Below are 279870 nucleotides of genomic sequence, written 5' to 3' on the forward strand. Positions count from 1 at the left end.
GAAATCGGCGGCAGAAGACTCCTGTCTTCATTAAGGTAGCGCACAGCGCCGCAGCTGTGCGCCATTGCTCCCACAGCACACCACACACTCCGGTCACTGTAGGGTGCAGGGCGCTGGGGGGGGCGCCCTGGGCAGCAATAAAAATACCTTTGGCATAAAAATACACATAATACAGTCTGTGACTGTATATCTGTAAAACCCCCGCCATTTTTAGTCAGAAACAGGACAGAAGCCCGCCGCTGAGGGGGCGGGGCCTTCTTCCTCAGCACACCAGCGCCATTTTCTCTTCACAGCTCCGCTGGAAGGAAGCTCCCCAGGCTCTCCCCTGCAGTATCCTGGTACACAAAGGGTGAAAAGTGAGGGGGGGGGGCACATAAATTTAGGCGCAAAAATTGTATATACAGCAGCTACTGGGTAAACACGGAGTTGTAGTGTAATCCCTGGGTTATATAGCGCTGGGGTGTGTGCTGGCATACTCTCTCTCTCTGTCTCTCCAAAGGGCCTTGTGGGGGAACTGTCTTCAAATAGAGCATCCCATGTGTGTGTGGTGTGTCGGTACGCGTGTGTCGACATGTCTGAGGTAAAAGGCTCCTCTAAGGAGGTGATAGAGCGGATATGTGTGTGAGAGGGTGTCTCCGTCGACAACGCCGACACCTGTTTGGATATGTGTAAGTGCTAAGGTGAATTTATTGCACAAATGGTTAGGGAACAGACAGGAAATCTACCCATGTCTGTCCCTATGTCACAGAGACCTTCAGAGTCTCACAATGCTCACTATCCAAAATAACAAACACTGGTATCGACACGGAGTTTAACTCCACTGTCGACTACGATAATGCAAAGTTACAGCCAAGATGGCTAGAAGGTATTCAATATATGATATTGAAAAAATAGATGATTTGCATATCACTGATGACTCATCTGTCCCTGACACGAGAGTACACATGTTTAAGGGGAAGAATGCTGAGGTAAATTTCCCTCCTCTCATGAGGAAAAAGAGCGGGAATCTCCAGACAAGAGACGGCAGCTTCCCACAAGAGAATTCTCAGGCTGTATCCTTTCCCCACTAGGGCCAGGATGTGTTGAGAATCTTCCCCTAGGGTGTCCTGTTTGCACAGACGGTAGCACTTGCTATTCTCAGGGATCCTGCAGATAGCGTGCACATTCTAGTATACTACCCAGACCGGCGATTGTGTCGGCATGGGTTTATAGCGCTGTGGCAGCGTGGACAGGTACCTTATCAGCAGAGATTGAGACCCTAGTAAATATATTAAAGATGCTGTCTTAAGTGATAGATATATAGTTATAAAGCATGCCCAAAGAGACATGAGTATACTGGGTCCTAGAGTCAAAGCTATGTCGATCTCTGCTTGACGTGTCCTGTAGAATATGCATTGGACAGATGATGCCGACTTAAGAGGCATATGGAAGGCTGAGGATTGTGTGGAGAAGGGTTCTCGGGCCTGGTCTCCACAGCTATAGCTGGTAATTCTGCTAGTTTGCCTTATATTCCTGCACAGCCTAGGAAAGCACGACATTATTAAATGCAGCCTTTCGAATAAAGAAACAAAGTCTGAGGTGCGTCCTTTCTTGTCAGAGCCGGGATCAACCCAGCTAGTTCCCAGGAACAGAAGTCCTCCCGCGGCCCCTACAAAAATCCACCTATGCCGCTGGGGCTCCACAGGCGGAGCTAGGCCTGGTGGGGACACGCCTTCGTAAGTTCAGCCACAAGTGGGTTCACTCCCTGTTAGGTCCCTGGGCAATAGATATTGTGTGTCAGGGATACAAGCTGGACTGTGAGAAGATGCCCCCTCACCGACGGCCCTGCGGGCTTCCCGCCAAGAGGGGGAGCTAGTGTTAACTGCAATTCACAAATTGTATCTTTAACAGGTGGTGGTCAAGGGTCCCCTCCTTCAACAAGAGGGTGTTATTATTCGACCATGTTGTAATCCCGAAACCATACTGTTCGGTCAGACCCATATTGAATTAAAAATCCCTGAACATATACCTGAGAAGGTTCAAGTTCAAGATGGAATCGCTATGAGCGGTCAGGGCAAGCCTAAAAAGAGGGAGACTTTATCATGAATCAGGTCATAAGGGATGCATACCTTCATGTCCCCATTTATCCACCTACTTAGGCGTACCTCAGAATTGCGGTACGGGATTGTCATAACCAAGGTAATGGCGGATATGATTGTGCTCCTGCGGAAGCAAGGTGTCACTATTATCACGTACTTGGACGATCTCCTCATACAAGCAAGATCAAGAGAGCAGTTGCTGAACAGCATATCACTTTCTCTGGAAGTGTAACGGCAACACGGCTGGATTCTATATATTCCAAAGTTGCAGTTGGTTCCTACAGCTCATCTGCCTCTCCTAGGCACGATCCTAGACACAGACCAGAAAAGGGTTTATCTCCCGATAGAGAGAGCTCAGGAGCTCATGACACTGGTCAGGAATCTATTAAAACCAAAACAGGTGTCAGTGCATCACTGCACTCGAGTCCTGGGAAGGATGGTGGCATCATACGAGGCCATCCCCTTAGGCAGGTTCCATGCGAGGACCTTCCAATGGGACTTACTCGACAAGTGGTCCGGATAACCTCTTCAGATGCATCGGTTAATCACCCTATCCCCCAGGGCCAGGGTGTCTCTCCTGTGGTGGCTGCAGAGTGCTCACCTTCTCGAGGGCCGCAGATTCGGCATTCAGGACTGGATCCTGGTGACCACGGATGCAAGCCTCCGAGGGTGGGGGGCAGTTACACAGGGAAGAAATTTCCAAGGTCTGTGGTCAAGTCAACTGACTTGCCTTCACATCAATATCTTGGAACTAAGGGCCATATACAACGCCCTAAGTCAAGCGGAGATCCTGCTTCGCGACCAACCGGTTCTGATCCAGTCAGACCGCAGGGGTTCGTGTAAACCGCCAAGGCGGCACAAAGAGCAGGGTGGCGAGGGTAGAAGCCACCAGAATTCTTCGCTGGGCGGAGAATCAAGTAAGCGCACTGTCAGCAGTGTTCATTCCGGGAGTGGACAACTGGGAAGCAGACTTCCTCAGCAGGCACGACCTCCACCCGGGAAAGTGGGGACTTCATCAGGAAGTCTTCACGCAGTTTGCAAATTGATGGGAACTGCCTCAGGTGGACTAGATGGCGTCCCACCTCAATAAAAAGCTAAAAAAGGTTTTAAGCCGGGTCAAGGGACCCTCAGGTGATAGCTGTGGTCGCACTAGTAACACCGTGGGTGTTCCAGTCGGTCTATGTATTCCCTCCTCTTCCTCTCATACCCAAGGGCTGAGAATTGTAATAAAAGGAGGAGTGAGAACAATATTCTTTGCTCCAAATGGGCCAAGAAGGACTCGGTACCCGGAGCTGCAAGAAATGCTCTGAGGACTCAGGGCTTCTGCCTCTCAGACAGGACATGTTGCAACAGGGGCCCTGTCTGTTCCAAGACTTACCGCGGCTGCATTTGACGGCATGGCGGTTGAACGCTGGATCATAGCGGAAAAGGGCATTCCGGATGCAGTTATTCCTACGCTGATAAAGGCTAGGAAAGACGTGACAGCAAGACTTTTTCACTGTATATAGCGAAAATAGGTTGCTTGGTGTGAGGCCGGGAAGGCCCTACAGAGGAATTCCAGCGGGGTCGATTCCTGCACTTCCTACAGTCAGGAGTGACTATGGGCCTAAAATTAGGATCCATAAAGGTCAAGATTTCGGCCCTATCCATTTTCTCTCAAAAAGAACTGGCTTCACTGCCTGAAGTTCAGACGTTGTTCCGGGGGTGCTGCATATTCAGCCTCCTTTTGTGCCACCGGTGGCACCTTGGGATCTTAACGTTGTGTTGGATTTCCTGAAATCCCACTGGTTTGAGCCACTTAAGACCGTGGAGCTAAAATATCTCACGTGGAAAGTGGTCATGCTATTGGCCTTAGCTTCGGCTAGGCGTGTGTCAGAATTGACGGTTTTGTCCTGTAAAAGCCCTTATCTGATCTTCCATATGGACAGGGCAGAATTGAGGACTCGTCCCCAATTTCTCCCTAGGGTGGTATCATCATTTCATTTGAACCAGCCTATTGTGGTGCCTGCGGCTACTAGGGACTTGGAGGATTCCAAGTTGCTGGACGTAGTCCGGGCTTTGAAAATTTATGTTTCCAGAACGGTGTTTATTCTGTATGCAGCCAACAAGGTTGGCGCTCCTGCTTCGAAGCAGACTATTGCTCGCTGGATCTATAGCACGATTCAGCGGGTTCACTCTGCGGCTGGATTGCCGCATCCAAAATCGGTGAAAGCCCATTCTACAAGGAAGGTGGGCTCTTCTTGGGCGGCTGCCCGAGGGGTCTCGGCTTTACAGCTTTGCCGAGCTGCTACTTGGTCGGGGTCAAACAAGTTTGCTAAGTTCTACAAGTTTGATACCCTGGCTGAGGAGGACCTTGAGTTTGCTCATGCAGTGCTGCAGAGTCATCTGCACTCTGCCGCCCGTTTGGGAGCTTTGGTATAATCCCCATGGTCCTTACGGTGTTCCCAGCATCCACTAGGACGTCGGAGAAAATAAGAATTTACTCACCGGTAATTCTATTTCTCGTAGTCCGTAGTGGATGCTGGGCGCCCGTCCCAAGTGCGGACTCTCTGCAATACATGTATATAGTTATTGCTTAACTAAAGGGTTATTGTTATGAGCCATCCGTTAAATGAGGCTCAGTTGTTGTTCATACTGTTAACTGGGTATGGTTATCACAAGTTGTACAGTGTGATTGGTGTGGCTGGTATGAGTCTTACCCTGGATTCCAAATCCTTTCCTAGTTGTGTCAGCTCTTCCGGGCACAGTTTCCCTAACCGAGGTCGGGAGGAGCCAGTGCACACCAGATAGTACCTAATCTTTCTTTTAGAGTGCCCAGTCTCCTGCGGAGCCCGTCTATTCCCCATGGTCCTTACGGAGTTCCCAGCATCCACTACGGACTACGAGAAATAGAATTACCGGTGAGTAAATTCTTATTTTCTCTATCGTCCTAGTGGATGCTGGGGTTCCTGAAAGGACCATGGGGGGATAGCGGCTCCGCAGGAGACAGGGCACAAAAGTAAAGCTTTCCGATCAGGTGGTGTGCACTGGCTCCTCCCCCTATGACCCTCCTCCAAGCCAGTTAGATTTTTGTGCCCGGCCGAGAAGGGTGCAATCTAGGTGGCTCTCCTAAAGAGCTGCTTAGAAAAGTTTAGCTTAGGTTTTTTATTTTACAGTGAGTCCTGCTGGCAACAGGATCACTGCAACGAGGGACTTAGGGGAGAAGAAGTGAACTCACCTGCGTGCAGGATGGATTGGCTTCTTGGCTACTGGACATCAGCTCCAGAGGGACGATCACAGGTACAGCCTGGATGGTCACCGGAGCCTTGCCGCCGGCCCCCTTGCAGATGCTGAAGTAAGAAGAGGTCCAGAATCGGCGGCAGAAGACTCCTCAGTCTTCTAAAGGTAGCGCACAGCACTGCAGCTGTGCGCCATTTTCCTCTCAGCACACTTCACACGGCAGTCACTGAGGGTGCAGGGCGCTGGGAGGGGGGCGCCCTGGGAGGCAAATGAATACCTATTTTGGCTAAAAATACCTCACATATAGCCTCCGGAGGCTATATGGAGATATTTAACCCCTGCCAGAATCCGTTAAGAGCGGGAGACGAGGCCGCCGAAAAAGGGGCGGGGCCTATCTCCTCAGCACACAGCGCCATTTTCCCTCACAGAAAGGCTGGAGGGAAGGCTCCCAGGCTCTCCCCTGCACTGCACTACAGAAACAGGGTTAAAACAGAGAGGGGGGGCACTAAATTGGCATTAGAAATATATAAAAAAGATGCTATAAGGGAAAACACTTATATAAGGTTGTCCCTATATAATTATAGCGTTTTTGGTGTGTGCTGGCAAACTCTCCCTCTGTCTCTCCAAAGGGCTAGTGGGTCCTGTCCTCTATCAGAGCATTCCCTGTGTGTGTGCTGTGTGTCGGTACGTGTGTGTCGACATGTAGGAGGACGATGTTGGTGAGGAGGCGGAGCAATTGCCTGTAATGGTGATGTCACTCTCTAGGGAGTCGACACCGGAATGGATGGCTTATTTAGGAAATTACGTGATAATGTCAACACGCTGCAAGGTCGGTTGACGACATGAGACGGCCGACAAACAATTAGTACCGGTCCAGACGTCTCAAAAACACCGTCAGGGGTTTTAAAACGCCCGTTTACTTTAGTCGGTCGACACAGACACAGACAGGGACACTGAATCCAGTGTCGACGGTGAATAAACAAACGTATTCCTTATTAGGGCCACACGTTAAAGGCAATGAAGGAGGTGTTACATATTTCTGATACTACAAGTACCACAAAAGAGGGTATTATGTGGGATGTGAAAAAACTACCTTAGTTTTTCCTGAATCAGATAAATTAAATAAAGTGTGTGATGATGCGTGGGTTCCCCCCGATAGAAAATTATGGGCGGTATACCCTTTCCCGCCAGAAGTTAGGGCGCGTTGGGAAACACCCCTTAAGGTGGATAAGGCGCTCACACGCTTATCAAAACAAGTGGCGGTACCGTCTATAGATAGGGCCGTCCTCAAGGACCAGCTGACAGGAGGCTGGAAAATATCATAAAAAGTATATACACACATACTGGTGTTATACTGCGACCAGCGATCGCCTCAGCCTGGATGTGCAGAGCTGGGGTGGCTTGGTCGGATTCCCTGACTAAAAATATTGATACCCTTGACAGGGACAGTATTTTATTGACTATAGAGCATTTAAAGGATGCATTTCTATATATGCGAGATGCACAGAGGGATATTTGCACTCTGGCATCATGAGTAAATGCGATGTCCATAACTGCCAGAAGATGTTATGGACACGACAGTGGTCAGGTGATGCAGATTCCAAACGGCACAAAGGTGTATTGCCGTATAAAGGAAGAGGAGTTATTTGGGGTCGGTCCATCGGACCTGGTGGCCACGGCAACTGCTGGAAAATCCACCGTTTTTTACCCTAAGTCACATCTCTGCAGAAAAAGACACCGTCTTTTCAGCCTCAGTCCTCTCGTCCCTATAAGATCATATCTGCCCAGGGATAGAGGAAAGGGAAGAAGACTGCAGCAGGCAGCCCATTCCCAGGAACAGAAGCGTTCCACCGCTTCTGACAAGTTCTCAGCATGGCGCTGAGACCGTACAGGACCCCTGGATCCTACAAGTAGTATCCCAGGGGTACAGATTGGAATGTCGAGACGTTTCCCCTTCGCAGGCTCCTGAAGTCTGCTTTACCAAGGTCTCCCTCCGACAAGGAGGCAGTATGGGAAAAAATTCACAAGCTGTATTCCCAGCAGGTGATAATTAAATTACCCCTCCTACTACAAGAAAAGGGGTATTATTCCACACTATATTGTGGTACTGAAGCCAGAAGGCTAGGTGAGACTTATTCTAAAAATTTTTTTTTGAACACTTACAAAGGTTCAAATCAAGATGGAGTCACTCAGAGCAGTGATAACGAACCAGGAAGAAGGGGACTATATAGTGTCCCGGGACATCAGGGATGCTTACCTCTATGTCCCAAATTTGCCCTTCTCACTAAGGGTACCTCAGGTTCGTGGTGCAGAACTGTCACTATCAGTTTCAGACGCTGCCGTTTGGATTGTCCACGGCACCCCGGGTCTTTACCAAGGTAATGGCCGAAATGATGATTCTTCTTCGAAGAAAAGGCGTCTTAATTATCCCTTACTTGGACGATCTCCTGATAAGGGCATAGTCCAGGGAACAGTTGGAGGTCGGAGTAGCACTATCTCGGATACTGCTACAACAGCACGGGTGGATTCTAAATATTCCAAAATCGCAGCTGATCCCGACGACACGTCTGCTGTGCCTAGGGATGATTCTGGACACAGTCCAGAAAAAGGTGTTTCTCCCGGAAGAGAAAGCCAGGGAGTTATCCGAGCTAGTCAGGAACCTCCTAAAAACAGTGCATCATTGCACAAGGGTCCTGGTAAAAATGGTGGCTTCCTACGAAGCAATTCCATTCGGCAGATTTCACGCAAGAACTTTTCAGTGGGATCTGCTGGACAAATGGTCCGGATCGCATCTTCAGATGCATCAGCGGATAACCCTATATCCAAGGACAAGGGTGTCTCTCCTGTGGTGGTTATAGAGTGCTCATCTTCTAGAGGGCCGCAGATTCGGCATTCAGGATTGGATGCTGGTGACCACGGAGCCCAGCCCGAGAGGCTGGGGAGCAGTCACACAAGGAAAAAATTTCCAGGGAGTGTGATCAAGTCTGGAGACTTTTCTCCACATAAATATACTGGAGCTAAGGGTAAATTTATAATGCTCTAAGCTTAGCAAGACCTCTGCTTCAAGGTCAGCCGGTATTGATCCAGTGGAAAAACATCACGGCAGTCGCCCACGTAAACAGACAGGGCGACACAAGAAGCAGGAGGGCAATGGCAAAAACTGCAAGGACTTTTCGCTGGGCGGAAAATCATGTGATAGCACTGTCAGCAGTGTTTCATCCCGGGAATGGAAACTGGGAAGCAGACTTCCTCAGCAGGCACGACCTCCACCCGGGAGAGTGGAAACTTCATCGGGAAGTTTTTTCCACATGATTGTAAACCGTTGGGAAATACCAAAGGTCGACATGATGGCGTCCCGTCTGAACAAAAAACGGGACAGGTATTGCGCCAGGTCAAGAGACCCTCAGGCAATAGCTGTGGACGTTCTGGTAACACCGTGGGTGTACCAGTCGGTGTATGTGTTCCCTCCTCTGCTTCTCATACCTAAGGTGCTGAGAATTATAAGACGTAGAGGAGTAAGAACTATACTCATGGCTCCGGATTGGCCAAGAAGGACTTGGTACCCGGAACTTCAAGAGATGCTTACAGAGGTCTTATGGCCTCTGCCGCTAAGAAGGGACTTGCTTCAGCAAGTACCATGTCTTTTCCAAGACTTACCGCAGCTGCGTTTGTCGGCATGGCGGTGGAAAGCCGGATCCTAAGGGAAAAAGGCATTCCGGAAGAGGTCATTCCTACCCTGGTCAAAGCCAGAAAGGAGGTGACCGCACAACATTATCACCACATGTGGCGAAAATATGTTGCGTGGTGTGAGGCCAGGAAGGCCCCACAAAGAAATTTCAACTCGGTCGTTTCCTGCATTTCCTGCAAACAGGAGTGTCTATGGGCCTCAAATTGGGGTCCATTAAGGTTCAAATTTCGGCCCTGTCGATTTTCTTCCAGAAAGAATTGGCTTCAGTTCCTGAAGTCCAGAAGTTTGTCAAGGGAGTATTGCATATACAACCCCCTTTCTTTATCATCCACTAGGGGTCACTGGAGTACTCTTGGGATATGGACGGGCGTAGCCGATCAAAGGCACTGAATATTCAAATTTAGGACTCTCCCCCCCCTCCATATCCCCAAGTACCTCATTTGCCAGTGTTTTTTCGGTGCTCACAGCATGATCATCGGCTTGTGGCAATGGCCACTTTTCAGAAGATTTTTATTTTTTATTTTTATTTTTTAATTTTTACACTTCCCGTCCCAGTTTCTGAAAAACTTGGGTCCGGGATGGTGCCGCTGCAAGGCAGCGTATGGCGTGTCGGTCCTCACAAAGAGCACCCTCACAGCCACAGGCGCTATAAGCAAGCGCATGGCGTGTCGGTCCTCACAACGAGCACCCTCACAGCCACAGGCAGCCACTGTCTCCTGCAAGCTGAACGGACCTTACAGAAAGAAGATCCGTTACAGCCAGGATGAGACAAAGAGCTGGAAGAAAGAGCTTACAGCAGACACGAGGAGAGAAGCTGGAGGCTGAAACGTAGCTTACACAGAGAAGCTCGTCACAGCCAGGAAAGCAAGGTATGTGTGTCAGGGCGGTCAGCTCACGCTGCCGCCCTGCTGTGTGTGTTATACTGTACAGGCGCTGACGGGTCCCGCTGAAGTAGAGGAGCACTTCTTATATATGAAGTTCCACCTGATAGTTGGGGAGAATGAGAGAGTTCTCCTCACATTATACGCGCTGAGCGGCCAAACGTCACTCAGACGCCGGCCGCTCTCACTGCGCTAATGGCCCGGCACCGCTAATCACGCTGAGACCTAAAGCAGAGCGGCCGCACGTCACTCAGACGCCGGCCGCTCTCACTGCACTAATGGCCCGGCACCGCTGATCGCCGCCGAGACTCTCCGTGCGCTGGCCTAAAGCACAGCGGCCGCACGTCACTCAGACGCCGGCCGCTCTCACTGCTCTAACGACACGCACTGTGTGCTCAACTAAGAGAGCGGCCGCTCGGCACTCAGACGCCGGCCGCTCTCACTGATCTGATGGCCCGGCACCGCTACACGCCGCCGAGACTCCCCTGTACTAAACAGTGGCCGCACGTCATTAAAGGACGCCGGCCACTCTTCCACAGAGACACCGCAGACACAGGGAGACTGTGTACTGCTGTAGGAAGCAGCTTCCGGACGGCTCCCCGGCGCGGAATTCAGGCTCTCCCTGCACCCGATCCCTGTACGCTGCAGGTAACATGGGGATGCAGGGGGGAGGGGGAGGGGGAATAATACCTATAGCAGCAGCAAAGACAAGCTGTGTACGGGGTATTATATGTTTCTGCAGGTTTATATATATAATATATAATGAAACTTTGGCTGGCAGAACGGTCTATGATATCAGTATAAACTGTGATTATATGTGTAAACACTTGGTATATATATATATATAATATATATATGAGGCTTTGGCTGGCAATAGGTTACCAGTGGATAACCTATTGCAAGTTTAACCGTGTTTTCTGTTATTTTTGAGTGTTCATATTAATTGACTAATTGCATATATTTTACTGTATCCAACACCAGGGTTATCACTGTATAAAAGGCTATTAAGCATAGTAACTGTATAATAGGCTATTAAGCCTATATTACAACTGCAGCAGGTAACCTGTACTGTGATTGTCTGGGAAAGCATGGCATGACGGCCATTTTAATCATTGCTGGTTTTCCAGTTATAATTCCATAACACCGGCCATACACCTCTACTCCACAAGGAGGCGCAGGGGTGTTAGTGGGAAGTTGTAGTGCAGGATAATTCTAGAACATTCCTGCCCTACATCTTTAAGCCACCAGAAGGCGCAGGGGTGTTAGTAGGAATTTGGTTCGGGTTTCATGCCCATGTGAACTGCTTTTCACATAAAGAACACTTTAGTTTCCTAATAAATATGCTGTTCAGCAATAACATATATCTATAGATATATATGCCATATAATAACTTTATTAAGTCGTGCAAGTGTCTGTCTGTTGCCTATTATGATGTCTGTCGACATAGCAAATAAGGCTCTAGTGCAGACTAAAAATGTTAACATTGGCAATTCAAATTAAAACAGCGGTAATCGGAGTCTCAGAATAACTCCGCCAGCGCTAACAAAAGACAAGCTTTCCAAAGTGACAATTTTCCTTTGGGTACCAGAGTGTTTCTTTCACTGGTCTTATAATTTAATGCACGATTCTATGTCAAATCTCACACCGATAACTACAAGTGAGAAGGGTACATTAGTCCAGCACTCAGATAGTGCGGGGTTTTGGACAACCATACATAATCGTGTCCAAAAGGACGCGATCCGGCATTGGTAAATGCGTTTCTGTCAAACATTATAAAAACCCCAGATACATTTGGGTCACTAGATCTATGTATGAAACCATACCGATCACGGTTAAAAGAAGCTGCAGAGTATATCTGTAAAGCTTCTGCTAACGCCGGTTATTTTCATTGTCGCTAGTTAAGCGCGACGAGGCCAGAGCTTGTTTGCTCCTAAATTTGATATACTTGTAACGCCATTTTATCCCTTTAGGATATTCTGCCATTAGCGCATACGCATACAGTATACTTGTAACGGCGTTTTATTCCTTTATAAGAAATGTAACGACAGGACGTTACAGTCTGCAAGCCAGTGGTTTGATGACCGCCTTTACAATTGTGGAAGTGCGTCTTTTCATGTTACAGTTGCGAGGTTTCATGACTTCAACTCATATATGTCGCAGCTAGTTACAGCTTACAGTACAAAACTGCTTCTGTCGAACGGTTTGGCAGGTTGTCATTTAGTCGTTGCTGGTTTATAAACCAGGCAATAGTACGCTAACAGAGTCAAAGTTACTTATTCCCTTCTGTTTGAGCAAAATCAAACAGCTCCGTGGAATATCAATCAGCAAGTCATTTACTACAGTTAGAAAATGGTTTTTTCTGCGGTTAGTTTTTGCTTATTGGAGCCACACAATTGTATAATTGCATTGATTTTCACAATGCGTATTTACCCAGTCAGGTTTATTCATATCAGGTTCTAGCGTTTGCAAATCGCCACAACCATTAACCAGTTCATTTCTTCCGTTGCTTATCGCTTCCGGTATTTACCAAAGTGATGTTGAAATGATAGCTAATCTCACATAAGAACTATGTATCAACAAAGTTCCTCTATCTTGTGCTACTAAGGTATACTGCGGTAGCATATTAAGTTGCGGTAGCATATTAAGTTCGAAAACAATCACATCTAAGTCGGTCTAAACGATGTCAATTCCTAGGTAAGATTATAAATACGGTAAATCAAAGACTTTTACCTACTACACCAGCAAGAACAAAGGTACACGCACATTAGCGGTACATTGCTGTATTCACTTATTAAGAATAAAGATGTGTTTTCAATCGCGTTTCTCACAGAGGGACAAGGGTGCGTATACTCTGGACGACAGTCACAGAGAGTCAGGATTTGTAGTTAAAATCAACGCAAAGGTTCTAAAACACGACAGATTCCTGTCGATAAAGGTACTAGAACTCTGTGCATTTTACAATGCAATAGATAAATGTCCTAAAACTCTGTGCATTTTACAATACATTAAATGATTCGCTTTCAGTCTGACCAGGGATAGAATCTGGTTTCTCTTCAGAACGAATAAATCTTTCGCTTTTTACTAAAGATTTCTGTGGAGAGAAACAACCGTGAGTTTCATGTAATTTTGTTTTTCAGCCCTGGCTCACGCTGCCTTTAAGCAGTCAAACAAAGCAACGGCAGTTGCATACTCAACAACAGTGAGAACCAAGAAGCCGCATGACTAGGCGGCAGGTAACTCAAATCTTTAATGGCTCAGAACGCCATTATGTGAAAATGTCAAGAAACACGATCTCACCCGTCAGGGTTTGGATCTTGGAAACTGGACATTAAATCCAGAGGTGTTTCATAGGTGAGTCCACACAAGGGGGTTACCCTCAAGTATACATGATGGCATCTCGCCACAATGATGAAAGCTCAGTATGTGTACATCACATTCATGGGGTCATTCAGCATCGTGTATCTAGCTCCACCATTTTCTGCTTCTCTCTTCGTTGCCAAAACGGATCAGAAGACAGTTCGTCACAGTCATACTGGTGGTATCTCATGGGTTTCAGAGAAGTTTGCTTCTCGAATTGTCAAGGAATACTTGCACACGATCTGGCCCCGCTCATAATACGTCCAACCTGTTACATCAGGAAACGTTTCTTTTACCCATAGTTACCTATGTACCTATTATCTATGTACCGCAGCTGCGGTTGACAGGGTGAGGGTTCAGACCGCCCTCTTAAAAAAATAGAGCGTTACAGTATCGGTTATACCAACCATGTTACGAAATAGTAAGCCGCTTAAGGCAGCTCATTATTAAGAAATTTCGTGTGCTTACATAGGTTGTAACTCTCGGAAGTTTCCAACATCATACTTCAAGTACCCGTATTCTGTTAAACGGAATGGGATGGAAAACTGCGGTCATCTGCACTAAGAGTGCAGGTATCTGTGTGGTAAACTTATTTTCAAAGCGTTTGCCTCTATTTACGTCTGTGAACATCTTTCTACAAGGTGTCACCAAAGTTCAGACTCTATTTATCCCACCTACAGCGCCAGGCGATTTGAGGTTGGGTTCAGATTTCTTACAGTTTTCATATTGTGGAACCTTTTTTTAACAAAAGGGAATTAAATTTTCATATTTTGGAACCCTTTTTAAAAAAATGGGGATTAAGTTTCTCACTTTGGAAAACATTTTTCTTCTAGCCTTGCCTACGGCAAGGGTGCTTCGGCAAGGGGTTTGTTTTCATATTTGGGTGCCTTGTATTCCAAGCCACCGTATTTGAGTTTCTCATGACAAATCAGATCTTCGGACGAAATCCGCTTTCGTATTCATCACATCAATATACCAATAGTGGTTACTGTGTGGACAGCACATTCTAAAATTCTGAATGTGGTACACGCGTTACGCGTTTATATATGTACCGAACGTCTACAGTACGTGATATGAATACGTTGTTGTTATATATGATACTGCAAACTGGTGTTAGCCAGTTTCTCAGCAGACATTATCCAGTTGGATAATAATGACTACAAGTCAGGTTTACTTTAAGGCTAAGTTACAATCGCCTACGTCAGTAATAGTTCATTCCACAGGTTCTGTGGGAATGTCGGACCCAGCGGGTCGTGGAGCGTCTACGACGCGGCTACATAGCCTTCAGTGCACCACGTTGGTGCACGTTTACACGTTATGAATGGTGGCGCCATCAGCATTTAGCTTTGGCTGCCTACTGTTACAAGTATCAAACAGCTCTCCCGCCCACGAGGGAAGCTTTGGTACGTCCCAAGAGTACTCCAGTGACCCCTAGTGGATGATAAAGAAAATAGGATTTTGGTACTTACCAGGTAAATCCTTTTCTTTGAATCCATAGGGGGCACTGGACGCCCACCCAGAGCAGTTTTACCTGGGTTGTTTAAGCTCAAGGGAGCTTAGTGAACAAATTTTACTTGGGTGGTATTAAGCTCAAAGGAGCTTATGGTAACACATTTTCACCGATTGGATCAAATTATAAAGTTCTATCGGTTAAGGTGTCAACTGTTTAGTTGACAATAAGGTTACGGATCAACTTTGTGGTTGTCCGTTATGTTATAGGGATTCTCCATTGTCAACCTCTCTATATCCTGTTCGCTCAGTAAAAAACACTGGCAAAGTACACTGAGGTACTTGGGGATATGGAGGGGGGGGAGAGTCCTAAATTTGAATATTCAGTGCCTTTGATCGGCTACGCCCGTCCATATCCCAAGAGTACTCCAGTGCCCCCTATGGATTCAAAGAAAAGGATTTACCTGGTAAGTACCAAAATCCTATTTTTGTGCCTCCAGTGGCACTGTGGGATCTCAACGTAGTTCTGGGATTCCTCAAATCACATTGGTTTAAAACCAGTCAAATCTGTGGATTTGAAGCATCTCACATGAAAAGTGACCATGCTCTTGGCCCTGGCCTGGACCAGGCGAGTGTCAAATTGGTGGTTTTTTCTCAAAAAAGCCCATATCTGTTTGTCCATTCGGACAGGGCAGAGCTGCGGACTCGTCCCCAGTTCTCTCCCTAAGGTGGTGTCAGTGTTTCACCTGAACCAGCTTATTGTGGTGCCTTGCACCTACTAGGGACTTGGAGGACTCCAAGTTGCTAGATGTTGTCAGGGCCCTGAAAATATGTTCCAGGACGGCTGGAGTCAGGAAAACTGACTTGCTGTTATCCTGTATGCACCCAACAAACTGGGTGCTCTTGCTTCTAAGCAGACTATTGCTAGTTGGATGTGTAATACAATTCAGCTTGCACATTCTGTGGCAGGCCTGCCACAGCCAAAATATGTAAATGCCCATTCCACAAGGAAGGTGGGCTCATCTTGGGCGGCTGCCCGAGGGGTCTCGGCTTTACAACTTTGCCGAGCAGCTACTTGGTCAGGGGCAAACACGTTTGCTAAATTCTACAAATTTGATACCCTGGCTAAGGAGGACCTGGAGTTCTCTCATTCGGTGCTGCAGAGTCATCCGCACTCTCCCGCCCGTTTGGGAGCTTTGGTATAATCCCCATGGTCCTTTCAGGAACCCCAGCATCCACTAGGACGATAGAGAAAATAAGAATTTACTTACCGATAATTCTATTTCTCGGAGTCCGTAGTGGATGCTGGGCGCCCATCCCAAGTGCGGATTATCTGCAATACTTGTACATAGTTACAAAAATCGGGTTATTATTGTTGTGAGCCATCTTTTCAGAGGCTCCGCTGTTATCATACTGTTAACTGGGTTTAGATCACAAGTTGTACGGTGTGATTGGTGTGGCTGGTATGAGTCTTACCCGGGATTCAAAATTCCTCCCTTATTGTGTACGCTCGTCCGGGCACAGTACCTAACTGGCTTGGAGGAGGGTCATAGGGGGAGGAGCCAGTGCACACCACCTGATCGGAAAGCTTTACTTTTGTGCCCTGTCTCCTGCGGAGCCGCTATCCCCCCATGGTCCTTTCAGGAACCCCAGCATCCACTACGGACTCCGAGAAATAGAATTATCGGTAAGTAAATTCTTATTTTTTACAATCCTGCACGATGTTTTACACATTTAGATATAGCATAATTTATTATATCTGCTGCAGGGCCCTTCAGTTTAGATGGGAGTGTGCAATGAAAATGTTATGGAATTGCACTGTTATCTCTCACATATTTAGTATTGGAACTATTTCCCTTTTGCATAGAAAACTTTTGTTTCTGACCTATAAACTACTGGTGCTTTATCTTTCTTTTACTTTATTTTCCCAGCTTGCATGCGGAGTGCAATGGAACTGCATATGACAAGGAGTCCATGGCGATTATCAAGCTCAACAACACGACTGTGCTTTATTTAAAGGAAGTTACAAAATTTCTTTCACTTGTCTGTATTCTTAGGGAAGAAAGCTTTGAACGAAAAGGTAAGCGCACAGTATCAGTTGGTAGAAAGCTCATGTATGACTGTCACCTCTGATACGCATGTCTCATGCTCTCTCCTAAACAAATGTCCATGTAGGGAAAGGAGGTGTTTTAGGTTAAGTGATTCCGTCAATAGAACAAGAAATACTCAGAGAAGCTGAGAAGCTACCATTAACAGTATTGATATAATTTATTGTTAAAAGATGTTTTATATATAACTGTCACAATTCAGTGAATAAACCAATTATCCTGGAATATTATTCATGTAATATACACCAAAACTTTAGTAATTAAAAATGGTAACATTTGTAAGATACATTGTAAAAACTCCCTTAAAAGAACGTAACCACTTGTATTTCTGATAAACACTGCAGCATTTATATTTCACTAATACTTATTGAATTAAGCTCCATGCATGGGCTGATTGGATCACATGAATTCATTAGGTGTTGCTTAGGAAGTCCATCCACAGTGAAGTGATATATATTTTTAACTATCCACCATAAAATAATCAACTTGAATATTCACAGTCTCATCCAATTGAAGAGAGGCTTTATCTGGGCAGCTTAAATAAACATGTTTCCATGTGTATGCAGTGACTTTTAAGCTGGAACCGCTATTTGTACAGTCTCGTGTAGAAAAGCTTACCCAGGTCTTACAATAGTGGAGAGATTTCCCGTGGTCACCTTCCTGATAGTGGGCGCCGGCTGCCCACACCGCTAAGCAGCGGCACAGAAGAGGCTGTCAGTGACACTGGATGGATGCTGCACTTCACAGAGCCATGTCAGAGCGCGGCTGGTCGGGGCCAAAAGCCGTTCGCTCGTGCTTCCGTAGCAGGAGCCGTTAAGTACACTGCTGGTGTGTTGGATGTTGAATAATGACCAGGATACCGGACAGAACGTCGGGCGGGATGCTTGACACGTTTCTCAGCCTCGAGAGCAGGGGCTGTTTCATCAGACTTCGTATCCACAGCAACAGCTGGGAAGAAAATGTTTTACCTCGGGTTTCCTCACAGCCTAAGAAAGCACCGTATTTTCAGGTACAGTCCTTTCGGCTTCAGAAAAGCAAGCGGGTCAAAGGTGCTTCCTTTCTGCACAGAGACAAGGGAAGAAGGAAAAAGCTGCACCAGACAGCCAGTTCCCAGGATCAAAAATCTTCCCCCGCTTCCTCTGAGTCCACCGCATGACGCTGGGGCTCCACAGGTGGAGACAGGTGCGGTGGGGGCGCGTCTCGGGAACTTCAGGGACCAGTGGGCTTGCCCACATGTGGATCCCTAGGTTCTGCAAGTAGTATCACAGGGATACAGGCTGGAGTTCGAGGCGACTCCCCCTCGCCGTTACCTCACATCAGCCTTGCCTGCTGCCCTCGGAGAAAGGTAGTACTGGCGGCAATTCACAAGCTGTACTTCCAGCAGGTGAAATCAAGGTACCCCTCCTTCAACAAGGCCGGGGTTACTATTCCAAAATGTTGTGGTACCGAAACCAGACGGTTCGGTGAGACCCATTCTAAAATTGAAATCCTTGAACACTTATATACGAAGGTTCAAGTTCAAAATGGAATCGCTCAGGGCGATTATTGCAAGCCTGGAGAATTTCAGGGTATCACTGTACATCAAGGATGTTTACCTGCATGTCCCTATTTACCCTCTTCACCAGGAGTACCTCAAAATTGTGGTACAGGATTGTCATTACCAATTCCAGACGTTGCCGTTGGTCTGTCCCCGGCATCGAGGGTATTTACCAAGGTAATGGCCGAAGTACTTATCCCGTACTTGGACGATCTCCTTATAAAGGCGAGGTCCAGGGAGCAGTTGTTCGTCGGAGTAGCACTATCTCGGGAAGTGCTACAACAGCACGGCTGGATTCTGAATATTCCAAAGTCGCAGCTGGTTCCTACGACGCGTCTACTGTTCCTGGGTATGGTTCTGGACACAGAACAGGATAAAAAGGGTTTCTCCCGGAGAAGTCCAAGGAGTTGGCGTCTCTAGACAGAGACCTCCTAATACAAATACAGGTGTCGGTGCATCAATGCATGCGAGCCCTGGGAAGGATGGTAGCTTCTTACGAAGAAATTCCATTCGCCAGGTCCCATGCAAGGATCTTCCAGTGGGATCTGTTGGACAAGTGGTCCGGGTCGCATCTTCAGATGCATTGGCGGATAACCCTGTCTCCAAGGGCCAGGGTGTCGCTGTGGTGGTGGCTGCAGAGTGCTCATCTTCTAGGGGGCCGCAGATTCGGCATACAGGACTGGGTCCTGGTGACCACGGATGCCAGCCTTCGAGGCTGGGGGGCAGTCACACAGGGAAGAAACTTCCAAGGCCTATGGAAAAGTCAGGAGACTTCCCTACACATAAATGTTCTGGAACTAAGGGCCATTTACAATGCCCTAAGTCAGGCTAGACCCCTGCTTCAACACCGGCCGGTGCTGATCCAGTCAGACAACATCACGGCGGTCGCTCATGTAAACCGACAGGGCGGCACAAGAAGCAGGATGGCGATGGCAGAAGCCACAAGGATTCTCCGATGGGCGGAAAATCATGTGTTAGCACGGTCAGCAGTGTTCATTCCCGGAGTGGACAACTGAGAAGCAGACTTTCTCAGCAGACACGACCTCCACCCGGGAGAGTGGGGACTTCATCCAGAAGTCTTCCAAATGATTGTACACCGTTGGGAAAGGCCACAGGTGGACATGATGGCGTCCCGCCTCAACAAAAAGCTATAAAGATATTGCGCCAGGTCAAGGGACCCTCAGGCGATAGCTGTGGACGCTCTGGTAACACCGTGAGTGTACCAGTCGGTGTATGTGTTCCCTTCTCTGCCTCTCTTACCCAGGGTAATGAGAATAATAAGAAGGAGAGGAGTAAGAACTATACTCATTGTTCCGGATTGGCCAAGAAGAGCTTGGTACCCAGAACTCCAAGAGATGATCTCAGAGGACCCATGGCCTCTGCCGTTCAGACAGGACCTGCTGCAGCAGGGGGCCTGTCTGTTCCAAGACGTACCGCGGCTACGTTTGACGGCATGGCGGTTGAACGCCGGATCCTGAAGGAAAAGGGCATTCCGGAGGAAGTTATCCCTACGCTAATTAAAGCTAGGAAAGAAGTGAACGCAAACCATTATCACCGCATATGGCGGAAATATGTTGCGTGCTGTGAGGCCAGGAAGGCCCCAAAGGAGGAATTTCAGCTAGGTCGATTTCTGCACTTCCTACAGTCAGAGGTGACTATGGGCCTAAAATTGGGTTCCATTAAGGTCCAGATTTCGGCTCTATCGATTTTCTTCCAAAATAGAACTGGCTTCACTGCCTGAAGTTCGGACTTGTGTTAAGGGAGTGCTGCATAGTCAGCCCCCGTTTGTGCCTCCAGTGGCACCGTGGGATCTCAACGTGGTGTTGGATTTCCTGAAGTCGCATTGGGATGAGCCACTTAAATCCGTGGAGCTACAATACCTCACGTGGAAAGTGGTCATGCTGTGGGCCTTGGCGTCGGCCAGGCGTGTATCAGAATTGGCGGCTTTGTCATGCAAAAGCCCTTATCTGTATTTTATATGGATAAGGCGGAATTGAGGACTCGTTCCCAATTCCTTCCTAAGGTGGTATCAGTTTTTCGTGTGAACCAACCTATTGTGGTGCCTGCGGCTACTTAGGACTTGGAGGATTCCAAGTTACTGGACGTAGTCGGGGCCCTGAAAAGTATATGTTTCCAGGACGGCTGGAGTCCGAAAGACTGACTCGCTATTTATCCTGTATGCGCCCAACAAGTTGGGTGCACCTGCTTCAAAGCAGACTATTGCTCGCTGGATCTGTAGTACGATTCAGCTTGCACATTCTGCGGCTGGACTGCCGCATCCTAAATCAGTAAAAGCCCATTCCACGAGGAAGGTGGGCTCTTCTTGGGCGGCTGCCCGAGGGGTCTCGGCTCTACAACTTTGCCGAGCAGCTACTTGGTCGGGGTCAAACACGTTTGCTAAATTCTACAAGTTTGATACCCTGGCTGAGGAGGACCTAGAGTTTGCCCATTCGGTGCTGCAGAGTCATCCGCACTCTCCCGCCCGTTTGGGAGCTTTGGTATAATCCCCATGGTCCTTACGGAGTCCCAGCATCCACTTAGGACGTTAGAGAAAATAAGAATTTACTCACCGGTAATTCTATTTCTCGTAGTCCGTAGTGGATGCTGGGCGCCCATCCCAAGTGCGGATTGTCTGCAATACTTGTATATAGTTATTGCCTAACTAAAGGGTTATTGTTGAGCCATCTGTTGAGAGGCTCAGTTGTTGTCATACTGTTAACTGGGTATTGTATCACGAGTTATACGGTGTGATTGGTGTGGCTGGTATGAGTCTTACCCGGGATTCAAAATCCTTCCTTATTGTGTCAGCTCTTCCGGGCACAGTATCCTAACTGAGGTCTGGAGGAGGGTCATAGTGGGAGGAGCCAGTGCACACCAGTAGTCTAAAGTTTTCTTTTAGTTGTGCTCAGTCTCCTGCGGAGCCGCTATTCCCCATGGTCCTTACGGAGTCCCAGCATCCACTACGGACTACGAGAAATAGAATTACCGGTGAGTAAATTCTTATTTTCTCTAACGTCCTAAGTGGATGCTGGGGACTCCGTCAGGACCATGGGGTTTAGCGGCTCCGCAGGAGACAGGGCACAATAATAAAAGCTTTAGGATCAGGTGGTGTGCACTGGCTCCTCCCCCTATGACCCTCCTCCAAGCCTCAGTTAGATCTTTGTGCCCGGCCGAGAAGGGTGCAATCTAGGTGGCTCTCCTGAGCTGCTTAGAATAAAAGTTTAAGTTAGGTTTTTTTGTTTTCAGTGAGTCCTGCTGGCAACAGGCTCACTGCTACGAGGGACTTAGGGGAGAGAAGTAAACTCACCTGCGTGCAGGATGGATTTGCTTCTTAGGCTACTGGACACCATTAGCTCCAGAGGGAGTCGGAACACAGGTCTCACCCTGGGGTTCGTCCCGGAGCCGTGCCGCCGACCCCCCTTGCAGATGCCGAAGTTGAAGAGGTCCAGAGGTCCAGAAACAGGCGGCAGAAGACTTTCAGTCTTCATAAGGTAGCGCACAGCACTGCAGCTGTGCGCCATTGTTGTCAGCACACTTCATACCAGCGGTCACTGAGGGTGCAGGGCGCTGGGGGGGGGGCGCCCTGGGCAGCAATGTATTATACCTTTTTTATGGCTAAAATACATCACATATAGCCCTTGAGGCTATATGGATGTATTTAACCCCTGCCAGATCTCACAAACTCCGGGAGAAGAGCCCGCCGTTTTAGGGGGCGGGGCCTATTCTCCTCAGCACACAGCGCCATTTTCCTGCTCAGCTCTGCTGTGAGGAAGGCTCCCAGGCTCTCCCCTGCACTGCACTACAGAAACAGGGTTAAAACAGAGAGGGGGGGCACTTATTTGGCGATATGATTACATATGTGAAAATGCTATAAGGGAAAACACTTGTATAAGGGGTTGTCCCTGTATAATTATAGCGTTTTTGGTGTGTGCTGGCAAACTCTCCCTCTGTCTCCCCAAAGAGCTAGTGGGGTCCTGTCCTCTATCAGAGCATTCCTTGTGTGTGTGCTGTGTGTCTGTACGCGTGTGTCGACATGTAGGAGGACGATGTTGGTGAGGAGGCGGAGCAAATTGCCTGTATTGGTGATGTCACTCTCTAGGGAGTCGACACCGGAATGGATGGCTTATGTAGGAATTACGTGATAATGTCAACACGATGCAAGGTCGGTTGACGACATGAGACGGCCGGCAAACAAATTAGTACCTGTCCAGGCGTCTCAGACACAGTCAGGGGCTTGTAAAAACGCCCATTTACCTCAGTTGGTCGACACAGACACGGACACTGACTTCAGTGTCGACGGTGAAGAAACAAACGTATTTTCCTTTAGGGCCACACGTTACATGTTAAGGGCAATGAAGGAGGTGTTACATATTTCTGATACTACAAGTACCACAAATAAGGGTATTATGTAGGGTGGGAATAATCTACTTGTAGTTTTGCCTGAATCAGATAAATTAAAGTGTGTGATGATACGTGGGTTTCCTCCGATAGAAAATTATTGGAGGTATACCTTTTCCCGCCAGAAGTGAGGGCGAGTTGGGAAACACACCTTAGGGTGGATAAGGCGCTCACACGCTTATAAAAACAAGTGGCGTACCGTCTCCAGATACGGCCGCCCTCAAAGAGCCAGCTGATAGGAAGCTGAAAAATATCCTAAAAAGTATATACACACATACTGGTGTTATACTACGACCAGCAATCGCCTCAGCCTGGATGTGCAGCGCTGGGGGGGCTTGGTCGGATTTCCTGACTGAAAATATTGATACCCTTGACAGGAACAATATTTTATTGACTATAGAGCATTTTAAGGATGCATTTCTATATATGCGAGATGCGCAGAGGGATATTTGCATTCTGGCATCAAGAGTAGATGTGATGTCCATATCTGCCAGACGATGTTTATAGACACGACAGTGGTCAGGTGATGCAGATTCCAGACGGCACATGGAAGTATTGCCGTATAAAGGGGCGGTCCATCGGACCTGGTGGCCATGGCAACAGCTGGAAAATCCTCTTTTGTTACCCCAAGTCACATCTCAGCAGAAAAGGACAGTCTTTTCAGTCTCAGTCCTTTCGTACCCATAAAGGCAGGCGGGCAAAAGGCCAGTCATATCTGCCCAGGGTTAGAGGAAAGGGAAGAAGACTGCAGCAGGCAGCCCATTCCCAGGAACAGAAGTCCTCCACAGCTTCTGCCAAGTCCGCAGCATGACGCTGGGGCCATACAAGCGGACTCAGGTGCGGTGGGGGGTCATCTCAAGAGTTTCAGCACGCAGTGGGCTCACTCGCAAGTGGACTCCTGGATCCTACACGTAGTATCCCAGGTGTACATTGGAAATTCGAGACGTCTTCCCCTCACAAGTTCCTGAAGTCTGCTTTACCAACGTCTCCCTCCGACAGGGAGGCAGTATTGGAAAAAAATTCACAGGCTGTATTCCCAGCAGGTGATAATCAAAGTACCCCTCCTACAACAAGGGAAGGGGTATTATTCCACACTATATTGTGGTACTGAAGCCAAACGGCTCGGTGAGATCTAAAAGATTTGAACAATTACATACAAGGGTTCAAATCAAGATGGAGTCACTCATAGCAGTGATAGCGAACCAGGACGATATGGTGTCACTGGATATCAGGGACGCTTACCTACATGTCCAAATTTTGCCCTTCTCACCAAGGGTATTTCAGGTTCGTGGTACAGAACTGTCACTATCAGTTCAGACGCTGCCGTTTGGATTGTCCACGGCACCCCGGGTCTTTACCATGGTAATGGCCGAAATGATGATTCTTCCTAAAAGAAATATGGACGCTTTCCTGATAAGGGCAAGGTCCAGAGAACAGTTGGCGGTCGGAGTAGCACTATCTCAAGTAGTTCTACGACAGCACGAGTGGATTCTGAATATTCCAAAATCGCAGCTTTTTCCGACGACACGTCTAATGTTCCTAGGAATGATTCTGGACACAGTCCAGAAAAGGATGTTTTCTCCCGGAGAAGAAGACCAGGGAGTTATCCGAGCTAGTCAGGAACCTCCTAAAACCAGGAAAAGTATCAGTGCATCATTGCACAAGGGTCCTGTGAAAAATGGTGGTTTCTTACAAAGCGATCCCACTCGGTAGATTTCACGCAAGAACCTTTCAGTGGAATCTGCTGGGAAAATGGTCCGGATCGCATCTTCAGATGCATCAGCGGACAACCCTGTCTCCAAGGACAAGGGTGTTTTCTTCTGCGGTGGCTGCAGAGTGCTCATCTATGAAAGGGCCGCAGATTCGACATTCAGGACTGGGTCCTGGTGACCACGGATGCCAGCCTGAGTGGCTGGGGAGCAGTCACACAAGGAAAAAATTTCCAGTGAGTGTGATCAAGTCTGGAGACTTCTCTCCACATAAATATACTGGAGCTAAGGGCAATTTACAAGGCTCTAAGCTTAGCAAGACCTCTGCTTCAAGGTCAGCCGGTATTGATCCAGTGGGACAACATCACGGCAGTCGCCCACGTAAACAGACAGGGCGGCACATGAAGCAGGAGGGAAATGGCAGAAACTGCAAGGATTCTTCGCTGGGCGAAAAATCATGTGATAACACTCTCAGCAGTGTTAATTCCGGGAGTGGAAAACTGGGAAGCAAACTTCCTCAGCAGGCATAACCTCCACCCGGGAGAGTGGGGACTTCAGCGGGAAGTCTTCCACATGATTGTAAACCGTTGGGAAAAACCAAAGGTGGACATGATGGCGTCCCGCCTGAACAAAAAACTAGACAAATATTGCGCCAGGTCAAGGGACCCTCAGGCAATAGCGGTGGACGCTCTGGTAACACTGTGGGTGTACCAGTCAGGGTATGTGTTCCCTCCTATGCATCTCATACCAAAAGTACTGAGAATCATAAGAAGCAGATGAGTAAGAACGATACTCGTGGTTCCGGATGGGTCAAGAAGGACTTGGTACCCGGAATTTCAAGAGATGCTCACGGAAGAACCGTGGCCTCTACCTTTAAGAAAGGACCTGCTCCAGCAGGGGCCTTGTCTGTTCCAAGACTTACCGCGGCTGCGTTTGACGGCATGGCAGTTGAACGCCGGATCCTGAAAGGGCATTCCAGATGAAGTCATCCCTACCCTGGTCGAAGCCAGGAAGGATGTAACCGCAAAACATTTTCACCGCATTTGGCGAAAATATGTTGCGTGGTGTGAGGCCAAGAAGGTCCCTACAGAGGAATTCCAACTGGGTCGTTTCCTACATTTCCTGAAAACAGGACTGTCTATGGGCCTAAAATTAGGGTCCATTAAGGTTCAAATTTCGACCCTGTCAAATTTCTTCCAGAAAGAACTGGCTTCAGTGCCTGAAGTTCAGACGTTTGTAAAAAGGGTACTGCATATACAGCCTCCTTTTGTGCCCCCAGTGGCACCTTGGGATCTCAATGTTGTTTTGAGTTTCCTAAAGTCACATTGGTTTGATCCACTCACCACTGTGAAATTAAAATATTTCACATGGAAGGTGAAGATTCTATTAGCCCTGGCTTCAGCCAGGCGTGTGTCAGAATGGGCGGCTTTATCATATAAAAGCCCTTACTTAATTTTTCATTCTGACAGGGCAGAATTGAGGACTCGTCCTCAATTTCTCCTTAAGGTGTTTTCTGTTTTTCACATGAACCAACCTATTGTGGTACCTGCGGCTACTAGGGACTTGGAGGACTCCAAGTTACTTGACGTTGTCAGGGCCCTGAAAATATATGTTTCCAGGACGACTGGAGTCAGAAAATCTGACTCGCTGTTTAGCCTGTATGCACCCAACAAGATGGGTGTTCCTGCTTCTAAGCAGACGATTGCTCGCTGGATTTGTAGTACAATTCAGTTTGCACATTCTGTGGCAGGCTTGCCACAGCCAAAATCAGTAAAAGCCCATTCCACAAGGAAGTGGGCTCATCTTGGGCGGCTGCCCGAGGGGTCTCGGCTTTACAACTTTGCCGAGCTGCTACTTGGTCAGGGGCACACCCTGACTGAGGAGGACCTGGAGTTCTCTCATTCAGTGCTGCAGAGTCATCCGCACTCTCCCGCCCGTTTGGGAGCTTTGGTATAATCCCCATGGTCCTGACGGAGTCCCCAGCATCCACTTAGGACGTTAGAGAAAATAAGAATTTACTTACCGATAATTCTATTTCTCGTAGTCCGTAGTGGATGCTGGGCGCCCATCCCAAGTGCGGATTGTCTGCAATACTTGTACATAGTTATTGTTACAAAAATCGGGTTATTCTTGTTGTGAGCCATCTTTTCAGAGGCTCCTTCGTTGTTATCATACTGTTAACTGGGTTCAGATCACAGGTTGTACGGTGTGATTGGTGTGGCTGGTATGAGTCTTACCCGGGATTCAATATCCTTCCTTATTATGCACGCTCGTCCGGGCACAGTATCCTAACTGAGGCTTGGAGGAGGGTCATAGGGGGAGGAGCCAGTGCACACCACCTGATCCTAAAGCTTTTATTATTGTGCCCTGTCTCCTGCGAAGCCGCTAAACCCCATGGTCCTGACGGAGTCCCCAGCATCCACTACGGACTACGAGAAATAGAATTATCGGTAAGTAAATTCTTATTTTAAGCTGCCCAGATAAAGCCTCTCTTCAATTGGATGAAACTGAATATTCAAGTTGATTATTTTATGGTGGATAGTTAAAAATATATATCACTTCACTGTGGATGGACTTCCTAAGCAACACCTAATGAATTCATGTGATCCAATCAGCCCATGCATGGAGCTTAATTCAATAAGTATTAGTGAAATATAAATGCTGCAGTGTTTATCAGAAATACAAGTGGTTACGTTCTTTTAAGGGAGTTTTTACAATGTATCTTACAAATGTTACCATTTTTAATTACTAAAGTTTTGGTGTATATTACATGAATAATATTCCAGGATAATTGGTTTATTCACTGAATTGTGACAGTTATATATAAAACATCTTTTAACAATAAATTATATCAATACTGTTTAATGGTAGCGCTTCTCTGAGTATTTCTTGTTCTGTGAATTTTTGGGTTGAGGATCAGCACCTCGACCTTTGGAAGCTGCTGCCAGAGAACAGTAATAGCATTCTAGGTGTCTTGTAGCCATTTCATCAAGCGCCCTCCCACCCCCCCTTGATTCCATCAATAGACCTGTGTGAGGTGTTGTGTTTTTGTTTTGTTTCTCTATCGTCCTAGTGGATGCTGGGGTTCCTGAAAGGACCATGGGGAATAGCGGCTCCGCAGGAGACAGGGCACAAAAAGTAAAGCTTTACGATCAGGTGGTGTGTACTGGCTCCTCCCCCTATGACCCTCCTCCAAGCCTCAGTTAGATTTTTGTGCCCGGCCGAGAAGGGTGCAATCTAGGTGGCTCTCCTAAAGAGCTGCTTAGAAAAGTTTAGCTTAGGTTTTTTATTTTACAGTGAGTCCTGCTGGCAACAGGATCACTGCAACGAGGGACTTAGGGGAGAAGAAGTGAACTCACCTGCGTGCAGGATGGATTGGCTTCTTGGCTACTGGACATTAGCTCCAGAGGGACGATCACAGGTACAGCCTGGATGGTCACCGGAGCCTCGCCGCCGGCCCCCTTGCAGATGCTGAAACGAGAAGAGGTCCAGAATCGGCGGCAGAAGACTCCTCAGTCTTCTTAAGGTAGCGCACAGCACTGCAGCTGTGCGCCATTTTCCTCTCAGCACACTTCACACGGCAGTCACTGAGGGTGCAGGGCGCTGGGAGGGGGGCGCCCTGGGAGGCAAATGAAAACCTTTTTTGGCTAAAAATACCTCACATATAGCCTCCGGGGGCTATATGGAGATATTTAACCCCTGCCAGAATCCACTAAAGAGCGGGAGACGAGCCCGCCGAAAAAGGGGCGGGGCCTATCTCCTCGGCACACAGCGCCATTTTCCTCACACAGCTCCGCTGGTCAGGAAGGCTCCCAGGCTCTCCCCTGCACTGCACTACAGAAACAGGGTAAAACAAGAGAGGGGGGGCAAAATTGTGGCAAAACTATATTATTAAAGCAGCTATACAGGGAGCACTTATTATAAGGCTATCCCTGTCATATATAGCGCTTTTGGTGTGTGCTGGCAAACTCTCCCTCTGTCTCCCCAAAGGGCTAGTGCGGTCCTGTCTTCGTTAAGAGCATTCCCTGTGTGTCTGCTGTGTGTCGGTACGTGTGTGTCGACATGTATGAGGACGATATTGGTGTGGAGGCGGAGCAATTGCCAAATATGGGGATGTCACCTCCTAGGGGGTCGACACCAGAATGGATGCCTTTATTTATGGAATTACGGGATAGTGTCAACACGCTAAAGCAGTCGTTTGACGACATGAGACGGCCGGACAATCAATTAGTGCCTGTCCAGGCGCCTCAAACACCGTCAGGGGCTGTAAAACGCCCTTTGCCTCAGTCGGTCGACACAGACCCAGACACAGGCACTGATTCCAGTGGCGACGGTGACGAATCAACCGTATTTTCTAGTAGGGCCACACGTTATATGATTTTGGCAATGAAGGAGGCGTTACATATTGCTGATACTACAGGTACCACAAAACAGGGTATCATGTGGGGTGTGAAAAAACTACCTATAGTTTTTCCTGAATCAGATGAATTAAATGAGGTGTGTGATGAAGCGTGGGTTGCCCCCGATAAAAAAATGCTAATTTCAAAGAAGTTATTGGCTTTATACCCTTTCCCGCCAGAGGTTAGGGCGCGCTGGGAAACACCTCCTAGGGTGGACAAGGCGCTCACACGCTTATCAAAACAAGTGGCGTTACCCTCTCCTGAGACGGCCGCACTTAAAGATCCAGCAGATAGGAGGATGGAAAATATCCAAAAAAGTATATACACACATACAGGTGTTATACTACGACCAGCTATAGCGACAGCCTGGATGTGCAGTGCTGGGGTAGCTTGGTCAGAGTCCCTGATTGAAAATATTGATACCTTGGATAGGGACAATGTTTTACTGTCTTTAGAGCAAATAAAGGATGCATTTCTTTATATGCGTGATGCACAGAGGGATATCTGCACACTGGCATCACGGGTAAGTGCTATGTCCATTTCGGCCAGAAGAAGTTTATGGACGCGACAGTGGTCAGGCGATGCGGACTCAAAACGGCATATGGAAGTTTTGCCGTATAAAGGGGAGGAGTTATTTGGTGTCGGTCTATCGGATTTGGTGGCCACGGCTACAGCCGGGAAATCCACCTTTTTACCTCAAGTCACTCCCCAACAGAAAAAGACACCGACTTTTCAACCGCAGCCCTTTCGTTCCTTTAAAAACAAGAGAGCAAAGGGATATTCATATCTGCCACGAGGCAGAGGAAGGGGGAAGAGACAGCAACAGGCAGCTCCTTCCCAGGAACAGAAGCCCTCCCCCGCTTCTACAAAAGCCTCAGCATGACGCTGGGGCTTCTCAAGCGGACTCGGGGGCGGTGGGGGGTCGTCTCAAGAATTTCAGCGCGCAGTGGGCTCACTCGCAGGTAGATCCCTGGATCCTGCAGATAATATCTCAGGGGTACAGGTTGGAACTAGAGACGGATCCACCTCGCCGTTTCCTGAAGTCTGCTTTACCAACGTCCCCCTCCGACAGGGTGACGGTCTTGGAAGCCATTCACAAGCTGTACTCTCAGCAGGTGATAGTCAAGGTACCCCTTTTACAACAAGGAAAGGGGTATTATTCCACTCTATTTGTGGTACCGAAGCCGGATGGCTCGGTAAGACCTATTCTAAATCTGAAATCCTTGAACCTGTACATAAAGAAGTTCAAGTTCAAGATGGAGTCACTCAGAGCAGTGATAGCGAACCTGGAAGAAGGGGACTTTATGGTATCCTTGGACATCAAGGATGCGTATCTCCACGTTCCAATTTACCCCTCACACCAGGGGTACCTCAGGTTCGTCGTACAGAACTGTCACTATCAGTTTCAGACGCTGCCGTTCGGATTGTCCACGGCACCTCGGGTCTTTACCAAGGTAATGGCCGAGATGATGATTCTTCTTCGAAGAAAAGGCGTATTAATTATCCCATACTTGGACGATCTCCTAATAAGGGCAAGGTCCAGAGAACAGCTAGAGATGGGATTAGCACTGTCTCAAGAAGTGCTAAAACAGCACGGGTGGATTCTGAATATTCCAAAATCCCAGTTAATTCCGACAACACGTCTGCTGTTCCTAGGGATGATTCTGGACACGGTTCAGAAAAAGGTTTTTCTCCCGGAGGAAAAAGCCAAGGAGTTATCCGAGCTTGTCAGGAACCTCCTAAAACCAGGAAAGGTGTCTGTACATCAATGCACAAGAGTCCTGGGAAAAATGGTGGCTTCTTACGAAGCAATTCCATTCGGCAGATTCCACGCAAGAATTTTCCAGAGGGATCTGTTGGACAAATGGTCAGGGTCGCATCTTCAGATGCACCAGCGGATAACCCTGTCTCCAAGGACAAGGGTATCTCTTCTGTGGTGGTTGCAGAGTGCTCATCTATTGGAGGGCCGCAGATTCGGCATACAGGATTGGATCCTGGTGACCACGGACGCCAGCCTGAGAGGCTGGGGAGCAGTCACACAAGGAAGAAACTTCCAGGGCGTGTGGTCGAGCCTGGAAACGTCTCTTCACATAAACATTCTGGAACTAAGAGCAATCTACAATGCTCTAAGCCAGGCAGAACCTCTGCTTCAAGGAAGACCGGTGTTGATCCAGTCGGACAACATCACGGCAGTCGCCCATGTGAACAGACAGGGCGGCACAAGAAGCAGGAGTGCAATGGCAGAAGCTGCAAGGATTCTTCGCTGGGCAGAGAATCATGTGATAGCACTGTCAGCAGTGTTCATCCCGGGAGTGGACAACTGGGAAGCAGACTTCCTCAGCAGACACGACCTTCACCCGGGAGAGTGGGGACTTCATCCAGAAGTTTTCCACATGCTGGTAACCCGTTGGGAAAGACCAATGGTGGACATGATGGCGTCTCGCCTCAACAAAAAACTGGACAGGTATTGCGCCAGGTCAAGAGATCCGCAGGCAATAGCTGTGGACGCGCTGGTAACGCCTTGGGTGTACCAGTCGGTGTATGTGTTTCCTCCTCTGCCTCTCATACCAAAAGTATTGAGAATTATACGGCAAAGAGGCGTAAGAACGATACTAGTGGTTCCGGATTGGCCAAGAAGGACTTGGTACCCGGAACTTCAAGAGATGATCACGGAAGATCCGTGGCCTCTACCTCTGAGAAGGGACTTGCTTCAGCAGGGTCCCTGTCTGTTTCAAGACTTACCGCGGCTGCGTTTGACGGCATGGCGGTTGAACGCCGGATCCTAAAGGAAAAAGGCATGCCGGAAGAAGTCATTCCTACTTTGATTAAAGCAAGGAAGGAAGTAACCGCGCAACATTATCACCGCATTTGGCGAAAATATGTTGCGTGGTGCGAGGATCGGAGTGCTCCGACGGAGGAATTTCAACTGGGTCGATTCCTACATTTCCTGCAATCAGGATTGTCTATGGGTCTCAAATTGGGATCTATTAAGGTTCAAATTTCGGCCCTGTCGATTTTCTTCCAAAAAGAATTGGCTTCAGTTCCTGAAGTCCAGACTTTTGTTAAGGGAGTGCTGCATATACAGCCCCCTGTGGTGCCTCCAGTGGCACCGTGGGATCTCAATGTTGTTTTGGACTTTCTCAAATCTCATTGGTTTGAACCACTAAAAACTGTGGATTTGAAATATCTCACATGGAAAGTGACCATGCTACTAGCCCTGGCTTCGGCCAGGAGAGTGTCAGAACTGGCAGCTTTATCTTACAAAAGCCCATATCTGATTTTCCATTCGGACAGGGCAGAACTGCGGACTCGTCCGCATTTTCTCCCTAAGGTGGTGTCAGCATTTCATCTGAACCAACCTATTGTAGTGCCTGCGGCTACAAGCGACTTGGAGGACTCCAAGTTGTTGGACGTTGTCAGAGCTTTAAAAATATACATTTCAAGGACAGCTGGAGTCAGGAAATCTGACTCGCTGTTTATACTATATGCTCCCAACAAGTTGGGCGCTCCTGCGTCTAAGCAGACTATTGCTCGCTGGATTTGTAGTACGATTCAGCTTGCACATTCTGTGGCAGGCCTGCCACAGCCAAAATCGGTAAAAGCCCACTCCACAAGGAAGGTGGGTTCTTCTTGGGCGGCTGCCCGAGGGGTCTCGGCATTACAACTCTGCCGAGCGGCTACGTGGTCGGGGGAGAACACGTTTGTAAAATTCTACAAATTTGATACCCTGGCTAAGGAGGACCTGGAGTTCTCTCATTCGGTGCTGCAGAGTCATCCGCACTCTCCCGCCCGTTTGGGAGCTTTGGTATAATCCCCATGGTCCTTTCAGGAACCCCAGCATCCACTAGGACGATAGAGAAAATAAGAATTTACTTACCGATAATTCTATTTCTCGGAGTCCGTAGTGGATGCTGGGCGCCCATCCCAAGTGCGGATTATCTGCATTACTTGTACATAGTTACAAAAATCGGGTTATTATTGTTGTGAGCCATCTTTTCAGAGGCTCCGCTGTTATCATACTGTTAACTGGGTTTAGATCACAGGTTGTACGGTGTGATTGGTGTGGCTGGTATGAGTCTTACCCGGGATTCATAAATCCTTCCTTATTGTGTACGCTCGTCCGGGCACAGTACCTAACTGAGGCTTGGAGGAGGGTCATAGGGGGAGGAGCCAGTACACACCACCTGATCGTAAAGCTTTACTTTTTGTGCCCTGTCTCCTGCGGAGCCGCTATTCCCCATGGTCCTTTCAGGAACCCCAGCATCCACTACGGACTACGAGAAATAGAATTATCGGTAAGTAAATTCTTATTTTTTTAGTCTTTTATGTGACAATTAGTGTTCATTACGGAATTGTTTTAGGGTAGGGTGCTGATCACCAAAGAGTGCAGTTTTTAATTTTGAAGGTAAAAGTTTACCTGTTCATGCCCGAAAAGGGACATGGTCTTGTGGCACTCCCCATTTCTCTAACGTCCTAAGTGGATGCTGGGACTCCGTAAGGACCATGGGGAATAGCGGCTCCGCAGGAGACTGGGCACAAAAGTAAAAGCTTGAACTAGCTGGTGTGCACTGGCTCCTCCCCCTATGACCCTCCTCCAAGCCTCAGTTAGATTTTTGTGCCCGAACGAGAAGGGTGCATGCTAGGTGGCTCTCCTGAGCTGCTTAGAGTAAAAGTTTATTTTAGGTTTTTTATTTTCAGTGAGTCCTGCTGGCAACAGGCTCACTGCATCGTGGGACTAAGGGGAGAAGAAACGAACTCACCTGCGTGCAGAGTGGATTGGGTTTCTTAGGCTACTGGACATTAGCTCCAGAGGGACGATCACAGGTTCAGCCTGGATGGGTCCCGGAGCCGCGCCGCCGGCCCCCTTACAGAGCCAGAAGAACGAAGAGGTCCGGTGAAATCGGCGGCAGAAGACGTTCCTGTCTTCAACTAAGGTAGCGCACAGCACTGCAGCTGTGCGCCATTGCTCTCAGCACACTTCACACTCCGGTCACTGAGGGTGCAGGGCGCTGGGGGGGAGCGCCCTGAGACGCAATAAAAACAGAAATACCTTAGGATGGCAAAAGAAATACATCACATATAGCTCCTGGGCTATATGGATGTATTTAACCCCTGCCAGTTTTCCAGAAAAAAGCGGGAGATAAGGCCGTCGTGAAGGGGCGGAGCCTATCTCCTCAGCACACAAGCGCCATTTTCCCTCACAGTTCCGCTGGAAGGACGGCTCCCTGACTCTCCCCTGCAGTCCCTACAGAATCAGGGTAAAAACGAGAGAGGGGGGGCACTATTGGCAGCTAAATTATAAACAGCAGCTATAAAAGGGAGTAACACTTATATAAGGTTATCCCTATTGATATATATATAGCGCTCTGGTGTGTGCTGGCAAACTCTCCCTCTGTCTCTAGCCAAAGGGCTAGTGGGGTCCTGTCCTCTATCAGAGCATTCCCTGTGTGTGTGCTGGGTGTCGGTACGATTGTGTCGACATGTATGAGGAGGAAAATGATGTGGAAGCAGAGCAATTGCCTGTATTAGTGATGTCACCCCCTAGGGAGTCGACACCTGACTGGATGGTTGTATTTAAAGAACTACGTGACAATATCAGCACTTTACAAAAAACTGTTGACGACATGAGACAGCCGACAAATCAATTAGTGCCTGTCCAGGCGTCTCAGACACCGTCAGGGGCGATAAAACGCCCGTTACCTCAGTGGGTCGACACAGACCCAGACACGGATACTGAGTCCAGTGTCGACGGTGAGGAGACAAACGTAATGTCCAGTAGGGCCACACGTTACATGATCACGGCAATGAAGGAGGCATTGAACATTTCTGACACTACAAGTACCACAAAGAAGGGTATTATGTGGGGAGTGAAAAAACTACCAGTAGCTTTTCCTGAGTCAGATGAATTAAATGAGGTGTGTGATAAAGCGTGGGTTTCCCCCGATAAAAAAGTGCTAATTTCTAATAAATTATTGGCACTATACCCTTTCCCGCCAGAGGTTAGGGCGCGTTGGGAAACACCCCCTAGAGTAGATAAAGCGCTCACACGTTTATCTAAACAAGTAGCGTTACCGTCCCCTGATACGGCCGCCCTCAAAGAACCAGCGGATAGAAGGCTGGAAAATATCCTGAAGGGTATATACACACATACTGGTGTTATACTGCGACCAGCAATCGCATCAGCCTGGATGTGCAGTGCTGGAGTTGCGTGGTCGGATTCCCTGACTGAAAATATTGATACCCTGGATAAGGACAGTATATTACTAACTATAGAGCATTTGAAGGATGCATTACTATATATGCGTGATGCACAGAGGGATATTTGCACCCTGGCATCAAGAGTGAGTGCTATGTCCATTTCTGCCAGAAGAGCGTTATGGACGCGACAGTGGTCAGGGGATGCGGATTCCAAACGACATATGGAAGTATTGCCGTTTAAAGGGGAGGAGTTATTTGGGGCCGGTCTATCGGACCTGGTGGCCACGGCAACGGCCGGAAAGTCCACCTTTTTACCCCAGGTCACCTCTTAGCAGAAAAAGACACCGTCTTTTCAAACTCAGTCCTTTCGTCCCCATAAGTACAGGCGGGCAAAAGGCCACTCATTTCTGCTCCGGGGCAGAGGAAGAGGAAAAAGACTGCACCAGGCAGCCTCTTCACAGGAGCAGAAGCCCTCCTCTGCTTCTGCCAAGTCTTCAGCATGACGCTGGGGCTTTACAAGCGGACTCGGACACGGTGGGGGCCCGTCTCAAAAATTTCAACGCGCAGTGGGCTCACTCGCAAGTGGACCCCTGGATTCTGCAGGTAGTATCACAGGGGTACAAACTGGAATTCGAGACGTCTCCCCCTCGCCGGTTCCTGAAGTCTGCTCTTCCAAAGTCTCCCTCCGACAGGGAGGCAGTTTTGGAAGCCATTCACAAGCTGTATTCCCAGCAGGTGATAATCAAGGTACCTCTCCTACAACAGGGAAAGGGGTATTATTCCACGCTGTTTGTGGTACCGAAGCCGGACGGCTCGGTGAGACCAATTTTAAATCTAAAATCCTTGAACACTTACATAAAGAGGTTCAAATTCAAGATGGAGTCACTCAGAGCAGTGATAGCAAACCTGGAAGAAGGGGACTATATGGTGTCTCTGGACATCATCAAAGATGCTGATCTCCACGTCCCAATCTACCCTTCTCACCAAGGGTACCTCAGGTTTGTAGTACAAAACTGTCATTATCAGTTTCAGACGCTGCCGTTTGGATTGTCCACGGCACCTCGGGTCTTTACCAAGGTAATGGCCGAAATGATGATTCTTCTTCGAAGAAAAGGCGTTTTAATTATCCCTTACTTGGACGATCTCCTGATAAGGGCAAGGTCCAGGGAACAGTTAGAAGTCGGAGTAGCACTATCTCAGTTAGTGTTACGTCGGCACGGGTGGATTCTAAATATTCCAAAATCGCAGCTGATTCCAACGACACGTCTCCTGTTCCTAGGAATGATTCTGGACACAGTCCAGAAAAAGGTGTTTCTCCCAGAGGAGAAGGCCAGGGAGTTATCCGAGCTAGTCAGGAATCTCCTAAAACCAGGCCAGGTGTCAGTGCATCAGTGCACGAGGGTCCTGGGAAAAATGGTGGCTTCTTACGAAGCGATTCCATTCGGAAGATTCCATGCAAGAACTTTTCAGTGGGATCTTCTGGACAAATGGTCCGGATCGCATCTTCAGATGCATCAACGGATAACCCTGTCGCCAAGGACAAGGGTGTCTCTTCTGTGGTGGCTGCAGAGTGCTCATCTACTAGAGGGCCGCAGATTCGGCATTCAGGATTGGATCCTGGTGACCACAGATGCCAGCCTGAGAGGCTGGGGAGCAGTCACACAGGGACAAAATTTCCAGGGCTTGTGGTCAAGCATGGAAACATCTCTTCATATAAACATTCTGGAACTAAGGGCCATTTACAATGCCCTAACTCAAGCAAAACCCCTGCTTCAGGGTCAGGCGGTATTGATCCAATCGGACAACATCACGTCAGTCGCCCACGTAAACAGACAGGGCGGCACGAGAAGCAGGAGGGTGATGGCAGAAGCTGCAAGGATTCTTCGCTGGGCGGAGAATCATGTGATAGCACTGTCAGCAGTGTTCATTCCGGGAGTGGACAACTGGGAAGCGGACTTCCTCAGCAGACACGACCTTCACCAGGGGGAGTGGGGACTTCATCCAGAAGTCTTCCAAGAGATGGTAAACCGTTGGGAAAAACCAAAGGTGGACATGATGGCGTCCCGTCTCAACAAAAAACTAGACAGATATTGCGCCAGGTCAAGGGACCCTCAGGCAATAGCGGTGGACGCTCTGGTAACACCATGGGTGTACCAGTCAGTGTATGTGTTCCCTCCTCTGCCTCTCATACCAAAAGTACTGAGAATCATAAAAAGGAGAGGAGTAAGAACTATACTCGTGGTTCCGGATTGGCCAAGAAGGACTTGGTACCCGGAACTTCAAGAGATGCTCACGGAGGACCCGTGGCCTCTACCTCTAAGAAAGGACCTGCTCCAGCAGGGACCTTGTCTGTTCCAAGACTTACCGCGGCTGCGTTTGACGGCATGGCGGTTGAACGCCGGATCCTGAAGGAAAAAGGCATTCCAGAAGAAGTCATCCCTACCCTGATAAAGGCCAGGAAGGATGTAACCGCGAAACATTATCACCGCATTTGGCGAAAATATGTTGCGTGGTGTGAGGCCAAAGAGGCCCCTACAGAGGAATTTCAACTGGGTCGCTTCCTACATTTCCTGCAAACAGGACTGTCTATGGGCCTAAAATTAGGGTCCATTAAGGTTCAAATTTCGGCCCTGTCGATTTTCTTCCAAAAAGAACTGGCTTCAGTGCCTGAAGTCCAGACGTTTGTCAAAGGGGTACTGCATATACAGCCTCCTTTTGTGCCCCCGGTGGCACCTTGGGATCTCAATGTGGTTTTGGGGTTCCTAAAATCACATTGGTTTGAACCACTCACCACTGTGGAATTAAAATATCTCACATGGAAGGTGGTAATGCTGTTAGCCCTGGCTTCAGCCAGGCGTGTCTCAGAATTGGCGGCTTTATCTTATAAAAGCCCTTACCTGATTTTTCACACGGATAGGGCAGAATTGAGGACTCGTCCTCAATTTCTCCCAAAGGTGGTTTCAGCGTTTCACGTGAACCAGCCTATTGTGGTGCCTGCGGCTACTAGGGACTTGGAGGACTCCAAGTTACTGGACGTAGTCAGGGCCCTGAAAATATATATTTCCAGGACGGCTGGAGTCAGGAAATCTGACTCGCTGTTTATCCTGTATGCACCCAACAAGCTGGGTGCTCCTGCTTCTAAGCAGACGATTGCTCGTTGGATTTGTAGTACAATTCAGCTTGCACATTCTGTGGCAGGCCTGCCACAGCCAAAATCTGTAAAAGCCCATTCCACAAGGAAGGTGGGCTCATCTTGGGCGGCTGCCCGAGGGGTCTCGGCTTTACAACTTTGCCGAGCAGCTACTTGGTCAGGGGCAAACACGTTTGCTAAATTCTACAAATTTGATACCCTGGCTGAGGAGGACCTGGAGTTCTCTCATTCGGTGCTGCAGAGTCATCCGCACTCTCCCGCCCGTTTGGGAGCTTTGGTATAATCCCCATGGTCCTTACGGAGTCCCAGCATCCACTTAGGACGTTAGAGAAAATAAGAATTTACTTACCGATAATTCTATTTCTCATAGTCCGTAGTGGATGCTGGGCGCCCATCCCAAGTGCGGATTGTCTGCAATACTTGTATATAGTTATTGTTACAAAATCGGGTTATTATTGTTGTGAGCCATCTTTTTCAGAGGCTCCTTCGTTTATCATACTGTTAACTGGGTTCAGATCACAGGTTGTACGGTGTGATTGGTGTGGCTGGTATGAGTCTTACCCGGGATTCAATATCCTTCCTCATTATGTACGCTCGTCCGGGCACAGTGTCCTAACTGAGGCTTGGAGGAGGGTCATAGGGGGAGGAGCCAGTGCACACCAGCTAGTTCAAGCTTTTACTTTTGTGCCCAGTCTCCTGCGGAGCCGCTATTCCCCATGGTCCTTACGGAGTCCCAGCATCCACTACGGACTATGAGAAATAGAATTATCGGTAAGTAAATTCTTATTTTCCATTACTTTGGGGGTGTTCTCAGCATTTGGCCACCCCAAATGCCCCATAAAATCCCCTCAGACCACCCCATATGCCACCTTCAAAGAGTTAGATATATGCAGAAATGTGATTGGAGACAGTCTGTCCCCAGGAAGATGAGCTGGCTGAACTGCTATGTTAATGATGGTGCTTCACTGTCCCCTCCTATCTGGAGACAGACTGGGGGCCATCTCCCCATCTGTCCACTGTGGCTGTCCAGAGCTCCACCTCTCGGCCACTTCTGGTTCATGGTATTAATGGTATTTCCCGAGTCATGCTATCTGGAGACAGACTGAGGCAAAGCCAGCCCTACTGTGTGACTCCAGATACTTATGTATCCAGTTGAGGGCAGACTTCGATGGCAGGGGGAATATGCTTGGTGCAGCTACCGGCGAGGGACCAAGTGCACCGCGAGGAGGGGCACATCCAAAATGGCAGAGTGCATTTTGACAGTTGATTATCGGGCAGGGTGTGGTGCACCACACCACTGAAACAGCCTAGCGGGAACGCTAACGATTGAGTAATCATAATTTCTCTGACGTCCTAGTGGATGCTGGGAACTCCGTAAGGACCATGGGGAATAGCGGCTCCGCAGGAGACTGGGCACAACTAAAGAAAGCTTTAGGTCACCTGGTGTGCACTGGCTCCTCCCACTATGACCCTCCTCCAAGCCTCAGTTTGATTTTGTGCCCGACCGAGGTTGGATGCACACTAGGGGCTCTCCTGAGCCCTTAGAAAGAAAGTATAGATTTAGGTTTTTTATTTTCAGTGAGACCTGCTGGCAACAGGCTCACTGCAGCGAGGGACTAAGGGGAGAAGAAGCAAACTCGCCTGCTTGCAGCCGGATTGGGCTTCTTAGGCTACTGGACACCATTAGCTCCAGAGGGATCGACCGCAGGCCCAGTCCTTGGTGTTCGGTCCCGGAGCAGCGCCGCCGTCCCCCTTACAGAGCCAGAAGCAAGAAGAGGTCCGGAAAATCGGCGGCAGAAGACATCAGTCTTCACCAAGGTAGCGCACAGCACTGCAGCTGTGCGCCATTGCTCCTCATATACACCTCACACTCCGGTCACTGAGGGTGCAGGGCGCTGGGGGGGGGGCGCCCTGAGCAGCAATATTAACACCTTGGCTGGCAAAAATACCACAATATATAGCCCCAGAGGCTATATATGTGGTAAATACCCCTGCCAGAATCCAGAAAAAAGCGGGAGAAAAGTCTGCGGAAAAAGGGGCGGAGCTATCTCCCTCAGACACACTGGCGCCATTTTCTCTTCACAGTGCAGCTGGAAGAAAGCTCCCCAGGCTCTCCCCTGTAGTTTTCAGGCTCAAAGGGTTAAAAAGAGAGGGGGGCACTAAATTTAGGCGCAATATTATATATACATGCAGCTATTGGGGAAATTTCACTCAGTTATAGTGTTAATCCCCACATTATATAGCGCTCTGGTGTGTGCTGGCATACTCTCTCTCTGTCTCCCCAAAGGGCTTTGTGGGGTCCTGTCCTCAGTCAGAGCATTCCCTGTGTGTGTGCGGTGTCGGTACAGCTGTGTCGACATGTTTAATGAGGAGGCTTATATGGTGACGGAGCAGATGCCGATAAATGTGATGTCGCCCCCTGTGGGGCCGACACCAGAGTGGATGGTTAGGTGAAAGGTATTAACAGACAGTGTCAACTCCTTACATAAAAGGGTGGACGACGTAACAGCTGTGGGACAGCCGGCTTCTCAGTCCGCGCCTGCCCAGGCGTCTCAAAGGCCATCAGGGGCTCAAAAAACGCCCGCTCACTCAGATGGCAGACACAGATGTCGACACGGAGTCTGACTCCAGTGTCGACAAGGTTGAGACATATACACAATCCACTAGGAACATCCGTGACTTAATCCCGGCAATAAAAAATGTGTTACACATTTCTGACATTAACCCAAGTACCACTAAAAAAGGGTTTTATGTTTGGGGAGAAAAAGCAGGCAGTGTTTTGTTCCCCCATCAGATGAATGAATGAAGTGTGTGAAAAGCGTGGGTTCCCCCCGATAAGAAACTGGTAATTTCTAAAAAGTTACTGATGGCGTACCCTTACCCGCCAGAGGATAAGTTACGCTGGGAGATATCCCCTAGGGTGGATAAGGCGCTCACACGGTTGTCAAAAAAGGTGGCACTGCCGTTTTAGGAACGGCCACTTTGAAGGTACCTGTTGATAGCAGGAGGCTATCCTGAAGTCTGTATTTACACACTCAGGTACTAGACTGAGACCTGCAGATCGTGCTGCTGCAGCGTGGTCGGTGACCCTGTCACACATGAGAACATATTAAAGACGTCGTCTTATATATGAGGGATGCACAGAGGGATATTTTGCCGGCTGGCATCCAAAATGAATGTAATGACCATTCTGTCAGGAGGGTATTAGAGACCTGTCACTGGACAGGTGATGCTGACTTTAAAAGGCGCATAGAGACTCTGCCTTATAAGGGTGAGGAATTATTTGGGGATGGTCTCTGGGACCTCGTATCCATTACCTCAGGTTTCCTCACAGACTAAGAAAGCACTGTATTATCAGGTACAGTCCTTTCGGTTTCAGAAAAGCAAGCGGGTCAAAGGCGCTTCCTTTCTGTACAGAGACATGGGGAGAGGGAAAAAGCTGCACCAGTCAGCCTGTTCCCAGAATCAAAATTCTTCTCTCGCTTCCTCTGAGTCCACAGCATGACGCGGGGGCTCCACAGGTGTAGCCAGGTACGGTGGGGGGCCGTCTCAAAAATTTCAGCGATCAGTGGGCTCGCTCACAGGTGGATCCCTGTTTCATTCAAGTAGTATTTCAGGGGTACAAGCTGGAATTCGAGATGTCTCCCCCCGCCGTTTCCTCAAATATGCCTTGCCGACAACTCCCTCAGGCAGGGAGGCTGCGCTAGAGGCAATTAATAAGCTGTATTCCCAGCAGGTAATACTCAAGGTGCCCCTACTTCAACAAGGACGGGGTTACTATTCCACACGGTTTGGGGTACCGAAACCGCATGGTTCGGTGTGACCCTTTTTATATTTAAAATCCTTGAACACATACATAAAAAAATTCAAGTTCAAGATGGAATCGCTCAGGGCGGTTATTGCAAGCCTGGACGAGGGGGATTACATGGTATCCTGGGACATCAAGGATGCTTACCTGCATGTCCCCATTTACCATCCTCGCCAGGAGTACCTCAGATTTGTGGTACAGGATTACCATTACCAAGTCCAGACACTGCCGTTTGGACTGTACATTGCACCGAGGGTGTTTACCAAGGTAATGGCCAAAATGATGATACTCCTTCGAAAAAAGGGAGTTTTAATTATCCCGTACTTGGACAATATCCTTATAAGGGCAAGGTCCAAGGAGCAGTTGCTAGTCGGGGTAGCACTATTTTGGAAAGTGCTACAACAGCACGGTTGGATTCTAAACAGTCCAAAGTCACAGCTGGTTCCTACAACACGTCTACTGTTCCTGGGGATGGTTCTGGACACAGAACAGAAATAAGTGTTTCTCCCGGAGGAGAAAGCCAAGGAACTGTCATCTCTAGTCAGAGACCTCCTGAAGCAAAAACAGGTATCGGTGCATCATTGCACGCGAGTCCTGGGAAAAAATGGTAGCTTCCTACGAAGCAATCCCATTCGGCAGGTTCCATGCAAGAGGGCCGCAGGTTCGGCATACAGGACTAGGTCCTAGTGACCATGGATGCCAGCCTTTGAGGCTGGGGGGCAGTCACACAGGGAAAAAACTTCCAGGGACTTTGGTCAAGTCAAGTGACTTCCCTACACATAAATATTCTGGAACTGAGGGCCATTTACAATGCCCTGAGTCAGGCAAGGCCTCTGCTTCAAAACCAGCTGGTACTGATCCAATCAGACAACATCACGGCAGTCGCCCATGTAAACCAACGGGGCGGCACAAGAAGCAGGATGGCGATGGCAGAAGCCACAAGGATTCTCCGATGGGCGGAAAATCATGTGTTAACACTGTCAGCAGTGTTCATTCCCGGAGTGGACGACTGGAAAGCAGATCTTCTCAGCGGACACGACCTCCACCCGGGAGAGTGGGGATTTCATCCAGAAGTCTTCCAAAGGATTGTACACCATTGGGAAAGGCCACAGGTGGACATGATGGCGTCCCGCCTCAACAAAAAGCTATAAAAGATATTGCGCCAGGTCAAAGGACCCTCAGGCGATAGCTGTGGACGCTCTGGTAACACCGTGGGTGTACCAGTCGGTTTATGTGTTCCTCCCTCTGCCTCTCATACAAAAGGTACTGAGAATAATAGGAAGGCGAGGAGTAAGAACGATACTCGTGGTTCCGGATTGGCCAAGAAGAGCTTGGTACCCAGAACTTCAAGAAATTATATCAGAGGACCCATGGCCTCTGCCGCTCAGACAGGACCTGCGGCAGCAGGGGCCCTGTCTGTTCCAAGACTTACCGCGGCTACGTTTTGACGGCATGGCGGTTGAACGCCGGATCCTAAAGGAAAAGAGCATTCCGGAGGAAGGCATTCCTACGCTGATTCAAGCCAGGAAAGATGTAACTGCAAAACATTATCACCGCATATGGCGAAAATATGTTGCTTGGTGTGAGGCCAAAAAGGCCCCAACAGAGGAATTTCAACTAGGTCGATTTCTGCATTTCCTACAAGCAGGAGTGTCTATGGGCCTAAAATTAGGCTCCATTAAGGTACAGATCTCGGCTCTGTCGATTTTCTTCCAAAGAGAACTAGCTTCAGTACCTGAAGTTCAGACATTGTAAAAGGAGTGCTGCATATTCAGCCCCCGGTTGTGCCTCCAGTGGCACCTTGGGTTCTCATCGTGGTGTTGAGTTTCTTAAAATCACATTGGTGTGAGCCACTAAAAACCGTGGATCTAAAATATCTCACGCGGAAAGTGGTCATGTTATTGGCCTTGGCTTCGGCCATATTGGCGGCTTTGTCATATAAAAGTCCTTATCTGATTTTCCATATGGATAGGGCAGAATTGAGGACTCGTCCCCAGTTTCTCCCTAAGGTGATATCAGCTTTTCACTTGAACCAACTATTGTAGTGCCTGCGGCTACTAGGGACTTGGAGGATTCCAAGTTACTGGACGTAGTCAGGCCCTTGAAAAATTATGTTTCCAGGACGGCTAGAGTCGGGAGAACTGACTCGCTGTTTATCCTGTATGCACCCAGCAAACTGGGTGCTCCTGCTTCTAAGCAGACTATTGCTCGCTGGATTTGTAGCACAATTCAGCTGGCGCATTCTGCGGCTGGACTACCGCAGCTAAAATCTGTAAAAGCCCATTCCACAAGGAAGGTGGGCTCATCTTGGGCAGCTGCCCGAGGGGTCTCGGCTTTCCAACTTTGCCGAGCTGCAACTTGGTCAGGGGCAAACACGTTTGCTAAATTCTACAAAATTGATACCCTGGCTGAGGAGGACCTGGAGTTCTCTCATTCGGTGCTGCAGAGTCATCCGCACTCTCCCGCCCGTTTGGGAGCTTTGGTATAATCCCCATGGTCCTTACGGAGTTCCCAGCATCCACTAGGACGTCAGAGAAAATAAGATTTTACTCACCGGTAAATCTATTTCTCGTAGTCCGTAGTGGATGCTGGGCGCCCATCCCAAGTGCGGATTGTCTGCAATACTTGTATATAGTTATTGCCTAACTAAAGGGTTATTGTTGAGCCATCTGTTGAGAGGCTCAGTTGTGTTCATACTGTTAACTGGGTATAGTATCACGAGTTATACGGTGTGATTGGTGTGGCTGGTATGAGTCTTACCCGGGATTCAAAATCCTTCCTTATTATGTCAGCTCGTCCGGGCACAGTGTCCTAACTGAGGCTTGGAGGAGGGTCATAGTGGGAGGAGCCAGTGCACACCAGGTGACCTAAAGCTTTCTTTAGTTGTGCCCAGTCTCCTGCGGAGCCGCTATTCCCCATGGTCCTTACGGAGTTCCCAGCATCCGCTACGGACTACGAGAAATAGATTTACCGGTGAGTAAAATCTTATTTTAGGGATTAAGTAGAAAAATGGACTCATAAAAATTAGATTTAATGTAATATGGCAGTTGTAATTTGCCTGCAAGGTATAACTGTTCATTTTTGTTTTTTCCTCAGGATTAATAGACTACAATTTTCATTGCTTTCGAAAAGCCATCCATGAGGTGTTTGAGGTGGGGGCTGCCACCCACAGGACCTTCAGCCATCAAAGCAACAGTCCAAATCTAAATGCAGTGACTCAAAATGGCACACCTGCAAATGCAGTCTAGACTAAATCCTTGCGGACTTTCTTCACCCAGTAGCCCAAGGACAGTGCCCGCCACATGGACTGTGGCAAGGCCGGTGCAAGAAATGCAGGGTACCACAGATGGAGCAAACCTTGTGGATTTCCATGATCTACTGTGCAAAAACCCTTCAGTGCGTGTTCATAGTCACATGCTTGCATTCCTGCAATGGTTCACTAGTTTTGCATTTGAAAATAATCCATTTAGTTTGGAATTTTATTTCTCTGGTAAATCTTCAAAGCATTGAAAAGTCATACCTTTTTATCTTAAATTGCTGACCACCTGGCAAATATTTGGCCATTAAAATGTTCTATATTAACCTTAGGAAACGCAAAACACACACCCACATGGGGTTCTTCAGCCTGCAGATTGCAACCTCATTAAAATATGTAAACATTCCAGAAGAAAGTGCTTGCCTTTTCTGTCTGAGAAATGAACTGGCATTTATCAAGTGATTTCTTCCTATTTTTAAACTGGACTTTTGAAGAACTGCAGGTAAATGAATGAGGTGCGGCTTTCCGCTCCTCAGAGCATTGAGCATAAATAGCTGAGAGCGTCATTGGGTAGTTCTTCACTGTATTGCTCTTGGTCAAGCGTGCACACACATTAACATTTATCTCTGTCAAGTTGCTTAATTCCAAATGCCTTTTTGGGCCGGTGCCTATATATTGAGAGAGGTGTTATATATTTTTTGTTTTTTTTGTTTTGTTAATTTGGTTTAAATTTTTGTTGTGAAATAAACTGCATAGTAAGCAAAAGGTGCCATATTGGTGTTGCGAAGAATCTTAATGTTTTACAGTTTAGTGAAGATCTCGTTTTGCTGTTCACGGCATGAAAACTTGGCACAATGTTTGTGAAATATGCTGCAAAAAGACATGAGCGCTGCTAATCGACTGCACTGATTTATGAATTATATGATGACGTTTTCATAACAAAATTTTGATTCACCAATATGGCAAAAAATGGTTACTGGTCTGGATTACTCTGCACCTTTTCTTTTACGTTTAGTGGCATAAAGGATCGCTTTTAGTTTTTAAGTGTCTCACAAATTATTTTTGGCAAATTGGACTTTTGATGCTTATTAGTGCTTACTATTTAACCACACTGTGGTCCTCCTGGCTGTTTCCTGGATAACACACACACAGTAACACTACTGTTCCTAATCTCATGTTTGGTTGAATCACTTTTACATATTTTTATCTATTTATGGTAGGGCACTTTTTGCAGTTTAGAATTCCCAGACTAGTCTTCTGTTCTGTTTAATCCACTGGTGTATTTTAGTATGGTGATTTTTCCATAATTTTGCACCTTTTGATGTACCAAAGGCCCTTTCTTGCTGGATCACTATGTAACAAAGTGCCACTGTAACTTCTTTGTGTATGAACCTCTTTTATTCTGTGTGGTTGACTAGAGTGTATTTTGCAAATGAACAGTGATTTCTTGACTCTTCATGCTGACCAGGGCAAAAGCCAACAAGATGTGGGTGGGAAAAACTTTTATATTTATATTTCCTTTCTCTGAATTATGTATAGCAAAGGTTATCAATAAAGATATTTACTCATGACAGAGTGCTATTTCCAAGAAGCATGTAGCTTTTGCATTTTTATTGGCACACTTCCAGCTGCAGTAGGCAATAACATTTGTGCCCTTTGGAGAAGTTGTGTTCAAGCTGCCTTGTTTTCCTACCTACAGTATGTGTTCTTGACTCCCTCTGGTGGTAACAGACTCATTTAAAGTAGAGATGTGCGCTGATCCTTCCCCCATCCTCCCCATGGTTTGGTTTTGGATCTGTAGACCTTGCGTGCTTTGGTGCTAATTTGTCACAACTACCCACACATGTTTTGGTTTTGGATCTGTGTTTTTTTTTTTTTTTTAAATGCTAAAAACTGCTAAAATCATAATTTGGGCCTGTTATTGTTCTTACAGTATTATCAAACTCAATAAGTCATTTCCAGTACATTTTCATCACCTCACAGCACAGCTATTGTTTTCACCAACATTGGCCAAAGGCTGCAGCAAGCTGGCTGGTTACTAAGTGTCAGAGCAGTGAAACAAACACACGCCAGTTTATAGCACATCTGTGAAACATTGCCAAACAGCAGTGGCAGAAGACAAAAGTGGTGCAAGATGAAATTGTCCTTGGGCCCTCCCACTCTTATGTTGGCTATTTTATAGGACATGCACAGTTTAACAAACCAAGCACTTCAGCAAATGGGACCACCACTTTTGTGGCTGAAGTGCTTGGTTTGTTTGGGTCCCCACAAAACAACCTACTAATGGGCTTAACGCAGCTAACGGTGTTGTTTTGTTAATGATCTCATCTCTACGGTGGGAAGCTATTATCATGATCATCCTCACTCTCATCAGTGTGACCATAATCATACAATAATAACTCCTCCCTGCTGCTGTTCACCATTACAGTAGACTCTGTACTTGGACGTAATAAGATGGTATTGAGAGTAAAGTTTAAATTTTTGTAGATGACACTAAACTTTGTAAGATAATTAGATCAGATCAGGATGTTGACCCTCTCCAAAGAGACTTAACTAAACTGGGGGTTTGGACAGAAAAGTGGAGTATGAGGTTTAATATAGAAAAATGTAAAGTTATGCATTTTGGGATCAAAAACAAACAGGCAATCTATACGTTGAATGGGGTTATTCTTGGATAATCCGTAATGGAGAAGGATTTGGGGGTGATCATTGACAGTAGATTTAGCTGTAGTTTGCAATGCCTAGATGCTGCAGTTAAGGCCAATAGGGTATTAGCATGCATAATACATGAAATAGAGACTAGGGATGGAAGTGTAAACCTGCCACTGTATAAATCATTGGTATTGTCCCATCTAGAATACTGTGTACAGTTCTGGGCTCCTCACTATAAAAAAGATATATAGTAGAACTAGAAAAGGTTCAGAGAAGAGCTACACAATTGATTAAAGGCTTAGAGTAATTGGATTATGAGGAAAGGCTATTTAGTATTTAGGTTGGATATGTTTACACTAGAAAAAAGTTGTGTGATGTATTTGAAGATAGTAATCATGTCCTCTCAAGGAACAATATTAGGAATTTTTAGGCTGCTTATTTATCGAGAGATCCGTACATAGGACACGCGGTCACCATTTAAGGTTAGAGGAGAGGAAGTTTAACACCAACCCGTAGGAAGGGTTTCTTCACAGTTCTGGCAGTAAGACTATGGAATTCACTGCCAGAGAAAGTTGTAATGTCTGACTCAATTGAGGTGTTTAAGAAAGGATTAGACATTTTTTTAGCTGACAATAACTTCCAAGGATATAATCTGTTAAAAAAAAAAGATGTAATACAGTATATAGCTCTATAGGTTGAACTTGATGGACAATTGTCTTTTTTTCAACCTCAAAAACTATGTAACTATGTAACTGGCGGGTAAGATCTTCCTCATGGAATTTGTAGTTCATTTGTATGAACGTCCTCTTTTTCACATTTTAAGTAAGTAGCCTCCTACGCCAATCGCTCACAAGGTTTCCCTACTGTGCTGAAAACGCTTTGAGTACATACTGGATGGTGGGCAGCTTAAGTAAAGCATAGCAAGCTTGTACAATGTGCTCCAAGTAGCCTTTTTTTTTCCTCCCAGTAGTCAAAGGAACTGTCGGACATGCTTGTTTGTACACTGTCATTAAAATAATCCTCCACCATTCTTTGAAAGGTAACCGTATCATATTGAGTCACAGTAGAGGTGTCACTGCGGCTCACAGCGCTTATAATATCAACACCGTGACACGGCACCCACTGAGCATTGCTGTAACACAGTGAAACTGCCTGGCACTGAACATACAAGTTTTACAAAAATATATATTTTTAGTTTCTGCTGTGGGGTACACTGGGCTCCACAAGGGTTAACATCGGGGTGTAGAGTAGGATCTTGATCCGAGGCACCAACAGGCTCAAAGCTTTGACTGTTCCCAAGATGCACAGCGCCGCCTTCTCTATAACCCCGCCTCCGTGCACAGGAGCTCAGTTTGTGAGTTGGTGCCATGCAATAAGCAGGCAATCAACATGGGGGCTGCCATTGCAGCCCATATTATAGCTTAATCAGAAGAAAAGAAGAACTTGTGAAGGCTTCAAGGGCTGCAGCTTTTATGCATGTCACATAAGACATCCTTTGCTGCAGCTCCATCACTACCCCAGCGGCGCTGTATACTCCCGCGCCCTGGTTGCCGGGTAACTACAGCGGAGGCTCCAGTGTCCTTCTGTTAGTCACACACACTGGCCGCTGCCCTCCAGGGTCGTGTGGCCGCAGGTACAAGGGGAGGTAAGGGGTCTCTTTGGCCCGCTGTTAACTGCGATCCGGCGCAGCCTCTCCGCTAGTCACCGGGACACGGCACAGGTGGTGGTTTTTCTCTCATAAAAACCCTGTTTTAATCAAAGTCTACAGCGCCCGGTGGGGAAGCCAGCAGGGGGATAAGGCCTTACCTGTAGCCCCTCCCCCAGCCCCAGGGCACCATTTCAGTGACTGTTCCCGCCCTGGAGCTGCATATCTCTCCCTCGCTCCCTGTCAGCCGCCATCACACGGAGCTGCGCTGTTCCTAGGACTGCTGGGGCAAATCCTACTCTGTAAAGCCGCCTGCTCACCAGCGCTGTGCATTTTACAGGACACTTAAGTATTCTACCTGTCAAGGGACAGTGTTAGTTAAGAGAGTGCATACATTCAGGGTTGTGTGGTACAAACACCCTGTGATATACATCCAGTATATACTGTGTTTTGTTATATCTACTGTGTACTTATATAGCTATACTGAGTATTACTTTGTATTGCTAGTCCAGTGCAGTTTTATGGTGTATGATTTCTGCATGGTATGCTTGTGACTATATATGTGTGTGTGCATGTAGCTGCTGCCATATCTGGTATTTCACTCAGTGTGCTACTCCTATATTCTGTAACCTGAGAAGCTAAGTGTGTCAGGTTTTCTATAATATAGGTATTTCACAAGATATACTTGCTGTGTATTTTTCTCTGTGATTTATAGTCATCATATATCTCTTGGATTCCCAGTTTGTGCTGACAGGAAGGTCACACTACACTGGGAGTTCTTGCTAGGTATTTTGCTGCTAAGAATTGTACCAGGTTGCCTGATATTGTGCTTCTTCTTATGTCAGCTACACGGGACAACGGAGCTGGGGCTTCTTCCACATTGCGTGGGGGTAATGCTGCAGACATTTTGGAGGAAAATTTGGCAGCAGAGAGTTCAGGTTCAGGGGGTTCCTTACCCCCAAGTGGGTCTGTAGCACCGGGGGCAACAAATGACCCAACTTGGGCTACCTTCTCCACGCTGTTAAACACGCTTGTAACTAAATTGGCGCCCCCTGTGGGTCCACCTGTGCCAATGCAGCAGTTTATGGTCTCTGCAGTAAATCCGCCATGGGCAGATCATATCTCCACTCAATTACAGCAATTGAACCGGTCACTGACTAAATCTAAATCTCACTCTCGCCCACCTAAGATTAAGATGTCTTCTAAATGGGCCATTACCTCCTCACAATCCACTGCTATCCCGGACACATCCCCTGAGGAAGATGGCGCATATACCGACCCCACAGACACTGATGCTTCTGATGGGGAAGGGAAGTTCATGGTGGATGTTCCTGATTTGATTGAGGCTATCAGGCTCATTCTTCAGGTCTCTGATGAATCTGTCTCTAAAAATCCAGGCAGATTTACACGTAAGATGGTGGTTAAACAAGTTTTACCACATTCTCAACACCTAGCTGACACACGTCAGGAATACTGGGAAAATCCGGGAACGAAATTCACACCGCATAAGAGACTGTTGGCTCGTTATCCCCTCTCTGCAGAGCTATGCAAAAATTGGAAAACTCCTCCGCATGTAGATTCTCATGTGGCACGCATGGTAGTTTCCTCTGCTCTCCCAGTAACTACTGTCACCTCTCTGAAGGAACCGACGTATAGACGTGTGGAGGGTTGTTTGAAAGCGATTTACACCCTAACGGGGACTGTGCATAGGCCAACCATTGCAGCAATATGGGCTGCTGAAGCTGTTGAGGCGTGGGCTCAGCAGCTTGAGGCGGAGCTGCCTTCCAACGCATCTGAGCATGCTCGACAATGTCTCTCATATATTACCACGACTTCTCTGTACCTTAAGGAGGCGGCCTCCGATGCCGGGGTGCTGGCGGCCAAGGCTGCTACTACGTCCGTCTTGGCCAGACATATCCTTTGGTTGAGATACTGGTCAGTGGATATGAATTTCAAGAAAACCCTGGAGGTACTTCCTTTCAAGGAAGACAGTCTCTTTGGAAAAGACCTCAATAAGATTGTGGCTGATCTGGCTACTGCTAAAACAGCCTGCCTACCTAGTACGGCTCCTTCCGCACAGAAGGCTAAAAGTACTTTCCCTCAGCCCTTTTGTCCTCCAGGTAAAGCAAAAGGTCATGTGTACCCAAAGCAAACTCATGCTTCCAGACCAAAATGAGCCTGGGCTGCCAGTCAGCCTGCTTCCAAAACTGACAAGCCTGCCGCATGACGGTGCGGGCCTCCCTCTGGGGGGATACCAGGGTGGGGGGGCGGCTTCTAGGTTTTGCCCAGGAATGGTTGAAGACGCCTGGGTAAGGGAAGTCGTCATTCGAGGTTACTCCATACCGTTCAAGAATCATCCCCCTCATCGATTTTGCCTGACAGATGTTCCTCTGGACCCGGCAAAAGCAAACACTCTGCATTCGGTGGTACATTCCCTCCTGACCACAGGAGTAGTAGTACAGGTGCCTCTGGCTCAGAGAGGCAAGGGGTACTATTCACCGCTGTTTCTAGTCCCGAAACCGAACGGGTCCTCGCGGCCCATTCTCAATCTGAATTCCTTGATCAAGTATGTGCGGGTCTCCAAGTTTCGTATGGAAACTCTGCGCTCTATTCTTCTGGCCCCTGGGGACTAAATTGTCTCCCTGGACATACAGGATGCCTACCTACATATTGCAGTGTCTCATCAGCAGTACCTGAGGTTTTGAGGTGTGCAACCTTCATTACCAATTTTGGGCATTACCCTTTGGTTTGACAACGGCTCCCCGAGTTTTCACCAAAGTAATGGCGGTCGTGACGGCTACACTCTGCCGTCAAGGAGTCAGGATCCTACCGTACTTGGACGATTTGTTGATCCTGGCAAATTCCCCAGAACTTCTCCTGTGTCATCTAGATCTGACGGTCCTGTTCATGAAAGCCCACGGATGGCTAATCAACTGGAAGAAATCCTCCCTGAGTCCTACTCGGAGCATGTTACACCTGGGAACGTTATTGGACACTCACAACCAACGGTTGTTCTTGTCTCAGGAGAAAGTCCTGAAGCTTCAGGACAGGATTCGATGCTTCCTATCTCGTCCGCAAGTGTTGATACATTCAGCAATGCAAGTGCTAGGTCTCATGGTGTCGGCTTTCGACATGGTGGAGTGATCATCCTCACTCTCATCAGTGTGACCATAATCATACAATAATAACTCCTTCCTGCTGCTGTTCACCATTACAGTAGACTCTGTACTTGGACGTAATAAGATGGTATTGAGAGTAAAGTTTCAATTTTTGTAGATGACACTAAACTTTGTAAGATAATTAGATCAGATCAGGATGTTGACCCTCTCCAAAGAGACTTAACTAAACTGGGGGTTTGGACAGAAAAGTGGAGTATGAGGTTTAATATAGAAAAATGTAAAGTTATGCATTTTGGGATCAAAAACAAACAGGCAATCTATACGTTGAATGGGGTTATTCTTGGAAAATCCGTAATGGAGAAGGATTTGGGGGTGATCATTGACAGTAGATTTAGCAGTAGTTTGCAATGCCTAGATGCTGCAGTTAAGGCCAATAGGGTATTAGCATGCATAATACATGAAATAGAGACTAGGGATGGAAGTGTAAACCTGCCACTGTATAAATCATTGGTATTGTCCCATCTAGAATACTGTGTACAGTTCTGGGCTCCTCACTATAAAAAAGATATATAGTAGAACTAGAAAAGGTTCAGAGAAGAGCTACACAATTGATTAAAGGCTTAGAGTAATTGGATTATGAGGAAAGGCTATTTAGTATTTAGGTTGGATATGTTTACACTAGAAAAAAGTTGTGTGATGTATTTGAAGATAGTAATCATGTCCTCTCAAAGAACAATATTAGGAATTTTTAGGCTGCTTATTTATCGAGAGATCCGTACACAGGACACGCGGTCACCATTTAAGGTTAGAGGAGAGGAAGTTTAACACCAACCCGTAGGAAGGGTTTCTTCACAGTTCTGGCAGTAAGACTATGGAATTCACTGCCAGAGAAAGTTGTAATGTCTGACTCAATTGAGGTGTTTAAGAAAGGATTAGACATTTTTTTAGCTGACAATAACTTCCAAGGATATAATCTGTTAAAAAAAAAGATGTAATACAGTATATAGCTCTATAGGTTGAACTTGATGGACAATTGTCTTTTTTTCAACCTCAAAAACTATGTAACTATGTAACTGGCGGGTAAGATCTTCCTCATGGAATTTGTAGTTCATTTGTATGAACGTCCTCTTTTTCACATTTTAAGTAAGTAGCCTCCTACGCCAATCGCTCACAAGGTTTCCCTACTGTGCTGAAAACGCTTTGAGTACATACTGGATGGTGGGCAGCTTAAGTAAAGCATAGCAAGCTTGTACAATGTGCTCCAAGTAGCCTTTTTTTTCCTCCCAGTAGTCAAAGGAACTGTCGGACATGCTTGTTTGTACACTGTCATTAAAATAATCCTCCACCATTCTTTGAAAGGTAACCGTATCATATTGAGTCACAGTAGAGGTGTCACTGCGGCTCACAGCGCTTATAATATCAACACCGTGACACGGCACCCACTGAGCATTGCTGTAACACAGTGAAACTGCCTGGCACTGAACATACAAGTTTCACAAAAATATATATTTTTAGTTTCTGCTGTGGGGTACACTGGGCTCCACAAGGATTAACATCGGGGTGTAGAGTAGGATCTTGATCCGAGGCACCAACAGGCTCAAAGCTTTGACTGTTCCCAAGATGCACAGCGCCGCCTCCTCTATAACCCCGCCTCCGTGCACAGGAGCTCAGTTTGTGAGTTGGTGCCATGCAATAAGCAGGCAATCAACATGGGGGCTGCCATTGCAGCCCATATTATAGCTTAATCAGAAGAAAAGAAGAACTTGTGAAGGCTTCAAGGGCTGCAGCTTTTATGCATGTCACATAAGACATCCTTTGCTGCAGCTCCATTACTCCCCCAGCGGCGCTGTATACTCCCGCGCCCTGGTTGCCGGGTAACTACAGCGGAGGCTCCAGTGTCCTTCTGTTAGTCACACACACCGGCCGCTGCCCTCCAGGGTCGTGTGGCCGCAGGTACAAGGGGAGGTAAGGGGTCTCTTTGGCCTGCTGTTAACTGCGATCCGGCGCAGCCTCTCCGCTAGTCACCGGGACACGGCACAGGTGGTGGTTTTTCTCTCATAAAAACCCTGTTTTAATCAAAGTCTACAGCGCCCGGTGGGGAAGCCAGCAGGGGGATAAGGCCTTACCTGTAGCCCCTCCCCCAGCCCCAGGGCACCATTTCAGTGACTGTTCCCGCCCTGGAGCTGCATATCTCTCCCTCGCTCCCTGTCAGCCGCCATCACACGGAGCTGCGCTGTTCCTAGGACTGCTGGGGCAAATCCTACTCTGTAAAGCCGCCTGCTCACCAGCGCTGTGCATTTTACAGGACACTTAAGTATTCTACCTGTCAAGGGACAGTGTTAGTTAAGAGAGTGCATACATTCAGGGTTGTGTGGTACAAACACCCTGTGATATACATCCAGTATATACTGTGTTTTGTTATATCTACTGTGTACTTATATAGCTATACTGAGTATTACTTTGTATTGCTAGTCCAGTGCAGTTTTATGGTGTATGATTTCTGCATGGTATGCTTGTGACTATATATGTGTGTGTGCATGTAGCTGCTGCCATATCTGGTATTTCACTCGGTGTGCTACTCCTATATTCTGTAACCTGAGAAGCTAAGTGTGTCAGGTTTTCTATAATATAGGTATTTCACAAGATATACTTGCTGTGTATTTTTCTCTGTGATTTATAGTCATCATATATCTCTTGGATTCCCAGTTTGTGCTGACAGGAAGGTCACACTACACTGGGAGTTCTTGCTAGGTATTTTGCTGCTAAGAATTGTACCAGGTTGCCTGATATTGTGCTTCTTCTTATGTCAGCTACATGGGACAACGGAGCTGGGGCTTCTTCCACATTGCGTGGGGGTAATGCTGCAGACATTTTGGAGGAAAATTTGGCAGCAGAGAGTTCAGGTTCAGGGGGTTCCTTACCCCCAAGTGGGTCTGTAGCATCGGGGGCAACAAATGACCCAACTTGGGCTACCTTCTCCACGCTGTTAAACACGCTTGTAACTAAATTGGCGCCCCCTGTGGGTCCACCTGTGCCAATGCAGCAGTTTATGGTCTCTGCAGTAAATCCGCCATGGGCAGATCATATCTCCACTCAATTACAGCAATTGAACCGGTCACTGACTAAATCTAAATCTCACTCTCGCCCACCTAAGATTAAGATGTCTTCTAAATGGGCCATTACCTCCTCACAATCCACTGCTATCCCAGGCACATCCCCTGAGGAAGATGGCGCATATACCGACCCCACAGACACTGATGCTTCTGATGGGGAAGGGAAGTCCATGGTGGATGTTCCTGATTTGATTGAGGCTATCAGGCTCATTCTTCAGGTCTCTGATGAATCTGTCTCTAAAAATCCAGGCAGATTTACACGTAAGAAGGTGGTTAAACAAGTTTTACCTCATTCTCAACACCTAGCTGACACACGTCAGGAATACTGGGAAAATCCGGGAACGAAATTCACACCGCATAAGAGACTGTTGGCTCGTTATCCCCTCTCTGCAGAGCTATGCAAAAATTGGGAAACTCCTCCGCATGTAGATTCTCATGTGGCACGCATGGTAGTTTCCTCTGCTCTCCCAGTAACTACTGTCACCTCTCTGAAGGAACCGACGGATAGACGTGTGGAGGGTTGTTTGAAAGCGATTTACACCCTAACGGGGACTGTGCATAGGCCAACCATTGCAGCAATATGGGCTGCTGAAGCTGTTGAGGCGTGGGCTCAGCAGCTTGAGGCGGAGCTGCCTTCCAACGCATCTGAGCATGCTCGACAATGTCTCTCATATATTACCACGACTTCTCTGTACCTTAAGGAGGCGGCCTCCGATGCCGGGGTGCTGGCGGCCAAGGCTGCTACTACGTCCGTCTTGGCCAGACATATCCTTTGGTTGAGATACTGGTCAGTGGATATGAATTTCAAGAAAACCCTGGAGGTACTTCCTTTCAAGGAAGACAGTCTCTTTGGAAAAGACCTCAATAAGATTGTGGCTGATCTGGCTACTGCTAAAACAGCCTGCCTACCTAGTACGGCTCCTTCCGCACAGAAGGCTAAAAGTACTTTCCCTCAGCCCTTTTGTCCTCCAGGTAAAGCAAAAGGTCATGTGTACCCAAAGCAAACTCATGCTTCCAGACCAAAATGAGCCTGGGCTGCCAGTCAGCCTGCTTCCAAAACTGACAAGCCTGCCGCATGACGGGGCGGGCCTCCCTCTGGGGGGATACCAGGGTGGGGGGGCGACTTCTAGGTTTTGCCCAGGAATGGTTGAAGACGCCTGGGTAAGGGAAGTCGTCATTCGAGGTTACTCCATACCGTTCAAGAATCATCCCCCTCATCGATTTTGCCTGACAGATGTTCCTCTGGACCCGGCAAAAGCAAACACTCTGCATTCGGTGGTACATTCCCTCCTGACCACAGGAGTAGTAGTACAGGTGCCTCTGGCTCAGAGAGGCAAGGGGTACTATTCACCGCTGTTTCTAGTCCCGAAACCGAACGGGTCCTCACGGCCCATTCTCAATCTGAATTCCTTGATCAAGTATGTGCGGGTCTCCAAGTTTCGTATGGAAACTCTGCGCTCTATTGTTCTGGCCCCTGGGGACTAAATTGTCTCCCTGGACATACAGGATGCCTACCTACATATTGCAGTGTCTCATCAGCAGTACCTGAGGTTTTGAGGTGGGCAACCTTCATTACCAATTTTGGGCATTACCCTTTGGTTTGACAACGGCTCCCCGAGTTTTCACCAAAGTAATGGCGGTCGTGACGGCTACACTCTGCCGTCAAGGAGTCCGGATCCTACCGTACTTGGACGATTTGTTGATCCTGGCAAATTCCCCAGAACTTCTCCTGTGTCATCTAGATCTGACGGTCCTGTTCATGAAAGCCCACGTATGGCTAATCAACTGGAAGAAATCCTCCCTGAGTCCTACTCGGAGCATGTTACACCTGGGAACGTTATTGGACACTCACAATCCAACGGTTGTTCTTGTCTCAGGAGGAAGTCCTGAAGCTTCAGGACAGGATTCGATGCTTCCTATCTCGTCCGCAAGTGTTGATACATTCAGCAATGCAAGTGCTAGGTCTCATGGTGTCGGCTTTCGACATGGTGGAGTATGCTCAATTCCATTCTGGCCCTCTGCAGAAGTTAATTCTGACCAAGTGGGACGTCCTGCCTCACCGGATCAGATCTCCTTGTCTCCGGAGGTCCACCTGTCACTGAGCTGGTGGCTTCAGGACCAAAGATTGAGCAGGGGCCGTCCCTTCTGTATATCTAACTGGATCCTGCTGACGACGGATGCCAGTCTGAGAGGTTGAGGCGCGGTGTTGGAACAACACTCTCTTCAGGGTCGGTGGACCAAGGAGGAGTCTCTACTCCCGATAAACATTCTGGAATTGCGGGCAGTGTTTAATGCGTTGACAATGGCCCAGCATCTAATACAGAACAGACCTGTTCAAGTACAATCGGACAACGCCACCATGGTGGCGTACATAAATCATCAAGGCGGCACTCAAAGCCGGAAACTATCACGGATTCTTCAGTGGGCAGAATGCCATCTGCCGGCCATATCCGCAGTGTTTATTCCGGGGGTCCTAAACTGGGAAGCGGACTTTCTCAGTCGTCAGGACAAACACGCCAGAGATGTTTCAACTTCTCGTGGACAAGTGGGGCCTTCCAGATGTGGAACTGATGGCGTCTCGACACAATCACAAGGTTCCGGTCTTCGGAGCAAGGACAAAGAATCCTCAAGCAGCGTTCGTGGATGCTCTGTCAATCCCATGGAACGTTCAGCTGCCGTATGTGTTTACTCCAGTGTCACTCCTGCCCAGACTAATACGGAAGTTCAAGCAAGAAGGAGGAAACCTACTTCTGATGGCTCCAGCGTGGCCCAGACGGCACTGGTTCTCCGATCTAAAGGGCCTCTCACTAGATCGTCCCTTTCTACTTCCACAACGACCAGACCTCCTCATTCAGGGCCCTTGTGTTTAAAGGGATTTGGCCCGTCTGGCTTTGACGGCATGGCTCTTGAAGCTTTCGTCCTGAGGGCCAAGAGTTTTTCTGAGGCAGTCGTTCAAACTATGTTGAAGGCCCGTAAGCCGGCTTCTGCTCGGATTTACCATAGGGTCTGGAATGCTTACTTTACTTGGTGTGTGCCTCAGAATCATGACGTTTTCAAGTTTAGCACGGCCAAACTGTTGGCCTTCCTACAACAGGGCCTGGACTTAGGCCTTCGTCTGGCCTCCCTCAAGGTTCACATTTCTGCCTTGTTGGTTTGGTTTCAGAGAAAGATTGCTGCCCTACCTGATGTTGATACATTCACTCAGGGTGTGTTGCGGATACAGCCTCCTTATGTGCCACCTGTGGCCCCTTGGGATCTGTCGGTGGTTTTGGAGGCCTTGCAAGAGTCTCCGTTTGAACCTCTTGCCTCTGCTGACCTTAAGTGGCTTACCCTTAAGTGCTATTTTTGCTGGCTATTGCTTCAGTTAGAAGGGTCTCAGACTTGGGTGCCTTATCCTGTAAGTCTCCCCATTTGATTTTTCACCGTGACCGGGCGGTTCTTAGAACGCTGCCAGGTTATTTACCCAAGGTGGTGTCTTCCTTTCTCCTTAATCAGGAGATTGTGGTTCCAGCCTTTAATTCTCATGAATTGTCTTCCAAAGAGCGATCTTTGTATGTGGTATTTATGTGAAGAGAACCTCCTCCATTAGAAAATCTGATTCTCTTTTTGTACTGTTTGGTTTTCACAAATGTGGCTGGCCTGCTTCCAAGCAGACCCTAGCCATATGGATTAGAATGGTGATTGCACATGTTTATGTACAGACTGGTCGTCTGGCTCCTGCTACCATCAAAGCCCATTCTACTCGGTCGATTGGACCTTCTTGGGCGGCCCACCGTGGTGCGACCCTTGAACAATTGTGCAAGGTGGCTACGTGGACCTCGGGGAACGCGTTTATTTGTTTCTATGCCTTCGATACTTCTGCCTCCCAGGATGCTTCCTTTGGACGCTGATTTCTTGTGCCCGCTACAGTGCGTCCACTCCCATAAGGAACTGCTTTAGGACATCCCCGATGTTAATCCTTGTGGAGCCCAGTGTACCCCGCAGCAGAAAACGAGATTTATGTTAAGAACTTACCGTTGTTAAATCTCTTTCTGCGAGGTACACTGGGCTCCACAAGGCACCCACCCTGACGCACTTAGCTTCTTTGGGTTGGTGTGGAATTAGCCGCTGACGCCCTCTCTTGTGGTGAGTGTGTGGTGTAATTGGCTGCGAGCGATTGTCGTCTGTAGTACCTGCTACTGCATTGGGCTGGTTCACTAAACTGAGCTCCTGTGCACGGAGGCGGGGTTATAGAGGAGGCGGCGCTGTGCATCTTGGGAACAGTTAAAGCTTTGAGCCTGTTGGTGCCTAGGTTCAAGATCCTACTCTATACCCCGATGTTATTCCTTGCGGAGCCCAGTGTACCTTGCAGAAAGATTTAACAACGGTAATTCATACCATAAATCTCGTTGTTTTTTTTTTTTTTTTTTTAAACAAATTCACACTGTGACTCTAGCAGCGCTAACACGGTGGCACGGTTACAATAACTACTGTGTGTTATTTTAACACAGTGCTGTTACGTCGCCCTGAATGCACAACATTTTATTTTTATTTTGTACATTTTTTAAGCCATTTTTCTTCTTTTTTTTCTTTTCTTTTCTTTTTTTTATATATAAACACTGCAGCAAATCACTGTGCTTATATTATAGAAAACTTTTGCTGGCGCCAGTGTGCATGAATAAAGGGTTAATGCCACCTTTTTTTTTTTACTATTAGGAGCTTTGGGCTGCACTGTGGACAGTTAGAGCACCATTGTGCACCAGTTAAGGGTTAATGCTGCCCTGTATTAGTAGCTTTGGGCTGCACTGCTGGCAGCTACAGCATCGGTATGACTGAAAAAAAAAAAATGGCATAAAAAAAAAAAAATCTGCCTTTAGGAAGAGTTATGGGCTGTCTTCAGTGCACCAGTAAAGGTCCTAAAGGATAAAAATTGCTATAATGCCCTGCAGTCTAGTGGATATGCTCTCTGGCTAGAGTCCTGTGTGAAGTGGAACCCAAATCACTGGGAGGGGCTTCTACCGAATTAAAAATATGCAAGATCCAACAGCGGGAAGATTACTTTTTTTCCTCGTTTTGGAATTCCAGCAAGGTAGAAAAAGTCGAGCCGGTGCTCAGATGCCCCCGGAAACCGGTAGCTGAATTAAAGTATAAAGTTCAGCTTCGAGTGATCCTTTAAGGCAGGCATTTCCAGCCTCTGTCCTCAAGGCGCACTAACAGTACATGTTTTACTGATATCCAGGATTCAGCACAGATGATTGAATCAGTTTAACAGGTACTAATTAAGTCACCTGTGCTCAAGCATGGGTATTACTAAAACCTGGACTGTTAGTGTGGAATTACCAGCAAGGTTATCTCCCCTATACTACTTAGAGTATACAATAAAGACATAACTTTTACTTTAAAGTTCATTTATTCTTTTACAGTTTTCTCTTTTCCTCAGCAGGTTTTTTTTTTTCTTGTTTTTGTAAAGGCTCTATTTGGAGGAATAACGACCTATATAGAAAACAAGCATGTACGGATTTACTCTGACACAAAGATCACGTGCTTTTCATGATTTCTGCTGTGTTAAATACGCTGAGAGGCAATTGTAATATGACCATATGCGTGGAATTGGAAGAAAATGAATATAGGCAAGTGGCTAGCTGGAATAGAAAAGGTAGTGGGTTATGGCATGGCTGTTCAAACCAACAAATAAGAAAACAGTAAATTGGTGACGAGACAAAAAATAAGAGGTCCCAGGCTCCCAAACTTCAATGAGGAGTAATGTAGGCAGCTTGTCATTTATTCCAGCTGATATGCAAGTATTAATGACTGCCTGCATGGATAAGGGGACTTTGGCATGTGGTCACTGAGGCAACATGCTGAATTAGCTTGTTTTTATGCTTAGCAGCCAAAGGGAAGTTCAGTAGCTACAGGAGGAACTTGGAACGACCGCACTCGCCATAACAAACTCACCATAATAAACGTGTATGTGTGTGTGTGTGTGTATGTATGTATATATATATATATATATATATATATATATATATATATAATGTGTGTGTGTGTGTGTAAATAATCAGTCCACTGTATGCTGGCACTCAAGACAACGTTACCCACCTCCTCAGGTGCCCATCCAGTATCATAAACATCCACTCACAATAGAGAGAGCACACAGACGGTCAGCGGTGCAAAAATATAAATATATTAAAATTACATTAAACGTTTTTGGGTCCTGAACACCGTCCTCAGGCCAATACACTTCTACAGCATAGAACAGAGACACATAAATACCAACAGAAAGCTCCCCTTCCCACTCTGCGCCACGCTCAAGAGCCTCGTCCACCAGAAGACACACTAGCCACACTTCCAGGTGCACGGCTGCCATTACCATGAGTACCACTGTCTATGCGTTCCACCGGCTGGCTTCCTGCGTTCCACGTGTGCGGTAGGGGATCCCGGCATCAACGGGGTCAGCAGACTGCTATGAAAGTGGGAACAAGGGAAAATAAAGTACAGACTTTGTCCACAATACAGAACAGTCAATAACACAGCACAATACAATATATAACAAACTAAATTACATCAAAGCAGGAATAATCAAGAAAAACAGTAATAGAGGAGCAACACAATTAGATCAAGCTCTTCCAATTGATGTTATCATTAAGACCAGAAGTTTTAGTAGTACCCAGCCTAATGATCCATTGAGATTTTTTTAACAGTAGTTTTTTTGCACGGTCCCCTCTTCGTAGTGTCAGTCGAAAAATATTGCAGAACACACAGCACGTATAAACTGCACACACATGCCCACTGCGCGTGCACTTGTTCTGCAGTGCGTGCACATGTACGCACTTTGCGTATGGTCGGTCCTGCGCATCGGCGCGTGGTATGGGTATTTACGGCAGAGTTTGTGTATGCATGGAGGGCCATCAGAACACATTACATATTTAATCCAAATAGTGCACAATGTACACATAGTCTCCTTGCACCACATCAGAAAGTTAAATGGTTGCAGAACAAAGGGATTCACCTTTACAGAATAAGAGGGGACAGACTAAGGTTATAAGGTGATATTTGGTATCCAGCTGTAGGGTATTTTAAGGGTAACATTCCGGTGGTGGTCTGCGGAAGATCGTATGTTCCTGCGGATAGTTATGTGCAGAAGCAGAATATAGATATAAACTGTATTTACTGTATATTATGTATGCAGCGGGAATCCAGAGGAGACCACCCACAAAAGCAGTTGAGAAAGACATCGCCTACCTTTTCAAATCAACCTATGCCCTCTCCTGTACTGTAAAAGTGCATCCCTGTGTCCAATGGACAAAGGGATTACAGTATCCATTGTATTGCTTTTGGAAGACTTGTAAAAATAAAGCCTGCTGCAGGCCGGCCACACACAAGACTCACAACGTTATCTATTTGATTACGGAGGACTGGACCAGGAAGCGCACGCGAATATTCTCACGTATGTACATTGACTGTAGCCATTATTCTGTTATATATATATTGTTTGTATTGTAGTGTAGAATTTGTATTGTAAACCCCCTTTCAGAAATAATCCACTGTGGTGTCGGAACCCAGCGGTTAATCACAATTGGTGTCGTATGCTCATTGCCCTGCTAAGGTTTAAAGTGTATTATTATTATTGCATTGCATTGCTGTAGAAGGTTTTAAGTGTATCTCTGGGTGTGTACGCGCTGTGAGTAATTTGTACCGTCAGCGCGGCGTGTGTACGCAAAGTCCGTACACTACGGGACTCTGTACGCTAATAGCGTAAAAGGTGCGTAGAGTGTGAACTAAGCATAGCGGCCGCAGCGGCTAAAGGTTTAAAGTGTATTGACGGTGTGTTTAAGGTATAGCTTTTATTCCTGTAAAGATAATCGACATTATCAATTGGGGGCATCGTCCGATTTTCCACATTTTTTACTGCTTAACAGGTCACAAGCAGACATAATCTATCAGCATAAGGGTGTGCAGAAGGTATCCTATGTATCCTTTTCTTGGTCAGTGGATACACTGAAAACCCTACTTAATTGCTGATTAGATGGTGTCTGCTCTGTATGGTTTGTAGGGATGCTGGTAAGAACTCGTAAGGTAAGCAGGAAAAAAGCTATTTAAAATCTGTGAATTTATTTTTGGCGCCAAATGCGTACACAACAAAAGTGTACACCCATACTCTGTGCATACTCTCCCACATTGTTGCCATAACATTCAGATTACTAGATTCGTAATATAAACAAAGGAAGTAAGTGTAAAACACAAACGCAGTCTGGCCTAGTTATAAAGGTTTATACAGAAAAGAAACTGGCGTGTTAAGTGAGCAATTATAGTTAATATTGCTCACATTTATAGAAATTGTATGATTTGTGCTATTGCGGACGTACGGTTTTGTACACGTGTCTCGGACAAAGTACGGAACTGCACACGCGGCGTAAGCACGGTCGCGTGTTTACGCAAATTGCGTAAGAATACGGTCGCTAAGTACAAATTACACAATAGTTCGTTTAGTTTAAAGGTGAGACAGTAGCCACGCTACAATAACACAAGATTGCCCAGCTTCCAAAGTTTAGTATAAAACCCTTATTTACTGTATTACCTCTGGGAGTAAAGCTTTTTGTCTGAATGAATGATAATTTTCTGTACAGAAAATACAAAGTGTAATTGAGTGAGCGAACGCAGGAGCGATTGGTAATTTGAACCACGGAATTTGGAATCTCGGTGTGTGGTACATCAAGTGAGTGGAGACTTGGTGGCGTGAGGCGGCTGACTCACGTTAATATAAGGTTTAATAGGTAAGTCGCGAGGAGACTTACACAGGAGCGTGGTAGGGAATTGTGAAGTGTTGTGACCCATATAGTTTTTTTTTTTTATACGCTCCGGTTGAGGTTTCGCAGCCTGAAAATCGATTCCAGTGGTCGTACGGCAGATAAGTAACAACAAGTACCTATACGCTGTGCGATTGGACCGCGCGTTTGTGGGTGCGATATATAGCGCAACGTGATATCCTTTTTACGAGCTTTTGCGTAAAATCGCGGTATCAGCGCTGTATAGAACATACGCAAGCGTGATTTGTGTATAATAAAGTGCATAGGGAGTTTTCGCTGGTCTCTATCAGGAAAATCTCCAACGGCCGATACTTTACTGGAAAGGGTAAGTTATTCCTAAAAATTTACAGTAAATATAGGTCACATAGGGCCCTAAGTTGGGTACATTGCCTTCGCTATCGACAGTGTATGGTAGTACTGGCCAATGTGGGCGGTGAGCGGGTGAAGAGCGCTCGGAGAACTTTCACTGTTACCTTATATTGAGTATTTTGGAGTTTGTGGGAAAAGGCCCACAATTATGGGAGCCAGTTGCTCAAGTAAGGGACGTTTTGTAACCAAGGTTCAGGTTGTAGAGCCGCGGCCCATGGGGTCAGCGGAGTTTAAAGGAAAAAGTATGAAGACTTTTTGTCTGAATGGGAATGTGTGACTGACAAAGATAGGGAACCATTCCCTAAGGTGGGCAGCTTTGAACCAGAGGTACTGCAGAATGTAAGCAGTAAAATATGTCTTCAAAAATCCAGAAAACAAAGGATTCGACATAATGATTGTTTAAAATTATGGCAACAGGAGGGGGATATGGAAAGAGAACAAATTTGCAAAACAGGTTCAAAACCTAGCGAGAATGAGATCACAAACACACCAGTGTCGACACAGGTCAAAGGGGAAGAGATAGCTACAGTCAATGGTATATCCGTAAACGATAGCAGTATGCAAAAACAATGTATTAACCCTAATTTTTGCAAGATGTATCATGTTTTGAAGTCTTTTCCAGGTTATAGGTCACAGGATGATGAAGGATCCAGCCAAATTGCAGCTCTCCTCCAAGCAGTCACTTTGCAGGACAATCAGGTGGGGTCTGTCCAACCAGGTAGTGCAGTAACAATATTCCCCAATGAAAGAATTGGTGAGGTCACAGCTACCGGTAAGTGTGAAACAGCTCATTGCACAGAGACAACAACACCTCACAGTAAACAAATCAGGAACGGAATGGTAGAATTACACCCTGTCTTGGGAACAGTAACTCCCAATGGGGGAACCGATAGTCAGGGAGTAGTCCTCACCAGGAATAATGCAATGTATTGCCCGTGGCCCAGAGATGAGCTGCGATCAATCATTTCAGAATTCCCCGACCCTCGGAAGGATTTAGCTAGATGTCAGAAATTTATCAGAGATCTGGGTAATGCGTATGAACCGACAAACAAACACTGGCGGATACTTTTGAAAGCGTGCCTATCCCCTAATATTGACACCCAAAAATGTATCACTGATTGTAGATTAGAGTCGGATAGTCTTATGACTGACAAACACAATCAAGAGAACTTAGAGCAAAATAACAGGCAACTAGAGTTGTGTTTCCCCACAACTGTTAAGTGGAGAAGAATTTTCTCCATAAAGCAGAGGGAAAATGAAATGACATCTGAATTTCTCTATCGTCCTAGTGGATGCTGGGGTTCCTGAAAGGACCATGGGGAATAGCGGCTCCGCAGGAGACAGGGCACAAAAAGTAAAGCTTTACGATCAGGTGGTGTGTACTGGCTCCTCCCCCTATGACCCTCCTCCAAGCCTCAGTTAGATTTTTGTGCCCGGCCGAGAAGGGTGCAATCTAGGTGGCTCTCCTAAAGAGCTGCTTAGAAAAGTTTAGCTTAGGTTTTTTATTTTACAGTGAGTCCTGCTGGCAACAGGATCACTGCAACGAGGGACTTAGGGGAGAAGAAGTGAACTCACCTGCGTGCAGGATGGATTGGCTTCTTGGCTACTGGACATTAGCTCCAGAGGGACGATCACAGGTACAGCCTGGATGGTCACCGGAGCCTCGCCGCCGGCCCCCTTGCAGATGCTGAAACGAGAAGAGGTCCAGAATCGGCGGCAGAAGACTCCTCAGTCTTCTTAAGGTAGCGCACAGCACTGCAGCTGTGCGCCATTTTCCTCTCAGCACACTTCACACGGCAGTCACTGAGGGTGCAGGGCGCTGGGAGGGGGGCGCCCTGGGAGGCAAATGAAAACCTTTTTTGGCTAAAAATACCTCACATATAGCCTCCGGGGGCTATATGGAGATATTTAACCCCTGCCAGAATCCACTAAAGAGCGGGAGACGAGCCCGCCGAAAAAGGGGCGGGGCCTATCTCCTCAGCACACAGCGCCATTTTCCTCACACAGCTCCGCTGGTCAGGAAGGCTCCCAGGCTCTCCCCTGCACTGCACTACAGAAACAGGGTAAAACAAGAGAGGGGGGGCAAAATTGTGGCAAAACTATATTATTAAAGCAGCTATACAGGGAGCACTTATTATAAGGCTATCCCTGTCATATATAGCGCTTTTGGTGTGTGCTGGCAAACTCTCCCTCTGTCTCCCCAAAGGGCTAGTGGGGTCCTGTCTTCGTTAAGAGCATTCCCTGTGTGTCTGCTGTGTGTCGGTACGTGTGTGTCGACATGTATGAGGACGATATTGGTGTGGAGGCGGAGCAATTGCCAAATATGGGGATGTCACCTCCTAGGGGGTCGACACCAGAATGGATGCCTTTATTTATGGAATTACGGGATAGTGTCAACACGCTAAAGCAGTCGTTTGACGACATGAGACGGCCGGACAATCAATTAGTGCCTGTCCAGGCGCCTCAAACACCGTCAGGGGCTGTAAAACGCCCTTTGCCTCAGTCGGTCGACACAGACCCAGACACAGGCACTGATTCCAGTGGCGACGGTGACGAATCAACCGTATTTTCTAGTAGGGCCACACGTTATATGATTTTGGCAATGAAGGAGGCGTTACATATTGCTGATACTACAGGTACCACAAAACAGGGTATCATGTGGGGTGTGAAAAAACTACCTATAGTTTTTCCTGAATCAGATGAATTAAATGAGGTGTGTGATGAAGCGTGGGTTGCCCCCGATAAAAAAAATGCTAATTTCAAAGAAGTTATTGGCTTTATACCCTTTCCCGCCAGAGGTTAGGGCGCGCTGGGAAACACCTCCTAGGGTGGACAAGGCGCTCACACGCTTATCAAAACAAGTGGCGTTACCCTCTCCTGAGACGGCCGCACTTAAAGATCCAGCAGATAGGAGGATGGAAAATATCCAAAAAAGTATATACACACATACAGGTGTTATACTACGACCAGCTATAGCGACAGCCTGGATGTGCAGTGCTGGGGTAGCTTGGTCAGAGTCCCTGATTGAAAATATTGATACCCTGGATAGGGACAATGTTTTACTGTCTTTAGAGCAAATAAAGGATGCATTTCTTTATATGCGTGATGCACAGAGGGATATCTGCACACTGGCATCACGGGTAAGTGCTATGTCCATTTCGGCCAGAAGAAGTTTATGGACGCGACAGTGGTCAGGCGATGCGGACTCAAAACGGCATATGGAAGTTTTGCCGTATAAAGGGGAGGAGTTATTTGGTGTCGGTCTATCGGATTTGGTGGCCACGGCTACAGCCGGGAAATCCACCTTTTTACCTCAAGTCACTCCCCAACAGAAAAAGACACCGACTTTTCAACCGCAGCCCTTTCGTTCCTTTAAAAACAAGAGAGCAAAGGGATATTCATATCTGCCACGAGGCAGAGGAAGGGGGAAGAGACAGCAACAGGCAGCTCCTTCCCAGGAACAGAAGCCCTCCCCCGCTTCTACAAAAGCCTCAGCATGACGCTGGGGCTTCTCAAGCGGACTCGGGGGCGGTGGGGGGTCGTCTCAAGAATTTCAGCGCGCAGTGGGCTCACTCGCAGGTAGATCCCTGGATCCTGCAGATAATATCTCAGGGGTACAGGTTGGAACTAGAGACGGATCCACCTCGCCGTTTCCTGAAGTCTGCTTTACCAACGTCCCCCTCCGACAGGGTGACGGTCTTGGAAGCCATTCACAAGCTGTACTCTCAGCAGGTGATAGTCAAGGTACCCCTTTTACAACAAGGAAAGGGGTATTATTCCACTCTATTTGTGGTACCGAAGCCGGATGGCTCGGTAAGACCTATTCTAAATCTGAAATCCTTGAACCTGTACATAAAGAAGTTCAAGTTCAAGATGGAGTCACTCAGAGCAGTGATAGCGAACCTGGAAGAAGGGGACTTTATGGTATCCTTGGACATCAAGGATGCGTATCTCCACGTTCCAATTTACCCCTCACACCAGGGGTACCTCAGGTTCGTCGTACAGAACTGTCACTATCAGTTTCAGACGCTGCCGTTCGGATTGTCCACGGCACCTCGGGTCTTTACCAAGGTAATGGCCGAGATGATGATTCTTCTTCGAAGAAAAGGCGTATTAATTATCCCATACTTGGACGATCTCCTAATAAGGGCAAGGTCCAGAGAACAGCTAGAGATGGGATTAGCACTGTCTCAAGAAGTGCTAAAACAGCACGGGTGGATTCTGAATATTCCAAAATCCCAGTTAATTCCGACAACACGTCTGCTGTTCCTAGGGATGATTCTGGACACGGTTCAGAAAAAGGTTTTTCTCCCGGAGGAAAAAGCCAAGGAGTTATCCGAGCTTGTCAGGAACCTCCTAAAACCAGGAAAGGTGTCTGTACATCAATGCACAAGAGTCCTGGGAAAAATGGTGGCTTCTTACGAAGCAATTCCATTCGGCAGATTCCACGCAAGAATTTTCCAGAGGGATCTGTTGGACAAATGGTCAGGGTCGCATCTTCAGATGCACCAGCGGATAACCCTGTCTCCAAGGACAAGGGTATCTCTTCTGTGGTGGTTGCAGAGTGCTCATCTATTGGAGGGCCGCAGATTCGGCATACAGGATTGGATCCTGGTGACCACGGACGCCAGCCTGAGAGGCTGGGGAGCAGTCACACAAGGAAGAAACTTCCAGGGCGTGTGGTCGAGCCTGGAAACGTCTCTTCACATAAACATTCTGGAACTAAGAGCAATCTACAATGCTCTAAGCCAGGCAGAACCTCTGCTTCAAGGAAAACCGGTGTTGATCCAGTCGGACAACATCACGGCAGTCGCCCATGTGAACAGACAGGGCGGCACAAGAAGCAGGAGTGCAATGGCAGAAGCTGCAAGGATTCTTCGCTGGGCAGAGAATCATGTGATAGCACTGTCAGCAGTGTTCATCCCGGGAGTGGACAACTGGGAAGCAGACTTCCTCAGCAGACACGACCTTCACCCGGGAGAGTGGGGACTTCATCCAGAAGTTTTCCACATGCTGGTAACCCGTTGGGAAAGACCAATGGTGGACATGATGGCGTCTCGCCTCAACAAAAAACTGGACAGGTATTGCGCCAGGTCAAGAGATCCGCAGGCAATAGCTGTGGACGCGCTGGTAACGCCTTGGGTGTACCAGTCGGTGTATGTGTTTCCTCCTCTGCCTCTCATACCAAAAGTATTGAGAATTATACGGCAAAGAGGCGTAAGAACGATACTAGTGGTTCCGGATTGGCCAAGAAGGACTTGGTACCCGGAACTTCAAGAGATGATCACGGAAGATCCGTGGCCTCTACCTCTGAGAAGGGACTTGCTTCAGCAGGGTCCCTGTCTGTTTCAAGACTTACCGCGGCTGCGTTTGACGGCATGGCGGTTGAACGCCGGATCCTAAAGGAAAAAGGCATGCCGGAAGAAGTCATTCCTACTTTGATTAAAGCAAGGAAGTAACCGCGCAACATTATCACCGCATTTGGCGAAAATATGTTGCGTGGTGCGAGGATCGGAGTGCTCCGACGGAGGAATTTCAACTGGGTCGATTCCTACATTTCCTGCAATCAGGATTGTCTATGGGTCTCAAATTGGGATCGATTAAGGTTCAAATTTCGGCCCTGTCGATTTTCTTCCAAAAAGAATTGGCTTCAGTTCCTGAAGTCCAGACTTTTGTTAAGGGAGTGCTGCATATACAGCCCCCTGTGGTGCCTCCAGTGGCACCATGGGATCTCAATGTTGTTTTGGACTTTCTCAAATCTCATTGGTTTGAACCACTAAAAACTGTGGATTTGAAATATCTCACATGGAAAGTGACCATGCTACTAGCCCTGGCTTCGGCCAGGAGAGTGTCAGAACTGGCAGCTTTATCTTACAAAAGCCCATATCTGATTTTCCATTCGGACAGGGCAGAACTGCGGACTCGTCCGCATTTTCTCCCTAAGGTGGTGTCAGCATTTCATCTGAACCAACCTATTGTAGTGCCTGCGGCTACAAGCGACTTGGAGGACTCCAAGTTGTTGGACGTTGTCAGAGCTTTAAAAATATACATTTCAAGGACAGCTGGAGTCAGGAAATCTGACTCGCTGTTTATACTATATGCTCCCAACAAGTTGGGCGCTCCTGCGTCTAAGCAGACTATTGCTCGCTGGATTTGTAGTACGATTCAGCTTGCACATTCTGTGGCAGGCCTGCCACAGCCAAAATCGGTAAAAGCCCACTCCACAAGGAAGGTGGGTTCTTCTTGGGCGGCTGCCCGAGGGGTCTCGGCATTACAACTCTGCCGAGCGGCTACGTGGTCGGGGGAGAACACGTTTGTAAAATTCTACAAATTTGATACCCTGGCTAAGGAGGACCTGGAGTTCTCTCATTCGGTGCTGCAGAGTCATCCGCACTCTCCCGCCCGTTTGGGAGCTTTGGTATAATCCCCATGGTCCTTTCAGGAACCCCAGCATCCACTAGGACGATAGAGAAAATAAGAATTTACTTACCGATAATTCTATTTCTCGGAGTCCGTAGTGGATGCTGGGCGCCCATCCCAAGTGCGGATTATCTGCATTACTTGTACATAGTTACAAAAATCGGGTTATTATTGTTGTGAGCCATCTTTTCAGAGGCTCCGCTGTTATCATACTGTTAACTGGGTTTAGATCACAGGTTGTACGGTGTGATTGGTGTGGCTGGTATGAGTCTTACCCGGGATTCATAAATCCTTCCTTATTGTGTACGCTCGTCCGGGCACAGTACCTAATCTTTCGTTCGCAATTTTAAGAAGCTAAGATTCACTCCCAGTAGGCGGCGGCTTAGCGTGTGTAAAGCTGCTAAAAGCAGCTTGCGAGCGAACAACTCGGAATGAGGGCCATAGTCAATATAGACCCCTAGACAGAGAAAACAAGCCACGTTATTAAACACATAGACGGGATCAAGGGACATATAGTAAGGAATCACGATACAGTATAGAAAAACAGATTCGGTTAATGGGAAGAACAGAATAAATGCAACTTTACCCTTTTGACAGAACTTACTGGGGTTAGGAGGAGGCCTCTAAACTTCTGCTTCTCTCTCTAGCAGAAGTGACCTCTAAGTAACTTAACAGGAGTTTTATTAGAGATGGTAAACATATTGAGTGCTCCCACCCAGGAAGCATAAAATACGTTAGATACCCACGAAGACTAATGTTGCATTTCACTGTTTTAGATGCATGTCCATCACAGGTAGAGGAAATTATCTCAAAGATACCGGGTTCCCTATGAACTTAGAATGGACAAGACACTGGATTGAAGGCTGGGATAGTCTCAGTAGAGATATAACACACACAGAATTTTTTTTTAGGGTAACAGACCGATTAGGGAATCATTCCCCGTAGTGCCCAATTCAGATGTCAAACTTTGTAAAATCTTCTTTGCATCTACAAACTTATCTGTTACTAAACTCTGTGATTTGTCTTCAAAGTTTCCTCTTCATCTCTTAAGTTCACCGACAGGATTACAGTTCAAACGTCACATGCCTACTCGGTCTTTTCAGAGTTCTGCCCAAACCCAGTATATCTCACCAGCATAGGGACACCAGTATCAGTGTGCCTGGCCATGCACAAAGGGTGGAGAATGGGAATACTGGTGAAGGGAGACTGTGCATAGATACCAATATACATGATGGTGTGACAGCCTGATGGTGAACGCAAATCTGACAAATTTTCTTTTTATTATTTTCCCTCTCTTTTCACTTTCCACAGATGGTTCACTTCACACAACTGATAATACACAACAGTTAAACACATTGAAATGCAAGATTTATGTTCCCTACAGAAAGGTCGCTGACCCAGAGAGAACCCGTGACAAAGAGCAGAGTATAGAGAACATCGTATCACTGGAGTGTCTGTTCCGGGAAGGTTGAGAGGCAGTACTGTTGAGACGGCACCTGAGCGCGGAGAACAACAAGACCAGAGGCGGTTGTCGCACCAGTTTTTTTATTTTCTCCATTTCCCACTACCCTCCTTCTCTTCCTCTCTTTCTCCCCCCTTCTTGTTTCCCTTCTCTTCCCTTAATAAGATGGACTTACCCCAAGAGACTGCGTTCCGGGTTTTCCTGTTAATCCTGTTGTTGACCAGGACAGTCTGTTTCGGTGAGGGTCCCAGAGAGGTCGAGAAAGGATCTGGAATGGGTTCTGATGGCGGGGATGGATTTATAGAATCTCAAGAGCAACACATCACTCGAGCAAAGGCGAGTATGAGAAAGCGATCTGGTAGTCAGGGAACTCAGAGGCACTGTGAAGGATTATTGGCTGAGGAAAATAGCATTTGTAGGAATTGTGAGAACATAGTCGAGGATGCACCATCCAGAGATGTCAGTCCAGCCTTAATATCAACATGGACCGTCATCCATTGAGTGATTACCACTCACTAGTGGGTTAGGTCTTAAACCAGACAGAATGCTGGGTGTGCTCACAAGTACCTCAAGGTCAGAGCAAGTCAGGATTAGTACCGTACCCTTTAGCAATAGATGAGGTACTCGAATTACGGGGTGGCAGACCGGTGGACAAGAAATTCAATATTTCTAGGCCCCCTAGTTTGAAGCTCCACCAGTATCATGTAGATAGATCCTTATTATGTTTCAATATTTCCAATTACCGAAAACCGGGAAATTGGGAAGTGACGTGGAATAACCAGACAATGGCCTTTTCGCACAGAGCTGATAGGATACCCATAGACTCTGAACTTGTACGCCAAATAGCCAACAGTGGGAGGTATTTCCGGTATAGGTATACTCGAGGAAGCAAGACCATGTGGGTTGGAGAAGTATCACCAGGGTACTGTGCTCATATCATCCAGCCCGATACTTGTACTGAGCAGATGGGAGAACTAGGGATTGGGTTTTTCACTTGGAAAGTTTGTAATATGGTAATGTCATATTCTGTCCCCTATGTTCTCCCCGATGATGCCTATTTCATATGTGGGAGGAAGGCGTATAAGTGGCTTGCCCCGAACTCAGAGTGACTGTGTTATGTTAGAAGAGTGTTGCCAGAGGTCATGACCATAACCCATGATAAGATGAAAGATGTTCACCGCGGTGCTCAGGCTCCTTATACTCATACTCACTATGACCACATCGTCAAGAGACACCTCATAGAGAGGACAGAGCACGTAGCCTCTGATTTGATCCACGAATCCACCGGGATTCAATTCCTTCTCGCATTAGACATCACCCGTACTGCCAGAGGAATTATAAATTATAGGTATATCCATGCGCTAGCGAACTTGATAGATAATATCACTGAGATGTATGACAACACCTTCAGGTATACGGGAAGGGAGTTACAAGCTTACAAGACGGAACTGATCCAGCACAGGATGGTCCTTAAGTATATCACAGCCGTGACGGGTGGGCACTGTGTCACTTTGGCAACTCAGTATGGTGTGAAGTGCTGTACGTATATTACAAACAGCACTGATGACCCCACGGAGATCATCGATCAAAAGATGGACGATATCTTGCAGTTGAGGTGGGAGTTCCAGAGGAGACACAACCTTACCCTAACCGCTGTGGGTAATGAGCTGACCGGCTGGGTCTCATGGGTGAACCCACGAAATTGGTTCTCAGGATTAGGAGAGTGGGCTCAAAATGTTATTATGAGTGTAGGAAAGTTTCTCCTTTGTATCCTGGGAGTCGTCATAATTATTGGCTTGATATTTAGGTGTGTTCGAATTCTGACACGGCGCAAGCACGGCACAAATTTGCTCAGTTTAAGGAGCGAGGGCATTGTCATAGCAGCTGATTTAATTTATGACCCATCCATAGAGACAGTGTTATGATAAGGATTGCAAATGAATTCCATGGCCTGTTTCTTTCACCCGTTTTTCCTTTGTCTCCCCCTCTGCCCAGATACACCCATCCGGAAAAGACATCAGCCCTACCCAAGAATGTTTATGAAAATGTTATGTGAATGTATTTTAGATATGTGTCTTATCTTCATCTCTACAACCTTCAGTTAATGATACACATAGTCGACAGGTGATGTCCACATATACTAGCACTCACATATGTTCCCCCTCCATGTATCATCAACTAAATGTGCACTCCATTTGTTGGAACAAGAAGCTGAAAAGAGCTCGGTAGTGTTTGTCGGCCCACTTACAGACCCTTAATACGGGATAAGAAGGATTTAATGTATACTTCGCAATACCTCAAAGCTTATTTTGAACATATACGGCACGATGATACATGCCCCTCAGACATGGATTCATACATACATGCTTTTTACTATCCCACTAGGTCATACATTTCCCACCTACAACTCTCCTCCAACCATCCAATCGTCTGTAGATATTATATTGATATTTTTATGTTTAGTGATTAGATAGTGGCAGTTATTGGTGACTGCCAAAGGGTGAACTGTCAAAGTCGAAAAATATTGCAGAACACACAGCACGTATAAACTGCACACACATGCCTACTGCGCGTGCACTTGTTCTGCAGTGCGTGCACATGTACGCACTTTGCGTATGGTCGCTCCCGCGGTCCTACGCATCTGCGCGTGGTATGGGTATTTACGGCAAAGTTTGTGTACGCATGGAGGGCCATCAGAACACATTACATATTTAATCCAAATAGTGCACAATGTACACATAGTCTCCTTGCACCACATCAGAAAGTTATAGCTGTTTAAATGGTTGCAGAACAAAGGGATTCACCTTTACAGGATAAGAGGGGACAGACTACGGTTATAAGGTGATATTTGGTATCCAGCTGTAGGGTATTTTAAGGGTAACATTCCGGTGGTGGTCTGCGGAAGATCGCATGTTCCTGCGGATAGTTATGTGCAGAAGCAGAATATAGATATAAACTGTATTTACTGTATATTATGTATGCGGCGGGAATCCAGAGGAGACCACCCACAAGAGCAGTTGAGAAAGACCTTGCCTACCTTTTCAAATCAACCTATGACCTCTCCTGTACTGTAAAAGTGCATCCCTGTGTCCAATGGACAAAGGGATTACAGTATCCATTGTATTGCTTTTGGAAGACTTGTATAAATAAAGCCTGCTGCAGGCCGGCCACACACAAGACTCACAACGTTATCTATTTGAATACGGAGGACTGGACCAGGAAGCGCACGCGAATATTCTCACGTATGTACATTGACTGTAGCCATTATTCTGTTATTATATATTGTCTTGTATTGTATTGTATAATTTGTATTGTAAACCCCCTTTCAGAAATAATCCACTGTGGTGTCGTAACCCAGCGGTTAATCACAATTGGTGTCGTGTGCTCATTGCCCTGCTAAGGTTTAAAGTGTATTATTATTATTGCATTGCATTGCTGTAGAAGGTTTTAAGTGTATCTCTGGGTGTGTACGCGCTGTGAGTAATTTGTACCGTCAGCGCGGCGTGTGTACGCAAAGTCCGTACACTGTACGGGACTCTGTACGCTAATAGCGTAAAAGGTGCGTAGAGTGTGAACTAAGTATAGCGGCCGCAGCGGCTAAAGGTTTAAAGTGTATTGACGGTGTGTTTAAGGTATAGCTTTTATTCCTGTAAAGATAATCGACATTATCAGTAGGGATTCCAGCCATTGATCAATCATAAAGTATTTTAAGGCTTCTAAGGGATGTCCGTCCTCTTTAAAATGCCGTGATACCAGCTGGTCAATATCCTTACTCTTAAGTGTCATATTGATTCCAGACCTGTGGGCGTTCATTCTTTGAATTTACGGGTAGTCTGACCAATATAATATAGTCCACAGGGACATACAATGGCATATATAACATATGGGGTATTACACGTCAGAGTAAATCTGATGTCATATACTCCGGACCCAAAACTGACCACAAACAGCCAGTCAGGGTCTAAGGATCCAAGCCAGCATAAAATCCTCCAGCCAGTATAATCTGTACAGAGCGGGAAGACAGCGCCATTGAGCGGGCGGAGCTTCTCAGAGTGGAGCCAGCCGCGTTCAGCGCCATTTTCCATCCTGCAGCTCACTGCCGGTGGATGCCAGGTCCCTATTGCACGACTACAGCTATCTGTATGGTACCAGGGGGTTGTAGAAGGGGGGGGGGGGGGGGGACGGTGTTAAGACTGTGTAGCCTATTAAAGGACACAGTCAGCGCGGGTTTAGGGTCTCCCTTAACTCCAATAGCGCTGTGTGTGGGATGGCTCCAGTCTCTATGTCTCTCTGCCATTCTTGGGGGGAAACTCTGTCTGCCAGTACCCTGTGTGTTTGGTGTGTGTGACAACATGTCTAGGGACACTGTTTCATATGTTGCAGAGGATTTTTCTTACTGTTTTAGCACAGATCCCACTTAGCCAGAATGGTTGGTATCTCTGAGGGGGACTATTTCTCTGATTTCTGATAGGGTTGCTAGGACTGAGCATGCCACTCAGTTGTATGGTCTGATTCTGCCTCCTCAGGGTCCCCCGCGGTACATTCTCACAAACGTGCACTTGCAATTCTGCAGGATGACACGAACACCGACTCTGACACAGCAGACGGTGATGGGGATGTATCAAGGGGGTCAGCATCGCTTGCCAAGGGGGTGCAGTTGATGATTGAGCCTGTTAGAGATGTTTTACACATTTCGGACACAGCTCCGGAACAGGTGGAAGAGGCCTTCTTTACAGATAATAAGAAGCCCCCCCTCACCTTCCTGGCGTCCAAAGAATTAAAGGCTATCTTTGAAACGTTGAAGGACCCATCAGATCGCAAGGTGGATGCTACGCTAAAATCCGTTTACACGGCTTCTGGGGCTATATTGCGGCCTACTATAGCCTGTGCTTGGATTGCAAAAGCTATTGCCAGGTGGTCAATCACTCTGCAGGAGGAATCAACAACACTGGACAAAGGTGACGTTGATTTATGTTTACGTAATATTCAGGATTCCTGGTGGATTCCATGAAGGATCTGGGTTCCATGGCTGCTGGGATCTCCTCCATGTCCGTCTCGGCTCGCAGGGGTCTCTGGCTGCGCAACTGGTCTGCGGACGCGGAATCTAGGAAGAGTGTGGAGGGCCTACCGTATAAAGGGATTGCCATGGCTACCATGGGTAAGTCTCCTTTTCTCCCCTCAGCTGCACCGGCTACGAAGAAGCCTTTTACACCTGCCGCGTCACAGTCCTTTCGGCCTGCGAAGTCTAGAAAGAACAAGCCTTCGAATACCTTCTTCAGAGGTAGTCGTGCCAAGGGAAAGAAACCTGCTCCCGCAGGTTCCCAAACCCAGAAGGCCGCTTCTGATACCACCAAGTCCTCCGCATGACGGTGGACAGCAAGGCCTAGAGGAAGGTCAGGTGGGGGCGAGACTCCAACGGTTCAGCCACGTCCTGGTGTCATCTGGTCTGGATCCCTGGGTCCTGGATATTGTGTCCAGGGGGTACAGACTGGACTTTCAAGATCCCCCACCTCACCGTTTCTTCAAGTCAGGCTTGCCGGCGCTGCTGGCAGACAGGACAGTTCTTCTGGAAGCCATCAGGAAATTGGTGGTGTCGGAGGTAATTGTTCCGGTTCCACCTCAACAGTGGAACAAGGGTTATTATTCGAACCTTTTCGTGGTACTGAAACCGGATGGTTCGGTACGGCCTATTCTAAACTTAAAGTCTTTGAACCCTTATCTCCGGGAGTTCAAATTCAAGATGGAATCTCTGAGAGCTGTCATCTCGGGACTGACGGAGGGGGAGTTCCTGGTGTCGCTGGACATCAAGGATGCTTACCTCCACATTCCCATTTGGTCGCCGCATCAGGCATACCTCAGGTTTGCACTGGTGGACGATCACTATCAGTTCCAGGTGCTGCCGTTTGGCCTCTCCACAGCACCAAGGATCTTCACCAAGGTGATGGCGGAGATGATGGTTCTCCGCAAACAGGGGGTGAACATAATTCCATATCTGGATGATCTACTGATCAAGGCGTTGTCCAGGGAGAGGTTATTGCAATCCATCGCGCTCTCGACACAGCTGCTCAGGAAGCATGGTTGTATCCTGAACCTTCCAAAGTCTCATCTGCAGCCGACAAGGCGGCTGTCTTTCCTGGGAATGATCCTCGACACGGAGGGTTTTTCTCCCGGTGGAGAAGGCATTGGTGATTCAATCAATGGTTCGGGATGTCTTGAAGCCTACCCGGGTTTTGGTTCATCAATGCATCCGCCTTCTGGGGAAGATGGTTGCCGCCTACGAGGCTCTGCAATACGGCAGGTTTCATGATCGTCCTTTTCAGCTGGACCTATTGGACCAGTGTTCGGGCTCTCACCTACACATGCACAAGAGGATACGCCTGTCCCCGAAGGCCAGCATTTCACTCCTCTGGTGGCTACAACTTCCGCATCTTCTGGAAGGCCGAAGGTTCGGAATTCAGGACTGGATCCTTTTAACCACAGATGCAAGTCTAAGAGGTTGGGGAGCAGTCACTCTGGGGGAAACCTTTCAGGGAAGGTGGTCAAATCAAGAATCTCTTCTCCCAATAAACATCCTGGAGCTAAGGGCCGTGTACAACGCCCTTCTGCAAGCAGCACACCTTCTGCAGGATCGGGCTGTTCAGGTGCAGTCGGACAACGTGACCACGGTGGCCTACATAAACCGACAGGACGGAACGATGAGCAGGGCTGCTATGTCAGAGGTGTCAGAATTCTCCACTGGGCGGAAAGGCACGCGGTGGCGATGTCAGCAATCATCATTCCGGGAGTAGACAGCTGGGAAGCAGACTTCCTCAGCAGAGACTATCTCCATCCAGGGGAGTGGGGTCTCCATCCGGAGGTGTTCGAGGAGGTCACCGGTTGGTGGGGGGTTCCTCAAATAGACATGATGGCCTCCCGCCTCAACAAGAAGCTGGGGAGATACTGTTCCAGGTCGAGAGACCCTCAGGCAGTGGCGGTGGACGCACTGGTAACTCCGTGGGTGTTCAGGTCAGTGTATGTGTTCCTTCCACTTCCTCTGATTCCCAAGGTTCTTCAGCTTGTAAGAAGAACAAAGGTTCTGGCAATCCTCATTGTTCCGGACTGGCTAAGGAGGGCTTGGTACGCCGCGGATCTGCTGGAAGATCCACGGCCTTTACCTCTTCGGGAGGATCTACTACTGCAGGGGCCGTTCGCCTATCAAGACTTACCGCAGCTACGTTTGACGGCATGGCGGTTGAGCGCCAGATCTTAGCTCAGAACGGTAGTCCGAGTGAGGTCATTCCTACCCTGATACGGGCTAGGAAAGGGTAACGTCTAAGCATTACCATCGCATTTGGAAAAAATATGTTTCTTGGTGTGAGGCCAAGAAGTTTCCTGCGGTAGAGTTTCAACTTGGACGTTTTCTCCTTTTCCTGCAGGCAGGGGTGGATGTGGGCCTGAGATTGGGCTCCATCAAGGTCCAGATCTCTGCTTTGTCTATCTTCTTCCAAAAACAGTTGGCTGTCCCTCCTGAGGTTCAGACATTTTTGAAAGGGGTTCTGCACATCCAGCCTCCCTTTGTGGCGCCTACGGCACCTTGGGATCTTGATGTGGTGCTGCAGTTCCTGCAATCTGCTTAGTTTGAGCCTCTACAGGAGCCTGATCTCAAGATTTTCACGTGGAAGGCGGTCACCTTGTTGGCCTTGGCTTCTACACGACGCGTGTCGGAGTTGGGGGCTTTATCTTGTAAAAGCCCCTATCTGATCTTCCATGAAGACAGGGCGGAACTTAGGACTCATCCTAAGTTCCTGCCTAAGGTTATATTGGCTTTCCATATCAACCAACCTATTGTGGTGCCAGTGGCTACTGACTCCTCAATTACTTCAAAGGCCTTGGGTGTAGTCTTTGAAGGTCTACGTGAAGAGGACGGCTCGTCTTAGGAAAAGTGACTCTGTTTGTCCTCTATGATCCAAAGAAAATTGGATGTCCTGCTTCTAAGCAGTCGATTTCACGCTAGATCAGGTTCACTATCCAGCATGCTTATTCCACGGCAGGATTGCCGTGTCCGATATCCGTAAAGGCCCACTCTACTCGTAAGGTGGGCTCCTCCTGGGTGGCTGCCCGGGGTGTCTCAGCGGTACAACTCTGCCGAGCAGCTACTTGGTCTGGGTCGAACACGTTTGCCAAGTTTAATGAAGTTCGATACTTTCGCCTCTGATGACCTCAAGTTTGGTCAAGCATTGTTGCAGGAGCCTCCGCGCTCTCCCTCCTGTACTGGGAGCTTTGGTACATCCCCATGGTACTAATATGGACCCCAGCATCCTCTAGGATGTAAGAGAAAATAGGATTTTGGTTACCTACCGGTAAATCCTTTTCTCGTAGTCCGTAGAGGATGCTGGGCGCCCGCCCAGTGCTTCGTTTTCCTGCGTTGTTTTTATAGTTCAGTGCTACCTGGTTCCTAGGTAAGTTCTGCGTTATTTACTGTTTCAGCTGTTGCTGAGTTGTTCCGGCATGTTGGCCGGATTTGCATGTTGTGTGAGCTGGTATGAATCTCGCCACTATCTGTGTAATTCCTTCTCCCGCAGTATGTCGTCTCCTCGGGCACAGTTTCTAGACTGAGTCTGGTAGGAGGGGCATAGAGGGAAGAGCCAGTCCACACTATTAAACTCTTAAAGTGCCAGTGGCTCCTGGTGGATCTGTCTATACCCCATGGTACTAATATGGACCCCAGCATCCTTTACGGACTACAAGAAAAGGATTTACCGGTAGGTAACCAAAATCCTATTTTCTCTAACGTCCTAGAGGATGCTGGGGACTCCGTAAGGACCAAGGGGATAGACTGGCTCCGCAGGGGACATGGGCACTTTAAGAAAGACTTTAGTTCTGGGTGTGCACTGGCTCCTCCCTCTATGCCCCTCCTCCAGACCTCAGTTTGGTACTGTGCCCAGTGGAGACTGGGTGCTTTTCAGGAGCTCTCCTGAGCTTTCTGACAGAAAGTATTTTGTTAGGTTTTTTATTTTCAGGGAGCACTGCTGGCAACAGACTCCCTGCATCGAGGGACTGAGGGGAGAGAAGCAGCCCTACTCTCTGAGTTGCAAGGTCCTGCTTCTTAGGCTACTGGACACCATTAGCTCCAGAGGGATTGGTACGCAGGATCTCTCCCTCGCCGTCCGTCCCAGAGCCGCACCGCCGCCCCCCTCGCAGAGCCGGAAGATAGAAGCCGGGTGAGTATGAGAAGAAAAGAAGACTTCAGAGGCGGCAGAAGACTTCATGATCTTCACTGAGGTAACGCACAGCACTGCAGCTGTGCGCCATTGCTCCCATACACCTCACATACTCCGGTCACTGTAAGGGTGCAGGGTGCAGGGGGGGGGGGGGGGGCCTGGGAATCAATATAAACCTCGTTTTGGCAAAAATATAACATATATACAGCTGGGCACTGTATATATGTATGAGCCCCCGCCAATTTTACAGTTTAAGCGGGACAGAAGCCTGCCGTCGAGGGGCGGGGCTTCTCCCTCAGCACTCACCAGCGCCATTTTTTCTCCACAGCACCGCTGAGAGGAAGCTCCCCGGACTCTCCCCTGCTTATACCACGGTAGACAAGAGGGTTGAAAAGAGAGGGGGGGCACAATTCGGCGCAAATTACATACAGCAGCGCTACTGGGTAAACATTAAGTTACTGTGTTATTCCTGGGTTATATAGCGCTGGGGTGTGTGCTGGCATACTCTCTCTCTGTCTCTCCAAAGGGCCTTGTGGGGGAACTGTCTTCAGAAAGGGCATTCCCTGTGTGTGTGGTGTGTCGGTACGCATGTGTTGACATGTCTGAGGAAGAAGGCTATGTTAGAGAGGAGCGGGAGCAAATGAATGTGGTGTCTCCACGGACAGCGCCGACACCTGACTGGATGGATATGTGGAATGTTTTAAATGCTAGTGTAAACTCATTGCTCAAAAGATTAGACAAGGCTGAAGCTTGGGACAGTCAGGGTCTCAACCCATGCCTGATCCTATGTCGCAGGGACCGTCAGGGTCTCATAAGCGCCCACTGTCCCAGATTGTTGACACAGATACCGACACGGATTCTGACTCCAGTGTCGATTACGATGATGCAAAGTTACAGCCAAAATTGGCAAAATCCATTCGATATATGATTATGGCAATAAAAGATGTTTTGCACATCACAGAGTAACCCCCTGTCCCTGACAAGAGGGTACATATGTACAAGGGAAGAAGCCTGAGGTAACCTTTCCCCCCTCACACGAGCTGAACGAGTTATGTGAAAAAGCGTGGGAATCTCCAGATAAAAGACTGCAGATTTCCAAAAGGATTTTTATGGCGTATCCTTTCCCGTCAACGGATAGGTTACGATGGGAATCCTCCCCTAGGGTGGACAAAGCATTAACACGCTTATCCAAGAAGGTAGCCTCCCGTCCCAGGATACGGCTACCCTCAAAGATTCTGCTGACCGCAAACAGGAGATTACCCTGAAGTCCATTTATACACATTCAGGTACCTTACTCAGACCGGCAATTGCGTCGGCCTGGGTGTGTAGTGCTGTAGCGGCATGGACGGATACCTTATCTGAGGGGATGGATACCCTAGATAAGGATACTATTTTATTGACCCTGGGGCATATAAGAGATGCTGTCCTATATATGAGAGATGCTCAAAGAGACATTAGTCTACTGTGTTCTAGAAAAAACGCTATGTCGATTTCTGCCAGAAGAGTCCAATGGACAGGTGATGCCAACTCAAAGAGGCATATGGAGGTTTTACCTTACAGGGGTGAGGAATTGTTTGGGGAAGGTCTCTCGGACCTAGTCTCCACAGCTACAGCTGGAAAATCAAATTTTTTACCTTATGTTCCCTCACATCATAAGAAAGCTCCGCATTATCAAATGCAGTCCTTTCGGTCACAAAGAAACAAGAAAGTGCGAGTTGTGTCCTTTCTTGCCAGAGGTAGGGGCAGAGGAAAAAAGCTGCACAACACAGCTAGTTCCCAGTAACAGAAGTCCTCCCCGGCCTCTACAAAATCTACCGCATGACGCTGGGGCTCCACTGGCGGAGTCTGGCCCAGTGGGGGCACGTCTTCGGAGTTTCAGCCACATCTGGGTTCACTCCCAGGTGGATCCCTGGGCATTAGAAATTGTTTCTCAGGGTTACAAGCTGGAATTCGAAGAAGTGCCTCCTCGCCGATTTTTCAAATCGGCCCTACCAACTTCTCCCCAGGAAAGGGAGATAGTGTTATATGCAATACAAAAATTGTATCTTCAACAGGTGGTGGTCAAGGTTCCCCACCTCCAACAAGGAAAGGGATATTACTCGACCATGTTTGTAGTCCCGAAACCGGACGGTTCGGTCAGACCCATATTAAATTTGAAATCCCTGAACCTATACTTGAAAAGGTTCAAGTTCAAGATGGAATCGCTAAGAGCGGTCATCGCAAGCCTGGAAGGGGGGGATTTTATGGTGTCCCTGAACATAAAGAATGCATACCTTCATGTCCCCATTTATCCACTTCATCAGGCGTACCTCAGATTTGCGGTACAGGACTGTCATTACCAATTTCAGACGTTGCCGTTTGGTCTCACCACGGCCCCGAGAATTTTCACCAAGGTAATGGCGGAAATGATGGTGCTCCTGCGTAAGCAAGGTGTCACAATTATCCCGTACTTGGACGATCTCCTCATAAAAGTGAGATCAAGAGAGCAGTTGCTGAACAAATGATCACTTTCACTGAAAGTGTTACAGCAACACGGCTGGATTCTCAATATCCCGAAGTCGCAGTTGGTTCCTACGACTCGTCTGTCTTTCTTGGGCATGATTCTGGACACGGACCAGAAGAGGGTTTATCTCCCGATAGAAAAGGCCCAGGAACTCATGACTCTTGTCAGGAACCTATTGAAACCAAAACAGGTGTCAGGGCATCACTGCACTCGAGTCCTGGGAAAGATGGTGGCATCATACGAGGCCATTTCCTTCGGCAGGTTCCATGCGAGGACTTTCCAATGGGACCTACTGGACAAGTGGTCCGGGTCACATTTACAGATGCATCAGTTGATCACCCTGTCCCCCAGGGCCAGGGTATCACTCCTGTGGTGGCTGCAGAGTGCTCACCTTCTAGAGGGCCGCAGATTCGGCATTCAGGGCTGGATCCTGGTGACCACAGACGCAAGCCTCCGAGGTTGGGGAGCAGTCACACAGGGAAGAAATTTCCAAGGTCTTTGGTCAAGTCAAGAGACTTGTCTTCACATCAACATCCTGGAACTGAGGGCCATATACAACGCCCTACGTCAAGCGGAGACCTTACTTCATGACCTACCGGTTCTGATCCAGTCAGACAACGTCACCGCAGTAGCTCATGTAAACCGCCAAGGCGGCACAAGGAGCAGAGTGGCGATGGCAGAAGCCACCAGAATTCTTCTCTGGGCGGAGAATCACGTAAGCGCACTGTCAGCAGTGTTCATTCCGGGAGTGGACAACTGGGAAGCAGACTTCCTCAGCAGACACGACCTACATCCGGGAGAGTGGGGACTTCATCAGGAAGTCTTCGCACAGATTACAAGTCGGTGGGAACTGCCACAGATAGACATGATGGCGTCCCGCCTCAACAAAAAGCTACAGAGGTATTGCGCAAGGTCAAGAGACCCTCAGGCAGTAGCTGTAGACGCCCTATTGACACCGTGGGTGTTCCGGTCGGTCTATGTATTTCCTCCTCTTCCTCTCATACCCAAGGTGTTGAGGATAATAAGACAAAGAGGAGTGAGAACAATCCTCATTGTTCCAGATTGGCCACGGAGGACCTGGTATACGGATCTGCAGGAAATGCTCACAGAAGATCCGTGGCCTCTTCCTCTAAGACAGGACCTGTTGCAGCAGGGGCCCTGTCTGTTCCAAGACTTACCGCGGCTGCGTTTGACGGCATGGCGGTTGAACGCCGGATCCTAGCAGAGAAAGGCATTCCGGTTGAGGTCATCCCTACGCTGATAAAGGCTAGGAAGGATGTAACGTCAAAACATTATCACCGTATATGGCGAAAATATGTTTCTTGGTGTGAGGCCAGGAATGCTCCTACGGAAGATTTCCATCTGGGCCGTTTCCTTCACTTCCTACAAACTGGATTGAATTTGGGCCTAAAATTAGGCTCTATTAAGGTCCAGATTTCGGCTTATCCATTTTCTTTCAAAAAGAATTGGCTTCTCTTCCAGAAGTTCAGACTTTTGTAAAAGGAGTGCTGCATATTCAGCCTCCTTTTGTGCCGGTGGCACCTTGGGACCTTAATGTGGTGTTAAGTTTTCTAAAATCACACTGGTTTGAACCACTTAAAACGGTGGAGTTGAAATATCTCACGTGGAAGGTGGTCATGTTGTTAGCCTTGGCTTTGGCTAGGCGAGTTTCGGAATTGGTGGCTTTATCACATAAAAGCCCATATCTGGTTTTCCATATGGATAGAGCGGAGTTGTGGACCCGTCCTCAATTCCTACCTAAGGTGGTCTCATCCTTTCATATGAACCAACCTATTGTGGTGCCTGTGGCTACGCGTGACTTGGAGCATTCCGAGTTACTTGATGTGGTCAGGGCTTTGAAAATTTACGTAGCCAGGACGGCTAGAGTTAGGAAAACTGAAGCGCTGTTTGTCCTGTATGCAACCAACAAGATTGGTGCCCCTGCTTCAAAGCAGACTATTGCTCACTGGATTTGTAACACGATTCAGCAAGCACATTCTGGATTGCCATTACCGAAATCGGTCAAGGCCCATTCCACGAGGAAAGTGGGCTCTTCTTGGGCGGCTGCCCGAGGGGACTCGGCACTACAGCTGTGTCGAGCTGCTACTTGGTCGGGTTCAAACACCTATGCAAAATACTATAAGTTTGATACCCTGGCTGAGGAGGACCTCATGTTTGCTCAATCGGTGCTGCAGAGTCATCCGCACTCTCCCGCCCATTTGGGAGCTTTGGTATAATCCCCATGGTCCTTACGGAGTCCCCAGCATCCTCTAGGACGTTAGAGAAAAAAAGATTTTAAACCTACCGGTAAATATTTTTCTCGTAGTCCGTAGAGGATGCTGGGCGCCCGTCCCAAGTGCGGACTACTTCTGCAATACTTGTATATAGTTATTGCTTCAATAAGGGTTATGTTATAGTTGCATCGGTCCTGCACTGATGCTATGTTGTTTTTTCGTACCGTTAACTGGGTAGTTTATCACAAGTTATACGGTGTGATTGGTGTGGCTGGTATGAATTTTGCCCTGGATTAACAAAATCCTTTCCTCGTACTGTCCGTCTCCTCTGGGCACAGTTTCTCTAACTGAGGTCTGGAGGAGGGGCATAGACTGAGGAGTCAGTGCACACCCAGAACTAAAGTCTTTCTTAAAGTGCCTATGTCTCCTGCGGAGCCCGTCTATCCCCTTGGTCCTTACGGAGTCCCCAGCATCCTCTACGGACTACGAGAAAAAGATTTACCGGTAGGTTTAAAATCTTATTATTTCTGGTATGTAATAGCAGGATCATTTCTAAGCTTAATATAGATCTCCTGGTCCTCCAGTTGCTTAACAATTTCAGATCTATATTTATCAAGGTCTTGGATCACTATGGCCTCACCTTTATTGGCGGGCCTAATGACCACATTCGTATAAGATTCCAAGTCCTTCGAGGTCATATATTCAGCTTTAGAAAGATTGGGGCAAACCTGTTATGGGGTGACAATATATCTGCTGACCAAATCATTAACTAATCTATTAAAAGATTTCAGCAATGCGTTTGTAGAAATTGGGTCATAATTGAACCTAGAAGTGGATCTCAAAAAAGTGCTGAAAATATTGTCATCCTGTTGAGGATTAAAATGCTGAAAGTGTTCCTTCAGTCTCACCTGTCTGGAAAATTTATGTAGATTCAATTTCCAGTTCGTTGGTACAAAACTTAATCCCATGTTAAGAACACTAGATTCAATGGGAGTCAAACTTCTCTTGGACAGGTTGAAGATCAAGTCTTCTTTTTGTTACTGGTCAAGGTGACTTTTCTTGGCTCTCTTGTTCTGACTACCCCGGCGGGTGGGAGTAGCCCTTGGTTGTTTGACACCTCTTTGTCCCGCTGATCTAAAGGGATTGGAACCTGTCTGACCGAATCCTCTGTATCGAATACCCGGAAATTGCTGTCGCTACTAGGCTTATAATGATCATTTCCGCTCTTTTATGCCAGGGCCTACGTCTCCTATCTATCCACTTGAGGGAAATCACCCCCACACAGCCACTAGTATATCCGATTCTCCTCATAATCAGTATCCACTGTATATTTCTCTAACGTCCTAGTGGATGCTGGGGACTCCGTAAGGACCATGGGGAATAGACGGGCTCCGCAGGAGACAGGGCACTTTAAGAAAGAATTTGGATACTGGTGTGCTCTGGCTCCTCCCTCTATGTCCCTCCTCCAGACCTCAGTTTGAATCTGTGCCCGGATGAGCTGGGTGCTACTTGGTGAGCTCTCCTGAGCTTGCTAAAAAGAAAGTATTTTGTTAGGTTTTTTTATTTTCAGAGAGATCTGCTGGCAACAGACTCTCTGCTACGTGGGACTGAGGGGTGAGAAGCAGCCCTACTCACTGAAGATAGGTCCTGCTTCTTAGGCTACTGGACACCATTAGCTCCAGAGGGATCGTACACAGGATCGCACCCTTGGTCGTCCGATCCCGGAGCCGCGCCGCCGTCCCCCTCGCAGAGCCAGAAGACAGAAGCTGGTGTGAGAAGCAAGAAGACTTCGAAATCGGCGGCAGAAGACTCCAGTCTTCATATGAGGTAGCGCACAGCACTGCAGCTGTGCGCCATTGCTCCCACACTAAACCCACATACTCCGGTCACTGTAGGGTGCAGGGCGCAGGGGGGGGCGCCCTGGGCAGCAATTAGAGACCTCTTGGCAAAAGTGGGCATCTATACAGTTGGGCACTGTATATATGCATGGGCCCCCGCCATATTTTTACACAGAAACGCGGGACAGAAGCCCGCCGCTGAGGGGGCGGGGCTTCTTCCTCAGCACTCACCAGCACCATTTTCTCTCCACAGCTCCGCTGAGAGGAAGCTCCCCAGGCTCTCCCCTGCAGAATCACGGTAGAAGAGGGTAAAAAGAGAGGGGGGGGGGGCACATAAATTTGGTGCAAAAACAGTATTTACAGCAGCTACTGGGTTAACACTAAGTTACTGTGTGACTCCTGGGACATATAGCGCTGGGGTGTGTGCTGGCATACTCTCTCTCTGTCTCTCCAAAAGGCCTTGTGGGGGAACTGTCTTCAAATAGAGCATCCCCTGTGTCGGTACGCTTGTGTCGGCATGTTTGACGAGGAAGGCTATGTGGAAACAGAGCGGGAACAAATGAATGTGGGGTCGCCGCCGACGGCGCCGACACCCGATTGGATGGATATGTGGAAGGTTTTAAATGATAATGTTACTTCCTTGCATAAAAGGTTGGATAAAGCTGAAGCCTTGGGACAGCCGGGGTCTCAGTCCATGCCTGATCCTATGTCGCAGAGGCCGTCAGGGTCTCAGAAGCGCCCCCTATCCCAAATTGTTGACACAGATGTCGACACGGATTCTGACTCCAGTGTCGATGGCGATGATGCAAAGTTACAGCCTAAAATGGCTAAAGCCATCCGTTACATGATTATAGCAATGAAAGATGTGTTGCACATCACAGAGGAAACCCCAGTCCCTGACAAGGGGGTTTATATGTATGGGGAAAAAAGGCAAGAGGTGACCTTTCCCCCTTCACATGAGTTAAATGAGTTATGTGAAAAGGCTTGGGAATCTCCAGATAGAAAACTGCAGATTTCCAAACGGATGCTTATGGCGTATCCTTTCCCGACAACGGACAGGTTACGCTGGGAATCCTCCCCGAGGGTAGACAAAGCTTTAACACGCTTATCCAAGAGGGTAGCCCTACCGTCACAGGATACGGCCACCCTAAAAGATGCTGCGGATAGAAAGCAGGAGGGTATCCTGAAGTCCATTTATACACATTCAGGTACCTTACTAAGGCCGGCGATTGCGTCGGCCTGGATGTGTAGTGCTGTAGCAGCATGGACAGATACCTTATCTGAGGAACTTGATACCTTGGACAAGGATACTATAGTACTGACCCTGGGGCATATAAAAGACGCTGTCCTATATATGAGAGATGCTCAAAGAGACATTAGCCTACTGGGCTCTAGAATAAATGCAATGTCGATTTCTGCCAGAAGGTTCCTGTGGACTCGGCAATGGACAGGCGATGCCGACTCAAAAAGGCACATGGAGGTTTTACCTTACAAGGGTGAGGAATTGTTTGGGGACGGTCTTTCGGACCTGGTCTCCACAGCTACGGCTGGAAAGTCAAATTTTTTGCCATATGTTCCCTCACAACCTAAGAAAGCACCGTATTACCAAATGCAGTCCTTTCGATCACAAAAAGGCAAGAAAGTCCGAGGTGCGTCATTTCTTGCCAGAGGCAGGGGTAGAGGAAAGAAGCTGCACAATACAGCTAGTTCCCAGGAACAGAAGTCCTCCCCGGCTTCCACTAAATCCACCGCATGACGCTGGGGCTCCACAGGCGGAGCTAGGCCCGGTGGGGGCGCGTCTCCGAAATTTCAGCCACAAGTGGGTTCACTCCCAGGTGGATCCCTGGGCTATAGAGATTGTGTCTCAGGGATACAAGCTGGAATTCGAAGAGATGCCCCCTCACCGTTACCTCAAATCGGCCCTGCCAGCTTCCCCCTTAGAGAGGGAAATAGTGTTAGCTGCAATTCACAAATTGTATCTTCAGCAGGTGGTGGTAAAGGTTCCCCTCCTTCAACAGGGAAGGGGTTACTATTCGACCATGTTTGTGGTGCCGAAACCGGACGGTTCGGTCAGACCCATATTGAATTTAAAATCCCTGAACATATACCTGAAAAGGTTCAAGTTCAAGATGGAATCGCTCAGAGCGGTCATCGCAAGCCTGGAAGGGGGGGATTTTATGGTGTCTCTGGACATAAAGGATGCTTACCTTCATGTCCCCATTTATCCACCTCATCAGGCGTACCTCAGATTTGTGGTACAGTATTGTCATTACCAATTCCAGACGTTGCCGTTTGGTCTCTCCACGGCACCAAGAATATTTACCAAGATAATGGCGGAAATGATGGTGCTCCTGCGAAAGCAAAGGGTCACAATTATCCCATACTTGGACGATCTCCTCATAAAGGCGAGGTCCACAGAGCAGTTGCTGATCAGCATAGCACGCTCTCGGGAAGTGTTACAACAGCACGGCTGGATTCTAAATATTCCAAAGTCGCAGTTGATTCCTACGACTCGTCTGCCCTTCCTGGGCATGATTCTGGACACAGACCAGAAGAGGGTTTATCTCCCGATGGAGAAGGCTCAGGAGCTCATGACTCTGGTCAGAGACCTATTAAAACCAAAACAGGTGTCGGTGCATCACTGCATGCGAGTCCTGGGAAAGATGGTGGCGTCATACGAGGCCATTCCCTTCGGCAGGTTCCATGCGAGGACCTTTCAATGGGATCTGTTGGACAAGTGGTCCGGATCACATCTACAGATGCATCGGCTGATCACCCTATCCCCAGGGCCAAGGTGTCTCTCCTGTGGTGGCTGCAGAGTGCTCACCTTCTCGAGGGCCGCAGATTCGGCATTCAGGACTGGGTCCTGGTGACCACGGACGCAAGCCTCCGAGGGTGGGGAGCAGTCACACAGGGAAGAAATTTCCAAGGTCTGTGGTCAAGTCAGGAGACTTGTCTTCACATCAACATCCTGGAACTAAGGGCAATATACAACGCCCTACGTCAAGCGGAGACCCTGCTTCGCGACCGACCGGTGCTGATTCAGTCAGACAACATCACCGCAGTGGCTCATGTAAACCGCCAAGGCGGCACAAGGAGTAGGGTGGCGATGGCGGAAGCCACCAGAATTTTTCGCTGGGCGGAGAATCACATAAGTGCACTGTCAGCAGTGTTCATTCCGGGAGTGGACAACTGGGAAGCAGACTTCCTCAGCAGGCACGACCTCCACCCGGGAGAGTGGGGACTTCATCAAGAAGTCTTCACGCAGATTGCAAGTCGGTGGGAACTATTGTGGTGCCTGTGGCTACTCGTGACTTGGAGGATTCAGAGTTACTAGATGTGGTCAGGGCTTTGAAGGTTTATGTAGCCAGAACGGCTAGAGTCAGGAAAACTGAGTCACTGTTTATCCTGTATGCACCCAACAAGCTTGGTGCTCCTGCTTCAAAGCAAACTATTGCTCGCTGGATCTGTAACACGATTCAGCAGGCTCATTCTGCGGCGGGATTGCCGCTGCCAAAATCAGTAAAAGCCCATTCCACAAGGAAGGTGGGCTCTTCTTGGGCGGCTGCCCGAGGGGTCTCGGCATTACAGCTTTGCCGAGCAGCTACTTGGTTGGGTTCGAACACTTTTGCAAAGTTCTACAAGTTTGATACCCTGGCTGAGGAGGACCTTGTGTTTGCTCATTCGGTGCTGCAGAGTCATCCGCACTCTCCCGCCCATTTGGGAGCTTTGGTATAATCCCCATGGTCCTTACGAAGTCCCCAGCATCCACTAGGACGTTAGAGAAAATAAGATTTCACTTACCGGCAAAGCTATTTCTCGTAGTCCGTAGTGGATGCTGGGCGCCCGTCCCAAGTGCGGACTTTTTCTGCAATGCTTGTATATAGTTATTGCTTACATAAGGGTTATGTTATAGTTGCATCAGGGTTGATCTGATGCTCTATTGTTGTTCATACTGTTAACTGGGTAAGTTTATCTCAAGTTATACTGTGTGATTGGTGTGGCTGGTATGAGCCTTGCCCTTGATTCCAAAATCCTTTCCTTGTACTGTCAGCTCTTCCGGGCACAGTTTCTTTAACTGAGGTCTGGAGGAGGGACATAGAGGGAGGAGCCAGAGCACACCAGTATCCAAATTTTTTCTTAAAGTGCCCTGTCTCCTGCGGAGCCCGTCTATTCCCCATGGTCCTTACGGACTCCCCAGCATCCACTACGGACTACGAGAAATAGATTTACCGGTAAGTAAAATCTTATTTTTTTTATTCCTTTTAAACTTCAACATTTCCTTACGGTACTGGTCACACTGTGTCTCCACTTTTTCTAACCAGTCTTGACTGGAATCACCCTCCAGTTTTTTCTTGTTTTCTTTCTCATATTTATCAATCTTGTTTCGCGTCACCAATAATTCCCTGTTAGAGTCTTCCACAACCAGGATCATCAAATCGAAAGCACATTTGTTGAGAATGGCAACCCATTTTCTCACAAACTCAGGATTGTTCCTACCAATAGTCGGTACATTCCGTACTCTAAATCCACGAGGGATCTTGTGTTCTCTATAATAATTAGACAATGAAACACTATGCACTAAAAAGTAAAGGGGGGTACACACGGAGAGATCCGTGCTTAAAATCTAAGCAATCTTGCTAGATTGCTTAGATTTTAAGCACGGATCTGCCGTGTGTATGCCCTCCAGCGATAGCGATGCGCGGCCCCGCGCATCGCTATCGCCGGTGCTAGATTGAGCTGCATGCAGGCTCAATCTAGCGGATCGCTCACTTCACCATTGTGTGAAGTGAGCGGCACCCCGTCGGCTTTCCCCCTCGCTCAGCACATCGCGCTGTGCTGAGCGGGGTGAGAGATGTGTGCTGAGCGGTCTGTGTTAAGATCTCTTCCGTGAGTACCCCCCTTTAGTCTCCCGTTTTTACAATTTTACCAGGTGGAAATACACATCCTCTGCTCTCAGTATCGGATCAGGCAGGGTTAACAGCTCTTTAGATAAGATATTTTAAATTTCAGCTGTCGAATAACTAAAAGTCTCTCCTGGTGGAGTCACAAATGCCCCTTGAAATCCAGAGAACTCGTGAGCTTGGGATATGTTAGAAGTTGAATCCACCTTAGAGACTGATATGCAGCGAGTCAATTAATAGAGAGTAGTATCGGTGCAGTGGTTGCAGTCCAGGCAACGTAATGTAGCCTGGCTTAATAATCTAATGTGTGTGTGTGTGTGTGTGTATATATATATATATATATATATGTATGTATGTATATAAAGAGGTATTATATAATTCATGCTTAGAGTTATGAGAAAGACAATATGTGTAACAATAGAGGGGTGTAACCCTATAACCAGAAGTAATAGTTGAATATTCATGTTGTTGCAGCATATAAGGGGTTAAGAAGGGTGCTGTGTGCAGCAGGTGAAACAAGGGAGTGACAGTTGTCACCGCATGCCACTGGAGGAGAGTCTATAAAAAGTGCGCTCCACTGGCAGGGAGTGACAGTTGTTACCGGTTCCCTGGTCAGAGTGCAAACCTTGGTTTCCAAAGCCGCTGAGGTAGAGAGCTGGCAGAAAACCCTGCAGCGGTGACAGAGACTCGGGGACGTAGCTGGCATAAGACAGGAGCGGGAGAGATGGGGCGCAGCGGAGGAAAGTGACAGGTGCTGTAGCGCTGCATATAGACTTGCCCCTGCTCCCGGGTGTGAGGAGTGAGGTCCCTCTGGATCCATGATAGCAGCGGTTAGAGAGGCTTTGTGGAACTGTACTGATTCCTACGCAGCTGAGGCAGAGCTGTATGTGAGGTGTGTCGGGGGCAGAACCGGACTGCTCAGCCAGTAGGAGAGGAGCAGGAGAAGTCGGAGGAGTATCCTAAGGCTAGGAAGAATTCACAGGAGGTGTAAGTGAATTCATCTGACCCCACATCACACACCCGCAGTTGCTTGCTTACAGCTTATCAGTTGGGGTAGTATCCCGTGCTGTCTGCGCTGCTACAATCCCTAATACTCGCATACCCCACACCAGGTGTGTTATAATACTGCAGACTAAAGGGAGATACTTTATTCTAACCCTAAAACAGCAGCAGGGCGAGTGGGTGATTATTCAAGCAGGCTGCAACATTGTATACCGGCAGGGAAACGATGCTTATTCACTGCATGTAGTGTAACCCCTTTTCTCTTACGTCCTAGAGGATGCTGAGGACTCCAAAAAGACCATGGGGTATAGACAGGATCCGCAGGAGGCATGGGCACACTATAAGACTTTGAATGGGTGTGAACTGGCTCCTCCCTCTATGCCCCTCCTCCAGACCTCAGTTAGATTCTGTGCCCAGGAGTGATGGGACACACACTAGGGGAGCTCTCCTGAGTTTCTCTAAAAAGACTTTTGTTAGGTTTTTTATTTTCAGGGAGACCTGCTGGCTACAGGCTCCCTGCTTCGTGGGACTGAGGGGAGAGAAGTCAGACCTACTTCTTCTGAGTTAAGGGCTCTGCTTCTTAGGCTACTGGCAGGGACGTGCGGTGAGCTAAATGGCTCAGGAGCCATTGGCTAGCACCAGAGCCAGATTTACAAGAAATATATGAGCCAAAGGGTATATCTGGGCATTATACACAGGTGCAGCAGTATACCCACCGCACGTCACTGGCTACTGGACACCATTAGCTCCAGAGGGTTCGATCACTTGGTGCGCCTAGCTGCTTGTTCCCGGAGCCGCGCCGTCACCCCCCTCACAGAAGCCAGAAGAAAGAAGCCGGGTGAGTATAGAGAAGGCAGAAGACTTCAGTAACGGAGGTACAGCGCAGCGGTCGCGCTGCGCTCCATGCTCCCACACACACACCAACGGCACTCACAGGGTGCAGGGCGCTGGGGGGGCGCCCTGGGCAGCAGGTTACTGGAGTTTTTCACTGGCAAAAAAGCATATTATCGGTGCCTAGGCACTAAATATAAGACCCCCGCCAGTATAATAATTTGAATTTGAGCGGGACTACAACGCGCCGGGTGGGGGCGTGGCTTATCCGCACAGCTTACCAGCGCCATTTTTCTCTCTTCACAGAGCATGCAGAGACGCTGGCCCAGACCTCCACTCTCCTTTACAAGTACCGGGAGCAAAACTGGGGGGGGGGGGGGGGGGGGGGGGTGTGCACAGTCAATTGGTGCTATATATATGTATTTAATACAGCGCAGTGATCATATATTATTTTTTTAGTAGTATATGGGCGCTGGGGTGTGAGCTGGCATACTCCCTCTGTGTTCTCTCTAACAGGCTTCCCTGTGGGTCTGTCCCCTATTGCCAGTGTGAGTGTGTGTGTCGGTACAGTGTGTCGACATGTCTGAGGATGAGTGCTCCTCCCCGGAGGAAGTTGCTGGGGGCGCAGAGAAGGATTTGGGAGTGACTCTGTCGGCACCGCCGACTGCTGATTGGGTGAATATGTTGAGTACATTGAATGCAAATGTGGCGTTATTGTCTAAGAGGCTGGATAAATCTGATTCTCAGACACAAACGTGGAGAAAATCCATGGAGGACGCCTTGTCTCAGGTACAGGCCCCCTCAGGGTCACAGAAACGTTCATTTACCCAGATGGCAGATATGGATACCGACACGGACTCTGATTCCAGTGTCGACTTTAGTGAAGCCAGTTTACATCCAAAATTGGTAGAGAGTATTCAGTACATGATTGTGGCAATTAAAGATGTTTTACATATTTCTGAGGAACCTCCTGTTCCAGATACAAGGGTTTGTTTATTTAAAGGGAAAAAGCCTGAGGTGAAGTTTCCCCCGTCTCATGAACTGAACGCTCTTTGTGAAAAGGCTTGGGAGTCGCCTGACAAAAGGTGGCAGATTCCCAAGAGAATTTTTATGGCATATCCTTTCCCCTCTGATGACAGGGAAAAGTGTGAGTCATCTCCCAATGTGGACAAGGCTCTGTCCCGGCTGTCCAAGAAAGTGGCGCTTCCGTCTCCTGACACAGCTGCCCTCAAGGATCCTGCAGATCGTAAGCAGGAAACGACATTAAAGGCCATTTATGTCACTACGGGTGCACTCCTCAGATCTGCTGTGGCGTCGGCATGGGTGAGTAGTGCTATTGCTAAGTGGGCTGATAATTTGGCATCTGACATGGATACCCTGGATAGGGATAACATTCTTTTGACTCTCGGTTATATCAGGGACGCTGCAGCTTACCTAAAGGATGCGGCGAGGGATATTGGCCTCTTGGGATCAAGGGCCAATGCCATGGCGGTCTCGGCCAGGGGGGCGCTGTGGATTCATCAATGGAATGCTGATGCCGACTCCAAGAAAGCTATGGAAGCTCTCCCTTATAAAGGTAGTGTCTTGTTTGGTGACGGCCTCGCTGACCTGGTGTCTACCGCTACAGCGGGTAAGTTATCTTTTCTTCCTTATGTTCAAGCGCAACAGAAAAAGGCGCCCCATTATCAGATGCAGTCCTTTCGGCCTAATAAATACAAAAAAGGAAGGGGCTCGTCCTTCCTCGCTTCAAAAGGTAGAGGAAGGGGTAAAAGGTCGCCTGCTGTTTCTGACACCCAGGACCAAAAGTCCTCCCCCGCCTCTGCCAAGTCCACTGCATGACGCTGGGGCTCCCCTATGGGAGTCTGTGCCGGTGGGGGCCCGTCTCCGAATCTTCAGTCGGGTCTGGTTTCAATCGGGCCTAGATCCTTGGGTCTTAGACTTAGTGTCCCAAGGGTACAAACTGGAGTTTCAGGAGATGCCCCCCCACCGATTTTTCAAATCAGCCTTGCTAGTTTCTATCCCAGAAACGGAAGTAGTAAATGCTGCAATACAAAAGCTGTATCAACAGAGGGTCGTTGTCCCGGTTCCCCCGTCCCAGCGGGGAGAAGTGTTCTATTCGAGCCTCTTTGTCGTGCCAAAGCCGGACGGCTCGGTCAGACCGATCCTGAACCTAAAATCCCTCAATCTGTATTTAAAAACTTTCAAGTTCAAGATGGAATCTCTTCGAGCTGTGATTTCCAGTCTAAAAGGGGGGGATTTTATGGCGTCAGTCGACATAAAAGATGCTTACTTACACGTCCCGATATATCCTCCACATCAAGCTTTCCTGAGATTTGCGGTGCAGGATTCTCATTACCAATTTCAGACGTTGCCGTTTGGGCTTTCCACGGCTCCGAGGGTCTTCACCAAAGTCATGGCAGAAATGATGGTACTCCTACGCAAGCAGGGTGTCACAATTATCCCGTACTTGGACGATCTCCTGATAAAGGCGAGATCGAAGGAGCAGTTGCTAAGAATTGTAGAGCTCTGTCTGACGGTTCTGCAACATCATGGTTGGATTCTAAATTTGCCAAAGTCCCAATTGGTTCCGACAACACGGCTGCCTTTCTTGGGCATGATCCAGGACACGGAACTGCAAAGAGTGTTTCTTCCGGCGGAAAATGCTCTGGAAATCCAAGGCATGGTGAAAGAGATTCTGAAACCGGCAAGAGTGTCGATTTATCAATGCACTCGAATGCTAGGGAAGAGGGTGGCGGTGTACGAAGCCATTCCGTGTGGCAGGTTTCATGCCCGGGTGTTTCAGTGGGACCTGCTGGAAAAATGGTCCGGGTCTCACATACACATGCACCGGAAAATAAGTCTTCCAGGTCCAGAATTTCTCTCCTGTGGTGGCTGCAAAGTTCTCACCTTCTAGAGGGACGCAGGTTCGGGATCCAGGATTGGGTCCTGCTGACCACGGATGCAAGTCTCCGAGGCTGGGGAGCAGTCACACAAGGAAGAAGTTTCCAGGGAAAATGGTCAAGCCAGGAATCTTGTCTCCACATAAATGTTCTGGAGTTAAGAGCCATTTACAACAGCCTTCTGCAAGCGGAAAACCTTTGAGGTTTGCCTGTCCTGATTCAGTCGGACAACATAACAGCGGTGGCGTACGTAAACCGCCAGGGCGGAACAAAGAGCAGAGCGGCGATGGTGGAGGCCACAAGAGTTCTCTGCTGGGCGGAAAAGCATGTGAGCGCTCTGTCAGCAGTCTTCCTTCCGGGCGTGGACAACTGGGAAGCAGACTTCCTCAGCAGACACGATCTCCACCCAGGAGAGTGGGCTCTTCATCAAGAGGTATTTGCAGAAGTGACAAGGCGTTGGGGGATTCCTCAAATAGACATGATGGCGTCTCGCCTCAACAAGAAGCTTCTGAGGTATTGTTCCAGGTCAAGGGACCCCCAAGCCAGTGCAGTGGACGCCCTGGTAACTCCGTGGGTGTTTCAGTCGGTGTATGTGTTCCCTCCACTTCCTCTCATTCCAAAGGTGTTGAGAATCATAAGATGAATGAGGGTTCCGGCAGTGCTCGTCGTTCCAGATTGGCCACGGAGGGCCTGGTATCCGGAGCTTCAAGAATTGCTCATAGAAGATCCTTTGCCGCTTCCTCTCAGAGAGGACCTGTTACCAGGGCCGTCTTAACAGCAGTGTAGGCCCCTGGGCACAGCAATACACTAGGGCCCCTACCCATCCTCCAGCGGTAGGGGTGGGGAGTGCTATCAGCGGCAGCTTTGATGTCCCACGGGCAGTAGGGGGTGTTCTATCTTCCGCTCAGCATGTATGACCTGGAGCAGTAATTTCTGCTAATTACTCCGTTACTGTACAGATGGGGCTACACGGTAGAAAGGGACATTGGGCTGAATGAAGGGGCCCTGGTACATGACTTCCAGGGTGGTAGGGGGTGTTGAATACGTAGGGGAGGGGTGGATAGTGGAGTGGGCTTAAGATTTATAATTTTCCGGTGGGGGCAGATTACTTGACTGCAGATATCTCAAGTTCCTTAAAATATATTTCTTAGCTTTGAATGGGATACAAAAATAGAGAGTCCCACCTTCAGGAGGTAATGGGGACTTGGGGATCAGAGTTCAGGAGCCAGAGCAATCCACCAACGAAAATCTAAAACTGCATACCAGGCGTGTGGAGCTGGAGCAGAGACCAGGTGCTTGAAGGCTGATATCTCTGGTTCTGGGCATAGTAGAGACAAGCTGCCAGTGTCCACTGAAAAGGGGAGAGTCCCAGCTTTTGGATTATACCCTCAGAAAAACTCTAAATTAGACAAAACCCGAGAGATCTGTCTGGGAATAGCAATTAACAGGCTTGGATGGGACCACTGCTTTCAAGTCAGATATCTCTGGTTCCCCAGGGCCGATTTTCAAAAATCTGGTACCCCTGGAAAGAGGGGACCCTCAGCTATCAGCCTAGGGCCCTTTTACTCCTGGGGCCCTTGGGCAAGAGCCCACTGAGCCCATACGAAAAGACGGCCCTGCCTGTTACTGCAGGGGCCGTGCGTATTTCCAGACTTTCCGTGGCTGCGTTTGACGGCGTGAGGTTGAACGCCAAATCCTAGCTCGAAAGGGTATTCCCAGGGAAGTCATCCCCACTCTTCTTAAGGCTAGAAAGGAGGTCACGGCGAAGCATTATCACTGTATTTGGAGAAAATATGTGTCGTGGTGTGAAGCCAAGAAAGCTCCTATGGAGGAGTTTCAGCTGGGTCGTTTCCTCCATTTTTTGCAAGCAGGTGTGGATGCAGGCCTGAAATTGGGTTCCATCAAAGTGCAGATTTTGGCTTTATCTATTTTCTTTCAAAAAGAATTGGCCGCCCTTCCTGAAGTTCAGACTTTTGTGAAGGGAATGCTGCATATCCATCCTCCGTTTGTGCCACCCGTGGCACCGTGGGATCTTGACGTAGTGTTACAATTATTTATGTCTCACTGGTTTGAACCTTTGCGGAAGGTGGAGTTGAAATTTCTCACTTGGAAAGTGGTCATGCTTTTGGCCTTGGCGTCCGCTAGACGGGTGTCGGAATTGGCGGCTCTGTCTCATAAGAGCCCATATTTAATTTTCCATGTGGATAGAGCGGAATTGAGGACTCGTCAACAATTTCTGCCGAAGGTGGTTTCTTCGTTTCACATAAATCAACCTGTTGTGGTACCTGTGGCTACGGATGCCGTGGCGGTGCCAAAATTTCTCGATGTCGTAAGAGCTTTGAAAATTTATGTCGCCAGAACGGCTCGTGTTAGGAAAACAGAGGCTCTATTTGTCCTGTATGCTTCCAACAAGATTGGAAATCCTGCTTTCAAGCAGACTATTGCACGCTGGATTTGTAATACAATTCAGCATGCTCATTCTACGGCTGGATTGCCGTTGCCGAAGTCAGTAAAAGCCCATTCTACCAGGAAGGTGGGCTCATCTTGGGCGGCTGCCCGAGGGGTCTCGGAACTTCAACTTTGCCGAGCGGCTACGTGGTCGGGTTCAAACACTTTTGCTAAGTTCTACAAGTTTGATACCCTGTCTGATGAGGACCTCATGTTTGCTCAATCGGTGCTGCTGAGTCGTCCGCACTCTCCCGCCCGGTCTGGAGCTTTGGTATAGACCCCATGGTCCTTTTGGAGTCCCCAGCATCCTCTAGGACGTAAGAGAAAATAGGATTTTAATACCTACCGGTAAATCCTTTTCTCCTAGTCCGTAGAGGATGCTGGGCGCCGGTCCCAGTGCGGACTGTTACTTGCAGTTGTATTGTTAGTGGTTGTTTTCGGTTACACGAAGGTTGTGTATCGGTTATGTTCAGCTTGTTGCTGTTTTACGTTCATACTGTTCTCTGGTATTCCTGCTAATCCAGTTGTAAGGTGTGTTTGTGGTGTGAGCTGGTATGTGTCTCACCCTTAGTATAACAAAAATCCTTTTCCTCGAAATGTCCGTCTCCCTGGCCACAGTTCCTATAACTGAGGTCTGGAGGAGGGGCATAGAGGGAGGAGCCAGTTCACACCCATTCAAAGTCTTATAGTGTGCCCATGTCTCCTGCGGATCCCGTCTATACCCCATGGTCCTTTTGGAGTCCACAGCATCCTCTACGGACTAGGAGAAAAGGATTTACCGGTAGGTATTAAAATCCTATTATATGCTCTTGGTGTGCAACTGTTTCATGCCTTCATTTATTCTACCTGCCGTATATGTACTGAAGCTGTGAAAAGTAATATATTTATATATGTTCGTATGAAAGGACAAGACACAGCTCAGGAGTACAGAAAAGGGATTGTAGCGGACTAGGGTTAAGAGGCATTTATACTTACTGTACTAACTGTTGTCGTGAACTTTTATAAGTCCAAGAGGAGCAGTAGGAGCTGGAAGCTCTGGAGAGAGAGAATAAGTTCATTCAGCATGATTAAAGACACTGCATACACAGGAAGAGGCACCTGGGGGTGCAGATTGCATAAGCCTTATATTGATTTATAGCAAATGCTCAGCGTTGGTAGCCAGTTATACAGCGTTAACGTGACTAATAGAGTTATCTGACTGTCAGCCATTACTGGAGTTGCTGGATATCTACTGGTCTACTAAAGGAGTGTCTAGCGATCAGTTTAGAAGGAACTAAAAGCAATGCAGTATTGGATTCCCAACACAGATCCACAAAGGGAGTGTGAGAGATTTGCCTAAACCCCAGTTATTATAACAGGAAAGGTCTACAATACGTGACAAGATTACACAGAGAGGCAGACACTAATATACAATTCTAATAGGAATTCTCCTGAAAGGGGATATCACTACGTTTATCTAAGGTGGGTGGTCATTACATTGCATTACAGTTGACAGTAAATACCTGTGGACCCCAATAGTGCACTACAAAGGTAAAGAGTACCCAGGTCACTCTCATTTTCGAAACTGATGTGGTTACAGAGGTTTTTTTTGTATTGCATGCATCTTTATGTATAGGTATATTATCCAGAGGTTAGCGAGGGGATATATATATATATGTGATCTTTATATTGTACATTATAGTTATATGACCAGGGCCGGATCCAGGGGGGGAGGGGGGGGGGCGAACGCCCCCTCCTAACAGTCATAGCCACGCCCACTTACATGAGGTGGGGGCTGCTGCCAGGTGATGGTGTGTGGCTGCACTGACATCCCTCCCCATCCTCCTTGTCCCTGAGGCCCTAGCCCCATCTGCCATCATCACATGCCATCACCCTCACCTTGAGCAGTGTGCGCCGCCCATTGGTATGTTAGTAGTTACATGTGACTGGTTGTGTGTGCTACATAAGAAGCACATGTGCAGCCTGGCAATGCTTTATATGCTCTTTAGAGCATTAATGGACAGTTGGTATGGGAAGTGAGAGGAGTAATGAGTGTAGGGGAGGAGTCAGGAATAAATAAACCGCCCCCCCTAAAAGAAAAGTCTAGATCCGTCCATGTATATGACCTTGATACATTAAGGGTGGGATTCAATTATTTTCACCCCTTTACACACCCATTCTGTTTCTGCCATCAGGGATGTTGTATCATTATTTCAGTTCGCTACCCCTGGAGTAGCGAGGCACCCAACCCTTTACACAGCTAAACCTGATTACTATGGGCGCAATATGCGCGATAATGGAGATCGTTTTAGAAAGGAAATTGGGCGTGATATATCATTTGAATCTCACCCTAAATCTGTTATACTTACCATTCACTTGGATTGTCCGGAAATTAATCCAAGGAGTCTGAAAGAAGAACAGGTATATAAATCATAAGGGTAACACTGTACATCTTACACATTACAGGCTATACATCTTTATATGCAGTTTGCGAACCTTATTGGCTTTCCCAAGCAAGCCAAGAAGTAATATTCAGCTTGGGATGAGGCACGTTACCTATAACTGTAATTTCCCCATCACTAGGTATCTATCACAAAGAAAGGGGGTTACAGTAATATTAATAAAAAAAAGATGCCTTGCAATGGGTGCTAAGAATAGCACAAACATACCAGTCCACTGTATACCGGCACTCAAGACAACGTTATCCACCTGCTCAGGTGCCCATCCAGTATCATAAACATCCACTCCCAATAGAGATGGCACTCACAGACGATCAGCGGTGCAAAAATATAAATATATTGAAAGACCCTGTTGACGCCGGGATCCCCTGCCGCACATGTGGATCGCATGAAGCCAGCGGAACGCATAGACAGCGGTTCCCATGGTAACGCCAGTCATGCACCTGGAAGTGCGGCTAGTGTGTCTTACGGCGGACAGGGCTCCGGAGCGCGGCGGAGAGTGGGAAGGGGAGCTTTCTGTTGGTATTTATGTGGGTAAGTGTCTCTGTTCTGTGCTGTAGAAGTGTATTGTCCTGAGGACGGGGTTCAGGCCCCGAAAACGTTTGATGTAATTTCAACATATTTATAATTTTGCACTGCTGATCGTCCGAGTGCCATCTCTACTGGGAGTATATATATATATATATATATATATATATATATATGTATATATGTATATATGTGTAATGTAGGATTATTACTATGTTGTATATCCGATCTAAGGGCCTAATTCAGCATGGATTGCAAAAGCAAAAATTTCCTATAAGGGGCAAAACCATGGGAGTCACTCCGAGTTGATCGCTAGCTGCATTTGTTCTCAGCGCAGCGATCAGGCTAAAAAACTGCAATTCTGCGCATGCGGCGCAATGCGCGCACACATCATACGGGCACCACGAACGATGTAGTTTTGCACAGGGTCTAGCGAAGCATTTCAGTCGCACTGGTGGCCGCAGAGTGATTGACATGAAGTGGGCGTTTCTTGGTGTCAACTGACCATTTTCAGGGAGTGTTCGGAAAAACGCAGGCATGCCAGGAAAAACGCAGGCGTGGCTGGGCGAACGCTGGGCAGGTTTGTGACGTCAAAACAGGAACTGAACAGTCTGAAGTGATCGCAAGTGAGTAGGTTTAGAGCTACTCTGAAACTGCACAAAAAAACTTTGTAGCCGCTCTGCGATACATTCGTTCGCACTTCTGCTAAGCTAAAATACACTCCCAGTGGGCGGCGGCACATGGTTTGCACGGCTGCTAAAAACTGCTAGCGAGCGATCAACTCGGAATGACCACCCATGTGCACTGCAGGTGGGGCAAATGTAACGTGCTGTGAGAGTTAGATTTGGGTGGGTTATTTTGTTTCTGCGATGCCTTATTTTCACACTGCAATTTAGATTTCAGTTTAAACACACCCCACCCAAATCTAACTGCACGTTACATCTGCCCCACCTGCAGTGCACATGGCTTTGCCTATTTTTTGCCTATTAGAGAAAGGATTTGCTTTTGCGATCCATGCTGAATTAGGCCCTAAATTCCCTACCACAACACAATAAACTGTTCAAATGGTCTGTGTGTGTATGTGAGTGTCCACGGCTATTTACGGTGTAAGTAGTATTGAAGTGCCCATGTTGGTGGTCTCCTTGGTATGTTAGTATAACTCCCACATTTATTTATTGAGTATTTTTTTTATATTTGCATAAATTGAAAGAAAGACTTAATACTGAAAATGTATCCTCAATGTCCAAGAAGGATGGAAAAATAGGGCCATTTTTAAGATCATTGAGATGGACTGGGTATGAAATCTCGGCAGCTGTAATCAGTAGACAGACAGAGGAATCTTGACGGATTTCACTAAGTATTTTAACCCTATCCCTAACCCACCCCTCCCACAGCCTATGCCTAAATGAGTGAGCGAGAAATAATGGAGTGGCTAAGAGGAAGTAGGACAGGTAGACCAGGTTAACCACAGCTGCAAGACCGACCCCACCCAATAGACTCCTTAACAATTATTGGACAGATCCTAGCATGGCGAGGACAGTTCCAGAGCACTCACTTCACAAACAGAGTTGCCAGGTTATGTTTATAAATGTGGATACCCAAGCCACTGCCCTGTGTTGAGCACTAAAGATGCCAAAGACTGATCCTAGGTCATCTATTCTGGCAAATAAAGAACAAAACAGTGATGTACCGCTTTGAAAACACTGGGAGGGATCCAAGTTGGGAGGGTCTGGTGTATGGGTGTGGTATGGAAGGTAGATAGTAACTAGGTCAACAGGGTCTCTAGGTCGACATGGTCTAGGTCGACAGGTCAAAAGGTCGACATGAGTTTTTTATGGTTTTTTTGGTGTCGTTTTCTTAGTAGAGTGACCGGGAACCCCAATTAGTGCACCGTGTCCCCTCACATGGCTCGATTCGCTCGCCATGCTTCGGGCAGATTATCGTTCCAATCGTAGACCACGTGGATCGTTAAGTATGAAAAGGTTCAAAAAAAGAAAAAAATTGTGAAAAACTCATGTCAACCTTTTGACCTGACGACCCAGAACATGTCGACCTATAAACCCTGTCGATCTAGTTACTGTCGACCTAGAGACCGTATTCCCTGGTGTATATAAAGCAAATGTGGGAGGATGTTCATTTTCACTGCCGTAATCCGACTGAGCTGACTGATGTAGGGGGAATTCCATTTATGCAAAACATTTTAATTGAATAGAGAAGGAGAGGAAAACTGGCATGGAAGACTTAATGGGGGGGGGGGGGGGGTGTATAGAGATTCAAATTCACAAGTAATTGGGGGTTGTATATCCAGAATTACAGCTATAAGATTCAATCTGTTGAAGCGGAGGCAGGGGGAGACGGTTTGATCAGAAAGTGACAAAAGAACATCTCTGCATATAATGTTATCTTATGTCCAGCCCACTCGTCTTAATAACGGAGATGCCAGGGTGGGTTCAGATCTTGGCCAGCAGAGTTCTATGAGCAAAGTGAATATAGCGGTTGGGAGTGGTCATATTTGAGAGTTTAAAAGAGGACAAGGCACTCCATTGACTGACACAACTTGAAACCTGGGCGTCTAAATGGGGAATGAGGTTCAATATTGAAAAATGTTAAGTAATGCACTTTGGGATTAAAAACAAACTTGCATCTTACACACTTAATCGGGAAAATATAGGGGTAACAGTAGTGGAAAAAGATTTGGGGGTGCTCATAGATAATAAGCTTAAAAACAGTACACAATGTCAAACTGCAGAAAAGAAGTCAAGTAAAGTACTTGCGTTCATAAAACAGGGTATTGAGACAAGGGACGAGGACGTAATCCTGCCTCTGTATAAATCAGTGGTCTCCAACCTTAATTGGAGTGTGAGCTACTTTCGGAAAATAAAACCTCTGAAGGAGCTACCCCCTCCCCCCAATGCGCGTGTGTTCCTGTGAAAGTGGGTGTGGCCTCACAACTACAAGTAATGCCCCCCACGCCTAGTGCCAGATACACAGATAATGCCCCTCAGCAGTGCCAGATACACAAATAATGCCCCCCAGCAGTGCCAGATATACAAATAATGCCTCCCAGCGGTGCCAGATATACAAATAATGCCTCCCAGCAGTGTCGGATATACAAATGAAATAATGCCTCCCAGCAGTGCCAGATATACAAATAATGCCTCCCAGCAGTGCCAGATACACAAATAATGCCCCTCAGCAGTGCCAGATACAATGCCCCCACCAGTGCCCGATACAATTCCCCTGCAGTGCCATTTAAAATGCCCCCCCCCCCCCCACAGTGTCCGATACAGTGCCCCACACAGTACTAACTCTTGATGGCTTCTTCTACTGCCGCCGGTGCTGCTCCTCCTGTATGAGGGATGGAAGGGGAGGAGAGCGCAGCATGCGCCTCTCCTGTGAAGTCCGGAGAGCGGCTACGGTGAGGGTGACAGTCTCCGGCGACAGTGGGCATTTAAAATATGGTGCCGGTAAGTGAGCCAATCAAAACTCGTGGTCTGGCAGCCAATCAGGTGCCGCCACTGCCGGTCCATGAGCTCTGATTGGCTGACGGCTGGCACCATATTAAAAATGAAGGGAGGATGAGTGCCAGTGACTGCCAAAGCCCGTGCGCTCTGTGAGCTACCGAAAATACTACGGCGAGCTTACCGGTAGCTCGCAAGCTACAGGTTGGAGACCACTGGTATAAATCATTGGTACATCCGCACCTGGAATATTCTGTTCAATTTTAGAGACACTTGAGTATGAGGAAAGGCTTACTAGGTTAAATGTGTATTCCCTTGAAAAGAGGAGACTAAGAGGAGACATTATTAATATCTTCAAATATGTAAAGGGTCAATACAAAGAGTTAGCAGGGGATTTGTTTATTAATAGAATTCTGTATAGGACACGTGGGCACTCACTGAGGCTAGAAGAGAGAAAATTCCGTACAAAATGTAGGAAAGCATTCTTTACCGTAAGGGCAAAAAGGATTTGGAACTCCCTGCCGGAGAAGATAATAATGATGGACTCTTTAAATGCATTTAAAAACGGATTGGACAGTTTTCTAGCTTAAAAAAGTACCCAAGGCTATAGCATTTAATTTATTGACATTAAGTATATGGAAGTGATAAGAAATATAGTTGTCAATGGGTACGAAACCATTATTTCGGCTGGTGCATTATAATGTGCACTGCTTAATACAGAATATAGGTTGAACCTGATTGGCATTTTGCCTCTTTTCAACCTCATTAACTATGTTACAACTGCGAAAGAGTAATACTAGTCCATGGTCGCTGCAAGGAATTTCCCATTGAAACTCATTGATCAGTGTACCCTAATTATGAATGTCCAAGAGATATGATCAAAAGCCTTTTCAGCCTCTAGCACCATTATTAAGGAAGGGCATTTCCGTTGGTGAATAGAGTGCATCTGGTCAATGGTTTGTCTTATGCTATCTAAGGCCTAACAGTCAAGGATGAAAATGACCTGAACCTGATGGATCAGATGGGAAAGCCTACTGGTTAAAATTTTGCATAGATTATAAGATCCACATTTAAAATGGAGATCAGTCTATAAATACAACATAAAGTGGGATCTTTACCTGGTTTTGGATGACAATAATGTTGGCTAATTTTGTTGCCTGGTCAACGATTGCCCCATCCCAAATTTTGATGAAAAAAGTCTGGTTAGAACATCAGAGTATTTTGTTATAGTGGTTAACCCATCTGATATCAGAATGTAAGTACATCTAGGCACGTCTGAGAGAGTGGCCTAGGCTAAGATAAGGGTTTAGCTTATCTGCCGACACGCAAGGCAAGGCAAGGCAAGTGATCAGGTAAAATGTGAAAAGATTGGTGGTAGATCCTGAACTCTTCTGCAATTTGCAAGGAGTCAGTTGGCCAGTGCCACAGCATTTAAGTTCGCTAATCAAATTGAGAGCTTGTTTCTGTCTGCATTGAGGGCATGATTCAGATGTGGTTGGAGTAGCGGCGTATGCTGCAATGTACCGATGTTTGGTACTTTGCTCATGCGCTGGACCTGTACTGCACATGCGCAGTACAGGTCTGCGACGTTGCTTGCACTACGGCATCAGACTGTCAGTGATTGACAATTTGATGGAGAAACGGAGGCCGTGGCGTGTCTCTTCCGGTACAGGGGAGGGGCGAAGCCAGGATCTCAATCAGAGATTTCCTGGTCTCTAGGATGGACTTGTGTCACACAGCCAGCCGATGGTGACGGGGAAGATGGCGTCACTCCTCTTGTGCATTACCATATTAGAGCTACAGATGTATCCACATACACCTTTCCCCAATTCAGCTGTAAGGCCAAATTAGCCATGCAATTTAATCTGAGACTTAGCCATGCTTTGTCATTTTTCTCAAGTTATGCTACTTTATACAAATTCTTTTGCTGCAAAATATATTAAGAATCTATCCAATCCCTACTCGTGGTAGAAGTGACTTATCCATTCTAATCATTTTGTGCCAAATGGAGCATAAAGGGAAAGGTGTTTGAGGACACATCTGTAATGCTGTTGCTCCTGTGTAATCAGCAGCAATAGCTACGCCAACATCATCTGAATCAGCTTTATCTGATTTGTCATAAAATTGTGGCTGCAGCTTCTTCAGTGTATTAGTGGGTTGGGTACGGGATCCCGACAGTCAGGATGCCGACAGTCAGAATACTGACAGCAGCATTTCGACAGTCCGAATCCCAACACATTTTAGTAAGCCTGCTAACCCTTACCCTACCCTAACCCTCCCCCATCGCAACCTAACCCTACTCCTCATACTTACTTTTGTGATGCTGACTGTTGGAATTCTGAGCAGGGCCGATATTCTGGCACTGGTTTTCAGATCGCAGACACCTTGACTGTCGGGATGCCAACTACATCCCGAATTAGCAGCCTTTGCGAGAAAGTACAGTGAATCAGTCTGACCAATAAGGTCTTCTGAGGACATCAATTTGTGCTGCAGTATCAGAGATGCCAGTTTCTAATCAAGAGAAGGGATCTCCCAAGAGACGTTTATTTTTCAAAGTACAGGCCTTATTAAATTACCCCTGATTGTCGCCTTGTGAGCCTCCCAGATTAAGTACAGGGCTACTACCTCAGAGGTATTCAACTCAAAAAATTATTTAATAGCTTCCCTTATTGCCTGGTGAGGGAATTGGTACAATAAAACAGTGTCATTAAGATGCTAGCATATAGAATGGGGAGTGGGCATGTACAGGTTTATACAGCTGGTCATCCCAGTGGGACCAAACCATAAATATGGGTGCACACCAGCTGAAGAGACTGGATGCATTAGAGATTGTGATACAAAGATCATATTAATGCATGTATAAACATGGTGCGGTGCTGAGCATTGGGTATACTCTGGCCGTTGAGTGCTTGATTTGTTAATTCCCCTTTTACACTGCCGCAATGACCTGGGTTATTTCCAGGTCTTCCCAGATCACAGCTTGGTGTAAAAGGGTTCTTGAAAAATAACCCAGGTTAAGTGACCTGGGAATCTGACCCTGGTAGGGTTGGACCCAGGTAATGCTGCAGTGTTAACAGCTCGACCCAGGTTATCCAAGCCTGGTTATGCTTAAAAGCTGCTGATTGGCTGTGTATGCAGAGGTCCACCTCAAGTGACTGTCTGTGAATGACATGCAGGCAGGGCAGTCTTAACAGTAGTGTGGACCCCTGGGCACAGCAATGCACTGGGGCCCCCACCCATCCTCCAGCAAAAGGGGTGGGGGTGCTATCAGCGGCTGCTTTGATGTCCTGAGGCCGGTAGCGGGTGTTCTATCTTCCACTCAGCATGTAGGACCTGGAGCAGTAATTTCTGCTAATTACTCCTTTACTGCACAGATGGGGTGGGAGGGAGAACACTAAAATGTAGAAGGAGGCATTGGGATGAATGAAGGGGCCCCGGTACATGACTTCCAGGGTGGTAGGGGGTGTTTAATAAGTAGGGGGAGGAGTCGATAGTGGAGTGGGCTTAACATTCATAATTTTCTGGTGAGAGGGCAGCTTGCTTGACTGCAGATATCTCAAGTTCCTGGAAAAATATTTCTTAGCTTTGAATGGGATACAAAATTAGAGAGTCCCACCTTTCAGAAGGTACTGGTGACTTTAGGATCAGAGTTCAGGAGCTAGAGCAATCCACCAACGAATATATAAAACTGCATATTAGGTGTCAGGGCTGTGGTTTTTGTGAACCCTGTGTTAGTGAAGTCTGTGCAGGCGACTGGAGGACTATGTGATTATTAGGCTGGTCTGTAGGAATCAGTTAGAAGAAGGAGCAATCCCTGACCGGGGATCAAACCCGGGCCTCGGCAGAGGAAGCCGTATCCTGACCACTGGATCACCAGGGACTTGGTGTTGATAGCAGGATGATGAATGTATAGGTGAGATTGAAGTGGATATAGTGTCACAGGAGTAGGTGCTTATGTACTCAAGGTTACTGGCGAGATAGTATGCCGGACTGGTTACTGGTGAGACTGAGAACCGGGCTGGTTACCGGTGAGACTGGGATGCAACTGTAATCTGGGCTGATACCGGATATAACGGGAAACGCAACTGAAAGTAGAACGATGACTGTGCCTGTGACTTTAGGACGAGGCTGAAGAACACCGCGGCTGTGACTTTAAGATGAGACTATGGAATACTGCAACTGTGACTTTAAGATGAAACTGTAGAAATACTGGATATCAATGGTAACACAAATGTAATCCAAAACTGGGTAGCAAAGGAGCAGAGTTTTACAGGAACTGAAGTACAAGTGTTACCTTTAGGGAGCTCAGCTTCTAAGCTCACACAGAGCTGTGTGTGACACGAGGAACTGGCAGAGTTTCCAACTCAAGTCTCCTGACTTATACTTCCTGGTCCTTGGTGATCAGTGTCAGGTGATTCAGAGAGTCTCAGGCTGGCACAGGATTGGACAGCTCTGGGTCAGGTGAACAGTCACTGTCATGCGAGTACTCTAGACTAGACTGTGATGTGGAGTGAGGTCTAGCAGGCCGAAAGAACACTGAAACCTGAACTTCAGCAACTTCAGCAAACAAACAGAGGATGCTGGCTTTTAGGCCTAAACTTCAGATTGCTGAATTCAGATTCACACAGAAGATTAATCATCACAGGTGGAGCTCGTTAACTCTTACCTTCCAGGCAGAGAACTCAGGACTCAGGAAACTTATGGTATTGGCAAGCTGTTTATCCCAGTGAGCAAAAAGATGCAGGACCCAGGACAGAGATGGCAGAGGTAAGTCACCAAATATGAGAACTACAGTGAGGATCGTGACATTAGGCATGTGGAGCTGGAGCAGGGACCAGCTGCTTGAAGGCTGATATCTCTGGTTCTGGGCACAGTAGAGACAAGCAGCCAGTGTCCAACGAAAGTGGAGAGCCCCAGCTTTTTGAGTATACCCCCTTGAAAAACTCTAAGTCAGACAGAGCCCGAGAGAGCTGGCTGGGAAGAGCAATTAACACGCTTGGATGGGGACCACTGCTTTGAAGTCGGATATCTCCTGTTCCCTAGGGCCGATTTTCAAAAATCTGGTACCCCTGGAAAGAGTGGACCCTCAGCTATCAGCCTAGGGCCCCTTATACTCCTGGGGCCCTTGGGCAAGAGCCCATTGATCCCATACGAAAAGACAACCCTGCATGCAGGGCAGACCCAGGTTCAGTGTAAACGGGGCTGACCTGGCAATAACCTGGAACCAAGGTGCAGTGTAAACAGAGTCTGACCCAGGTTGGAACCGTGTCCTTAAACCTGGGTCAGACCTGGGTTTTTGGTGTAAAAGTGGTATTAGTGACAGGAAGTATCTTGAGATTTTCTAAAGTACATGAGATTCCCATTGGCGTTTCTACCATGGATGCAATATGTGTGGTGCACATGGGCCCCTGGGTCCAGGGGGGCCCACACAGCACATATTGCACCCATGCTGTGCTAATACCTTTCCGGAGTCCTGCGACCGGAAAGGTATTATCAGTCCAAAAATGGCCACCGCACATGCGCAGTAGTAAATTAGTCTCCAGACCATGGCCGGCGCCATGTTTCCAGAAATTTGCGCATGTGCAGTAGACTCCAGCACATTTTCATAGCCCATGGCGCCATTGAGAGGAGGGGGACCTCCTGGAGTCTGCCCACGGGCCCCCTCCTCTCTTAAAATGTCCCTAGAGATTCCCCTGGGGAATTTTGGAGGAGCATGTTTCAAAAGGGGAGTGGATTTGTCTAGGGAAGGTTACTAATTAAATGAAAATCACCACCAGTCCATTGGGCCAGTGCAACTGACCCAATATTAACAGGAAGCATCTGAGATAAAGTACTGGCCCTGATTAGGAGAATTAAGAAGGGAGGGTGATCATCTTAGAGCATAGAGTACCTATAACTAGCAAAAAACTCCCTCGGGATCAGCGTAAGAGGAGCTACAGTAGCTACAAAAGGGACATTATTATATATTAAGATAGTAACACAATATTTTTTATGCATGGAGTCGAGACACGTGAGGTTTGCATGAAAAGAAGACAGGCCCACATACGAAGCATTCTTTTTATTTCGTTTTGTGCTTTTTGTACATTTTGATTAAAGCTCTGACAGGCTAATAGAGTTGAGCTCTCTCAGCAGTAAAGCATATATACATAATATTTTTTTCCGTCACCCAAATACCTAGAGCACAGGTTCTCAAACTCGGTCCTCAGGACCCCACACAGTGCATGTTTTGCAGGTCTCCTCACAGAATCACAAGTGAAATAATTAGCTCCACCTGTGGATGTTTTAAAATGTGTCAGCGAGTGATTAGTACACCTGTGCACCTGCTGGGTGACCTGCAAAACATGCACTGTGTGGGGTCCTGAGGACCGAGTTTGAGAACCACTGACCTAGAGAACTTCTTGAGAGGGCCATCCATAATAGAACTATGGAAAGAAGTATAAATGAGGATGCAGAAAGATCTTGAAACAGTTTCCACTGGGACAAGAATCATCTTGATAGTGTATAATGGTCACATTGCCAAGGTCACTAGAACTTTGGGAAAAACATATTATTAGGGCTTATGTAACCATATACTTGCTGAAATACCTGATATTGCCATGTCGGAACATGGCCACAAGATGGCAGCACAATACTATGTAAAATGGTTGGTTGTCTTTCCTGTAGAGTAAGAATTATACACATCAAGAGATACTGTAAAACACAGATGTTCAAAAACAGAGAATGGGGATTATTCGGAGATGGAACTAGATTGCTGCATACACAGCAAGATCCGCATCCATATCCTCACATGCTGTGGGCCGCTCAACATGTGTAGCGCTGCCTCACGAGTCGCAGACGCATCAAATTAAGGTTGACCCCTGCCAGCTCAGGCGGTCCGCCACCATTTTTTTAATCGGAGCGGCTGCATGCGGGTCACACTCGCTGGTGATATCGACAGTAGGACATGTATGCGCGGCCGACGTGATGTAGCTGACAACGCGCGGAGCGTGCACCATGAGCGACATAGTGCATACACACTGGACGATATCATGAACAATGTGTCGGTATCGGCCACATCATCCACTCTATCTGTGTAGTGCCGTTGCCATGGCATTTCAACGCCGGCACTGGCACACAATATCGCACCCTACACGGGCTGAAAAAGGGGTGGAAAAGTGTGACCACTGCCGCGATGACTCGTACCCGCAAGATCATCGCAGCTCATTGGGTTGACCCCTTAGTGTGCTTGAGGACCGAGGTTGGGAATGCCTGCTTTAGTCCATCATACCCTTTTCACACTGCCAAAAATAACTTGGGTTATTGCACGTGTGAAAGGGGCCACGGAAAATAACCAGGGTCGTGCAATCCGCTATTTCAACCTGCGATTAAAGAAGGGTTTTACACGGGTATGACCTGGATTGAAGTGCAGTGTGAATGGGTTGCCTAGTGGTTACGACCTGCTACCCGTTCACTGTATAGGAGCAGGCGGCGCTTGGATATCATCTGATCTAAAATTGATTACAATCTATAGGGCCGATTCAATAAGCTGTAAAATAGGGCCTGATTCAGATTTAATGCTGCGTATGTTGCTGAGGAGTTTGTGATGGCTCCGGTGGCCATTTCTGTTCTTCTCTGGGCATCTGCTTCACTTGTAATGATTAGCAAGACCATATAGGCTGAAAAATTGCAGCTGTGTAGACATAGGTTCCACAACGTTTTTCTGCTGCAAACGAAGGGGATAATTCAGAGTTGATCGCAGCATCAAATTTGTTAGCAGTTGGGCAAAACCATGGCCCTCATTCCGAGCTGATCGCTCGCTGCCGATTTTCTCAGCGCAGCGATCAGGTGGAAAAAATGCGCTAAGTACTTTCACACAAAACTTTGTAGATTTACATAAGACCGAGCGACGCTTTTCAGTCGCTCGAGTGTTCGTTGTTTGATTGACAGGAAGTGGGTGTTTCTGGGCGGCAACTCAGCGTTTTCAGGGAGTGTGTAAAAAAACACAGGCGTGCCAGGTAAAAACGCAGGAGTGGCTGGAGAAACGGGGGAGTGGTTGGCCGAACGCAGGACGTGTTTATGACGTCAAACCAGGAACTAAACAGACTGCAGTCATTGCAAGCTAGGCGCTTGAGCCACTCTGAAACTGCATGAAATTTTTAAGTAGCAGAACTGCTAACCTTTCGGTCGCACTTCTGCTTAGCTAAGATACACTCCCAGAGGGCGGCGGCCTAGCATTTGCATTGTTGCTAAAAGCAGCTAGCGAGCGATCAACTTGGAATGAGGGCCCATGTGCACTGCAGGGGGGGCAGATATAACGTGCAGAGAGAGTTGGATTTGGATTGGTTATATTGTTTCTGTGCAGGGTAAATACTGGCTGCTTCATTTTTACTTTGCAATTTAGATTTCAGTTTGAACACACCCCACCCAAATCTAACTCTCTCTGCTCATGTTATATCTGCCCCCCCTGCAGTGCACATGGGGGGTAATTCAGACCTGATAGCTGGCTAACATTTTTTGGTGCGTCGCACGGGTACAAAGTGGATCGTTGCTGTGCGATGGGTTTTACGAAGAATCCATTCGCACAGCCGATCGCAAGTAGATTGACAGGAAGAAGGCGTTTGTGGGTGGCAATTGACCATTTTCAGGGAGTGGTTGGAAAAATGCAGGCGTGTCCAAGTATTTGCAGGGCGGGTGTCTGACGTCAATTCCGGGACCGGACAGTCTGAAGTGATTGCAGCGGCTGAGTAAGTTCTGGGCAACTCAGAAACTGCACAAAGATTTTTTGCACACGCTCGGCTGCACATGCGATCGCACACTTGCACAGCTAAAATACACTCCCCGGTGGGCGGCGACTATGGGGATCATTCCGAGTTGTTCGCTCGCTAGCAGATTTTAGCAGCATTGCACACGCTAGGCCGCTGCCCTCTGGGAGTGTATTTTATCTTAGCAGAATAGCGAATGAAAGATTAGCAGAATTGCGAATAGAAAATTCTTAGCAGTTTCTGAGTAGCTCCAGACCTACTCACAGATTGCGATCAGCTCAGGCCATTTCGTTCCTGGTTTGACGTCACAAACACGCCCTGAGTTCGGCCAGCCACTCCCCCGTTTCTCCAGACAATCCCGCATTTTTTCCTGGCACGCCTGCGTTTTTCCGCACACTCCCAGAAAATGGTCCGTTTCCGCCCAGAAACACCCACTTCCTGTCAATCACACTCCGATCACTTCAACGAAGAAAATTCTTCGTTCGGACGTGAGTAAATCTACTAAGTTTTGTGCTAAAATACTAACCGCATGTGCACTGCGTACCATGCACATGCGCATTTTTGCCTTAATCGCTCCGTTGCGAAAATCGGCAACGAGCTTATGTAATGTGTGGCTGCACACTACACGTCTATTGGCGGTTGTCCATCTTCGACTGTGCAAATGCCACTAGAAAGCCCTCCCCTGGTGTATATCCCTGCAACCAAATGTGCAAGACCTGAGACGCCTTATTGCAGGTACAGTTTTTCCTACCAGTATAGCCTCTTATGGGGTGGTCTTCACTTTGCCGGCGGTCGGGCTCCGGGCGACCAGCATACCGGTGCCGAAATCCCGACCGCCGGCATACCGACACTTCTTCTCCCTCTTGGGGTCCACGACCCCCCTGGAGGGAGAATAGATAGCGTGGCGCGTGTAGCACACCACCGTGTCCGCAAGGGGCTCATTTGCTCTCGCCCAGCTGTCGGTATTCCTGTGGTTGGGATTCCAGCGCCGGTATGCTGGTCGCCGGGAGCCCGACCGCCGGCATACCATACTACACCCCCTCTTATGTGAGCAGCTTATCAACTTAGTATGCAATCACTTTCACCAACACACCTGCGACACTGCCATAACACACCATCATCACCGTCAAGAAATGTTCATTACATTTCAACACATTTCTGATGCATCCCGGCTTTCGGGAAGTCGGCGGTCTGGTGCCAGAATCCCGTCACCACTCGGGAGACCGGTGCCTGAAGAACAACAGGCGACATCCCCAAGGTAAGTATCGGGGGAAACTTTTAGGGTTAGGGCCCGGAGGGGGGTTTGTGGGGGGAGGGAGTCGACACTAAAGGATGTTAGCCCTAGCAGACACCCCCGAGGGTCAAGGTGGGTGGGTAAAAATACTTACCCTCTCTAGCGTCTCGATCTTCAAGGTTTGGATGCCGGTGTCGGTCATGTGACCACCAGCACCCCAACAACCAGGATATCACACTGAATCCTTTCTGAAACCAAGCGTCTCTTGTGCACTTCAGTCGTAACTCAGACTCTGTGTGCACACTACTTGGATGAATACACAGTGTGTTATAGATGCATGGCATTTAACATCATGACGTTTCTCCCATAGTAGAGAGGAGCCGGCGGCCAGAGACGGAGGGCAGCGCAGCAGGAGTGGTAAGTATTGTATGTGTTTTTTTTTTTTAATGTGTGTGTGTGTGGTGTGCGGCGCTACTGGGGCAGTGGCACAGCTACAGGGGGCACAACTACTGGGGGCAGTGGCACAAATAATGGGGCAGTGGCACAGCTACAGGGGGCACAACTACTGGGGGCAGTGGCACAGCTACAGGGGGCACAAATAATGGGGGCACTGGCACAGCTACAGGGGGAACAACCAGTGGGGTCACAACTACAGGGGGCACAGCTACAAGGGGCACAGCTACGGGGGTCACAACTACTGGGGGCACTGGCACAGCTACGGGGGGCACTGGCACAGCTACAGGGGGCACAACTACTGGGGCACAGCTACAAAGGGCACAGATACAAGGGGCACAGCTAGGGGGCACAGCTACAGGGGGCACAACTACTATAGGCACAACTACTGGGGGCACAGCTACAGGGGGCAAATCAACTGGGGGCACAGCTACAAGGGGCACATCTACTGGGGGCAAATCTACTGGGTGAAAATCTACTGGGGACACAGCTACAGGGACACAGCTACTGGGCTCACAACTATTGGGGGCACTGCTACAGGGGGCACAGCTGCGGGGGCACAACTACTGGGGCAGATCTATTGGGGGTACAGCTACAGGGGGTCACAAGTACAAGGAAATAACTGTGGCCATGCCCCTTACCTATGAAGAAGCCACGCCCCTATTTTTGACTGCACCAACTCTGTTTTACCTGGGGGGGCGCCACAAGTCGCACCATGCAAACGTGTAGCAGGAAGTATGACAGTGCCAACAGATGCTGAAAGTGGGCATTTCAGTCCTTGCACATTCATACGTATGGATGTACACCAGGAGAGGACTTGGTAACAGCATCTACATAAAGTCGCAGGAGGGGGACCAGCAAAAGATGCAGACGCAGCCGTGACTACGTTCACATATGAATCTGGCTCAAAGCTCACAAATGAAGTGTATGAATATGGTATAGGAGGTTTGGTGTCCATGGGGGTCTATGTACTAAGCCTTGGAGAGTGATAAAGTGGAGAGAGATAAAGTACCAACCAACCATCTACTAACGATCAAACACAGCCTGTAACATGGCAATTAGGAGCTGTGTGCACTAGTGTATCTATAATGGGTGCAGTGTCTGCTGTGCACACGGGCCCCCCATGATCCAGACTGGCACACCCTGCACCCAGTTTTTCTTCACTGCTCATCCTACAGAGTCCTGCGTCGCAGCAGCAGCGCTGCAGAAATCACTGGGGAAATGGTGTGGTAGCCATTTTCCCGATGTTCTGTGCATGCGCAGTAGGAAAATCACTGGGAAAATGGGCGCTGCACTATTTTCCTGGAGACCTGTGTATGTGCACTAGACCCTGGGACAGCTCTAGGGTCCCCTAACAACCCTATTGCCTAGAATAAAGAGCGCAGATGCAGGGGCATATCTAGAGAGGAGGGGACCTGTGTGCAGTCTCCGGGTGTGCTCCCCCTCCTCTCTCGCCCCATAGCTGGCAGCGGTGCTCTGTCTGAGCGCTAGAGACTCTGGCGCAGTGCCAGAGTCTACAGCACATGTGCAAGTTTCTGAAAAAATGGTGCGGCGGCCATTTTTTTTGGAGACCTGCGCATGCGCTGTAGACTCTGGCACTGTAGAGTGCTGCGGCTGCCGGCTATGGGACTCGGGAGTAGAAGGGACCCACACCTGGACACCAGAAAGGTAAGTATATAGAAAAAATAGGTGCAGTGTGTGCGGTGTGGGCCCCCTCTGGACCCTGGGGCCCGTGTGCACCGCACACACTGCACCCATTATAGATACACCAGTGCGCAGATGGCTAGAGTGGAGGGGGCCCAGAAAGAAACTGCACATAGGCCTCCTCCTATCTGAAGATGTCACTGACTGATCTCTGTTCACTTTATCTCTCTCCAACGCTTAGTACATAGACTCCCAAATCACTTGCTTGAAGTGTTTTTAAGTAGCCAGCTTACATCAAACAAGTAGAAACATTTGTTAACATCGGAAATCTTAGGTGCTCCCAAACCAAAGTTTAGGACTAAACAAGGGAGGTGATTGAGACCTGATCCCTGCTGTGCATTTTCGCATGGCAGGCGATCAGCAATAGACTGCACATGCACCACAATGCGTACACGCATCGGCAAACAACAATGGGCATTGCCGAACAGCGATAGGCTGGTGCGAAAATCCTAATCACACAGCCATTCGCAAGGTGATTGACAGGAAGAGGCCGTTTGTGGGTGGTAACTGTTAGGGTCTCCTGCTCTGTGCTGCCACGTCGTCATGGCAACCGGGAGACAAGTGCTAGCGGAGTAACCTGAGCGTAGCTGATACTCCGGTTCGGGTCTTTTGCTGTGCAGTGGTTACAGGCTCTGTGCACGGCAGGGGATCCGGTGCTGGTTTTTGTGCTCACAGTCTGTGAGGTCTGAGTGGGGCGTGGACAGCACCTGCTATATAAACCCTCTTCTCAGGTTAGGCAGATGCTGCTGAATCTTTGTTGGTTAGTCAGTTCCTGAAAGCTAGCTAGTACTGTGTAAACTTTGTATTTGTTGTTGCTTACTGCAAATAGGCCTTGGGATTTGGTATTACACTCTGCCAATCCAGACCTAGCAGTAAGACTGGAGTCAGTCGTTTAACCTGCTGGGGTTCTTTTGCTACTCTGTGAACCTAGCAAGTTTGCGGCTGTATTCTCAGACTTGCCTGCCAAAATCCTTTCTCACTGTGCAAGGTGTTCAGGTGTCAGTTTAGTGGCAGTAAACTGAACCAGTGCACTGCAAGTGAGGACTAGGATTGTGGAGACTCTCCTTGTGTCTATTATTCCATCTCTGACCAAGGAGTTTACTGCCACACCCGTTGGTAACCCTTTAGGGTTTTGCTGTTGCCCTTCGCAACAGCATTTCGGGTTCTCTACGTATTAAATCACAACATCTCGCTTCTTTCCATCTGAGCATTCCTAATACTAGGGAGACACCCAGTTTCTTAGCCTTTGGGCTTCTCTGTGTACTTTGTGTTTATTTTGTTACCCTATCACCTTCTGTGTATGTAATGTCATATTCCCCAGTCTGTCTGTGAATTCATTTGTTTTGCATCCCTCTCCGTTCAGACACCAGTACATTCCTGCTGGCACTGGTGTGCATAGCATATTCAGCAGCCCAATACTCCTGTTGAAATTTTGTGGGAATATGGAGCATACCCCTCAAAATACTTTGCAACAGGTGGTCGATCAGGTGCAGGTCCTGACTCGACAATTTAATGATTTGTCCATTAAAATGCACACCTCGCAGGCCGCTGGCGGAACTCCCGCAGCAGCAGTACCTTCAGGGGTTAAGGAGCCGAAAGTAAATCTCCCGGATCGTTTTTCTGGAGATCGCTTGCAGTTCTTTTGTTTCAAGGAGAGCTGCAAGCTATATTTCCAACTTAGGCCTCAGTCTTCTGGGTCGGAGATTCAGCGGGTGGGCATAGTGATTTCTTTGCTACAAGGAGACCCACAGGTCTGGGCATATGGGTTGCAGCCTGACTGTCCGTCGCTTAAAAGTGTTGATGCTTTTTTTACGGCACTGGGCATGTTGTATGATGACCCTGACAAGACGGCCTCAGCCGAGGCTCAGATTTCGATTCTTAAGCAAGGGCGAAGGCCAGTTGAGGTTTATTGTACGGAGTTTCGGAGGTTGGCCCATGATACCCAGTGGAATGACCCAGCCCTGAGACACCAGTACCGAAGAGGTCTTTCTAACCAGTTAAAAGACCAACTGGTACAATATCCCTTGCCTGATAGCTTGGATCAGCTCATGCAGTTATCCATTCGGGTGGATAGACGGCTGAGAGAGCGCAGGCTTGAAAGGGAGACCGAGGTTTCCTTCTTTCCCAAGGGAACCTCAGACTCTGAGGAATTTTCCGAGGAGCCTATGCAGATTGGGGCTACCCGCCTCTCCTCGCGTGAGAAGACGCGGAGGAGACAGCAGGGGTTATGTTTGTACTGTGGGAATAAAGGTCATGTGGTAGTATCATGCCCAGAAAAGCCGGAAAACTTCAGGGCCTGAGGGTGATGGGAAATATCCTGTCAGGCCAGAAGTCAGAATTTCCCAAGAAGACTTTTATCATTCCGGTGACCTTGAAGATCCTCGGTCAAACTGTCAAGACTGAGGCCTTTGTGGACAGTGGGGCCGACAGGGTTTTTATGGACCGCCAATTCGCCCTGAAACACTTTGTTCCCTTAGTACCCTTGGCATCGGAAATTGAGATTTGTGGGTTAAACGGGGAACCATTATCCCAGGGTAAAATTACCTCTTGCACTAGCCAGATTTCTTTGTTTATTGGAGCCACACACTCTGAAAAATTGTCCTTTTATGTGACTGTCTGTACTTTTGCCCCATTGGTGTTGGGGTTACCCTGGTTAAGGGCCCACAATCCTCAATTTGACTGGGTCTCTGGGGAGATTCTTAGTTGGGGTACTGATTGTTTCAGGAGTTGCTTGAGCCTTCCAGTCAGGCTTTCGCAGCTAAGTTTGCCAGGATTGCCAGGATGTTATGCAGATTTTGCGGACGTGTTCTCCAAAAGAGTTGCAGAGGTACTACCTCCCCATCGCCCCTATGACTGTGCCATTAATTTGTTGCCGAATGCTAAGCTTCCCAAGAGCAGGTTGTACTCCCTGTCACGTCCTGAGACTCAGGCTATGGCAGAGTACATTCAGGAGAACTTGGCTAAGGGATTTATCAGACCTTCACAGTCTCCAGTTGGGTCGGGGTTCTTCTTCGTGGGTAAAAAGGACGGTTCATTGCGACCCTGCATCGACTTCAGGGAATTGAACCGTATCACGATTAAAAACTCATACCCACTGCCTCTCATTTCGGTCTTGTTTGACCAGCTTCGTACTGCCACCATTTTTTCTAAGATTGACCAACGCGGTGCGTACAATCTAATCCGAATAAGAGAGGGGGATGAATGGAAGACTGCCTTTAATACCCACTCAGGGCATTATGAATATTTGGTGATGCCTTTTGGGCTCTGTAATGCCCCGGCAGTCTTCCAGGACTTCATGAACGATGTGCTCAGGGAATATTTGGATAGATTCTTAGTTGTATACTTAGATGACATCCTAATCTTCTCCCATTCCCTGGAGGAACATCGGAAGCATGTACGCTTAGTCCTCCAGAAACTCAGAGACCACCGGCTTGGGGCGAAGCTGGAGAAGTGCGAATTTGAAGTTCAGCAAATCGCATTTCTAGGATATATTATCTCCCCAGAAGGTTTCCAAATGGAGGGTTCCAAGGTACAGGCAGTCCTGGATTGGGTGCAGCCCACTAGTTTGAAGGCGCTTCAGCGTTTTCTGGGCTTTGCGAATTTTTATAGACGATTTATCGCTGGATTTTCGTCTATACTGGCGCCCTTGGTGGCACTCACTAAGAAAGGGGCGGATGTTGCTCACTGGTCTTGTGAGGCCAAAACGGCTTTTGCCCGTCTCAAAAGGGCATTTGTCTCGGCCAAGGTGCTGCGACACCCAGATCCAGAGCGTCCTTTTGTGGTGGAGGTGGATGCCTCTGAGATGGGTATTGGGGCAGTGCTCTCTCAGATGGGGGTGTCTGATAATCGCCTTCATCCCTGTGCTTACTTTTCCCGTAAATTTTCGCCTGCCGAGATGAATTATGACGTGGGTAACCGGGAATTGTTGGCTATTAAGGATGCACTCGAGGAGTGGAGACACTGGCTTGAGGGGGCTAAGTTTGTGGTCTCAGTTCTCACCGACCATAAGAATTTGGCATATTTAGAGTCAGCGAAGCGCCTCAATGCCAGGCAGGCACGATGGGCTTTGTTTTTTGCTCGCTTTAATTTTTTGATAACATATCGCCCTGGGTCAAAAAACATCAAGGCTGATGCGCTCTCGCGGAGTTTTGCTCCAATCCAGGAGACCACCGAGGAGCCATTGCCCATTGTGTCCCCATCATGTATTAAAGTGGGCATTACCCAGGACCTCTTGTCATTAGTCCTTAGAGCACAGGAGCAGGCTCCTCCAGACCTTCCGGTAGGTCTTTTGTTTGTGCCTCCTAGATTAAGACAGCGAGTGTTCCTGGAATTCCATGCCAAGAAGTCGGCAGGTCACCCGGGTATTGCCAGAACTCGGGAGTTGCTATCTAGGGCGGTGTGGTGGCCCTCGGTGGCTAGGGATGTGGATCAGTGGGTTCGGGCATCTTACATCTGTGCCCGAAATAAGACTCCTAGAGGGGTTCCTGTTGGCCCATTACATCCACTCTCTATTCCATCTAAGCCATGGACCCACATTTCAATGGATTTTGTGGTGGACTTGCCCAAATCCTCGGGGATGACAGCCATCTGGGTTGTCGTTGACAGGTTTTCGAAGATGGCGCACTTCGTTCCATTGGTTGGGCTGCCATCGGCCAGACGCCTGTCTGAATTATTTATGCTGCATGTTGTGCGCCTCCACGGGTTGCCACTTGATGTGGTCTCTGACCGCGGATCCCAGTTTGTGGCCAAATTCTGGAGGGCATTTTGTTCCGATCTCCAGATTTCTGTCAGCTTGTCGTCAGGCTACCATCCGCAGTCTAATGGGCAGACTGAAAGGGTGAACCAGTCCTTGGAGCAGTTCCTCAGGTGTTATGTCTCCAAGTGTCAGACTGACTGGGTTGCTCATCTGTCCATGGCGGAGTTTGCCTATAACAACGCGGCTCACTCTGCTACAGGGATCTCTCCCTTCCTTTGTGTGTATGGGCATCATCCTAAGGCCAATTCTTTTGACCCCCTGGACTCCACGCCTGGTGGTTCCTCTGTGGTTTCGGTCCTTAGAGCTATTTGGAGGAAAGTGAAGAAAGCCCTTGTGTCTGTGTCATTAGTGACCAAAAGGGTTTTTGATAAGCGGAAAAGACCCTGCAGCTTCAAATTAGGAGACTTCGTCTGGTTGTCTACCAAGAATTTGAAGTTGAGACAGCCATCTCATAAGTTAGGCCCCCGGTTCATCGGTCCTTATAAGATTACTAGGGTTATCAATCCGGTGGCATTTCAGTTAGATCTACCCCGTTCTTTGGGTATCAATAAAACATTTCATTGTTCCCTTTTAAAACGGGCGATTAGTAATCCTTCTTCCAGTGGAAGACCTTCCCCTCTTCTGATACGTGGCCAGAGGGAGTTTGTTGTTGAAAGGATTCTTGACTCCAAGATGGTTCGGGGTCGGCTGTCATTTTTGGTGCACTGGAAGGGGTATGGCCCGGAGGAGCGGTCGTGGGTGCGCAGTTGTGATCTTCATGCCCCCAGACTGTTACGCTCTTTCTTCTCGCAGTTCCCCGATAAACCCGGTGGTAGGGGTTCTTTGACCACTCGTCAGAGGGGGGGTACTGTTAGGGTCTCCTGCCCTGTGCTGCCACGTCGTCATGGCAACCGGGAGACAAGTGCTAGCGGAGTAACCTGAGCGTAGCTGATACTCCGGTTCGGGTCTTTTGCTGTGCAGTGGTTACAGGCTCTGTGCACGGCAGGGGATCCGGTGCTGGTTTTTGTGCTCACAGTCTGTGAGGTCTGAGTGGGGCGTGGACAGCACCTGCTATATAAACCCTCTTCTCAGGTTAGGCAGATGCTGCTGAATCTTTGTTGGTTAGTCAGTTCCTGAAAGCTAGCTAGTACTGTGTAAACTTTGTATTTGTTGTTGCTTACTGCAAATAGGCCTTGGGATTTGGTATTACACTCTGCCAATCCAGACCTAGCAGTAAGACTGGAGTCAGTCGTTTAACCTGCTGGGGTTCTTTTGCTACTCTGTGAACCTAGCAAGTTTGCGGCTGTTATCTCAGACTTGCCTGCCAAAATCCTTTCTCACTGTGCAAGGTGTTCAGGTGTCAGTTTAGTGGCAGTAAACTGAACCAGTGCACTGCAAGTGAGGACTAGGATTGTGGAGACTCTCCTTGTGTCTATTATTCCATCTCTGACCAAGGAGTTTACTGCCACACCCGTTGGTAACCCTTTAGGGTTTTGCTGTTGCCCTTAGCAACAGCATTTCGGGTTCTCTACGTATTAAATCACAACATCTCGCTTCTTTCCATCTGAGCATTCCTAATACTAGGGAGACACCCAGTTTCTTAGCCTTTGGGCTTCTCTGTTCACTTTGTGTTTATTTTGTTACCCTATCACCTTCTGTGTATGTAATGTCATATTCCCCAGTCTGTCTGTGAATTCATTTGTTTTGCATCCCTCACCGTTCAGACACCAGTACATTCCTGCTGGCACTGGTGTGCATAACAGTAACTGACCATTTTCTGGGAGTGTCAGGGAAAATGCAGGCGTTCCCATACGTTTTCAGGGAGGGTATGTGACGTCAGCTCCGGACCCGATCAGCCTGTTCTCACTGCACTAGAGGAGTAAGTTGTGGGCTGCGCACAGGCTGCACACAGTGGGGAAATCATTCAGTGGTGAGTGAGGTGCGAACGGATTTGCAGCTGTCTGCTGACTGAGGTTTTTTTTGCAGCTCGGCGTACAGATGCAATCCGCACACTTGCACAGCAAATATACACTCCCCTTGGGCGGTGACTATCTGAACGCAGCACAACAAATTTAGCAGCCCAGCGATCATGTCTGAATCACCACCAATGTATTATGACAATGTTAAAAACATTGGCATTATCGATGTTATTTTTTAATGTCCCATACCTTTTCTCAGGTGTCTGTTCTGGGGGCAGCGCCAATAAGACACAGTTCTTTTTATCACATAATTTTGGCCCCGACCTCTCCACAAACACAGCTCTCCCTTGCAAATTCTGCATTTGCCCCTGGACACCTAATAACAGCCACCTATACTTTCCTTATGGCCACCAACAGCATCCCACACTTTCCTTATGGCCACTTGCTATCTTGTTTGACACGTTACATAGATTGCACACTGCAGAGCTATCGCATGTCTTTAATACAAAAGAATATATATTCCTTCCTTTTTAGCCCTACCAGTCGCTCTTCAGTTTTCACTTTGTACCTTGATTGCAAAAATTAAGAAAAATGACCTTTATTTTGTTTTTCTGCACTTTACACTCTTCCGAACCTTGCTCAAATGTCAAGTTCCGCAGATCACATAGTACCCAGAGCCAACCAGAGAACAATAACCTAAAAAAGTGCTTTTCTTTATATTTCAATTTCATCACTTCGCAGAAATTGAGATCAATAACCCTGCTGTTAAAAGCTTTGTTAAGAACTTAACTGTAAAATGAAATAATGCTCTTTCTTCTGGCTACAAACTACAGAGATGTTAATTCGTTGGATCTCATGTCAGTTAAGGGCAAATTAGCCTTCCAGCTTCCAGTCATGACTCATTATACCATTACACTACCATGCAATTTACATCCAATAAAAACTATGACAGCGTTTTTCTCCACTTCATTAAGCTACTAATTTCTTTCTTTTTTTTTCTTTAAGTATATTAATCTTTTTATAGCTCCTCACGGAGTGGCATATCTTCAGTCTATAACATTGATTGGGTCTTGGTGAAAAATAATTTTGGTGGCACTTCTTTTAATGTAAATAAAGTTCTTATAATTAAATTTTTCAGTTCAATGCTGACAGTATTGATTTACTCCATTGGCCCCCTTGACTGTGATAAAGAAGAACAGAAGAAAAACAGGACAATAGGAAATATACAGCCAGGGATTCTTCTTCTTGTGGTAAAACATCCAAAAACTCAAGTCCCTGTGGCTAATGCATGCCCTGGCCTATTGCGAAACATATATGCATTAGGACTCACAGGTCATAAACCCTGAAGTCGCACCTTCTGTACATCGGAAGAGCTGTCCCGGTGAGTAAATATTCACGCATACTGGTGTTAAAAATTGCAGACATACATGTAAAAAGGGGTGGGTGTATCACAATCATATTGCGATACAAGATTCATCTGCCCCTTATCACAGTTTTGATAATATATTTGTGTTAATTATTTATTTATTATTTATTATTTATTAGCAGTTTCTTATATAGCGCAGCATATTCCGTTGCGCTTTACAATTAGAACAATTATAGAACAAAACTGGGCAAAGACAGACACACAGAGGTAGGAAGGCCCTGCTCGCAAGCTTACAATCTATAGGGAAATAGGCATTGATACACAAGGATAGATGCTACCTGTCACATAATGGTTCCCCATGTTTGCTAGGTTCTTAATGGTTTGTATAGGATATGATCACCCAGCAATGTTGGAAGACAAAATGTGAGTTTATGTGGACTGTACAGAGGGGATGAAACTTGATAGGGAAGCTGTGAAGGTTATGTGTGTGGATCTGAAATTTGGTAGGCTTGCCTGAAGAGATGAGTTTTCAGAGAACGTTTAAAGGTTTGGAGACTAGAGGAGAGTCTTATTGTGCGTGGGAGTGCATTCCACAGAGTGGGTGAAGCCCGGGTAAAGTCCTGTAATTTTGAGTGGGAACAGGTAATACATGTGGATGAGAGACGCAGATCTTGTGCAGAGCGGAGAGGTCGGGTAGGGAGATATTTTGAGATGAGTGAAGAGATGTATGTTGGTGCAGTTTGGTTAATAGCCTTGTATGTAAGTAAAAGTATTTTATATTTGACACGGTAGAATACCGGTAACCAATGGAGGGACTGACAGAGCGGATCAGCAGACGAAGAACGTCTGGCGAGGAAGATTAGCCTCGCAGCTGCATTTAAAATGGATTGAAGTGGTGATAGCCTATGTTTGGGAAGACCAGTAAGGAGACTATTACAATAATCAATGCGGGAGATGATGAGTGCATGGATTAGAGTTTTTGCAGTGTCTTGTGTAAGATAAGGGCGTATTTTGGATATGTTTTTAAGGTGCATGTAACATGATTTAGAGACAGATTGAATGTGTGGAACAAAGGACAGTTCAGAGTCGAGGGTGACACCTAGGCAACGAGCTTGTGGGGTGGGGTGGATAGTTGCATTGTCAACAGTTATAGAGATATCAGGTTGGTAACTACTCTTTGCTGGTGGGAAAATAATTAATTCAGTTTTGGAAATGTTGAGTTTGAGATGGCGAGATGACATCCAAGATGAAATGGCAGACAGGCATCCAGTGACACGAGCCAATACTGGTGGTGACAAATCTGGGGAGGATAGGTAGATTTGAGTATCATCAGCATACAAATGATACTGAAATCCAAAGGAGCTGATTAGTTTACCAAGAGAGGAGGTATAGATTGAGAAAAGCAGAGGACCTAAGACTGAGCCTTGCGGTACTCCAACTGATAGAGGTAGAGAAGAGGAGGTAGAATCAGAGAAGTGAACACTGAAAGAGCGATTAGATAGGTAGGATGAGAACCAAGAAAGGGCTGTGTCCTGAAGACCTAGGGATTGTAGTGTTTGTATGAGAAGAGAGTGGTCAACAGTGTCAAAAGCAGCAGAGAGATCTAGAAGAATGAGTAGTGTGTAATGGCCTTTTGATCTAGCAGTGACCAGATCATTCACTACTTTGGTCAGTGCTGTCTCTGTGGAGTGTTGGGCACGAAAGCCTGATTGAAGTGGATCCAATAAGTTGTGCGAGTTAAGAAAGTGTGTGAGGCGAGTGTAGGCAAGCCTCTCAAGTAGTTTGGAGGGACTGGGTAGCTGAGAAATGGGACGGTAGTTAGAAAGTGTGTTTGGGTCAGAGTTGTGTTTTTTTAGAATGGGAGTAATGACTGCATGTTTAAACAGAGAGGGAAAGATGCCAGTAGAGAGAGAGAGATTACAGATTTTAGTTAAGGTTGGGATAAGCACAGGAGACAAAGTTTTACTGACCTGTGAGGGTATAGGATCAAGAGGAGAGGTAGTGGAGTAGGAGGATGAAAAGAGTGATGATACTTCATCTTCACTTGTGGGATCAAATGAAGAGAAAGTGCCAGAGGGTTCAGGTAGGGAATTGAGCAGGTCACTGGCTGAGTTAGAGCATACCATTTCATCTCGGATTTTATCAATCTTATCCTTGAAGTAGGAAGCAAGTTCTTCTGCACTGATAGTAGCTAGTGGGGGAGGTGAGGGAGGGTAAAGAAGTGATTTAAACGTATTAAAAAGTCGCTTGGGGTTGTTGGCATGATAAGAGATGAGAGATTGGAAATATGTTTGTTTGGCAGTGTCCAGGGCCTGACGATAGGAGTGGTAGGTAGTCTTATATGTGAGAAAGTCACTTGGATTCTGAGATTTCCGCCACTGACGTTCTACCTTACGTGACAGTTTTTGTAGGTGTCTTGTTGATTTAGAGTGCCATGGTTGGCATCTAAGCCTACGTGGAGTGTGATGGGTAGCTGGAGCCACTTCATCAAGGGCACTCTCTAGGGTCTGGTGCAGGTGTGATACAGCAGTGTCAGGTGTGGTGAATGTAGAGATTGGTGAGAGACGTTGTTGCAGGGAAGTGGAAAGTTGTTGAAAATGTATACTGTTAGTATTTCTGCGGGTTAGAGGAGGCTTGCTTGGTTTTAATGTCCTAGAATTTAAAGTAATAGAAGAGATTGTGAAGGTGATCAAGTTGTGGTCAGATAGAGGGAAAGGAGTGTTAGTGAATTCAGAAACTGAGCAGAGCCTGATGAACACAAGATCAAGGCAGTGGCCCTCCTGGTGAGTAGAGGAGTCGGACCATTGGGTGAGGCCAAGAGAGGAGGTTAGAGAGAGGAGTTTCGAGGCATGAACAGATTGTGGACTGTCAAGAGCTATATTGAAATCACCCATAATGATGGTGGAGATGTCAGAGGATAAGAAGTGTGGGAGCCAGGCAGAGAAATCTTCTAGAAATTGTTGTTTAGGTTGCCCAGGAGGGCGATAGATAGCTGCAACACGCAGAGAGAAGGGGGTGAAAATCCTGATAGAGTGAACTTCAAATGAGGTGAATGCGAGTGATGGAACCTGAGGTAAAACAGTGTATGTGAAAAACTGTGTCAGTAAGATTCCGACCCCACCACCTTTACTATTAGGCCTAGATGTGTGTGAGAAGTGGAAACCACCGTGTGACAGTGCTGCAGGGGAGGCTGTGTCAGATTGTGTGAGCCATGTTTCTGTTATAGCCAGCAGATTAAAGTTGTGAGATATGAAGAGGTCATGGATGGATGTTAATTTGTTACAAACAGAGCGTGCATTCAATAAGGCACATTTTAGTGACTTGGAGGGGGATGGGAGACACGTGATATTTATGAGGTTAGATGGATTTCTATGTTTTGAGACAGCAGAGTGTGAGGGGGAAAGGTGGTTGGGGCCTGGATTTGGTGATATGTCACCAGCTAATAAAAGCAGAAGAGTGAGATACATTTTGGTGGATGTTTGCGAGTGTTTGTACTGGTGGCCAGTTGCGGTTGTCAAAGTACTTGCAGAGAGGAAAGTATAAATCTCATGAGTATTTAGAAGAGGTGAGTGGAGAATAGAAGCTGTAATGTGTACAGAGGGGTGAGTTTCTGGGTGTGTGCAGAATGTGTTAAATTTGGTGAGAATTCCATGAATTGAAATTAGACACAGTAGTTTGATGAACATGCTGTGGTTGTTTGTATTTTATGGGTTAAGTGGAGTTAGAGTAAGTTGTTTTTGAAAATTACCTTTTCTTGAAGTTTTTCAACTGTTTTTTTAACTGTTCGGATAACACACTTATTAATTCCACACTTAATAAATTCCAGCAAGCTACCCCCAGCAAGCTGACCCCTTAACTGACTCTAAGGAAATACTGTCTCTAATTAGGAACAGGTCTACCTCTGAACATTTGGCCACCTGATTGAAATGCAAATTGATCATAGAACAAATTGCACAGGGAGGGTCAGCAGACTTAAACTACTCTAGCTATTCACAATAAATTCAAGCACATACATAGAAAATTACAAGAAACACATAACATACATTCAAATATAAGTTGTGGTTTGCACATAGCATGTGTGTCAGTCTGAGCCTGGTAGCAATGTAGCAATGAATTCACATACATTCAAATATAAGTTGTGGTTTGCACATAGCATGTGTGTCAGTCTGAGCCTGGTAGCAATGTAGCAATGAATTCACATACATTCAAATATAAGTTGTGGTTTGCACATAGCATGTGTGTCAGTCTGAGCCTGGTAGCAATGTAGCAATGAATTCACATACCTGAGAGATGAGAAGAAAAAAAGGTGATTAGTCCAGTCCCAAGAAGAAGCAAAAGTTAAGATTTGTTTTAAAGGATAATTATGCCCAAAAGTGAAAATTGTTGAAGGTTGAGTGTGCTACTATGCTGACTCCATATTTTCCAGGGAAACTTCATCTCCTGCAGTGGCATAACCCAAGCCAAAACATTCTCTGGTGCCCCCCCCCCACCCATAATTGCCACTAGAAAAGTGATGAATCTGACCGCACCACAAAAGGGTGTGTGGCCTTGCTGAAATGGGTGTGGCTTTGCTGAAAGGGGCATGGCATTGCAGGAAAAGACTACCTTATACCAATTTTGCAACCTGCACGCCCAGACGTTGGTCACCACAGGAAAAAAAATAATCCTGATTCATGACCCTTACATTATTTGTCATTTTACCTCCTTATAGAAATGCCCAGTATACATTATTCCACATACTGCAATGGCCCTTAGACATTATGCCCACACCATAATGCCCATTAAACAATATGTTACATACCATAATGCCGATGACACATTATGCCACACACCGTAATACCTATGACACATTATGCCATACATCACAATGCCCGTTATACATTATGCTACACTCTGCAATGACCCTGAGACATTATAGCACATACAATGCCTGTGAAACAGTACACCACACACCGTCATGCCTGTGACACATTATGACACTGCAATGGCCATTATACATTATGCCACACACTGCAATGCCCCTGAGACATTATACAACATACCACAATGCCCGTGATATAGTATACCACACACCGTAATGCCGGTGACACCAGTGGCGTAAGTTCGTCCTAGACGCCCGGAGGCAATATAAATACAGGTGCCCCCCTATATAGAGGCAAAAAAAAAAAATAAATAAATATATATATATATATATATATATATATATACCACACCAATATTGATCCTGCAGGCTATATATATATTTATATATATATCCTGCCATTCTTTGCAAGCATAATGGCGTATGCATGAAGAAATTTCCAAAGGACAGCTCTTGCGGTGAGAGCTATTCTTTGCCATGATACAGTAGAACTTCCCGGTGTATGATCCGGAGTCCTATCTGTGCATGCGTGGGCTGATGCGCCCCACTGGGGGGTGCTGGGAGGGGTCCAATGGGAAATGTGATAGAAGCCCATCTAAAGATGGTGTTGCCCACCGCATCCAAGCCCTGGGGTCTAGGCTTGGTGGATAAGTAGTAAGCCGCCAAACCTCTGAAAACTGCATTTTTGGAGGTTTGGCTGCATTTTTAACCTTGTGCTAATGATACATCCCAGCAGACCAGTGCCAGTTTAGGGTCCACATGGGCCTGGAGCTGAAAGTGAGTCTATTATGTGACCGATACTGCGGGAGGGGAGGCAATCATTTTGCTGGCTGTCGGGATTCCTAGCGGTCAGGATACCGACACCAGAATACCGTCTCACAGGTCTTATTCCCATTCGTGGGTGTCCACAACACCAATAGAGTGGGATGGGAACCACCGAGACCACTGCGTTGCGAGCGCAACAAGCAAGGGCCTTCATTGCGCACGCCCCCTGCCAGCATTCTGACGGACGGGATGCTGCTGTCAGGATGCTGACAGACGGCATCCCGTCTGTCGGTAAAACATATGTATTCCCTGCGGGAGGACAATTAATTATGGGAGGAAGATGGGGAGGGATGGTCGCGGGCGGGCAGAAGGACTTGGCAAATGGGGGGGGGGGGCAGATGGAGTAACAGAGGTCTGGAGGACGGGATGAGGCAGAATGGGGGTCATTGTATATATGACAAAAATGCAGATTCATTAAACGGGCATTGAAGCGTTGCACTACTTCAATTGGTGTCAGTGTGCAAATCATTGGAGTGCCGCACCACCTCTATTTTGCTAAACTACTTTGCTGTGAGGGCACCCAATGTATTAGTCTATTATGTGGCTGTGACAGACCCCCTACCTCTATCTATATATACAAACATACATACAGTATACTGGCAGTGCACTTATACAGGGAGAAAGGGAGCATAGATGGATACCTTGTGTAGTGAAAGAAGGCTCTTCTCTCCTCCCCAATTACCGGAGGCAGAGCGCAATTAGGAAGTGGAATCCAAGGCAAGCGTGGTACCAGCTCTTAAACACCGCCTCGCACGTGTGTCCATCCATCCCGTCCCCCCCTTCCCCACAGCAGCGGGGCAACGGTAGCAGCAGCTCCTCTCCTACCTCCCACAGCAGGCGCGCACCAGCGTACTCTCCTGGGGTTTGCGCTGTGGTGGCGGCTTACAGGAATGAGTCAGTTCAGTGACGTAACTAGAAATTTTTCTCCCCCAAGCCAAAAAATTCTTCGCCCCCCCCCCCTCCATAATTGGCAGTATAGGGTGTGTGGCTTCGTTGGGATGGGCGTGGCTTACCATAAAGGGGCGTGACATTGCAGGAAAAGACTGCGTTATACCCCAGTTTTCCAACCTGCACGCCCAGACGGGAAAGAAAAATAATCCTGATTCATGCCCCTAACATTATTTGTAATTTTTCCTCCTTATAGTAATGCCCAGTATACATTATGCCACATACTGCAGTGGCCCTTAGACATTATGCCACACACAATAATGCACATGACACAATATGCCCCTGACACATTATGCCACACACCGTAATGCCCCCGACACATTATGACAGGAATCGCAATGCCCGTTATACATTATGCTACACACTGCAATGCCCCTGATACATTATACCACACACCGTAATGCCTGTGACACATTATGACAGGAATCACAATGCCCGTTATACATTATGCTACACACTGCAATGCCCTTGATACATTATAGCACATACAATGTCTTTGACACAGTATAACGCACACCACAATGAGCCTGAGACATTATACCACATAGCACAATGCCCGCGATATAGTATACCATACACCGTAATGCCCGACACATTATGACACACACCGCAATGTCCATGATACATTATGCCACACACCGTAATGCCCATTATACATTAAGTTCTACAGTAAGGCTTCTAATTACTTTTAAATTACCTGCTCGTTGCCAGGGGTTTCATGCTCTTGGTTCCATGCACGGTGCCAGGGGTTTTCATGCTCAGGGTGTCATGCTCGTTGCCAGGGGTTTCATGCACTGGGTGTCATGTTCGTTGCCAGCGGTTTCATGCTCTTGGTTCCATGCACGGTGCCAGGGGTTTTCATGCTCAGGGTGTCATGCTCGTTGCCAGGGGTTTCATGCACTGGGTGTCATGCTCGTTGCCAGCAGTTCCATGCACGGTGCCAGGGGTTTTCATGCTCAGGGTGTCATGCTCGTTGCCAGGGGGTTCATGCACTGGGTGTCATGCTCGTTGCTAGGGGGTAGTGCTTGTTGCTAGGGCCGTGCTCCCAGTGCCACATATGCCCCCAGTGCCAGATATTCCCCCACAGTGTCAGGTATATGCCTCCAGTGCCAGGTACATGCCCCCAGTGCCAAATATAAACCCCCCCCAGTGCCACATATGCCCCCTCAGTGCCTGCTCCCCCCAGTGCCAAATATTCCACCACAGTGCCACATATGCCCCCTCAGTGCCTACTCCCCCACAGTGCCAGCTATATGCCCCCAGTGCCAGATATTCCTCCACAGTGCCAGGCATATGCCCCCAGTGCCAGATATTCCCCCACAGGGCCAGGTATATGCCCCCAGTGCCAGATATTCCCCCACAGGGCCAGGTGTATGCTCCCAGTGCCAGATATTCCCCCACAGGGCCAGGTATATGCCTCCAGTGCCAGATCTTCCCCCACAGTGCCAGGTATATGCCCCCAGTGCCAGATATTCCCCCACAGGGCCAGGTATATGCGCCCAGTGCCAGGTATATGCCTCCAGTGCCAGATATTCCCCCACAGGGCCAGGTATATGCCCCCAGTGCCAGATCTTCCCCCACAGTGCCAGGTATATGCCCCCAGTGCCAAATATACCCCCCTCCCCAGTGCCACATATGCCCCCCGCCCCAGGTCTTCCCCCCCAGTGCCAGGTATATGCCCCCCAGTGCCAGGTATATGCCCCCCAGTGCCAGGTCTTCCCCCACAGTGCCAGGTATATGCCCCCCAGTGCCAGGTATATGCCCCCCCAGTGCCAGGTATATGCCCCCCAGTGCCAGGTATATGCCCCACAGTGCCAGGTATATGCCCCCCAGTGCCAGGTCTTCCCCCCCAGTGCCAGGTATATGCCCCCCAGTGCCAGGTCTTCCCCCCCAGTGCCAGGTATATGCCCCCCAGTGCCAGGTATATGCCCCCCAGTGCCAGGTCTTCCCCCCCCAGTGCCAGGTCTTCCCCCCCCAGTGCCAGGTATATGCCCCCCAGTGCCAGGTATATGCCCCCCAGTGCCAGGTATATCCCCCCCAGTGCCAGGTATATGCCCCCAGTGCCTGCTCCCCCCCCTTGTGTTGGAGGGACACGGAGCGCATAAAGCGTCTCTCCTGTGTCCCTCCCTGGCTCTCTCCCCCGGCCGGTCTAATACAGGAAGTGCCGGTTCGTGAGCTCACGAACGGCACTTCCTGTATTAGACCGGCCGGGGGAGAGAGCCAGGGAGGGACACAGGAGAGACGCTCTATGCGCTCCGTGTCCCTCCAACACAGCAGGGAGGGAGACCGCAGATTGACATGCGGACGCTCGTCCGCATGTCAATCTGTGTAAAGTCAGTGGCGCCACTGCGAGGCGCCCTCTTCAGGTTAGGAGCCCGGCGGCAGCCGACTCCGCTGCCTCCCGGACTTCCGCCCCTGGGTGACACATTATGACACACACCGCAATGTCTGTGATACATTATGCCACACACTGTAATGCCCATTACACATTAAGCCCTACAGTAAGGCCTCTATTTACTTTTAAATTACCTGCTCGTTGCCAGGGGTTTCATGCTCTTGGTTCCATGCACTGTACCAGGGGTTTTCATGCTCAAGGTGTCATGGCCATCGCCAGGGGTTTCATGCGCTGCGTGTCATGCTTGTTGCCAGGGGTATCATGTGCTGGGTGTCAAGCTCATTGCCAGGGGGTAGTATTCGTTGGCAGGAGTTTCATGCACTGGGTGTCATGCTCGTTGCTAGGGGTAATGCTTTTTGCCAGGGATTTCATGAGCTGGGTGTCGTGTTTGTTACCAGGGGGTAATGCTTGTTGCTAGGGGTGTGCCCCCAGTTCCACATATGCCCTCAGTGTCAGCCCCCCACAGTGCCAGATAAAAATATGCCCCCATAGTGCCAGTGCCACATATGCCTCCAGTGCCACATATGCCCCCAGTGCCAGATATTCCACCACAGTGGCAGATAAAAATATGCCCCATAGTGCCACAAACACATAAGCCCCAATTGCCACATATGCCCCCCAGTGCCAGCTACACATATACCCCCCAGTGTCAGATACACATATGCCCCCAGTGCCACATATGCCCCCAACACCACATATGCCCCCCAGTGCCAGCTACACATATGCCCTCAGTGCCAAATATGCCCCCCCAGTGCCAGATACACATATGCCCCGAGTGCCGTATATGCCCCCCCCCCCAGTGCCAGCTACACACGCTCCCCCTGCTCACTGCTGCGCTGCTGTGTGTGAGTCATGGAAGGAGGGCACAGCGCACGCCTCTCCTGTGCCGTCCTGTGTCTCCGGCGGCGGCGTTGCTGTCAAATGAAGCGCCAGTTCGTGAGCCAATCAGAGCTTGCAGACTGGCAGCTGCGGCTCCTGATTGGCTGCTGGTCCATGAGCTCTGATTGGCTCTGCTAATAATGTGTTCAGGGCCGTCTTAACAGCAGTGTGGGCCCCTGGGCACGGCAATGCACTGGGGCCCCTACCCATCCTTTAGGGGGGGGGGTGCTATCAGCAGCAGCTTTGATGTCCCGCGGGAGGTAGGGGGTGTTCTATCTTCCACTCAGCAAGTAGGACCTGGAGCAGTAATTTCTGCTAATTACTCTTTTACTGCACAGATGGGGTGGGAGGGAGAACACTAAACTGTATAAGGGGGCATTGGGCTGAATGAAGGGGCCCCGGTACATGACTTCCAGGGTGGTATGGGGTGTTTAATATGTAAGGGAGGGGTGGATAGTGGAGTGGGCTTAATATTCATCATTTTCTGGTGAGAGGGCAGCTTGCTTGACTGCAGATATCTCAAGTTCCTGAAAAATGATTTCTTAGCTTTGAATGGGATAAAAAATTAGAGTGTCTCACCTTTCAGGAGGTACTGGGGACTTGGGGATCAGAGTTCAGGAGCCAGAGCAATCCACCAACGAATATATGAAACTGCATATTAGGTGTGTGAAGCTTGAGCAGGGACCAGCTGCTTGAAGGCTGATATCTCTGGTTCTGGGCATAGTAGAGACAAGCTGCCAGTGTCCACCGAAAAGTGAAGAGTCCCAGATTTTGAAATGTACCCTCAGAAAAACTCTATGTTATACAGAGCCTGAGATATCTGGCTAGGAAGAGCAATTAACAGGCTCGGATGGGGACCACTGCTTTGATGTCAGATATCTCTGATTCCCTATGGCCGATTTTCAAAAATCTGGTACCTCTGGAAAGAGGGGACCCTCATCTATCAGTCTAGGGCCCTTATACTTCTGGGGCCCTTGGGCAAGAGCCCATTGAGCCCATACGAAAAGACAGCCCTGAATGTGTTTACTACATTTCTGAGCTTAATAAAAAAAAGAATATAAAGCCCTTGAATATGCATTTTAACCAGTATCATTAAAGTTCACCTGTCATCTACATACATTGAAAACAACCATTTATGGTTGGCATCAATGTTCATAAGAAAGTCCCCTATTAATTTTCTAGAAACCAGTACCTTATGAATATTAGTAGGGAAGCGTTTCAGTGAGGTCACTGAATTCTTACTAACAGACTCTAATTTTGGGTAATAAACCTGATATTGAGTACTTAAAAGAGGTGTTGCCCGGCCAGGAAATGTTGTAAGTTAGGCAGCTTGGAGATGTGGCCTAATTTCTCCTGAATTTATATTTGGAAATGAAGGGAGGTGTTGTATTCTGTTCTTTAGTCTAGCATGCCATTTACACAGTATTAGTTTAGCCACACACAGAGGGCCAAATGTAATAGAGTGGGAGTTTCAGAAAGTGAGAGATTTGGTAAGGCTTTTCAGTTTTTTTTAAAGTGGCAATAATTTATACTGCAAAACCAGGTTGATCTTGCTGTGTAAATGATTGCCACTTTAAAAAAAACTGCAAAACCTTACCAAATCTCTCACTATTTGAAACTCTCACTTTATTACATTTGGCCCAGAGTGTGCTTGTGAAAGTACATCACAATGGGGCCTTTTCATTATACCACTACACATGCACAAATGCTACAGTAGTTCCTGCATGTTTTAAGTAAAAGGCCCATTTATTATTAAGGGCCCGATAGGGTCGCCTAATATTTAGCAAACTCGAAAAACTGAAAGTTTTCGGAGTTTGTTTGTGAGAATCAATGTAATCTTCAGATGGTACTGATTCCTGGTGCACCGCTTCTTTGTATGAGATGGAGGTTTGGTGTTGCGAAGAGGGATGTACCTCCACCTCCTTCGCAGTGAGTGACCAGTGGGCGTGTGCATGCATATCACTCAACTGCATTGAGAAGACTCGAAGCCGGTAAGTATCACATATACTACTGTTGCAGTGTTACTGATGGCAGGGACAGCTGCTTTTTGGTGCATCTGTCCATGCACTGGGGGAAGGCTCCCATTGGCTAGTTTTCACAAGAGTCTGGGGATGGGCTTTGAAGGAGAGTGGAGCTGAATGCAGCGTCCTGGGTTCAGCGATGGCTGTAAGACATGCAGCGCTGCCGGTCCCCAGGGGCCTGCAGTCAGCACACCCGCTCCCCCCTTCATGATGTGGTGTGAGCTGCAGCCCAAGTGCTGCAGCCGCCACTGGATTTAAGTATACACAGCCGCAATTTTCTTCCAGCTCCCAATGATGAATAGGCCCCAATATATTGTAACTTCTGTTACAGTAATAAAATGAAAAAACAAACTCTGCAGTACTGTACAAAATTGATAATATAATATGGTTAATTCAGGGGCTCCTCTCGAGCTGGCAATGCAATAGACTCTGAGCACTAGGGTCACTAGTGAACCCTAACACTGTGCCAGAGTCTAGTGCACATGCGCAGGTCTCCAAGGAAATGGTTTGGCTGCCATTTTCCCAGTGATTTTCCTAATGTGCATGTGCAAAACACAGGGAAAATATCTGCCTTGCCATTTACCCAGTGATTTGTACAGTGCTGCTGCCAGCGACATGGGACTCTGGAGGGGTAAGTATGGAAGAAATGAGTGCAGGGTGTGCAGTGTGGGCTCATGTACGCTGCACACCTTGCACCCATTATAGATAAACCACTGGGTTAATTAGAAATGATACAGTTGTCCAAAGTTGCAGTATCAGTGTAAGTGCGTTTGAGTCATTAAAATTTATTGAACACATTTACAAAGTTAGTGTTTTAAATGTCAGTAGTATATTATTTAAAAATATTGATCTGCTAAGTATTTAGTTTTTGCTTAGTAATAATTGAGTCCATAAACTAGAGTGTTATGCTAAATATATTATGAGTGCAATAAAAACCCCTTTATAATGATCTGAGCTCCATGTATCTCTTCTGTATGGGTCCACTCAGTGCTGCCTAATCTGATCCATCAGTATGCTGCTGACAGCGTAGTATGGTGGGTGAGTGTTTCATGCTGCCTGCCCCGGAGCAGGCAATCTAATCAGGTACCACATACACTACACACCCCGCATCTTAATTATTTTAATAGCCAAGAGGTGTTCAGTTCTGTGTTGACATTCCTCTATGCCAGCTGACACAGAGAACTGGTACTTCTATAAAGGTGACAATGGAAATCCCTTTGGAAGGTCCTATGAAAGGGTTGCACATTTGGGCAGCTATTGAAGAATTGGGTGCATAAAGGGGAGGATCCGGTCATGCGACCATTGCTCAGGATCCCGGCGGTCACCATGCCGACGCCGGGATCCCAATTACAATGCCGGCACACAGAATGCCAATCCACAGGCACTATTCTCACTCCTGGGTGTCCACTGAGCCCGCTACATTGTATTGTGTTAAATCTATCTAACCATGGGGGCTAATTCAGACCTAATCGCAACCGTGCAAAATTTTGCATGGCTACGACCAGTTACTTAGACATGCAGGGGGATCGCCCAGTACAGGGCTAGTCCGCCCCGCATGTCTGGCTCTTCCCCGCCACACAAGTACAAAAGCATTCCACAGTGTGCTGGCATGGAGCTACTCGTTGCTGTTCGGGTCGCAGCGGCTGCGTGTGACATCATGCAGCCACCATGACACGCCCCCCCGCATGGTCCGAGCACGCCTGCGTTGCCTGGACTGTGCCCCGAAAACGTCGGCCAAACGCCGCCGGCCTGCTCCCTACCGCCCAGTGACCACCTCTGGCTGTCAATCAGGCAGAGGTGATCACAGGGCTGAGATGGCCGTCGGCTGTCTGGCATGCGCTGGCGCACTGCGGTGCCGGCACATGCGCAGTTCAGACCCTTTCGCCTGCTGTGCGAAAACACACAGCAGCTATCAGGTATGAATTGATCTGTGATGTTATTATTTTGTGTGACTAAAGTGATTCCTATAATTATTTAGTGTTTGCTTTACTTTCTCTGTTGTTGCTTTAGGTGTTTCAGATACTGTAAGTACTTCAACTTGAGAGCATGTTTCCAGGAATTAACACTTTGATGGCACAAAAACTGCAATTGGAGGTATCTGAAACTGATAATTATATTTCTCTGACGGCCTAGTGGATGCTGGGGACTCCGTAAGGACCATGGGGAATAGACGGCTCCGCAGGAGACTGGGCACACTAAAAGAAAGATTTGGTACTACCTGGTGTGCACTGGCTCCTCCCTCTATGCCCCTCCTCCAGACCTCAGTTAGATTTCTGTGCCCGGCCGAGCTGGATGCACACTAGGGGCTCTCCTGAGCTCCTAGAAAGAAAGTATATATTAGGTTTTTTATTTTACAGTGAGACCTGCTGGCAACAGGCTCACTGCAACGAGGGACTAAGGGGAGAAGAAGCGAACCTACCTGCTTGCAGCTAGCTTGGGCTTCTTAGGCTACTGGACACCATTAGCTCCAGAGGGATCGACCGCAGGACCCGTCCTTGGTGTTCGTTCCCGGAGCCGCGCCGCCGTCCCCCTTACAGAGCCAGAAGCAAGAAGATGGTCCGGAAAATCGGCGGCAGAAGACATCAGTCTTCACCAAGGTAGCGCACAGCACTGCAGCTGTGCGCCATTGCTCCTCATACACACTTCACACTCCGGTCACTGAGGGTGCAGGGCGCTGGGGGGGGGGCGCCCTGAGCAGTTTTTGAAACTATTGTTTAAATGTTGAAGTATTGCTATGGCACAAGATACAATAGAAGTCAGACAATTTTTTTAAGCTGCTATCCTGGGTTTAAAAGGTAAAATAACTTTTACAGTATGTACTAAACTCTGCATTCTGGCCGGGTGATGTGTTTCTGGGGGACATAGGTTCAGTGCTGGTTGATTTCAGTCTGAAATAGAACTCTTTAAACATTGATTATTTGGTTTGCTGTAATTTATGGCGCAATAGTAGCACAATTTACCTTTCTACTTTTTAGTACGGTTGTCTTTATTTGCTTTTTTTCTTGATTGTGCTTTACCAGATGGATGCTTTCCCAAACAACAGAATCTACCACACAGCGGATAAAATGAAATAAAAATAAATCTATGCACATATTGTCATTTTTCTCTCTTGCGACTGTTTACTGCATCAGTGCCACGCTTATCAATATTCCAGGAAAAAACAAACATGTTTTTGCCCCCAGAGGATAAAGGGATTACCTGTACTAAAATAACCGTGTTTTTGAATACTTGCATTATGGAACAAGATACAGAAATTCTTTATTTCCGCTTGTGTCTTATGTGTTTCACTGCCTACTCACATCTTGTCTTTGCAGTAACGTCTCTGTTTCTGAGACATCAAAAACTACCTTTTTTTTGCACTTCCTGGGGGAATTTCAGCTTCCTCCTATTAAACATGAATAATAAAATCCAAAGCTTTCATCCTAATGGGGTTAGAAGGAGGCGTAGGCTTTTTATAGCTCTTCAGATGATCCAAAAGCAGATGAAAACGGCACAAAATTAGGAAAGAGGATGATTCAAACTGGAGCGCTTTAGAACAGTTGTGGAGCAAGTGAAAGATTCTGTCCTGCTGGTATTAGGATTAGATTAATTAAACGTGAAGACCCTTTCAGAATTCAAATGATGCAAAGGACTCTGTATATGAAATGCCCAGTTCATGATGTGACAGTGACATTTTAACTACAGACAATTGTGCTATTACTGTATATACAGAAATATAAACTCTATGGACTGTCTCCTTATGAAAGGTAAGTATCTCAGCAGTGAATATTTGGTGGTCAAAAGATCAGGAACCCCCCCCCCCCCCCCACCCTTCCTCCTAGGGCATAATAAGAGAGAGGCTCAAATTAATAGCAGTGGGGCTCAAATTAATATACTGCTCATGCACAAATCGACGGTGAATTGGCCACTGCGTCATTTATTCATGAGGTACTGCGGAGAGGTAGTAAAGAATGTGGGTGCTGGGTGTGCGGTGTGGGCCCCCCTGCACCCATTATAGAAACACCACTGCCCTGATATTAGTTGAAAGAGCAGAAATGTACCGTAACCAATCACAAGCTATCATATCCAATGTATAATGTCTGATTGTTTATTTAGGCTCACTGTGCTAATGTGCTATGTACACATGTGATTGAATAAGCCAAACTGCAGTCTACATTGTCGCCACACATCATTGATAAATCCCCTTCTAATATAAGTAATTGTTGTACAGTAGCTATTTGACTTGAAAATACATGTTTTAGCTACAGACACGTGCTGGCAAAAGCTGGTGTTATTTATATTGCTAATTGTGAAATGTAACAAGTGAGACTTGCAAATAATGAGCTGGATCCCAACTAGTGAGAATAAGGCAATTAGTAGATAGATTGCTTAGTCCAAAAAATATCCTCCAGCCTATTAGCTAAGCTAAAATTGTGCTGGCATATAATCAGACACTAGTACTCTACCACTCTCCGCATGGAGCCCACATACCTTCCAATACAAGGAGCATACTGTGACTTATATTCCTGAGAGACTCACTTAATATCACACAGTCTCTCTCGGTTCCCAACCACCCTCTCCTCAATCCACACCTACCCACTGCTGCTCAGTTCCTTTCCCATAAACACAATGCAGCTCAGACACACTCCCGCTGTGTCTTATCTCTTCTATCACACATGTGGAAGCTCCACTAAGCTTCCCTGCCTCATGAGAGGGAACTAAGGGCCTAAGGTCCATATTCATTAGTGGATGCATCTGAGATGCGTTCGCATTCTTACCCGGTCCGCGCAGGACCAGCACTGCACGTGCACGGGCTGGTGAGATGCAATCGCAACTCAGTTATGCGGATGCCTCTGCCTGCAGACGCGGTGTTACAGGGGTTTTGATGTGGCATTGAGCGGGCGTGGGGACAAAAAATGGGGGCGGGATCAGGGAAATGGCTGACCTGCGCCAGCTTTCGAAACCTGGATGCGGAGACAAGGAGACAGGGGGGCAGCCACAAATCAGTGATGCAATCGCAATTTGTATTAGCATGATGGGCGACCTTGCCCTGTGCTGGGCGGCACGCAGCATGCGATCCCAGCCAGTTGCAGTTTTACTAAAATAGCAAAACTGCAACTGAAGCTGAATGATGGTCTAAATCATGTTTGTCTGATGTTCACACAACAATTCGATTATCAGCAGACTGCATGTGCTGCAATCACGCTGTGCATATGCATAGGTGATACTGTGATCCCACTCGCAATGAGGATTTCATGGGAAAGTGACTTACAGGAAGTAACCATTTGGAGTTGTTAACAAGGAGTAGTTGCAAAAATGCAGTCATGTCATTGCTGTTTTTGGAACATGTTTCTGCCGTCAGCTGCTGCCTCGTGCGTGCAGAAACATGGCTCCTGCATCGCTATTGCTGTGTCCAGTCTGCGTTGTCATAGGTTAACCCTTAGACCCGATGTTCCTCATTATTGCGTATAGGCTGCGCATGTGTATGGTTTGCGATAGCTCTAGGAGGCCTCACTTTTCATTCCTGGGTGGCAGCTTCACTTGCTATTATCAGCAGTTGCAAAGCCGAGAAAATCGCACATTCTAAAGCATGTACATACAAATACAATTTAGGCCCTAAGTCCCCGCACTCCACATGGGTGTCTCAGACCTGATCGCTGCTGTGCGTTTTCGCACAGCGGGCGATCAGGTAGTCACTACGCATGCGTATGCACCGCAATGTGCATGCGCGTCGGACAACAACAAAGAGCATCGCCGGTCAGCGACGGGATGGTGCGAAAAATCCGATCGCACGCCCATTCGCAAGGTGATTGACAGGAGGATGCCATTTGTGGGTGTATCTGACCTTTTACTGGGAGTGTCCGGAAAAACGCAGGCGTGTCCAAGCGTTTTCAGGGAGTTTGTCTGACGCCTGCTCCAGCCCGGATCAGCCTGTTCTCATTGCACTGTAAGAGAAAGCCCTGGGCTGCGCAGAGACTACACAAAGTGGATTTTTGCAGCTCTGCGTACACAAGGAATCACACACTTACACGGCGAATATACACTCCCCCTGGAGGCGGCAACTGTCCAAACGCAGGACAGCAAAGTTAGCAGCCCAGCGATCAGGTCTGAATCACCCCCCACTGTTTTGTTAAATCATGTTGAGAAGTGACACAGGGCGGGATGTATTGAACAAGGTAATGCAGTCAAACCTTTGAAAGCTGCTGTTTACCACAAAATATATGTTTCCCCATATGTATTAAAGTGGCCCGTAGCAAATATTGGAGATATCCTGCTGCGGACCCATGGCACAGAAGTCCTCGTAGAATTATATGTTCTTATATGAACCTCACAGCATATTGCACATCACATGCATATTGAAAGGCACAATGATGGTAAGTCCTACAAATGTATACAATTTGTCAGTTTTAGGACTATAGAGTGTGCATCGCCTTTACATTTTCTCTTTGTGGAACTACAAGTCTCAGTATGATAGCACTTCATTATATTTGTAATTAGGGTGTGCAGTCCAGGGTCCCCCTCCCTCATATACTCCACTGTACATTGTGTGCATAGTACATTTGAAGGCCAAGGCCCTGAGTGTTTTTAACTAGTATTGCTCTCTAACATTCACAGACTGCACACTGAAAGGCACAATGATGGTACAGTAATTCCTACAAATTTATGCAATTTGTCAGTTTTCTGGATGAGTTTGGGGCGCTGGGTCCCCTGAATTTGTGTTTGCCAGGCTGCTTTGAGGTGGCACATTATAACACTTAATTTAACACTTGTAACATTTAAAATATATATATATTTTTATTACTAATAAAACACTAGTGTGCTGTCGCGGAGTGGTTGGCCTTCAATGGCTTGGTGGGGTCCCGCGCCCAAGACTTAAACTTAGTGTTAGGGACCCACAAGAGAGGAGGTCACCTGGATGATGGTTGGTGAGCAGGTAATTTTTGGCCAAAAAGTATACCAAGCACCTTGATTTTGCTCTATGTTACATTGCAGAGTTTATTTTAATTATTCTGATTAGCAGTGTCTGGTACTTTAGAGTGTGCATTGACATTACATTTTCTCTTTCTCTTTCTTTTGTATCAGCATGATAGTATCTCTCATTATATTTGTAATTAGAGTGTGCAGACCAATGTCCCCCTCTCCCTTGTGCCCATATGCATAAAACTCCAGAAAGCTAAAATTTCTGGCGCTTGTGTCCCCACATGGCTTGCACATGCGCTGGCCAATGGCTACCAAAGGGGGTGGTTATGGTTAAGCTGCGGGAGGGGTGGGTTAGGGTTCGCATTAGGGTTAGAATAATCACTGGGATACGTTGTCATTGAGACCATATAATCACTGGGATACGTTGGTATTGAGACCATCAGGATTCTGCTGTTGAGATTCTGACCTTCGGGATCCTGACCACTGGCATTTTGTACCCAACCCAAACCTTATATATGACATAGCCTCTAACCCTTTATGGCCAAAATATTTACCACAGCTGTTCAGAGCATACCATTCAAAAACATCAAATTGTGGCTTAATGTTTACTTTGTGTTGCACTTTTATGTGTGCCTACATGTCCGCATATTGTATTTCACTGTGGACTCTCATTTCAGGGTCTCTGTCACATCTCCAGAAAACCAACAGATGCCCAGTTTCATGGGTAAAGCTGAAAATTGCATGGTTCAAATAGTAAAACTGTCACATTCCAAGTCCAACTACTCATCTTCACTGTCACCCTCATCCTTAATTCATACATTTCTGTACTGTTCTAAAATACATTTTAGTGTAAACTCATTTATGGAATAAACTCTATGAGTGGGATGTATCAAGCCTAGACAACGTGGGGTAGTTGCTGAAAGCAACCAGTTTCTGTCATTTCAAATAGTGGGCGGGATGCATGATGCATTGCATTTTGTATGGGATCATCCTGCCACTTTAGTAACGCCGTATGCTTGTACACATGCGGCTATCATCGCATAGGGGTGGTCTTCAGTATGCCGGCTGTCGGGATCCCGGTGCACAGTATACCGGCGCCGGAATCCCGACAGCCGCCATACCGACACTTATTCTCCCTTGTGGGGGTCCACGACCCCCCTGGAGGGAGAATAAAATAGTGTGGCGCGCTTAGCGCACCACCGTGCCCGCAAGGGGCTCATTTGCGCTCGCCACACTGTCGGTATGCCGGCGGTCGAGCTCGCGGCGCCAGTATGCTGGTCGCCGGGAGCCCGACCGCCGGCATACCATACTACACCCATCGCATAGAACAGGTCTCCCGATAAGTGCTGTCCTTTGTGATTAGAGGACTTCCGGGATTACGAGCTGGGAGTTCTTCTTTGACATGGCTGCTATCTGAAGAGTTGTGGCTTCTTCTGAAGAAAGCAGGCAAGAGAAACGCCAGGACTAGACCACCACGAAGTAGGAAACAGACAAATGGTTTTATTTTCACCTGATAGTTGAATTGTGATAGGCAGGAACTTGGAGAATGAGGGCTGCTATGGCGACAGGAGGAACTCCTGTACTTGTATAGCTTGAAACACGTGCAGAATATGATGAGGACTATCCCTTTTTTCTAGAGATGTGTATCAGACTATTTTTGCTGGATTTGGATTTGGCTCTGATTCGTTGTCCAATCTTGCATATTTATTTGCCAAACCGCCATGACTGGTTTTGGATTTGGATTTGCATTTTATTTTTGAATTGCCCTTTTATGTTCCTAGAGTAGTATTAACCTCAATAACATTAATTTCCACTAATTTCCAGTCAATTTTGAACCACCTCACAACTCACAATATTATTTTCACCAATATTGGCCAAAGGCTGCAGCAACCAAGCAGCGGCACAAACACACAGCAGTTTAAAGCACATCGAAGAAACATTTCCACACAGCAGTGGTAGAAATGAAAAGTGGTGCATGACTGGTGGCAGCAGCTGCAGCGCTAGTATCTGGTTGCTCTTCTCTAAATTGATCGTTATCCATTTTTCAATTTGCAGATCACTGTGTGTAGTCACAGGGCTTATAGATGCACGTGAACAAAGGGACCTAGGGTAAAGCGCACCGAAAAGTACAAACAATATAACTTAGCTGCATATATATTTTTTTTAAATTTTCAGTTTTTGAACTTGCAGCTCGGTTGAAACTGCGTGTAGTCACTAGTGATGTGCACCGGACATTTTTCGGGTTTTGTGTTTTGGTTTTGGATTCGGTTCCGCGGCCGTGTTTTGGATTCGGAAGCGTTTTGGCAAAACCTCATCGAAATTTTTTTGTCGGATTCGGGTGTGTTTTGGATTCGGGTGTTTTTTTCAAAAAACCCTAAAAAAGAGCTTAAATCATAGAATTTGGGGGTCGTTTTGATCCCATAGTATTATTAACCTCAATTACCATAATTTCCACTCATTTCCAGTCTATTCTGAACACCTCACAATATTATTTTTAGTCCTACAATTTGCACCGAGGTGGCTGTTTGACTAAGCTAAGCGACACAAACACCTGGCCCATCTAGGAGTGGCACTGCAGTGTCAATCAAGACAGGATGGCACTTCCAAAAAATTGTCCCCAAACAGCACATGATGCAAAGAAAAAAAGAGGCGCACCAAGGTGGCTGTGTGACTAAGCTAAGCGACACAAGTGGCCGACACAAACACCTGGCCCATCTAGGAGTGGCACTGCAGTGTCAGGCAGGATGGCACTTCCAAAAAATTGTCCCCAAACAGCACATGATGCAAAGAAAAAAAGAGGCGCACCAAGGTGGCTGTTTGACTAAGCTAAGCGACACAAGTGGCCGACACAAACACCTGGCCCATCTAGGAGTGGCACTGCAGTGTCAGGCAGGATGGCACTTCCAAAAAATTGTCCCCAAACAGCACATGATGGAAAGAAAAAAGAGGCGCACCAAGGTGGCTGTGTGACTAAGCTAAGCGACACAAGTGGCCGACACAAACACCTGGCCCATCTAGGAGTGGCACTGCAGTGTCAATCAAGACAGGATGGCACTTCCAAAAAATTGTCCCCAAACAGCACATGATGCAAAGAAAAAAAGAGGCGCACCAAGGTGGCTGTGTGACTAAGCTAAGCGACACAAGTGGCCGACACAAACACCTGGCCCATCTAGGAGTGGCACTGCAGTGTCAATCAAGACAGGATGGCACTTCCAAAAAATTGTCCCCAAACAGCACATGATGCAAAGAAAAAAAGAGGCGCACCAAGGTGGCTGTTTGACTAAGCTAAGCGACACAAGTGGCCGACACAATCATTTCAGCGACAGGGTCTGCCACACGACTGTGACTGAAATGACTGGTTGGTTTGGGCCCCCACCAAAAAAGAAGCAATCAATCTCTCCTTGCACAAACTGGCTCTACAGAGGCAAGATGTCCACCTCATCATCATCCTCCGATTCCTCACCCCTTTTACTGTGTACATCCCCCTCCTCACAGATTATTAATTCGTCCCCACTGGAATCCACCATCTCAGGTCCCCGTGTACTTTCTGGAGGCAATTGCTGCTGGTGAATGTCTCCACGGAGGAATTGATTATAATTCATTTCGATGAACATCATCTTCTCCACATTTTCTGGAAGTAACCTCGTACGCCGATTGCTGACAAGGTGAGCGGCTGCACTAAACACTCTTTCGGAGTACACACTGGAGGGAGGGCAACTTAGGTAGAATAAAGCCAGTTTGTGCAAGGGCCTCCAAATTGCCTCTTTTTCCTGCCAGTATACGTACGGACTGTCTGATGTGCCTACTTGGATGCGGTCACTCATATAATCCTCCACCATTCTTTCCATGGTGAGAGAATCATATGAAGTGACAGTAGACGACATGTCAGTAATCGTTGGCAGGTCCTTCAGTCCGGACCAGGTGTCAGCACTCGCTCCAGACTGCCCTGCATCACCGCCAGCGGGTGGGCTCGGAATTCTTAGCCTTTTCCTCGCACCCCCAGTTGCGGGAGAATGTGAAGGAGGAGATGTTGACGGGTCACATTCCGCTTGACTTGACAATTTTCTCACCAGCAGGTCTTTGAACCTCTGCAGACTTGTGTCTGCCGGAAAGAGAGATACAACGTAGGTTTTAAATCTAGGATCGAGCACGGTGGCCAAAATGTAGTGCTCCGATTTCAACAGATTGACCACCCGTGAATCCTGGTTAAGCGAATTAAGGGCTCCATCCACAAGTCCCACATGCCTAGCGGAATCGCTCTGTTTTAGCTCCTCCTTCAATGTCTCCAGCTTCTTCTGCAAAAGCCTGATGAGGGGAATGACCTGACTCAGGCTGGCAGTGTCTGAACTGACTTCACGTGTGGCAAGTTCAAAGGGTTGCAGAACCTTGCACAACGTTGAAATCATTCTCCACTGCGCTTGAGTCAGGTGCATTCCCCCTCCTTTGCCTATATCGTGGGCAGATGTATAGGCTTGAATGGCCTTTTGCTGCTCCTCCATCCTCTGAAGCATATAGAGGGTTGAATTCCACCTCGTTACCACCTCTTGCTTCAGATGATGGCAGGGCAGGTTCAGGAATGTTTGGTGGTGCTCCAGTCTTCTGTACGCGGTGCCTGAATGCCGAAAGTGGCCCGCAATTCTTCGGGCCACCGACAGCATCTCTTGCACCAAATTCAATGTATGTGCAAAACATGGGACGTGCTGGAATTTGCCCAGATGTAATGCACGCACAATATTGCTGGCGTTGTCCGATGTCACAAATCCCCAGGAGAGTCCAATTGGGGTAAGCCATTCTGCGATGATCTTCCTCAGTTCCCGTAAGAGGTTGTCAGCTGTGTGCCTCTTATGGAAAGCGGTGATACAAAGCGTAGCCTGCCTAGGAACGACTTGGCGTTTGCGAGATGCTGCTACTGGTGCCGCCGCTGCTGTTCTTGCTGCGGGAGGCAATACATCTACCCAGTGGGCTGTCACAGTCATATAGTCCTGAGTCTGCCCTGCTCCACTTGTCCACATGTCCGTGGTTAAGTGGACATTGGGTACAACTGCATTTTTTAGGACACTGGTGAGTCTTTTTCTGAGGTCTGTGTACATTTCCGGTATCGCCTGCCTAGAGAAATGGAACCTAGATGGTATTTGGTACCGGAGACACAGTACCTCAATCAAGTCTATAGTTGCCTCTGAATTAACGATGGATACCGGAACCACGTTTCTCACCGCCCAGGCTGCCAAGGCCTGAGTTATCTGCTTTGCAGCAGGATGACTGCTGTGATATTTCATCTTCCTCGCAAAGGACTGTTGGACAGTCAATTGCTTACTGAAAGTAGTACAAGTGGTCTTCCAACTTCCCCTCTTGGATGACGATCGACTCCCAGCAGCAACAACAGCAGCGCCAGCAGCAGTAGGCGTTACACTCAAGGATGCATCGGAGGAATCCCAGGCAGGAGAGGACTCGTCAGACTTGACAGTGACATTGCCTGCAGGACTATTGGCTTTCCTGGGTAAGGAGGAAATTGACACTGAGGGAGTTGGTGGTGTGGTTTGCAGGAGCTTGGTTACAAGAGGAAGGGATTTAGTTGTCAGTGGACTGCTTCTGCTGTCACCCAAAGTTTTTGAACTTGTCACTGACTTATGATGAATGCGCTGCAGGTGACGTATAAGGGAGGATGTTCCGAGGTGGTTAACGTCCTTACCCCTACTGATTACAGCTTGACAAAGGCAACACACGGCTTGACACCTGTTGTCCGCATTTGTGTTGAAATAATTCCACACCGGAGAGCTGATTTTTTTTGTATTTTGACCAGGCATGTCAATGGCCATATTCCTCCCACGGACAACAGGTGTCTCCCCGGGTGCCTGACTTAAACAAACCACCTCACCATCAGAATCCTCCTTGTCAATTTCCTCCCCAGAACCAGCAACACCCATATCCTCATCCTGGTGTACTTCAACAGTGACATCTTCAATTTGACTATCAGGAACTGGACTGCGGGTGCTCCTTCCAGCACTTGCAGGGGGCGTGCAAATGGTGGAAGGCGCAAGCTCTTCCCGTCCAATGTTGGGAAGGTCAGGCATCGCAACCGACACAATTGGACTGTCCTTGGGGATTTGTGATTTAGAAGAACGCACAGTTCTTTGCTGTGCTTTTGCCAGCTTAAGTCTTTTCTTTTTTCTAGCGAGAAGATGAGTGCTTCCATCCTCATGTGAAGCTGTACCACTAGCCATGAACATAGGCCAGGGCCTCAGCCGTTCCTTGCCACTCCGTGTCGTAAATGGCATATTGGCAAGTTTACGCTTCTCCTCAGACGCTTTTAATTTTGATTTTTGGGTCATTTTACTGAACTTTTGTGTTTTGGATTTTACATGCTCTCTACTATGGCATTGGGCATCGGCCTTGGCAGACGACGTTGATGGCATTTTATCGTCTCGGCCATGACTAGTGGCAGCAGCTTCAGCACGAGGTGGAAGTGGATCTTGACCTTTCTCTATTTTAACCTCCACATTTTTGTTCTCCATTTTTTAATGTGTGGAATTATATGCCAGTATCAATAGCAATGGCATACTACTATATTTACTGCGCACAACTGAAATGCACCACAGGTATGGATGGATAGTATACTTGACGACACAGAGGTAGGTACAGCAGTGGCCTACCGTACTGCTATATATAGTATACTGGTGGTCACTGTGTCAGCAAACTGCAAAACTAAAATGCACCACAGGTATAGAATGTAGATGGATAGTATACTTAATGGATGACGACACAGAGGTAGGTACAGCAGTGGCCTACCGTACTGCTATATATAGTATACTGGTGGACACTGTGTCAGCAAACTGCAAAACTAAAATGCACCACAGGTATAAAATGTAGATGGATAGTATACTTAATGGATGACGACACAGAGGTAGGTACAGCAGTGGCCTACCGTACTGCTATATATAGTATACTGGTGGACACTGTCAGCAAAGTGCAAAACTAAAATGCACCACAGGTATAGAATGTAGATGGATAGTATACTTAATGGATGACGACACAGAGGTAGGTACAGCAGTGGCCTACCGTACTGCTATATATAGTATACTGGTGGTCACTGTGTCAGCACACTGCAAAACTAAAATGCACCACACGTATAGAATGTAGATGGTTAGTATACTTAATGAATGATGACACAGAGGTAGGTACAGCAGTGGCCTACCGTACTGCTATATATAGTATACTGGTGGACACTGTCAGCAAACTGCAAAACTAAAATGCACCACAGGTATAGAATGTAGATGGATAGCATACTTAATGGATGACGACACAGAGGTAGGTACAGCAGTGGCCTACCGTACTGCTATATATAGTATACTGGTGGACACTGTCAGCAAACTGCAAAACTAAAATGCACCACAGGTATAGAATGTAGATGGATAGTATACTTAATGGATGACGACACAGAGGTAGGTACAGCAGTGGCCTACCGTACTGCTATATATAGTATACTGGTGGACACTGTGTCAGCAAACTGCAAAACTAAAATGCACCACAGGTATGGAATGTAGATGGATAGTATACTTAATGGATGACGACACAGAGGTAGGTACAGCAGTGGCCTACCGTACTGCTATATATAGTATACTGGTGGACACTGTCAGCAAGCTGCAAAACTAAAATGCACCACAGGTATAGAATGTAGATGGATAGTATACTTAATGGATGACGACACAGAGGTAGGTACAGCAGTGGCCTACCGTACTGCTATATATAGTATACTGGTGGACACTGTGTCAGCAAACTGCAAAACTAAATTGCACCACAGGTATAGAATGTAGATGGATAGTATACTTAATGGATGATGACACAGAGGTAGGTACAGCAGTGGCCTACCGTACTGCTATATATAGTATACTGGTGGACACTGTCAGCAAACTGCAAAACTAAAATGCACCACAGGTATAGAATGTAGATGGATAGTATACTTAATGGATGACGACACAGAGGTAGGTACAGCAGTGGCCTACCGTACTGCTATATATAGTATACTGGTGGACACTGTCAGCAAACTGCAAAACTAAAATGCACCACAGGTATAGAATGTAGATGGATAGTATACTTAATGGATGACGACACAGAGGTAGGTACAGCAGTGGCCTACCGTACTGCTATATATAGTATACTGGTGGACACTGTCAGCAAACTGCAAAACTAAAATGCACCACAGGTATAGAATGTAGATGGATAGTATACTTAATGGATGACGACACAGAGGTAGGTACAGCAGTGGCCTACCGTACTGCTATATATAGTATACTGGTGGACACTGTGTCAGCAAACTGCAAAACTAAAATGCACCACAGGTATAGAATGTAGATGGATAGTATACTTAATGGATGACGACACAGAGGTAGGTACAGCAGTGGCCTACCGTACTGCTATATATAGTATACTGGTGGACACTGTCAGCAAACTGCAAAACTAAAATGCACCACAGGTATAGAATGTAGATGGATAGTATACTTAATGGATGACGACACAGAGGTAGGTACAGCAGTGGCCTACCGTACTGCTATATATAGTATACTGGTGGACACTGTCAGCAAACTGCAAAACTAAAATGCACCACAGGTATAGAATGTAGATGGATAGTATACTTAATGGATGATGACACAGAGGTAGGTACAGCAGTGGCCTACCGTACTGCTATATATAGTATACTGGTGGTCACTGTGTCAGCAAACTGCAAAACTAAAATGCACCACAGGTATAGAATGTAGATGGATAGTATACTTAATGGATGACGACACAGAGGTAGGTACAGCAGTGCACTCTGCACTGTACTCCCCCTATATAATATTAATTATACTGGTGGTCCCCAGTCCCCACAATAAAACAGCACACTGAGCACAGATATGGAGTGTTTTTCAGGCAGACAACGTATACTGGTGGTCACTGTCAGCAAAACTCTGCACTGTACTACTCCTATATAATATTAATTATACTGGTGGTCCCCAGTCCCCACAATAAAGCAGCACACTGAGCACAGATATGGAGTGTTTTTCTTCAGGCAGACAACGTATACTGGTGGTCACTGTCAGCAAAACTCTGCACTGTACTCCTGCTATAGCTGCTCCCCAGTCCCCACAATTAAGCAGTGTGAGCACAGATATATTATGCAGCACACTGAGCACAGATATGGTATGGAGAGTTTTTTTCAGGCAGAGAACGGATAAAAACTGGTGGTCACTTATCAGCAAAACTCTGCACTGTACTCCTCCTAACAGCTGCTCCCCAGTCCTCCCCACAATTAAGCAATAAACCAATCAACTTCTACAATAAACGGAGAGGACGCCAGCCATGTCCTCTCCCTATCATCTCCAATGCACGAGTGAAAATGGCGGCGACGCGCGGCTGCTTATATAGAATCCGAATCTCGCGAGAATCCGACAGCGGGATGATGACGTTCGGGCGCGCTCGGGTTAGCCGAGCAAGGCGGGAAGGTTCGAACCTGCCTCGGACCCGTGTAAAAAGGGTGAAGTTCGCGGGGGTTCGGTTTCCGAGAAACCGAACCCGCTCATCTCTAGTAGTCACAGGGCTTATATATGCACATGATCAAAGGGCACTAGGGTAAAGTGCACCAAACAGTACAATTCACAGCAGAGTACAGCGCAGCATGCAACAGTTTGCCCCTATACACATTGAATATACAAAGCACAGCCACTTGAGTTTGGAGTCTCTGGACACAGAGAGTACAGTGCAGCATACAGCAACGTGCAGTGTGCCCCAATACACATTGACTATACAGAGCACAGCGACTTGTGAGTCTGGAGTCTCTTGACAGCACAGCCAATACAGCAGAGTACAACAGCATGCAGCATGTCCAAATACACAGTTACTTTAGAGAGCACAGCCACTTGTGAGTCTGGAGTCTCTGGACACAGCACAGCGCAGAATTCAGCAGTGTTCCTGAAAGTGAAATGGCGCTGAATCCGGCCACTGCGCCTTATATAGGATCCAAAACCCACGAGAATCCGACGCCGGGAGGATAACATTTTGCCTCAAAGTGGAATCCAAGTGTGGCGAGGAGGACCCAAGTTGCTGCTCAGACTGGCTCTGACACCGGAAGTTTGGGTGTGTTCAGATTACAGGTAATCCGAACCGCTCATCTCTAGTTTTTTGGTTTTATTTCAAAACAGGGAATGTATGCCTGTGTTGCTAGAACTGATTAAAACTAATTTCTGCTGTTAAATTAAACTAATTATTACACAAAATAATGATGGCCAAAAAAGTATTTACAAAGATATAAAAAGTGTATAAAAGATTTAGGGGCTCATTTATCAGCAGGTACTAAAACTCGTGAATGATAAAACTCACTGTGTATGATAAGTGGCGCTCCAGCCAATTAGCTCCCAACTATCATTCTTCAAACATATGACAGGAGCTTTACACATGACAGTTAGGAGCTGATTGGCTGGATCGCCATTTATTATACGCAATTACTTTTATCAACCACACAACGAGTTTTATTACTCATTGATAAATGTGCCCCTTAATATCTTAGCAAGAGAACACAGTCATCTGTAGTCAAGTAAATTCAAATCTAAATACCCAGCTACTCTTTATATCCAAATAACTTTATCTAAGAGCTGAACAGGGAGTATACAAATTATTATTTTTGTTCATCTTTAAGCATTCATTTTCCCAGAATGCTTAATGATGGTCTCTGGGTGTATCCATGGAGTTCAGCCTCAAAGCATTCTGGGTCATGGACCATTCCTTGAAAAGAATTTAAGAAAGGAATGTCTTTGTCCTCCTTCTGTAATCGATTCGATGTGGCTTTTCAGATTAAACAAGGGCTGTTTAAGTTTAAGGCTATATAAGAGTCCTTAGTTTTTGTAATTGGTTTAGAAATTGTCAACTGATAGTTTTTTTTGTGGTTGGTCAGGACTGTCCAATAAGGAAACTTAGGGGAGTGATTATTTGTGAGGTACAGTGGGGATCGAAAGTTTGGGCACCCCAGGCAAAAATTAATTTTAATGTGCAAAAAGAAGCCAAGGAAAGATGGAAAAATCTCCAAAAGGCATCAAATTACAGATTAGACATTCTTATAACGTGTCAAAAAAAGTTTGATTTTATTTCCATCATTTACACTTTCAAAATAACAGAAAACAAAAAATGGCGTCTGCAAAAGTTTGGGCACCCTGCAGAGTTAATACCTTGTACTGCCCCCTTTGGCAAGTATCACAGCTTGTAAACGCTTTTTGTAGCCAGCCAAGAGTCTTTCAATTCTTGTTTGAGGTATCTTCGCCCATTCTTCCTTACAAAAGTCTTCCAGTTCTTTGAGATTCCTGGGCTGTCTGTGACGCACTGCTCTTTTAAGGTCTATCCATAGATTTTCAATTATGTTGAGGTCAGGAGATTGTGAAGGCCATGGCAAAACCTTCAGTTTTCGCCTCTTGATGTAATCCACCGTGGATTTTGAGGTGTGTTTAGGATCATTATCCATTTGTAGAAGCCAGCCTCTCTTTAACTTCAGCTTTTTCACAGATGGCATAAAGTTAGCGTCCAAAATTTGCTGGAATCTTATTGAATCCATATTTCCTTCTACTCGTGAAATGTTCCCTGTGCCACTGGCTGCAATACAACCCCAAAGCATGATTAATCCACCCCCATGCTTAACAGTTGGACAGAGGTTCTTTTCATTAAATTCTGTGCCCTTCCTTCTCCAAACGTACCTTTGCTCATTCCGGGCAAAAAGTTCTATTTTAACCTCATCGGTCCACAGAACTTTATTCCAAAATGCATCAGGCTTGTCTATATGTTCATTTGCAAACTTCAAACGCTGATTTTTGTGGTGAGGACGTAGAAGAGGTTTTCTTCTGATGACTCTTCCATGAAGACCATATTTGTACAAGTATCTCTTTGTAGTGGAATAGTGTACCACAACTCCAGTGTCTGCCAGATCTTCCTGGAGGGATCATGCAGTCAAACGTGGATTTTGACTTGCTTTTTTCACAATCCTGCGAGCTGTTCTGTGTGATATTTTTCTTGGTCTTCCAGATCTTGCTTTAACTTCCACTATTCCTGATGACTGCCATTTCTTAATTACATACCGAACAGAGGATATGGGCATCTGATAACACTTTGCTATCTTCTTATAGCCTTCTCCTGCTTTGTGAGCGTCAACTATTCTCAGTTTCAGTGTTCTACACTATGGAATTAAATTAATATCATTATGACAGATGTATTATTTAATTGTCTTTCTAGTGTTTATATGGGTTACGTCTATTCATTATTCAGTGGTGGGGATAGGGATATTATTGTCCCCGTGGGGCCTGTTTCTGGCCCTTTTATAAGAAAACCATTATTCTGATATTCGAGTGTTTATAAAGATCGGGTAGGTGGGTTTGGTCATCATTGTTTAGAGGTTTTGTAATATACATTCCAATATCCTTTTCTCCTTTGATATTGATATGGATCCATTTATGTATCTGTGGAACATTGATAATGTTTCGTTATGATGTTTATTCCATTCAATATGTTAAGATGCTTCTAGGGCTGTTACTGTCTCTTTAAAAGGTAATAAAGTGTTTTCTGTCTGGCCAAGATATGTCAGTATCATATTGCCATATTTTCCCCCCCTTTTTTCCCCCCTTCTTTCCCCTATTTTGGATTCATCCAACATATTGTTAGTCAATATGTACATATATTTTTTTATGAATGTCATGATGTATTTTCTTCATATCATAATATATTTTATTTTTATTTACTTCTTGATTTTAATTTTATGTGTATATTTTACTTTCATTTTTAAATATATTATATAAATACATGTTATATTTTATATGTAAGATTATATTGCTGTCTCCTCTATTAGATATCTATCTGCCTTTTTGTTTATAGTCATTTTTATTATTATATATATTTATGCTATAATGATGTAAGAATATATTAATTATTTTGTGCTAAATCGATTTAAAGGAAGTATGACTATGTTTTTAAATAAGACTTATTTGTATATTTTAGTATATGTGCCTTTAGATATTATACACACACACGTTCCTAGTATTGAGCCAAACAGGTGGATACTCAGGTGACTGCACTTATGATTTAATTAACTCCTGGTCCCTATAAGAATGGAGACTGGGTGATAACCGAATACTTTCTCCCTCTGAGGAAACGACCAGTGTACGTAGGTCGAGAAACGCGTCAGTGTTTATTCGGACTTGGGATCCCGGCACTCTCCATTTGTGCTTTGGATATTCATCACAATTTCTGCACCGCACCAGTGGATCCGCTTTCACCACAGCCACCTGCAGTGGTCCGCCTTGCTAAACGGGGACCGTGGCCGTCATCTATTCCACTCGGGAGTTTGCGGTACAGCCGTCTGGTGCATGGTGATTTTCAGTGCCGTGAAGCTGAACGCATCCGGATGCGGTAAGCGGCTATTTATTGAAAGATTCCATAAGTGTGCTTTAGGGAGAGCGGTAGACGGAGCCGCTGTAAAGCACACTGGAAGACGGATTTCTATATACAAAGCTGCTATCCTTTTGGAATATAAAGTGCTGGAACAAGCAGCACATCTGTTATCTGATAATCCAATATAAGTGATTTTCCGGATTAAATAACTTTTTAGAAGTGAATAATTTGCAAAAAAAGTTATTTAAACACAAATTGATGAACTCATTGCTCTAAATAGAAGGAGCGTTTGACTGTCTAATTTGGAATCCATTATTGCATTAAATGGACTGTAAGCTGGAGGATCCCATTTGTTCATAATTTTATGTTTTATCAATTACACATATATATATATAATATATTGTATTCCTTGTGCAGTTTTAATTAAATATTGCTAATTCAGTCTGCTTGCGCTCTCTACTTCCTTGTTTTTTTTGTTGTCTTTGTAGGTTTGCTAATACCTATACTTTTGAGAGCAGCAAGCAGCATATCAGCCTAGGCTCTTAGAGGCGCCTTTATTTTCTCTTTTGGAGTTTTCCTGTGGTATTAGCATAAGGCAGCCTCCATTAGCCGCAGCTGAATTTTTTAGTGTGTGTTTAAGTAGGCATTTGGTTTGATTATTGAGAAGTTGACATTTTTATTGATAATTTTATTGTTCATTTTTAAATATGCCTGTTTTGAGGTGTTTGGCAGAGCGCCTTGAGAGGAGACAGCAATACTTATCTGAGGAAATAGGTCATGGGGAACATTTGAATACGGATAAATGTTTGGACATGTTTGGTCTCTTCAATGAGTTAGAGGATCTATTCATTGCAGAGACTAGACATTGGTGGGATCAAGTTACTTTACAAAAATATTTAGATAAAGATATGATCCCAAGGGGCCTTAGACTATTTAAATCCTGTTCTTTTAAGGATGATGCTGAATTTTTGATAGAATGGAATGGAGCTTTGGATAATTGTTCTCGGAATTTGATGAAGCTTCTAATTAAACATAGAGAACAAAAAATACAAACCATTCAAACTGATATAGAGAAAACACAGGAAGCCCTTTTGATTCATTCAAAACATCCTGATTTTGAAGGGAAAGACCAGAGAGTGAATAAAAAGGTACAGGAGTTTGAAAAAACCCTCATCTCTTTGAAATATAAAAAACTAGATCGAGATAGAGAAGATTATAATAGAGATCAGGTACGGACATATAATAAAAGAGATAGAACTCCCTCAATAAAGAGACAATCAAATTATGCTCCATTTAGAAACATAAGGAGCTCTGATGATACCTATAGAGAAAGAGTATATTCACAAGGAGAGAGAAGGGAGACACAGAGATATTATAACTATGATAATAGAAATTCCTCTAATAAATCCCAGAAACAACGATCATATGGACAGAGATTTCAAAATAGGGACTCTTGGAGAGAGAGGGACTATAGGAATAGATTTGAAGTATTGAGCAGAGATGAACCAACTCCTGTAGGGAGAAATAATCTAAGAGAAGAATCTCAGAATAAACCACCAAAGGTGAATTTTTTAGAGAGACGACAACATTCACCAGGGGACCCACAAAACAACTCGTGGGAGAATCCAAAAATGATGCTCACCCCAAAAAGAAGAAGAGAAGAAGGGTTAGAGGCTGCAGGGGAGGAATTAAGAATGCCCACAAAAAGTGTAAGAAGATTTTGAATACCAGGAGTGTATTCAATCTCTCTAAGAAAACTCTTACATCAGCAGAGATCTCCCTGCTAAATAGGGGTTTAAAGTTTGCGCCAGAAGAAAAACCCAATCTCTTTACACTTTTTGTGGATTTGAATAGATTCGTACGTACCTTAAGTAGAAAGAGATATTTTATTAAGAAATCACTATGCAGACAAGGTGTAACAGGGTCACCCATTTGTCTAGATAAACAGGATGATAACTCCCTTAGGATTTTGGAATCACTCCTTGATGAAAATGAAGGTAGAGAGAACACTTCTAGTACCGCTGAGCTAAGAAAAGTTTATGACATTAATAAAGCAGACCCCAAGAAATTTAAATTACCATCAGAATTTTACCCACTTCAACACAGAGGCCCCTATATTGAGGGCTTTTACACAACTACCATGAGAGAGTTCAGAGATTTGTGTACCAAACAAGAGACAGTGACTCTGAGAGATAATCTATCGAGGTCCGAAAGAATGGCACTTAAGAAATTAATGAAAGATGAAGAAATTATTATTAAACAAGCCGATAAAGGCGGTAGCCTGGTCATTCAGAACCTTGAAGACTATCTCTCTGAGGCCTATAGACAACTTAATGATACAACCTTTTATAAGAGAATTTTAGGAGACCCCACAGGTGTCTATCAGGGCGAATTAAAGTTCCTATTAGAAAAGGCACTGAGTGAGGGTAACATTAATAAAGAAACTTTCCTATTTTTAATGGTTAAATATCCAGTAGTACCTATATACTACCATTTGCCTAAGGTGCATAAGTCTCTAATATCCCCACCAGGACGCCCTATAATTTCAGGGGTAGGATCCCTGACATCTAATTTATCTGCCTTTATAGATGCACATCTACAGAAATATGTTCAGGCCCTCCCTTCTTATATTAAGGACACCACACATTTTCTTCATAAATTGGATAGCATAGACTGGAAGGATTCATATACATTATTAACATATGACGTAGAATCTCTTTATACCAACATAATGCATGATTTGGGTCTTTTGGCGATAAATCACTATTTATACTATGACACAGAGGTGGATGTTTCTTTTCGCACTTTTATTTTGTCAGCTATTAGGTTTATTTTGGAGCACAACTATTTTTCTTTTGATTCACAGTTTTTTTTACAGAAGAAAGGCACAGCCATGGGGACCAGATTCGCACCAAGTTTCGCCAACCTCTTTCTGGGATGGTTCGAAGAACACCAGATATGGGGTGGCGATCTTGGTGCGGGCCTGATCCTCTATGGTAGATATATTGATGATTTATTTTTTGTTTGGGATGAGGATTTTTCACCTATTTCACGTCTCACCTATCTTCTTAACTCTAACACAATAGGTTTGAAGTTCACTGGTAATTTTAGTAAAAAGTCAATTAATTTTCTTGATATTACAGTCAGTATTCAGGATTCTAAGATTATCACCTCCACATACGTTAAAGATGTGGACTGTAACAACTATTTACACTTCACAAGTAGTCATTATAAACCGTGGAAATTAAATATACCAAAGGGACAGTTCCAACGGTTGCGTCGGAACTGCTCCACAGATGAGTTGTTTACTAGTCAAGCAGAAATCATGTATGCCGCATTTGTTAAACAAGGGTATCCCTTAGAGGTTTTAGATAAAGCCCTGAGAGAAATTCAACTCAAACCCAGGGCTTCATTGATTCACCCAGAAAGGGAGGTAGCGAAGAATGTATCTTCGAGTAGGACTGACGAGAGGTCAATATCCTTTATTACTCAATTTAATAGAGCTGCAGGAGATATTAAAAGGATAATTACTAGAAATTCGGCGATTTTGAAATCAGATAAACTACTAGAAACGTCATTGACTGGAAGGAATCTAGTTATTTTCAGAAAAGCTAATTCTCTCAAACAGAAACTAGCACCTAGTTTATTTACTAGAAGATCTAAAATTGCTGGAGAGAATTTATTTAGTTTACCTCCAAAACCCATTGGCTTTTTTAGATGTGGGAGGGATAGATGTACCACTTGCTCTTTTGCTGAAAATAAGTGTAATCGCATTAAGTCCTTCAGTAGATTAGAAGAATTTGAGATAAAGGGCTTTATGAATTGTAGGACTAATTATGTGATCTATGTTATACAATGCAGATGTGGGCTGCAGTATGTAGGCCGCACTATTCGTCCTCTCCATGAAAGGTTCATGGAGCATAAAAGGAATATAACAAAGAATCTCAAAACCCATAGTTTATCTAACCATGTTTATATGTGTCAGAAGGGTAATTTGAGTGGCCTAACTATTAGAGCAGTAGAACACATAAAACAAACCATGAGAGGTGGGGATAGATACAGAAGGCTTTGCATGCGCGAAGCCTTCTGGATTTTCCAATTACACACTTTGAGCCCACATGGTCTCAATGACACAGTGGAGCTCAACACCATTTAACCCTTCTATTATTAGTTAGGGGAGTTCTATTTATTTTCCTAGGGGTGTTTGGGGGTTTCTCAAGGGATCCTGGTCAAGCTTTTAGTAAATTATGAGATTGATGAGATTGGGTGGGCGGTTTTGGATCCACCTTTTCTTCAGGCAGGTCGAGTGTAAATTATCTCTCTGTTCCTGACTTAGATGTGGATCCACCCGCTCATTCTGCTTGGTTGTTTATTATATCCAATACACTATTGGGTAGTTTTATTGGTAGTATGGAATTAAATTAATATCATTATGACAGATGTATTATTTAATTGTCTTTCTAGTGTTTATATGGGTTACGTCTATTCATTATTCAGTGGTGGGGATAGGGATATTATTGTCCCCGTGGGGCCTGTTTCTGGCCCTTTTATAAGAAAACCATTATTCTGATATTCGAGTGTTTATAAAGATCGGGTAGGTGGGTTTGGTCATCATTGTTTAGAGGTTTTGTAATATACATTCCAATATCCTTTTCTCCTTTGATATTGATATGGATCCATTTATGTATCTGTGGAACATTGATAATGTTTCGTTATGATGTTTATTCCATTCAATATGTTAAGATGCTTCTAGGGCTGTTACTGTCTCTTTAAAAGGTAATAAAGTGTTTTCTGTCTGGCCAAGATATGTCAGTATCAAATTGCCATATTTTTCCCCCCTTTTTTCCCCCCTTCTTTCCCCTATTTTGGATTCATCCAACATATTGTTAGTCAATATGTACATATATTTTTTTATGAATGTCATGATGTATTTTCTTCATATCATAATATATTTTATTTTTATTTTTATTTACTTCTTGATTTTAATTTTATGTGTATATTTTACTTTCATTTTTAAATATATTATATAAATACATGTTATATTTTATATGTACGATTATATTGCTGTCTCCTCTATTAGATATCTATCTGCCTTTTTGTTTATAGTCATTTTTATTATTATATATATTTATGCTATAATGATGTAAGAATATATTAATTATTTTGTGCTAAATCGATTTAAAGGAAGTATGACTATGTTTTTAAATAAGACTTATTTGTATATTTTAGTATATGTGCCTTTAGATATTATACACACACACGTTCCTAGTATTGAGCCAAACAGGTGGATACTCAGGTGACTGCACTTATGATTTAATTAACTCCTGGTCCCTATAAGAATGGAGACTGGGTGGTAACCGAATACTTTCTCCCTCTGAGGAAACGACCAGTGTACGTAGGTCGAGAAACGCGTCAGTGTTTATTCGGACTTGGGATCCCGGCACTCTCCATTTGTGCTTTGGATATTCATCACAATTTCTGCACCGCACCAGTGGATCCGCTTTCACCACAGCCACCTGCAGTGGTCCGCCTTGCTAAACGGGGACCGTGGCCGTCATCTATTCCACTCGGGAGTTTGCGGTACAGCCGTCTGGTGCATGGTGATTTTCAGTGCCGTGAAGCTGAACGCATCCGGATGCGGTAAGCGGCTATTTATTGAAAGATTCCATAAGTGTGCTTTAGGGAGAGCGGTAGACGGAGCCGCTGTAAAGCACACTGGAAGACGGATTTCTATATACAAAGCTGCTATCCTTTTGGAATATAAAGTGCTGGAACAAGCAGCACATCTGTTATCTGATAATCCAATATAAGTGATTTTCCGGATTAAATAACTTTTTAGAAGTGAATAATTTGCAAAAAAAGTTATTTAAACACAAATTGATGAACTCATTGCTCTAAATAGAAGGAGCGTTTGACTGTCTAATTTGGAATCCATTATTGCATTAAATGGACTGTAAGCTGGAGGATCCCATTTGTTCATAATTTTATGTTTTATCAATTACACATATATATATATATATATATATAATATATTGTATTCCTTGTGCAGTTTTAATTAAATATTGCTAATTCAGTCTGCTTGCGCTCTCTACTTCCTTGTTTTTTTCAGTGTTCTACACAACTGCTTAGAGGAACCCATGATGCTGATTGTTGGAGCAAGGTCAGATGAGTCTGGGCTTTTAAAACCTTTGAGATTGACATCACCTGGTCTTTCCAGATGATGATTGAGAACAATCCATGACACTGCCAGGTCTCAGCTGTCCAAAGGGGGCAGTACAAGGTATTAACTCTGCAGGGTGCCCAAACTTTTGCAGACGCCATTTTTTGTTTTCTGTTCTTTTGAAAGTGTAAATGATGGAAATAAAATCAAACTTTTTTTGACATGTTATAAGAATGTCTAATCTGTAATTTGATGCCTTTTGGAGATTTTTCCATCTTTCCTTGGCTTCTTTTTGCACATTAAAATTAATTTTTGCCTGGGGTGCCCAAACTTTCGATCCCCACTGTATATAGGGCTGGTGGTGATCCTGGCATCCATCTTGCTGGGTTGTGTTTGTACCTCCCTCCCCTTTTTCTATTCTTCATTTGTTTTTCTGTTTTTACTAACTCTTTGTTTCATAAGGTGTCAGTGGGCCGGTAGGTACTACAAACCAACGGCCTCGTAAGGTCTCAAGGTGGGTACACACCGGCCGATATAACAGCCGTTCTATTGAACGGCCGATATATCGCGGGTCCGTCGGCCAGTGTACGGGTGATATGTCTGTGAACTCCGTTGTTCACAGACATATCGCGTCGGCCCCGCAGCACAGCCAACGGCCAATATATCTACCGATATATTGGCGCATCGCTGTGTGTGTACGGGTGACCAGCCGGCCACCCGTACACATGCTGCAGCGGCCGGCGGTGATTGACAGCTGAACTGGGCGGGCGTGTGTACACGCCCGCCCAGTTCATGACATAATTCCCCGACGGATCGGGCAGTGTGTATGCACAGCATACTGCCCCGATCCGTCCATAGCTATATCTGCAGATCAACTGATCTGCAGGGGTGTAGTATGGTATGCCGGCGGTCGGGCCCGACCGCCGGCATACCGACAGTGTGGCGAGCGCAAATGAGCCCCTTGCGGGCTCGCTGCACTCGCCACGCTGCGGGCACGGTGGCGGGCTACGCGCGCCACGCTATTTTATTCTCCCTCCAGGGGGGTCATGGACCCCCACGAGGGAGAATAAGTGTCGGTGTGCCGGCTGTCGGGATCCCGGCGCCGGTATACTGTGCGCCGGGATCCCGACAGCCGGCATACTGAAGACCACCCGATCTGCAGATATATCTATCAGTGTGTACCCACCTTTAGAAGTCATTGAAGGATGGCTAGTGGGGCCCACTGGGGATTTCCCCTGTACCCCGGTGGGCCAGTACAACCCTGCATACAGAGACAGATGTATTAACCTGGAGAAGGCATAAGGAAGTGATAAACCAGTGATATGTGCAAGGTGATAAACACACCAGCCAATCAGCTCCCATATGTAAATTAACAGTTAGGAGCTGATTGGCTGGTGCATTATCACCTTGCACTTAACACTGCTTTATCACTGGTTTATCACATCCTTATGCCTTCTCCAGGTTAATACATCTGCCCCTCTATCAGATAAACATATAATAAATGCATTGAGCAATGAAAAGAGCACCTATCAGCTTTAGAGGTGAATTCACAATCAACCAGTTAGAAGTGGCTACCTAGTGCTAATGACAACATCAGTGTGTACTTGCACCTTCTCTTAGTGTAACCCCCATCACTGTTTATGAGGTATGGGGTGCATGATTAGTTAGTGCACCTTCTAACTTGTGCTTTCCTTGCCCTGACTAGCTTACTGGTGTTGGCATAAATGACCATGCAGGTTTACATCAGTGTTTCTTGAAAGATGTGGACATCATGGACCTGATTCTGAGTCAGATGCAGGCAAGGATGCTAATATGAGAATTCGGCCATTTATACTAAATATCTGTGCGACTGCATGTAGAAGCCTATCCTACCCACTGTTTTTATGTACGCAGTCACACCCATCATCATGAAGAATTGCACCCACCCCATGCTACGTACAACAGATTTATCCGGAACAGGCGTCCCATCTCTGTCTGCACGCCCAACCTCAAGCAAAGAAGTTAGTTTACACATCCATGACACTCCCATGGATGGAACAGTTCCATGTGATTGCATAGTCACTGCCCAGTTAATGCTTATTTCACACATAATTTGTGGTCAGAATCAATCCATGCACACTAGCAATATCTGTCCGTATGCATACAGTATATCGGCCGTTCAATCAAACAGCCAATATATCGCAAGCCTACGTCGATCAAAGACATCGCGTCGGCCCTGCAGCACAGCTGATGGCCAATATTTCTACAAATATATCGGCGCATCTGGCTGTGTGTTTAGGTCGCCAAATTGCCAGTGACTAACATCTCACCAGGACAAGTACATTTAAATGCTCGTCCAGTGATATTAGGCACAACACATCGGGAGGACAATTGGTAAGTGTGTATGCGCTTACAGTCATCAGATAGGTCAGCCAGGTGTGTACCCAGCTTAAGCCTCACAGACAGTCATTGCTACTGCATGTAGTTTCACAGCATCTCTCATCTCAGTCTCTTCTTGTAGGTAATCTTCTATGGTCTAGGCTGCTTCCCGATCTCTGACACATGCAGGCTCTTTGTGTCACAATTTTCACACACAGCTTTAAGTCATGGGGTCTCTCGCAGACATTACACAATGTGTTTGCTTTGCAGCAATTTACCCTCGTTCAATCCGGTGTGTTTATGTGAGGTACCTTTCCCATCCTTTAAGATGGAGCTCTTCCTCACTGTACCTCCTAGTAAGTTACAATTTAAAAATACCTGAATGTTTGTCCCAATATTACAGCTGTATTGTTTACAGTCAGGACCACCCCTGGTTTTTCTACTGGCATATTGCGGTATGCTGAGGGGACTTTTTGTATTTATTTTCTTGTCTAGGTAAATCCCTCCCTTACAAGCACCTGTGTAAGCAGTAAGCCTATAAATTGATTGAGCAACTTGCATTTTTGTTTATCACCTTCTACAGTGACACAGCTAGTTCGAGCCACCGACCCTTCTCTTATGGTGAGGCCAGTGCCTCTGCATCATCAGGGCCAGATTAACAATGGGGCGGATGGAGCTCCAGCTCCAGGCCTCCACATAAAAATAGGCCCATCACCATGGCAGCATGATCAATAGCCACCTGCTGGTCACATGGAAAGCCATAAATCATAACATTTAAGATTACATTTCAATTTTTCTCGAAAAATTATGCATTTTTTTATATTTTTACATATTTAGGGAGACATTGGAGCTGATAGGGTTGTACACGTCCACATGGCTCTGCCCATAGCCATATAGCACTAATCACACCTCCCCCATTTCTCATAATAGGCCCTTGAATATTTTCAGCTCCAGGCCCATGTGGCCCTTAATCCGGCCCTGGGCGCCATTATGCACACCAGGTGACACCACTTGCAGTTACTGGGCTTTGTCTCAAACTAAGACAACACCCGCCAAATTCCGCACCGACCCATCCCCGCCACCTCCCCCTCGATGGTCACCGCTGTCACTCACTATGTTGTGAAGGGTTACACACGTGCACTATTGCAGGTGCGCGTGCGCAGACCCTATGGATGCAGCCACTGCATGCGACTACAGCGGCTGCGTCCATCTCTGCTATGGAAAGAACCCACTGCCGCTGCATTGCAGCACTTTGTAAATAGATTCAGAGGCTCAGTCGCACACAGATATACAAGTGTCACATATCAAATTAATTAGCACAGTCTGCTGGTGCATCCTTGTCATACCACGTTGCTACCAAGATGCAATTTTGGCTAAAAAGATGCAAAAAAGAAGCTAGATGCTTGCAGAGTCTCACGGGACATGTACTGTTAAAGAAACTAAAAATAGAGAACAAAAGAAACTCCAAAAAAGAAATTCCAGAAAGCAAAAACATTTGGCAGCACTATTCTATTCATTGTTATTATTTATCTATCTATCTGATTTGCTATCATTTATCACCAGGGCCGGACTGGCCATCTGGCACTTCTGGCAAATGCCAGAAGGGCCGATGGCCAGATGGGCCGGTCTGACTGTCTGCTTGCCTGCCCGAGTAGCCCTGCCGCCCCTTTCGACACTCCCAGCGCCTACATTCGGCGGCTGGAGTAAAGTGCTACATTCTGGAGTAAAGTGCGGCTGCTCGCCTCTTCCCTCCCACCTTCCCAGAATGCCAGTGTGAGCTCGCGCTCAGCCGCACACCATTCTGGGAGTGGCCGCGGCGGTGGGAGAAGACGAGTGAGGAGCAAAGAAGAACAAGGAGCAGCAGCAGTCCTAGCATGGCGACACACGGCCGCCCGCCTATACGCAGCCACCCGCCAACAAGCACCCAGTCTGCCTGCCTGAGCCCCTGTCCCTGGATCCTGGCCCCAGCAGCACAGCAGACAGACAGCTGCAGCATCAGCACTGCAGGGAGAGTGCTGCCCCCCTGGCCAGGGTGAGTGCGGGTGTATACATGCCCTGGTTGACTCTCACTCTCTCTCTCTCTCTCTCTGTCCTCTCTGCTCTCTCTCTCTCTGGCCCTCCTCTCTCTCTCTCTCTCTCTCTCTCTGTGTCCTCACCCCCCTCTCTCTCCCTCTCTCTGTCCTTTCTCTCCCCCTCCTCTCCTCTCTCCACTCCCCTCTCTCTCTCTCCTCACCCCCTCTCTCTTTTTGCCCTCATCCTTCTCTGTCTCGCTCTCTCACCTCTCTCTCTCTTTGTCCTCATTCCTTCTCTCTCTCTCTCTCATTCTCACCCCTCTCTCTTTTTGTCCCCATCCCTTCTTTCTTTCTCTCTCGTTCTCACCCCTCTCTCTCTTTTTGTCCTCAACCCTTCTTTCTCTCTCTCTCTCTCTCTCTTTCTCTCGTTCTATCCTCTCTTTTTTTTGGTCCTCACCTCCCCCCCTCTCTTGTCCTCACCCCTCTCTCTCTCATCATTGCGCACAGCATTCTGGGAGTGGCTGCGGGGGAGAAAAGTCCTAGGACTATGGCGATGGGCGATGGCACCACACGGCCGCCCACAAGCACCCGGTCTGCAGCCTGCCTTACTGAGCCCCTGGTGAGGAGACCCATTACCCACGCAGTCCTGGATCCCAGCCCAAGCAGCACCACAGCACAGGACAAGCAGCAGCATCAGCATTGCAGGGAGAGTGCTGCCCCCCGGGTGAGTGCGGGTGTATACATGCCCTGGCTGTCTATCTTGTCCTCACCACTGTCTCTCTCTCTCTTTCATCCTCACCTTTTCTCTCTTGCCCTCACCTCTCTCTCTTGCCCTCACATTTCTCTCTTGCCCTCACCTCTGTCTCTCAGGTCCTGACCCTTTTCTCTTGTCTGCACCTCTCTCTCTCTCTCGTCCACACCTCTCTCTCTCTTGTCCTCACCTCTCATGACGTCTCTCCCTTGTCCTTTTCTCACTCTTTTTCTCGTCCCCACCTCTCTCTCTCTCTCTCTCTCTCAGATCCTGACCTCTCTCTCTCATCCTCACCTCTTTTCTTCTCTCTCTCTTCCTCACCTCTTTCCCTCTTATCATCACCTCTCAATCTCTCTCTCTCTTGTCCTCACCTCTCTATTGTCCTCATCTCTCTCTCTCCTCTCGTCCACATACCTCTCTTGTTCACTCACCCCTCTCTCTCATCCCCACCCCTCTCTCTCTCCTGGCCTCACCTCTCTCTCTTGTCCTGACTTCTCTCTCTCTGCCCACACCTCTTGCTCTCTCTCGTCCCCATCTCTCTCTCTTTCTCTCTCTCTGTCGTCCTCACCTATTTCTCTCGTCCCCACCTTTCTCTCTCAATCTCATTCCCGACTTTCTCTCATCCTCACCTCACTCTTTCTCTCGTCCCCACCTCTCTCTTGTCCTCACCTCTCTCATTCTCTGCCAATACCTCTAGCTCTCTCTCGCCCCACCTCTCTTTCTCTCTCTCTCTCTCTCTCTCTCACTTCCACCTATTTCTCTCATTCCCACCGCTCTCTGTCTTGTTCCTGACTCTCTCTTGTCCTCACCTCTCTCTCTTGTCCTCAGCTCTCTCTCTCGTCCTCCCCTCACTCTTTCTCTCATCCTCACCTCACTCTTTCTCTCATCCTCACCTCACTTTCTCTCATCCTCACCTCACTTTCTCTCGTCCCCATCTCTCTCTCTCTTTGTTGCCCTCACCTCTCTCTCAGGTCCTGACCTCTCTCTCTGCCCACACCTCTTGCTCTCTCTCGTCACCACCTCTCTTTCTCAATCTTGTTCCTGACTCTCTCTCATCCTCACCTCTCTCTTGTCCTCACCTCACTGTTTCTCTCGTCCCCACATCTCTCACTCTGCCTCTCTTGCCCTCTCTCTCTCTCTCTCTCTATCTCTCTCTCTCAGGTCCTAACCTCTCTCTAGCTATATCTCTGTCCACACCTCTCTCTCTCTCATGTCCTCACCTCTCTCTTTCTCTCTTTTTCTTGTCCTCTCTCTTTCTTTCTTGTCCTCACCTCACAGCTACTTTCATAGCGGCTCTAATGTAGTGTAATGTGTATAAGACGCTCTACCATGGCATAATGGGGGAAATTCAATTGTTATTGCCCCCCTGATTTCCTGTCTAAAGTGACGGGAGATTGCAGTGGCGATATTCAACTGATGCCTGTTATCGCGCTGATCGCACCCATTAGCATTGGGTTTAGCTGAGTAAAGCAGACTACACTAATGGGCAAGATCCCGAAAAGTGCTGATTGGGAGCCCAAACAGGTCACTTTTCACACATTTCAGCTCGCACCCCCGGAAGCTGCGAGCTGAAATGTCAGTGCCGGCAGCAGATCGCGCTCGAAGGCAGCTACAAGTGAATAGCTCCATTGGGCGCCATCTGCTGGCTGCCAGTACAATTGATTTCTGCCCACTGTGTGTAAGTGGCTCTACTTTGGTGTAACATACATGTATATAATCGAATATACTTTGGTGTAACGTGTATAAGCAGCTCTACTGTGGTGTAACATGTATAAGGGCTCTACTGTGGCATAACATGTACTATATAAGCGGCTCTACTGTGGTGTATAAGGGGCACTACTGTGTGATGTAACATGTATAAGGGGTACTAATGTGTGGTGTAATATGAATGACGGACACTACTGTGTGGTGTATTGTGACTAGCGGACACTACTGTGCAGTTTAACATTCATTTTTTTACTATTCTGCGGCCACTCCCCTATATTTTCGGCACGCACTAACACTGTTTTAAATGTGGGGGGGGGGGGGAGTGGGGCGCCAAAGGAGACTTTTGCCCTGAGCTCCACAAGGTATAGAACTGGCCCTGTATATAACAATAATAATACAGTGTGTATATATAGTTCACTCTGCCTGTGATGCAGTATATGTCAGTGGTTTCCAAACTTTTTTGAATCACGGCGCCCTAAAATATCAGAATTTTTTTCACGGCACCCCTAGGCCAAAAATTTCTTATTGAGAAATTTAGAAAGAAATATTACATTAAGTAGATCGCGTTTATATGTCATCCTTAGGGTCAGTTGTGTGGTGAGGGACAAGATTCGCTTCTGTTTGGCCACATATTTTATGACTGGCAGTCACCAGCACTGGTTTTGCCTATTATATTGACCATGAATAAATTGAATTGGTCCTGGACCACCAACCCAGGGCACCCCTGCAAGTGTCCCGAGGCACCCCAGGGATCCACGGCACACAGTTTGGGAACCTCTGGTATATGTAATGATAATAATTATACAGAAAGGGTAGTGGAAAAATGGTAAAAGCTAAGTCAGTTGAGCAATTTAAACATACTGTGCTTGCTGTACTTGGGTTAGGCATATGCATATCCTTACAAATACCTAATGATCAGTTAGTTTTGATTTTTCATGTGTATTTTGTGTTGTATGTTTTTCCTGTGGGGGACTATGAGTGTTTTTTTTTTTCATGTTAATCATATGTGTTTCATTTTTTATTTTTGTGATCTACAGATTACCTTGTGACATTGTTACATTATTATCTATACTCCCGATATCTCACACACCGAGTAAATGACAGTCATGTAAATATATGAGGGTTTATTACACCAAGGGGCGCCAAAATCTATATCCGCTTACCAAAAAAAAATTAGGCTCAGGCCAGCCGTGGTCGTGAGGTTGTGACGCGGCCGTGTAGTGTATGACATGTGCTCACAGGGGGAAAAGCGGAGGCGGGTGAGCTGGTGAGCATGCCAGGCAGAGTCACTGACAGCATCTCTGTACGTGGGGCGGCCATTAAATCGATTAATGGTTGGTGTTGCTGAACACATATTGAAATCTGAGTGGCTCTCATGAGGGTGAGGGTTACCATGAGAGCCAATCTATTTTGAGACAGGGTTTTGCATTTTTTTTATATTTTCCCACATTGTGTGTGTATTTAGTTGTTTTCACAGGATGCCATGTTTTTTTAACATTTTGGGGTGGGGGCAGTTCATTCAAATACTGGGGGTATTTGAAGCACATAGGGGGGCTGTGTGGGGTAACATGCTGAGAAAGAGGGCAGGACAGGGAGATGCTGGGGCAACTGGGGTACACAGGGTGCTATGTGTGGTACTGGTCTGCTGGGGGGGCAGGTCAGGGAATCGCTAGGGGCATTTGTGACACATAGGGGGCTGTGTGGCATAATGTGTTATAAGGGGCATTACTGTGTGGGCATACTAATGTGCAAGGGGGATTACTGTGTGGGTCATGGTATGGTGCAAGGTGCATTACTGTGTGGGTCATGATATGGTGCAAGGGGCATTACTGTGTGGGGCATACTAAGTTGCAAAGGGGCATAACTATGTGGGGCATGATATGGTGCAAATGGCATTACTGTGTGGGGCATACTAAGGTGCAAGGGCATTACTGTGTGATGCAATGTGAATAAGGGGCAGTACTGTGCTTTGTAATGTCACTAAGGTGCACTACTGTGGCATAATTTGAATTAGGGTACTATTGTGTGGTCACGCCTCTACCCAATGAGAACACACCCTATTTTTTGAGCGCGCACTCTCCCTGCCAAGGGTATGGACAGGGACACCAATGCTCTACTCAGGGCACCAAAATGTATAGTTACAGCTCTGCTTTGATAAGCACAGATGTGTCCTCCTCTGTGATCAACCCCCTGCCCTAAATAATTCCTACAATGAGGACTATCTAATCCTCTACAACTGCTAAACCAGGCTTTGGTCAATTGGGGAAATGCAATCCTTTTTCTTTTTGTGTGATCTACACCAATGAAGTCTCCGCTTTCCCTAACAGAACCAACCAAATGTCTGACTATGGCACATGTTGGAATCCACTGCAGCATGACCTTTGTTGTGTGTATTTTAATATAGAATGATGTACGCTTGTATGTTGTTATCATATTAATTATATTTGTAAGAGCATAGACTAAAAAGTAGGAGGAGTCAGGAACAGTAAGGGGAGGAGTCAGATGCTGACACCGAGGTGGGCATGTGTGCTTCAAAAATGCCAGGGCCTATTTTTAGTCCCAGTCCGGCCCTGTTTATCACCCAATTAACACAGTGCTTCAGAAACCCAATTTATTTGTAATAAAAAATAAAACACATTGACAACTTCTTCTGATTGCGCCTCAAACAGACAACCTTTAAGAAACAAGTGAGCTTTTCTCTGTGAGTCGGAGATGAGTGAACACAGAACTGAATGCAGAAAATTCATCATTACATTAAGAAGAGTTGATTAGTGGTAAAATGTCTTAAAGCTGCTCTGACACAAATTTATACTAAGGTTTTCTTCACAAGAGCCATGGGTCTACCTTCTCGTTCATAGGGGCTAATTCAGTAAGGATAGCAAGTTCTGCTAATCAGCAGAATGTGCTATCCTTTTGGTCGGATGCTGGAGGCCGCCCATCGCTGGGCAAGGCCGCCCAGCATACTGACCTCCCCCTCCCCCATCAACAAGCAGAAATTGCGATGGCTTCACAATTTCTGCTTGTCAGCAGAAACTAAGGATGGCTTCTGTCGGCACAGCTTAGCTGTGCCCGCAGGAGTCCCGGCGCCATCTTACCCATCGCATCAGCTGCGTGTGATGTCACAAAGCCGCCGTGATCACGCCCCGACGCGCCCTCTGTTCGCGTTGCCCTGCCCCTGCAACGCTCCATCTCCTCCCTGGAAACGGAGCGTTGCAGCCCCCTTCCCCCCCCCCCCCACTCCGCGACCGCCTCTGCCTGATTGACAGGCAGAGGCGATCGCTTTTTCTGTGGTCCCCCGCAGAAAGTGCGGGTGCATGCGCAGGATGAGCACTGCACATGTGCCTGCGGGGCCATCGTAAAAATTCCGGTTGGATCGCGATTTGCGACATCGGATCACCGCTACATTCAGGAGGCATCTCTTCTACTGAGACGTGTCCTGAATGTTTCTCCTTAAAATCGGATGGAAATTCAAAGCTGCTTACAATCTCTGAATCAGGCCCGCTGTATATATTTTTTTCATTCTTTACAGAAATAACATGCTTCTCTTCCTGAAGGAAATTGAAACATCCTTTGATACAAATAGGAAACTGTGCAAACAAGAAAGTAATAGTACCATACTGTTATTTCACATTTTTGCAGCAGAAACTTTGTGTGGAATTTCATCCATCACTGAATGTCCAAGTTTCATCTCACCTGAAAGTCCTGTCTACTAGTATACATTCAGTCTCCCATATCTTAAAATACGATATCCAAGATAATCTAAAAATCCAACATGTTTTGACTGTGACTGAGATAGTGACACCTTTGCTTTCTGATGGTTCAATGTACACAAACTTTGTTTCATGCACAAAATTATTACAAATATTGTATGAAATGACCATCAGGCAATATGTATAAGGTGTATATGAAACACAAATGCATTTTCTGTTTGCACTTTGGTCCCATACCCAAGATATCTCATTATGGTATGCTTGTGAGACTCTGGAATCTGGACACAGCACAGCCAGTATAGCAGAGTATAGCGCAGCATGCATCAGCGTGCATTGTGCCCACTATACACAATCACTACCCAGCACAGCCACGGCCCACTACAGTACAGCCACTACAGCAGAGTATAACACAGCAAATGGCAGTGTGCATGCCAGTGAAATAGCGCCGAGTTTTATATAGAATCAATGTCCCATGAGAATCCAACACCGGCAAGATGACGTTCAGCCTCGAATGGGAATCCGAGTCGGAGCTCGGATTCCAATGTTCGGAGCGGCTCGGATTCTGTGGAATCCGAACCGCTCATCTCTAGTTACCATATATAAGGAAGAAGGCTATTTACAAAAATGTGTTGATTGGACTTGGGGGTTACCTATTACTAATATGGCTTGTTGAAACTAGAGATGTGCGGCGGGCACTTTTCGTGTTTTGTGTTTTGATTTTGGATCTGGATCCTCGCTCGTGTTTTGGATCTGGATTGGTTTTGCTAAAATCACATAATTTGGGGGTAATTTTGATCCTACGGTATTATTAACCTCAATAACATTAATTTCCACTCATTTCCAGTCTATTCTGAACACCTCACACCTCACAATATTGTTTTTAGGCCAAAAGGTTGCACTGAAGTGGCTGGATTACTAAGCTAAGCGACACATGTGTGCGGCACAAACACCTGGCCCATCTAAGAGTGGCACTGCAATGGCAGACAGGATGGCAGTTTTAAAAACTAGACCCCAAACAGCACATCATGCAAAGAAGAAAAAGAGGTGCAATGAGGTAGCTGGATGACTTTGCTAAGTGACACAAGTGTGCGGCACAAACACCTGGCCCATCTAAGAGTGGCACTGCAATGGCAGACAGGATGGCAGTTTTAAAAACTAGACCCCAAACAGCACATCATGCAAAGAAGAAAAAGAGGTGCAATGAGGTAGCTGGATGACTTTGCTAAGTGACACAAGTGTGCGGCACAAACACCTGGCCCATCTAGGAGTGTCACTTAGTGGCTGAATGTCGAAAGTGGCCTGCAATTTTTCGGACCACCGACAGAATCTCCTGCACGCCCCTGTCATTTTTCAAAAAATTCTGGAACACCAAATGAATTGTATGTGCAAAACATGGGACGTGCTGGAATTTGCCCAGATATAATAAACGCACAATATTGGTGGACTTATACGGCAGTACCCCTGAACTTATACGGCTGCACCACTGGACTGGACTTATATGGCAGTACCCCATGACTTATACGGCAGCACCACTGGACTTATACGGCAGTACCATTGGACTTATACGGCAGTACCCCAGGACTTATACGACAGTACCCCTGGACTTATACGGCAGTACCACTGGACTTATACGGCAGTACCACTGGTTTTATACGGCAGTACCTCTAAACTTATACGGCAGTTACCCTGGACATATACGGCAGTACCCCTGGACTTATATGGCAGTACCACTGGACTTATATGGCAGTACCACTGGACTTATATGGCAGTACAACAAGACAAAAAAAGAAATTACCAGCGCTGGCCGATCATGCTTAAAAATATAAATGGCAATCTACATTCCAAAAGGCTTAAGATTAAAATGACATATTTATTTCACATATATAATCATATAAAAAGATAAAATGAATAAGTGAATAAAATATTCAATGAATATTGCCACAAGATGTCTGAGTTATTTAAATCTCCACTTTTGGCTGTTAGTAGTACTCAAGGGGACTGAAATCACTGGAGATGTCCATCACTAATCGGTTATTTTTGCATAAAGCCGATAATTTTGCAGATGTGAGGTATTTACCAGTGATCCTGAAAGCAGATAATGTCCACCTGTTGTATAGCTGGGTCGGTTGTCCTCTTTGGCATGGAGGATTGAATCCGAGGAGGTGGATACTGCTAATGTGATGTCCCAAACGGTATGCACCAGAGTATCAGCAAGGCCAGTGGTAAATACCTCACATCTGCAAAATTATCGGCTTTATGCAAAAATAACCGATTAGTGATGGACATCTCCAGTGATTTCAGTCCCCTTGAGTACTACTAACAGCCAAAAGTGGAGATATAAATAACTCAGACATCTTGTGGCAATATTCATTGAATATTTTATTCACTTATTCATTTTATCTTTTTATATGATTATATATGTGAAATAAATATGTCATTTTAATCTTAAGCCTTTTGGAATGTAGATTGTCATTTATATTTTTAAGCATGATCGGCCAGCGCTGGTAATTCCTTTTTTTGTCTTGTTGTTCGCATCACTCCAGGGGTTCTACCATCCCCTTACCAGCTGCTATTGATAGCGCACCCCTTCTCTTTTTTTCCTTTGATTTATATGGCAGTACCCCTGAACTTATACAGCTGCACCCCTGGACTGGATTTATACGTCAGTACCACTGGATTTATATGGCAGTACCAGTTGACATATACGGCAATATCACTGGACATATACGGCAGTATCACTGGACATATACGGCAGTATCACTGGATTTATACGGCAGTACAACTGGACTTATATGCCAGTACCCCTGGACTTATACGGTAGTACCCCTGGACTTATATGGCTGCACCACTGGACTTATATGGCACTACCCCTGGACTTATACGGCAGTACCACTGGACTTATACTGCAGTACCCAAGAACTTATACGGCGGTACCCCAGGACTTATACGGCAGTACCCCTGAACTTATATGGCAGTACCACTGGACTGGACTTATACGGCAGTACCCCTGGACTTATGGCAGCACCGGACACCACCACTGGAATTATAGCAGCACAGGACACCACCACTGGACTGATGCAGCACAGCACAGCACCACTGCACTGGACTTATACACCACTGGACTTATGGCAGCACAGGACACCACTACTGGACTGATGCAACACAAGACAGCACCACTGCACTGGACTTATACAGCAGCACCACTGGACTTATGGCAGCACAGGACACCACCACTGGACCTTTGGCAGCACAGGACACCACCACTGGACTGATGCAGCACAAGACAGCACCATTGGACTGGATGCGCACTGGGCTTATGGCAGCACATGACACCACCACTGTGACTGGACTGATGCAGCACAATGCACCACCACTGGACTGATGCAAAGACAGCACTGGAATGACACATAAGAGCAGGTTGCCACCCAACCCTCCATGCCACTTTCCCGCACAGACACCGAGGAGGCACATCCTCTCACTACACTCTCCAGGACTGGAGTGAAAATGGTGGCAACGCGCGGCTCCTTATATGGAATCCAAAACCCGTGAGAATCCGACAGCGGGATGATGGTTTTGCCTCATTCTGGTTTCCGAGTCTGGCGGGAAGTCCCGAGTCGGGCTCGGATCCGGGCTCGGGACGTGATGTTTGGTAGGCTTCGGTTCTCAGGGAACCGAATCCGCTTATCCCTAGTTCAAACACAGTATGGGGGTGAGCAAGGACATGCTATGGGCAGGGGCGAAGTTAGGGGTCAGACTGGCCCTAGGCACAACACTGTTGGTCGCCACCCATCATGTCAGTTACAATTGGCACTGCCCTCCTCATGTCAGGGCCAATGCCTCTAGACCGCCAAGCAGACTCAGCCTCACCCTCCCCCCCACTGCATCACAAGTTACTGTTGTTTGGTTTCCCCCCTCTCCGTACCTGTTGCAAAATATAATAACAAAAACAAAAAGACTCACCAACCTCACCTTGCTGTGCCTCCCCTCCGCAATTGACGCCAATAGACACGTGCCTCAATCCACTACTGGCTATGGGGAATGAACAAACACACAAACTGAATATAGTTATATTGGGAGACATGGGGGTAAAAAGTAAATATTCAACAGGTTTTGTTGATGTGGCAAATGTGGCAGTTATATTCATTTTCAGTTTTCTCATTTCCTCACATATGCAAATGCTTTCTCATCTGTCAATGTGTATGCAGCAGCTGTATGAAAATATGCAAATGTCGCTGCCATCTGGATTTGTTTTGAGTCGCATTTGTAACTGTATATGGAATTGCAGTCGACAGCAGTAAGACACCCACAAAATGGTTGCGACATGCCTGTGTTTTTAGGACGCACTCCCTCGTTATTTCCTTAAAACGGTCCCTGAGTGTCAATCATTTTGCAAATAAATTCTCTCTGTGGGAAAGTTTTTGGGCTTATTTAGATAGAGAGGAGTTCTCCCCTACTACTGTGCATGGTTTAAGGCGAGCTGATGGTACTATGGGTCTAGTTCAGAGTTGATCGCAGCAGCAAATTTGTTAGCAGTTTAACAAAATCATGTGCACTGCGGGGGGGGGGGGGGGGGGCAGATATAACGTGCAGTGAGAGTTAGATTTGGGTGGGGGTGTGCTCAAACTGAAATCGAAATTCATTGGTGAAAGTGGAGATTGCGATTCAGTCTTTTCCTAATAATAAGGCTTCTGGGGTGTATGGCTTTACCACTGAATTGTATAAAACCCCTATAGATTTTTTTGCGCCTAAGCTTCTGGAAATCTTTAATTCTTTGCTAGCTGTTGGTCTATGGTGGAAGCATTAGTGGTCTTGATTTCGAAGCCGGGTAAAGACTCTTGTTTACATGATCGTATTGTCCTATCTCCTTACTCTCCACTGATATTAAAATACTGGCGAAATGACTGGCTCTACGTCTTAATACTGCGTGGTTGAAATATTGCATAGGGACCACACTGGTTTTATGCCAGGCAGATCTACTGCCCCTAAATTACGTCGTCTTTTTACTTGTATGCAGTTGGCTGGTGAGGAGATGGATAATGCGGTTATTGTTTCCCTGGATGCTGCCGCGCCTTTCATTCCATGGAATGGATATATTTATGGGAAGTATTGGCTAGGTTTGGCTTGGGCCCAAATTTTATAGCATTGGTTACATTTTTTATATTCCTCCCCGGCTGCTAGGATAAATTTTAATGGGTTTACCACCGACTCCTTTCTCCTAGAGAGGGGAAAAATGCAGTGATATGTCTCATTCTTTGCCTCGGCTCCTTGACCTGGTAGAAGAATTTGGTTTTTATTCAGGAATCCACATTAACTGGGATAAGTCGTGGTGTTCCCATTTCTTCCATCTACCCAGCAGCCCCCCCACTTATGACTTCCCCTTGAAATGGTGTTGTCAATTTAAGTATCTTGGCATTCAGATTTCTCATTCTCCGGCTGATTTTATTGCACTGAATTTAACTCCCCAAATTGTGCGATTGCAAGAAAAGTCACGTGTTTGGCAGAAACTCCCTTTATCAGTTACGGGTCAGGTGAACATTGTCAAAATGATTGTTCAGCCAAAGTTCTTATATATATATATTGTGCAATGCCCCACTCTATATTCCCTTTTCCCAATTTCATCTGATTACTCGTCACATTACTTCTTTTATTTGGGGCTCAAAGCAAGCCCATATTGCTGTTAAGACATTGTATAGGTCTAGGCATGAGGGTGGCCTGTCCCTACCGGATTTGTATCTTTATTATGTAGCCACTCAGTTAGCTCAGTTGGGGTAATGGGATTCTCCTGGGGATTATGGTACCCTCCCTGTGGCCCTTCTGGATAAGGACGGATTGACGTTTTCTCCGCTGCAATCCCTACTAGCTCACTCTTTGATTGCCTCTCTTCCCCCCTTATTACAACAAGCTCAGCGGGTTTGACTTACGATGGAGAAATTGTTGGGGGATAGTACTGTTGACCCTTGCTCCTCTTTGTGAAATAAAATGGCTTTTCCTGAGGTTCAGTTATTGGACAGTGGTCCGGGGTCGACTTCTATTGGTGTCTCAGCTGTAGGACAACTTTATTAGGACAGTGTCCTTCATATGTTTGAATACTTCTCAACCACATATGCTGTTCCTAGACACTATTTTTATTGTTACTTACAGCTTAGACATGCCTTATCTGCACAGGGGGGTAATGCTCCTCCGCAATTCTCTGACTCTCCCATTCATGCACTGGTTCGTAACATGCCTGGTCATAAAGCTGTTTTAGCTCTCTGCTCCTCTCCTCCTCTGGGCATGGAAGCTTAGGTACATTGAGAGATAAATGGGTGTCTGACCTGGGTGTTCTCGATGATGAGGACTGGGATTGCATGCTCGGCTCTCCTAGATCCGCTACACCCTACGCTAGATTCCAACTAATCCAGCTCTATATTCTGCATAGAATTTATTGGACTCCAGGTAAACTATTTCGCATAGGTGGATTACCGTCCAATGCTTGTCCTAAATATAAGGCCTTAGATGCTGTCTTCTGGCATCCGCTCTGGCTCTGTCCATGTGTTTCTGCCTATTTGGAGGAGGTGACGAACTGTATCCATGATGCGGGTATTCAGTTCCCTATTCTGACCCCTCGCATATGTATATTTGTGCTGATTTGGAGGAATCTCTCAGTGGTCCTCTTAAGTTTTATCTTGATAATCTACTTACTTTGGAACATGTATGTATCGCACGCACCTGGATGGCGCGGGACCCTCCCGCATTTACTGCGTGGATGGCGCTTGTTAACACCACGCTCTCTCATAAGATACATATGATAAGGTCTAGGTTCTCTGGGCGAAATCTTGATATTCCATCGATTCCCCAGCCCCATTTTAGGGCACTGGTTACTTTTGTGTGCCTCTAGCATTTGCCGAGCTACCTTCTCTATACACATATGTGTTATTTTGCCGATCTCTGTATTTTCTCTGCTATTTGCCTAATTCTGTATGTCGGAATGTATGATGCATTTTCCATTTTTGTTCACCTATAACTGAGATTTTTTACTGCTGATTCTCTTCAAGAAATGCATAATTTTTTTTGTTTCAATGTTTTTATTTGTTTGTTTGTCTTTTGACGATCAATAAAATACACTTGATTTAAAAAAAAAAATCTCTCTGTGAGTGATGTCACATACGACTTAAGCACATGCACAGACTGCCAAAAGCTACTCACAGTGATCATCCAGTCATGCAACAAAAACCATTGGGGTGCCAAGGTGTTTCCCTAGACATAATAGAAAGAACAAGTTTATTTTTGTTCCTTTCCATTTATGGCTGGATACCTGTGTCTGCACACTTGGTATATGACTTAATACCGAGGTGCAAGGTCCACTGATGACTTGAAGGAAGAGAGATAGGAAGAAAGCACACAACGTAGTGTACACGCACGGATCTCTGGATGCTGCTCCTCTTCGCACCGCTGCTCTTCTGCCTTTCAGCACAACCACAATAAACCAAAAAATATTTGTTGTACCGGAAGATTCTGGCTCTCCTGGTCCTGTAAATGCCTGAGCTCCGCTGATCACTGCAGCCCATGCATGAAGCCAGTAGCGGAACTAGCGAACCGTGGGCCCAGGTGCGACAAAATGCCTTGCACCCCCCCACCCCCATCTCATCCCATCCAAGTCCACCCCCTCACCCCTGGAGAGGATCTGGTGAGGGGGACCTGCTCAGAGCCAGAGAAATGGATACCTAGCAACAGTGCCGTAACTAGACATTTTAGCACTGTGTGCAAGAAACGGCATCGGAGACCCACCCCTGCATGCAAAACACTGGCAGCGCAAAAATACATAGGGGCGTGGCTTCTTGAGGAAGGGGTGTGGCCACAAAATAATACTAATTCATAAAACGGTGCACAGTAGTCTCCATTATTCAAATTACGCCGCACAGTAGCACCACTACACCAGGTAGAGACCCTTTTACACCTTACAGCGGACAGATTCTCCTTTTTACACATTACGGCAGACAGCGTGCCCTTGTTACACATTACGGCAGATAGCGTCCTCTTTTTACACATAACGGCAGACAGCGTCCCCTTTTTACACATTAAGGCAGACAGCGTCTCCTTTTTACACATTACGGCAGACAGCGTCCCCCTTTTTACACATAACGGCAGACAGCATGCCCTTTTTACACGTAGCTGCAGACAGCGTGCACTTTTTACACATAATGGCAGACAGCGTCCCCTTTTTACACATAACGGCAGACAGCGTGCCCTTGTTACACATTACGGCAGACAGCGTGCCCTTGTTACACATTACGGCAGACAGCGTGCCCTTTTTACACATTACGGCAGACAGCGTGCCCTTGTTACACATTACGGCAGACAGCGTGCCCTTTTTACACATTACGGCAGACAGCGTGCCCTTGTTACACATTACGGCAGATAGCGTCCCCTTTTTACACATTACTGCAGGCAGATTCCCCCATTTTACACATTACGGCAGATAGTCCCCCTTTTTGCACATGAAGAAAGAAAGAAAGAAAGAAAGAGAGAATTATACTTACTGTCTCCGCTGGCTAAGGCTCCTCGGTGCAGCTTCTGGCAGAGATCACGATTCCCGGGCAGGAGAGAAGGAGGAGGAGGGAGGTGGAGGAGGGAGCCGCAGCAGCGCTGTGTTATTGGTGGAGGTGCTGCTGCTGCTGTCCCAGTCCTTCACCATAGGCTGTTCGCCGCTGTGAATGCTGGGATGCGCTTCACAGCGGCAGAAGACAGCCTATAGTGAAGCAGAGGGAAAGCAGCAGCAGCGCCTCAACCAATAAAACAGCGCTGCTGCGACTCCCTCCTCCACCACCCTCCTCCTCCTTCTCCCCGTGTCCGCTGCGCTCCTCTTCTCTCCCCTCCGTGCGGCTGTGTGCTGCGGGCAGCGGTTGCGCGCAGCACACAGCGGCATGTAATGAGTCAGTTTGACTCATTACATGCTTTGGGCCCCTGGACAGTGGCTGGCCCCAGTGCAACGCACTGGTTGCACTGGTGGTAGTTCCGCCTCTGCATGAAGAAGTTAAAGATGGATTTATCTGTTAAGGGTGGGGCTACGGGTAGCACCCCTAGGCATATGCCTTCACTCCCTGTCTCTTGGCACTGCTATACTCATAACTATCTGTATGGGAAGAGTCCATCAGAGCTGTCAGAGTCAGAGGTTAATTTCTCTGGGGGGTTCTGTATTTTCTATTATTAGCAGGTGAACCCCGTGATGTGTGTCTCCCTAATACAGTGCTACCAGCCCTGTCTGGTAAAGCCTAGTGTTGGCAGTAGCAATTTCAGTGGGAACCACACTTTTTGTCCCCGATTTTTCTACTATCAGCTGACAGCAGAGGCAGATTGGCGATAGGCTTCACAGGGAAGAGTCCCGGTGGGCCGACGCACCCGTGGGGCCTGTTTTGTTTTTATAGACATAATGAATAAGATGCTAAATAATTTGCATATATGAAAATGACTTTGCCACTGTGATTGCAGATGATCTAGTGCAGTGATGGCTAACCTTGACACTCCAGCTGTTTTTGAACTACACATCCCAGCATGCCTTGCTACAGTTTTGCTATTTGGCCATTCTAAAACTGATGCAGGGCATGTATCTAGTGTATGCTCTGTCTGCCTGCTTGGCTGACATATAAGATTGAGTGAATAGTGATTGGGATATGGTTGGTGTAATAAGCAAGAAAATATATCTTTCTAAAGAATGATATAGTTTCCTAAATTCTGAAGGTGTATCATATAATGTGCTCATAATATTTAATTTTATTTCTTTTTAACGTCCCCCTTGATGCTGGACATGCCCACTATCTGAAAAGTTTTGGGGGAGGGTGCTGCTGCCATGGCCCATGGCTAGACCTTACACCTCTGGTGCTGCCCATGTGGAGCCACTAGTACAAATTTTTCCAGGGCCGCTTTTTGTTCCCAATCCGCCCCTGGCTGACAGTGCTAGTACTTGTGGACCTTTTGGAAGTCAGGACCATTTTTTGGCCCGTTTTAACTATAGTTTTTCAATGGTTTATCCAATCACTGCTTCATAAATCTATTGATTTTACTTTATTCAGTATCTTATAAAATAAATTGGTATGGTGATGTACAGTGTTTACTAGTATCTTCTAAAGTGGTGGTTTAGAAGCATTTTTGATCTTAATAGGTGGGATGTAATCCATCATAATTTACCTGATAATCCCATATTTGCGTTGTGTTAAATTGCATACACACTTGCCGAGAAATTGAGCGACGTCGCTCATATTCACCCTTCCTGAGCGACGACGCTCACTTTTTCGTCAAGTGTGTATGCCGCCGCTGACCAGCGATGCGCATCTCGTTAACGACCCTCGCTGTCGGCCATGCAGGCAGCTCAATTTGGACTATCGTCCAAGAGTTGCCTGCATGGCTCGGCCTCTGCGTAACATCACTGAGCGATATGGTCGTCATATCACTCAGTGTGTACACCCTGCTCCCGACTGCCCCGACCTGGGAGGGGAAAAACCTAGGCAACGTCGCTCATAGAGCATGACTGCACCTAGCTCACATTCAGCAAAGATCTGAATGTGAGGTGCAATTAGATCTATATAAGCTAAATTGGCAAACAAAATGATCAAATGTGTGGTCAATATTTTATTTGTTTATAGTTACTATGGAAAACTCCTATAGCAATATCTAATTGGTACCTTCTCATGATTTATACAAACTACCATGAACACATCCGTGCAAGTGGTTTACCTTAAAAAGGCAAATATTGTGATTTTTTTTAAAAAGTATTATTATGTTCATCAATCAAGTAAAGGTAACTTATTTTTTATTCAAAAATGTTGCTTCCCAGTTATTTTGGTTGGGCTAGTTCCTGGACTGGTTGAGAAGAATCTCTGACTAGATAGCTTTTCTTCAACAGAACATTGGCCCAGCAGATAAAGTATGTCAATATAGGAAAACACAACACTGAAACTACAGTATATCTAGCTACACATTGGCAATTTGCACAAATTCCTGTAGATGGCAGTATTTCTCTGACAAACAGATTGTAGTGCCAGGAATTTTGAAATTTTGAAAAGTCTCATGTGCTTGTTCTAGCAGGGAAAGCACAGGAGACCATTGTACTCTTAACTGTGAACAGTCAGGTAGCGTATGGGAGGGCAGCAGAAAACAAGACTTACTCTTCGATGTGTTTGTTAAAAAAAAAAAAAATATATATATATATATCTATATATATATATCTAATCTGATGCTGAGGAGCAAAGCTTTTGGATTGTACTGCCATCATCATGGGCACACTGTAACCCTTAATGGCAAAAGGGCCTGGAGGGGTCAAGTCCCTTGGAAAAGCAAATGCATAAAGAGTAGCTGAGGAGCAATGTTAGGGAATGCTTGGATACTGCAGGTAACAAGTGGCAACATGACTGTAGATCACCAGTGCTAACTAACCTGTATATTTACACCATAGCAATGCTGCCTTGTCTGGAGATGACACATTCAGAGTCCCATGCACCTTACAGCTTCCTATGCGAAAGTAGCATGTCCTATACATGCTGATGTCATAGTTTTTCTTGGTTTGTTTTTTTATGTTTTTTAATCCCAAAGGCAGGGTAAGCATTTCCATAGTGCGTATTACCCAATACATGCTTAACTATGTTTTCTTGGGCTTCTTACCCATTCAATAAGAATTAAGTTCTAAAACAAATTATTCCTATCAATAGCATAACCAATTTACAGACACTATCACACTCTTCTTTAGTATATATTTTAATCGAATTGCAAGATGTGTCGCAGTGTCATTGGTTTACACTTCCAGTTGTCATTTTGTCATTCAGTTACGTGATCAAATTATGCCTTTGAGACAATGCTCCTAGTTAACAAGTATCTGTATGTTTGTATGTATGTATGTATGTATGTATGTATGTATGTATGTAATATGACATTAGTCATATTTTAGAAAAAGAGTTGTACAAACGCAGCAAACCCGCCTGCACAGGGACAGAGCGTGTAGCCTGCACAAACCTGTGTAAATAAGTTAATTATGTTTAGTTAATGGCCAGATTGTCTTATTAGTGGGATGCTGACTGTATACTAATGTTGTTAATAGCATTCATCTCAGATGACAGCATAAGTAAAGTTCCTACCCTAGCTTCATAAAAAGGGGTCATTGCAATTGTGTGCGAATTTCTCGCAGCAGCCACACTGTATAGCAACCCGAACTCGCACAAAAGTTCTCACTGTCCTGTAGGGCTGCGAACAATTTTAAGTGAAATGGACAGAAATCAGGCTGTGAGCTGTGCAAGTTCAGGTACCACTGCAACGGCAAAGTTAAGTGGAATTCTGTAAAAACTATTTTGAATGAAGACCCACTGCCACCTTCTAGCTGCTTTCATCACTGTTGTTGTTGATGATGATGATGATGATGATGATGATGATGATTATTATTCATGTTATGCATCTGTGTTTAGTATAGTCCAAATGTAATAAAAAGGCAGATGTAACAAAGTTACTAATGCTTGTAGATAAATGACTATGCATTGCATACTGGGCAGCACTGAGGTCATGGTTTGCATTCCCACCGTGGCCCTAACTGTGTGGCTTTTGTATATTCTCCCCGTACTTGCATGAGTTTCCTCCGGGTACTTTGGTTTCCTCCCACAATCCAAATATTTAATGTTAGGTTAATTGGCTCCCAACAAAATTAACCCAAGTATGAATGTGTCTGCATGTACATGAGCTAGGGAATATAGATTGTGAGCTCCACTGGGGCAGGGACTGATGTGAATGGCCAAATATTCTCTTTAAAGTGCTGCGGAATATGTGTGCGCTATATAAATAACTGGTAATAAATAATAATGATAATAATAAACTGTACATTATTATATCTTTTTTCTTTCTCATCGTACCTCTATATTACAATATCTGACCTCAATAGTGTGTTGTATTGTATTCATTGCATATACATGCATGAGTATTAATTACATATACATGCGGTTGTTTTTGATTGCATGTATGTATGCAATATGTATTATTTGTATTGCAACTAAATTTTATCAGAAAAGCACATTACTTTAGCACAAGATAAAACAACGCTCTTGAAAACCCACGATAAAGGTAATAAGAACACATTTTGATAACGTATTTAAAGAAATCTTATTTAAACTCAAGTACTGAATTTGTTTCAGAAAGTAGTGTATTACTTTTGTAAATAGGCAACAGAGTGGTTCTGGGTGTGAATATGAAAAAGTACCTCCAACCTCACACTTCCACCATTGTGCCTAGCATAGGTAATTGTATGCTTAGTTACAAAGTACATGGGTTTTCTTGTAATATATTATCTGTGACTGACACCCTAAAGCCCATGTATCCTGTGTGAACTGCATAATAGCAGCATATGAAAGCGTATTTTGTGTTTAACCAATTCACTACTGAAAGGAGGAGGCCATGGTTTGTGTTGTTAGGCTCCCAAGATCTGGAAGGGTTAATCTGCAATCTTGCTACAAATGAGATTTGCAAATACCAGAAGCTTCCAGCTATAGTTTTTCCAGCATGTTTATCCTGCAGCTTAAAGACGCTCCCTGGATTCAGAAATTGTGTGAGCCAGAATTTACGGCTGAAACAGAATTCCTTAAACCCTAGTTTAATTACTATTTGCAGCAGAGAATGCTCAGTCTTTAGCAAAAGATGCGGTTATTGATGGATGGACAGTGGTGGGTGGGATATACTGTAGAAGAGTAGGGAAGACCACGCTGAATTAATGATGTACAGCTAAAGTTACAGATTCAGGTGTGACAAACAGTCACCTCTGGACTCCTAGAATCTGATGGCTGAAGTGGACAGCCAGTAAGCAAATGGTATTTTTTCAGTTTTGCTAAGAATTAGAAGTGTTTGGTATGCAGGCTTACCTGTTTTAGGGGGTAATTCAGACCTGATTGTAGCAGCAAATTTGTTAGCAGTTGGGCAAAACCATGGTGGTCATTCCGAGTTGATCGCTCGTTATTTTTTTTTCGCAATGGAGCGATTAGTCGCTAATGCGCATGCGCAATGTCCGCAGTGCGACTGCGCCAAGTAAATTTGCTATTAAGTTAGGTATTTTACTCACGGCATTACGAGGTTTTTTCTTCGTTCTGGTGATCGTAGTGTGATTGACAGGAAGTGTGTGTTTCTGGGCGGAAACTGGACGTTTTATGGGTGTGTGCGAAAAAACGCTGCCGTTTCTGGGAAAAATGCGGGAGTGTCTGAAGAAACGGGGGAGTGTCTGGGTGAACGCTGGGTGTGTTTGTGACGTCAAACCAGGAACGAAACTGACTGAACTGATCGCAGTGGCAGAGTAAGTCTCGAGCTACTCAGAAACTGCTAAGAACTGTCTATTCGCAAATCTGCTAATCTTTCGTTCGCAAATCTACTATGCTAAGATTCACTCCCAGTAGGCGGTGGCTTAGCGTGTGCAAAGCTGCTAAAAGCAGCTTGCGAGCGAACAACTCGGAATGAGGGTCCATGTGCACTGTAGGGGGAAGGGGGGGGGATATAACGTTTGCAGAGACAGTTAGATTTGGATGGGATATTTTGTTTCTGTGCAGAGTAAATACTGGCTGCTTTATTTTTACCCTGCAGTTTAGATTTCAGTTTGAACACACCCCACCCAAATCTACTGTCTCTGCACATGTTATATCTGCACCCCCTGCAGTGAACATGGTTTTGACCAACTGCTAACAAATTTGCTGCTAGGATAAGGTCTGAATTACCCCCTTACTACTATGCGGAAAGACTACTGTTCGCTCCCATATATATTATTTCTAGTAGACATTATCAAAGAATGACTTTAAAGAGAAACACATTTTAAAAGGGAATATTTTTCCCTTTGCATTTTACTCAAAATCGTCTTTGAAATCCTCAGCTACTGGCACCTAATCCCCACCCACAATATTTGCATCATATTTTACAGTTGCTATTTATCTGTCTGGTCTGCTCTCATTGTGGAAACTTCTCCTACTTGTCAGTGGCAATAGAATTTAGATGCAAAATATATTTCAGACCTGAATAAGGAAGCTTTAGAGGCTTCCAATCAGAGAATAAGTAAAGGAATGTGAATTAATCTCCTCATTGTTAAAGACTGTGTTTCTTTATATATATAGCTCATCTAGTAAAATCTGTGGCTTCTCCTCCTAGTTAAACTTTATGTAGTGAATTTGCAGAATGTCTTGCAATTTCTGGGATTTGGGTTGGAACAGAGTTACTGTTGCAGATTTTTCTAAAGTCATTTTAGTCGGAGGAATTCATAGATTAAGTACTTAGATCTAGCAATGAATATTAAACGTTATCCCATGCAACATAAAAAAAATCATGCAAGGACATGTGCAAACATTCTTTATGATTTCTGACTGCTTAAGCAGATTTGCAAATCTGTGCAATTATGTTTTACTTGATCCACTTAAATCCAGTGTTGAATGAAGTGAAATTCACATGGACCACAGAACTGCTATTTATCCCTTTAGAGCTCCACCTCAATACACTGAAACTCTACTTGTGCCTTACAGCAGAGGGGGGTCTCAAGGCAGAACAGAACTGATTGACTTGGACACTGAGATTTCGAATGGATCAAGATGCCATTGCAAAAATCCATTTCTATTTCATAGTTAGGTGCATTTGAAACATACACAACTCTTTACGTTCAACCTTTGGTAAATGATTATTGAATTAGAACACGCAAAGTTAGAAAAAGCCTCTGTGATTGGATGGACAGCAACATTACAAGATGTCACACACAGATGTTGCTGTTCATCAAACTCCAGTTTTTCAGTCTATTCTGCTGCTTAGCTGGTGAATAGTTAATTCCAAGCAGAGAATTAATGCAAGATTCTCATTTTGGCACCTCTGTCTGTTCTATGTTATTATGTTATATAAAAGTTTGAAAATTAAAGAATAGACTCTTAGAAGGCTAGCACAGTTCAGTAAAACTGTAAGTATTTGTGAATTACTATATATAATGTACAACACATCAAGTTAATAAAGTATCCAACAAGCTACATAATAAAATCTTAACAAACACATAAGAAAAAATATTTCATATAAACAACTACTATTAAACATTCCCAAATTACATATGGCAAATGTCAAGAGTTTATATGAAGCACAAATAGTGGGCTAAGGCTTTATTCCCATGACAGGGCATTTTTTTATTATATTATTATGCACACACGTTTTTTTAACTTCTAAACATATATTTATATATATTAGTGAATGTAACAGTCGTCTATTCATATAAGATCAATTTGTATTTAATGTTTAATGACCTGTTACCACTGAGTTTGCGATGGTCATGCCATCGGACCAATGTAGTTATTAGTTAATACGGCAGCACTCCAAAAGCAGCGAAAATAATAATATTCACATTATGTAGATTTCAATAAGCAATACAGCATAATCATTATCTTTAGGATGAGATGATATAAGTATCGTACAAATCATCAAATCAGATGAACCATTGAAATGTAGACCGTGGTGCACTGTAAAATAGGTACACTTGCACACACAAAAATATAAGCGGTATATCCACATAATCTGCACTACGATGATTACCCCAATAGAATTTATTTTCAAACTCACATATTATCCAAAAAAAAGAGCTCACACAGGTGAAGCAATGTCATAAATTATATTATGCTTCTCTAGTATGTGTAGTAGTTAATAGGTATTTTTCTACAATTAAAGTAACCTTTACAACATCTGGATTCTTTGATGCAGCTGTGCAAAATTGCTTTGCAGATAAAATATAATTTTAGTAAATAGAATCGCAATGTACTAATCTTCTTATTGTTCAACAATTATTAGCTGAGGTTTTTTTTTTTTAGATTTCCTGAAATCATTGCCACTTTGCAGTACAATATTCAGTGCCTATACAATTTACTGGCACCACGTTAACAATATCTATTTCTGTTTGGCACATTTTGGTACCTGGCACAGCTTTCTGATGGAGACTTTTAGCTGTAGACCCCTGAGGCGGGCATAACTTTGCTCATTTAGTCTAAACGAATACATTAGCAGTGACTCTGTAGCTGCAGGTGGGTATCACTGTATCAAATTATTCCACAAGCCAAAGCATTATTGCATTTGGTCTTTCCCAATAAAATCAGCTATGGTCCCTCTTGGCTGGGGGCTTTACCTCTACTAACTATGATTTTACACATGTTCGCTCTTTGTAAACCCTTTGTGTCTTGCTATGCTGTCATTTCATTGTACTGTTTTCATAATATTCCACTAATAAGGTGTCATAAATGTTCCAAATCATGTTAATGACAATGAGCAGGGGAAATTAGCCATATTTTGAAAAATTTGATCCACGGTTCTTTCTGTATACTTCTATCTGCCCCAATCCATGTTACAAGTTACTTACTAACTACAGTATATTTTAATATTATTACTGTTATTTATTTATTTTTTTTGGGGGAAAAACTATTTTTTTATAGCACTAGACCAGTATTTCCCAAAATAGTCCAGCTTTTAATAATATCTATGCTTGAGCCCAGATTGTTAAATCAAATTGACTAAGGTACTAATTAATTCCCCTTTAACACATACATGGAAATTTCAGGATTTTGCACGTGAACACGCATCAACCCGGGATTTCTGTATGTGTGAATGCAAACGACCCTGCTCCTGACTGGGGTCAGGGAGCTGAGTCCTGGGAATTTGCCTGCTGCTAGGTCTGCCAAATTTACGGGTCACATGTCTGAAAGTGGTATCAGTCACCTCTGCTTAATCTTGGATATCCTTAAAACCTGGACTGTAATGGCAGAGAATGGAAAACCCTGCCCTGGACCTGATTCATGTTTGTAAGTAAAGCAAAAAAGCAAGCAACTAGGATAAACCTTGTTGCACTGCAGGTGGGGCAGATATAACATGTGCAGAGAGAGTTAGATTTGGGTGGGGTGTGTTTACACTGAAATCTAAATTGCAGTGTAAAAATAAAGCTGTCTAACATTTGTGGGCTATATGCACAAGCAGCCAGTACCCTGCACAGAAACATATAAATGTATTTGTTTCCATTGCAAGTTACTTGCTGTTTTTGCTTTACTTAAAAACATGAATCAGGCTCTTTGTGTATGACATTATGCAAATTGTGTCCATGGTTTTGGAAAATTTAGTGAATTAAATGAGAGTGCATAGAGCAATAGGCTGGGGCCACACGTAGGATGACATGTAATAGGATGAGATTTTTAGTAAGATTCCAAAATCGCCCCCTATCACATGTTTTGAAATCGTACATTTTATGTCAAAATCGCAAATGTAATAGGACGCAAATTTGGGAGTGAAACATGCAATGTCATGCGGTTTGACGCGATATTATGACCCGGTAATGTGCACTTTTCTGACCAACCAGAATGCGATTTCCAACACCACCATTACACACAAGCAAAGAACCCCACCTATTGGCCGAGCTAAGTCCCCTGGAATCTGCATCACTCACCCTATATAAAGTGCTCCGGCGCCATTTTGCCCTTTGTTAGGCTGGGAGGAGTGTAAGATGGAGAGGAGAGTGACCAGGAGAGGCAGAGAGAGCAGCATGGAGAGAGGCAGCATGGTGGCAAGGAGGGCAGTGGCTGGGAGGAGTCAGGCTTAGCATGAGGAGCAGGAGGAGGCTGGTGCTGGAAGCAGGCAATCTAACACAGAGAAGGAGGATTTTGAGAGGGATCAGGAGGAACCTCTGCTTAGTGACATCGACTGGCAGGAGGAGGAGGGTGATGGGGGCCAGTTTGAGGAGGAGGAGGAGGCCATACAGGAGGATGTGGAGGATTAGGAGGGTGAGGAAGGCCTTATGCCAGGGCATACTCCCAGTGGTCGCCATGTGCGTTTCTCCTATGAGGAAAACTGTGCACTAGTCAGGGCAATGTTGCCAGTTTTTAATCGGCTTCTGGGGAAGGATAACCACCGCACTAATATGGTGCATAAGCGCAAAATGTGGGAGGACATTACAGACGCAGTTAATGCGGTTAGCAATTTCAAGCGAAAAGTGGTGAACGTTAAAAAAAGATTTAATGACATAAAAAGACTGCTCAAAACAAAGATTGCTGCAGAGAGAAAGGAGGCCAGACGCACAGGGGGAGGTACCCGTGCACCCATACAGTTTACAGCCTAAACTGTAAGCCTGCTAAGCTAAGATACACTCCCAGAGGGCGGCGGCCTAGCGTGTGCAATGCTGCTAAAAGCAGCTAGCGAGCAAACAACTCGGAATTACCACCTATGCTAGGTACTGTTGCTATGTGTTTTACAATGTAATGGTGCTGTGGCACTGCACATCCCAGCAAGGTGCTGTAATGTGAACCTATGCTGGGAAATATTTGTTTAATGCTTTTGCTGGTTCTTGTAGTTCCACAGCTACATGTTTTTTAATAGTCAAGAACTACACATTGCAGTGGTGTATAGAATTATAATGTAGTCATTTTATTTCTTAGGCATGACCTAATAAGCTACATTAATCATGTTTGGCACAAAAAAACATATATGTTTTTGGTCAAAATACATTACAGATAAAATTGCCCATAAATGGATTTTTTAAGATTGTAAACATTGTTAACATTTTTAATTAAACATTTTCACATCTGAATCTGCATGCTGCAAATAATTGTGGATAATGCCAGTGGCGTCATGAGGCGGGTGCGGGGGGTGCGGCCCGCACCCGGGTGTCACCCTTCAACAGGGTGACACCAAATAGAGCCGCACACACGCACCCGCAACCCATTCCCATCTATTACCTCTGCAGCACCGTCAACACCCCACCTTCTCCACACTGTCCATATCAGACAGTACAGACCCGGCCGCGGCGGAGTGTTGCAGGCGGAGATGTGTGACTTTGAGCCAGCGGGGGTGCGAACGTAACTGCAGGTTAAGATCGCACCCCCGCCAACTCAAAGTCACATATCTCCGCCTGCAACACACCACTGTGACCGGGTTCGTAAATTGTCATTACGCCAATACGCCGCCACTTGCACTGCAGTGCTGGGAGGAAGAACTAGTGGGAGGAGATTGAGCTGCTCTGCTCTCACAGTGCTTCCGTTCCGTTACTAGAGGCAGCCTAAGAAGGACCTGCCTTGTGGAAGTGGAGAGCGCACCTTAATCAACTTTTCAGCTAAGTTAGTATTTACAGTTCTAAAATATAATATTATATATATATATATATATATATATAACAACCAATGTACTCCGGCACTCCAGAAATCCCGCAGGACCGACTTGCTCAGGTGCCTTCCCTTGGGGGGTCACCCCAGGACACAAGCGAAGACAAAAAAGGCGGCACTCAGAGTCTTGAAAACAATATCAAACGTGTATTAAGTGCGATCTACGTTTCGGGGACCACCTCCCCTTCGTCAGGATAACTGCACAAGTGAACAAAACAATCTTAAATAGCAATGAACTTACCCCCTTTACAAGATTCCCCACGCCCGTTCTCCCCTGGCCACGCCACTCGGGCGTCCCGTCCGGCGTCACTGTTCACTCCGGCGGCACCGGAAGTGACGTCGCGGCTCCCTCCTGTGTGACCATGGAGACGCTAAACAACAATAAAAGCATGTGTTAAAACCACCGTGTCTAGCAATAAGACTGTAGCATGAACTGCAATACAGATAAAGTGCACCTAAATATTAGCATAACAATTCATAATCGTGCTAACCAATCTGAAAATGGCTAGTACAAATGACCATTACAATTATTTAAAAAAAACAGTGTCACAATTACCATATATACACCTTCATGTGCACAGTGATTTAAAACTCAGCAAGTGTAGGCGATGGCATCACGGTACGCCTAGATCACTGGATGTAAATGATCAGTGCCACTTTGATACATCCATGTAATTAATTAATTAACCTCCTGCACTAACACCTTTATGGGCCCCTTAATAAAACTAGCCCACGAGGGGCAAGAAGTATCCTGCTACATCATAGAGGACATCTTATGATTCTGACAAATTATAAAAATTTATAAAAATTTATGAAAAATTTATAAAAAATTAATGAGGCCCAAACTCTCATTGAGCCCACCTGGTTTGAGGGTATTGAGCCTATGTATCCACATAGACTCAAGCTGCAGCAATTTTTTGCCCCTGTTGCCCCCTCGAGGGGACTCAGGGACATGGTCAATGATACGATGTTTAAACGTAGCCATGCTGTGCCTATGTTCCAAAAAATGCTTGGCTACTGGCTGCTCCCCATCCCCAGATGCCAGCGCGTTCCTGATGGCAAGCCTGTGCTGCGCCATCCTCACCTTAAATTGGCATTCAGTTTTGCCAATATAGTAACGCCCACATGGGCAAATGATGGCATAAACCACAAATTTTGAAGTACACGTGAGGGGCCATCTGATGTTAAATTTCTTACCCAAATAGGGATGTGAGATGCTGTCTCCAGGGGACATATGTGTACACGTAGTGCATCCTGAGCACTTAAAACAACCATTTTTGCGAGATAAGAAATGCCTGGGAAGAGGTGGCTTAAACCTTGTCATATCAGTTTTAACTAGCCAATCTCTGATATTTCTGCCTCGTGTATAACTAGGCATCACCCTCTTGTCTCGAAAGTCTTTCAAGTCTGGGTCTGTGGCCACCAAAGGCCACAATTGACGCAGCTTCTTGGCACTTTGCTCACTCTGTGTATTAAATTCTGTGATCCATGGAATGACTTTGGTCATATCCCGTGCCTGTGTGGGTGATAGTAACTCCTCCCTATTCTTAGCTGCAGCCTTTTGTTTGGCTGCTCGGAGGAGGTTGCGTGGGTAACCTCTTTCAGCGAACCTCTGCTCCATTTCCTCCAGTTGTACCTCTCTCACCTTAGTGTTGCTGTTAACCCTACAGACCCTAAGGAACTGGGAGTATGGCAAGCCCTGTAACGTAGGTTTAGGGTGAAAGCTGTCAAATCTCAAAAGCGTGTTCCGGTCTGACGGTTTTTTATAAAGGCTCGTTTCCAATCTCCCATCTCCAAGAGTCAGCTGGATGTCCAAGAAACATATCTCGGTTTTACTGTGGCTCATGGTCAATTTCACGGGGCTATCTGTGGAATTGTGCGCTGTTACAAGATCACAAAGATCCTGTACTTCACCTCTCCAAAACACTAACAGATCATCTATATATCTGTAGTAGATGAAAACTCTGTGAGCAATTGAAGAGTTGGTGAAAAATAATGCCCGCTCCACCTCCCACATATAAGCATTAGCGAACGAGGGTGCCACGGCCGACCCCATGGCACACCCCGTTCGCTGTCTATAATAGACACCGTCAAAAATGAAAAAATTATGTGACAAGGTGAAACGCAGTAATGAAATGAAAAAATCTATGTCAGGACCTGTGTATGCACTATTGCCTGTGATCAAATGCCTCACTGCTTGTAAGCCCTGTTCGTGCGGTATGCACGTGTACAGGCTTGTGACATCTATAGTGGCCAATGTGACATCCTCTGGAACTTGATCTATCACTAGCAACCTCTTTAATAGCATACTTGAATCTTTCAAATGGGTAAAAGTACCCTGCACACAGGGCTGTAAATATGCATCAAGATATATAGCTAGAGGCTCACACAGAGAACCCCGGGCAGAGATGATGGGTCTCCCCGGGGGTCTCTGTGCGTCCTTGTGTATCTTGGGAATGGTATAGAAAAGGGGAATAACCGGCCATTCAGGGGATAATTTTTGCACAATGCTGGTGCCAATGGTACCCTCATCTTTGGCCTGCTGCAACAGTTGGGTTAATTCGGCCTGATAAGCCTTAGTGGGGTCTTTGGATAACACACAATAAGTGTCCCCGTCCGACAACAGTCGGTGACACTCCTGTGTGTAATCCGCGACCTCCTGAACCACAATTGCCACGCCACTCGGGCGTCCCGTCCGGCGTCACTGTTCACTCCGGCGGAACCGGAAGTGACGTCGCGGCTCCCTCCTGTGTGACCATGGAGACGCTAAACAACAATAAAAGCATGTGTAAAAACCACCGTGTCTAGCAATAAGGGACTTTCATATGTGCCTACCAACTCTGGCGATGAATTTAGAATGAAGGTGGATGCATTTAGGCTACATCGCACATTGAAGCTCAAGGACTATTATTCTAAAATGCCATCCGCAACTTCCGACAATCCACTACCGGCAAGGGTCCAGAGGATAGGCCCCAAATCCCGTTTTGATCCGGTTTCCAATAACGCGTCATTGAAGACCTTTCACCGCATGTTGGACAGTCCAGAAAACAAGCCGCAGCACAAAAAATGGCATAACTTGCAAAAGGATGAACGAGAAGCCCTTAAGACGCTTAGCAAAAGGACTGATATTGTAATACGCAGTGCGGACAAAGGGGGAGCAATTGTGGTTCAGGAGGTCGCGGATTACACACAGGAGTGTCACCGACTGTTGTCGGACGGGGACACTTATTGTGTGTTATCCAAAGACCCCACTAAGGCTTATCAGGCCGAATTAACCCAACTGTTGCAGCAGGCCAAAGATGAGGGTACCATTGGCACCAGCATTGTGCAAAAATTATCCCCTGAATGGCCGGTTATTCCCCTTTTCTATACCATTCCCAAGATACACAAGGACGCACAGAGACCCCCGGGGAGACCCATCATCTCTGCCCGGGGTTCTCTGTGTGAGCCTCTAGCTATATATCTTGATGCATATTTACAGCCCTGTGTGCAGGGTACTTTTACCCATTTGAAAGATTCAAGTATGCTATTAAAGAGGTTGCTAGTGATAGATCAAGTTCCAGAGGATGTCACATTGGCCACTATAGATGTCACAAGCCTGTACACGTGCATACCGCACGAACAGGGCTTACAAGCAGTGAGGCATTTGATCACAGGCAATAGTGCATACACAGGTCCTGACATAGATTTTTTCATTTCATTACTGCGTTTCACCTTGTCACATAATTTTTTCATTTTTGACGGTGTCTATTATAGACAGCGAACGGGGTGTGCCATGGGGTCGGCCGTGGCACCCTCGTTCGCTAATGCTTATATGTGGGAGGTGGAGCGGGCATTATTTTTCACCAACTCTTCAATTGCTCACAGAGTTTTCATCTACTACAGATATATAGATGATCTGTTAGTGTTTTGGAGAGGTGAAGTACAGGATCTTTGTGATCTTGTAACAGCGCACAATTCCACAGATAGCCCCGTGAAATTGACCATGAGCCACAGTAAAACCGAGATATGTTTCTTGGACATCCAGCTGACTCTTGGAGATGGGAGATTGGAAACGAGCCTTTATAAAAAACCGTCAGACCGGAACACGCTTTTGAGATTTGACAGCTTTCACCCTAAACCTACGTTACAGGGCTTGCCATACTCCCAGTTCCTTAGGGTCTGTAGGGTTAACAGCAACACTAAGGTGAGAGAGGTACAACTGGAGGAAATGGAGCAGAGGTTCGCTGAAAGAGGTTACCCACGCAACCTCCTCCGAGCAGCCAAACAAAAGGCTGCAGCTAAGAATAGGGAGGAGTTACTATCACCCACACGGGCACGGGATATGACCAAAGTCATTCCATGGATCACAGAATTTAATACACAGAGTGAGCAAAGTGCCAAGAAGCTGCGTCAATTGTGGCCTTTGGTGGCCACAGACCCAGACTTGAAAGCCTTTCGAGACAAGAGGGTGATGCCTAGTTATACACGAGGCAGAAATATCAGAGATTGGCTAGTTAAAACTGATATGACAAGGTTTAAGCCACCTCTTCCCATGCATTTCTTATCTCGCAAAAATGGTTGTTTTAAGTGCTCAGGATGCACTACGTGTACACATATGTCCCCTGGAGACAGCATCTCACATCCCTATTCGGGTAAGAAATTTAACATCAGATGGCCCCTCACGTGTACTTCAAAATTTGTGGTTTATGCCATCATTTGCCCATGTGGGCGTTACTATATTGGCAAAACTGAATGCCAATTTAAGGTGAGGATGGCGCAGCACAGGCTTGCCATCAGGAACGCGCTGGCATCTGGGGATGGGGAGCAGCCAGTAGCCAAGCATTTTTTGGAACATAGGCACAGCATGGCTACGTTTAAACATCGTATCATTGACCATGTCCCTGAGTCCCCTCGAGGGGGCAACAGGGGCAAAAAATTGCTGCAGCTTGAGTCTATGTGGATACATAGGCTCAATACCCTCAAACCAGGTGGGCTCAATGAGAGTTTGGGCCTCATTAATTTTTTATAAATTTTTCATAAATTTTTATAAATTTTTATAATTTGTCAGAATCATAAGATGTCCTCTATGATGTAGCAGGATACTTCTTGCCCCTCGTGGGCTAGTTTTATTAAGGGGCCCATAAAGGTGTTAGTGCAGGAGGTTAATTAATTAATTACATGGATGTATCAAAGTGGCACTGATCATTTACATCCAGTGATCTAGGCGTACCGTGATGCCATCGCCTACACTTGCTGAGTTTTAAATCACTGTGCACATGAAGGTGTATATATGGTAATTGTGACACTGTTTTTTTTAAATAATTGTAATGGTCATTTGTACTAGCCATTTTCAGATTGGTTAGCACGATTATGAATTGTTATGCTAATATTTAGGTGCACTTTATCTGTATTGCAGTTCATGCTACAGTCTTATTGCTAGACACGGTGGTTTTTACACATGCTTTTATTGTTGTTTAGCGTCTCCATGGTCACACAGGAGGGAGCCGCGACGTTACTTCCGGTTCCGCCGGAGTGAACAGTGACGCCGGACGGGACGCCCGAGTGGCGTGGCCAGGGGAGAACGGGCGTGGGGAATCTTGTAAAGGGGGTAAGTTCATTGCTATTTAAGATTGTTTTGTTCACTTGTGCAGTTATCCTGACGAAGGGGAGGTGGTCCCCGAAACGTAGATCGCACTTAATACACGTTTGATATTGTTTTCAAGACTCTGAGTGCCGCCTTTTTTGTCTTCGCTTATATATATATATATATATATATATATATATAAAATATTATATATTATACATATATTTATTTCCCCCTGAAGTAAATGTGGATTGTACTGAAATTAGTACCATTTGTTTGTACAAACAAATGGTTAATTTCAATATAATCATGTATTATAAAAAAAAGTGTGTGTGTGTATTTTATATATATATATATATATATATATAACACCAGAAGATAATGATGAGGCGGCACTCGGAGTCTTGTGATATAACAACAAAATGTAATGGTGGAGAATCAACGTTTCGGGGTTTCCCCCTTCGTCAGGATAAGTGCAATACAAACAACAGTGAGTTTAAATACAACTTACCCCCTCCTACAGTTCATCCCCTTCTGGCCGGTGTCGCTTGCCGCGCCGTCCCGGGCCTCAGCGACACCGGCCAGAAGGGGATGAACTGTAGGAGGGGGTAAGTTGTATTTAAACTCACTGTTGTTTGCATTGCACTTATCCTGACGAAGAGGGAAACCCCGAAACGTTGATTCTGCACCATTACATTTTGTTGTTATATCACAAGACTCCGAGTGCCGCCTCATCATTATCTTCTGGGGTTATGCAAAGGGTTATACCCCTGGAGGAAGGCACCTGAGCCGAGTGCCGGAGCAAAGCGTGTATATATATATATATATATATATATATATATACACACACACACACAGGGCGGGATGTACTATAAGACATCGCCGCCCCTCGCCAACTACCGCAGGGATACTAATCGCATATGTACTAACATATGCGATTAGTATCGCAATGCGGTATAGGAGGCCCCCCGCGATGATGTCTGCGGTGGTCTGCGGGGGTCAGCAGAGGTCTCAGTCACCTCCCAGACCCAGAAGGTGACGTGCACTAGGAGTCCCCGGGCTCCTCCTCCCACTTGCAGCCGGAAGGAGACAAGGCTGTGCTGTGGGGGAGAAGGAGGAGGGGGGCCGCAACAGCAGCCTCTCAGGTATGCCGGGGAGAAGGGTGGGTCGTCGTGAGCGGCGCGGGGCAGCGACGGGATCCAGCAGCAGCGGTAAAAGTCCCATAGGCTTCTATAGGGTATCGCTATAAAAAGATGGCGATACCCTATGGGGCGAAAACGCGGCGGTCGGGGGTTAGTACATATGAAAATGCGGTAAAACGGGGGTTTTACCGCATTTTCCCTTTAGTAAATCCCGCCCACACAGTGCTCAAAGTGGGCTGGTTTACACCGGTATGACATACCGGCACTTCAAGCACTTAAGAGCCCCGCCGCTGCCGCCGCCTTTCAAAATCCACACTGTTAAAGAGCCAATTGGAACTCTGGAACCGGCAGCCAATCAGAAGTGGCCACGCGGATGCTCCAGCTTGGCTGCCGATTTCAAATGGTGGACCTCACCAGAGCCACACCGAAGGCCTCCTCCACACCGCCGCTGCCCAGGGCCATCTCCTCCTGACAGCCGCTTCCCACCTCTGCAACGCCGCTGCCCAGGGACTTTTTCGCATCACCGCCGCCACCTTCCATGGCAACGCCGCTGCCCAAGGCCTTCTCCGCACTGCCACTGCCCATGGCCTTCTCCTCATCCGCCGCCCACGGCCTCCTTGCACTGCCGCTGCCCAGGACCTTCGCCTCCACACTGCCGCTGCCCAGGGCCTTCTCACCGCCGACGCCCACAGCCTCCTCCGCACCGCCGCTGCCCAGAGCTTCTCCTCCTCACCACCGCCGACTACAGCTTCTGCACTGCTGCTGACCACAGCCCCCACCGCTGCTCATTAGTTACTGTTACCCTGCCTGCCTATGTCCCTCTGTCACTCTTCCTGTCCCTGCTGTCACTCTCCCTGCCCCTGGTGTCACTCTCCCTGTCCCTATGTCCATGATGTCACTCTCCCTGCCCCTCTGTCACTGCTGTCACTCTCCCTGTCCCTGCTGTCACTCTCCCTGTCCCTATGTCCCTGCTGTCACTCTTCCCATCACTTTCCCTGTCCCTATGTCTCTGCTATCACTCTCCCTGCCCTATGTACCTGATGTCACTCTCCTGTGTCCCTATGTCCCTGCTGTCACTCCACCTGTCCCTATGTCCCTGCTGTCACTCTCCCTGTTGCTATGTCCCTGCTGTCACTCTCTCTGTCCCTGAATTTTGGCTCATACTGTGTGGCATAATGGGAATTTGGCTCATACTGTGTGGCATAATGTGAATTTTGGCTCATTCAGTGTGGCATAATGTGAAGTTTGGATCATAGTGTGTGGCATAATGTGAATTTTGGCTCATACTGTGTGGCATAATGTGAATTTTGGCTCATACTGTGTGGCATAATGTGAATTTTGGATCATACTGTGTGGCATAATGTGAATTTTGGCTCATTCAGTGTGGCATAATTTGAATTTTGGCTCATACTGTGTGGCATAATGTGAATTTTGGCTCATACTGTGTGGCATAATGTGAATCTTGGCTATTTCAGTGTGGCATAATGTGTAAGTGGCACCAGTACTAGATAGTATAAGGGGTTCTACTATTGTGGTGCACAATGTGTATAAGCGGTATATGGCGTGGTACACTACACTTAAGGACACCCCCCTTTTGGGTGGTCACACCCCCTTTTCCACAGCGTGCAACCATAATTACATTAACTTTTCCATACCCCCACTTCAAAATTTCCACTTCGACCACTGTGTGTGTGTATATATATTTGACTAAGTTAAAAATACTAGTACAAAAGCATTACTAAGGGTCCCGTGTGGTGTGATATGGAAGGAGGTCCATGGGGGTGACACCATAAGTTACCATACCGGGTGACACCAACCCTAGTGATGCCTCTGGATAATGCATTTAATCTGTTTCTTCCTATGTCTTTATAGCACCACATCAGAGAAGGGGTCCTGCTACACAGAGGCAACAACGTGTTTGGCTGGATGTAGAAGCTGCTGGTGAGTTTCTCCTGTCAAAAAGACAAAAAACACACCATAACTATCATACCATGACGTTGGCAGGAAGATTCATACTGGAAACACCACTGAAAGACTCCGAAATGTCCAAAAACACAGTAATTTATATATTTAGACCCTAGCAAAGGGACAGGGTTATTTTCCTTATTTACAGAGATTGCCACATTAATACTGGCTATATCTTGCACCGTATATCATTACTTAATTATGCAAAGCAGCCCTATGCTTTCCAGATAACTTGTACTCCTTTTTTTTTAATGATTTTTTTTGGGGGGTAAAATACAAATTTATCACATCTTGATAAAAAAAACCATCACCTACTCCCAAAACGTATGTTAATGTGCTAAATGAAAGCATGGTTGTGTAGATGGCCATGGGAAGATGTCACCATAGTTGATAACTTACTCTCAAATTTGCAAATTCAACATATTTACCAATCTCAACATATTCACAGGAACAACACAGCGACGCCAGCAGGCACAGGTTCAGGTACACCGGACTGAAGAGGACCTGTAAATTATTTTGGAGCCAGTGGAGGCATTTCCTGCAGAAGAACAAACAACACAGGCATCCATTACAGAAAGTCAACCCACTGTCCTGGAAACCCAGTATATACAAAGCACACCACCACCCCCTACTGCAGATCAACTTGCTAGGTCATTAGACACTTTTAAATCAAAGCTTGATTCCATTGCCACCCAAAGCCAACAAATGCTCCATATGCAGGGCTACCTTAAAAATATGTGCCAGCAACTACATAAAGTAGCACACACTGAAAGAGTAGCTGAGGGTACCAGAATCCGGATGGCAACAACTCTAGATACGAGGCTATCTGAAATTAGTAATGCACTAAGGGCCCAAACAGATGCCATTAGGGCACAGAATGAAACAATTGGGGCCTAAACAGATGCCATAAGGTCACAAACAAATGCATTAGTGTCCCTACACACACACACACCTTATTGCTGAAGGCCAACCAATAATTCTAAATGCACCTTCAACTATAAGTAGTGTATCAAGTACACCTATAAGTACCTCTCCTACTACTCCCCCATGCCGTAGTGTAAGAATAAGGGGTTGGGTACCAAAAGTATGCAAGTCTGCTTGCAGCAGGTCACAAAGCAAAAAATTACGTGGGTCAACATTTAAGATTAAGGTTTATATTTGTAATGTTTGAAATTTGGGACTCATTGTAATCTTTTAAACCATGTTTATGCACAACAATTACTTTACAGTAAAAAGTGTTGGAAATCACACATATGCATTTTGTCTAAGTAATTTTAGCTGTACATTTGGCAAATGTAGGTTGTTTCTTACTGAAAAAAGCAAGGCCAATGTGGAAGCACATATATAACAGAGTATGGGTTAAAATCCATGTCAATACTGACATTTAATCAATGTTTTAGATTTACATATGTAAAATCAATAATTTACCAGCATGTATGTATACAAGCAAGCAGCAGATATGGGCGAACTTCTTAGGGGTGGGCCACATTACCCTAAACATTTGGAGGAAAAAAAAAATATGTTAATGGACATTGACTGAAAGGAATATGGAGGTTTTTGTTTTTAAAATGAAGCAAGGAAATTCAAGCAAATTACCTGAGAAATACAGCCATATAGTCTCATTCCGAATCACATTCCCCCTCCACGTATTCCTATTTGCCCTAGCTCGTGTACAGATGGGTCCACGGTTATCTTTGCTAGTTTGCTGCGCCTAGGCACAACATGGTTTATTAATATAAACCCTTCATCTATTGTTCTCAGATGCAATACAATACAGAGAACAATACAGCAGGGGATTAAATCGTTACAGCAGGGGATTAAATTAATCCTATTAAAGGTCAAGATAAACATGGACCCATCTGTAGGTTCAGCTTCCTCCACGACTGCTGCAATGCCTTCCTCTGCATAATTGTCTTGGCCCAGGGCAATGTTATCCAGTATGCAGCAAGCCTGGCTGATCGTCACTACTTTGGGTGGTTGATAAAGTAATGTACCTGATGACAGTATGCAGCAAGCCTGGACGATCATCACTACTTTGGGTGGTTGATAAAGTAATGTACCTGATGACCGGTCCAAACACCTAAAACGACTTTTCAGCACCCCAAAAGTGCGTTCCACAACATTGCGGGTGGCAATGTGTGCATCGTTATATTGGTGTTGTGAAGGGCCTTGTGGATTACACAGAGGTGTCATGAGCCACTGTAGACACCCATACCCTGAATCCCCTGCAAAACATAAGTTGTGGTTGTGAATGATTAATTACATTTGTTTTCAGGTATTTGTTACACATAGCTAATTACCAGACCCTAGCAGTCAGTTATTACTAGTGATGAGCGGGTTCGGTTTCCGAGAAACCGAACCCCCCCGAACTTTACCCTTTTTACACTGGTCCGAGCCATACTCGGATTCTCCCGTATGGCTCGGCTAACCCGAGCGCGCCCGAACGTCATCATCCCGCTGTCGCATTCTCGCGAGATTCGGATTCTATATAAGCAGCCGCGCGTCGCCGCCATTTTCACTCGTGCATTGGAGATGATAGGGAGAGGACATGGCTGGCGTCCTCTCCGTTTATTGTAGAAGACAGTTGATTCTTGTTTGTTTTTTATTGCTTAATTGTAGGGAGGATTGGGGAGCAGCTGTTAGGAGTACAGTGCAGAGTTTTGCTGATAAGTGACCACCAGTTTTTTTATCCGTTCTCTGCCTGAAAAAAACGCTCCATACCATATCTGTGCTCAGTGTGCTGCATGATATATCTGTGCTGAGTGCTCACACTGCTTAATTGTGGGGACTGGGGAGCAGCTATAGCAGGAGTACAGTGCAGAGTTTTGCTGACAGTGACCACCAGTATACGTTGTCTGCCTGAAAAACACTCCATATCTGTGCTCACAGTGTGCTGCTTTATTGTGGGGACTGGGGACCACCAGTATAATTAATATTATATAGGAGTAGTACAGTGCAGAGTGCACTGCTGTACCTATCTCTGTGTCGTCACTCGTCATCCATTAAGTATACTATCCATCTACATTGTATACCTGTGGTGCATTTTAGACTAGTTTAGCAGTTTGCTGACAGTGTCCACCAGTATACTATATATAGCAGTACGGTAGGCCACTGCTGTGTACCTACCTCTGTGTCGTCACTCGTCATCCATTAAGTATACTATCCATCTACATTCTATACCTGTGGTGCATTTTAGACAGTTTTGCAGTTTGCTGACAGTGTCCACCAGTATGCTATATATAGCAGTACGGTAGGCCACTGCTGTGTACCTACCTCTGTGTCGTCACTCGTCATCCATTAAGTATACTATCCATCTACATTCTATACCTGTGGTGCATTTTAGACAGTTTTGCAGTTTGCTGACAGTGTCCACCAGTATACTATATATAGCAGTACGGTAGGCCACTGCTGTGTACCTACCTCTGTGACGTCACTCGTCATCCATTAAGTATACTATCCATCTACATTCTATACCTGTGGTGCATTTTAGTTTTGCAGTTTGCTGACAGTGTCCATCAGTATACTATATATAGCAGTACGGTAGGCCACTGCTGTGTACCTACCTCTGTGTCGTCACTCGTCATCCATTAAGTATACTATCCATCTACATTGTATACCTGTGGTGCATTTTTTTAGACTAGATTAGCAGTTTGCTGACAGTGTCCACCAGTATACTATATATAGCAGTACGGTAGGCCACTGCTGTACCTACCTCTGTGTCGTCACTCGTCATCCATTAAGTATACTATCCATCTACATTGTATACCTGTGGTGCATTTTTTTAGACTAGTTTAGCAGTTTGCTGACAGTGTCCACCAGTATACTATATATAGCAGTACGGTAGGCCACTGCTGTACCTACCTCTGTGTCATCACTCGTCATCCATTAAGTATACTATCCATCTACATTGTATACCTGTGGTGCATTTTTTTAGACTAGTTTAGCAGTTTGCTGACAGTGTCCACCAGTATACTATATATAGCAGTACGGTAGGCCACTGCTGTACCTACCTCTGTGTCGTCACTCGTCATCCATTAAGTATACTATCCATCTACATTGTATACCTGTGGTGCATTTTTTTAGACTAGTTTAGCAGTTTGCTGACAGTGTCCACCAGTATACTATATATAGCAGTACGGTAGGCCACTGCTGTACCTACCTCTGTGTCGTCACTCGTCATCCATTAAGTATACTATCCATCTACATTTTATACCTGTGGTGAATTTTTTTAGACTAGTTTAGCAGTTTGCTGACAGTGTCCACCAGTATACAATATATAGCAGTACGGTAGGCTACTGCTGTACCTCCCTCTGTGTCGTCACTCGTCATCCATTAAGTATACTATCCATCTACATTGTATACCTGTGGTGCATTTTTTTAGACTAGTTTAGCAGTTTGCTGACAGTGTCCACCAGTATACTATATATAGCAGTACGGTAGGCCACTGCTGTGTACCTACCTCTGTGTCGTCACTCGTCATCCATTAAGTATACTATCCATCTACATTGTATACCTGTGGTGCATTTTTTTAGACTAGTTTAGCAGTTTGCTGACAGTGTCCACCAGTATACTATATATAGCAGTACGGTAGGCCACTGCTGTGTACCTACCTCTGTGTCGTCACTCGTCATCCATTAAGTATACTATCCATCTACATTCTATACCTGTGGTGCATTTTAGTTTTGCGCAGTAAATATAGTAGTAGGCCATTGCTATTGATACTGGCATATAATTCCACACATTAAAAAATGGAGAACAAAAATGTAAAGGTTAAGGGAAAGATCAAGATCCACTTCCACCTCGTGCTGAAGCTGCTGCCACTAGTCATGGCCGAGATGATGAAATGCCATCAACGTCGTCTGCCAAGGCCGATGCCCAATGTCATAGTAGAGAGCATGTAAAATCCAAAACACAAAAGTTCAGTAAAATGACCCAAAAATCAAAATTAAAAGCGTCTGAGGAGAAGCGTAAACTTGCAATATGCCATTTACGACACGGAGTGGCAAGGAACGGCTGAGGCCCTGTCCTATGTTCATGGCTAGTGGTTCAGCTTCAAATGAGGATGGAAGCACTCATCCTCTCACTAGAAAAAAGAAAAGACTTAAGCTGGCAAAAGCACAGCAAAGAACTGTGCGTTCTTCAAAATCACAAATCCCCAAGGAGAGTCCAATTGTGTCGGTTGCGATGCCTGACCTTCCCAACACTGGACGGGAAGAGCTTGCGCCTTCCACCATTTGCACGCCCCCTACAAGTGCTAGAAGGAGCACCCGCAGTCCAGTTCCTGATAGTCAAATTGAAGATGTCACTGTTGAAGTACACCAGGATGAGGATATGGGTGTTGCTGGCACTGGGGAGGAAATTGACAAGGAGGATTCTGATGGTGAGGTGGTTTGTTTAAGTCAGGCACCCGGGGAGACACCTGTTGTCCGTGGGAGGAATATGGCCATTGACATGCCTGGTCAAAATACAAAAAAAATCAGCTCTTCGGTGTGGAATTATTTCAACACAAATGCGGATAACAGGTGTCAAGCCGTGTGTTGCCTTTGTCAAGCTGTAATAAGTAGGGGTAAGGACGTTAACCACCTCGAAACATCCTCCCTTATACGTCACCTGCAGCGCATTCATCATAAGTCAGTGACAAGTTCAAAAACTTTGGGTGACAGCGGAAGCAGTCCACTGACCACTAAATCCCTTCCTCTTGTAACCAAGCTCCTGCAAACCACACCACCAACTCCCTCAGTGTCAATTTCCTCCTTACCCAGGAAAGCCAATAGTCCTGCAGGCCATGTCACTGGCAAGTCTGACGAGTCCTCTCCTGCCTGGGATTCCTCCGATGCATCCTTGAGTGTAACGCCTACTGCTGCTGGCGCTGCTGTTGTTGCTGCTGGGAGTCGATCGTCATCCCAGAGGGGAAGTCGGAAGACCACTTGTACTACTTACAGTAAGCAATTGACTGTCCAACAGTCCTTTGCGAGGAAGATGAAATATCACAGCAGTCATCCTGCTGCAAAGCGGATAACTGAGGCCTTGGCAGCCTGGGCGGTGAGAAACGTGGTTCCGGTATCCATCGTTAATTCAGAGCCAACTAGAGACTTGATTGAGGTACTGTGTCCCCGGTACCAAATACCATCTAGGTTCCATTTCTCTAGGCAGGCGATACCGAAAATGTACACAGACCTCAGAAAAAGACTCACCAGTGTATAAAAAATGCAGTTGTACCCAATGTCCACTTAACCACGGACATGTGGACAAGTGGAGCAGGGCAGACTCAGGACTATATGACTGTGACAGCCCACTGGGTAGATGTATTGCCTCCCGCAGCAAGAACAGCAGCGGCGGCACCAGTAGCAGCATCTCGCAAACGCCAACTCGTTCCTAGGCAGGCTACGCTTTGTATCACCGCTTTCCAGAATAGGCACACAGCTGAAAACCTCTTACGGCAACTGAGGAAGATCATCGCAGAATGGCTTACCCCAATTGGACTCTCCTGGGGATTTGTGACATCGGACAACGCCAGCAATATTGTGCGTGCATTACATCTGGGCAAATTCCATCACGTCCCATGTTTTGCACATACCTTGAATTTGGTGGTGCAGAATTATTTAAAAAACGACAGGGGCGCGCAAGAGATGCTGTCGGTGGCCCGAAGAATTGCGGGCCACTTTCGGCATTCAGGCACCGCGTACAGAAGACTGGAGCACCACCAAACATTCCTGAACCTGCCCTGCCATCATCTGAAGCAAGAGGTGGTAACAAGGTGGAATTCAACCCTCTATATGCTTCAGAGGATGGAGGAGCAGCAAAAGGCCATTCAAGCCTATACATCTGGCCACGATATAGGCAAAGGAGGTGGAATGCACCTGACTCAAGCGCAGTGGAGAATGATTTCAACGTTGTGCAAGGTTCTGCAACCCTTTGAACTTGCCACACGTGAAGTCAGTTCAGACACTGCCAGCCTGAGTCAGGTCATTCCCCTCATCAGGCTTTTGCAGAAGAAGCTGGAGACATTGAAGGAGGAGCTAAAACAGAGCGATTCCGCTAGGCATGTGGGACTTGTGGATGGAGCCCTTAATTCGCTTAACCAGGATTCACGGGTGGTCAATCGGTTGAAATCAGAGCACTACATTTTGGCCACCGTGCTCGATCCTAGATTTAAAACCTACGTTGTATCTCTCTTTCCGGCAGACACAAGTCTGCAGAGGTTCAAAGACCTGCTGGTGAGAAAATTGTCAAGTCAAGCGGAACGTGACCCGTCACAATCTCCTCCTTCACATTCTCCCGCAACTGGGGGTGCGAGGAAAAGGCTAAGAATTCCGAGCCCACCCGCTGGAGGTGATGCAGGGCAGTCTGGAGCGAGTGCTGACATCTGGTCCGGACTGAAGGACCTGGCAACGATTACTGACATGTCGTCTACTGTCACTGCATATGATTCTCTCACCATTGAAAGAATGGTGGAGGATTATATGAGTGACCGCATCCAAGTAGGCACTTCAGACAGTCTGTACGTATATTGGCAGGAAAAAGAGGCAATTTGGAGGCCCTTGCACAAACTGGCTTTATTCTACCTAAGTTGCCCTCCCTCCAGTGTGTACTCCGAAAGAGTGTTTAGTGCAGCCGCTCACCTTGTCAGCAATCGGCGTACGAGGTTACTTCCAGAAAATGTGGAGAAGATGATGTTCATTAAAATGAATTATAATCAATTCCTCCGTGGAGACATTCACCAGCAGCAATTGCCTCCAGAAAGTACACGGGGACCTGAGATGGTGGATTCCAGTGGGGAAGAATTAATAATCTGTGAGGAGGAGGATGTACACAGTGAAAGGGGTGAGGAATCGGAGGATGATGATGAGGTGGACATCTTGCCTCTGTAGAGCCAGTTTGTGCAAGGAGAGATTGATTGCTTCTTTTTTGGTGGGGGCCCAAACCAACCAGTCATTTCAGTCACAGTCTTGTGGCAGACCCTGTCACTGAAATGATGGGTTTGTTAAAGTGTGCATGTCCTGTTTATACAAGGACAATTCCATCTTGCACCTCTTTTTTCTTTAATTTTTCTTTGCATCATGTGCTGTTTGGGGACAATTTTTTTGAAGGGCCATCCTGCCTGACACTGCAGTGCCACTCCTAGATGGGCCAGGTGTTTGTGTCGGCCACTTGTGTCGCTTAGCTTAGTCACACAGCCACCTTGGTGCGCCTCTTTTTTTCTTTGCATCATGTGCTGTTTGGGGACTATTTTTTTGAAGGGCCATCCTGCCTGACACTGCAGTGCCACTCCTAGATGGGCCAGGTGTTTGTGTCGGCCACTTGTGTCGCTTAGCTTAGTCACACAGCGACCTTGGTGCGCCTCTTTTTTTCTTTGCATCATGTGCTGTTTGGGGACAATTTTTTGGAAGGGCCATCCTGTCTTGATTGACACTGCAGTGCCACTCCTAGATGGGCCAGGTGTTTGTGTCGGCCACTTGTGTCGCTTAGCTTAGTCACACAGCTACCTTGGTGCGCCTCTTTTTTTCTTTGCATCATGTGCTGTTTGGGGACAATTTTTTGAAGGGCCATCCTGCCTGACACTGCAGTGCCACTCCTAGATGGGCCAGGTGTTTGTGTCGGCCACTTGTGTCGCTTAGCTTAGTCACACAGCCACCTTGGTGCGCCTCTTTTTTTCTTTGCATCATGTGCTGTTTGGGGAGTATTTCTTTGAAGGGCCATCCTGTCTGACACTGCAGTGCCACTCCTAGATGGGCCAGGTGTTTGTGTCGGCCACTTGTGTTGCTTAGCTTAGTCACACAGCGACCTTGGTGCGCCTCTTTTTTTCTTTGCATCATGTGCTGTTTGGGGACAATTTTTTGGAAGGGCCATCCTGTCTTGATTGACACTGCAGTGCCACTCCTAGATGGGCCAGGTGTTTGTGTTGGCCACTTGTGTCGCTTAGCTTAGTCACACAGCTACCTTGGTGCGCCTCTTTTTTTCTTTGCATCATGTGCTGTTTGGGGACAATTTATTTGAAGGGCCATCCTGCCTGACACTGCAGTGCCACTCCTAGATGGGCCAGGTGTTTGTGTCGGCCACTTGTGTCGCTTAGCTTAGTCACACAGCCACCTTGGTGCGCCTCTTTTTTTCTTTGCATCATGTGCTGTTTGGGGAGTATTTTTTTGAAGGGCCATCCTGTCTGACACTGCAGTGCCACTCCTAGATGGGCCAGGTGTTTGTGTCGGCCACTTGTGTCGCTTAGCTTAGTCACACAGCCACCTTGGTGCGCCTCTTTTTTTCTTTGCATCATGTGCTGTTTGGGGACTATTTTTTTGAAGGGCCATCCTGCCTGACACTGCAGTGCCACTCCTAGATGGGCCAGGTGTTTGTGTCGGCCACTTGTGTCGCTTAGCTTAGCCATCCAGCGACCTTGGTGCAAATTTTAGGACTAAAAATAATATCGTGAGATGTGAGGTGTTCAGAATAGACTGGACATGAGTGGAAATTATGGTTATTGAGGTTAATAATACTATGGGATCAAAATGACCCCCAAATTCTATGATTTAAGCTGTTTTTTAGGGTTTTTTGAAAAAAAACATCCGAATCCAAAACACACACGAATCCGACAAAAAATTTTCGGTGATGTTTTGCCAAAACGCGTCCGAATCCAAAACACGGCCGCGGAAACGAACCCAAAACCAAAACACAAAACGCGAAAAATTTCCGGTGCACATCACTAGTTATTACTACACATAAGCACACTCATTAGAGTAATGTAAGTTGACTTAATGGCACAAATAAGTGTGTTACTGACAAAATTAGCACACCATTATGGTTCAGGGTCATGCTGTATTGTTAGGCATTAAAACAGTACTTTTAAAAGGACATATTAGGAAACACATTGAAATATAACTTGAATGTACCTACCAAGTAGCCATTCCTCAGGCATGGTGTGCTGCTGGAAGCGTTCCCAAAGGGATGAGTGACGCAGGATATAGGCATCATGTCAAGACCCTGGGTAACCTGCAACCACACTGAGAATTCTAAGGTTAGCGTCACACACCACCTGCAAATTGAGGGAGTAATGCCCATGTCGATTGATAAAGACATACCCCCTCACGTGTGGTACCCAAATCCCAATGTGGGTGCAGTCTATGGCCCCCAGCACATTAGGGAATGCTGAGAGCTGATAGAATGCCACCTTCAGGTCCTGCCACTCGGACTCAGAGCTTGGGAATGTAATATATGTGCGCCACAGCTTCTTCAAGGCATACACTTGAGTTAAATGCCTTGAGAAAGTGGCTTGTGTAACCAAGAGCCCACAGACTGAGTAGTGCCTGTGGAAAAAAAGTGCAGGACACACATTAATTTTTTCAGCCCAGACACTGCATAGTTGGCAGAGCCATATGGCTCCAAATCATGTCTCACCTGCTCATATAAGCTCAAGAGGTTTTTGCAGTTCAGCCGAAACATCTCCACCACCTCTTGATCTGAGAGGGAGTCCAGGTGCACCCTCGCATGGTACCTACGTGAAGCACAAAGTGGTCTGGGGACCTGGATCTGGTGCGCAGCCTGTGCCCTCCTCCTGGGCAGCTCCTCCAAACGTGCAATATCACATACACACAGCTCAACTCCTGACTGCAAAAACTCCATTGCTCAATCCCTCATAGGTGTCCTGGATGATGTAGGGGTGTTTCTGATGAAAGTATGGCTCACCTGTGCAAAAGGTAACCCTTTGTTTTTTTTGGATGGTGGAAGTACTCCAAATCGCCTAGCTCTACCTGGTCTCTTTTGTGTGGTTTTTAGTAAATTTTTAAGTGCGAGTTCCAAAATCGCTTCCTATTACATTTGCGAGTATACTTTTGAATGGGAGAACATCTGGATACAATTTGAAGTGCAAAATAAAATCGACAAGTGAAAATGTGCGATTTCCTCTGGAAAAAATGCGAATTAGAGTGCAATTCGCATCCTCTTACATTTGCTAATTACTCAAAACAGGCGATTTCAGACGTTTTTTGACTAAAAGTCTCAAAAGTCTAAAAATCTCATCCTATTACATGTCACCCCTAGTGTTTTAGCAGGATGTGGCAGAACAAGACCTGTTTGGCTGGATACACATTCTTGGGTTCACACGAGGCCACATATTACGTTTTAGCAGGATGCAGTCGAACAGGACCTGTAGTAACACCTGAGCCAAAGACTGCCTGCTTCCAATACTGCAAGCTTCCAGCAGATGGGTTTGCGGTTCTACTGCACTTTGGGGGTCATTCAGACCTGGTTGCGCGCAGGCCATTTTTTGCACTGCTGCGACCAGGTAACTGCCGCCTACAGGGGTTAGGGCTGTGGAGGGCTGCAATCGCTTGTGCAGAGAAGTGCACAAACAAAAAACATGTGCAGTCTCTGCACAGCTCAGGACTTCCTTACCCACTGTGATGATCCGGCTTGGAGCTGATGTCAGGAACCCTCCTCTTCAACAGCTGGGCACGCCTGCGTTTTTCCGGACACTCCTCGAAAACGGTGAGTTGCCACCCAGGTCCGCCTTCTGCCTGTCAATCTTCTTGCATTCGCCAGCTTCTCCGTAAGGTCCGTTGCTCCGTGGTGGAGGCCGTTGCTGACAACCAACGCGCCTGCGCATTGCCACCCACGCGCATGCACAGTTCAGACCCGTTCGCCGTTCGCACGGCTGCGAGAAATTGCAGCATGCGAATGGGTCTGAATGACCCCCTTTGTACACATATACATTCAAATGTATGTGTTGTACTAGACATCCGGCGTCATGGGTGCTGTTCAGCAGGATATGTGTAGACATAGAATACCATGTGCAGTCTCCTTCCAGCCAAGCGGGACCCGCTAAACTGCTATGTGTGGCCCCAGCCATACACAATTGTGTGTGTGTGTGTGTGTGTGTGTGTGTGTGTGTGAGGGGGAGGGGGTGGTTTAAATATTTCATCAGAGTTCGACTGCTACATAAATGTAATAAGACATAACAAAAAGCAGGAAATGCTGCAGTCAAAATACAATAGGTTTTAGTGGTGTATGCAGTTGTCAGTAGCTACACAGGGGCTTATGTAATAGCCTGCAAGAGGCAAATCTGTCTATTTTTAAAACTGCAATCATTTAAAAGCCAACATCAAACTGGTTTTCCCTTTTCAAAATATGCAGGCTACTAAAAGCCCCACAAACTGATAAATACAAAGATGTGTATGCTGCATGCAAAACAAAAAGAATAAATACTGTTTGTGATGAACAGTATTCCATGCAGAAGAAGTGCTGCTGTTTATATATATTCAATGTTCTGTTCAGGGGCGGATTGGGAAACAAAAGTGGCCCTGGAAAAAATTCTAAAAGTGGCCTCATGTGGGCGGCACCAAATCAACTGTAGGCGGGGCCAATACCAAAGTAGGCCGGATTAATACTTGAAAATGTAATGTACATGGAGTTACACCAACAAAAGTCAAATAACGTTAATTGTAGCCACAGTTTGATTTTAACGTTTCGGAACTTTAAACAGTTAACGTTATGTGTTTGGAAGTCCGTGTGAGTGCAACCTCCAATTACTATATATATATATATATATATATATATATATAAAATAAACAGTATATATAATTTACGTAAATATATAAAAAATCATGGTGCCTGTGTTCTATTTATGGAGGTGACAGTGGGAGGGAAGGAATAGTGCCTGTGCTGTCAGTCCGTGTAAGTACCAGACTGACAGCACAGGCACTATTCCCTCCCACTGCCACCTGCATAGATAGCACACAGGCACTAGAGATGAGCGCCGGAAATTTTTCGGGTTTTGTGTTTTGGTTTTGGGTTCGGTTCCGCGGCCGTGTTTTGGGTTCGACCGCGTTTTGGCAAAACCTCACCGAATTTTTTTTGTCGGATTCGGGTGTGTTTTGGATTCGGGTGTTTTTTTAAAAAAACCCTAAAAAACAGCTTAAATCATAGAATTTGGGGGTAATTTTGATCCCAAAGTATTATTAACCTCAAAAAACATAATTTACACTCATTTTCAGCCTATTCTGAACACATCACACCTCACAATATTATTTTTAGTCCTAAAATTTGCACCGAGGTCGCTGTGTGAGTAAGATAAGCGACCCTAGTGGCCGACACAAACACCGGGCCCATCTAGGAGTGGCACTGCAGTGTCACGCAGGATGGCCCTTCCAAAAAACCCTCCCCAAACAGCACATGACGCAAAGAAAAAAAGAGGCGCAATGAGGTAGCTGACTGTGTGAGTAAGATTAGCGACCCTAGTGGCCGACACAAACACCGGGCACATCTAGGAGTGGCACTGCAGTGTCACGCAGGATGTCCCTTCCAAAAAACCCTCCCCAAACAGCACATGACGCAAAGAAAAAAAGAGGCGCAATGAGGTAGCTGTGTGAGTAAGATTAGCGACCCTAGTGGCCGACACAAACACCGGGCCCATCTAGGAGTGGCACTGCAGTGTCACGCAGGATGTCCCTTCCAAAAAACCCTCCCCAATCAGCACATGATGCAAAGAAAAAGAAAAGAAAAAAGAGGTGCAAGATGGAATTATCCTTGGGCCCTCCCACCCACCCTTATGTTGTATAAACAAAACAGGACATGCACACTTTAACCAACCCATCATTTCAGTGACAGGGTCTGCCACACGACTGTGACTGATATGACGGGTTGGTTTGGACCCCCCCCAAAAAAGAAGCAATTAATCTCTCCTTGCACAAACTGGCTCTACAGAGGCAAGATGTCCACCTCATCTTCACCCTCCGATATATCACCGTGTACATCCCCCTCCTCACAGATTATCAATTCGTCCCCACTGGAATCCACCATCTCAGCTCCCTGTGTACTTTGTGGAGGCAATTGCTGCTGGTCAATGTCTCCGCGGAGGAATTGATTATAATTCATTTTAATGAACATCATCTTCTCCACATTTTCTGGATGTAACCTCGTACGCCGATTGCTGACAAGGTGAGCGGCGGCACTAAACACTCTTTCGGAGTATACACTTGTGGGAGGGCAACTTAGGTAGAATAAAGCCAGTTTGTGCAAGGGCCTCCAAATTGCCTCTTTTTCCTGCCAGTATAAGTACGGACTGTGTGACGTGCCTACTTGGATGCGGTCACTCATATAATCCTCCACCATTCTATCAATGTTGAGAGAATCATATGCAGTGACAGTAGACGACATGTCCGTAATCGTTGTCAGGTCCTTCAGTCCGGACCAGATGTCAGCATCAGCAGTCGCTCCAGACTGCCCTGCATCACCGCCAGCGGGTGGGCTCGGAATTCTGAGCCTTTTCCTCGCACCCCCAGTTGCGGGAGAATGTGAAGGAGGAGATGTTGACAGGTCGCGTTCCGCTTGACTTGACAATTTTGTCACCAGCAGGTCTTTCAACCCCAGCAGACCTGTGTCTGCCGGAAAGAGAGATCCAAGGTAGGCTTTAAATCTAGGATCGAGCACGGTGGCCAAAATGTAGTGCTCTGATTTCAACAGATTGACCACCCGTGAATCCTTGTTAAGCGAATTAAGGGCTGCATCCACAAGTCCCACATGCCTAGCGGAATCGCTCCGTGTTAGCTCCTTCTTCAATGCCTCCAGCTTCTTCTGCAAAAGCCTGATGAGGGGAATGACCTGACTCAGGCTGGCAGTGTCTGAACTGACTTCACGTGTGGCAAGTTCAAAGGGCATCAGAACCTTGCACAACGTTGAAATCATTCTCCACTGCACTTGAGACAGGTGCATTCCATCTCCTATATCGTGCTCAATTGTATAGGCTTGAATGGCCTTTTGCTGCTCCTCCAACCTCTGAAGCATATAGAGGGTTGAATTCCACCTCGTTACCACTTCTTGCTTCAGATGATGGCAGGGCAGGTTCAGTAGTTTTTGGTGGTGCTCCAGTCTTCTGTACGTGGTGCCTGTACGCCGAAAGTGTCCCGCAATTTTTCTGGCCACCGACAGCATCTCTTGCACGCCCCTGTCGTTTTTTAAAAAATTCTGCACCACCAAATTCAAGGTATGTGCAAAACATGGGACGTGCTGGAATTTGCCCATATTTAATGCACACACAATATTGCTGGCGTTGTCCGATGCCACAAATCCACAGGAGAGTCCAATTGGGGTAAGCCATTCCGCGATGATCTTCCTCAGTTGCCGTAAGAGGTTTTCAGCTGTGTGCGTATTCTGGAAAGCGGTGATACAAAGCGTAGCCTGCCTAGGAAAGAGTTGGCGTTTGCGAGATGCTGCTACTGGTGCCGCCGCTGCTGTTCTTGCGGCGGGAGTCCATACATCTACCCAGTGGGCTGTCACAGTCATTTAGTCCTGACCCTGCCCTGCTCCACTTGTCCACATGTCCGTGGTTAAGTGGACATTGGGTACAACTGCATTTTTTAGGACACTGGTGAGTCTTTTTCTGACGTCCGTGTACATTCTCGGTATCGCCTGCCTAGAGAAGTGGAACCTAGATGGTATTTGGTAACGGGGGCACACTGCCTCAATAAATTGTCTAGTTCCCTGTGAACTAACGGCGGATACCGGACGCACGTCTAACACCAACATAGTTGTCAAGGACTCAGTTATCCGCTTTGCAGTAGGATGACTGCTGTGATATTTCATCTTCCTCGCAAAGGACTGTTGAACAGTCAATTGCTTACTGGAAGTAGTACAAGTGGGCTTACGACTTCCCCTCTGGGATGACCATCGACTCCCAGCGGCAACAACAGCAGCGCCAGCAGCAGTAGGCGTTACACGCAAGGATGCATCGGAGGAATCCCAGGCAGGAAAGGACTCGTCAGACTTGCCAGTGACATGGCCTGCAGGACTATTGGCATTCCTGGGGAAGGAGGAAATTGACACTGAGGGAGTTGGTGGGGTGGTTTGCGTGAGCTTGGTTACAAGAGGAAGGGATTTACTGGTCAGTGGACTGCTTCCGCTGTCACCCAAAGTTTTTGAACTTGTCACTGACTTATTATGAATGCGCTGCAGGTGACGTATAAGGGAGGATGTTCCGAGGTGGTTAACGTCCTTACCCCTACTTATTACAGCTTGACAAAGGGAACACACGGCTTGACACCTGTTGTCCGCATTTCAGGTGAAATACCTCCACACCGAAGAGCTGATTTTTTTGGTATTTTCACCTGGCATGTCAACGGCCATATTCCTCCCACGGACAACAGGTGTCTCCCCGGGTGCCTGACTTAAACAAACCACCTCACCATCAGAATCCTCCTGGTCAATTTCCTCCCCAGCGCCAGCAACACCCATATCCTCCTCATCCTGGTGTACTTCAACACTGACATCTTCAATCTGACTATCAGGAACTGGACTGCGGGTGCTCCTTCCAGCACTTGCAGGGGGCATGCAAATAGTGGAAGGCGCATGCTCTTCACGTCCAGTGTTGGGAAGGTCAGGCATCGCAAACGACACAATTGGACTCTCCTTGTGGATTTGGGATTTCAAAGAACGCACAGTTCTTTGCGGTGCTTTTGCCAGCTTGAGTCTTTTCAGTTTTCTAGCGAGAGGCTGAGTGCTTCCATCCTCATGTGAAGCTGAACCACTAGCCATGAACATAGGCCAGGGCCTCAGCCGTTCCTTGCCACTCCGTGTGGTAAATGGCATATTGGCAAGTTTACGCTTCTCCTCCGACAATTTTATTTTAGGTTTTGGAGTCCTTTTTTTTCTGATATTTGGTGTTTTGGATTTGACATGCTCTGTACTATGACATTGGGCATCGGCCTTGGCAGACGACGTTGCTGGCATTTCATCGTCTCGGCCATGACTAGTGGCAGCAGCTTCAGCACGAGGTGGAAGTGGATCTTGATCTTTCCCTAATTTTGGAACCTCAACTTTTTTGTTCTCCATATTTTATAGGCAGAACTAAAAGGCACCTCAGGTAAACAATGGAGATGGATGGATTGGATAGTTTACTAGTATACAATTATGGACGGACTGCCACGGTTAGGTGGTATAAAAAAACCACGGTTAGGTGGTATATATTATAATAATAATACAATTATGGATGGACGGACTGCCTGCCGACTGCCGACACAGAGGTAGCCACAGCCGTGAACTACCGCACTGTACACTGGTTGATAAAGAGATAGTAGTATACTCGTAACAACTAGTATGACACTATGACGACGGTATAAAGAATGAAAAAAAAACCACGGTTAGGTGGTATATATTATAATAATAATACAATTATGGATGGACGGACTGCCTGCCGACTGCCGACACAGAGGTAGCCACAGCCGTGAACTACCGCACTGTACACTGGTTGATAAAGAGATAGTAGTATACTCGTAACAACTAGTATGACACTATGACGACGGTATAAAGAATGAAAAAAAAACCACGGTTAGGTGGTATATATTATAATAATAATACAATTATGGATGGACGGACTGCCTGCCGACTGCCGACACAGAGGTAGCCACAGCCGTGAACTACCGCACTGTACACTGGTTGATAAAGAGATAGTAGTATACTCGTAACAACTAGTATGACACTATGACGGTATAAAGAATGAAAAAAAAACCACGGTTAGGTGGTATATATTATAATAATAATACAATTATGGATGGACGGACTGCCTGCCGACTGCCGACACAGAGGTAGCCACAGCCGTGAACTACCGCACTGTACACTGGTTGATAAAGAGATAGTAGTATACTCGTAACAACTAGTATGACACTATGACGACGGTATAAAGATTAAAGAATGGAAAAAAAACCACGGTTAGGTGGTATATATTATAATAATAATACAATTATGGATGGACGGACTGCCTGCCGACTGCCGACACAGAGGTAGCCACAGCCGTGAACTACCGCACTGTACACTGGTTGATAAAGAGATAGTAGTATACTCGTAACAACTAGTATGACACTATGACGGTATAAAGAATGAAAAAAAAACCACGGTTAGGTGGTATATATTATAATAATAATACAATTATGGATGGACGGACTGCCTGCCGACTGCCGACACAGAGGTAGCCACAGCCGTGAACTACCGCACTGTACACTGGTTGATAAAGAGATAGTAGTATACTCGTAACAATTAGGATGACACTATGACGGTATAAAGAATGAAAAAAAAACCACGGTTAGGTGGTAGGTATATAATAATAAATAATACAATTCTGGTCGGACGGACTGCCTGCCGTGTGCCGACACAGAGGTAGCCACAGCCGTGAACTACCGCACTGTACACTGGTTGATAAAGAGATAGTAGTATACTCGTAACAATTAGGATGACACTATGACGGTATAAAGAATGAAAAAAAAACCACGGTTAGGTGGTAGGTATATAATAATAAATAATACAATTCTGGTCGGACGGACTGCCTGCCGTGTGCCGACACAGAGGTAGCCACAGCCGTGAACTACCGCACTGTACACTGGTTGATAAAGAGATAGTAGTATACTCGTAACAATTAGGATGACACTATGACGGTATAAAGAATGAAAAAAAAACCACGGTTAGGTGGTAGGTATATAATAATAAATAATACAATTCTGGTCGGACGGACTGCCTGCCGTGTGCCGACACAGAGGTAGCCACAGCCGTGAACTACCGCACTGTACACTGGTTGATAAAGAGATAGTAGTATACTCGTAACAATTAGGATGACACTATGACGGTATAAAGAATGAAAAAAAAACCACGGTTAGGTGGTAGGTATATAATAATAAATAATACAATTCTGGTCGGACGGACTGCCTGCCGTGTGCCGACACAGAGGTAGCCACAGCCGTGAACTACCGCACTGTACACTGGTTGATAAAGAGATAGTAGTATACTCGTAACAATTAGGATGACACTATGACGGTATAAAGAATGAAAAAAAAACCACGGTTAGGTGGTAGGTATATAATAATAAATAATACAATTCTGGTCGGACGGACTGCCTGCCGTGTGCCGACACAGAGGTAGCCACAGCCGTGAACTACCGCACTGTACACTGGTTGATAAAGAGATAGTAGTATACTCGTAACAATTAGGATGACACTATGACGGTATAAAGAATGAAAAAAAAACCACGGTTAGGTGGTAGGTATATAATAATAAATAATACAATTCTGGTCGGACGGACTGCCTGCCGTGTGCCGACACAGAGGTAGCCACAGCCGTGAACTACCGCACTGTACTGTGTCTGCTGCTAATATAGACTGGTTGATATTTAAAGAGATATTAGTAGTATACAACAATACTATACTGGTGGTCAGGCACTGGTCACCACTCCTGCAGCAAAAGTGTGCACTGTTAATTAATATAATTGTACTCCTGGCTCCTGCTAACAACCTGCAGTGCTCCCCAGTCTCCCCCACAATTAATTATAAGCTTTTAATTTATACATTGATGACTGTGCAGCACACTGGGCTGAGCTGAGTGCACACAGACTGAGTCACACTGTGTGACTGACTGTGCTGTGTATCGTTTTTTTTTTCAGGCAGAGAACGGATATAGCAGAGAGAAGTGAACGGATATATTATATTAAATAAAAGTTAACTAGCAACTGCACTGGTCACTGACTGTGGTAAACTAACTCTGTCTGCGACTCTGCACAATCTCTCTCTATCTAATCTATCTATCTCTATTCTAATGGAGAGGACGCCAGACACGTCCTCTCCCTATCAATCTCAATGCACGAGTGAAAATGGCGGCGACGCGCGGCTCCTTATATAGAATCCGAGTCTCGCGATAGAATCCGAGCCTCGCGAGAATCCGACAGCGTCATGATGACGTTCGGGCGCGCTCGGGTTAACCGAGCAAGGCGGGAAGATCCGAGTCGCTCGGACCCGTGGAAAAAAAAGTGAAGTTCGTGCGGGTTCGGATTCAAAGAAACCGAACCCGCTCATCTCTAACAGGCACCCTGTTTATTCCTCACTTTCTCCTCCCCTGCCCGCTGCGTCCCCGCACTCATGTTAGCAAAGGACAACTTCATTTATTATTAAATAAATACACTATGGGGGCATATGTGTATCTGCCCCCGCCCCCAGCATATAGACACATCACCTCGCTGATCTGGAGACAGCACTGCTAGCTTCAGCCAGGCTCTTATCATCACCACGTGATCAGTCTGAGAGGCGCCTGCTCAGTGCTCCATCTACATGACAGCAGCTAGCCTCGGCTCCTTCCCAGTGCGTATGTGAGGCAGCTGCTGCAGCAGTGCAGGGATGCTCAGAGCTCCGGCAGACTTTACAAAATAAAATAAAAAAACAGTAAGCTGCGGCACGATAGATCTGAGGCCAGGGGGGTTTCTAGTTAATCGGAAACCCCCCTGCGTGCGCATATGCTCTCCCCCCCCCCCCCCCCCCAATCAGATCTCCATTTATTTACTGAGACAGATCTCTTTGTACCACTGGCACTGCAGCTCTGCAGACAGCATGTCAGTCTTTAAAAAAAAAATGTCCTGCAAGCTGCAGTGCCAGTGGTACATGGAGATCTGTGCAATTGGAGCAATCAGGACAGTCTTAATGACTCCATTTCCCGAGCCCTGGCTGCTTCCTGCCTCCCTGGAGACAGGCCAGCATCACATTACAGTGGTGGCCCAGGAGCACAGTGCAGGCAGAGGGCGGAGTAGACTTATACTACTCACCTCTCCTGCTGTACACGCACTCACCGCCGCCGCAGCGTCTCTTCCCCTGAGGTCTGGCGCACTGACCTCCTCTTCCTGACAGCTTGTTCTCCCAGATGATGACGGCCGCGGCACACTGTCTGCTCTGCTGGGTCACCTGAGTATGATGGGTGGAGCTTACTGTCCCAGCAGCCAGTGACTGCGGCGCACATACACTGCTGGCAGGGATGGGGGCGGAGCCTGTTCTCCCAGCGGCCGACGGCCGCGGCATACATACATACTGAGAACAGTGTCAGGGGGGGGGGGGGGGCGGACCCACACTAGACAGTCGGCCCCGCACTCCGATCGGCCCACCGGGGTCCTCCCCGGTGGAAGCAATGGCCAATCCGGCCCTGGTTCTGTTCCTTCACTATTGAGGCACATATGCCTGTTGCTTCCGACTTCTGAAAGCAGTGCAGGGGACACCTTCCTGTGGAGTCCCGCACACAGCCCCCTGACGACCAAACAGTTGCTATTAATGCACGTATGCCTGTCGCTGCCGACTTGCTGAGAGCAGTCCACAGGACCCCTCCCTGCAGAGCCCTACCCACAGTCCCCTGACGACCGAATGTGGTGATACTTAGCCTTATAATCTGCCTGGGAAAATTACCCAATGGTGAAAACTGCATTGCAATCGGTTCAATGGTTACAGACAGTAAATACATAATAATAACATCCAGCATTCAGAACAATAGAAGATATATTTTGCAGTTGGCTTAGAATTTTCTGGCGACAAAACTTAGATGGTCACTATTTATTTGGGACAGCTATATAGACCATGCTAATGTACTGTACAATGGAGCTTATTTTAAAGAGGCAAAGACTGGCTTATCTTTGCACTCATCTTAACTGCTCTACTTCTCTTGTTAGACATCCTCATCTAATACTCCTTTCAGATATAAACCCTGGCTTTAACCAGACTCGAACCCTGGACACAAAACATGGGCTGAAGATGGAGTTTCAGTACTTACGTCACGTTCACACCTAGGTGATGCACCTGGTTATTCCTGGGTCGTCATGCTATACACCAGATCCGGGGCTGTCAACCCGCGTCTGACCATTTCAGACATACGGTAAGCAGGACCGGGGTCAGCACACCTTCCCCCGGCAAATTCCCAGGCTTTTGCTTATGTCTGAAAGGGGTATTAGTGTTTGGAAGCCATCTCAATGGAATTTTAGCCTAGGACCAGGGCAAACTTCACATTGCTATGCCCCATAAAAACATTTCGAGGGAATGGCAATACTGCTTTAACCTGCAGGACCCCATACTCTGCTGTGAAAAGAGTTCTGGCTTCTGAGTGGGCATGGCCAAGCAGCTCTCTTTCAGTACAGTGGGGATGTTAGGAACTTGTTTGAAGGGACATGGAGGACAGATGGCTACACATTGCGGACCCTGTTTCCAACAGGTCACTCACTCTAGCTCCTCCATTGCCTACATGCAGTATGACTGTAGGATAGTATTTTTGTGAGAGATTATAATAAGAATTTACTTACCGATAATTCTATTTCTCGTAGTCCGTAGTGGATGCTGGGAACTCCGTAAGGACCAGGGGGATAGCGGCTCCGCAGGAGTCTGGGCACATCTAAAGAAAGCTTTAGGATCACCTGGTGTGCACTGGCTCCTCCCCCTATGACCCTCCTCCAAGCCTCAGTTAGGATACTGTGCCCGGACGAGCGTACACAATAAGGAAGGATTCTGAATCCCGGGTAAGACTCATACCAGCCACACCAATCACACTGTACAACCTGTGATCTGAACCCAGTTAACAGCATGATAACAGAGGAGCCTCTAGAAAAGATGGCTCACTACAGCAATAACCCGAATTTTTTGGTAACAATAATCATGTACCAGTATTGCAGACAATCCGCACTTGGGATGGGCGCCCAGCATCCACTACGGACTACGAGAAATAGAATTATCGGTAAGTAAATTCTTATTTTCTCTGACGTCCTAGTGGATGCTGGGAACTCCGTAAGGACCATGGGGATTATACCAAAGCTCCCAAACGGGCGGGAGAGTGCGGATGACTCTGCAGCACCAATGAGAGAACTCCAGGTCCTCCTCAGCCAGGGTATCAAATTTGTAGAATTTTACAAACGTATTTGCTCCTGACCAAGTAGCTGCTCGGCCAATTGTAAAGCCGAGACCCCTCGGGCATCCGCCCAAGATGAGCCCACCTTCCTTGTGGAGTGGGCATTTACAGATTTTTGGCTGTGGCAGGCCTGCCACAGAATGTGCAAGCTGAATTGTACTACAAATCCAACGAGCAATAGTCTGCTTAGAAGCAGGAGCACCCAGCTAGTTGGGTGCATACAGAATAAACAGCGAGTCAGATTTCCTGACTCCAGCCGTCCTGGAAACATATATTTTTCCGGGCCCTGACAACGTCTAGCAACTTGGAGTCCTCCAAGTCCCTATTTGCCGCAGGCACCACAATAGGTTGGTTCAGGTGAACGCTGAAACCACCTTAGGGAGAAACTGAGGACGAGTCCTCAATACCGCCCTGTCCGAATGGACAATCAGATAAGGGCTTTTACAGGATAAAGCCGCCAATTCTGACACGCACCTGGCCCAGTCCAGAGCCAACAGCATGACCACTTTTCCTGTGAGATATTTTAACTCCACAGATTTAAGTGGGTCCAACCAATGTGACTTTTGGAATCCAAAAACTACATTGGAATTCCAAAATGCCACTGGAGGCACAAAAGGAGGCTGTATATGCAGTACCCCCTTTTACAAACGTCTGAACTTCAGGGACTGAAGCTTCTTTTTGGAAGAAAATTTACAGAGCCGAAATTTGAACCTTAATGGACCCCAATTTTCGGCCCATAGACACTCCTGTTTACAGGAATTGTAGGAATCGACCCAGTTGAATTTCCTCCGTCGGGCCTTACTGGCCTCGCACCACGCAACATATTTTCGCCAAATGTGGTGATAATGTTTTGCGGTTACACCCTTCCTGGCTTTGATCAGGATAGGGATGACTTCATCCAGAATGCCTTTTTTCCTTCAGGATCCGGCGTTCAACCGCCATGCCGTCAAACGCAGCCGCGGTAAGTCTTGGAACAGACAGGGTCCTTGCTGGAGCAGGTCCCTTCTTAGAGGTAGAGGCCACGGATCCTCCGTGAGCATCTCTTGAAGTTCCGGTTACCAAGTCCTTCTTGGCCAATCCGGAGCCACGAATATAGTGCTTACTCCTCTCCATCTTATCAATCTCAGTACCTTGGGTATGAGAGGCAGAGGGGGGAACACATACACTGACTGGTACACCCATGGTGTTACCAGAGTATCTACAGCTATTGCCTGAGGGTCCCTTGACCTGGCGTAATACCTGTCGAGTTTTTTTTTTTTTTTTTTCAACGGTTTATAATCATATGGAAGACTTCTGGGTGAAGTCCCCACTCTCCCGGGTGGAGGTCGTGCTGAGGAAGTCTGCTTCCCAGTTTTCCACTCCCGGAATGAATATTGCTGACAGTGCTATCACATGATTTTTCGCCCAGCGAAGAATCCTTGCAGCTTCTGCCATTGCCCTCCTGCTTCTTGTGCCACCCTGTCTGTTTACGTGGGTGACTGCCGTGATGTTGTCCTACTGGATCAACACCGGCTGACCTTGAAGCAGAAGTTCTTGCTAAGCTTAGAGCATTTATGTGAAGTGATGTCTCCAGGCTTGACCATAAGCCCTGGATATTCCTTCCCTGTGTGACTGCTCCCCAGCCTTGCAGGCTGGCATCCGTGGTCACCAGGACCCAGTCCTGAATGCCGAATCTGCGGCCCTCTAGAAGATGAGCACTCTGCAACCACCACAGGAGGGATACCCTTGTCCTTGGTGACAGGGTTATCCGCTGATGCATCTGAAGATGCGACCCCGGACCCTTTGTCCAGTAAGTCCCACTGGAAAGTCCTTGCGTGGAATCTGCCAAATGGGATTGCTTCGTAGGAAGCCACCATTTTTACCCAGAACCCATGTGCATCGATGCACTTAGACTTGGCTCGGTTTTAGGAGGTTCCTGACTAGCTCGGATAACTCCCTGGCTTTCTCTTTGTTCTGGACTGTGTCCAGGATCATCCCTAGGAACAGAAGACAAGTCGTCGGAACCAGCTGCGATTTTGGAATATTGATAATCCAATCGTGCTGCCGCAACACTACCTGAGATAGTGCTACACCGACCTCCAACTGTTCCCTGGATCTTACCCTTATCAGGGAATCGTCCAAGTAAGGGATAACTAAAATTCCCTTCCTTTGAAGGATTATCATCATTTCGGCCATTACCTTGGTAAAGACCCAGGGTGCCGTGGACCATCCCTACGGCAGCGTCTAAACTGATAGTGACAGTTCTGTACCATAACCTGAGGTACCCTTGGTGAGAAGGGTAAATTATTAAATTAAATTATGAAGGTAAGCCTCCTTGATGTCCCGAGACATCATGTAGTCCCCTTCTTCCAGGTTCGCAATCACTGCTCTGAGTGACTCAAACTTGAATTTGAACCTCTGTATGTAAGTGTTCAAATATTTTAAATTTTAGACTTAGAATCGGTCCACCGAGCCGTCTGGCTTCGGTACCACACTAGTGTGGGATAATACCCCTTTCCCTGTTGCAGGAGGGGTACCTTGATTATCACCTGCTGGAAATACAGCTTGTGAATGACTTCCAAAACTGCCTCCCTGTCAGAGGGAGACGTCGGTAAAACCGACTTTTTGGGAAACGGCGAGGGGGAGACGTCTCGAATTCCAATGTGTATCCCTGAGATATTACCTGAAGGATCCCGGGGTCTACTTGCGAGTGAGCCCACTGCGCACTGAAATTCATTGAGAACGGGCTCCCACCTTGTAAAGCCCTAGCGTCATACTGAGGGCTTGACAGAGGCGGGAAAGGGTTTCTGTTCCTGGGAACTGGCTGATCTCTGCAGCCTTTTTCCACTCCCTCTGTCATGAGCAGAAAAGAGGAACGCTTTGTCCGCTTGCCAACAAAGGACTGCGCCTGATAGTACGGCGTCTTATTTTGAGAGGCGACCTGGGGTACAAACGTGGATATCCCAGCTGTTGCCGCGGCCACCAGGTCTGAAAGACCGACCCCAAATGTCCCCTTTTTAAGGCAATACTTCCAAATGCAGTTTTGGAATCCGCATCACCTGACCACTTTACTGGTAGAATTGGACAACGCATTTATACTTGATGCCAGTCGGCAAATACTCCGCTGTGTATCATGCATATATAGAAATGCATCTTTTAAATGCTCTATAGGCAATAATATACTGTCCTTATCTAGGATATCAATATTTCCAGTCAGGGAATCCGACCACGCCAACCCAGCACTGCCCATCCAGGCTGAGGCGATTGCTGGTCGCAGTATAACACCATTATGTGTGTAAATACATTTTAGGATACCCTCCTGCTTTTATCAGCAGGATCCTTAAGGGCGGCCATCTCAGGAGAGGGTAGAGCCCTTGTTCTTACAAGCGTGTGAGCGCCTTATCCCCCCTAGGGGGTGTTTCCCAACGCACCCTAACCTCTGGCGGGAAAAGGTATACTGCCAATAACTTTTTAGAAATTATCAATTGTTATCGGGGGGAAACCCACGCATCATCACACCCTCATTTTATTTCTCAGATTCAGGAAAACTACAGGTAGTTTTTCCTCACCAAACATAATACCCCTTTTTTTGGTGGTATTCATATTATCAGAAAAGTGTAAACATTTTCCATTGCCTCAATCATGTAATGTGTGGCCCTATTGGAAATCACGGTTGTCTCTTCACCGTCGACACAGGAGTCAGTATCCGTGTCGGTGTCTGTATCTGCCATCTGAGGTAACGGCCGCTTTAGAGCCCCTGACGGCCTATGAGACGTCTGGACATGCACAAGCTGAGTAGCCGGCTGTCTCATGTCAACCACTGTCTTTTATACAAAGCTGACACTATCACGTAATTTCAAACCGTACATCCACTCAGGTGTCGACCCCCTAGGGGGTGACATCACTATTACAGACACTCTGCTCCGTCTCCACATCATTTTTCTCCTCATACATGTCGACACAAACGTACCGACACACAGCACACACACAGGGAATGCTCTGATAGAGGACAGGACCCCACTAGCCCTTTGGGGAGACAGAGGGAGAGTTTGCCAGCACACACCAGAGCGCTATATATATATACAGGGATAACCTTATATAAGTGTTTTTCCCTTTATAGCTGCTGTATTGATTTATGCTGCGCCTAATTTGTGCCCCCCTCTCTTTTTTAACCCCTTTCTGTAGTGTAGTGACTGCAGGGGAGAGCCAGGGAGCTTCCCTCCAACGGAGCTGTGAGGGAAAATGGCGCCAGTGTGCTGAGGAGATAGGCTCCGCCCCTTTCTCGGCGTCCTTATCATCCGTTTTTCTGTATGTTTAGGCAGGGGTTAAATGCATCCATATAGCCCAGGAGTTATATGTGATGCATTTATTTTAGCCATATAAGGTTTTTATCGATTTATTGCGTCTCAGGGCGCTGCCCCCCCAGCGCCCTGCACCTTCAGTGACCGGAGTGTGAAGTGTGCTGAGAGCAATGGCGCACAGCTGCGGTGCTGTGCGCTACCTTATCTGAAGACAGGACCGTCTTCTGCCGCCGATTTTTCCAGACCTCTTCGCTCTTCTGGCTCTGTAAGGGGGCCGGCGGCGCGGCTCCGGGACCCATCCAGGCTGGACCTGTGATCGTCCCTCTGGAGCTAATGTCCAGTAGCCAAGAAGCCCAATCCACTCTGCACGCAGGTGAGTTCGCTTCTTCTCCCCTTAGTCCCTCGATGCAGTGAGCCTGTTGCCAGCAGGTCTCACTGAAAATAATAAACCTAAACTAAAACTTTCACAAAGAGCTCAGGAGAGCCCCTAGTGTGCACCCTTCTCGTTCGGGCACAGAGATCTAACTGAGGCTTGGAGGAGGGTCATAGGGGGAGGAGCCAGTGCACACCAGGTGATCCTAAAGCTTTCTTTAGATGTGCCCAGACTCCTGCGGAGCCGCTATCCCCCTGGTCCTTACGGAGTTCCCAGCATCCACTAGGACGTCAGAGAAATATTAAATAGGTTAACTTGAAAATAACTTTTTTAACTAGTTTCTGTGCTGATATATGTTTTTCTCAGATTTAGAGGCAAATGAACACTTAGTAACAGTGCTCTCGGGGACGGAACAACACTGGTGAAAGGGGCCACATTGCCTGCAGTGACTGACTGGGGCTGCTCTTCAGCCCTGGCATTTTAGTGTGCGTGTCCACGTTTCAGGGGCACATGTGCACATTTCAGGGGCGCACATTTCAGGGCACGTTTTAGGGCACATACTTTTCAGGAGGTGTGTGCATGGTACAGGGCCACGGCTACTGCCTGTGTAGTGGGTGCTACGCCTCAAGGGGGTGTGGCCTGGCCACATACCACAATCTTTAATTAAGAGACGTGTGGGTGAGCAAAAAGAGAGCCTGGAGCCAGCACTGTGCGCGCCTATCTTGCTTCTCTGTGTGGCTGGACCATCCCAACAGCCAATTGGCCTTTCTGGCATTTGCCAGAATTGCCAGATGGGCAGTTTGACCCTGCCTATATATAGTTTCATTTAGTTGGTGAGATAAAAGGCAGTACTCAATTCATACTGTAATGATGGAAGTGCGTGATCCCTAAGCATAACATAAGTCACTTTGCCTATTCAAAATGTTATTATTGTTACAAAAATCAGTGTAATGGGTAATAAATGGGGGAGGGTAGACTAGGCTGAAGCTTTGTTTAGGGCACCAACAAATCTTGCACATCACCCGGCAAAAAGGGAGAGATCACACATACACGCAGACATATTCAGTTTAGCATTTGGCAGCATAATACTATCCTTTAATCCCTTCAAATTTACTTTTATGAGTCCTCAGCATACTGTAGGTACCATCCAGTACTTTCCGTGGGATGCCTATTTCACCTTGTATGGGAAATCATATTTATAGCAGCGCATATACTAATGCAGTAAAACACTATTATAAAACTTTAATGTACGAAATAAAGACAATCCCAATGGCCCCTTAATCTCATGATTTATTTAACTCACTACTGAAGGTAAAAATAGTTGAATTTTAGGAGTTATATTGAAAAGTTTTAATGACTTCACTATTTTTTTCTGTCATGCAATTCTGGGAAAGTTCTGTACAAATATTTTAATTTTTTGTGGGGAGGGGGGTGGGGGGAGTGGTTTGAGGAGGGGGGGGGGAATAATTGGTCCAGCCAATAAAGCTCTAAATGCATCACTTGTTGAGTTTGCAATAAAGTACAGACTTTACATAGAATTTATTTATTTGTTTAATCACAATGCAATGCAAGTGATCCAGAGCACATGAAGGACAGTTTCAGTATATAACATACTTATACGATATTATCATCCTTGAAGTTGTGTTAAAGAGAAAAGGCGTATTAAATGAGCTGTACATTTGTCTTGTTAGGATTATGGGAATTAGGATTATGAGGATTTTCACTTTTTTGTATTCAAGAAGGGGTATAGTATGCTGTGGAGAAGTCTAAAATTTCTACAGCGGTGCCTCTAATTAGTGTAAGAATTGTTTTCCCATACACCAGTATGGCGAGAGCAGGGGATGTAACTAGTTACATATTTGTAGGCCCCATAACAAAAGTTTGCAAGGTCCCTTATATACAGTACCACCCAATGGTGACAACTGTATATAACACATGGAAGATGCCTTAGCGCACCAGCATGTCACAGAAGCGGCTCTTCATGCAGTCTTGTCGCATAGCGGTCACTATGGGAACATGCCTTCTCTATCGCTCTACCCCTACCCCAAGACTTATTGGACTCCCCATACTGTATGTCAGTTTTGCACTGTTTACTGGGATCGCAGAGGGGCAGTTTATCAGAGGATGTTGCTGGACAGGTTCATTTTTCTGAATGGCTAAAAAACATTACTATATAACACATGAATATGATGCAATATATAGTAATAGTTTCCGATAGCCAGTTCATGTTCTACTTGAATAGATCCCATAGTGTACTGACCGAAAAGAAAATAAGCCTTACTGCTAATGAAGCCTCCTTTTTCTATAACAGTAATAGGGTATTTTTGTCTTTTGATAAATGTGATATGAAATATGTAATTAAGACGCCTATTTATTATCATGCAATGAGCCCAAACTGCTAATTTCTCTGCAGAATGACTATTGCAGGACTTTCAGCAATTTATTAAAGGGTTTATACCAAAGAAGCGTTAACCTATTTACTGGTGCTTACCTCCATCCCCATAGACCTCTACTGGGATGACAGAACTAGTAAATTTACCTCAGGATGTCGTTGGCATTGCCGAAGCTGGAGAGGCCCACCAGATCATAAAGTTATGTGCATGCACAGGCAGTGCTGTAACTACTGTATAATGGGGTCCAGGATGCGATGAGTACATGGGACCCTGGGTCCAGGGGAACCCACACCACACACCCTGCACCCATTTCTTCTATATTTACCATTTCAGAGTCCAGCGCTGGAAGCCGCAGTGCTGCAGATTCATCAGGCAAATGGCGTTTTGTGATGCACAGTAGAGAAATCACTTGGAAAATGGCCACCGCGCTGTTTCTCTTGAGATCTGCACATGTGACAAAGTCTACTAGTGCTAGAGCAGCGCTGCCAGCTATAAAAGAAGGGTAGGGGGCACGGATAGAGACTGCACATGGGCCCCCTCCTCTCTTGATACACCCCTGTGCACAGACTGACTATACATGTGCATATCACTTAACACATATCATGCTTAGCTACCAGTGAACAATCTTCATGGAAGGGGTTTCTTGACTGGACTTCTGGAGGAGCTCCGACATGGTACATTATTATTTATTGCTGCAATATACAGTAATATGTAATGAAATCTAACACCAGTCCACTGATAAAGAGACCCCTAAGTCCACTGACCATGATAAAGAGACCCCTAAACCGTTGATATTTTGTTTCCTAAGATTTATTACATATTCATGCATTTAAGGGGACATTTTGACTATATTTATTATGTGTCACCATCGACACACCCATAAAATGGCAACCACTTGCCTGTGTTTTTCCCACCAGTCCCCATTACCTCCCCTGAATGGTGCCTGTCAATCACCCTGCGTGGATATAAGCAGTGTGTGTGGGTTTGAAGTAGCGATGCGCACCGGAAATTTTTCGGGTTTTGGTTTTGGGTTCGGTTCCGCGGCCGTGTTTTGGGTTCGAACGCGTTTTGGCAAATCCTCACTGAATTTTTTTTGTCGGATTCGGGTGTGTTTTGGATTCGGGTGTTTTTTTCAAAAAACCCTAAAAAACAGCTTAAATCATTGAATTTGGGGGTCATTTTGATCCCATAGTATTATTAACCTCAATAACCATAATTTACACTCATTTACAGTCTATTCTGAACACCTCACACCTCACAATATTATTTTTAGTCCTAAAATTTGCACCGAGGTCGCTGGATGGCTAAGCTAAGCGACCCAAGTGGCCGACACAAACACCTGGCCCATCTAGGAGTGGCACTGCAGTGTCAGGCAGGATGGCCCTTCCAAAAAATACTCCCCAAACAGCACATGACGCAAAGAAGAAAAAAAAGAGGCGCAATGAGGTAGCTGTGTGAGTAAGCTAAGCGACCCTAGTGGCCGTCACAAACACCTGGCCCATCTAGGAGTGGCACTGCAGTGTCAGGCAGGATGGCCCTTCCAAAAAATACTCCCCAAACAGCACATGACGCAAAGAAGAAAAAAAAGAGGCGCAATGAGGTAGCTGTGTGAGTAAGCTAAGCGACCCTAGTGGCTGACACAAACACCTGGCCCATCTAGGAGTGGCACTGCAGTGTCACGCAGGATGGCCCTTCCAAAAAATACTCCCCAAACAGCACATGACGCAAAGAAGAAAAAAAAGAGGCGCAATGAGGTAGCTGTGTGAGTAAGCTAAGCGACCCTAGTGGCCGACACAAACACCTGGCCCATCTAGGAGTGGCACTGCAGTGTCAGGCAGGATGGCCCTTACAAAAAATACTCCCCAAACAGCACATGACGCAAAGAAGAAAAAAAAGAGGCGCAATGAGGTAGCTGTGTGAGTAAGCTAAGCGACCCTAGTGGCCGACACAAACACCTGGCCCATCTAGGAGTGGCACTGCAGTGTCAGGCAGGATGGCCCTTCCAAAAACTACTCCCCAAACAGCACATGACGCAAAGAAGAAAAAAAAGAGGCGCAATGAGGTAGCTGTGTGAGTAAGCTAAGCGACCCTAGTGGCCGACACAAACACCTGGGCCCATCTAGGAGTGGCACTGCAGTGTCAGGCAGGATGGCCCTTCCAAAAAATACTCCCCAAACAGCACATGACGCAAAGAAGAAAAAAAAGAGGCGCAATGAGGTAGCTGTGTGAGTAAGCTAAGCGACCCTAGTGGCCGACACAAACACCTGGCCAATCTAGGAGTGGCACTGCAGTGTCAGGCAGGATGGCCCTTCAAGAAAATACTCCCCAAACAGCACATGACGCAAAGAAAAATGAAAGAAAAAATAGGTGCAAGATGGAATTGTCCTTGGGCCCTCCCACCCACCCTTATGTTGTATAAACAGGACATGCACACTTTAACCAACCCATCATTTCAGCGACAGGGTCTGCCACACGACTGTGACTGAAATGACTGGTTGGTTTGGGCCCCCACCAAAAAAGAAGCAATCAATCTCTCCTTGCACAAACTGGCTCTACAGAGGCAAGATGTCCACCTCATCATCATCGTCCGATTCATCACCCCTTTCACTGTGTACATCCCCCTCCTCACAGATTATTAATTCGTCCCCACTGGAATCCACCATCTCAGATCCCCGTGTACTCTCTGGAGGCAATTGCTGCTGGTGAATGTCTCCATGGAGTAATTGATTATAATTAATTTTAATGAACATCATCTTCTCCACATTTTCTGGAAGTAGCCTCGTACACCGATTGCTGACAAGGTGAGCGGTGGCACTAAACACTCTTTCGGAGTACACACTGGAGGGAGGGCAACTTAGGTAGAATAAAGCCAGTTTGTGCAAGGGCCTCCAAATTGCCTCTTTTCCCTGCCAGTATACGTACGGACTGTCTGACGTTCCTACTTGGATGCGGTCACTCATATAATCCTCCACCATTCTTTCAATGGTGAGAGAATCATATGCAGTGACAGCAGACGACATGTCAGTAATCGTTGGCAGGTCCTTCAGTCCGGACCAGATGTCAGCATCAGCAGTCGCTCCAGACTGCCCTGCATCACCGCCAGCGGGTGGGCTCGGAATTCGTAGCCTTTTCCTCGCACGCCCAGTTGCGGGAGAATGTGAAGGAGGAGATTTTGACAGGTCGCGTTCCGCTTGACTTGACAATTTTCTCACCAGCAGTTCTTTGAACCCCTGCAGACTTGTGTCTGCCGGAAAGAGAGATCCAACGTAGGTTTTAAATCTAGGATCGAGCACGGTGGCCAACATGTAGTGCTCTGATTTCAACAGATTGACCACCCGTGAATCCTGGTTAAGCGAATTAAGGGCTCCATCCACAAGTCCCACATGCCTAGCGGAATCGCTCTGTTTTAGCTCCTCCTTCAATGCCTCCAGCTTCTTCTGCAAAAGCCTGATGAGGGGAATGACCTGACTCAGGCTGGCAGTGTCTGAACTGACTTCACATGTGGCAAGTTCAAAGGGCAGCAGAACCTTGCACAACGTTGAAATCATTCTCCACTGCGCTTGAGACAGGCGCATTCCACCTCCTTTGCCTATATCGTGGGCAGATGTATAGGCTTGAATGGCCTTTTGCTGCTCCTCCATCCTCTGAAGCATATAGAGGGTTGAATTCCACCTCGTTACCACCTCTTGCTTCAGATGTTGGCAGGGCAGGTTCAGGTTTTTTTGGTGGTGCTCCAGTCTTCTGTACGCGGTGCCTGCACGCCGAAAGTGGCCCGCAATTCTTCGGGCCACCGACAGCATCTCTTGCACGCCCCTGTCGTTTTTTAAATAATTCTGCACCACCAAATTCAAGGTATGTGCAAAACATGGGACGTGCTGGAATTTGCCCAGATGTAATGCACGCACAATATTGCTGGCGTTGTCCGATGTCACAAATCCCCAGGAGAGTCCAATTGGGGTAAGCCATTCTGCGATGATCTTCCTCAGTTGCCGTAAGAGGTTTTCAGCTGTGTGCCTATTCTGGAAAGCGGTGATACAAAGCGTAGCCTGCCTAGGAACGAGTTGGCGTTTGCGAGATGCTGCTACTGGTGCCGCCGCTGCTGTTCTTGCAGCGGGAGGCAATACATCTACCCAGTGGGCTGTCACAGTCATGTAGTCCTGAGTCTGCCCTGCTCCACTTGTCCACATGTCCGTGGTTAAGTGGACATTGGGTACAACTGCATTTTTTAGGACACTGTGGAGTCTTTTTCTGACGTCCGTGTACATTCTCGGTATCGCCTGCCTAGAGAAGTGGAACCTAGATGGTATTTGGTAACGGGGGCACACTACCTCAAGAAATTGTCTAGTTCCCTGTGAACTAACGGCGGATACCGGACGCACGTCTAACACCAACATAGTTGTCAAGGCCTCAGTTATCCGCTTTGCAACAGGATGACTGCTGTGATATTTCATCTTCCTCGCAAAGGACTGTTGGACAGTCAATTGCTTACTGGAAATAGTACAAGTGGTCTTCCGACTTCCCCTCTGGGATGACGATCGACTCCCAGCAGCAACAACAGCGGCGCCAGCAGCAGTAGGCGTTACACTCAAGGATGCATCGGAGGAATCCCAGGCAGGAGAGGACTCGTTAGACTTGCCAGTGACATGGCCTGCAGGACTATTGGCTTTCCTGGGTAAGGAGGAAATTGACACTGAGGGAGTTGGTGGTGTGGTTTGCGCGAGCTTGGTTACAAGAGGAAGGGATTTACTGGTCAGTGGACTGCTTCCGCTGTCGCCCAAAGTTTTTGAACTTGTCACTGACTTATTATGAATGCGCTGCAGGTGACGTATAAGGGAGGATGTTCCGAGGTGGTTAACGTCCTTACCCCTACTTATTACAGCTTGACAAAGGTAACACATGGCTTGACACCTGTTGTCCGCATTTCTGTTGAAATACTTCCACACTGAAGAGCTGATTTTTTTGGTATTTTCACCAGGCATGTCAATGGCCATATTCCTCCCACGGACAACAGGTGTCTCCCCGGGTACCTGACTTAAACAAACCACCTCACCATCAGAATCCTCCTTGTCAATTTCCTCCCCTGCGCCAGCAACACCCATATCCTCATCCTGGTGTACTTCAACACTGACATCTTCAATTTCACTATCAGGAACTGGACTGCGGGTGCTCCTTTCAACACTTGCAGGGGGCGTGCAAATGGTGGAAGGTGCAAGCTCTTCCCGTCCAGTGTTGGGAAGGTCAGGCATCGCAACCGACACAATTGGACTCTCCTTTGGGATTTGTGATTTCGAAGAACGCACAGTTCTTTGCTGTGCTTTTGCCGCAAGTCTTTTCTTTTTTCTAGCGAGAGGATGAGTGCTTCCATCCTCATGTGAAGCTGAACCACTAGCCATGAACATAGGCCAGGGCCTCAGCCGTTCCTTGCCACTCCGTGTCGTAAATGGCATATTGGCAAGTTTACGCTTCTCCTCAGACGCTTTTAATTTTGATTTTTGGGTCATTTTTTTACTGATCTTTTGTGTTTTGGATTTTACATGCTCTATACTATGACATTGGGCATCGGCCTTGGCAGACGACGTTGATGGCATTTCATCGTCTCGGCCATGACTAGTGGCAGCAGCTTCAGCACGAGGTGGAAGTGGATCTTGATCTTTCCCTATTTTTTTAACCTCCACATTTTTGTTCTCCATATTTTGCGCACAACTAAAAGCCACCACAGGTATACAATGTAGATGGATGTATAGTATAGTATTACTTATACTTATGGACGACGAGTGCACTGACGACACAGAGGTAGGTTAAGCCGTGGCCTACCGTACTGCTGCTTAGTGCTTATATATAAATATAATATACTGTATAACGGACCTGGTGGACAGTGTCAGCAGACTGCTAAACTAGTATGAAGAAAGAAAAAAAAAACACTACAGGTATACAATGTAGATGGATGGATAGTATAGTATTACTTATACTTATGGACGACGAGTGCACTGACGACACAGAGGTAGGTACAGCCGTGGCCTACCATACTGCTGCTTAGTGCTTATATATATGATATACTGTATAACGGACCTGGTGGACACTGTCAGCAGACTGCTAAACAAACTAGTATGAAGAAAGAAAAAAAACACACCACAGGTATACAATGTAGATGGATGGATAGTATAGTATTACTTATACTTATGGACGACGAGTGCACTGACGACACAGAGGTAGGTACAGCCGTGGCCTACCGTACTGCTGCTTAGTGCTTATATATAAATATAATATACTGTATAACGGACCTGGTGGACAGTGTCAGCAGACTGCTAAACAAACTAGTATGAAGAAAGAAAAAAAAAACACCACAGGTATACAATGTAGATGGATGGATAGTATAGTATTACTTATACTTATGGACGACGAGTGCACTGACGACACAGAGGTAGGTACAGCCGTGGCCTACCGTACTGCTGCTTAGTGCTTATATATAAATATAATATACTGTATAACGGACCTGGTGGACAGTGTCAGCAGACTGCTAAACAAACTAGTATGAAGAAAGAAAAAAAACACACCACAGGTATACAATGTAGATGGATGGATAGTTTAGTATTACTTATTCTTATGGTTGACGAGTGCACTGACGACACAGAGGTAGGTACAGCCGTGGCCTACCGTACTGCTGCTTAGTGCTTATATATAAATATAATATACTGTATAACGGACCTGGTGGACAGTGTCAGCAGACTGCTAAACTAGTATGAAGAAAGAAAAAAAAACACCACAGGTATACAATGTAGATGGATGTATAGTATAGTATTACTTATACTTATGGACGACGAGTGCACTGACGACACAGAGGTAGGTACAGCCGTGGCCTACCGTACTGCTGCTTAGTGCTTATATATATATGATATACTGTATAACGGACCTGGTGGACACTGTCAGCAGACTGCTAAACAAACTAGTATGAAGAAAGAAAAAAAAAACACCACAGGTATACAATGTAGATGGATGGATAGTATAGTATTACTTATACTTATGGACAACGAGTGCACTGACGACACAGAGGTAGGTACAGCCGTGGCCTACCGTACTGCTGCTTAGTGCTTATATATAAATATAATATACTGTATAACGGACCTGGTGGACAGTGTCAGCAGACTGCTAAACAAACTAGTATGAAGAAAGAAAAAAAAAACACCACAGGTATACAATGTAGATGGATGGATAGTATAGTATTACTAATACTTATGGACGAAGAGTGCACTGACGACACAGAGGTAGGTACAGCCGTGGCCTACCGTACTGCTGCTTAGTGCTTATATATAAATATAATATACTGTATAACGGACCTGGTGGACAGTGTCAGCAGACTGCTAAACAAACTAGTATGAAGAAAGAAAAAAAAAAACACCACAGGTATACAATGTAGATGGATGGATAGTATAGTATTACTTATACTTATGGACGACGAGTGCACTGACGACACAGAGGTAGGTACAGCCGTGGCCTACCGTTCTGCTGCTTAGTGCTTATATATAAATATAATATACTGTATAACGGACCTGGTGGACAGTGTCAGCAGACTGCTAAACTAGTATGAAGAAAGAAAAAAAAACCACCACAGGTATACAATGTAGATGGATGGATAGTATAGTATTACTTATACTTATGGACGACGAGTGCACTGACGACACAGAGGTAGGTACAGCCGTGGCCTACCGTACTGCTGCTTAGTGCTTATATATAAATATAATATACTGTATAACGGACCTGGTGGACAGTGTCAGCAGACTGCTAAACTAGTATGAAGAAAGAAAAAAAAACCACCACAGGTATACAATGTAGATGGATGGATAGTATAGTATTACTTATACTTATGGACGACGAGTGCACTGACGACACAGAGGTAGGTACAGCCGTGGCCTACTGTACTGCTGCTTAGTGCTTATATATATGATATACTGTATAACGGACCTGGTGGACAGTGTCAGCAGACTGCTAAACAAACTAGTATGAAGAAAGAAAAAAAAAAAACACCACAGGTATACAATGTAGATGGATGGATAGTATAGTGTTACTTATACTTATGGACGACGAGTGCACTGACGACACAGAGGTAGGTACAGCCGTGGCCTACCGTACGGCTGCTTAGTGCTTAATTATATATATAATATACTGTATAACGGTCGGACCTGGTGGACACTGTCAGCAGACTAGCATGAAGAAAGAAAAAAAAAACACCACAGTGTTTTTCAGGCAGACAAACGTATACTGGACTGGTGGTCACTGTCAGCAAAACTGTGCACTGTACTCCTGCTATAACTGCTCCCCAGTCCCCACAATTAGGCAGTGTGAGCAGTGCACTCAGCACAGATATATCATGCAGCAGTGCAGCACACTGAGTGAGCACAGATATGGTGGAGCGTTTTTTTTCAGGCAGAGAAACAACGGATTAAACTCAAAACCCTGCACTGTACTCCCTAACAGCTGCTCCCCGTCCCCAATCCTCCCCACAATTAAAACTAAGTCACTCAGTTTTTTTTCTTTTTCTAATACAACGGAGAGGACGCCAGCCACGTCCTCTCCCTATCAATCTCAATGCACGTGTGAAAATGGCGGCGACGCGCGGCTCCTTATATAGAATCCGAGTCTCGTGAGAATCCGACAGCGGGATGATGACGTTCGGGCGCGCTCGGGTTAACCGAGCAAGGCGGGAGGATCCGAGTTGCTCGGACCCGTGTAAAAAAAAGGTGAAGTTCGGGCGGGTTCGGATTCCGAGGAACCGAACCCGCTCATCACTAGTTTGAAGATGAGTTTTTGTGCAAACCCAGAGCGTTGTATATGCATGCGCAGTTTACCAATAACGTCTCATTTGCAAAAAAAATCTGAATAGTGAATCAGGTCCCATGGTCGACGCAGAGGTGTACGCATCTCAGTCACATCCTACATGAATACCTGTGTTCAGTTCCATGCATGCAGTCCGGGGGCAATCCCCGATGACTTGTGTTGATCTCTGCATCAGACCTTATGGGGGGTAATCAATTAGCCCGGATCATTGTTCTCCTGAAAAAAAACACACGCATTGATAGCATGATTTTTGACAGATGATCATCATCGGGCTATTCAATTACAGCCATTTTTTTTCTTTGGGGTGGTGGTGGGGGGGGGGGAAATATTGCATTTTTGTGCAATAACAAATGGAATCCGGGACTACTACGTCATCACAGGTATTAAGGACTGTTTATCGGGATTATACTTTGTGTACCTGAGGCACCCGAAGCATAATTCCCGATAAATTCTGTGTATTGGGGCAAATTAAATAGCCCATGGCGAATCAATTAGCGGAGGTAAATTTCCACAGCTTACTGAATAACCCCCTCTGTGTGCTGCATAAAATATTTCATTCTAATTGGATTTACTGTTCACATAGCTTTCTCAGTGACTTTATCTCCCTGATGCACTGAATGTTTATAATGTGGCAGACATTTATACTTGAAGGTATTATTTTGAATAGTTAACAAATTAAATATTTGCCAGTAAAATACCAATGTTAGTATATAACTGCCAAGGATTGCAGCTTAAAAGAAATGCATGCAAAATCTGTGCAGACAACTTGTCTTTGGCAAAATAAACACTGTAATCCAACAATACTATTTCATTACAGCTTATTTTCATCATGGGGGCTCCTCTTCACCTGTAATATGATTATTAGGGAGTTAGTGGAATGGAAACAGAAACAGATTTACTTGCTTTATTCTGGGAATACATCCAAAGACCAATGAAGGAAATACTCCTGTCTTTAGAACTGTTTAAGCAAACGTACACTTCTTGCACTGGATGTGGTATCACAAGAACAGCTGTCATTGAAGTCTAGGGAATAGTTACTAAATATGGATACTTAATGTGTAAATGACCCATTTTATATTACGGTGTCTGCTGTTATGTTATTCGTGCTTGTAACCCTTGTATAAATAAAGCAACAGAATCATGGGTCTTATATTATTACCACTTTTTCTTTTTTATCATTAAATGTATCATTTTTATTGTCATTTTCATGTAAAGATGAATATGATAGTATCTTTCTTTTGTTAACTTTATATTTTCTAATGTTTTTTTTTTTTTTAATATAAAGTTTGCTCCATAATATGTTTAAAACAGAATATTCTAGTGATGCTGGATCTGTCCTGATGTTTACCTGTGGGCCGTGGCTATGGTTTTATATGTATATTACTGTAACGGTCAGTCATACCAATTTAGATGGCACAGTCCTGATTATGATCATGAAGTTTGGCCAGTTTATGATAAGTTGGGAGACATATATTATTAGTTTTATTAGGCTACACTGGTTTTATTTGTGAGGTGTCAGCTTGTAAAACCCGGCGCTTCTGCTCGTGTGTACGCTCAAAATTTAAAAGGGCAATGCTTTTTCTAGCACGACATGGCTAGTAAAAGCATTCCCCTTTTAAATATCAGGCATAAACATGATCAGAAACTCCAACCCGATGCTTCGTAAATAAACCTCGCTGCTTCTACATACTACATTTCGACCTAGCCCCCCAACAGAACATTTTTTTAATGGATTACTGAGAGTGTCACATGTGCTATTGTTTTTTTATATCAGTGCCCTGATTACTTGATCCCCATGTAATCTGTTTTTTACCGGACAGCTTTTTTTTTTTGCCGCTTAAAATGTTTGAATGATTATTTTCCTAGATTTCAAGTTCCTAATATATCTGGATTAACATTATTAATGAATATAGATATAATAGATTTCTCCAGCAGCCAGAAAGAAGCAACAACCAAGTGAGTGTCTCAGCTTTGTGCTCCTAATATCTGGGGTTCTATGTGCTAACATCCATTTATCAGTACTTAAGGAAACCTAAAGAAACACTGAACTGCTGGGGGCATTGATTATAGATGCTCAGAACTATACAATGTAGTACAAACTTTAAGTACTCCAGTCTGATTTGACGACCTCAAACTTTAGTTTGAACTAATTTCTCATTATTAATTTTTGGTTTTAACCACGTATGTATGTATGTATGTATGTATGTAAAAAATAGATAGTACAGCGCCACTTGTGAGGTTAAAATCTCAGTAAAAACTATACGATTGTGTTTAAAAACTTCCGTTATAAAAGCTTTACGCCCACTTAACCTTAAAAAGGTGTCAGCCCACCCCTAAAAATACAAAACTGGTATGGTAATGTTAAAAAGGTATAAAATTGGGGGGATAGGGGTACCGGCGACGAGTGTGGCTAAAAACTATGTTTTTAAAGCTTAAAGTTAGGAGCCAAAAAATGTTTCTTTTTAAAATTTAAACTTTTTTTTAATATATATGAGAGTAAAAACAGTTTCCAAGAATGGTTAAAAAACAAGCATAAAAAACTTTTTGTCCATAAATAAGCAGTAAAAATACACTTAAAAGGATAGGAATTCAAAAAACTTAGCTTGTAAAATGTGGGTGGTCAGTATAGGCCCAACGCGTTTCGTCTCAACAGACTTCTTCAAAGGGTAGGGACAGAATGAAGCTGTATGTCTATTTATACCCATAACACTGAGTCAGAGGGTTGTGACATCATAATTGATCATGTGATAGGGATATACATTTATACATTAAAAAAGGGGTTAACAGAGCTAATTTTTAAAAACACAGCTGGATTAGTTCATGTCAGACAGACTCCTTAGTTCAAAAAACGAGTGGTTACAGATAATAATGTGGGTGAAAACGTTTAAAAACGTTCATAATGTAATTATGAGTCACTTCCGCCACACTTCCGGTGACGGAGGACTGGACGGGTCACTTCCGCCCCACTTCCGGTGTCAACTGCGCATGCGCCCGCGGCGGTTCCCGGCTTCATTGCGCCTGCGTCTGTGGGTGTTCAGGGCTGTTCTTCAGTGGATGGTGCATATCTGACTTCTTAAACTTATGCCAAATGGAGTCCATTTTTCCTGGGATGTTTAAGATGTTTTTCATGTTATTGCGGTGGCCATCTTTGTGTGGATACGCAGACACCTCTAGATACCAGGCACCTCAGTTTCCATGGTAACGGGTCCGATGCATGGAATAAATAGAAAAACAATGGTAATATCAAAAGTAGTGGATCATATGTATTTTAAAGACACTTGTTACCTGGCAAATTAGTGTGTTATTATTTAAGGTGAGGTAAAAATAGAGTGACTCACTGCCCATATGATAATAAGTGCTGGTGCAGCATAGGTGATTCCATAAGGTGACTGTAGTTATTTAATGGTGCTATTGGTGCAGGCTAGATTATATTAAGCCTTATGATTATATAGGTATAAATATAAAAATCCGGTGACACATGTTTTGGCTTAGATATAAGTCCATCCGAAGGATCATATTAATTAAATAAATTAATAAATAATAAATAATCAGTGATACATAAAAGTGATTCTAATTAGGTGCTAATTTTTGGTGAATGTCCATTGGAAATCGTTTGATATCATTACAGTACCTGATCTTCCCAGGTAGTCTCCTCCCTGGTACTGGTCAGGCCCGGACACTGCTTAGCTTCCAAGATCAGACGGGGTTGGGCGTGCCAGTGTGGTTTGACTGTACGCGAATCTGTAACAGATACCATGGCACCATTGCACCCGGAGCCCGATTGTCACTATATACGTGTGATTCTAAAGTAGTGATAATAATATTAAATACTTAGTGTGCAACGGTTAACATCCTTTACAGTACCCGATCTCCCCAGGTGGTCTCCCTCCCTGGTACTGGTCGGGCCCAGACACTGCTTAGCTTCCAAGATCGGACGAGTTTGGGCGTGCCAGTGTGGTTTGACTGTACGCGGATTCAATAAACGTATTAAAGACATACACACTAGTAGTACGATGTTTATTTTATTTGTGAGTGTGCTCTAATCAAGTGTAATACAGGGAAACAAGAGGGAGAGGGGGGTAGAGGATACTGCACCTCATAGAAAAGGCGCTATCTCGTATCCTTCATTCAGACCAACTGGATGTAGAGTCTGCAACTGGAATATCCAGTACATCTCCCGTCTGGAAAGTTTATTGGCAAGGTCCCCTCCTCTCTCACCCAAAGCCACATGTTCAATAGCCTTGAATGTAATTTCCTCTGGGTTGGAGTTATGTTGCAGCGTAAAGTGTCTGGAAACTGCGTGACTTTCCACTTTGTTTTTAATGTTCCTTATGTGCTCTTGGATCCGTAGTTTCAACGGTCTTTTTGTCTTTCCTACGTACTTCATACTACAGGTGCACTCCAAGAGGTAAATAACGGATGTAGTGTTGCAGTTCATAAAGTCTTTTATGGTATATTCCTTGTCACCTTCTGTACCACTGAAAGTTTTTCTGTTCCGGTGTAGGTATCTGCAGATATTACATTTTCCACATTTGTATGAACCTGTGCACTTCAGGCTCGACGTCTTGTGGGTAGATTCTCCTCTTAACATACTTGGTGCAATAATGTCCTTTAGATTTCTGGATTTTTTGAAGATAAGTTCTGGTTGTGGCGGTAAGATCTCTTTAAGCACTGGGTCCATTAGGAGGATGTTCCAATGGGTTTTTAAGGATTTTCTTACCACTCTTTCGTGTTGGCTAAAGGTTGTAATGAAGGCCACTGAGTCTTTCTTCACCTCCCTGGTTTTGTATTTGAGTAGGTCTTCTCTGTTGAGATTTTTAGTCTTTGTTAGAGCTGTATCAAGGATAGGCCCAGGGTATCTTTTGTCCTCGAACCTTTTCTTGTAAACCTCGAGTTGGTCGTTGCAGTCCTCGGAGCTAGTGCAATTCCTCTTAATTCTTGAGAATTGGGATGCCGGAATATTGTTCTTCCACTTTTCCAAGTGGTTACTCTGATAATGTAGGTAACTATTCATATCGACCTTCTTAATGAAATTTTTCGTAGTGACCTCTCCATTATCTCCAGTTAAAACCAGATCCAGATACTCAACCGATCTACTGTCTGCCGTGGAGGTGAAGGCGAGATTCATGTCATTGATTCCCAGGGTAATGAGGAATTCATTGAAAGTCTCTATTGTGCCGTCCCAGATGATTAAAATGTCATCGATATAGCGTTTATATAATATTACTTTTTCCTTGAAGACTCTGGAGTTGTAAACATAGACTCTCTCCCAACTTCCCATAAAAAGGTTAGCGAAGCTTGGGGCAAAAGTTGTTCCCATCGCTGTGCCGCAGCGTTGTAAATAAAACTGGTTTAAAAACTTAAAATAATTGTGGCTCAGGATAAAATGCATAAGATCACATATAAAATCCCTATGGGTACATGTTAGGGAAGGGTCACTTTCCAAGAACTCCCTGCATGCGGCTATACCCTTTGAATGCTCAATGCACGTATATAAGGATTGGACATCCACAGTCGCCCAAATGTAGGTGTTCTTCCACTCCACCGTACGTACTATATTGAGTACTGATGTGGTGTCTTTTAGAAAAGAAGGGAGCTCTTTCACATACTTTTTAAGGAACACATCCACATATTCCGATAGGTTTGCGGTAAGTGACCCTATTCCTGCCACTATAGGTCTGCCTGGTGGATTCGTCAAGGATTTGTGTATTTTCGGTAGGAAGTAGAAGATGGGGGTAATGGGATTAGACTGCATCAAATATTGATATTCGTCCTTAGTTAATATGTTACTTCGAAGGCCATGTAGGAGTAAGGTTCTGAGTTCGTCTATAAAAGGTTCCTTCGGATCACTTTGTAGCGGTAAATAAGAATTGGTGTCTCCCAAAAGTCTTAAGGCCTCCTTGGTATATGCCTCATAATCCATAATGACTAATCCCCCCCCTTTGTCAGCTTGTTTTACAACAATATTGTTGTTTTTCTGTAGATTCTTTAAAGCTTCACATTCCCGATTTTTCATATTCTTTTCCTTGACTGGTTTTAACTCTGTGTCGCATAAATCCTTCTTCACCAGATCATAGAAAATATTCACATTATTGCCCTTGGACTCCAAGGGATAATATTTGGATGTTGGTTTTAAACCAGACTTGGATCTGTCTTCATAATTACTGATGATGGCCTCTTCTTTCCTCAAAAAATGTCTTTTCAGTGTTAGTTTTCGTATGAATTTGTTTAGATCAATGAATGTCTCAAATTTATTCAGACCACTTGTAGGCGCAAAGGATAGACCCTTCTCCAGAAGGGTCACTTCCGGTTTGGTTAGATTGTGTTTGGACAGGTTGAAGATGCCTTTCGTCTGTAGTTGTTCTGCTGCTACAGGTTCCTTCTCTTTTGTTCTCTCCCTCCTGCCGCCCCGTTTTCCTCTTCTTCTAGGAATCTTTTTTTCATTGGAGAGGCCTGTCTGCTGTCCTCCTTCACCACGTTTCTTATGGTGTCTTTTGCTCGTGCACCCGTTCTTAAGGATAAAAAATCCTGGTCACCTGTTGAATCTCTTTTTTGCAAAGATGTAAACCTATTTGTCGTTCTTAGGTATGGACTTGATGCGGAGTCTGTGCTCATATTTCTGGTGTTTCTCCCTTTGTTTGGTATTGTCTTCCACTGATATCTTCCTGCCCCATTGGACCGATCCTGTGCCCTGAATTTGCTCCAACTTTTTGTCTGTCCTTGGTTGTAGTCATTCTTGTCCCTGATGAACTTCTTTTCCTTTCCTTTTATGACCTCCCCTTCAATGTGTTCAAGCTTTTTATTGAGAACTTTTTCATTTATTTTGTAATCTTCCTTATCCTTAAAGCTGAGCATCTCGGATTCCTTTGATTTGATCTCAGCCTCCAGTTCCACCAGGACATTTTTCTTTTTCCTGATGAGTAATTTCATTAGGTCTATAGAACATCTGTGTAGGATCGAGTCCCACTCCTCTACAAACTCCGTATCCAAATTACCAAATGTGGGTTGTTTTAGGATTCTCAGGCCTCTAGGTACTCGGTTCACTGAGATGTAGTGTTCCAATCCTTTCACATCCCACCAGGCTTTGACTTCCTTTACAAGGAGTTTCTCCATTCCCCAAAACAAGTCATCTAAATCTTGTGTTGGCATGGGAACATTATCTGTTTTACCCTCATTAAATATTTTTTGGCATAGGTCATTTCTTTTAGTCGTGCGTTCATTGTTTCCAAACATAATTGTTTGATACTGGATATCTTTGCCCACCAGGCTGCTATACAGTTGTACCAATAAGAGAATTTATGTAAAAAATAGATAGTACAGCGCCACTTGTGAGGTTAAAATCTCAGTAAAAACTATACGATTGTGTTTAAAAACTTCCGTTATAAAAGCTTTACGCCCACTTAACCTTAAAAAGGTGTCAGCCCACCCCTAAAAATACAAAACTGGTATGGTAATGTTAAAAAGGTATAAAATTGGGGGGATAGGGGTACCGGCGACGAGTGTGGCTAAAAACTATGTTTTTAAAGCTTAAAGTTAGGAGCCAAAAAATGTTTCTTTTTAAAATTTAAACTTTTTTTAATATATATGAGAGTAAAAACAGTTTCCAAGAATGGTTAAAAAACAAGCATAAAAAACTTTTTGTCCATAAATAAGCAGTAAAAATACACTTAAAAGGATAGGAATTCAAAAAACTTAGCTTGTAAAATGTGGGTGGTCAGTATAGGCCCAACGCGTTTCGTCTCAACAGACTTCTTCAAAGGGTAGGGACAGAATGAAGCTGTATGTCTATTTATACCCATAACACTGAGTCAGAGGGTTGTGACATCATAATTGATCATGTGATAGGGATATACATTTATACATTAAAAAAGGGGTTAACAGAGCTAATTTTTAAAAACACAGCTGGATTAGTTCATGTCAGACAGACTCCTTAGTTCAAAAAACGAGTGGTTACAGATAATAATGTGGGTGAAAACGTTTAAAAACGTTCATAATGTAATTATGAGTCACTTCCGCCACACTTCCGGTGACGGAGGACTGGACGGGTCACTTCCGCCCCACTTCCGGTGTCAACTGCGCATGCGCCCGCGGCGGTTCCCGGCTTCATTGCGCCTGCGTCTGTGGGTGTTCAGGGCTGTTCTTCAGTGGATGGTGCATATCTGACTTCTTAAACTTATGCCAAATGGAGTCCATTTTTCCTGGGATGTTTAAGATGTTTTTCATGTTATTGCGGCGGCCATCTTTGTGTGGATACGCAGACACCTCTAGATACCAGGCACCTCAGTTTCCATGGTAACGGGTCCGATGCATGGAATAAATAGAAAAACAATGGTAATATCAAAAGTAGTGGATCATATGTATTTTAAAGACACTTGTTACCTGGCAAATTAGTGTGTTATTATTTAAGGTGAGGTAAAAATAGAGTGACTCACTGCCCATATGATAATAAGTGCTGGTGCAGCATAGGTGATTCCATAAGGTGACTGTAGTTATTTAATGGTGCTATTGGTGCAGGCTAGATTATATTAAGCCTTATGATTATATAGGTATAAATATAAAAATCCGGTGACACATGTTTTGGCTTAGATATAAGTCCATCCGAAGGATCATATTAATAAAATAAATTAATAAATAATAAATAATCAGTGATACATAAAAGTGATTCTAATTAGGTGCTAATTTTTGGTGAATGTCCATTGGAAATCGTTTGATATCATTACAGTACCTGATCTTCCCAGGTAGTCTCCTCCCTGGTACTGGTCAGGCCCGGACACTGCTTAGCTTCCAAGATCAGACGGGGTTGGGCGTGCCAGTGTGGTTTGACTGTACGCGAATCTGTAACAGATACCATGGCACCATTGCACCCGGAGCCCGATTGTCACTATATACGTGTGATTCTAAAGTAGTGATAATAATATTAAATACTTAGTGTGCAACGGTTAACATCCTTTACAGTACCCGATCTCCCCAGGTGGTCTCCCTCCCTGGTACTGGTCGGGCCCAGACACTGCTTAGCTTCCAAGATCGGACGAGTTTGGGCGTGCCAGTGTGGTTTGACTGTACGCGGATTCAATAAACGTATTAAAGACATACACACTAGTAGTACGATGTTTATTTTATTTGTGAGTGTGCTCTAATCAAGTGTAATACAGGGAAACAAGAGGGAGAGGGGGGTAGAGGATACTGCACCTCATAGAAAAGGCGCTATCTCGTATCCTTCATTCAGACCAACTGGATGTAGAGTCTGCAACTGGAATATCCAGTACATCTCCCGTCTGGAAAGTTTATTGGCAAGGTCCCCTCCTCTCTCACCCAAAGCCACATGTTCAATAGCCTTGAATGTAATTTCCTCTGGGTTGGAGTTATGTTGCAGCGTAAAGTGTCTGGAAACTGCGTGACTTTCCACTTTGTTTTTAATGTTCCTTATGTGCTCTTGGATCCGTAGTTTCAACGGTCTTTTTGTCTTTCCTACGTACTTCATACTACAGGTGCACTCCAAGAGGTAAATAACGGATGTAGTGTTGCAGTTCATAAAGTCTTTTATGGTATATTCCTTGTCACCTTCTGTACCACTGAAAGTTTTTCTGTTCCGGTGTAGGTATCTGCAGATATTACATTTTCCACATTTGTATGAACCTGTGCACTTCAGGCTCGACGTCTTGTGGGTAGATTCTCCTCTTAACATACTTGGTGCAATAATGTCCTTTAGATTTCTGGATTTTTTGAAGATAAGTTCTGGTTGTGGCGGTAAGATCTCTTTAAGCACTGGGTCCATTAGGAGGATGTTCCAATGGGTTTTTAAGGATTTTCTTACCACTCTTTCGTGTTGGCTAAAGGTTGTAATGAAGGCCACTGAGTCTTTCTTCACCTCCCTGGTTTTGTATTTGAGTAGGTCTTCTCTGTTGAGATTTTTAGTCTTTGTTAGAGCTGTATCAAGGATAGGCCCAGGGTATCTTTTGTCCTCGAACCTTTTCTTGTAAACCTCGAGTTGGTCGTTGCAGTCCTCGGAGCTAGTGCAATTCCTCTTAATTCTTGAGAATTGGGATGCCGGAATATTGTTCTTCCACTTTTCCAAGTGGTTACTCTGATAATGTAGGTAACTATTCATATCGACCTTCTTAATGAAATTTTTCGTAGTGACCTCTCCATTATCTCCAGTTAAAACCAGATCCAGATACTCAACCGATCTACTGTCTGCCGTGGAGGTGAAGGCGAGATTCATGTCATTGATTCCCAGGGTAATGAGGAATTCATTGAAAGTCTCTATTGTGCCGTCCCAGATGATTAAAATGTCATCGATATAGCGTTTATATAATATTACTTTTTCCTTGAAGACTCTGGAGTTGTAAACATAGACTCTCTCCCAACTTCCCATAAAAAGGTTAGCGAAGCTTGGGGCAAAAGTTGTTCCCATCGCTGTGCCGCAGCGTTGTAAATAAAACTGGTTTAAAAACTTAAAATAATTGTGGCTCAGGATAAAATGCATAAGATCACATATAAAATCCCTATGGGTACATGTTAGGGAAGGGTCACTTTCCAAGAACTCCCTGCATGCGGCTATACCCTTTGAATGCTCAATGCACGTATATAAGGATTGGACATCCACAGTCGCCCAAATGTAGGTGTTCTTCCACTCCACCGTACGTACTATATTGAGTACTGATGTGGTGTCTTTTAGAAAAGAAGGGAGCTCTTTCACATACTTTTTAAGGAACACATCCACATATTCCGATAGGTTTGCGGTAAGTGACCCTATTCCTGCCACTATAGGTCTGCCTGGTGGATTCGTCAAGGATTTGTGTATTTTCGGTAGGAAGTAGAAGATGGGGGTAATGGGATTAGACTGCATCAAATATTGATATTCGTCCTTAGTTAATATGTTACTTCGAAGGCCATGTAGGAGTAAGGTTCTGAGTTCGTCTATAAAAGGTTCCTTCGGATCACTTTGTAGCGGTAAATAAGAATTGGTGTCTCCCAAAAGTCTTAAGGCCTCCTTGGTATATGCCTCATAATCCATAATGACTAATCCCCCCCCTTTGTCAGCTTGTTTTACAACAATATTGTTGTTTTTCTGTAGATTCTTTAAAGCTTCACATTCCCGATTTTTCATATTCTTTTCCTTGACTGGTTTTAACTCTGTGTCGCATAAATCCTTCTTCACCAGATCATAGATTTTTAGTTTTTAGCCACACTCGTCGCCGGTACCCCTATCCCCCCAATTTTATACCTTTTTAACATTACCATACCAGTTTTGTATTTTTAGGGGTGGGCTGACACCTTTTTAAGGTTAAGTGGGCGTAAAGCTTTTATAACGGAAGTTTTTAAACACAATCGTATAGTTTTTACTGAGATTTTAACCTCACAAGTGGCGCTGTACTATCTATTTTTTACATAAATTCTCTTATTGGTACAACTGTATAGCAGCCTGGTGGGCAAAGATATCCAGTATCAAACAATTATGTTTGGAAACAATGAACGCACGACTAAAAGAAATGACCTATGCCAAAAAATATTTAATGAGGGTAAAACAGATAATGTTCCCATGCCAACACAAGATTTAGATGACTTGTTTTGGGGAATGGAGAAACTCCTTGTAAAGGAAGTCAAAGCCTGGTGGGATGTGAAAGGATTGGAACACTACATCTCAGTGAACCGAGTACCTAGAGGCCTGAGAATCCTAAAACAACCCACATTTGGTAATTTGGATACGGAGTTTGTAGAGGAGTGGGACTCGATCCTACACAGATGTTCTATAGACCTAATGAAATTACTCATCAGGAAAAAGAAAAATGTCCTGGTGGAACTGGAGGCTGAGATCAAATCAAAGGAATCCGAGATGCTCAGCTTTAAGGATAAGGAAGATTACAAAATAAATGAAAAAGTTCTCAATAAAAAGCTTGAACACATTGAAGGGGAGGTCATAAAAGGAAAGGAAAAGAAGTTCATCAGGGACAAGAATGACTACAACCAAGGACAGACAAAAAGTTGGAGCAAATTCAGGGCACAGGATCGGTCCAATGGGGCAGGAAGATATCAGTGGAAGACAATACCAAACAAAGGGAGAAACACCAGAAATATGAGCACAGACTCCGCATCAAGTCCATACCTAAGAACGACAAATAGGTTTACATCTTTGCAAAAAAGAGATTCAACAGGTGACCAGGATTTTTTATCCTTAAGAACGGGTGCACGAGCAAAAGACACCATAAGAAACGTGGTGAAGGAGGACAGCAGACAGGCCTCTCCAATGAAAAAAAGATTCCTAGAAGAAGAGGAAAACGGGGCGGCAGGAGGGAGAGAACAAAAGAGAAGGAACCTGTAGCAGCAGAACAACTACAGACGAAAGGCATCTTCAACCTGTCCAAACACAATCTAACCAAACCGGAAGTGACCCTTCTGGAGAAGGGTCTATCCTTTGCGCCTACAAGTGGTCTGAATAAATTTGAGACATTCATTGATCTAAACAAATTCATACGAAAACTAACACTGAAAAGACATTTTTTGAGGAAAGAAGAGGCCATCATCAGTAATTATGAAGACAGATCCAAGTCTGGTTTAAAACCAACATCCAAATATTATCCCTTGGAGTCCAAGGGCAATAATGTGAATATTTTCTATGATCTGGTGAAGAAGGATTTATGCGACACAGAGTTAAAACCAGTCAAGGAAAAGAATATGAAAAATCGGGAATGTGAAGCTTTAAAGAATCTACAGAAAAACAACAATATTGTTGTAAAACAAGCTGACAAAGGGGGGGGATTAGTCATTATGGATTATGAGGCATATACCAAGGAGGCCTTAAGACTTTTGGGAGACACCAATTCTTATTTACCGCTACAAAGTGATCCGAAGGAACCTTTTATAGACGAACTCAGAACCTTACTCCTACATGGCCTTCGAAGTAACATATTAACTAAGGACGAATATCAATATTTGATGCAGTCTAATCCCATTACCCCCATCTTCTACTTCCTACCGAAAATACACAAATCCTTGACGAATCCACCAGGCAGACCTATAGTGGCAGGAATAGGGTCACTTACCGCAAACCTATCGGAATATGTGGATGTGTTCCTTAAAAAGTATGTGAAAGAGCTCCCTTCTTTTCTAAAAGACACCACATCAGTACTCAATATAGTACGTACGGTGGAGTGGAAGAACACCTACATTTGGGCGACTGTGGATGTCCAATCCTTATATACGTGCATTGAGCATTCAAAGGGTATAGCCGCATGCAGGGAGTTCTTGGAAAGTGACCCTTCCCTAACATGTACCCATAGGGATTTTATATGTGATCTTATGCATTTTATCCTGAGCCACAATTATTTTAAGTTTTTAAACCAGTTTTATTTACAACGCTGCGGCACAGCGATGGGAACAACTTTTGCCCCAAGCTTCGCTAACCTTTTTATGGGAAGTTGGGAGAGAGTCTATGTTTACAACTCCAGAGTCTTCAAGGAAAAAGTAATATTATATAAACGCTATATCGATGACATTTTAATCATCTGGGACGGCACAATAGAGACTTTCAATGAATTCCTCATTACCCTGGGAATCAATGACATGAATCTCGCCTTCACCTCCACGGCAGACAGTAGATCGGTTGAGTATCTGGATCTGGTTTTAACTGGAGATAATGGAGAGGTCACTACGAAAAATTTCATTAAGAAGGTCGATATGAATAGTTACCTACATTATCAGAGTAACCACTTGGAAAAGTGGAAGAACAATATTCCGGCATCCCAATTCTCAAGAATTAAGAGGAATTGCACTAGCTCCGAGGACTGCAACGACCAACTCGAGGTTTACAAGAAAAGGTTCGAGGACAAAAGATACCCTGGGCCTATCCTTGATACAGCTCTAACAAAGACTAAAAATCTCAACAGAGAAGACCTACTCAAATACAAAACCAGGGAGGTGAAGAAAGACTCAGTGGCCTTCATTACAACCTTTAGCCAACACGAAAGAGTGGTAAGAAAATCCTTAAAAACCCATTGGAACATCCTCCTAATGGACCCAGTGCTTAAAGAGATCTTACCGCCACAACCAGAACTTATCTTCAAAAAATCCAGAAATCTAAAGGACATTATTGCACCAAGTATGTTAAGAGGAGAATCTACCCACAAGACGTCGAGCCTGAAGTGCACAGGTTCATACAAATGTGGAAAATGTAATATCTGCAGATACCTACACCGGAACAGAAAAACTTTCAGTGGTACAGAAGGTGACAAGGAATATACCATAAAAGACTTTATGAACTGCAACACTACATCCGTTATTTACCTCTTGGAGTGCACCTGTAGTATGAAGTACGTAGGAAAGACAAAAAGACCGTTGAAACTACGGATCCAAGAGCACATAAGGAACATTAAAAACAAAGTGGAAAGTCACGCAGTTTCCAGACACTTTACGCTGCAACATAACTCCAACCCAGAGGAAATTACATTCAAGGCTATTGAACATGTGGCTTTGGGTGAGAGAGGAGGGGACCTTGCCAATAAACTTTCCAGACGGGAGATGTACTGGATATTCCAGTTGCAGACTCTACATCCAGTTGGTCTGAATGAAGGATACGAGATAGCGCCTTTTCTATGAGGTGCAGTATCCTCTACCCCCCTCTCCCTCTTGTTTCCCTGTATTACACTTGATTAGAGCACACTCACAAATAAAATAAACATCGTACTACTAGTGTGTATGTCTTTAATACGTTTATTGAATCCGCGTACAGTCAAACCACACTGGCACGCCCAAACTCGTCCGATCTTGGAAGCTAAGCAGTGTCTGGGCCCGACCAGTACCAGGGAGGGAGACCACCTGGGGAGATCGGGTACTGTAAAGGATGTTAACCGTTGCACACTAAGTATTTAATATTATTATCACTACTTTAGAATCACACGTATATAGTGACAATCGGGCTCCGGGTGCAATGGTGCCATGGTATCTGTTACAGATTCGCGTACAGTCAAACCACACTGGCACGCCCAACCCCGTCTGATCTTGGAAGCTAAGCAGTGTCCGGGCCTGACCAGTACCAGGGAGGAGACTACCTGGGAAGATCAGGTACTGTAATGATATCAAACGATTTCCAATGGACATTCACCAAAAATTAGCACCTAATTAGAATCACTTTTATGTATCACTGATTATTTATTATTTATTAATTTATTTAATTAATATGATCCTTCGGATGGACTTATATCTAAGCCAAAACATGTGTCACCGGATTTTTATATTTATACCTATATAATCATAAGGCTTAATATAATCTAGCCTGCACCAATAGCACCATTAAATAACTACAGTCACCTTATGGAATCACCTATGCTGCACCAGCACTTATTATCATATGGGCAGTGAGTCACTCTATTTTTACCTCACCTTAAATAATAACACACTAATTTGCCAGGTAACAAGTGTCTTTAAAATACATATGATCCACTACTTTTGATATTACCATTGTTTTTCTATTTATTCCATGCATCGGACCCGTTACCATGGAAACTGAGGTGCCTGGTATCTAGAGGTGTCTGCGTATCCACACAAAGATGGCCGCCGCAATAACATGAAAAACATCTTAAACATCCCAGGAAAAATGGACTCCATTTGGCATAAGTTTAAGAAGTCAGATATGCACCATCCACTGAAGAACAGCCCTGAACACCCACAGACGCAGGCGCAATGAAGCCGGGAACCGCCGCGGGCGCATGCGCAGTTGACACCGGAAGTGGGGCGGAAGTGACCCGTCCAGTCCTCCGTCACCGGAAGTGTGGCGGAAGTGACTCATAATTACATTATGAACGTTTTTAAACGTTTTCACCCACATTATTATCTGTAACCACTCGTTTTTTGAACTAAGGAGTCTGTCTGACATGAACTAATCCAGCTGTGTTTTTAAAAATTAGCTCTGTTAACCCCTTTTTTAATGTATAAATGTATATCCCTATCACATGATCAATTATGATGTCACAACCCTCTGACTCAGTGTTATGGGTATAAATAGACATACAGCTTCATTCTGTCCCTACCCTTTGAAGAAGTCTGTTGAGACGAAACGCGTTGGGCCTATACTGACCACCCACATTTTACAAGCTAAGTTTTTTGAATTCCTATCCTTTTAAGTGTATTTTTACTGCTTATTTATGGACAAAAAGTTTTTTATGCTTGTTTTTTAACCATTCTTGGAAACTGTTTTTACTCTCATATATATTAAAAAAAGTTTAAATTTTAAAAAGAAACATTTTTTGGCTCCTAACTTTAAGCTTTAAAAACATAGTTTTTAGCCACACTCGTCGCCGGTACCCCTATCCCCCCAATTTTATACCTTTTTAACATTACCATACCAGTTTTGTATTTTTAGGGGTGGGCTGACACCTTTTTAAGGTTAAGTGGGCGTAAAGCTTTTATAACGGAAGTTTTTAAACACAATCGTATAGTTTTTACTGAGATTTTAACCTCACAAGTGGCGCTGTACTATCTATTTTTTACATAAATTCTCTTATTGGTACAACTGTATAGCAGCCTGGTGGGCAAAGATATCCAGTATCAAACAATTATGTTTGGAAACAATGAACGCACGACTAAAAGAAATGACCTATGCCAAAAAATATTTAATGAGGGTAAAACAGATAATGTTCCCATGCCAACACAAGATTTAGATGACTTGTTTTGGGGAATGGAGAAACTCCTTGTAAAGGAAGTCAAAGCCTGGTGGGATGTGAAAGGATTGGAACACTACATCTCAGTGAACCGAGTACCTAGAGGCCTGAGAATCCTAAAACAACCCACATTTGGTAATTTGGATACGGAGTTTGTAGAGGAGTGGGACTCGATCCTACACAGATGTTCTATAGACCTAATGAAATTACTCATCAGGAAAAAGAAAAATGTCCTGGTGGAACTGGAGGCTGAGATCAAATCAAAGGAATCCGAGATGCTCAGCTTTAAGGATAAGGAAGATTACAAAATAAATGAAAAAGTTCTCAATAAAAAGCTTGAACACATTGAAGGGGAGGTCATAAAAGGAAAGGAAAAGAAGTTCATCAGGGACAAGAATGACTACAACCAAGGACAGACAAAAAGTTGGAGCAAATTCAGGGCACAGGATCGGTCCAATGGGGCAGGAAGATATCAGTGGAAGACAATACCAAACAAAGGGAGAAACACCAGAAATATGAGCACAGACTCCGCATCAAGTCCATACCTAAGAACGACAAATAGGTTTACATCTTTGCAAAAAAGAGATTCAACAGGTGACCAGGATTTTTTATCCTTAAGAACGGGTGCACGAGCAAAAGACACCATAAGAAACGTGGTGAAGGAGGACAGCAGACAGGCCTCTCCAATGAAAAAAAGATTCCTAGAAGAAGAGGAAAACGGGGCGGCAGGAGGGAGAGAACAAAAGAGAAGGAACCTGTAGCAGCAGAACAACTACAGACGAAAGGCATCTTCAACCTGTCCAAACACAATCTAACCAAACCGGAAGTGACCCTTCTGGAGAAGGGTCTATCCTTTGCGCCTACAAGTGGTCTGAATAAATTTGAGACATTCATTGATCTAAACAAATTCATACGAAAACTAACACTGAAAAGACATTTTTTGAGGAAAGAAGAGGCCATCATCAGTAATTATGAAGACAGATCCAAGTCTGGTTTAAAACCAACATCCAAATATTATCCCTTGGAGTCCAAGGGCAATAATGTGAATATTTTCTATGATCTGGTGAAGAAGGATTTATGCGACACAGAGTTAAAACCAGTCAAGGAAAAGAATATGAAAAATCGGGAATGTGAAGCTTTAAAGAATCTACAGAAAAACAACAATATTGTTGTAAAACAAGCTGACAAAGGGGGGGGATTAGTCATTATGGATTATGAGGCATATACCAAGGAGGCCTTAAGACTTTTGGGAGACACCAATTCTTATTTACCGCTACAAAGTGATCCGAAGGAACCTTTTATAGACGAACTCAGAACCTTACTCCTACATGGCCTTCGAAGTAACATATTAACTAAGGACGAATATCAATATTTGATGCAGTCTAATCCCATTACCCCCATCTTCTACTTCCTACCGAAAATACACAAATCCTTGACGAATCCACCAGGCAGACCTATAGTGGCAGGAATAGGGTCACTTACCGCAAACCTATCGGAATATGTGGATGTGTTCCTTAAAAAGTATGTGAAAGAGCTCCCTTCTTTTCTAAAAGACACCACATCAGTACTCAATATAGTACGTACGGTGGAGTGGAAGAACACCTACATTTGGGCGACTGTGGATGTCCAATCCTTATATACGTGCATTGAGCATTCAAAGGGTATAGCCGCATGCAGGGAGTTCTTGGAAAGTGACCCTTCCCTAACATGTACCCATAGGGATTTTATATGTGATCTTATGCATTTTATCCTGAGCCACAATTATTTTAAGTTTTTAAACCAGTTTTATTTACAACGCTGCGGCACAGCGATGGGAACAACTTTTGCCCCAAGCTTCGCTAACCTTTTTATGGGAAGTTGGGAGAGAGTCTATGTTTACAACTCCAGAGTCTTCAAGGAAAAAGTAATATTATATAAACGCTATATCGATGACATTTTAATCATCTGGGACGGCACAATAGAGACTTTCAATGAATTCCTCATTACCCTGGGAATCAATGACATGAATCTCGCCTTCACCTCCACGGCAGACAGTAGATCGGTTGAGTATCTGGATCTGGTTTTAACTGGAGATAATGGAGAGGTCACTACGAAAAATTTCATTAAGAAGGTCGATATGAATAGTTACCTACATTATCAGAGTAACCACTTGGAAAAGTGGAAGAACAATATTCCGGCATCCCAATTCTCAAGAATTAAGAGGAATTGCACTAGCTCCGAGGACTGCAACGACCAACTCGAGGTTTACAAGAAAAGGTTCGAGGACAAAAGATACCCTGGGCCTATCCTTGATACAGCTCTAACAAAGACTAAAAATCTCAACAGAGAAGACCTACTCAAATACAAAACCAGGGAGGTGAAGAAAGACTCAGTGGCCTTCATTACAACCTTTAGCCAACACGAAAGAGTGGTAAGAAAATCCTTAAAAACCCATTGGAACATCCTCCTAATGGACCCAGTGCTTAAAGAGATCTTACCGCCACAACCAGAACTTATCTTCAAAAAATTCAGAAATCTAAAGGACATTATTGCACCAAGTATGTTAAGAGGAGAATCTACCCACAAGACGTCGAGCCTGAAGTGCACAGGTTCATACAAATGTGGAAAATGTAATATCTGCAGATACCTACACCGGAACAGAAAAACTTTCAGTGGTACAGAAGGTGACAAGGAATATACCATAAAAGACTTTATGAACTGCAACACTACATCCGTTATTTACCTCTTGGAGTGCACCTGTAGTATGAAGTACGTAGGAAAGACAAAAAGACCGTTGAAACTACGGATCCAAGAGCACATAAGGAACATTAAAAACAAAGTGGAAAGTCACGCAGTTTCCAGACACTTTACGCTGCAACATAACTCCAACCCAGAGGAAATTACATTCAAGGCTATTGAACATGTGGCTTTGGGTGAGAGAGGAGGGGACCTTGCCAATAAACTTTCCAGACGGGAGATGTACTGGATATTCCAGTTGCAGACTCTACATCCAGTTGGTCTGAATGAAGGATACGAGATAGCGCCTTTTCTATGAGGTGCAGTATCCTCTACCCCCCTCTCCCTCTTGTTTCCCTGTATTACACTTGATTAGAGCACACTCACAAATAAAATAAACATCGTACTACTAGTGTGTATGTCTTTAATACGTTTATTGAATCCGCGTACAGTCAAACCACACTGGCACGCCCAAACTCGTCCGATCTTGGAAGCTAAGCAGTGTCTGGGCCCGACCAGTACCAGGGAGGGAGACCACCTGGGGAGATCGGGTACTGTAAAGGATGTTAACCGTTGCACACTAAGTATTTAATATTATTATCACTACTTTAGAATCACACGTATATAGTGACAATCGGGCTCCGGGTGCAATGGTGCCATGGTATCTGTTACAGATTCGCGTACAGTCAAACCACACTGGCACGCCCAACCCCGTCTGATCTTGGAAGCTAAGCAGTGTCCGGGCCTGACCAGTACCAGGGAGGAGACTACCTGGGAAGATCAGGTACTGTAATGATATCAAACGATTTCCAATGGACATTCACCAAAAATTAGCACCTAATTAGAATCACTTTTATGTATCACTGATTATTTATTATTTATTAATTTATTTAATTAATATGATCCTTCGGATGGACTTATATCTAAGCCAAAACATGTGTCACCGGATTTTTATATTTATACCTATATAATCATAAGGCTTAATATAATCTAGCCTGCACCAATAGCACCATTAAATAACTACAGTCACCTTATGGAATCACCTATGCTGCACCAGCACTTATTATCATATGGGCAGTGAGTCACTCTATTTTTACCTCACCTTAAATAATAACACACTAATTTGCCAGGTAACAAGTGTCTTTAAAATACATATGATCCACTACTTTTGATATTACCATTGTTTTTCTATTTATTCCATGCATCGGACCCGTTACCATGGAAACTGAGGTGCCTGGTATCTAGAGGTGTCTGCGTATCCACACAAAGATGGCCGCCGCAATAACATGAAAAACATCTTAAACATCCCAGGAAAAATGGACTCCATTTGGCATAAGTTTAAGAAGTCAGATATGCACCATCCACTGAAGAACAGCCCTGAACACCCACAGACGCAGGCGCAATGAAGCCGGGAACCGCCGCGGGCGCATGCGCAGTTGACACCGGAAGTGGGGCGGAAGTGACCCGTCCAGTCCTCCGTCACCGGAAGTGTGGCGGAAGTGACTCATAATTACATTATGAACGTTTTTAAACGTTTTCACCCACATTATTATCTGTAACCACTCGTTTTTTGAACTAAGGAGTCTGTCTGACATGAACTAATCCAGCTGTGTTTTTAAAAATTAGCTCTGTTAACCCCTTTTTTAATGTATAAATGTATATCCCTATCACATGATCAATTATGATGTCACAACCCTCTGACTCAGTGTTATGGGTATAAATAGACATACAGCTTCATTCTGTCCCTACCCTTTGAAGAAGTCTGTTGAGACGAAACGCGTTGGGCCTATACTGACCACCCACATTTTACAAGCTAAGTTTTTTGAATTCCTATCCTTTTAAGTGTATTTTTACTGCTTATTTATGGACAAAAAGTTTTTTATGCTTGTTTTTTAACCATTCTTGGAAACTGTTTTTACTCTCATATATATTAAAAAAAGTTTAAATTTTAAAAAGAAACATTTTTTGGCTCCTAACTTTAAGCTTTAAAAACATAGTTTTTAGCCACACTCGTCGCCGGTACCCCTATCCCCCCAATTTTATGTATGTATGTATGTATGTTATGCATGTATAGCTGTATACTACAGTATTTTTTTTTATAATTGCTAAGATGTTTGCTATAGTAAATTTGCTTATCAGCATATAAATTAAATTCAAAACCAAGTTGACAGGAAAAAAAAACCTTTTATGTCTATATAAGCATTCGAATGAGATTACGCAATTCAGTGGTTTGCTAATAGCTCCATTGAAATGAATACGTTTATAAAACAGGGCATAAAAAGCTCTGTCTATGGCATTTCCCATTACTATCCAAGCAGGCTAGTTATGTAATAGTCTGGCAGTAAGGGCCTCATATAATAGCCTCATGGGCATGAATCCAGCCAGTTAGTCGATTTTTTAAGCGCAATAATTTAAGAGGCAAAACCAGATTAGTTAAAAATCATGCTAACTCACTGGAATGGCGCCCATGCCTGCATCTCACAGGCTATATTACATGTGAATCATTGAAAAATCATTGCCCCATGGATTAGCAAAATGCGACAAAGAATTACCATTATGTTAAGATTTCCTGACTTATTGCGATTTGTGATTGATTTAAAAAATACCTTTAGTAGATCCCCTAATACTGATGGACAGTTTGGCATACTTGCTTTACATTTAATAATGCCAAAGTAATAGCCCTTCAGCTAGGGTCAGAGTGAATAGGATTATTTCCATTTCCTTCAAATTGTCCAATATAACAAGTCAGGGTTACCCTCTCTCTTGCCTTATCTTTATTTTATTTTATTCGGAGTTGACCCAAATCACTCCAGCTCTTGCTGGAGTGATTTGGGTCAACTCCGATATTTCAATCTTCTTGTTTGGGGATTCAGAACACAAACTATTTCTTTTTTTTCCCAAAAGTTTTTATTGACCAGTGAGGTAACAATAGAACAGAATGAAATCATCATGCATTACATAACCGTTGTAGCATAGACATATAATAACAGTAATCATACTCCGTGTAAGCCCTAGACAATAGCAGAATTGAACAGTAGAGGAAATATACAAATATCAGAACAGCAAGAGACATAACTGGTATATGGAAACAGCCTAGAACCTTGATCTCAAAAGGGGGCTACGGAATCGAGGGACTCTAGCATGTACCATTTAGTATCTTTAAAACATTTCCGCAGGGCCTCCTTTGTAACCGGGGGGAGGGTCTGGACATAGAGTAACCAAATATGAAAGTATTTTTCAGTCAGTTTGTCCTTCTGTAAAGCAGTATTGGTCCAGTCTAGGTGAAATAGATGAGAGACCCTAGGGTGTAGTAGTGAGATAGGAATAGGATCAGTGGAGATCCATTGAGAAAGGATCGTTTTTTTGGTACAGCCGCCAGTATAATTAATAAAATACGTTGCCCCTTGGACAGTCCGGTAGTAGATGGTTTCGGGAATATACCCCAGAATGCCCACGTCTTAGTGATAGTAAATTGTAACTGTAGGTCAGTCGTGATGTATGATTGGAGTGCCTGCCAAGGTGTACGTACCTTGGGACATGACCACAAACAGTGTACAAGGTCTGCTTCTGGAGCAGTGCACTTGAAACAGTGAGATGAGGGGGCTGCTCCGATAAGGTATTGTAGCTTGGGAGTGACATATGCTCTATGTAGAATTTTCTGGTGCATTTCTGAGTATGAAACTGAGCCTAGTGTTTTATCTAAATAGGTGTTAGCCTCCAGAATCAGTTTCATAGTGAGATCTGGGAATTCCAGTTTCCATTTCAGGAGGCCCACTGAGCCAGATTCCACGTTTAGTAAGGTGCGGGAGTGTGTGTATATGAGCGCCGTGGGAAAACTGCTATTTGGGGTGAGTCGTAATGTTTTGTCCAGGGTATGGGAGGTATCTTGCATAGATAACAAAGATGTGACCTTCTGTACATAGCTGCATGCTTGAAGAAAGGGGAAGAATGGGATTCGTAAAGATGGAAAACGTGCCATAATTTGGGAATGTGTAAGTAAGGTCAGAGTTTCAGCGTGCAGAAAATGATGGATGTATTTTAGACCTCCGTCATACCAAGTCTGAAATATGGGAGAGGTAATGTGAGGCTTGAAGTCTGGGTTACCCCAGAGAGGTAGGAACAGTGATATATACCGTGATATTTTTAGTTGCGAGCGAATCTGCCGCCAGGCATCACAGGTAGTAGACAAGTATATTGTCTGTCACACAGTGCGGTATGGAAGTGGGGGTGGTGTGTAACAGGGACACCAAAGACCGAGAGGGCATAAAAGATTGTTCCAGATGTGTGTTGGCATATATGCCCCGACCGCCAATCCAGTCCAAAGCGATCCTGTAGTTGGCTGCCAAGGCATATGAGTGAAGGCATGGTAAATTTAAGCCCCCAAGGGAACGGGGTTGGCGTAATTTAAATAGTGAGAATCTAGGGTGCTTACCCGCCCAAATAAATTTAGACAGTGCTTTGTCCAGTTGAGCTAGCATATGTTTGGGCGGAATCAGCGGAAGCATCTGTATTACATAAAGGAAGCGTGGAAGCTTATAATTTTATACAAGTGACTCCTGCCAGTATACGTGAGAGGGAGGTGAGCCCATCTGGCAAAGTCTGCATATGTCCTAGTAAATAGTGGGGGGAAATTAAGAGGGTATAGCTTGGAGGGGTGATCAGGTAATAAAATCCCTAAATAAGTAATACAATTGTTTGTGGCCCAGTGAAATGGGAACGTGTCGCCCCAGCCCGCTTTTGGAGTGATTAATTTTAAAGCCAGAGACTAATTAAAATGAGTCTAGAATGTCAAGTAAGTGTGGTATGGCCTTTCGAGGGTTGCTAAAGTAAAGTAAAATGTCATCTGCAAATGCTGAGAATTTAAGTTCATGATCAGCCAGTTTTATGCCATGCCATCTGTGTTCTCTACAGAAATGGCGAAGGAGGGGGTCTAAGGCCAAGTTAAATAAGAGGGGGGATAAGGGGCAGCCCTGTCTGGTACCTCGATATAGGGAGAATAGTCTCGAGCTGTGACCATTAACCGTCAAAAAGGCTTGGGGAGTTTGGTAGATGATGTGAAAAACCTTAATAAAATCAATACCAAAAATTTTGGAGTCTAAGTAATCTGTCTATGTGAGCCCAAGATACTCGGTCAAAGGCTTTGTCTGCATCACAGCTCAAGACCATATTTTCCTTCTCCAATGAATCATGCATTTTATACATGGCCGCCAACAATGAGCGAACATTATGTACTAAGTGCCTATTGCGCAAGAATCCTGTCTGGGCAGGATGTAGCAATTTAGGTAAAATCACTTGGAGACGTGTGGCAAGAATCTTTGTGAATATTTTAAAATCCTGGTTTAACAATGATATTGGCCGGTAGGATGAAACCAAAGTATGATCTGTATTAGGTTTAGAGAGGACCATGACTCAGGCCGTATTAAAGCCTGTCGGGGCAGGGTGGCCCGTCAAGAGCGCATTGTATAATTGTCTGAGGTGGTCACTTATATGTGGGAGAAGTAATTTATAATAGGCTGCCGACATACCGTCGGGGCCCGGGGATTTCCCATTTGCTAGGGATTTGATGGTTGATTTCAATTCCGCTGCAGTAACGGGGTTGGTAAGAAATTCTCTATCGTCCTCAGAAAGTGTATGGAGATTAGCCTGTGTCAAAAAGTCCATGCCAGCAGTAGGGTGGTCAGGTGGTGCGGTGTATAATTTCTCTAAAGAAAGCCAGAAAGGTGTCGCTAATCTGCTCCTGTGTCACTGAGGGGGGTCCACATGTGTCTCTAATCAAGGCCTGTTCAGCACAGAGGGTATCGTGTATCAGTTTGGTATCTTTATATAATTTTCTGTTAGTCTCAGACGGATCAGTCAACAATTGAGAATAGGCCGAGGCAACCTGCAGGGATGCCTCTGCCATCCTTTCCCGAAGTTGCCTTTTTCTGGCGGCAGCATATGAAATAATCTGTCCTCTAAGAACAGGTTTAGAAGCCTGCCAGAAAAGGTTTATGTAATTGACATGTGCTGCATTATCGTGTGTATAATTGAGATATGATTGTGACAAGAAGAGTTTAAAGTCCTCAGAATGGGCAAGGTATTCAGGGAACCGCCAGGCATAAGAGTATTGTCGGGGTGTGGTTAGCGCTATTGTCAGGGTGATGGGTGCATGGTCGGATATGAGAATATTAGCTATGGTGGAGTCCACTATTCTATGAATCAAAGAGGCAGATATTAGACAGTAATCCAATCTGGAGAATATTTTATGGGGGTGTGAGAAGAAGGAATATTCCCTAGAATCAGGGTGGAGAAATCTCCATGGGTCCAGAAGCTGTAAGGAGTCCTGCATTAGGGACATGGAGGGTGGCATGGATCTATTGAAATTCAATTGTCTGGGGCCACCAGATACATCTAATAGCGGGTCTAGAACAATATTAAGGTCTCCCCCTAAAATCAAAACCCCCTCCATCCAGCCCTGTAAATTAACAAAGATGTCTGAGAAAAAGGAAGCATTCGGCCCTGTAGGGGCATAAATACATGCTAAAGTAAAAAGCTCTCCTTCGACCTCTACCTTTAGAAACAAAAACCGTCCCTCAGGGTCCACCCAATCATCCTTGATCTTATAGTGCAAAGATCTACGAAACAGAAGAAGTACTCCCCTTGCTTTAGTAGTGTAGGAGGCGCTTCTGAAGTCTCCAACCCAGGTATCTCTGAGTGTATTGGGGTCATTGAGACGCCAGTGCGTCTCCTGCAGAAATACTATATCAGGATGAAATTTTTTGAGGTGAGTCCAAAATTTTTTCCTCTTGACTGGCGTGTTCAGGCCCTCTACGTTCCACGAGACCAATTTAAGAGACGTCTTTGAGCCATCAGTAGAGGCCCCAGCGTCCCTAGGGGCCGGCATTATCCAATACCCAGTCTAGTGGAACGCAGAGGGAGAAGCCACAAGTGAAAGTCCAATCCCCCGTCCCAGCACGCAAGGGGAGGACAAAAATGATGTATCGGGCAAACAAATGGAGTTAGAATAAACATACAGTAACAAAAGAAAGTAATGCAGGTAGAAAATAGTAGCCAATGCAGCATAGGCCACCAGTCATAACATTTTTTAAATTTTTGAACCCAAGAAGACAGTAATAATAACCGTCTATCTGTAACAGAAACTCTAGTTTGATTAGAAAAAGGGGAGGGAAAGAAGGCTGACAGAAGAAATTGAATAAAGGATTCCCACCATCCCTGCATCTGCGGCAGGTGTGGAGAATTCCCATTTAACCCTATATGCAATAACCATATAGAAACAATCAACAGTGTGCTATCCATTAGGAAAGAAGGAGAGAGAAAATAACATAGGCCCTCATTCCGAGTTATTCGCTCGCTAGCCGCTTTTCGCAGCAGTGCACACGCTAAGCCGCCGCCCTCTGGGAGTGAATCTTAGCTTAGCAGAATTGAGAACGAAAGAATCGCAATATTGCAAAAAGATTTTTCTGTGCAGTTTCTGAGTAGCTCGAGACTTACTCTTCCAGTGCGATCAGTTCAGTGCTTGTCGTTCCTGGTTTGACGTCACAAACACACCCAGCGTTCGCCCAGACACTCCCCCGTTTCTCCAGCCACTCCTGCGTTTTTCCCAAAAACGGCAGCGTTTTTTCACACACACCCATAAAACGGCCAGTTTCCGCCCAGAAACACCCACATCCTGTCAATCACACTACGATCACCAGAACGAAGAAAAAACCTCGTAATGCCGTGAGTAAAATACCTAACTTCTTAGCAAATTTACTTGGCGCAGCCGCAGTGCGAACATTGCGCATGCGGAGTTAGCGGAAAATCGCTGCGATGCGAAGAAAATTAACGAGTGAACAACTCGGAATGAGGGCCATAGAGAGAAACTTAAGTCTAGAAGCGTCAATCAGCATCGTCCATTCGAGAGTCAGACTGTGATAATGACAGAGACTTGAGAAAGTTCCGAGCAGAATCTGGGGTGTCGAAGAAATGCGGTTTGCCGGCATGGAAGACTCTCAGTTTTGCCGGGTATAGGAGGGCGAATCTGATGTTTTTAGCATAGAGCTCCTTGCATACAGGGGAGAACTCCCGTCGTTGTGTCGAAACTTGAAAGGAAAAGTCCTGAAAATGAAGAAGTTTGGATTCCTCGTAGCGTAGGTCAGAGCGCTTGCGGTAGGCTTCCATGATCTTCACTTTTTCAAGATAATTTAGTGACTTAAAAATTACTGGTCTAGGACGTGACTGAGAGGACTGTGAAGACTGCCTATCAGGGCCGATGCGGTGGGCCCGTTCTACCAGGTAAGAGGTGGGGGAGCGGGGCAAATCATGGATTGTGGGGAGCCAGCGAGTAACCAAGTCTAGCAGATCTGTCTGCCTGACGGATTCTGGAAGACCAATCATGTGTAAGTTGTTCCGGCGATTCCGATTTTCTAAATCTTCGATCTTATCGGTCATGGCCACTAGGGTATTGTCGTGCGTTTGTTGTTGTGATTGAATCGTTTGATGATCATCCTCCAAAGTAGATATTCGGTCCTCGGCCTCAGCCAGACGTTGAGTGTGTTGGGTCAGTTGAGCTGCTGCTGATGTAATTGCCTCCATCAGAGGCGCCAATTTTGCATCCAGTAAAGGCGATATGATGTCTGATATTTCTCTGGCCCTCTGTACTGAGGATGGACTAGCTTGGACGTCATTAGGCACCATGTCATCAGTGACTCGTCTGCCTGGAGAGGATGGAGACCCCTGCAGAATAGGGCTGTGTTCCCTATCTTTGGCCGTCAATTTATTTTTGTTTTGAGAATTCTTATTCGCACGGAGCGTTTTGGCCACATATTTTTCCATAGTGGGGAATATGGTCCAATCGTGGCGTCACTCAAGGGGCACAATGAGCGCAGATGTGTCGCAGGAGATTACAAGTCCCTCAGGAGTATGGCAGGTAAGTCCCGGAGGAGTGGGGAAGGGACCAGGGGAAAAAGTACTACGAGGAATGTGTGTAGGATTGTCCAATCAGGGTGCAGTTCAAGGATGCACACGTACAGTAAAAGGGTGGAGGGAGAGGAGGATCCACCTGTGACAACAACAAGGTCTGGGCCCAGGCAGCGACCAGCGCTGTACCCGGAAGACCTCCTGTTTGGCTTTTTGTTTTGATTTTTTACATTTGGTTTGTTGATGTAGAATCGTTGCTTATGGGGGCACAGGTGGACGGTGACAGGTCAGCAGCGTCGCCACCAGCGTCAGCTGAGGGATGGTCCTGATCAGTGGAGCAGTGGAGATGTGGTCTGAGCCTTACGTATCCTCTAAAGGGGCAAGAGGCTCCAGACAGTCCAGGATTTCAATCAGGGGAGCAAGGAATTGCGGCCGCTGCAGCGGCGAGGTGGGGCTCCGCTTCACGTACCTGTATTGAGGGGAGCTGTCAGCCAGCGGTATGGGATCCAAGGGGCTGGCGGGGGAGCACAGCGGGGTGCTGTGAGCGGCCAGGGATCCCTCAGGCAGCCGGTTCAGCGTCTTCCACGAGACCCAAGATGGCCGCCGTCATCTGGTGCACACTGCTTGTGTGAGTTCCGGTGGGTGTAATGGGGGGGGGAGCGAGCCGGGGGTCTACGCCACTTTGCTCCGGGGTATCCACGGGACCCGCCGGTGTGTTTGCAGGGTCACTGGTCCAGGGAGAGTCGTTGTACTGGGCTAACAGGGATGCCCGGAGGGATAGCTCTCAGGGGGAGCAGCCGGATCGTTCAGTGTGCCCACCGGAAGTGGGGGCCCAGATCTGAAAGCTGATGGAGGGGATAATTGAGCTTTCAGGCCAGGGTGGGTGATCTGTAGCCTATAATGTGGGCATCTCCAGGTCTTTGCATCAGCGAGATATATGTAGTGAGGAGCTTCCAGATAATAACAGCCGTGGAACTACGTGTCAGGAAATAGGTATCAGCGGCCTCCGGATGTCAGGCCCAGTGATGGGGATGTTGTGTAATAAGAGAGGAGATGACCTACCGGACTGCCAGAAAGCCGTATTGTGTTTAGTGCCGACGCTTTCTCTCCAGGGCTCAACGTCTCACACCAGAGCCCCCCGTATGAAATCAAAGATGGCCACCGGATTGCACAGCTCCTCAGCAGTCTCCAGCCTCCTTTGGCCTGCTCTTCACCGCGATCCCACCATCATCTGGCCGCCTGCGGGCTGTGTGGGGCCAAGGTCTGGTTGTGTAGATAGGAGCGTTCCAGTCCGGATGGGAGCTTCGCCGCCGATATGTGCCCGGAGGTCCGGCGGCTCGGCGTCCAAATCGAGGTCCCAGTCTCAGCAGGGGGAGCAGGCCGCAATCCGCGGGAGCCTCCACGTCGCTCCCCGACTCCGCGGCCTAACTCCGTCGGCAGCAAGGGGGTAAGCGGGGAGACGTGGGGGAGCGGGTAGGGCCAGGTAGCTGATGGGGAGGATATCAGAAGGGCACCAAGTGCAGTGTGGGCCGGCCGCGGGCGACTTCCGGTCCGGGCTTCGTCTGGACTCGAGGTCCCGGCTTTGCTCCCCGCGTAGGCCGCAACCTGCACGGATACACAGAGTGTACGCCGGCTCCGCAGCACGTATCAGGGGACTAGCGCAGACCTCCAGGCGTGGTGATGTGCCCTTAAAGTCACCAGGTGGGGGCAGGGGAAAGGGGTTAATTCAGCGCCGGCCGGGAGCTACAGAGAAGCACGTCCACCCTGGATAGTAGCTAGGCCACGCCCCCCACACAAACTATTTCTATTCGCTAATGACCTTTTAGTTATTGTTTCAAATCTCATGGTTTCTTTTCCCAGTTTGTCCAATGAATTCTACCAATTTAGTGAAAACTCTCTAACTTGAAGATGATTTTTTCCAAATTGACGGCCTTACATTTTTCAATCCCTCCACATATAGTCAATACCCTCCATTAATTCTTCCCCTACACCTGGCACCCTACCACTTTAAATATCTATATTATTATCCCATACTGTGCTGATGAATTATTCAAATTTAATGTTCTCACTCTCATGGAGTGGAGGTCTCTAAAATTGTCTTGGTTGGGTCAGATCAATATTCTCAAAATGAATACCCTGCCAAAAGTGCTGTATCTGCTCCAAACTATTCCAATCCACGTCCCTGTGAGCTACTTTAAGGGGCTTTAAGGGGTTATGTATGGTGGGGTCTGCAGTTCAAGACTAAAACGGGAGATTTTGTACAGATGTAAATCTCATGGTGGCCTGCATTACTATGGGGCCCAGAGACGAGAGAGGCCACCTTCCCTGTCACAGTTACATGTGTTATATATAGGGGTGTAGCTACCATAGGTACTGTGACTGCCTACCAGTGCAATGCCTTACCTACTGGTGTGATCTTCACCTCCTGTGACACGATCCTCCTGCTGGTGCCTTGACTGCCTACCAGTGCAATGCCTCACCTACTGGTGTGATCTCCAACTCCTTTGACACGGTCCTCCTGTTGATGCTGTGACTGCCTACCAATACAATGCCTCACCTACTGTTGTGATCTCCACCTCCTTTGACATGATCCTCCTGCTGGTGCTGTGACTGTCTACCAGTGCAATGCCTCACCTACTGGTGTGATCTCCACCTTCTGTGACAATCCTCCTGCTGGTGCTGTGACTGCCTACCAGTGCAATGCCTCACCTACTGGTGTGATCTCCACCTCCTGTGACACGATCCTCCTGCTGGTGCTGTGACTGCCTACCAGTGCAATGCCTCACCTACTGGTGTGATCTCTACCTCCTGTGACACGATCCTCCTGCTGGTGCTGTGACTGCCTACCAGTGCAATGCCTCACCTACTGGTGTGATCTCCACCTCCTGTGACACGATCCTCCTGCTGGTGCTGTGACTGCCTACCAGTGCAATGCCTCACCTACTGGTGTGATCTCAACCTCCTGTGACAAGATCCTCCTGCTGGTGCTGTGACTGCCTACCAGTGCAATGCCTCACCTACTGGTGTGATCTCAACCTCCTGTGACACGATCCTGCTGCTGGTGCTGTGACTGCCTACCAGTGCAATGCCTCACCTACTGGTGTGATCTCCACCTCCCGTGACACGATCCTCCTGCTGGTGCTGTGACTGCCTACCAGTGCAATGCCTCACTTACTTGTGTGATCTCAACCTTCTGTGACAAGATCCTCCTGCTGGTGCTGTGACTGCCTACCAGTGCAATGCCCCACCTACTGGTGTGATCTCCACCTCCTGTGACATGATTCTCCTGCTGGTGCTGTGACTGCCTACCAGTGCAATACATCACCCACTGGTGTGATCTCCACCTCCTGCGGCAGGATCCTCCTGCTGGTGCTGTGACTGCCTACCAGTACAATGCCTCACCTACTGGTGTGATCTCCACCTCCTGTGACATGATTCTCCTGCTGGTGCTGTGACTGCCTACCAGTGCAATACATCACCCACTGGTGTGATCTCCACCTCCTGCGGCAGGATCCTCCTGCTGGTGCTGTGACTGCCTACCAGTACAATGCCTCAGCTACTGGTGTGATCTCCACCTCCCCTGACATGATTCTCCTGCAGGTGATGTGATTGCCTACCAGTGCAATGCCTCACCCACCGGTGTGATTTCCACCTCCTGTGACACGATCCTACTGCTGGTGCTGTGATTGCCTACCATGCTGCATTAGCCTTGCTTACTACCACTGTGGGTAATGCTAACAGTTTGCTTAAGCCCAATTTGTGTTGGGCCCCGCTTATAGCTGACTTACTCCAACCTACATGAGGCTACTTTTCATATATTTCCAGGGCCACTCTACGTTCCCAATCCACCCCTGTCTGGCATGGAAGAAATGTCAATGATACTGTAAATCAATGTAATGTACCAGGAGGTATTGACAAGCCTTTATAACATTATCTTATACTGTGAATTTCTTACCCTGTTTCCAAGACAATTCATTAATTTAACTTGTTATTTAAGTGAAAGGAAGACATAATATTTTCCGGGAGATATATCAAGCCGTGGAGAGAGATAAAGTTAAGTATTTGCTCAAATCAAATGAAGCTTCTAACTACGGGTATTATTTCATGTACTGTGCTAGATAAGTGACAGAAGATGATTGGGTGGTTTGGACATCTGCACTTTATCTCTCTCCAAGGCTTGATACATCTCCCCAAGAGTGCTATATATAAAATATATGTCTGGCTGTTATAAAGCAGGCCATGAGCACCAGCAGGACAGTAGAGTAACAGTCATATCAGTAATAATTTTCCGACCCTGTGAAATTAGCATTCAGTAAAGACGGGAGGCCCAGTCAATGAATACATAAAACATTTTTTAGTTTATGTTAAAATCTAAAAAGTTTATTTAAGTGGAATATTTAATAAATAATATTTGCGCGACATCTCCAAAAACAGTTGGTTTTGGGGGCTGCCCACAAATATTAACCAGCCCCTGAATGTATGTATTGGGGACTACAATGGATATTTGAGATATCTATTGCGTTCCTCCTATTTTGAACACAAAAGCAGCCACCAAAAGTTTCTACGGCAGATGGTAAACTGTGAACTCACCAAGCTCCAGAATGCAAAGCATTTCTGAGCTTGGCCCGGCAGCTAATGCCATTTCTAAATGGCTTTTGCAGCCTGTGGTCTACATTATGCAATAATTCCCAGGAGAAGGATCCTTGTGATCCCTCTGCATTACTGTCTGCTCTCACATATGCAGTCTGATGATTGCACATGTGAACTAGCGCAGCCGGGGTCTAAACCCAGAAGTAAAGTGATCGCATTAGCAATTATTTTACCTCTTATACATTGCAGGGGCGGGCATGAGATTGGTACTCATTATGGCATAAAAGCTACACCTCTGGACTCACAAAGAGTCATCCTTCAGCACTCAGGAGAGGAAAACCCCCTTGGGGGGAAACCTCTGGGGAGCCATGGCCTCAGGATCGCCCTTCCCTCTGGGTATTAAGAGGTGTACTAATAGAGGGGTCAGTATGCTATCCCAGCACATGGGATCCCGGTGGTTGTCATACCAATGCCAGTACAGAAAAGACAGACAAGGGTGAGTAAGGGGTGTTCTCCCCCCTAACCCTGCCTGTCGGCAGTCTAACCCTAACCTCCCCTCACCCACAGCCTAACCCTAACCCCTCCGCCTGATGCCTAACCCTCTCCCTTTCTGCACCCCCCTAACTCTGCCTGTCCGCAGTCTAACCCTAACCTCCCTCCTTTGTGCCTAACCCTCCCGCAGAGGTGCCTAATCATAACCTCCGTCCCTGCTGCCTAAACCTAACCCTCCCTCTCCTGCAGCCTAACCAGCCCCCCTCTGTCCCTGCTGCCTAAACCTAACCCTCCCTCCCTCGCAGCCTAACCACTCCCGGGGGTGCCTAACCCTAACCCACCCTACCCACAGCCTAACACTAACCTCCCTCCATAAGCAGCGTAAACCTAACCCAGTGCCTGATGCCTAAACCTAACCCCCCACCTGATGCCTAAACCTAACCCCCCACCTGATGCCTAAACCTCCCTCCCTCACAGCCGATCCACCCCCAGGGGTGCCTAAGCCACCCTACCCGCAGCCTAACCTTAACCTCCCCCCACCCACAGCCTAAACTTAACCCCCCCCCCGCCTGATGCCTAAACCTAACCCTCCCTCCCCCGCAGCCTAACCACCACCGGGGGTGCCTAACCCTAAGCACCCCTCACCCGCAGCCTAAACTTAACCCCACCACCTAATGCCTAAACCTAACCCTTCCATCTGATGCCTAAACCTAACCCTCCCTCCCACGCAGCCTAACCTCCCCCAGGGGTGCCTAACCCACCCTATCCACAGCCTAACCCTAACATCCCCCCACCTGCAGCCTAACCCTAACCCCCGCCTGATGCCTAAACCTAACCCCCCGCCTGACACATAAACCTAATGCTCCCTTCCCCGCAGCCTAACCACACTCCCTCACCCCGTGCCTGATGTCTAAACCTAACCCCCCTTGCCCAGCCCTAAACCTATGATCGTGGGGATACAGGCGTCGGAGTTCCAACGTCGGGATTCTGAAGAGTGTCAGGATCCCAGTGTCAGTATTCTGACTGCCGTAAACCTGACAGCCGGCATCTTTACCGCATCTCCTAATAGGTAATGCATATGTCCCAACATTTGGAGCATGTGTCCGCAGCTCTCCTCCCAGGGCAGCTATTCAGGGATCACCCACTGCATGTAGACAAAGAGGAAGAGATGAAAAATCATTGTTAGTGGATGAACAAGTCGAGAGACAAACTGCAAACAGTGGTGTGGTTGTGTAGAGAGAAAAATCTCTCTATGTAAATATGTTACTCTAACTACTGAGGACATGGAAAATGCTTAAAATAAGGACAATTATCCCAAAGGGCCCATTGTTTTTATACAATACACACATTGGGGGGATAAGTTCTCTCTTATAGTAATTAGTGGGCACCTTCAGAAAAGAAATTTGACCAGTAAATAATAAAAGCTATAAATTGCTAACATTTAGGGGTCAATCCAATTAGGTACGAGTTAAGTTACCATTGCTGCAACGTTTCAACAGCATCCAAACTCACACCCTTCATGGCCAGATTCAGCCTATGGGGCTACCGGAAAGTGCGGCTATTGTAAGACAAACTCGCACCTAATTAAACTGACCCCTTAGTTGTTAAATGTGATAAAATAGTAAAATATATTGGTGTAATTGTGGGCCTGATTCAGTTGTGGTTGTTGAAGCGATCGCTGCTGCAGTCTTGCCGCTCACAATTGCATCGTGAGTCTGCGCAGTCGTAGGCTGAGCAAGTCTCCTAGACACAGGGGGCTCTCCAGCAGCAACACAGGTCGCAATGGGTAATTTATGCACGCACATGGAACGGCGTTTGAACGGACCTGACACGCCTGTATACAGTTAGCCACCCCCGTTACCACCTCAAACGCTGACTTCCTGTCAATCACTTTGCGATGGGATCCTCTATGTGAGCTTGATTTCATTCCGTGCGCAGTGCAGCTTACACGCATCACAGTGAGAAAGCATTGCGCCACTTGGTGCAACAGCAGCTCTGCGTCCACATCTGAATCAGGCCCCCTGAGCGGTAAGGAGAAGGACTCTAGGGAAAGGACTATGTCACCTTTATTATATGTAAAGATAGGGAAACAGTCACTTGTTACAGCTCCAATTCACATCATTTATACCATTCTGTACCATTTCATCATTTGGTTATTCTATGTGGGAGATGTATTAAGCCCTGCAGAGTGATAAAGCAGAGAGAGGTAAAGTACCAGCCAATCAGCTCCTAACTGCCATGTTACAGGCTGTGTTTGAAAAATGACAACTAGGAGCTGATTGGTTGTTAGTTTATCTCTCTCCACTTTATCACTCTCCCAGGCTTTGTACACTTGCCCCCAGTTCATTGATATACTGTAAATGTCAGCCATTTCACTATCTCCCCTGATCTGTATTGTTCTTCCCCCGATCTGTATGTTCTGTATCATGCTCTCCCCACCCTTCCTGTTTTTCTGTATTACAGTATGTTCTACATCTCGCAACCCCCAAAAGTGTATGTCCTTCCTCTATATGTCCTATAGAGTACGCCACAATTTCTATTTTTTTGTATTGTGCCCCCACACCATCTGTATGTGCTATACCAAGTTGCCCCCTTCTGCATGTTTTGTATTGTCCGCTCTCCCCCACCATAGACCCTATGGGGGTCATTCCGACCCGATCGCAGCGTACTTTTGTTCGCACAGCTGCGACCGGGTCACTACTGCACATGCTCGGGGGCCGTCATGCGCACACACGTCATTGTGGGCAATGACGCTGACTACGAAGAAAGTGTTTGCAGTGGCGACCGCAAGAAGATTGACTGCAGGAAGGCGTTCCGGGGCGGCAACTCACCGTTTGGAGACATTTACGGGGAGTGGTAAGGAAAACGCAGGCGTGTCCAGGTGAACGGAGGGCGGATGTCTGACGTCAAAGCTGTGCCTATCATCGCTGGATCCGTCGCACAGGGTAAGTATGTCCAGGGCTGGTCTTGTTTTGCAGGAAACTTTTTTAGCATAGCAGGGT

At 46.0% G+C, this 279870-nt stretch overlaps 1 protein-coding gene, 2 long non-coding RNA genes and 5 pseudogenes across 6 annotated transcripts in view; 5 read left to right on the forward strand and 3 right to left on the reverse strand.

The window, feature by feature from the left end:
* The window catches only part of RRAGC (Ras related GTP binding C), a 172299-nt gene extending 125471 nt beyond the window's left edge, over positions 1-46828 (forward strand). For both annotated transcript variants that reach the window (XM_063954316.1, XM_063954315.1), the window contains 2 exons: positions 16604-16752; positions 45078-46828. In XM_063954316.1, the coding sequence (XP_063810386.1) occupies positions 16604-16752; positions 45078-45229 (301 nt within the window). In that variant the 3' untranslated portion in view covers positions 45230-46828. The remainder of the gene's footprint in view (positions 1-16603; positions 16753-45077) is intronic.
* Positions 12904-13013, forward strand: LOC135054141 (U5 spliceosomal RNA; annotated as a pseudogene).
* A 47219-nt stretch (positions 46829-94047) lies between the features above and the next one.
* Positions 94048-206118, forward strand: LOC135035164 (uncharacterized). 2 transcript variants are annotated; one of them, XR_010230247.1, is made up of 3 exons: positions 94051-94469; positions 204880-204948; positions 205421-206118. It is a non-coding gene; the product is annotated as an uncharacterized LOC135035164 (long non-coding RNA). The 2 variants fall into 2 exon arrangements; XR_010230241.1 differs by lacking the exons at positions 204880-204948; positions 205421-206118 and adding an exon at positions 165576-165847 and having other exon boundaries at positions 94048-94469.
* LOC135035148 (uncharacterized) lies at positions 202624-225664 on the reverse strand. 2 transcript variants are annotated; one of them, XR_010230224.1, is made up of 5 exons: positions 225554-225664; positions 206967-207197; positions 206401-206465; positions 205401-205510; positions 202624-204959 (listed from the first exon to the last, which is right to left on the reverse strand). It is a non-coding gene; the product is annotated as an uncharacterized LOC135035148 (long non-coding RNA). The 2 variants fall into 2 exon arrangements; XR_010230230.1 differs by having other exon boundaries at positions 225530-225664.
* A 21473-nt stretch (positions 225665-247137) lies between these two features.
* Positions 247138-247255, reverse strand: LOC135052595 (5S ribosomal RNA; annotated as a pseudogene).
* Positions 247256-252231: 4976 nt separating this feature from the next.
* LOC135052597 (5S ribosomal RNA) lies at positions 252232-252349 on the reverse strand (annotated as a pseudogene).
* Positions 252350-258472: 6123 nt separating this feature from the next.
* Positions 258473-258590, forward strand: LOC135052598 (5S ribosomal RNA; annotated as a pseudogene).
* A 4976-nt stretch (positions 258591-263566) lies between these two features.
* On the forward strand, positions 263567-263684 carry LOC135052599 (5S ribosomal RNA; annotated as a pseudogene).
* The last annotated feature ends 16186 nt before the right edge of the window (positions 263685-279870 follow it).

This window comes from Pseudophryne corroboree, chromosome 2 (genome assembly GCF_028390025.1).
Source record: "Pseudophryne corroboree isolate aPseCor3 chromosome 2, aPseCor3.hap2, whole genome shotgun sequence".
NCBI classification, from domain to species: domain Eukaryota; kingdom Metazoa; phylum Chordata; class Amphibia; order Anura; family Myobatrachidae; genus Pseudophryne; species Pseudophryne corroboree.